Source organism: Gorilla gorilla, chromosome 2 (genome assembly GCF_029281585.2).
Source record: "Gorilla gorilla gorilla isolate KB3781 chromosome 2, NHGRI_mGorGor1-v2.1_pri, whole genome shotgun sequence".
Lineage (NCBI taxonomy): Eukaryota > Metazoa > Chordata > Mammalia > Primates > Hominidae > Gorilla > Gorilla gorilla.
Window position 1 is genome coordinate 68,966,690 of NC_086017.1, and position 288,358 is coordinate 69,255,047.

A 288,358-nucleotide genomic window follows, 5' to 3' on the forward strand; every position below is an offset into this window, starting at 1 on the left:
GACAGAGTCTCGCTCTGTCATCCAGGCTGGAGTGCAGTGGCGCGATCTCGGCTCACTGCAAGCTCCGCCTCCTGGGTTCACACCATTCTCCTGCCTCAGCCTCCCAAATAGCTGGGACTACAGGCGCCCACCAACACGCCTGGCTAATTTTTTGTATTTTTAGTAGAGATGGGGTTTCACCGTGTTAGCCAGGATGGTCTTGATTTCCTGACCTCATGATCCGCCTCTCTCGGCCTCCCAAAGTGCTGGGATTACAGGTGTGAGACCAGTCCACTTCTTATACGAGGGAGAATTGTACTCCCTCCACCCCGAAAGTCAGATGTGATCATGGGACTTGACTTTGGCCAGTGAACTGTGGTGGATGTGTTTAATTTCCAGTGCTCGAATTTCTGCCTCTCTCTTCTCCAGCCTATCAAAAATCTCACTTCATAAAACCTTTGAGGATAAACCACTTCAGATTGTCAGTCTGACTGTTTCTTTTACTAACTTTATCTGAGTTATTACCTATTTATACACATATATCAAGTTACTTAATAGAGGTTTTTCAGAAAGAAAATACATATAAATGGAATTTTTAAATGTTTCCTATGCCCAAAGGAAGTCGTAGTAAATTATTTTATACAGTAAATATATCGGTATGCATATTTCCTCCTTTTCATACATTGACTCTGTCTAAAGCAGAGCACACCGGATATTCTTTCACCAGATATTCTTTTTCCCTTAGCTGTAGCATCTTTTCTAGAAGTTGGCTATTTCACTTGTCAAACAAATGTTTACTGAGCACTTGCCACATGGAAGTCCTGGGTTCCCATATTTAGGTGTAGCTGTAACTGTACCTAAATATTGTGGGTAGTTTGCTGCTGTGGACTGAATTGTGTCCCTCTGAAATTCATACGTTGAAGCCCTAACCCCAATGTGACTATATTTGGAGATGGAATGTGTAGGCAGTAATTAAGGTTAAATGAGATCATAAGGGTGGGGCCATAATTCAGTAGGATTGGTGGCCTTCTAAGAAGAGGAAGAGCGAGAGAGATCTTGCTCTCTGTATTTCTACATGCACATACCTAGGAAAGAACACGCAGGCACACCCAGGAAAAGAGCCCTCACCAGCATTTGACTATGCTAGTGTCCTGATCTTAGACTTCCCAGACTCCACTGGACAGAATAAATTTCTGTTGTTTAAACCACCCAGTCTATGGTATTAATGGCAGTTCAAGCTGACTAATACATTTGCCAAATCAAAAAATTTTACAAATAAAATCCTTGTGAATCGTGTAAGAAATAAATCAAGGGCAACAAAATTAGAACTATATACAGCTGACTGTAAAATTATTAAATTTGCAATCCTAAATTCTTACTAAATTTGAAAAAATATAAGTCTAATAAAAGACACAGATAAATTCATGGATGTCAGATTTATGATGGTATATTAAAGGAAACCAGATTTTCAACCTTGTAAGATAAAATGGGGGAAAACAACAAATGAACCAATGCAATAACTCATTTGTTTATTAAACAAGTGCTCAGGACTGCCCTTAGACAATATGTCTCAAGGTATATAGACCAAGGCTACCTGTGTCAGAATCATATGTTTGTGCCGGTTAGATATCCAGTCTCTGGCAGCTTGCCACAGTCATACTCAATTTCTTAGAGCTGAAGTCTGGGAATCTTCATTTTAAACAAGTTCTGTAAGTGATCTGTAAGCACACTAATAACAGAGATAGCCTACTTTAGGCATTGTAGGCCTGCATAAGAAATATTAGTCTTTGTTCTTGCAGTCAGATGCTTACAGTTAATATGCATGAAATAGAAGGTGAATCAAGATGGGATGTGATCAAGTGCTTAACTGTGTGATACAGAGTGTAATGTAGTATTTTTAGAAGAAGACATCAGCAAAGAACAGAAAATAGCTACTAGAGATTTGTTCACAGCACTCCAAGAGCTTAAAGGGGGACCTAGAACAGTGGACCAGAGGAGCCTGGAGTCAAGGAGGCTCTGAGAGGCCATCATCTGAAGAATAAAGAGGCTGTTTCTCTTCAGCACTTTTAAGAAAAAGACAATGTCTTTGTTTGTTATTGTTAAAGTTATTATTTCACAAGGACATAGAGCACAGATAAGAGATAGGAGTGAATGAAAATTTTTAAAAGACAGAAAACAGATGAGAAGGTGGACCTGATGAGACTAGAAGTATGCTGATTTGCCCTGGGCAACCTCTGGAGGCTCAGCTCTTGGAAGAACCAGGTATTGCAGAAGTTTGGAGAGAAGTATAAGTAGGGATAAAAAGAGAAGGAACATAAGTGGGTGGACCCTCCAAATCCCCTCATCTCCACCAGGCAACAATCCTATCCTCTTGTCTTTCAGGAACAACTGACTCTTCTCTAGAGGATTTGAACTGGAGGAGGCTTGAAGTTGAACAATGGAACTCTCAGTACCAACTTCCCTTTACAGTCTGATCTCAGAAGTCTGACAGCCAGTTGTATTCCTGCAGACCCTCTACCTTCACCTGTAAGTCTAAGTGGCAGGAATTTCGCAACTCCAAAAAGTGATGCCGAAAAATATTGGAGCAATGTCTTCAAAATCGTAAGAGTATACACCCAACCAAACTGTTAATCAAGTAGCATAAAAGGTAGAATAAAGATTTTTCCCTGGCCAGGTGTGGTAGCTCACACCTGTGATCCCAGAACTTTGGGAGACCAAGGCTGGAAGATTGCTTGAGCCCAGGAGTTTGGGACCAGCCTGGGCAACATAGGAAGATTCTGTCTCCACAGAATTTTAAAAAATTAGCTGAGCGTGGTGGCATGCGCCTGTAGTCCCAGCTACTCATAGGGTGAGGCGCGAGGATCGCTTTAATCCGGGAAGTCAAAGTTGCAGTGAGCCACGATGGTGCCACTGCACTCCAGCCTGGGTGACAGAGCAAGACCTTGTCTAAAAAAAAAAAAAAAAACGTATTTATCAACTATGGAAGTCCTCAAAACATTTGCCTTCTTAGGAAGCAAGTAGAAGATATACTTTAACCAAAATAAGGGGATAAACCAAGAATCATAAGGACACTGAATTCAGGAAACAGGGATTAGAACACGGGAGACCTGCAAAAGGATATTCAGGATGCAACTACACAATCAGGCCTAGAACGCAGCTGACAGAGATCGACTGGGACACAGGGGCTCAGGATGGAGGACTGTAGGTTTAAAAAAAAAATGGAACTCATGTATCTTCTGAGTTTTTGAATCTTATGTGCATTCAGAAACCTACAAAGAGTCTGTGAGTAGTCCTCCGACCTTCCATTTCTTTTTACTTTCGTTGGCCCTGTGTAAAACAAATGTCATTATACTTATCTTTTTCTCTGTTTATGTTTTCATTTTTCTTATAAGAAATATAATTTTCTTTTAGGAATTATATAATTAAAAAATTACCAGCGATTGAAGTAATTAGCACATAGTTTTCATATTACCATCTGAGTTACTTTCCATATGACCTAATTAAAAAATAAAAAACAACAAACAATAAAAGCCCCTACTAACATTTATATACAAAAAGGTAGGTAATTTCCTTACATTTTATTTACAGATATTTTTGAAATTTACTACATTATTCTTTAGATTGTTCACTAACTTAGCTAATTGGAAGGACTGATTTTCTATTTTTGTGGGGAAAAAACCCAATAACCACCATTTACAGGGAAGAATTTTCACTAGGCAATGTCTTAAAATAATTTTGAAGTGTATTTATTTACGTCTCAAATATGATTTCTTTCTAAAATGTTCAAAGTCTCATTTCCACAGCTGCAATTAAGTGACTTTTTAGGATAATGTTTCATTTGGCTGTATTATGTTAATAATCAGCTAGATGATATATATCTTTTTCATCTTTATGTACTCATGAATTATTCAGAAGTGTCTCTTGCAAATGAAGAGTAGAGGAATTCAGTTTCTCTTCCCCAAAAAGGGTCAGACATGCTGTAGTTTAGAAGCAGGTGGGTGGTTCTTTCCTCTCTCTTTTTAAAAGTCATTTAAAATATATTAAAGTGAACAGTAAATTACTTAAATATCCAATAATGAGAAAATGGTCAAGTAAACTATGATACATCTACTTGACAAAATGACACAACTATCAGAAACTAATGGTTGGAAAGACATCATAGCTGTATAGAAAAATGTTTGTGTCAAAAAAGTAAGTGGAAAAAAGCAAGATATAAAAATATATGTATACTACAATTACTGTTTAAAAATAGTCATAGGAAAAAATCCAGAAGAAAATACAGTAAAATAATAATCATGATCATAAAAGGACTATAGGTGACTTAGTTTTTCTCCATATTTTTCAATTTTCCCCTAAAATCCTGTAGGGGATTTTAGGATGAGAAGAGACAAAACAAACCAACAAATGCTTATTGAGTGACTAGTGTTTGCTAGAAGCTGGGCTGTGTACTGAGGATAAAAAGCTGAAAAGATATGCTTAGTGATACATAATACATCAGGTTTTCTCTGGCAATACCAAAATCACTGGTATATAATTGATGCAAATTAATTACCAGTGTGTAATTAAAATAAATTTCATCTGGATTTTATTAAGATGAAATATAATTAACTTCATTAAATGCTTAGTAGGTGCTTTTCATGTGTCCATCTAATCCACTCAACAATCATATGAGGAAGATAATTCTTTTCTTACCATCAGGAAACTAGGTCTCAGAGAGGCTATGCAACTTGTCCAAAGTGGCATAATTAATAAGATATTGAGCCTGGCTTGATTTAGAAGTCTATATTCAATCTTTTAACAACAATTTATTAAGCACTGACTTAATAAGTTGTTATAGATTAGGAAATTGTTCTAGGTAAGAGATACTGAAACGGACAAAGCAAAGTCTTTGCCTTCGTGGAGCTTACATTCCAGTGCAAGGCGACATAATCAAAAAGAAATGTCAAATGATATATTAGAAGCTAAAAAGTGCTACATAGACAAATAAAGCAGAGAAAGGGGACAAGCATGCACGGTAGGAAGGGGGGATTGCAATTCTAAATAGGGTGATCGGGAAAACCTTGCTAAGAAAGCAGTGTTTCAGTAGAGGCCTAATAGCGGTGAGGAAATGATCTAACTCTGAGAGAGGTCATTTCCGGCAGAGAGAGCAGTAAGAATAAAGGCCTTGAGATGGGGGCACACCTAGAGGAAGAGTAAGAACAGCATGGCTAGAGCTGATGGGGCAGTAGGGAGAGTGGAGCAAAATGAGATAAAGGAAAATAGCAAGGAGTCAGGCACTTTGGGCATTGTAAAGCATTGTAAAGACAGAGGTCACTGGAGGGTTTTAAGGAGAGGAGTTGCTATAACTGATTTGGTTTTCAATGGATCCTGGATGCAATGTGCAGAAAATCCTGTAGGGGATTTTCTGTAGGGGATTTTCCACCAAGATGGAAGCAGGAGACCCTTTAGGAGACTTAGTAGTGACAGATGATGGTTGATTGTGGCAGAGTTGGAGTAGAGGACTGTCAAAAACTGTGAGGACTTACTTAGCTGGGTGTGGTAAGTGCCTGTTGTCCCAGCTACTCTGGGAGGCTGAGGCAGGAGGATAGCTTGAGCCTGGGAGGCAGAGGTTGCAGTTAGCTGAGATCGTGCCACTCCATTCCAGTCTGGGCAACAGAGACAGACCCTGTCTTAGAAGAACAACAACAACAACCAAGAAAAAAAGAAAAGAAAAAGAAAAAGAAAAAACTGTCAGGACCTGAGTTTTACCCCACTACTTGCAAGTTAGCAAGTTAGCCTGGAACAGTTTCATGAATGCTGGTAAAAGACACGTGAGACTTCGGGATTACAAAGGACTTTACTTCTCATGACTTAGCAGTCAGCAGAGCTTCATGATTATCTCATTCTCCTTGTCTCTCAAGTCTCAATGAGGGGATGCAGAGTGGCCTGGGTGAATGTTGTGCATACAGTGAGTTTGTGTCACAACAGAGGGGCCCCAAGCTTAGGAAACACCAATCTTTTATAATGGACTACAAGTAAACTCGCCTAACCGGTGATCTTTTTTATGGGGTGACATTATCTTTATTATACTGGAGGGCAAACAAACGACCACTTCTCCAGAGGGTAACACTATCAATCACTGTCTTCCAAGGCTATTTGCTATACAGCCTCCTTGAAAAGATAGGTCAGCACAAAATTTATCAGCACCTCCACTTGAAAGTTGGGTAGAAATAAACATGAAATACCCATGGAGAATTGTCTTCCAAAAAGGATGTAGTGTGAAGTGACTGAATTCTGGAAGTATTTTGTAGGCAGAACCCAGATCAGAGGTGGGATGTAAGAGAAAGAGAGTCCAAAAAGGAATAACTGAGGCTGGGTAATCTACAAGGAAAAGAGGTTTATTTGGCTCATGGTTCTGCAGTCTGTACAAGAAGCTTGGTGCCAGCATCTGCTTCTGGTGAGCGCCTTAGGCTGCTTCCACTCATGGCAGAAGGCAAAGGGGAACCACCACATGGAGAGAGCAGGAAGAGAAGGAGAGAGAGACAGAGAGAGAGGAGCTTCCTAATAAGCTCATGGGAAAACTAGTAGAGTGAGCACTTACTCATTACCAAGAGGACATCACCATGCTGTTCATGAGGGATCCGCCTCCATGACCCAAAAACCTCCCACTAGGCCCTACCTCCAACACTGGGGATCAAATTTCAACTTGAGATTTGGAGGGAACAAATATCCAAACTATATCACAAGCCATGTCCACCTTGGGGCTGACCTTCCAGTGAGGAAGACAGACCGAAAGCAACTAAGCATGCCAAATAAATAAAATGATTGCCAATTATGGTAAGTACTAGGAGAGTAACAAACAGGGTACTGAAAGAGATCTACTTTATATATAGTTTCCAAGGATTTGAGCTCTGTAAAAATATGGTTTTATTTAAACCAGGTAAAATTTCAACCTATATAGCAAGAGAAAAGGTAGATTAAACTCCACTGATGAAGTCAGGTATGCTTGCCTCTGGAATTAATTTCATTCCTGTTATCTTTTTTGAGAAGCAGAATTTTCTTGGGTTTGTGTCCTCTGCAATAGATACATTTAGCATTTTTCATTTTATTAGTAACCTAGACACATTTACTTTGGAACACAAATGCTAGAATTTTAAAAATAAAATTATTTTACTTTACTTACTTATGGACATATATCTGGGAGGTTAAATGTAACGAGCTATTGTCTTTGATGGAAATCATAAGCAACTTTATTCCTTATTGGTTTATTGTCTATCTTTATTAGCTGGAGTAAAAGTTCAATGAGGGAAGGGAATTTGTTTTGTTTGCTGATACATTCTCAGCTCTTAGAATACTGTCTGGTATACAATAGGTGCTTACTATTGATTGAATGAATGTATGAGAGACATATTATTTTGTATTCTGTTTCTACATAGACTCTTTTCCCTAGCACTCATTTCATTTGATCAATCTTTAATGTCTGCTAACTTTTTAAAAAATAACTTTTTTGTACCACAGCCATTCTTTGGACATTTACATGTTTTCCATATGTTTACAATGACCCACAAAATACTGAAATAATGTTTTGTGCATATTAACTTTTTAATTTCCTTTGCATTATCTCCTTAGTGTAAATTTGAAGGATTGGGCCAAAGAGTATTAACATCATCATCACTCTTCCTCCATGTTGTCATTTCCAAAAGGGTAGGGACAGTTTTCAGTGGATGAGTATACCTGTTTCACTTCAAACTCAAACTCATTAGCATTAGTGGTTATGTTTAAAATATATATTTTTAGAAGGTGAAAATAGAGAATCTAACATGCTTTTATTTAATGTCTCTTGATGTTGTATATATTTTTGCATTCATTTATTAATTTTATTTTCTCTGTCGTGAGCTGTCTGCTTATACACTTTGCTCAGTAGAGCTGCTTGTTGAGTTATTCACTTCCTAAGTTCTGGGCAGATTATTGACATCTAGGTTTTAAAAAACTTTCTCCTAGGTACTGAGGTTGTCCCACATGGCAGTTTCAGGCGAAATTCTTCTGGAGATGACAAAGGGCAGGAAGGCGCTTCAGGTACGTGGAGAGGTGCTGTTTGTCGTTCACACCCATGCACTGAGGATTTCTCTGCCTGATACAGAGAGCCTCATGGAGCCACCATTGGTAATATTCCCTCTTTCAACTACCTGCCACATGCCAGGCTGTTGCATTTGCTGCTATGTACATGGAAAAATAAAATTCTGATTATAATATATTATAAGTATGATTAAAATAGGATGCAGTGAGAGACAATAATGAAGAAGACATGCGTATTTGGAAGACTTACTTAGATCAGGAAACCTCTCTCAGGAAGTGACCTTTTACTCAAAGCCTGGAGGGAAAAGATATCCACAAGCTATTGACGATATCATATTTCCAATAGAGGCAGAGTGTAAAATGCCATTATTATAACCTATCGGAGCAGCCTGTTCAGCTGAGCTGTAACAGCCTATGGGTCTGAAAGTTGCTTTCATTTTGGTTTCACTCACGAAGACTGTGCTAAAATCAGAGGGATGAAAGAATAATGTTCCTCCTTAAGTTCCTAACATGCCTGGCCACTTAGTGGGGTAAAGGAAATATCTATGCTTGTTTGAGGATCAAATAAAAAGATAATTACTATGTGTCGTTTTTCCCATTCTTTGCATATGATTATAATAATTACAATAATTAGAGTTCAGCGGGACTCACTCTCTCCTGATTTTACAGATCATGCTGTAGGAGCTGCTAACACAGCATGATACAAAATGCAGTCATAGTGCAGTCTGCGTAAAGGCAATCACAAGTCACATAAACACTGCATAAAGAGCTCCTATCTATACACAGTATCTCCTACTATACACAGGAAACATGAAAATCAGCATCTTTTTTTTTTTTTTTGAGATGGAGTCTCACTCTGTCGCCCAGGCTGGAGTGCAGTGGCGCCATCTCGGCTCACTGCAAGCTCCGCCTCCCGGGTTCACGCCATTCTCCTCCCTCAGCCTCCCGAGTAGCCGGGACTACAGGCGCCCGCCACCACGCCCGGCTAATTTTTTGTATTTTTTTTTTTTGGTAGAGATGGCGTTTCACCGTGTTAGCCAGGATGGTCTAGATCTCCTGACCTCGTGATCTGCCCACGTTGGCCTCCCAAAGTGCTGGGATTATAGGCATGAGCCACCCCGCGTGGCCGAAAATCAGCATCTTATAGCTGACATTGTTTGTTTGGCTTTCTAACTTTGACCACTACTTCCACCATACTAGCTTATCCATTTAAGTTTATTTTTAATAAAGGGACACTTGGGGGCCCAGTCTTCTTTACAGGCAAGAAGAATTTAAAGCTGTCTTGCTGTTACTGTTCATTTAAATAATTCTCAAAAGTCCACATTGCAACGAAGTAAGAATACACAGCCATGTGTACAACAGGAGCGTTTATTTTCTGAACAGTTAGGAGTTTATTTCACCTTCTGCATGTAACCCTCTAAAATGCCCTGTAATTTCTACGGAAGCATGCACTTATAGTCCATTGCCAGAAAAAAAAAATAGTCTTACTAGTAGTTCACTGCAGACAGAGTCCAGGATGTGATGCGCAACTTTTTTGTTTTGTTTTTACTATTCTCACTGGGTTCTTTTTTTTTTTTTTTGTTGGGGGGGGGGGGTGGTTTGCTTGTGTTTTGAGAGGGAGTCTCGCTCTGTCACCAGGCTGGAGTGCAGTGGCGTGTTATCTCGGCTCACTGCAAACTCTGCTTCCCAGGTTCAAGCGATTCTCCTGCCTCAGCCTCCCAAGTAGCTGGTAGGCATGCACCACCATGCCCCAGTAATTTTTGTATTTTTAGTAGAGACGGGGTTTCACCATGTTGGCCAGGATGGTCTCGATCTCTTGACCTCATGATCCACCCACCTCCGCCTCCCAAAGTGCTGGGATTACAGGCGTGAGCCACCACGCCCGGCCCTCACTGGGCTCTTTTAACCTGAGTCAGCCTTAGGCCCTTTCTCCCTTGGTCTTCCTCCTTCTTTTCTACCCTTCCAGCTTCCCATGTGGTCAAAACTGAGGAAACCACTGCTCCTTGGTCCACCCTGGGGCAATGAGGAATCAGAGCTGTTGGCACCTCACAGCCCTCCATGGGATTTGGCTTACATTTTTCAGCTTCTTTGGAGTGGAATGTTTGTTCTATAAAACCAGCCTCTCTGGTGCTAAGAATGATCAACCTCATAGCACAACTTCGATGTAATTATGCCCCAAAGAGCCTCCTCCACAAAGGAGGAGGCTAAGAAGGAAAGAAAGGGTGCAGAGAATAGAGAGCCTGGATCACTCTCAGATGATCTGCCAGGGTTCTTGCAATCAGTTTATTCCAGGGTAAACCTCACATAACCACTTCACCAGAAATGCATCCTCACTAGAAAATGCTTTCTACACAAATAAAAGATAAACAAAGTTCTAACCTAGCAAAGAAATTTAGTGAGGCAAGGACTACCAAGTTACCTGAACAATTAATAAAAATGGCCTGGGCTCTTTTCTTTTCCCGGGTTCTCTGTAGTATGTATAAAAGAAATTATGAGTCCAATGATGACACATAGTTTTACTCTCTAGATGGGAAGAAAGCTTATTTATTCTCAGGAGCTGCTATTTGTCAGTGTGAAAGGCTAGTTGACCATTTTAGTTGCACTGATACAGCATTGTTAACTTGACAGCAAAAGTAGCTATGACAGCTTTCCCACACTCTGCCCAGCTCTCCAGGAGTTCTCTCACTGCAGACATTTAGTGGAGTTCTGAATGACTCATTCTCATAAAAAAAAAAAAAAGCCAGACACTGAGCTGGATTAGAGTTTTAATTCTTTCAAGTTTGATCTGTCATGAAGAAATAAATGTACGGGTGGCACTGTTCAAACCTTAACATCTTGCTGCATGAATACTAACTCTTGCAAACTAAAAGTTGTTTGTCTAAATGGTCTAAATATGTGTGTATGAATGCCTAATTTCTTCGATTTTTCCTGAAAATGGTATTTTAAAGTTACATCATGGCTAAGAATTTGTACCCATTTCTCTTATAATTATTTTAATTACAGTAGCTATAATCGTTGCTTTTCAAAGAGACAGCCAACGAGGCTTTATATCAAGCTTTTACTCCGGGAAATGAAGAACTTTTTCCTTTGTAAACTATATAAAAAGATGCTACATATTATGTACCAAGAAAAAGAGTTGCTTTTTTTCTCCCCAAAGTGCCAAAGCATCTCTTTTATCTCCTGGCATCCTCTCAAGCTCATTACTGCTTTAACATTTGAACTTGTCACCTCTCCAAACTCATCTAGTCGCATTTCATCATCTTAGACAAACCTTAAGACTTTCTAAAGCTCCTTTGGATTTTATATAAAATCTCATTCTTTGAGATTCAGAAAGGTTCTTTAAATCTATTTTTAGCATATTTTTATAAAACAGACCAATAAATGGATGGCAAGTTTAAATATACTATCAGTTCATATTTCAATTTTCATGAAAATTTTTATTTGCTTCCAACTTTGTCTCTGTTACAAGCTTCTTTTTTCTCCCTTGACCCTAAGCCTGTGAGGGGATGTTAATCTTCCTTAATACCTCATTGGGAAGAAAATGTAAAAGTTTCTGGGGTGGCAGCATTTTCAATATTGGATGCTACTGAGAAATATGGTTAGATTTGGAAAGGCTCAACTTACTGAATTGGCAGCTCTTCTACTATCTGAATTTATTTTTTCTTCCTTGCTCACCTTTGGAGATCTTCTCCCCCTCAAACTTTTCCTTTTATGTAACTTGTAGGCTTTTTGAGAACAATCCTGTGAATTACTGGAGCTGTACTTATACCTTGAAGGTAAAGGAGAGACTGACTTTAAATGTGTTCCTTCAGGTGCCCCCCAGTTAGGCCTTCCTCCTGGCAGGGCCCCAGTCCTGCTAGGCTCAGTATTGCTGAAGCAGAATCCAGTGTATCCATCCTATGTGGTCTGCAGAAGACATTTCATTTTCAAAGGACGGTTGCTGGGTCCAGAGCCTTTCACGTGGAGGCTATTCTGTTGCACAGCTGGAACAATTTGCCTCACAAAGAGCAGCCCTCATTTGCTTAACACTTGCTCCCTTCTGTATTACGTGTTTAAATAGATTAGAAGAGCATTCCTCTCTGTGCCAGGTCATCTCTCAATTTAGATAGAAGAAGACCCCGTTCAAAGCTGCTCTGAGGATGTGACAGTATCAGCTAGAAAACCAAAGGCCTAGCTAGGTTTCTTCCTCAAATAGCCACTAAAGTAAAGCATCTTAGGATTCTTTGGTGAAAATAAAGAGGGGTCTAAGTTCAAAGAACTGTATCTGGAGGGAATGGAAGCACATCTAATGAGTGACAACATTTCACTCTTACCTGAGAAATTGAGAGAACATTTCATCTGTGGGCAGAGATCTCTTCCTGAGCAGGGATAAGGCCTGGCAGACCACTCCAAATACCTGTGAAAGCCTTATGAATAGTTTCGAGAAGTCACTAATGGTCAGTAAATGCTGCCTTGCTTACAAAGATTTTCACTTCCCTTCCCAAGTATCCCCAAGTCCTTCTTTGATTTATCATATAAACATCTGCTGTGGAAACACTGTAATTTCTCTTCATAGAACTAGACTTTCATAAGAATGAAAAACAAAGGATTACAGAAGAGAAGCAAAGTGCGACACATTTCTTTTAAAACTCATTTTTTGATTCTTACTAGGATTTCTTTCAGTTGGAGCCCTTAGGATGTGTTTATTTTATATACCCAGTCAACATTCCATTACAGCATTTCTACACTTTGCAGAGACTTTTCTAAGGAAATTAGAAAGAAATAGAGAACATGGTCCTAATTTCCCCCTACTATCTGTAAGTAGAAAGTACGTCTGAAATGGTTTGAAGTAAGCATATCACTACAAGGGCTTCCTTGTGCCATTCAAGTAGATTAAGCTCTGCAGTGGCTTAGATACTCCCAAACTTATGGAATCATAGGTTTTCTGTTATGTATTGAGGTCTTTAACAACCTCTCTCTCCCCTAGCTCCTCTGAATTATTCTACCAGAGTTCAGATGCCCCAGGGGTCTCTGGTCCCTAGGCTAGATTTGGACCTCAGAGTGGACCCCTTAATTTGACAATGTGGGGGTGGTTTCAGTGGATAGTTGGATTGGGTTGTCAGCCTGGATTGGCAGCACAATGCAAATTAAAGTATGTTGAATACTGTGCTAGAACATTGCTAATAAGGTATGTGATTCTGTAGGTTTGGGTGCTGGTACACACCTTGGTGACATTTTTTGGTAACATTAATACTATTTCCAAGGGTTTATATTACTCATATTATTTTTAAAAATTTTCTTTGTTTCTCAAATTACAAAAATAATATGGGTTTGTGGTTAAAAAGCAAATGATGTTCAGTTAGGGGTGTGTGTATGGGTGTGTGTGTGTGTGTGCTTGTGTTCATGCATGTACCCATGTGCACATGTGCATCGTATCAAAGTTCAGCATCTTCCCATCTCAATCCCTTAAGTCTGAAGTGATCCATTCCACAACCTGCTGTATCTTTATACAAATATATTCAAGCATATAAGCATGAATGCATTGTTTGCGGTCCTTAAATTAGAATTATATTGTATGCAATTTGCTTTTTTCACTTAATATCATGGACATCTCTGCAAGTCAGTAGTTAAGGGACTAACATCTTTATTTCTAATTTTTTAATTCATTCATAAACACAGGTATTTTAATTTTACAGAAGTGGGATCACAACCCTTCCTGTAGGGAATTAGCTTTTCATTTTATTATAATTTCTATTATTATTATTAACATTATATTGATTTTCATTTGCATAATGCTTTATAGATGACAAACTCCTGTCACATACACCACCTTATTTATGCTTAGACATTTTATCAGGTGGTTATTGTTAACTCTATTGTAGTTGACCAGGAAGTGTAAAGAGGTTGAGGCTTTCCCTTCACCACAAAGCTGGCAAAGGTAGAGTCAAGATTAGGAGTTGGCCTGTCTTACTCATCCATGCCTTTAGCGAGCATTTAACCTTCTGTTGATGTTTGAAAATGTTTGTGATGGGAAGGTAGGTAAACCGCTACTAAATACCATTCACCATACCAAACAATTGTCAATATAATTTTTTAATTTCACCTGTAAACCTCTAGCAACATAGACATCACCTTATCTACCATAAGTGTTTGTTCTGCTATGCCTATTGTATAGAAATGTAAATTCTATGTTAATTTTTCACCTTAATTCTTAAAACAGATTCTTATCTACTAAACAGAAGCATTATTCCATTTAAATGGATTTCCACCTTCTATTATTTGATTATAAACTCATTTTATCTACATTTTCTTGGACTGGGCTCAATTTGCTGTACATTAGTCCCAAAGCCCTAATGATTCATCTGACTCCAAGTGCATTATTTCTCATTGTATCTTGCTTTTCACAATTTAACTTAGCCTGTAAACTGGCTTTCCATGCAGCCTCCAAATTAATAGCAGAAAAATAAACTTTTAAAGATGAAAACAAAGCTTGCCCTTGACCTCATGGAAAAATAAATATTGATCTGAGAAATAGCTTGGCTACTGTCCTGATGGGTCCTCAGAGGCACTTTTCTTTTCCTATTTTGTCAATGCTAATACACAAAAAATTAATTAGAATGCTGAGTTTTATGTGTCCAACCACAGATATCCAGCCAGCAGTAGAAATTGAAACTTTTAGGCAAACATGTTGGTAATTAATGAAAAGCACATGCTTCCAGAGTGTAGGGTAGCATAGTGGAATCAGAATGGGTTGTGGAGATTGAGAGATTGGGGCACTGGTTAAGTCTTTGACCTTGCAGAAGTTGACCAATTTCTATAAGCCTACTATTTTTTATTTGTAAAAATAGGGATAATGCTCATAGATTTGTTGGGAGAATTAAATGATATAATGTGCAGTTGCCACTACAGTGTTTGGCATTTAGGAAATCTTCAGTAGATGATAATAGCTGATTTTCAGCTGCTTTTTACATACAAAACAGCTATTTCTTACCTAATATAACACCTAGTATATCCATATACCTAATAAAACTATGTAATTAAAATTAAATTTAACCTTTTTAGCCAGGTTCATATATAAGTACCTTTATTTTCTTTTTTGTCACTCGTTCTGACTATAAAATGAACCCACTTCTTCCTGTTTTGAAGATAAATTTTAGTATCAAAGTCCTTTTAAAGATTATTAATTCTTTCCGCTAAATTAGTAATAAGTTAGTACTTACATTATTAAGGTTTACCGTCATAGTACACTGAACAAGTTAAAATATCTTCCTTCTCACAAATGATTCAAGCATGAATTCAAATTTTGATAACATGACTTATGGTTCAATTGCTCAGTTTATTATGTTTTTTTTTCCAGATTTTATGGCATTCAGTTAGCAAAATAAGGTCATTTAGTTTCAAAATTTGTTGTCTTTCACTTTCTAAACACTTTGAATCTGGACCTCAGCACCCAATGTTTTCTAAGTGTTTATTTTGGTTTTAAACTGGATTTCAGTGCTTAATTTTGTTTGTTCACATTTAGAGTGGTGGTAGAATCCTTGGAGAACGATAACTTTTGGCTACCTACTAATGCATAGCATTTCAGAGAACAGAAGACTATATTCCTGCTGTCAAAGAGTTTAGGATCACTTATTTGTTTATAATGGGCCAGGTGCTATTTTAAGCACCAGCAACAGGGGTACGCAAGACAGATGTCCTGGCCTTGATGAGAAAAGATTCTAGTTAGAGTGAAACAGAAGTCAACACAAAAATAACCACATATAAAGGGCAATTTCAGACACTATATGTACCATATGAAGATCATATAGGGTAAAGCGGCATGAAGGGAAGGCCTCTCTTTGAATTAAAGCCTGAATTATACAGAAGCAGGCATGTGCCCATCCAGGAAACAGTGTTTCAAGCAGAAGAAAAAAACTGTACAATGCTTTGAAGTGGGACAAGATAGTGGGCATAGGAATGAGTATACAAATGACTCTTACCAAAGAACAAAAATGTGCTTGAGCACTGTACATTTGAAAGTCGTTTTCAGACAGGTGAAGAGTGAGAAACCGAGAAAATACATTTGGATACTGTCTTCTTCACGGCACCATGTACTCAAGGTTAATGAATGACTGTTCAACGTTTCAACAGAAACATACGTTGGGCTATTTTCTATCCTACGGGATATTTTACAAGGGCAGTGGAAGAAAAAGATTGTCTTTCCTAAAGGAGAAGACTAATATACTTATAGATGTGAAAACAGTTTCTATGTCATACGTATCTTTCATTTTAATTAACTTCAACTGGAAATGAAAGGCCTGAATGTAAAGATTGTCTCTTTAGAGCTTAGGCCTATCACTTTAGCCAAGCTACATTTTGGACACTGTATTCTTGGAATTAAAAAGTCCACTAGAAAAATTCCCAAGATTGTTGAATGTCTTCGTTTTCTTCTCTAAATTGGCATTTTCTTCTCTAAATTATAAGATCATCACAATTTGGTGCTGTGAAATATGAAAATGAAGTCAGAAATATTGAAAACATAACTTTAAACTATTTTTTTTTCATTTCTGCTCCTCCCCTAATGAAAGACATATGTTTTAACTAGGTTAGTGCTTTTCCTGGATTTCCAATTATAGTACGTCTTCATTTTAGGTATGAACAGCTTAGATTTTTGTTCCCTGAATTATGAGTTAAAAAAATAAGCACAGTTGTGCAATTCAGTCAGATTCTCAAATCTTTTTAAAGAAACGATGCCTCCAACACAGCACAGAAAGCAGAAGGGCTTTGGGTCTGCATGGACGTTGTCATTAGTAGACCCTGTAACATGTCAAATTTTGAATATAAAGAACTTATTACAAGTAGTAATTATTTCTATAGATTCCTTGATAGGAGGGAAAGTTTTCACATCAAAACTGAATACAAACTGAAAGCACTTTCACCTATATTCCTTCCTCTACCTACCTAGGAGAAATTAATTATCTGTGAGAAAAATTAATAGCTCTCCTACTGTAATGCATCAAAGCATTATTATCTCATTTTCTTGTCTGAATTTTTAAATTCTCAACATTCGAATTTCTCATCAAGGTGGTTGAATAATTGGCATTAGTACAAATTGAAATTAATGTTAGATGCTACATTTCAAAGATTGTTTTGGTTGAAGATTTCTAGGCTAGGTAATTAGGTATTCCCAAAGAAATCCAGTGTCCTAAGTATTTTTTAAAAAATTAATTCATAAGAAATCAAAGGAGGGATCTAAAATAGTAACAAACATGTGGATACCTAAAATCAATATATCTGTGATTTACCTCCGGCTGTGGATGTGACACAAAGAACACAGAGAAGGCGTTTCCTAGGAAGTTGGAAGTCTGATACAGACAGGAAGAACTACATTTTATTTTGTGGTGCTAACTGGCAATTGTAGAAGGTCACAGAAAATGAAGAGCATGGATATGGAACTGAATCTGTAAGAGTACTTTATTATCAGAAACATGAGAAATGACTGTCATAAAAAATATTTAGTCCTGGTGCATAGAGTTTGGAGGATAAATTTTTGAATTTATTATGAAGCTGATTTTATTTTAAAATCAATCAAAACAATATAAGAAGGTATAATAGAAAGTCTCACTTTTACCTTCTCCAATCCATCCTATTTTTTTCTCCTCAGGCCAAGAAACTATGTTTGCTATATATTTATCCCTCCATAGTTTCTTTATGCAAATTTAAGCAAATGCAACTATATATTCATTCATATTTCCCCTTTCTTACTATTGTGAAGTATTTTATGAATGGGATATTATGTTTCATGCTTATGAGACATTTATACATGGCATATCATTAATGTATCTTCAATGATAACAATAGAGTAAGTGATATTTTCAACATTTTACATATGAAGAAACTGAGGCTCAAGGGAGTTTAAACATGCCCCAAGATCATACATTGTTAGAGGCAGGATTTAAAGTCTCTTTTTTTGCACTAATAATATTTTTTGGTATAACCTTAGCAATTACTTTTAATGGCAAAAACCACAATTACTTTTGCACTTCTGTATTGAAATGTCTGGACAGAATTCTGTAGCTCTTAAATAACTAATGCTATTTTCATTGTATTTGAAGAACTTCATGGAATGTTTAATCTTTTAATTTTCAAAATTAAAATGACTTTTTCTTGGCTAATATTATTTTATAAATAAGATAGTAAAACACATGTTAAACCCAACTTTCCAGATAAAATCACTGTTTACATCTTGGTATCTACCCTCCTAAACTGTTTTGTGTGTAAAGTGATGTCACACCATGCGGTGTTTAAGAGGAGCTGTGGATTGACTTGCAGTGATCTCTCTCTCACACACATGCACACTGTAGTTCTCCATTTCGTTACCCAAGAATGCAGAAACATATTGGAGTTTGCGTGTTCACAATGGGCAGGGCAAGCACAACATTTCCTGTTTTTTCCCTGACCTCAAGTTCCTTAGTGGGATGCACAGCCACCAGTGATAATGTCCATACACGGTGGAATCCTGCATCCTCTTAGGAAACCACAGAACTTTTTCTGTTCTAATTGTTTTTATAGGGCCCACACCACTCCAGAATAGCTTCTACTAATAATCTACATGCTGCCACTTAAGCAAAGGTCTACAGATATATCAATTCTTTGATGTATGGTTATACATAACTGCTGTGAGTTTGTAAGTTTATAAGGGGTCACCTGTAAATTTATCTAGCATAATTTCCGTTATTTATCCCTTTTGAACATCATCATATACTTATGGCCTTTCATAGACCCAAATAATTCCAGTCTACAGCTATGAACAATTGATTTTTGATCCACATTCATAGTCATCACATTTTGGCCAATGAAAGAAATTTTGAAAGTATTTTTGCTGTCTTTTCACTAGATTTGCCAGCCCCAGCTTGAGCTGTCCCATCCCAGAAACAGAATCAGTTTCTAGAAATTAAATGTGGATATTAGGATTGCATATTATGTTGTGTTGTATGAGCAGGGGATAGAGCCTAATGACAAAGGCCTCCAGGCTTTTAGTGATAGAACAGACATTTATGTTTCTTTCAATATGAATGAATTAACGTTGCTATGTCATATTTATCACTTTAAAATGTTACTTAAAATGATTGTTCATTAATGCAATTTGCTATTGTTTTGAGCTACATTTTAACCTTTGATCACTAGCTTTGGTATTTCTCTCTCTATATATTGTCTTACCAAATTGTGTGTTTAAATTTCTATGCTACCCCAAGTTTACTTTCTTTTGAATTTTTGGCTCAAGCATCCTGAGAATTTAGTGTGCAGATCTCATTTTTCCCCTGTGTCAGGCATCACTAGAACAACAACTTCCTAAAGAAGAAAATCAGGCCAACTTATTTCCAAGGGGAATACTAAAGCAATAAAACATCTGGTCCAAGAGGCGAAACTCTCAAGACAGTAGAAAGACTGATGGATGAGAATGGCTTGGGAAGAGTGAGGAAGGGAGGGATGACTACTAGTTTGAGCACAGAGGATTTTTAGAGCAGTGAAACTGATCTGTATAATACTGTAATAGTATGATACATGAAGACACATGCCATTACGCACTTGTCAAAACCCATAGAATGTGCATCAAGAGTGAATCCTAATATAAACTATGGACTTTAGGTAGTAATAATATATCAATATTGGCTTATTAGTCATTAACAAAGGTACTATACTAACAGAAGATATTAACAATAGGGGCAACTGGGTGGGGAGACATGGACAAGAAGGACACATATGGGAATTTTCTGTACTTTTTGCTCAAGTTTTAAATAAACCTAAAATTATGAAATAATGTCTATTAATTAAAAAAACAGTTATGGGCCCTCAATGTTTCAAAGGTAATAGACACTTAGATTCTTAGATACTTAGACGCTTACATAAAATCCCAAACTGTTGACAGACAACAGCAAGAAAATGGGGACTAAAAACAAATATCTCTTTGAGAAAGAAATCAGAGTTTTACAATGATCCAGAGAGAAATAGTAATGACACTAGGGTTCAGAGAATTAAGAGTTAAAAGAGATAGATATGTCCTAGTGTCATTACTTTTTCTCTCTGGATTATTGTAAAACTCTGATTTCTTTACGGCCTTTGATGACTACAACTCTTCTTTATCTTGGGAATATACTAGTTTAACTTTCCAAAACCTAAGTAAGATGCCATAGAACATAATCAGATTATGGCCAAGAAACCTCAGACTTTTAATATTTATCTTAAACATTCAATTCTATAATTTAAAAAATATTAACTAGGCTTATATAATTTTTATAACATTATCTAGGCTTCATAAGAAGCAGCTAATACAATAGCATATTTAGTCTATAATGTATTTCAATTGTAATTTTATATTTACATCATATTTATATATCTCCAGTCTTAGTCTGGGTAGCAAAATCCTTCAGTGTAATAAGAAAGAAGAATGCAGCTATTTTAGGTCTTGTTGTAAAGATCCAAGTTCTGATATAAATTGAAAGCACCATATCAATTTTGCCCTTTGTGGTAGTAATTGTGTGGTCATCAGTGAAAAGAAACTTGTTTTTTTTTTAAACCACTTGTTCTGGATAACAAAACCTTGTTTGTCATTTAGTTAAAAGCCAAATAGGCTGAGCAGGCATTGGACTTTCAGTATGAACCTGGATGAGATCAGAGACAATAATCTATTCTTAATTGCCTGTAGTATGTCAGGGTGACCCCTACCCATGTGTTTCCCACTTACCTAATATGGATGACCTGTCTGCCAGTAACAGTGAAGTTTCCATTTTGCATGGCCACTTAGCACATGCATTTAGGCAGAGGGAAGACAGCATTTCCTTAACCTTCTATGCAGTCCCACTCCAGACCAATTTACTGTTACTTCTGGAAGGGTCACTGGTCTCCTGAGAGTGAGAATGCAGAGAGAGCTTGGCCTCACTGTAAGTCTATCTTAGTGCAAGGATGGACAGCTTTCCTTTTGGAAGAGTATGACATGCTGGGCTTTTCTCAGCTAAGCCTGCATCCTGCCCTTCCCAGCTGCATGCATAGGCCAAGGCTTGCCGTTGTCTCAGCTGGCTCAGGTCATCAATCTGAAAATTAAATGAAGTAAAAACCACAGAGGTTAGTTATTTAATACTCTAGTTGAATTTTCCTACAACCATTTCAATTAGGAAGAAAAATCATACTGGACATAATGCAACTTAGAACGTTTAAAAAATTGCAAACATCCATGTAGATCTCATATGTATATCTATTTAAAGTATCCTTACCCTTTAGTCAGGTCAAATGTTAATTTTCATTTAAGGATATTTTCAAAGACCTTTGTATAAGTTACAGTGTCTCAAAGCCAAAATTGCTTGCCAAGGGGAAGATTTAGCTCACACAATGTAGTTACTGTCAAAAACTTCAACTTGAAATTCATCTTTTTCTTGGGGCTTTTATCATAGAAGGTCTGTGAAGGCAGATTTTTTTTTTAAATTTGTTATTACTAGTGGCAGTGTAGACTGGTGCAGCCATTATGGAGAACTCTTTGGCAGGACCTAGTCCAATTCAGTATATGCGTGTCATATGACCCAGCAAGTTCACATCAGAGGGCATGGGTGCTGATGTTTATCTCATTATTATTTGTGGGGGCATCTGTTAGAGGCAATCTGAGTGTTCAGTGCTGGGTAAACACTTATTATCTGCATTTCTGGCACAGTCATACCGATAACCACATAGATTGATCTTAAAAACATAGTACTGACTAAAAAGATTAGAATGAGATATACATAAATTTAATATACATATTCACAAAATAACGATATATTTTTATAGGAATACATAATTCATATTAAACATGTCAGAAGTGGTTGCCTGTGAGGATTGGAAATGGGTATGAAAGGGAATAAATAAATTACACAAACAAAAGAGGGGCCTTGTTTGAACCAGTAAAAAATTCATCTAACAAGCCCAACTGGCTGTTGATAGAAATAATTGTATGAATTTCCACTGATATGACACACATAAACAGCAACCTTCCTCAGTGGTCTCATACCTTGTGACCCAGTGGTCTCATACTTTGGACTAGTTAGTTTCTATCCATGGCATACTCAGCTTATACTTTCCTTCAGATCCTTGGTACCCCTTGGAAAATCACTGAGGTTGTATGGATTTTATTTCTAGCCCACTCTTGACCCAATTTGCAACATTCCAGTTATAGATTGACAAAAAGACACACACACACACACACACACACGCACGCACACACACACACAGCCAGTGCCTGATTTAAATAGAGAAGGACATAGAAACTAATTGGAAGTAGGATGGCCACAGATACCATGGCAAGGCTTATTCATGGCCCCTAGTTCCCTGTTGAAGCACAACAGGTCCTGCAGACTGGGGCACTTCTGTTATACCATGTATCTTTCATGATCAAAGCTTACATCATTTTTCCAGCAGAACTTTTATTTCTGTTTAAGGGAAGGTTGATAAGCATTATGCTTTTCATTGTGAATCATATATCATCAGCAGGCCACATTCTCATCTGGGGCAAGGACATAGTCACAGAACAGATACTTCTGAAGAAGATCTTTGCCTGCAGTTGCCAGTGCTCTGGAAAGCCAATTTCCATGCACATTGTTACTTGAATTTGCATTTTTCTGACTAGCAGTGATTCCTGTTAGCAGCACTGTGGGAAGATCAAGTTGGACCGTTTAGTTGTGGAAAATTATAACGTCAATAGTTTTAGGTCTTTTGGCCTGCTAAAACTCTTCAGGGAAAGTAAAGGCTTTGTCGCCAACTTTCTGGTAACTGCATGGGGGAAAAATCTGGAAGTCTTAATGTATAGTATGGATACATTCAATGAATTGTTCTCTTTTCAGTATGATGCCCCATCCCATTCTCAACTATACTTGGTGTCCTCTTATTTTACCATCTCCAAAATTTAAAAAATAAGCTATTTTGCCAGGATAGGAGAGGGTATTTAGGGAAGCTTACTGCTCATTTATTTCTTTTGTCCATTTTTCTATTTTGCTGTTTTTCTCTTGTCAGTTTATGAGACCATTTGTCTATTTACTTTAAAATATTTTTTGTCTATTTACTTTACGTCTATGATTTGTGTTTTGCTTTATAATTCTTCATCGAAATAATTTTAAATTTTTACATAGTTAAATATGTCCAGATATCCTTTTGATAAATGTCAGGCTTCCTCTCTTGGTTAAGAAAGTCTCTACTACTTCTGTATTTTACATGTAGTCTCTTGAATTTTTTTCCAAGATTAAAAACAATTCTTAGAAAACCAAGTACCACATGTTCTCACTTATAAGGGGTAGCTAAGTTATGGGTATGCAACGGCATACAGAGTGGTATAATGGACACTGGAGACTCAGGAGCGGGGAGGGTGGCAGGGGAGAGACATAAAAATCTACCTAATGGATATAAGGTACACCTAATGGATATAAGGTGATGGGTACAATAAAATCCCAGACTTTGCCATTATACAATTCATCCATGTAACCAAAACCCAGAAAGCTATTGAAATAAAGAATAAAAAATAAAAAATTATTTATATTTTACACTTGATCTCTATGCATCTGTAATTTTTTTAAAGTAATGTGATAGGCATTATTTTCTTCCATATGAATAGCCAGTTGTTCTAAGTATTACTCACAAAATAAACCATTTCTACTTGTTAAATTAAAAATAGTACTTTGCTTTAAATTTTATTCTCATTTATAATGGTATGCTATTTCTTGATTGTCAATTCCGTTCTACTGATCTCTTTGTTCCTGCACAAATATCACATCGATTTGCCCCCGGGCAAAGGAAAGATCCTGTGGGTATCCAGACCAAACAAATCAAATACAAAGTATCCCAAATCAGGATAATTTCAGAATAACTAACCCAGGAAGCTAGAAGGCACTGGAGGCAACATCTTTAAAAATATGAAGGAAAATGTTTCTAATCTAGAAATTCTGTAGCAGAGGAATGATCAGTCAAGTGTGGTGATAGAATACAGGCAGTTTAAGACATGCAAGATTCCAAAATACTTACCTCATGCACCCTTTCTTGGAAAGCTACTGCCCTCCAAAAAAGTCAGGGAAAAGACCAATATAGAGGAAAACAAGGGATACCAGAAAGAGCAATGCACTAGAAGAGAGAGGCAAAGGAAGCCCCCAGGAGGTTGTGAAGGAAGAGCCCAGGAGAGGCGTGGTGCATCAGGCAGAGATGAAAACCAGTGTGGATTGGAGCAGGTCAGAAATATCCAAGACAGGCTTCTTCAGGACGATGAAACTGTTAGAAATCAGATGTGTCTGATTGTCCCGAGAGGAGATTGAGGAAACTGACAGAATTAGGGCTTGAATTAGTGGTAAATATGTAGAACACAAAGCAAATGATTAAACAGTAACAAAATTACTTCACCTTCCAGAGAAAATTAAAAAATGCATGAAAGGAAAAATGAATATAGTTCATGTCATAGCTCATTTGTGGATGGTATTTATATAACTGTACTATCGAAGTCCATGATTGTTGATCTTCCTTATATTACTTTATTAGTGGTGAGAAAATGGACAGGGCCCAGTGTGTGGCAGGAGCAGGAGGATGCAGATCTTTGTCTTCCATTATTGGAGATAACACATGGAAAAATCAAAATAGTATAAACATATTATTTAGAGCTGGGATAGATAGTCTAAAATAATTACTCAAAAGAGATGCAAATGATTGCCTTCAGGAGGGAAAAAATTGGAGGTGGGAGCCAAGGAACTGCTATTTTTCATAAACAAAAAAACCCAGAAAAGTAAGCAAAGTAATTCAAATCAAAACTTCCCAGGTGCATTTTGTTCTGCTTTCAGTTATTATGTATATGATTATTTTGATACCACTTTAGAAAATGTTTTAAAAACTGGCATGAAATTTAGTGATTCCAACTGTCCACAATAACAATATAATTCCAAAATTCAGCTTCCTCTTGGATCTAGTGTCCACTTCTTCCCCGGACAGTAGAAGTGGGTAAGTAAATACCTTGAGAAACAGAGTCCCAACATGGGAGGCAATGCAGGGTTCAGATAAGTAGTTCTTCACTTTGGTTCAGATTAAAATGGTGGATGCATATATATAAAGCATGCCTGCTGTATTTTTGTCCTTGCTGCATTTCTGGCTTCAAGCAAAAGTACTAAAAATCAGTGAGCTTTTCTGAAACGTTCAGTCCTGGTGTTCAGATTCAAGACTTTAATAAGTTCAAGTCAGTTTGGGAAAAAGCAGCTCAACTCTGATTCAGACTTCTGTCTTAGGAAGTTTGACTTCCTGCTTTTTATCGTCTCACATCTTTTCTAAAGGTATGTGTTTTCTTTCTCTGGTTCACATGCCTGCCAATTAATTTATATAAAAGCCTGCTCCTCTTCTTTCAACATGGATCTGTTCAGAGAAGCATTTCAGGGGCAAGTGACCACCTACTCTTTTACACTGTTGCATTAAATGTGCCTCTGTGTCATCTTTATCCATCTCTGTGGGCTTTTAAATCTAGAGTCCTTCAACAATGGCATCTTTGTTCTCTATCCAGTGGATGACTCTTACCATTGGAAAGCAGTGTTACGGGAATATGAAGGGATGGTGTTAATTTATGTGATTCAGAGTTGAGAGGTATAATCTTAACCTAGAAGGGGATAAAATGTGATTTAGGGAAATGTGTATAATATATTTTAACATCTATGGGATTATGCTGTAATTTGGTTTCACATTTTATTCACATTCTATGTGTGCGTGTTTTCCTGTCAGTGATCAGTTATGTCACAAGGCTTTGGACATTTTTGGGCATGGTTGTTAATGGCCTCATGGTTTGATTCCTTTTCCTCTGTGTTTGGCCAAATGTGTGTAATATGTATATGTCACCCAGAAAGAAAGACTCAGGGTCCATGCAATTCATAGTCTTCTTTCAATAATAACTCCATAACTATTGTTGGTCGAGCATATTTGAATCCACATTCTGATTGATACATATATAAAATTGAGTATACAAGTGGGTTCTGGTATTGTTGACTACTTCCTTAGTAAGGTAACATGATAAACCTAACAAGTATGGCTAAATCAATATTTTGTTGCAGTATGGATACTCTTTTCTTTTTCTAATTGGTCTGTTCTGAATTGTGATGCCCGTTTCTTGCCTCCAGGCCTTTATTGCTGAATACTGCTATGTATTCATACACTTACTCAAAGTATGGTCTTTAAGTCCTGAAGTTTTATCAGTTAAGGCCTGTGTAAAGCTTGGGTCCCTTAGGTATGCTCTGCAGATTGTTCTATGGAGCACTACAGTTCTATGTCTTTCCCTGAGCACCTAAGTTTGTATTGGTAGTTCTTTGGTGCTGCACACTCTTTGCAGGATCATGCTTGGGTAGTGAAGTGCTCTTGATGCTGTGGCTACTGGAGGGAGAAGTGAATACTACTTTCATGGGAAGAATCTTTTTCTGCTTAGAGTCTTGTCTTAAAACTCAACTGTTCTTTCCTCAAGCTTCAGCACTTCCTGTGGATCAACATTAGCTCAGGTCAGTATTATTTAATCACTTAGTGTCTATCTGCAATGGGAAGTGATGGAGGGGGAGTTATACATATGTGTGTGTATATGGGTAAGTATAAATGGGTATATATATTTATTTTATATATATATATATATATGAATGAAAGATGTAAAATCACAAAAATTTAGAATGTTATACTGAGTATGCCAATGGGAATGGGTCTTCCAGCCCAGTATTCAGTTTTCTTAGCAAAGAGCCAAGGGGAATTGTGGGGAAGAGAATATGGTATTTGTTCTCTCACTTCTATGTCTCAAAACGGGCAGAATTCAGAATGACCTTAGCTTTTTCTTTGTCGTGTATTTTGATGCTGTTATCTAGAAATTGTAAATAAAATCTTTTTGGGATATTTTTCTTCATGCATTTTCCATATTTTCTATTTGGATATATAACTTTTAGAATGGGAAATATATGCTAAGTCTTTATTTTCAACCTATCTGTCTTTAATATAAGGTGCTTTTTTATTAAATGGCAAATATTTGGGTCTTGTGCTTTTTATCCAGTCTGAAAATGTTTGCCTTTTACATGGAGTGCTTACTTTCTTTATGGTTAATGTAATTATTGATGTGGTTGAATTTTGGTCTGCCATCTTGGTATTTGATTCTATTTGTCCCATCTGTTCCTTATCCCTTGATGCCTTCTTTTCTGATTATTTGAATCACTGTATTCAGCATTTCTTTTAATTTGCTCTATTGATGTCTTATTTATACCTCTGTGTAATTTTTAGTGGTTGCTCTAGAGATAATGTAATTTGAAGGTAAACTCTTTAAAAGCACATGAAGATCTGGGAATAGCAGCGATATCGCTCCACTCAACACAAGTATGGGCACCTGTTTGTCTTCATATAGAACAGGGGCTTCTGCTCTGGTCATGTCCCTAGAGACTTACTAGAGACTGGCTGACCATGAAAAAAAAAATAATCTGAGTTATTCAGCCAGTCAGCTTCCCTTTAAAAATCAAAGGTATCTCCAAGCAACACATCCCCATTCTAGTTGTCTTGAACCATGTGGGCAACTGTTTCAGGGGTTTTCTCTTGCCCAATCCCCATCTAATAAAGTTCTGAGAGCAAAAAAAAAAAAAAAAAGCACATGAAAATGTTAGAAGCTTATGTCAGTATAATTCAATTCTTGCCCCCACCAGCTCTTCCAGTTGGTTCTTGACTATAGTTTCTGTCTCTGCTAAAATTCCTTATCAGCTCATATATGTTAAAATTTTATAACTAGTTTCTTTTATGTATTTATCATAATTATTTTAAAGTCCCTGTTTGGTAAATCCAATATCTGAACTCTCTCCAAATTTGCTTTTATTCCCTTTTTTCTCCTTCTGGATCATGGGCCACATTTTTCTTGCTTCTTCACATCTCATAATTTTATAAATTTTATGCCAAGCAGTATATGCAAAAGAGTAGTATAAACAATACTTACCACCATACAAGTGATATTGCTTCTTCTTTCAAGCTGTTAATGTGAGGAACAAAATCAATCTAATCTGTAGTTGTACTGTATCTAGGCTTTGTCCCAGTTTTAGTTACACGCAGTTACCGCTGGCTTCAAATGTTTGAAGTTAGGTTTAAGATGTGTCCTTCAGCAGAGTCTGGTGAGACTCCAGAGATCCTGTTTGTCAGCTTTAAGTGTCACTGGGAGTTCTCTTTGACTTTTAGTTCCGCCCCTAATTTTCTGCACTGCAGAGACCTCTCTCCCCCTAGCTGCCCTGCCTTTGCCTCTGGAGGACTGTTGAACTATCCTCTGTTAAGGCCCACAGTGCTTTGGAGAGATTTTTCTTGGCATTAAGAGAACTGCTTCAGGCACTTCGTTATTTATGTAAGATACTTTAATAAGTTGAGGTAAAATTCACATAATATGAAATTAACCACTTTAAAATGAAGGATTCAGTAGCATTTAGTGTATTCACAATATTTTGCAAATACCACCTCTATCTAGTTCCAAAACATTTCCATCATTCCAAAATTAAACTCTTTACCCATTAAGCAGTTTGTCCCAATTAGCACCCTCTCTCCAGCCTGTGGCAACCACCAGTGTGTGCTCCGTCTCTATGGATTTATATGTTCTAGATATTTCCTATAAATGGAGTCATAAAATACACAATGCTTTCTGTCTGGCTTCTATCACTTAGCATAATGTTTTGGAGGCTTCCTCTTGGTGTTGTGCCCTGCCCTCAGTTTTCAGAGTCCATGCCCTTCACTTGGTGAAAGTCTGGAGTGACTTGGAGGGATTTCTTTCCATTTTTCTGGCTTGCCCTCAGACTTCCTGGTATTTGTCTTTGGCGAAGGCTCTCTCAGCTCTCCTTACCTACCCTTGACACTCAAGTCCCATGGAAATGAGCTCACAGGTTGGGGAAGACTTGCCTGTGATTAGGGTTCCTGAGGTTCTCATTCATCACACCAGCCCACAGGGTCATTAAAGATTCCTTCAAAGTTTGGCTAGTTTCTCCTTATCCCTGTCTTTGGCAGATTTGTCTTCTTTTGGCTGTTCTGTCAGGGAGTAAAGAAACAGTGGCTCTCTTCTCTCCCAGATGGATTAATCACTTTCTGGAGTTTAGTTTATTTGGGTTTCTTTGCATCCTCAGCAATCTGATGAACCTTTAAAAAAATGTAAACTTGTAAATTGTTGAGCTTGTTTTAATTGCTAGGTTTGAAGTGGCAGTGTCTTGTGACTCTCTATTTATTCTTTTAAAAATTATAATATATATTTATTCTTAAAATGCATTTTATTTATATATTCATTCATTGTTTTTGAAGTCTCGATAATTACATTTTTTATTGTGGTAAAATACACATAATATCCACATGAGTGTAAGGTGGTATCTCATTGTGGTTTCAATTTGCATTTCCCTAATGATTAGTGATGCTAAACATCTATTCATGTGTTTAATGCCATTCATGTATCTTCTTTGGAGAAATGTCTATCCAAATTCTCTGCCCATTTTTAAATTGAGTCATTTGATTTTGTTGTTGTTGAGTTCAGAGTTCTCTATATTTTCTGTATTTTAATCACTTATCAGATATACGATTTGCAAGGACTTTCTTCCATTCTGTAGGTTGCATTTTCACTCTGTTGATAATGTTGTTTGATGTACAAAAGCTTTTAATTTTATGCAGTCTGATTTGTCTGTATTTTGTTGTTGTTGCCTGTGCCTTTGGTGTCATATTCAAGAAATCATTGTGAAATCCCGTGTGGAGAAGCTTTTGCCCTATGTTTTCTACTTAAGACTTCTATAGTTTTAGCTCTTACATTTAAGTATTTAATTCATTTTGAGTTAATTTTTGTATACAGTGTTAGTAAGGGTTACATTGTTTTGATTACTGGAGCTGCTTTATAATAAGTTTTGAAATAAAGAAGTATGATTCCTCCAGCTTTGTTGTTCTTTTTCAAGATTGTTTTGGATATTTGGGGTTTCTTGCGATTTCATATGAATTCTACCATGGATTTTTTGATTTCTACAAAAAATATAGTTGGGATTTTGATAGGGATTGCATTGGATCTTTAGATAATTTTGGGTGGTATTGACATTTTAACAGTATTGCATTTCAGTACATGAGCAGGGATACCTTTTCATTTATTTATGTCTTTTAAAATTTCATCAATGTTTTGTAGTTTTTATTGTACAAATCTTCACCTCTTTGGTTAAGTCCTAAGTATTTTATTTTTTCTGATAGTACTGCTAATGGAATTGTTTTCTTAATTTCCTTTTCAGATTGTTCATTATTAGTGTATATAAATACAACTGATTTTTGTGTGTTCATCCTTTTGCGGTCAGAGAACATACTTTGTATGGTAGTGATCTCTTTCAAATCTATTGAGATTTCATTTGTGGCCTATTATAATATAAGGTCTATCCTGGAAAATGTCCCATGTGACCTTGAGAAGAATATGTATTCTATTGTTGTTGGGTATAGTGTTCTGCATAAGCTGTATTGTGTTGATCTAGTTGTATTGTGTTGTTCAAGTTCTCTATTTCCTTACCTATCCTCTGTCTGGTTGATCTATCTATTATTTAGAGTGGGGTGTTGAAGTCTTCGACTATTACTGTATTTGTTATATCTTCTTTCTTTATGGATTTTTTTATTGATATACAATGCCCTTCTTTGTGTTTTGTAAACTTTTTTGATTTAAACTCATTTTTGTCTGATATTAGGATAGCCACACTTGTTCTCTTTTGAGAATTATTTGCATGGAATGTCTCTATCCTTTCACTTTCAGGCTATTTGTATCTTTGGAACTAAAGTGAGTCACTTGCAGATTGCATGTAGTGGGATCATTTAAAAATGTATTATGCCAATCTCTGTCTCTTAAATGGAGAGTTTGATCCATTTACATTTAAAGTAATTACTGATAAAGAGGAACTTCTGTCACTTTGCCTCTTATTTTCTATGATGCCTTACAACTATTTTATTCCTCATTTCTTGCATTATTGTCTTCTTTTGTGTTTGACTGATTTTTTTCTGTAGTGAAATGTTTTAATTCTCTTCTCATCCCTTTTTGTGTATATTCCAAAATGACTTTCTTTGTGGTTACTATGGAAATTACATTTAACACCCTAAAGTTATAACTCTCAAATTTGAATTTAGACTAGCTTAATTTCAATAGCATACAAATACTCTGCTTCCTTACAGCCTTGTCCGTATCCCTTTAGTTACTGATATCACCACATTACATCTTTTTACATTGAGTATCCATAAACATAAACTAATAATTGGTTTTTAAAATATGTTACTCTCTTAAATTATGTAGAAAACAAAAAATGAAATTATAGAAAAACATTATCAAAACACGAGCTTTTAGATTAATACTTGTTTTTAAAATATATGTTAGTCTTTGAAATCACATAGAAAACAAAAAGTGGAGTTACAAACTGTCATTACAATAATATCGGCTCTTGTAATAGCCCATATATTTACATTTACCGAGATCTTTATTTCTCCATAAAGTTTTTAGTTATTGTCTAGTATCCATCCTTTAATTTCATCCTGTAGGATCCTCTTTAGCATTTCTTGCAGAGCAGGTCTAGTAATAATGAACTTCCTTAGCTTTTATTTTTCTGGAAATGTTAATTTCTCCCTCACTTTTTATGGACAGTTTTGCTGTCCATCAGCAAGTCAAGAACAGGATTCTTGATTTACAGGGTTTTTTTTCTCTTTTAGCATGTTAAGTATTTCAGCCTACTGCCTTCTGTCCTTCAAAGTTTCTTCTGAGGAATCTGCTGCTAATTGTATTGATGATAACTTGCATGTGGTGAGTGGCTTCTCTCTTGTTGCTTTCAAGAGTCTCTTTTTGTCTTGACTTTTGACAATTTGATTATAATATGTCTCAGTGTGGATCTCTTTGAATTCATCCTACTTGGAATTTATTGAGTTTCTTGAACTTTAATGTCTTTTGTCAAACTTGGAAATTTGTGGGGTTTTTTATTTTGTTTTGTTTTAAATAGAGACAGGGTCTTGGTCTGCTGCCCAGGCTGAAGTGCAGTGGCACAATCACAGCTTACCACAGCCTCGAACTCCTGGGCTCAAGTGATCCTCCCACCGCAGTCTCCCAAGTAGCTGGGACTACAGGCATATGTCTTCACATCTGGCTATTTTTTTAAAAAATCTTTTTGTAGAGACAGGGCCTCTGGTCTCACTGTGTTGCCCAGGACTGTCTTGAACTCCTAGCCTTAAGCAATCCTGCCACTTTGGCTTCCCAAAGTACTGTCATTACAGGTGTGAGCCAGTGTACCCAGCCAAACTTGGGAAGTTTTTAGCCATTTCTTCAAACGATCTCTGTCCCTTTCACTCTCCATCTTCCTTCTGGGTCTCCTGCAATGTGTATGTTGGTTTGATTGATGGTATTGCACAAGTCTCTTGGTTGTCTTAACTTTTCTTTAATCTTTTTTCTTTCTCTTCCTCAGACTAAATAATTTCAATTTTCCTATTTTCAAGTTTACTGATCATTTCTTCTGTCTGCTCAGATCTGCCTTTGTATTCCTCTAGTGAATTTTTCATTTCAGTTATCGTATTTTATAGCTCTAGAATTTTCTTTTTGATTTCATTTTGTATTTTCTGTTTGATATTTCCATTTGTAATGCATTGTTTTCTTGACTTCCTCCACATATTCCTTTAGTTCTTTGAGCATCTTTAAGATAGTTGTTTTAAAATCTTTGTTTAGTAGGTTTGCCATCTGGTCTTTGGTCTCAGAGATGATTACTGTTGTCTTATTTTTTTTGAATGGGCTATACTTTTCTGTTTTTTTTTTTTAATTCCCTGTGCTTTTTTCTTTTTTTGCTGTTGAAAACTGGACATTTGGATCTAATAATGTGATAATTATGGTAATTGGATTTTCCTCCTTCCCCTGGAGTTTGCCATTTTTTGCTTTTGTTTCATTTTGTTTTGTTTTGATTATTGTAGGCTGTCTCCATGCCAAGGATCAAACTGAGGTGTAAAGTTAATGTATTTGCTCATTTTTTCTGAGCCTACTTCTTTCCTCAGGCATAAGCAGTGACTTGAAATTTCCCTCATATATGTAGTTATTTTTGAATGTCCTAGTGTTTAACATCTGGCTGTCAAAAGGGAAAGAACAGAATGAAGTGGGGAAAGATTGCTGGCCCTTTAAATATCCTGGAAGTTGTCTCAGCCTGAGTAGGCGGGGCTTGCAACTATGAAAGAGGGTTGCAACAAAGGCCACCTGCTACTGTGTCTGTAACTCCATGATCAGAGGCAGTAATTAGCTACCAAAACACGGATCCCTGATATTTAGGTAACAGGGTCCTCCTTATCTCCCACCTTGCTCCTGCAAGCTGTGTGCTAGTTGCTCTAGGAACATGGGCATGACTGCTTGCTAGGAGGCTGGGGTGAGGGATGGGTAGCTGCTGCTTAGATAAGAGCTAAAATTGACCAAGATTAACTGCAATTTACTGTTCAGTGCTTCCTCTGGACCTTGCAAGCCTTCAATAGACTCCAGGGTTCCAAAATAGTTACATCACACAGATTCTGCCAGTGCAATTGTCTAGGTGGGGAGACAGGGTCCTGGTGCTTCTGACTCTGCCAACTTCCCAGAACCCTCTGCCTATATTATATTTTACATATAAAATACATCACTGTAATGTAAATTATGAAATAGACTCTTATGAAGCTACAGCCAACTTAATGACAAGAACATCATGCTGCTCCTCAATCCCATCCTTTTGCTTCCTCTTTAAGAGTTTACTACCAGCACACATTTCTCATTTATGACTTTCTTACATTGAAAACCATTTTTCCACATAAGTATGCATCCCTACAAAATATATTCCTTAGTTTTACCTGTTTTCAAGCTCAAGTGATTGTCCACATTGAAAACAGATAAAATTGAATCCTTACTTTAGTCCATACCCCCAAGTCAATTTCCTTACTCTTTATCCCATGCTAATTGGACTTCTGCTTTGACTATTTTACGAAAATCAGTCTTGACAAAATGTTCACTGACCTCTCCTGTGTCGGATCCAATGTCCACTCTCCTCTCATTATCCTAGTTGGCCTTTCAGGATTACTCATCATAGCAAATGTTTTTTTCTCAAAGTCGTCTTCCTTTCAGCTTCTGTGATATTGCTCTGTTCTGGTCTATTGTCTTTCTCCATGGCCTTTCCTACTCAGTCTTCACCTTGGCATTTACTTTTCTACCCAATCTCTAGATTTCGGAGCTCCTCGGTGCTCAATCCTAGGCTCCCCTCCCTTATCCTTTCATAATTTGTTGTCAGATAATCTAATTCATGCCCATGGATTTATATGCCACTACCTGCTGATGACTTCTGAATTTACACCTTGAATCTAGCGTTTTCCTTGGACCTCAAAACTCATGTATAAATCAACATATATCTCTGGTTTTATACACTTGGGTGTACATCAAACTCTTCAAAAATTAATATTATTGCAACCGAACTCATAATATTTTTGTGAAACTGCTCCCCTCTCAGTCTTCTTCATCTCAACAATCTATTTAGTTGCTCAAGTCAGAAACCTGAGAATTTTACTTTATTTGGGGTACTCTTGCTCACTGCACTCAATTCATGGAATTTCTCATATATAGTCCTCATAATGTATCTCAGGTTCTGCTTTTCACCATCTCTACTGCCACCACCTTTGTCCAGATTATCTACTTTTTTTTTTTTTTAATAGGAGTCTCGCTGTGTCACCCAGGCTGGAGTGCAATAGCACGATCTTGGCTCACCGCAACCTCTGCCTCCTGGGTTCAAGCGATTTTCCCACCTCAGCCTCCCAAGTAGCTGGGATTACAGGCACCTGCCATCATGCCCGGCTAATTTTTGTGTTTTCGTAGAGATGGGGTTTCACCATGTTGGTCAGGCTGGTCTTGAACTCCTGACCTCAGGTGATCCACCCACTTCAGTCTCCCAAAGTGCTGGGATTACAGGCATGAGCCACTGCGCCCAGCCTAGATTATCTACTTCTATTGCCTGGTCTACTGCAACAGCTTCCTAATTGATTTTCCCACTACTCAACTTGCTCTCTTTCAATATAGCGTCTACCAATCAGCTACAGAAGTCTTCCTGTAAATGTAGATCTAACAATGATACGTTTCTGCTTAATAAAGTTTAGTATAATTAAAACAAAATCCATACTCCTCCTCACAACAAAATGGACCTGCATAGCACCTCGTGCTCACCTACTTTCCACTTGAGCCACACTCTCCTTTGCTCACCATGTTTCAGACACTCTGTCCTTCTTTCCGTTCCTAGAAGAGGTGAAGATTTTCCCCATCTCAGAGCCTGCCCATATCTTCTTTCCTATGACTAGAATGCTCTCCCAAGGCTCTTTAATTGGTTAATATCTTCTCACTGTTTAAATCTCAGTCTAGTGGCTTTCTCAGATTTTTCCTGGTCATTCTATTCAAGTGTGTTCTTCTCCCCACTTATTCTAAACGCCACTGCAAACCACCTGTTTCCACTGTTATCCTCTGTCTTAGTTTCCTGGGACTGCTGTAACAAATTACCACAAACTAGAATGCTTAAAACAACAGAATCTTATTCCCTCACAGTTCTTGAGGGCAGATGTCCAAAATGAAGGTGTTGGCAGGGACATACTCCTTCCAGAAGCTTTAAGGAAGAATCCATGCTTTGCCTCTTCCAGCTTCTGGTCACTGTCAGCATTCCTTGACTTGTGGCTGCATCACTCCAGTCTCTGCCTCCATGGTCACATTGCCTCCTACCTTCTGTTTGTGTTATCTTTCTTTGCTTTTCTCATATAAGAATACTTGCGATGATCATTGTATACATGTATTGAAATATCACCCTGTATCCCATAAATATGTACAGGTATTGTGTTTCTACTAAAAATAAAAGGAAAAAACTCAGTTGCACCCTACACTTCACATTTTAAAATGATTAAAAAGCACAACTTTTTTCTCTTTAGATACCTTGGGGTTCCTTCTTTTGGGGTGGTATGGGGTGGTCTTGCATTATATCATAGGATGAAGAGGAAAGATATAAACAAGGTATAAACTGTGATAATTGTGAATTGAGCCTCTTCAGGCTGCATTTCATGTGCATGAACGAAATCTTAACTAGTATCTTTATTCAGACGCAGAAACCTGAATGGATGAATATTCAAAATGTGTTGATGAGTTCCACACCCTCTTTCAAAGATAAGTGCCAAGTCCTTCCCTTAATTATACCCTGAGCAAAATAAGTTATGTAGAAGAAGAAGTAAAAAGAGTACTTGTGATGGCATTTTGGGCCACCAGATAATTTGAGGTAATCTTAACTCAAGATCCTTTATTCAATCACATCTGCATAGACCCTTTTCCCAAATAAGAACATTTACACATTTCAGAGATTATGACTTGATGTCTTTGGGTGGCCATTATTCGACCTACTACATACTCTATCTGGCTTTCTGATCATTAAATTCAGAATAATTTTTCTATACAAAATAAATTTTATATTTATTTTTTATTTTCTAGTTTATCGTCAGTTTTCTTTATGCCAGTGCTATGCAATAGAAATGTAATGAGAGCCACATATATAGCTTTAAATTTTCTAGCAGCCACATTAAAAAGTGAAAAGAAACAAGTGAAGTTAAGTATAATAGCATATTTTATTTAACTGAATGTATGCAAAATATTATCATTTAAACATGAAATCAATATGAAAATTATTACCGAGAGGTTTTGCTTTTTTAGGGGGTACAAAGTCTCCTAAATCTGTCTGATGTATATTTTGTACTCACAACACATCTCTGTTCAGACTGGCTACATTTCAAGTACTCAGCCACAAATGAATAGCAGCTAGTACTGAATTGGACAGTCAGCTCTAGACATGTAAAACACGTCTATTGTGCTTTTCAGGGCCAACACAGTGCTTGAAACATTAGAAATGCTGTATATATGAATATATATGATACACACATGCTATACATATATATTAATAAGTTATTGGATGAGTAAAAGAAGACCAGCAAAATCTCATGCCCAAATATATTACATTTCCTTTAACATCAAAATAGATATCTACTTGCAGAGCCACATTTATCTGAATTTAACTGTGAGTGGAAAGTTAAGAATTAGTGATTATAAAACAGCTTTGTCTGTACATCAGCTTATTTTTTTGCTTGTGCTCTTTCTCTGGATGATAAATTTCACAACTTATTCTAGTATATAAGAATGTTTTATGTAAACTTTAGGGGCATTTGTGAATGTTTAATATTCTAGGATTTGGTGAATTGTATCTTAATACATATTTATTGTAATATTTTCTTTAGTTATGGTGAATTCTGTGAACCAAAATTTCTATGGAATTTGTCCTCTTAAATATTTATTGCCACATAATATTTTAGGTTTGAACAGTGGGGAGATACAGCATTTCATAGAGAAATCACAACATGAATGAAATTCACCCTATAATAGTTTATATATCATTTTGAACTGACTAAAGCTAGGCAAAGCATGCATATTCACTTAAAAATATTAAGTTATAGAGGGCAAATTTTTATTTAATAATAGAATAAAATGAAAACCTCCTAAATCAGTGGGAAGAATCCTCAGAAGTGGAAGGAAAACTCTACATCAACTTAAACATTTCAAGACAACCAATTTCACTAATTTAAAACAACTTCCAGGGCCAAGGATCCAAGCAAATGAGCCTTTTTCTTTAAACATTCTCACTCATCTTGGGAGCATTAAAATTAGTAGAACTTATGATCTTGAGTTCTACTCATTCGAGAATGTGTTTTCAGTAAGCACACATATTGGGGTTGGGATCTGACAGTCCCTTATATATAACCGCCATGAATACACATTGAATTTTTTACCATTAATATTTCAAGGGGTTTGATTCATAATTTTACAAGCTGAACACACCCATGAATTGAACTAATATTGAAAAGAAATCTTACTGCAGACCAATGGGATGCACTATATTCATAACATATTAACATTAAAAGTAATAAGACAATATTTCAGCCCACAGCCTGATCCTTTTCTCTAGAACTCTGGAGTGGGTAAGGTGATAGGAAATGCAGTGGAGAGGAGGAGGGAAGGATTAGAGAAGTCTTAGGATCATGTTTTGCAAAGATCTCATCGATGAGTGGGTCAAGACTTCATTTCTGCAAAGCAAATTTTAAAAATTGATTATCACCAAATCTTCTCTGACATGATCGTTTTGCCTAGATCTATCAGTGTCTACTTTCCCCAGTTCCATCTACTGTAGTTTCTGACACCTTCCCCCAGGAAGCATAGCCTGGTTCAGATTTTGAGCCAGTTTTGATGAAGGCAGGAAGTATACTCAGCACCTCAATTTTGCCAGTCAGTGGTATCTGAGTGTAGTTGTGTTACCATAGAATTGTTTTTCATTGTGCTTAGGAAAAGCTTTAAAGGCTGGATGAGGCCACTCAACATGGTGCTTTCCTTACATACCCTGCGTCGTACTCTTTTTCCCCACTGGAATGCTGTTAGCCCACCTTTGTCAGTCTTCTATACCTGGAGGCGGATGTTATCTTTCAATTACAATGAAAGATAAAAAACAACACAAACCTTAGAACTGCTTCTCCAGGATTTAACTGTGGTGGTTTTTGGTTTTTAACTGTGTGGTTTTTATAAGATCATGTTATTAGAATGGGCCTTTGGTGGTATATGAAAGCCACATCTAAGAACTTATAAATTGATTTATTTATTTACAGACAGGGTCTTGCTCTGTTGCCTAGGCTGGTCTTGAACTCCTGGCCTCAAGTAATTTACCTGCCTTGGCCTCCCAAAGTATTGGGATTACAGGCATGAGCCACTGGGCCTGGTAACTTATAAATATTGATATCAAAGGGTGAGAAGTAGGTAATGATCATTTTAAGAATTGTATAAATTTATGAGTAATAAGCTCAAAATTTAATAGATGCCATATAATTTGAACTTAAAATAATCTCTAAGCATGTTTATAAAAATTACATGTGTTTATGAAGATTTTTTACTAAAAGCATTTTGGTATTTTCAGTGTCACTGGATACAAATATACTCTCATAATCAAAAGAATCTAGTTTCTCATACATTTAGCTGTTTGAGTACCATTCACAATTTCCAGGGACAGATTTTGACTTTATCTATTCAGACCTTTAAAAACCCGTTGAGTGTGGACAATTCAAAAGTGTAATTCTTGGAATCACATAGTGTATCTAAGAAGCATTAGGTATTTAATCTTGCTAATAGTAAACTTTATGGATATGTTACTAAAATTCATTTATATTTTATTAATAATTATTAGGATCTTGAAGAATAATGTGCATTATGTCAGGTCAGCTGAATTTCCGTAAATTCCATCTGCTCTTTGATTTCAAGATGTGAATGCTTTACAATTATGAAACTCATGAAAGTCAGTTGAAATTTATTTATCTTGTCCACTTCCATCCCTTCACCTAAGCTCTCACACAAACTTAGATCTCCTTGCAAGGTGCCAACTGCAAGAAGGAGGTCCAAACTGACAAGACTTCTCTGGTCACTGTTCATTGACTGTTGACTGCTCTAGACGTAAACGAATCCTACAATAACTGGATTCATTTTCTTAGCCTTCCATTCTTTCTTATTTCTTGCTCACTCCTTTCTCTGGTATCCTGTATTAATTAGGCAGTGAATAAGACAAAGAACAATACCTCTTTGTGTTCCTACAAATTCAGTTACTATCACTAACTGAATCCCCAAGCATGCAATTTAGCATCTCTCTACTTAGGTCAAAGCATGTTGCGAAATTCGCAAGACTCAAATCCTACTTAATTTTCATTTATTTTAATATTATATAGCACAGAGTCCTTGTAAGAGGAGTAATGGTATTCTATGAAACCACATAAGCAACAACAGGGTGCTATATTTCCCCAAAGACTGGAACTCGCCAGTACTGACAACTTAAGTGGCAAATCTACCCAATACCGCAGTGGTTAAGACCCATTTGTTTTCAGGAAGGGGAGTGAATGAGCTGCTTCTCCTCCTGGTATGCCACTTCTAGTAGGTCTAGTGATAAGATGTCATGTCTCAGCCACCCTCTTAGTGGTGCACATTCTGGAAGGGACTACAGAGTTTCCAGAGGTGCCAGCAAAAGGCTCTGCCAATGTAAGTATCCCTACATGAGTAGGTTGGGAGTGGATTTAGACATTGCTTGAAATAGGGACTTTTACATCTATATTAGTTTTTTTAAAATAAATTATTATGTGTCCATTAGTAGCTTCACTTTATTCTTCTGATTTGTCCTGTTCCTCACCCCATCCCTTGCATAATCCACACTAAACCTCATTCTGTCCTTGAGCTTCATTCAACCTGTGCTTTCCATTCAACTCCAGAGCCTTACTCTGTGTCTTACTCCATCTCTCGCTGAGGTGCTGGACACTCAGGGATGGGTGAGGGATGGAGTGTGGATTAGGGGCAAGTTGGGATGAAGGGTGAAATGAGGCACTTTCACAAGGTAATGGTTAGAAATATCACTGCAGAAATTATTTGTAATTTTAAAAATCACGTTTTTAAGTTCTGACTCATATCAGTCAATGTGACACTATTGGAGTAGCTGTGTCAAAACATTCTGTTAACCTGCCACTTAACTACACGAAAATGTCTTCTTTTTGGCCTTCAGTGACCTCAACAACTCTTCACCTTGAACATTGATGGTGGAGAGATTATTGGTGCTGTCAAAGTTTGCCCTATAAATTTATCAAGAGAAACAGGGAAAAGGGCGAGTTCTTGGAACTTGCTAGCAGAATAGTAGTACATTCCTGTATTTCCTTATCTACCTTTGGCCTTTGGCCTTTGGCCTTTTATCTCATTTCTCTGTGTCCATGGTCTTCTGTAACTTCTGCTAACATTTTCTAGTTCATCAAAGACACCACTTCCAAGGGCATTTATTTACCCATGGAAATTGGTTGGAAATTTGATGTCACCAAGAGCTGCTTTATTCAATATGTGGGATGAATGTAAATTTATCAATTCATGTTGAGCAAATGTAAAATATAAGTTAGGTTAGTGGTGAATAGCACTGTTCATAGACTAGAGTCTCATGAGGTGCAAGGGGCCCTGAGATGCAGAAAGTGGTACTTGGATAACTTTTATCTAAAATTTGTGTTCTGATTCTTTTATAACATCTTAATAAATGGTTACACACGTCAGTAGACCAGCAATGCCTACCCCGTAAGGTGAGCTATTCCATTTCCAGTTGGTTCTAATTCAAGCCTTTCCTGAGTTTGAGCTGAAATCTACCTTCCTGATCCTTCTTCTAGTCCAAGTGTGGCTCACTACAACCTTGGATTGAAATTAACTCATCTTCTACCTGACAAATTTTCAAATATTTGAAGACAGATATAACTGGTCTCTGCTTCTTGGTTTAAATGACATCTTACCTTTAATTTGTGACATCAAAGTATAGGTCAGCAATGATAGAATCCAGATGTTGATCAATCAAATGCTATGGTTTTGACTTTTCTCAAAATGTGCCACCCTATCCATCACAGTACTTACAGCCATGGTGGTGCTTGAAAGCAGGTGATTATTTATAAAATCCCTGATGTGTGCAGATTCTCAGATTGTACAGTTTAATTTATAACCAGTAAAATAGTACATACTGGCAGATGAAGGGGCTTTCAAACAATAAGCAAACCTCCAGGAGACACCCTGCATCTCTAAAGAAATGTGAGGTTTTTGAAAGGTAGATTTAAAATATTCTAATGCTTAAAAATAATATATAAACTAGTGAATACTTAAGTGGATATTATCCAAGTACTTCTAACTTCATTATAATTCTATACTAAGAGGATTAAGAATTTTGTCTTTTTTTAATAAAAAGCATTTCCATGAAAATAGACATACATTCTATACCCTAGATGTTTTTATTGATTTACTCTTTCTGAAATTTCTCTGTTTTTGTCTATTTTATTATCTGAGATAAAATTCTTGGGGCTTTGCCTCAATCTCTTATGTTTTAATGTAGAGATTAAAGTGATCCTTTTTGAAAATATGATGATAGTAAGACATGCTGAAATATTTATCAAACATATTTATAATCTCTTTATTATGTGACTTTTATTTAATAACTTAAACTTGTTTTAGACAGAAAAGGACAGGATTAACTTTTCTTATGAAGATAAATGAGATCAAAAAGTATATATAATTTATTGCTGCTCTGTGAGTTCCTAGAATTACTAAAGAATAGCAATGAAAATAATTGCAAGAAAATTGGAGAGAGAACTTCCACATGCTGAAATGATGAACTGAAAATGTTTTTACTTAAGGATGAGTAAATTACTTTCATACAGTTAAGCACACATTCCACATTTTTATATTCTGTATAGGCAGAAACTTTTTAAGAGTCAGATCTCTTGGAAGCAAGTTACAAAGTTTATGGGAAAGTTTATAATATTCATTCATTTATTTGTTGTTTGCTCAATATCAGCACCAACAGAATACAATTTTTATGACACTTGCCATATTTTGTCTTGTGGGTTACTTTTTAATATATATGTGTAGGTTATAATTTCCTTGAGTCAGGGTATGAGTGTTGTTCACATTTGTATTACATGTGAGGCTGAGAATAGGCACAGCAGGCAGCTACTCATGTAAATTCTATTTCCATAGATTTTTGATGTTGCTGCTAAAGTATCATTTCCATATTTTTTTGAATCTCTGCCCTAAGTAATTATCAAAGACACACTGTGAGTTACAATACAAATTTATTTAACTTTAAAAGGATTTTAAAGTACATTTGTGGTCTCATTTCCAGAATTCAGCAGAGCCTTACAAAGGAGAATGCTTCAGAATCTGTCAACTCAGGGTTGCATTCTGAGTGATGCACAATCAAAAGGGGTGGGGAGGACTTACGTCAAATACCAAATTCATACAATGTAGACGGTTGGTATGAGAATATATGCAGAATACAATATATTTTCTCCAGCTCCCAAGCTAAGTTGAAAAGAAATTTGAATTCATATCCCACCTCTGATTTTATACGCCTTGCAAAACCATTTCTCAATTTGGCACCATTAGCAGCTGGATTGGAAGCCACAGTGTCTGCTCAACCAGATCCAATGAATTCAAAATCAGAGTGAATGGATATTAAGACAGCAACACATGAGCAGAGCTGCATTACAGAAATGACACCAACAAATGACAGAGTTGCTATACTAAAAATATTTGGAAGAAATAATATAGATTTATTCATGACAATGATGAGGGTTGGTTTTTATCTAGGTTAGTTGATGAAAAGCAGATTTAAAGAAGTAGTAAAATTTTAATTTAATGAAATCAAATGACAAAAATTATTGAACTGGATCTTTTGCATACTAGATGTAATTTTAGGTTGAAATAATACAATACAGGCTATTCATGAATGGCTACTTTATTGACAGCAGATATAATTCTACAGGGTGCTAAAACATTACACAGTTGTACAACCCAAATGAGTATTGATTGGAGAACAGCCTCAAACATATTTATGCCATTCTATAGCAATATAGAAAACATGAATTTTTTGAGAATGATTTGAAAACCAAGAATTATTTGAAAGGTTGTTGCACCAACCATTGCAATAATAAATGTTCTATCTGCAATTCTGATGGCTCATTAGTTATTTTCAGATAAATCTTTTGCCAAAGAGAACAAGGTTTATTTTATGTATGCAGAAGACTTAAAGGAGGCAGTCAAATAAAAAATATACATATGGAAGAAATCTGTGTGTAAATAAGTAGATTGTGAAATAACTTAGAAATTTGTTCATGCAGAGTTCTGGAACCCAGAGGTGTGGATTCCTACAGAAAGGATAAAAGATATGAAATCCCCATGGTCATGGAGTTGACATGTTAGTGCTGGTATTGGTGAGATGACAAAGAAATAATAAGTGAAGGCTGGGCGAGGTGGCTCACGCCTGTAATCCCAGCACTTTGGGAGACAAAGGCGGGCGGATCATGAGGTCAGGAGTTCAAGATCAGCCTGGCCAACATGGTGAAACCCCGTCTACACTAAAAATCCAAATGTTAGCTTGGTGTGGTGGTGGGCACCTGTAATCCCAGCTACTCGGGAGGCTGAGGCAGGAGAATCATTTGAACCCGGGAGGCAGAGGTTGCAGTGAGCCAAGATCGCGCCATTGCACTCCAGCCTGGTTAATAAGGCGAGACTTCGTCTCAAAAAAAAAAAAAAAAAAAAAAAGAAAGAAATAATAAATGAATTGCACAATATATTTAACTGTGAAAAATTAAATGGAGAAGATTAAATAAGAAAGAGTGGTAGGGGGCAAGGCCAGTGGTAGGAGGAGAATGGTGGTTGCTATGTTGAATGAGACGGCTATGGAGGGCAGGGCCCTGAGGCAGTGCCTTTGTGCTTATTGTATTTGGGAAACAGTGTGGAGGTAAGAATTAGTTGGAATGAAGTGAGGGAAAGTAGTCGGTTATCAAGCCACAGAGAAGAGAGGCCTAGAGTAAATCATGCTTGGTATTATGGGACATTTAATGACTTTGGCTTCTTATGAGTGGGATGAGATGCCATTAGAAAATTTTGAGAATAGGGCTTAAAATTTGGAGCTGACTCTGATTTTCAATGTTAGTGCTGTAGAGTGAATTGTGTCTCCGCTAGTTCATATGTCGAAGCCCAGTCCCTAATATGACTGCATTTGGAGATAAAACTTCTAGGTTATTAAGGTTAAATTAGGTCATAAAGGTAAGGTCTTAATCTAATAGGATTTTTGGCCTATATGAAGAGAAGGGTTTCTTTCTCTCTGTTATGTGAGGACACAATCAGAAGGTGGCTGTCTGCAAGCCAGGAAAAGAGCACTTATGAGGAACCAAAATAGTCAACACCTTGATCTTAAACTTCCCAGCATCCGTAACTGTGAGAAAATATGTTTTTGTTGTTTAAGCAGCTCACTCTATGGTATCTTGTCATGGAAGCCTGAATACACTAAGACAGTGTAGAAAATCTGAACTATATTTTGCCTTTGGAAATATTTTTTTAATGCATGGGTTGTCTGACTGTCCTTTATATGTGTAAGTGAGATGAAAACAATAATTATTTAAAACCAAGTATGACTACAGTTTACTTTGTCTTCTTGTCTTCTAAAGCAAATGACATAGTTTATATGTGTTATATTGTTCTCTTCCATTTTTAAAGGACATGGAGATAATTCTACTCATGGACTACTGAATTGGATCTTGTCAGGCATTTTATTCAGAAGCATTTTATTTTTAAAAAACTGTAGAGAAGTACTCTTTCATTCTTTGTACTATATTTCAGCCATTATGTGTTAAATGGGCTTTAATAGACAACCCTGAAAGTATTTGTTATTTTATTTCTACAAAAACTGCAATCTGATTTCTAGGTCATTGACTTACATATGAACCTTAGGAACACAATCCATAAATGACCTGGAATTTGCCTATTCAAATAAGTAGAAACAGGTAGATGATGGTAATAATCAACCTTCAGTAGATCAAATAGTTGTAGTGAATTTTTCAAATAGGGCAATCTTTTTCATGCATTGTAAAATGACTTTGGACATTTAGTTTGCAACCTTTGAATATACAACAAAGTTTTTATTGGTTGTGGTTGAAATTCAGACTGCTTCAGAGATATCATCCTTAAACTGAAATTTATTACCTGTGTAAAGTTTGATTCATAGACGCCAGGAATAGAGAAAGCCCCTCATCCCTATCTTATCTATTTGATCTGTGAAACCATTTCTGGTGCATTTTTCTGAAGTGGCATTTAGATGGAGGAATCCAGGAGGCCTGGACTCCTAGGCAGATAGGTCATCACTTTTGGAATGATCAGTCTAGCAGTAAGGAGAAGTAGTGACACATAGCTACTAAGAGCAGGTGCTGTGGATTTAGTCAGAGTAAGCTCCAATCCCACCTCTGCAACTGTTTGGCTATGGGCTTTGGGCATATTTCTTAACTTCTCCCCAGCCCTGTTTCTTCATCTTCAAAATCAGGATTCTACCTAACAATTGGAGTTGTAATGAGGATAGTATGTATCCATTCCTGCTACTTAATGAGTATGGTGCCTTAATTGTAAAAATGACCATGATTCCATATTCTTTACTGTACACACACCCTTTGAAATATGACTTTAAAGTTCCTCCCATCAAGAGATAAAATAGGCCGGGTGTGGTGGCTTACACCTGTAATCCCAACACTTTGGGAGGCCAAGGCGGAGATCACAAGGTCAAGAGATCGTGGCCATCCTGGCCAACATGATGAAAAACCGTCTCTACTAAAAATACAAAAAATTAGCTGGGCGTGGTGGCATGCACCTGTTGTCCCAGCTAATCAGGAGGCTGAGGCAGGAGAATCTCTTGAACCCGGGAGGCAGAAGTTGCAGTGAACAGAGATTGCGCCACTACACTCTGGCCTGGTGACAGAGCAAGACTCCATCTCAAAAAAAAAAAAAGAGAGATAAAATATATTTACTCACCCCTTGAGTCTGAAATGGCCATGGCCTTCTGATTTCTCTTAGCACATGTGATGTGATGATTTGAAGCCTAGACCTCAAGAGTCTTTATGTGACTCCACTTTTCCTCTTGGACCCTTGTGACTTCCATGAGAATGAGCTTGAGCTAAATTGCAGGAGATGAGCGACCACAGAGAACTATCCGAATTGTCTTATCTCAGTCCATGCTAGAACACTAGACCTCTGGTGACTCATCAGCTGATCACAGATGCAGAGTGATGAGCTTGGCCCAGATTAGTAAAACTGCTCAATCTAAAGACTTATGGATTGACTAAGCCAAAACTTAACACCATCACCATCACCAAAAAATAAATAATGGTTCTTGTTGTTGTTGTTGCTGCTGCTGTTTGAGGTACAGTTGATATATAATAAATTGCACAGGTTTAAAATATGGAATTTGACAAGTTTTATAAATGTAGTGAGATGAAAGCAATATGTCTATACCCGTTAAACCATCACCAAAATCAAGATAATGAACATATCTATCACTTCCTGAGGTTTCCTTGTGCCCCTTTATAAATTGCTTCCTACCATCCCGTCTGCCCATGCCCCCATCCCAAAGCATCATTTACCTGATTTGTCAGCCTGTATTTTCTAGAATTATATATAAATGGAATCATACACTATGTATTCCTCTTTGGCCTCTTTTGTGTAGCATAATTAAGTTCAAGTTCGTTTATATTGCTCTGTGTATTTTGCTGATTAGTATTCCATTTTACAGACATACCACAAATTGTGGCTACTCATCTTTTGATGAGTATTTAGGTTGTTTCCAGTTTTTAGCTATTGCAACTAAAGCTGCTATAAACACTTGTATGTAAGTCTTTGTACCAACATATGCTTTCATGTATCTGGTGAACCATACCAACATAGGCTTTTCATTTATAATGGCCAGGTCATATGCAGTTAAGAAACTGCAAAGCAACTTTCCAATGTGGTTTTATCATTTTACATAACCACCAGCAATGTTTGAGAGCTGCTGTTGTTTCATGTCTTCACCAATGCTTGATATTGTCAGCCTTTTTTATTTTGGCCATTCTAAAAGTTATGTAGTAGTATTTCATTGTCATTTTAATTTGTATTTCACTGATGACTAATGATGTTGAATGTCATTAGATTTCAAACTGTTGTGTGGGACAAAATGAATATTTGGCAATTAACAGCTTTCCTGTATGCAAACAATCAGTAAACAAAATTTTTAATGGGCAAAATATATCATTTATGATGATATTCAAAAAGACAACACAGGAATCTTAACATAAAATGTTTGGATAAACATAAAAAATATAAAATACCCCTAGAAGATATACAATTAGCCTCAATCACAGGAAGATTCAATATTATAAAGATTTCAATTTTCCTTAAATTTACAAGTTATAAATTTAAAATGTGTTATAAAGTTATACATTGAATAGCCTTCCAATAACAAATATCAGTTTTTAATTTTAACTAGACTAACTCCTTATGAATTTACATGGAAAAATAACAACATGAATAATAAGGAAAACTCTGGATCAATGAAGGAAGACTAACCTATCAGATAGTGTAACAGGTTCTCCAGAGAAACAGAACAAACTATGTGTGTATGTGTGTGTATGGAGAGAGGGGGAGAGAGAGAGAGTTTAAGGAATTGGCTTAGGTGATTGTTGGGGCTTAGTAAATCCAAAATCTTTAGGGTAGGCTGGCAGGCTAGAGACCCAGGAAAGAGTTGCAGTTTTGAGTCCAAAGGCAGTCTTCTGGCAAAATTTCTTCTTGCTCTAAGGAAATGTGGGGTGGGGGTGGGGAGTCAGTCTTTGTTCTATTAAAGGCCCTCAAATGATGGGAGGAGGCCCACCCACATTTTGGAAAGTAATCTGCTTTACTCAAAGTCTACTCATTTAGAAGTTAAAATATTCAAAAAATACTTTCACAGAAACACCTAGAACAATGTTGGACCACAATTTGGCCCAGCCACATTGACACATAAAATTAATTGTCATGAATAATAAGGCATATTAAAAAATTTCAGTAAATAAAACAGTGTAGTACTGGCCTATATATAGGCATACAGGCCAGAGAAAAAAGTACATATGAGAATTGAATAGATGGCAAGGGTTGGAAAATTATGGTCAACAGGTCAAATCCAGCCTTCAGCCTACTTTTGCAAATAAAATGTTATTGAAATACAGACACACTCATTTGTTTATGAATCATCTATGGTTGTTTTTGCATGATGATGGCAGAATTGAACAATTGGGACAGGGATCTAGAAAGTCTAAAATATTTGCTATCTAGCCCTTTATGGAAAATGTTTGCTGATCTGTGATATCCAGCATACCAAGTTAGCAGAGAAAAAACTGGAATATTTGATAAATGGTTCTGAGAGCACTGATTAGCCATCTGGAGAAGGACAAGATGGATCTATACTTCAGACTTGTACCAGAATAAACTCCAAATTGATCAAAGGTGTAAGGTAAAGTATAAAACATAAACAACTAAAATAATATATGAGAAGTCTTGTTACCAATTCTTTTAAATCCAGAAGACATAAAAGATCAATACATTCGATAACTTTTTTTAAAAACCCTAAACTTCTGCATGGCAAAAACCACTATAAGTAAAGTCAAAAGAGGAGCAACAAATTGTAAAAAAATTTGCAACTCATATCACAGAACAGAGGTTTAATTTTTCTAATATGAAAAGAGATCCTAAAAATTAAAATGAAGATTAACAACTCAACAGCAAAATGAGCAAAAAGATGTGAACTGTTCATAAAAAGAGAAGTAAAACATATCTTAAATATTGAGATCCTTAACTATACTTCTAATAAAGTGAAACAAAAATTAAAATGTTCTTATATACCAGTTTTCAGCAATGATATGGGCAAAAATTAAAATTTTGATAACATTTTGTTGATGGTGCTGGAGCAAACAGAACTATCTATTGGTGAAAGTGTAATTTGGAGCAATTTTAAAGCAGTTTCTCTGATATCTATGAATTTAAAGCAGTTTTTCTGATTTCTACGAATTCTACAAATGTATATAATCTATAACCCAGTAATTATTTTTCTAGGAATTTAGTCAGGGCTATATTTATACCCACGTGTGAAATCACTTATCCATAATGTAATAATGACATTTGTTTGTAAGTGCAAAAGAATGGAAATAACCTAAATGGTCATCAATAGGAAACTGGTTAATTAAAATAGTTATGCATATCCATTCAAAGTAATAAAATGCAACTGTAAAAAAAGAGTAAGCAAGCTCTCTATGTGTGAATATGAAATGAACTCAAAGCTAAAGTTTGCATGTATGTTTGTGTGTGAGAGAGAAAAAGTAAGATGAATAGAACAGTGTATGGTGCACTATCACTTATGTTTAGAAAGGGAAAAGCAAGAGTATACATACTGATTGTCTGAGAATTAAGAGGGATATATGTAGTCAGAAGAATGATTACCTCTGCATGTCTGTAGGTGGGAGATCAGGGGTGAAAGTGAGACCTTTTACTGTATTAAAATATTTAAAGGCATAAGAAAAAAGAAACAGAAACCGTAATGGAAGAAAAAGACAGAACCTAAGATTTTACACTAGAGAAATTTCCCACTGTATGGTATCATTAACTATACCAGCATCTAGCATATTGTAAGCACTCAACAAATGCCTTATTTGTATTGATTAGATGATGTGTCTTTAAAAGCAGAGGTATTTACTTAATAAGATGCCATCCCAGTAGCTCTTCTAGATTTTCCTCAAATATTTGTAGGTAATTTTAAGGGATATGAACCACAGCAAGACCTCTCCTTTGTGAATCCTTGTCAGGGATACTCTTGAGTCAGAAAGATCCAGGTCCCTGGCTGTGGGCTTTTAATATTTCCCCTGTCCCAGAAATATTTGCCCTATCCCAGAAAATAAGGGACATTACATGAACAGAGACCGTGTGATCTCCAATTCAATGCATGCAAGGTCATGTAACCAAAGTAAATAAATAAATAAATAAATAAATAAATAAATAAATAAATAAAACACCACACACACACACACACACACACACAGATAGAAAGAAGAAAAGGAGGAAGAAAAGAAAGAGAAGAAGGAAGAAAGGAAGAAGAGAAGGAGGAAAAAACTCACTATTACTGCCCCAGCCAGCACATTTGGCTTCCTATTCCATTTTCCAAAGCCCACTCACTTGTAGCCTGAAACTCCAAGCCACAGAGTTATTATTTAGTAACTACCATTAAATGGGTATCATTTAAGATACCCTATTTCTTGCATATTTTCCAGAAATATCTCATGCATATACTTGTATGTAAAAGTAGCTCTTCTATGTCTTTCTTTTTCACTTAAAAATGTATCTTGAAGGTCTTTCTTTTTTAATGGTTCTATGCATTGCATTGTATGGATTTGGGCTAATTATAGTTGATCATGTGTCCAAAGGGCTGAAATCCAGCCTGTGTACCACTGACATGGGGCTGTGAGAACCAGGAGGAGGCAATGTTTCTAACTTTTTCATTATTATTGTATCTGCTATGTTGATCTGTGACCAGTGAGCTTTGACGTTATTTTGTAATTGTTTTGAGGTACCATGAACTGCACTCATATAAGATGATGAACTAAATTGATCAATGTTGTGTGTGTTCTGACTGCCCCAGTGACAGCTGCTCTTCATCTCTCTCCCTCTCCTCAGGCCTGCCTATTCTCTGAGAAACACAATATTAAAATTAGGACAATTAATAACCCTACAATTGCCTCCATGTGTTCAAGTGAAAGGGTAAGTCGCATGTCTCTCACTTTCAATCAAACCCAGAAATAATTAAGCTTAGTGAGGAAGGCATGTTGAAAGCCTACATAGGTTAAAAGCCAGGCCCGTTGTACCAAAAAGTTAGCCAACTGGTGAATGCAAAGGGAAAGTTTTTGAATTAAATTGTAAGTGCTACTCCAGTGAATATAAATGATAGGAAGCAAAACAGTCTTACTGCTGATGTGGAGAATGTTTGAGTGGTCTGGATACAAGATAAAACCAGCACAACATTCCCTTAAGCCAATGCCTAATCCAGAGCAAGATCCTAAATCTCTTCAATTCTATGAAGTCCCAGAGAGATGAGGAAGCTGCAGAAGAAAAGTTGGAAGCTAGCAGAGGTTGATTCATGAAGTTTAAGGAAAGAAGCTGTCTCAATAACATAAAAGTACAAGGTGAGGTAGCAAGTGCTGATGGAGAAACTGCACCAAGTTATCCAGAAGATCTAGTTAAGATAACTAATGAAGGTGGCTACACTAAACAACAGATCTTCAATGCAGATGAAAAAGACTTCTGTTGGAAGAAGATGACATCCAGGGCTTTCACTACTAGAGAGGAGAAGTCAATGCTAGGCTTTAAAACTTCAAAGCACAGGCTGACTGTCTTGTTAGGAAGTTATGAAGTTGGCATCTGTAAGTTGAAGCCAATGCTCATTTACCATTCTGAAAATCCTAGGGCCCTTAAGAATTATGCTAAATCTACTCTGCCTGTGCTCTATAAATAGAACAACAAAGCTTGGGTAACTGCATATTTGTTTATAGCATGGTTTACTGAATACTTTGAGCTTATTTTTGAGACCTACTGCTCAGAAAAAAAAGATCCCTTTCAAAATATTACTGCTCACTGACAATGCACTTAGTCACTTAAGAACTCTGATGTAGACGTACAAGGAGATGAATGTTGTTTTCCCACCTGCTAACACAACAACCATTTTGCACCTCATGGGTCTAGGAATAATTTCAACTTTCAAGTCTTATTATTTAATAAATACATTTCATGGGGCTATAGCTGCTATAGATAGTGATTTCTCTGATGGATCTGGCCAAAGTAAATTGAAAATCTTCTGGAAAGGATTTACCATTCTAGATACCAAAAAGAATATTCATGATTCATGGGAGGAGGTCAAAATATTAACATTAACGGGAGTGATATGGTTTGCCTCTGTGTCCCCACCCAAGTTTCATCTTGAATTGTAATCCCCATGTGTTGAGGTAGGGATCTGGTGGGAGGTGATTGGATCATGGGGACAGTTTTCCCCATGCTGGTTTTGTGATAGTGAGTTCTCATGAGATCTGATGGTTTAAAAGTGGCACTTCCAGGCCGGGCATGGTGGCTCACCCCTGTAATCCCAGCACTTTGGGAGGCTGAGGCAGTTGGATCACTTGAGGTCAGGAGTTCGAGACCAGCCTGGCCAACATGGTGAAACCCGGTCTCTACTAAAAATACAAAAATTAATCAGGTGTGGTATGTGTGCCTGTAATCCCAGCTACTCAGGAGGCTGAGGCAGGAAGATCACTTGAACCCAGGAGGCGGAGGTTGCAGTGAGCCCAGACTGCACCACTGCTCTCCAGCTTGGGCAATAGAGCGAGACTCTGTCTCAAAAAAAAAAAAAAATGTTGCTCTTCCCACTTTGCTGTCTCTCCTGCTTTGCTGTGGTAAGATGTGCTTGCTTCCCCTTTGCCTTCTGCCATAATTATGTTTCCTGAGGCCTCCCCAGCCATGTGGAACTGTGAGTCAGTTAAACTTCTTTCCTTGTAAATTACCCAGTCTCGGGTAGTTCTTTGTAGCAGTGTGAAAATGGATTAATGCAAGGAGTTTGGAAGAAATTGATTCCATCGTGGATAACTTTGAAGGGTCCAAGACCTCTGTGGAGGAAATAACTGTAGTGGAAATGTGGTAGAAATAGCAAGAGAAGTAGAATCAGAAGTGGAGCTCAAAGATGTGATTGAATTGCTACAATCTCATGATAAAAGTTGAATAAATGAGGAGTTGCTTCCTATGGAAGAGCAAAGAAAGTGGTTTCTTGATATGGAAACTACTCCTGGGGAAGATGCTGTGAACACTGTTGAAATGACAACAGAGAATGTAGAATATGACATGAATTTAGTTGATAAAGTGGTGGCAGGGTTTGAGAGGGTTAAGTCTAGTTTTTGAAGACATACTACTGTGTGTAGAATGCCATCAAACATGCTACAGAGACATCTTTTGTGAAAGGAAGAGTCAGTCAATGCAGCAACCTTCATGTCTTATTTTTAAAAAAGGCCACAGCCACCCCAACTTTCAGCAACCGCCATCCTGATCAGTCCACAGTCATCGACACAGAGGCAAAACTCTCCACCAGCAGAAAGTGTGGAACTCTCTGAAGGCTTAGAAGACTGTTAGCACTTTTTAGCAATAAAATATTTTTTAAGTAAGAGATGTACATTGTTTTTTAGACGTAATGTTTTTGCACACTTTATAGATGACAGTATAATATAAGCATAACTTTTATGTGCACTGGGAAGCCAAAAAGTTTGTGTGACTCTTGTTACTGCGATATTCACTTTATTGCAGCAGTGTGGAGCTGATCCTGCAATATCTCTAAGGTATGCCTGTATATTTAATAGGTCTCTTATTGATAGGTATATTTTTCCTAGCCTTTTTCTCCACTAATACAACCAACATTGTAGTGAAGAGTCTTGTGATATTTTTAATGGTGGGTGACACCGATTAACTTGTAGAGTCTTTGCCCCAACATGGCCTGAGTTACTTCCTGGTTTTAGCAGGTTACAGTTTGGCCGCTTATCACTCTTATTTCTCATTTTTAGACTTCTTCTAGCCTCTTAATTACTTCGACAGGTCTAAGATTAATTCCTTAAGTTTCAGAGACACCTTTAGCTTTGGCAGTGGCACAGAAAACTGTGCCTGCATCAACACATGCCCCTCCATATGTCTCCAGCAGAAAAATTAATAAAAGGAGAGAGGAGTGGGAAAAGCATGACATGTGCAACATGGGTGCCTTGGAAGGGAAGCTGCATTTATTGGCAAGGGTGATAAAGACAAGCAAAAAAGAAATGATACCATCTGTATCTCCTTTCTGAAGTGAAGCTGGAAAGAAGTTACAAACTCCACTGGACAGAACAGTCAAGGAAATGGAATTGTCTGTTTCCCTTAAAAGAAGAAAGCATCATATGTTTGGGAAATTGCAGTTAAATTAAATGTCAAAATACTTTCAACTGAATTGCCTGGCTACTCTGCTTTAGCCGGTATTGTCCACATCTTCATCCTTTCCTCATGACTGCTATTCAGCCACACGTTGGAGGAGAGTGCTGGGCTCCCACAGGCTGATCTTTCTTGTCGGCCTCTATTTGCATTGTCTGTGACACATGTAACTTTTCTTTTTAAAAAAATTGTGGTTAAAAAAATATAAAAAAGTATAATATATATTTTATATCTATAAAACATTTTTATATTTTTATATAGTATATAAATTTATTATATAATAAAATTAAATTTATTATAAATTATCATTTATCATATATAAACCTAAATATATAAAAATATGTTTTATACATATAATAAATATATATGTTTATATAAAATATAAAATATATGTTTTATTTAAAATTAATAAAATAAAATATATTTTATATGTAAAATAAAATAAATATTTTTAAATATATAGAACATATTATATTAATTAATTTTTTTGAGACAAAGTTTCACTCTGTCACCCAAGCTGGAGTGCAGTGGCACGATGTCGGCTCACTGCAACCTCTGCCTCCCAGGTTCAAGTGTTTCTCCTGCCTCAGCCTCTTGAATAGCTGGGACCTCAGGCATCCACCACCACGCCTGGCTAATTTTTGTATTTTTAGTAGAGATGGGGTTTCACTACTTTGGCCAGACTGGTCTTGAACTCCTGACCTCGTGATCTGCCTGCCTTGGCCTCCCAAAGTGCTGGGATTACAGGCTTGAGCCAGTGAACCTGGCCTGTATTTTTTATATATATTAAAAATATATATTTTACCACTATATATATATATATAATATATAAAAAAATTTACCATTTTAACAATTTTAAATTGATCTATAGTAATTATACATATTTATGAGGTACATGTGATATTTTGATGCCTGCATACCACATGTAATGATCAAATCAGGGTAATTAGGATATCCATTATCTCAAACATTTATCATTTCTTTGTGTGGAGAACTTTCCAAATCTTCTAACTTTTTCAAAATATACACTAAATTATTATTAACTTGTTGTGGGAAGTCAGGGACCCCGAACGGAGGGACCGGCTGGAGCCGCGGCAGAGGAACGTAAATTGTGAAGATTTCGTGGAATTTATCAGTTCCCAAATACGTTGAAATATTGGGGGCGGGTTCCCCCGATATTAACTATAGTCACCTTACTGTGCTGTTGAACACCAAAATCTATTCCTTCTACCTAACTGTATTTCTGTATCCATTAACCAACCTCTCTTCACCCCCTGCCAATCCTTTCCAGCCTCTGGTAACTATCAGTCTACTCTTTACCTCCATAAGGTCAACATTTTTAGCTCCCACATATGAGTGAGAACATGCAATATTTGCATTTTTGTGCCTGACCTATTTCACTTAACATAATGACCTCCAGTTTCACCCATGCTGTTGAAAATGGCAGGATTTCATTATTTATGATTAGATATTATTCTATGGTGTATATATGCCACATTTTTAATCCATGAACCCAGTGGTGGTGAACACTTGGATTGATTCCATATCTTGGCTATTGTGAATGATGCTGCAATAAACATAGGTATGCATCTCTGATATACTGATTTCCTTTCTTTTGGCTATATACCCAGCATCAGGATTGCTGGATCATATGTTAATTATAGTTTCGTGGGGAAACTACATACTGTTTTCTAAAGGGCCTGTACTAGTTTACATTCGCATCTGCTGGGTGCTAGTGTTCCCCTTTCTCTGCATCCTCACCAGTGTCTGTTATTTTTTGTCTTTTTGATAACAGACGTTTTAGAAAATTGTGGGTACATAGTAGGTGTATGTATTTATAAGGTACATGAGATATTTTGATACAGGTATACAATACAACAATCACATCAGGGTGAATGTAGTATCCATTACCTCAAGCATTTATCCTTTCTTTGTGTTACAAACAATCCAATTATACTCTTTTAGTTAATTTAAAATGTGTAATAAATTATTGTTGACTGTAGCCACTCTGTTGTGGTATCAAACACTAGATCTTCTTCATTCTATCTAACTATATTTTTGTACACATTTCCTCTCACTTCCACCTCACCCGCTACTTCCTCCTCCCCCCACTACTCTTCCCCACCTCTATCTCCATGATTTCAATTGTTACAATTTTTAGCTCCTGCAAATACATAAGAACATATGAAGATTGTCTTTCTGTGCCTGGCTTATTTCACTTAACATAATGACCTCCAGTTCCATCCATGTTGCTGCAAATGACAGGATCTCATTCTCTTTTATGGCTAAATAGTATTCCATTGTGTATATGTACCACATTTTCTTTACCCATCCCTCTGATGATGGACACTTAAGTGGCTTCCAAATCTTTGCTATTGTAAACAGTGCTGCAACAAACTTAGTAGTGCAGATACCTGTTTGATATATTGATTTCCTTTCTTTGGGGTATATACCTAGCAGTGGGATTACTGGATCATATACTAGCTCTCTTTTTAGTATTTTTGAGGAACTTCCAAATTGCTCTCCATAGTGGTTGTACTAATTTACATTCCCACCAACAGTGTATGAGGGTTCCCTTTTCTCCACATCCTCACCAGCATTTGTTATTGCCTGTCTTTGGATATAAGCCATTTTAACTGGGGTGATGATAATATGATATTATCTCATTGTAGTTTTGATTGGCATCTCTCTGATAATCAATGACGTTGAGCACCTTTTCACAGACCTGTTTGCCATTTGTATGTCTTCTTTTGAGAAATGTCTATTGAAATCTTTTGCCTGTTTTTCATTCAGATTATTAGATTTTTTTCCTATTGAGTTGTTTGAACTCCTTATATATTCCGGTTATAATCCCTTGTCAGATGGATAGTTTGCAAATATCCATTCTGTGGACAGTCTCTTTACTTTGTTGCTTATTTATTTTGCTGCACATAAACTTTGTAACTTGGTGTGATCCCATTTGTCCATTTTTCCTTGGTTGCCTGTGCTTTAAGGATTAAAACGTTAGGGAAACACCAATGTCCTGGAGAGTTTCCCCAAAGTTTCCTTGTAGTAGTTTCTTAGGTTGAGATCTTAGATTTAGGTCTTCAATCCATTTTGAGTTGATTTTTGTAAATGGCAAGAGACAGGGGTCTAGATTCATTCTTCTGCATATGGATATCCATGGATATCTGGTTTTCCCAGCACCATTTATAGAAAAGACTTTCTTTTCCCCAGTGTATGTTCTTGGCACTTTTGTTAAAAATGAGTTCATTGTAGATGTATGGATGTATTTCTGAGTTCCTTATTATGTGCTACTGTTCAATGTGTCTGTTTTTATGACTGTTCCATACTGTTATAGTTTCTATATTTCTGTAGTATAATTTGAAGTCAGGTAATGTGATTCCTTCAGTGTTTTTTTCCGCCCCTCAGGATAACTTTAGCTATTCTGGGTCTTTTATGGCTCCATATAAATTTTAGGATTTTTTTTTCTATTTCTGTGAAGAATATTATTGGTATTTTGATAGGGATTGCCTTGAATCTGTAGATTGCTTTGAGTACATGGACATTTTAACAATATTTATTCTTCCTATCCATGAACATGGACTATCTTTCCATTTTTTTGGTGTCCTCTTCAATTTTGCATCAATGTTTTAAAGTTTTTATTGTAAAGATATTTCACTTTTTTGGTTAATTCCTAAGTATTTAGTTGTATTTGTAGCTATTGTAAATGAGATTGATTTCTTTATTTCTTTTCCAGATTGTTCATTGTTGGCCTATAGAAATGCTAATGACTTTTGTATGTTGATTTTGTATCTTGCAACTTTACTGAATGTATTTATCAGTACTAATAGTTTTTTGGTGGAGTCTCTAGGTTTTTCCAAATATAAGATCATGTGCAAACAAGCATAATTTGACTTCTTTCCAATTTGGATGCCTTTTATTTCTTTCTTTTATCTGATCACTCCAGCCAGGACTTCCACTGCTACGTTGAATAATAGTGGTGAAAGTGGGCATTCTTGTCTTATTTCAGATCTTAGATAAAAGCCTTTCAGTTTTTCTGCATTCATTATGATACTAGGTATGGGTCTGTAATATATGGCTTTTATTGTGTTGAAGTATGTTCCTTCTATACCAAGTTTTTTGAGGGTTTCTATCAGGAAGGGATGTTGAATTTTATCAAATGCTTTTTCAGAATCAATTGAAGTGATCATATAGTTTTTGTCCTTCATTCTGTTGATATGATGCAGGACATTGATTGATTTGCATATGCTAAACCATCTTTGCATTTATCCCTGGGATAAATCCCATTTGATCATGATGAATAATCTTTTTAGTGTGTTGTTAAATTCAGTTTGCTAGTATTTTATTGAGGATTTTTACATCAATGTTCATCAGGAATATTGGCTTGTAGTTTTCCTTTCTTGTCCTTGTCTGGTTTTGATATCAGGGTAATATTGGCCCCATAGAATGAGTTTAGAAGTATCCCCTCCTCCATTTTTCAGGATAGTTTGAGTAGGATTGGTATTAGTTCTTCTTTAAATATTTGGTAAAGTTCAGGGCCTGGGCTTTTTTTTTTTAACTTCCCTGGGAGACTTTTTATTATGGCTTCGATTACATTACTTATTATTGGTTTGTTCAGGTTTTGGATTGCTTCATGGTTCATTCTTGGTAAGTTTATGTTTCTAGGAATTTACCCATTTCTTCTAGGTTTTCCAATTTATTGGCATATAGTTGGTCATAGTAGCCTCTAATAATCCTTTGAATTTCTGCAGTATCAGTTGTAATGTCCCCCTTTTTGTTATCTCAGATTTATTTATTTGGGTCTTCTCTCTTTTTTTCTTAGTCTGGCTAGCAGTTTGTCAATTTTTTTTTTTAAGAGAAAACAACGTTTCATTTCGTTGATCTTTTGTATTTTTTTTTCAATTTCATTTACTTCTGCTCTGATCTTTATTATTTGTTTTCTTTTGCTGATTGGGGTTTGGTTTGCTCTTGCTTTTCTAGTTCTTTAAGATGCATCATTAGGTTGTTTATTTGAAGTTTTTCTGCTTTTTTGATGTAGGTGCTTATTACTATAAACTTTCCTCTTAGTACTGATTTGTGACTGTATCCCACAGGTTTTAATATGTTGTATTTCCAATTTCATTTGTTTCAAGAAATTTTAAATTTTTCTTAATTTCTACATTGACCTACTGGTCACTCTGGAGCACATTGTTTAATTCCCCTGAGTTTGTATAGTTTCCAAAACTGCTCCTGTTATTGATTTCTAGTCTTATTCCATCATGATCAGAGAGGATACTTGATATTATTTCAGTTTTAAAAAATGTTTAAAGAACTTGTTTTGTGGCTTAATATATGGTCTATCATTGAGAATGATCCATGTGCTGAGGAGATGCGTGTGTAGAAAATAGCCATTTTAATTGGGGTAAGATAATATCTCATTGCGGTTTTGATTTGCATTTCCATGATGATTAGTAATGTTGAGCATTTTTTATATGCCTCTTGTCTATTTGTATGTCTTCTTTTGAGAAATGTCTATTCAGATCCTTTGCCCATTTTTAAATTTGATTATTAGTTTTTATTTGCTATTGAGTTGTTTGAGTTTCTTATATATTCTGGTTATTAATTTCTTTTTCCTTCTTTTTTTTTGTTTTTTTGAGACTGAGTCTCACTCTGTCATCCAGGCTGGAGTGCAGTAGCACAATCTCGGCTCACTGCAGCTTCTGCCTCCTGGGTTCAAGCCATTCTTCTGCCTCAGCCTCCTGAGTAGCTGGGATTACAGGTGTACGCAACTACGCCCAGCTAATTTTTTGTATTTTTAGTAGACATGGGTTTTCACCATGTTGACCAGGCTGGTCTTGAACTCCTGACTTAGTGATCCACCTGCCTCGGCCTCCCAAAGTGCTGGGATTACAGGTGTAAGCCACCACGCCTGGCCCTGGTTATTAATTTCTTATTGAAGGATAGTTTGCAAATATTTTCTCCCATTCTCTAGGTTGTCTCTTCACTCTGTTGACTGTTTTGTTTGCTGTGCAGAACCATTTCAAGTGTACAGTTCAGTGATTTTAACTACATTCACATCGTTATACAAATCTCACCATCATTCATCTCCAGAACTTTGTTTATCTTACAAAACTGGGACTGTTCCATTAAAAATCCTGCATTCCCATCTCTCTTCAACTCCTGGCAACCACCAGTGTATTTTCGGTCTCTATGAATTTGACTACTAATCATATATTTGTCTTTTGTGATGCCCTTATTTCACTTAACGTTTTCAGGGTTTCATTCACATTGTAGCATGTACTAAAATTTTCTTCCTTTTTAAGGATGAATAATATTCTATTGTATGTATATGCCAGAATTTGTTTGTCCTTTTATTTGTGAACAGGCATTTGAGTTGTTTCTGTCTTTTGGTTATTGCGAATAATGCTGCTATGAACACTGCTGTACAAGTGTCTGTTTGAGTTCCTACTTTCAGTTATTTTGGGTATATTCAGAGGTAGAATTGCCGAATTCCTATAGTAATGCAATGCTTACTTTTTTGAGAAACTGTCATACTGTTTTCCATAGTGGCTATACCATTTTGTATTCCACCCAGCAATGCATAAGAGTTTAAGTTTCTCCATATCCTCTGGTGGCACATGTCACTTTTGACAACCACTGACAAATGGCTCTTTCCCATGTGTTTGCTTTAATTTATGATACTTAGAGGTCTATCCAACAGTTCTAGGAATTGTTTAGAGTTGCCCATCGAAGTCCTCTATTCAGAAATAGATAATGAAGGCCAGGTGTGGTGGCTCATGCCTATAATCCCAGCACTTTGGGAAGCTGAGGTAAGAGGATTGCTTGAGGCTAGGAGTTCAAGACCAGCCTGGGTAACATAGTGAAACCTTGTCTCTACAAAAAAAAAAAAAAAAAAAAAAAAAAAAAACAAAAAAGAAAGAAAAGATAATGTATGTATAATACACATTCAATAACTGATCCATAAATATTCAAAAATGCAATTCCCCCCACTTTAAATTTCTTCCTTCTTCCTTCTCTCTCATTTTTTTTTGACATTACTACCATCTCTTTTGCTTAGATTGAGCATTTATACACCATATGATGGTGAGTATAAAATAGCTAAATTGAAACCTCTGGGACCCTGAGAGCAATGGCATGGAATTCTTGTTTTGTGCTTAATGAGGGATGCTTTCTAATTTAGATTCTACTTAGCAGTGACTCTTTGTCAAGAAACAAGGGAGGAAACATCCCATCATCACAAGGCATAAAATGAAGGTGCAAAATCCCAATGACAGACTGGACTGGGACATATAGCTAGGACAGAGAGAGAGAGAAGATTGCTGTGGTTCATAAACAGAGGATGATAATTTCAACTAGCATTTGGCAGGCTACACTGGAACAAAGCCAGACTTACTTAAATACACCTATTGACACATATTCTGTACTAAGAGATCAAGATATTTCTACCATTGTAATAAACTCCCTAACAATGGAAATAAGAGTTGGTCAAGGGCAGCCTGTGACATGGAGGAGCGAAATAGTAACAACAATAATAAACGCAACCATTTATTAAGCTCGAATTATGTGCAAAGAGCTTAATAACTGTTATTATTTTGTACTGTATTATTAGACACCATCTAATGATGATAATGTAAGAGCTTTTAATATAATGATCTTATTTAATCATGACTATAGCCTAATTCTGTCAACTAGGTTCACCTAAGTTATGCTGCAATAATAAATAACCCTCAAATTCTGGTGGTTTAGCATACGAAATGCCCATTTCTTGCTCACATAAAATTTGTTGGAGGTCCCAGATAACTCTGTAGGGAAGTGGTGCTCTGTTTCAGCTTGGAATTCCAGCCTGCTTCAATCATATCACATTTCCATATCAATGCAACCTGCCGTGATCACCAAGGCTGGGGAAGAGAGCGGTGGAGTATCAAACGTCTGTGCTTAAATGTTCCCACCTGGAAGTGATATACATCAAAGTTGCTCACATCTCATTAGCTAGAACAAGTCACATGGCCATGACTAACAACAGGAAAGTAGGGAAGTGCAGTTCTCTGAAGAGCCCAGAAGGAAAGGGAACCAGATCTTGGACAATATCTTTATGCCTGTCAGTGATGTAAGTACCATAATTATGTTCACTTACAGATGGTTAAGCCAATACTCAGATTAAAAACACACATTCAAGGCCACTCTGCTACAGGGATGCATCATGACTTTTGGGTTCCAGGCACTTTGCCTTCAGTTGCCCTCTTCCTCCATTAAAAAAAAATATTCAAGGCTGGGCATTCCTGCCTTAAATATTAAGGTGGCTCATTCCTGTAATCCCAACACTTTGGGAGGCTGAGGTGGGCAGATCACTTGAGCCCCAGGAGTTTGAGACCAGCCTAGGCAACATGGCAAAACCCTATCTCTACAAAAAAAAAAAAAAAAAAAAAAAAAAAACAACAACAAAAAACAAGCAAAAATTAGCATGGCATGGTGGTGGCGCACTTGCAGTCCCAGCTACTCAGGAAGCTGAGATGCGAGGATCACCTGAGCCCAGGGAGGTTCAGGGTGCAGTGAGCCATGATTGTGCCACTGCACTCCAGCCTGATGGCAGAGTGAGACTCTCTCTTTCTCTCTAAATATATATATATACACATATATATGTATGTAGTTAGATTATGCTGAATTATGTTGAAGAGACAACCTAGAGAATGGGAGAAAATATTTTCAAACTATCCTTCAGTAAGGAATTAATAACCAGAATATATAAGGAACTCAAACAACTCAATAGCAAAAAAAACTAATAATCAGATTTAAAAATGGGCAAATATATGTGTATTTTTATATATATAATATATATTATATATATTATATATTATATATAATATATAAAAATATATTATATATATAATATATAATATATATAATATATATAAAATATATAATATATATAATATATATAAAATATATATTATATATATAATATATATAAAATATATATTATATATATAATATATATAAAATATATATAATATATATATAATATATATAAAATATATGTTATATATATTATATATAAAATATATGTTATATATATATTATATATAAAATATATATTATATATAATATATATAAAATATGTATTATATATATAATATATATATTATGAATGCATTGGTATAAAGATGAAAATAATCCAGGCTAGATTCATTTTTATTATATTCACTTTTCTTCTGATTAAAAAAATAAAATGAAAACATTGTTGTGGGCAGTAGGCCTATTGTGCCTAGTGGAGAAGTCAGCTGCATTCAAATAGTTGGGATTAAAATAAAGTCTGATTCCTAAACCCATGCTTTTCACCACAGCACTAATATACCTGTCCAAACCAAAGAACCACACTGAATCAAAATACAGTTCTTTTAATCACAGTTAGTTGAGTATTTTCAACATTTTCTCAAAATGAGAATAAAAGTTAATATGAGAATCCACTTTACCACTGTTTGAAAATTATAGGGTATTTGGGAGCAGTGTGGAAAGGTGAGATTATGCTGAATTATGTTTAAGAGTAAACCACGTGTAGTTCTCTTTCCAGAAGAGGACTATTTCATCCATGACACATCCTTAAGTCCTTGCTAATGAGAAGACAGAATGTGGCCTTGGCCAGCTCAGTTCAACATTCACATGTATACATTTTCATGAAGGATAGTTGAAATGTTCTATAGAAGGAAATAAATAGTTGATATTCAAAGCAAACACTAGCTGTAACCTTCCTCTTCTTGGAGTTGCATAGTTCATCTCTAGGGTTAAAAATGGCAATTTGTTTAACAAACCACCTTAATGGGTCTGTCTTGCTGTGGAAGGCTGAGACCCTAGGGTCTAGACCAGCACTGTCTCAAAGACACAGGATGCAAGCCACACATGTAACTTTAAATTTGCTAACAGTTACATTTAGAAAGTCAAAAGCAGGTGAGGTCAGTTTTAATAATACTTTTAATTTAATGCAATATATTATCATCTTATTTAACCTATTATTCAGTATACTTATTTAATAAAACATATTATCATTTAGGATATAATCAGTATTAACATTATTAATGAGATATTTTATTACCTATTTGAAGACTATTCAAAATATGGTGTGTGTTTTACTCTTACACACATCTCAATTTGGATTAGCCACCTTTCTAGCAGTGTTCAGTAGTCATATGTGGCAAATGGTTAATGTACTGGATATTGCAGGCCTAGAATAAGAAGAGGTCAGAAAAAGAAAGAGCGGAATTGTTCTGCATTCAAAAGTGTGTAAGAAGCTGGTTGTGATGGCTCACACCTGTAATCCTAGCACTTTGGGAGGCAGAGGTAAGAGGATTGCTTGACACCAGGAGTTTGAGACCACCTTGAAAAACATAGTGAGACCCCTTTCTCTACAAGAAATAAAAATAAAAATAAATTAGCAGGTGTGATGGTGTGTGCCTGTATCTACCAGCTACTTGGTGCCTGTATTCTACCAGCTACTTGGGAGGCGGAGGTGAAAGGATCACTTGAGCCCAGGAATGGAGGCTGCAGTGAGCCATGACTGTGTGACTGTACTCCAGCCTGAGTGACAGAGCAAGATCCTGTCTCTTAAAATATAAAAATAAATGAATAATAGAAAAGAAGGTATATAGGAACTCTGAGTTTCCTGGAAGGCAGTGGTAGTGGTGGTGGGCACAGCCAGAGAGAACAGCTGAGGGGTCTAGAAAGAAGTAGAGTAAGGGTGTGGACGGAGAGGAACCATGTGAAGACAGGAGATGGCCAGTGAAATAGTGCAGAGGTGGGAAAGGCTTGCAGTGTGTTTAAGCTTGTGTTTTAATTTGTTGGCAGTGGTGCACTGCAATATATCCCTGTCTAAAGCTCTCCTCCATTGCTACTTTTGAACAATAGTAAAAGTGCTATTTATACATACCCACTGAAAGTTGTCTTTGGGGAAAATCCAATAAAACTGGCTATGTTTCATTTTTTGCCATAATATGGAGTGAAGAAAGCAGCCCTAAGATGGGAAGTGCAACTCATTCCAAAAGGACCAGGGTTCTAAAAATCAGGGTGAGATGGGCCATTGGGCTGGTAATGCCTGTGATGGGGGCTTGAACCACTTAAGTTTAAGTTCAAAGAACAGCCCCTCCCCTCCACTTCTATCCTCAAGGCTAAAAGATTTGGGAACATCCAGCAATCAGATTACATTTAGAGAGGTGACCCTTACGGTAAGTAGAAGAAGTAGCATAGTTTTATTTTTGTTTGTTTTTTTGGAGACAGGATTTCCCTCTGTCGCCCAGGCTAGAATGCAGTGGCATGATATCAGCTCACTGTTTCTAGGTTCAAGTGATTCTCCACCTCAGCCTCCCGAGTAGCTGGGATTACAGGCACACAAAACCACGCCTGGCTAATTTTTGTATTTTTTTTTGTAGAGATGGGCTTTCTCCACGTTGGCCAGGCTGGTCTCGAACTCCTGACCTCAAGTGATCTGCCCGCCTTGGCCTCCCAAAGCTCTGGCATTACAGGCGTGAGCTACCACGCCTCGAGCTAGAGGTGGCACAGTTTCAATACAATTACATGTTTGCTATTTTTCTACTGTATTATCAGATATTTGCCAGGTACTGGGGTTAAGAGGAGGAATAAAAATGACCTGACCCACAGAGATATTATATCCTGTGATAAAGATATACCAACTGAAAAACAACATGGTACCTAAAGTGTAATTTTAATGCCTTTTTTTTTTTTAGCTAAACTGAAAATACAAACCTCTATTTGTGTTCTTTTAAGACTACTTAAATGCATTGTAATATAACTTAAAAGCTAATTCTGCAACTCTTCACTAAGTGTATGGCTTCATTTCACAATGAGATGCTTGAGTAGATTTGATTCTTCTGAGTGTTCTTTGAATTAAGATGGATTGCAGTATCTGTTCTCATCCTAGTCATTTATTTGTCTTCCAAACGTTTGACTTTTTTTTTTTTGAGACGGAGTCTCGTTCTGTCACCCAGGCTGGAGTGCAGTGGCATGATCTCAGCTCGCTGCAACCTCTGCCTCCTGGGTTCCAGGGATTCTCCTGCCTCAGCCTCCCCAGTAGCTGGGATTACAGGCCGGGCCACCACACCCAGCTAAATCTTTTGTATTTTTAGTAGAGACAGGGTTTCGCTATGTTGGCCAGGCTGGTCTCCAACTCCTGACCTCAAGTGATCTACCCACCTCGGCCTCCCAAAGTGCTGGGATTACAGTCATGAGCCATTGTGCCCAGCCACTTTTGGCTTTTTCATTTGGAGATGTTTATTTTTATTTTTCTTCGAAGACCTTAATTTTGACATTTATATTTTCTTCCTCAAAATACACACAGATGTTTTAGTGGAATCAAAATCTGGATTAGGAACAAATAAATGTGATTTATTAGGAGACGAAAGGAGTCAGGGCTTTCAAGTTGGATTAACGGGGTCACCCTTTGCTTTTGTGTGGTGCCTGACTAGTGGTGCTTAGATTGTCCTCAACAAAGACACCCAAAGTGAAAAAAAGGAAGGAAGAAGGAAGCAAGCAAGGAAGCATGCAGAAAAGAAGAATCCATGGTGATGACAGAAAAACTTAAAAAGATAAATCCATCTCTCAACAAAATCAAGCTAAAAGGCCAATTTATTTTACTAGATAGCATCTCTCTTTGGTAAGAAATTTCCAGAGAAAGAATGTCAATAAATAGTGTTAGCTTCGAGGTTTACATTAAATTTTTGTTCATATATGAGTAAATTTTGTGCAGCGTCATCTCTGTGACTCTGGTATGGTGAAATAAAGTACTCAGAGATGAACTTCTTTCTCTGAAAATTTTAGAGTCTTGAAAATTACTTGTATTAAAAGAGAGAGAGAATAGAGAGCTTGAGCCAGGGTGATTGGCCGACAAACAGAATGGGAGATGGCTTTGGTCTATGCATTTGCAGTGGGCTTGGGGGATACTTTCTCAGAGGTGGAATGGGTGGCCCTATTGTTCTTTTTGCTAAAGTTCTTTCTTTCAGCTGAGAGATCACAGTGAAAGGCAGCTTTATTTTTTCTGACTGTTCAGATGGTCCCTTCAGTTAATTTTAGCTCTATTTTAAAAAACCTATTTTCATGTGAGTTTTTTTATCCCTTTCCTGTACTCAGACGGTCATCTGCAAAGACCCAGAGAGAGCTGGCAAAAGAGGGTACACATGCTTCAGGCCTGATCACTTCCCTAAGGTCAAATATATTATCCTTTTGGGTACGACTTGTGAATTTCTGTGTTTGAACTTCTGTGTAAGGAGAAAAGATGAAGGAAAATCTGTTCGCCTTTTATCTTAATAAAGTATCAAATCAGAAGGAAAGCAAGCTCCAGAGAGAAACAGAAAGATCACAGTGCTTTGTTTCAACCAACAATACCCATGCTCAAAAAAAGACAAAAAAAAATTTCTAGAGGTGTATTGTGCCCACCAGGCATTTTGTTGTAATTAGGAAAAAGTCACACAAGGCCACGGGAGTGAATAAAACGACAGATAGATTGGCTTCCCTTTTTGATGAATTTTATTTTTTTGAAATGAGTTTGGGGTGGGGGTTGTATATGTGATCATACTAAACAATGACCTGACAATGAATGATCTATTAATGCAGATTATCAGAGTTGTGAGATGATCAAACTTGCCTCAAAAGGTTAAAAAGAAACCTCATAGAAAAGAACTGATAAGAGCTTATTTCTTAGAAGATCAACTCTTACAGCATAATATGTTTGTTCAGAACAGCCAGAAGGACTTTCCCAGCTCCATTTGCAGCACAAAGGGCTGGACCTGCTTGGGGCAGACAATGTCATGTTTAACAAATAAGGGAGGAAAGGCAGTGCCTCCCAACTTGGATTTTGCTTTGATTTTTTTTTTTTCCCCCATGGAGGAGAACAATTTTCAAGTAAGAAGGATAAACTAAAGAATCAGTGAAAAAGAATTAAAGTCCAAGAGAGATTTGGAGAAGAGCATTTTGGCCTTTACAAGAGCCCAGATCAAAAGTCATAGGCAGCTCCTATTTCATAGCCCTGATCAAAGAACTATAGTTGGTAATCTGAGAAATCATGGAGCGTGAGAGTTTTCAGAACCCTGGAGAGGGGCGAGCATTCCAATTTTCAAAAAGAAAGGATAAAAGAAACAGCTGGCTAATAAGCTTGACCTTGAACTGAAGTAATTCAAAGTGACTATTTGTGAGTAACTGGAAAAAAAGTGGTGATGATTCATTCTTAACATAGGTTTCTCAAGTCATGCCAAATTAGTATTGTTTTTTATCTCTTGATGATTATTTGTTAGACCAGTGGAGTAAGGAAATGTCACAGATAGTGTAGAATCTCATCATTCAGAGCTCCATGTGGACAGTCACCTCTTTAGAAGAGCAATTCATGAGCACCTGGTCTTAAGCAGTTACCCAGATGTAGCCATAAAAGGTTACTTTATGGTTTTTGTTAAAAACATTTTTTAATATCTAAATATCATATTGCAATGACTTTGTTGATAGTCTGGCCTCTTTCCCACTACAATGCAAACTCCATGGAATTGAAATCCCAAGTGTTTTGGCCTTCTTTATATTTCTACCATCTTAAACAGTGTACTACCACGCAACAAGCACTCAGTAAGTGCCCATTCAATGAATGAATATTGCTTAAGTACATTTTTTTGGTGAAAGTACTCTCTAAAATATTCATGTGAGAAATGGTGATTATTTCAGCAAGGCATTTGACAAAGTCTCCCATTATTTCCTTGATGATAAGATGGAAAAATTTATCATATGATTTTATAGCTGCTAATTTGTGGTATAGCTGTCAATTACAGTCATTTCAGGCCAAGTAGGGACAGTCAGGAGTTAGTTCCAAGGCAGATAGGGATAGAGGCTATCTTTTGATTCCCTTCACATCTTCACATGTGGTTCTGTCTGTGGCCACATGAAACATCTCCAGCTGACATTACAAGTGAAGGGAATATGCTGATCTCAGAAGGATGCTTCATCTCATCAAAGTAACCTTCATTTCTTTACACTTTTATATTATGCTGCTTGTACTTTTGTTTAGCATTCATTTCATGCCACATTGTTTCATTATTAGTTAATTTAACATATTTTTTGAATAGGTTCAAAATCAAAAGGTAAAGTATACAGTGAAAAGCCTTCCTCCCACTACCATTGTTCACCAATAGCCCACTTCCTCTGTCCATAAGAATCCAATGTTATTGGCTGGGTGCGGTGGATCATGCCTGTAATCCCAGAATTTTGGAAGGCCGAGGTGGGAGGATTGCTTGAGCCCAGAGTTTGAGACAAGCCTGGGCAACATGTTGAAATCCTGTCTCTACAAAAAATACAAAAATTAGCTAAGCCTGGTGGTGCACACCTGTAGTTCCACCTACTCAGACAGGAATATCACTTGAGCCCGGGACGTTGAAGCTACAGTGAGCTGTGATTGTGCCACTGTCCTCCAGCCTGGGTGAAAGAACAAGACCCTATCTCAAAAACAACAACCCCCCCCTCCAAAAAAAAAGAAAGAAAGAAAAGAAAAAAATAGAAACAAAACCAATGTTATTAATTTTTTATCCTTCCAGAAATATTTTAGTATATACAAGAATATATACATATATGTTACATATGTTAGTATCTATCTTCTCTTCTTTACACAAATGGTAACATACTATATATGTGTGTGTGCATATATGTTTAGAATTGTGATATTTTCCTGTTAGAAGAGGCCTTTTACCATTATATGATGTTCTTCTGTGTCTTTTACTGTTGCTTCAAGGTTTGTTTTGTCTGATATAAGAATAGCTATCCCTACTTGCTTTTGGCGTCCATTTGCATGAAATGCCTTTTTCCACCCCTTTACTTTATGTTTATGGAAGTCCTTATGTACTAGGTGAGTCTCCTGAAGGCAGCAGGTTAGTTGGTTGATGAGTTCTTATCCATTCTGTGGTTCTGTATCTGAGTGAAGCATTTAGGCCATTTACATTCAATGTTAGTATTGAGATGTGAGGTCCTGTTGCATTAATTGTGCTATTTGTTGCCTGTGTATGTTGGTTTTTTTGTTTTTGCTTTTTAACTTGTATTTTTGTTTTATGGGTCCTGTGTGATCTATGCTTTAAAGAGATTCTGTTTTGATGTGTTTCCAGGATTTGTTTCAAAATTTAGAGCTTCTTTTAGCAGCTCTTGTAGTGCTGGCTTGGTAGTGGCAAATTCTCTCAGCATTTGTTTGTCTGAAAAAGACTATCTTTCCTTCATATATATGCTTAGTTTCACTGGATACAAAATTGTTGGCTGATAATTGTTTTGTTTGAGGGGACTGAAAATAGGGCCCCAATCCCTTCTAGCTTGTACGGTTTCTGCTGAGAAATCTGCTGTTAATCGGATAGGTTTTCTTTCATAGGTTTACTGTTGCTTTTGCTTCACAGATATTAAAATTCCTTCTGTCATCTTGACTTTAGATAACCTAATGACTGTGTGCCTAGGCAATGATCTTTTTGCAATGAATTTTCCGGATTTTCTTTGAGCTTTTTGTTATTTGGATGTCTAGATCTCTAGCAAGAGTGGGGAAGTTTTCCTTAATTATTCCCTCAAATATGTTTGCCAAAATTTTAGATTTATCTTCTTCCTTGGGAACACCAATTATTCTTAGGTTTAGTTGTTCAACATCATCTCAGACTTCTTGGAGACTGTTCATATTTCCTTATTCTTTTTTCTTTGTCTTTGTTGAACTGGGTTAATTTGAAGACCTTGTCTTTGAGCTCTGAATTTCTTTCTTCTACTTGTTCAATTCTATCGCTGAGACTTCCCAGAGCATTTTGCATTTCTATAAGTGTGTCTAGTGTTTCCTGAATGTTTGATTGTTTTTTCTTTAAGCTATCTATTTCCTTGAAGATTTCTCCCTTCACTTCTTGTATCGTTTTTTTGGATTTCCTTGCATTGGGCTTCACCTTTCTCTGGTGCCTCTCTGATTAGTTTAATATCTAACCTCCTGAATTCTTTTTCAGGTAAATCAGGGATTTCTTTTGTATTCATTGCTGGTGAACTAGTGTGATTTTTTGGGGGTGTTAAAGAGCTCTGTTTTGTCATATTACCAGATTTGGTTTTCTGGTTCCTTCTCATTTGGGTAGGCTCTGTCAGGGGAAAAGTCTAGGGCTGAAGGCTGTTGTTCAGATTCTTTTGTCCCACGGAGTACAAACTACTACTTGATGTAGTACTCTCCCCCTTTTCCTATGGATGTGGCTTCCTGTAAGCCGAACTGCAGTGATTGTTGTCTCTCTTCTGGGTCTAGCCACCCAATGAATTTACCCGGCTCCAGGCTGGTACTGGGGATTGTCTGCATGGAGTCTTGTGTTGAGAACCATTTATAGGTCTCTCAACCATAGATACCAATACCTGTTCCGGGGGAGGCAGCGGGGGGTGCAATGGACTCCCTGAGGGTTCTTAGCTTTGGTGGGTTAATACTCTATTTTTGTGGTGGTTGGCCTCTTGCAGGAAGGTGGCACTTTCTAGAGAGCATCAGCGGTGGTAGTATGGAGAGGAACCAGTGGTGGGTGGGGCCCTAGAACTCCCAAGATTATATGCCCTTTGTCCTCAGCTACCCAGGTGGGTAGGGAAGGACCATCAGGTGGGGGCAGGGCTAGGCATGTCTGAGCTCAGACTCTCCTTGGGCGGGTGTTGCTGTGGCGGCTGTGGGGGATGGAGGTGAAGTTCCCAGGTCAATGGAGTTGTATATCTAGGAGGATTATGGCTGCCTCTGCTGAGTCATGCAAGCTGTCAGGGAAGCCAGGGAAAGCTGGCAGTCACAGGCTTCACCCAGCTCCCAAATAGACCGAAGGGCCAGTCTCATTCCCATAGTGCCCCCGCAATAGCCCTGAGTCTGTTTCCAGGCGGTGGATCAGCTGGCCTTGAAAACTTGCCCCAGGCTACCTGCCTCCCAGCTGCAAAAGAAAAAGGCTTGGTTCTTCCCCTGCCTGTGGAGTCTGCACACCAGAATCTCACCCTACTTCGAGTTCTGGCCAGGAGGCTTCTCACCCCGTTGAAATTGTTACAAAGTTCAGCTGGAGATTTCCTTCTCCCTGGTGTTCCTTGCCCACTCCTCTGGCCACCCTCCCAGTGGATCCTTCTGGTGCCAGAAAGGAATGGCCTGCTTGGGGACACAGTGAGCTCCCAGGGCCTGCCTGCTGCTTCCTCTACCCCTGTACTTTGCATGGCTCTTTAAATTGACTCAGTTCCAGGTAAGGTCAGAAACTTCTCCCGCAAACAGACCTTCAGTTTCTCCAGTGGGGGTGTGTGTTCAGGAGAGGAGGCTCTCCATTTCCCACTTCTGCAGTTGGGACACTCACAGTATTTGAGATTTCTCCCAGGTCCTGCAGGAGCAGTCCGCTTCCTTCAGAGGGTCTGTGGGTCCACTTGGGATTGCTGGTTTGTTCTTGCAGTCGATCTGGAGCTAAAATTCACAATGTGAGCCTTCGCACGCTGCTCTGTCCATCCACATTGGAGCTGCCTATCCACAATTCTTAGCAAATGGCACGTAGTTAGTGCTCTGAATAGGACACAGTCAGTTCATTGAATTGAGTGCTGCAAGCTTAAAGCATTTCTTAGCCTTTTGATATAAAACATGATTTTCTCCTAAGTGAAAATGGCATTCATTTTACAAAAACATATTGAGCATCTACTATAAGCCTGGCATTATTTTAGGTGCTGTGAATATGGCAATTAACAAAATACTTAAAAATTCCTATCTTCAAAAAAGCCACTGGACATTTCTAACCGATTCTGGTTTCCTTTGGAAACCAGAGTTAAGGTTCAACCTAGTATTGTTGTCTAAATAACCATCGTTAATAAGTTATTATCCTGCAAATAATTTGTGGATTAGCAGTCAGGCATTATAATCACATTATAATCATTTTTGTTAAATATGATGCTATTTTAAGCATTTAAATTTATATAATCATTAATCTTCTATATGTGCACTGTCCAGTAAGGTAGCCACTGGTCACATGTAGCTATTGAGCACTTGGAATGTGAGTAGTCTGAAACGAGATGTTTCTTAAGTGTAAAACACATACTAGATTTCAAAGATTTATTTTAAGAAGGTAATATAAAATATCTCTTAATTTTACATTGATTTTATATTCAATAATATTTTGAATATATTGAATTAAATGAAACATTAATAAAATTAATTTCCGCTCTTTCCTTTTATTTGTATTTATGGGATCATAAGAAAGTTTGGTCCCTATATAGCTTACATTATATTTCTGTTAGGCAGTATTCTTCTAGATACCTCCTTTATACTTAGCTGGTGTTTCTCAAATATGGTTTTTAGTAGACAGGAACACGGATTTAAGTAAAGGTTTAAAAGTTTATTGTTGGATTCACAGAGTCTTTAATATGTTACTTAGAAATGTGAATTTTCATGAAGATAGGAATTGTTCACAGTGTTTCCCAGATCACTTTTACTAGCAGCCCTCTTAGAACACCCTTTGCTAATATCCAATTCAAGTGATGCACTGTGCTGCTCATCTAGGAACTTGGCACAAAGGCACTGACGGCAGAAGAGGTTTTAATTCACAAGGCCAGGCTTCTATTCATTTTCTGGATTTTTCCTTGGTTTTCAAAATAAAATCAACACTGATAGGTTTTAAAATGTAATTGTATTGCTTAAATATAATTCTTAAAATCTTAAAAAGTTTGATTAAAAAAAAAATTGAGATCCACTGGATTTACCAAAATGATTCATTTAAAAAATAAGTACTTGTAATGGGCTTGTCCGTTTGGATGGTGACACAGAGAGAAATCCAGTGATGAATGGCATAGAATTACTAGTTGATAAGTCATATTTTGACAGGAGAATATACCACTTAAAGGACCTACACACTGGGAAATGATAAATTCCAGAAAGCAATTGAGCTGGGAGTTACTCCAGTGATAAATGCTACCATTTATTATATTCAGAAGTCCTTGTTATAAAGGCATCCAGGAGATATCTAGGTGTAAGCCACAGTGTCATAAGCCTCAAATGAGCTTTCTGTTAGTCCACCTATTCCAGAGTGTGAGTCTCTCCTCTGAAGACATCAATCTCACACTTGGAACAACAGAATCGCAGCTCTGTGCTTTGAGTAACTCAAAATGGTTCTCAGGCCTTCACCCAGACATTTCCCCCAGCACAAAATCCATTGGTTATACATCCCAGGGAAATGCCACGTTGTTGACATTTTGGTAAAATCTACGTGGTCTTTCTGTTAACATGACTTCTGACAGAAACTAAATAGAGTAGAATCTGTCCATTCTAATAATTCACCAACGATAGCCATTCCCCATAGAGAGAGAAAAGACAATTGCTATGTTAAAAGCCCCTGTTTGATCTCTCCTTGTGTTGTCAAGATTTTGTAATGGAAATGAAAAAATATGTAATTCCTTCCTTCCAATTTTATTTTTTTGTCCTTTGTGGCAGAAAGCTTACCAAGTAGGAATAAACAAAGGAAAATCTAAGAAAGCAAGACTGGAGAAGCTGAGTAAGTGATATCTTCTTGCCAAAGGTTGTATCTGGATGATTCATCCAAATTAAATGTGGTAGAGTTGATCTGATTGTTGGGTCTGCTTAATGGCAAGTTTCTGCAAAGTCAGTTGACTCAACATAGCAATGAGCTGAATTGACCATTAAACCAGATCAAACCCAGTAAATTAGCTATCCTTTGGTCCTCTGTTTTCCAGTCATAACAACATAGTCATAAATCAGATAAACAACCGTCCAACTGAGAAACAAAAATCAGAACAGAGTATAAAATGAATACCTATAATTGAAATACTCATTTCCCATTAGGTGTTCATGCAATAAATCAAAATAACTTTTGTTTTCTCTTTTGATTTTGTTAATGTACTAGTGATGCCCTGGTATGGACTTGTAGATACTGAGAACTTATTTGCAAGGTTGCACTGAAATTTTATTCTAAAAAAGTATTGGCTTGGCCAGGCGCGGTGGCTCATGCCTGTATTCCCAGCACTTTGGGAGGCCGAGGCGGCCAGATGATGAGGTCAGGAATTTGAGACCAGCCTGACCAACATGGTGAAACTCCATCTCTACTAAAAATACAAAAATTAGCCAGGTGTGGTGGCTCGCACCTGTAATCCCAGCTACTCAAGAGGCTGAGGCAGGAGAATCGCTTGAACCCGGGAGGCTGAGGTTGCAGTGAGCTGTGATCGTGCCACTGCACTCCAGCCTGGGCAACAGAGTGAGACTCTTTCTAAAAAAAAAAAAAAAAAATTGGCTTGGCATGAAGCCTGTCCTTTCCTCATACTTATATGTGTGCTTCTGCACACATGTAAGTGTGTATACAGATCCACTTGATGAAAATTACAAAATGCCAGCTTATAATCTAACTCCATTATGATAAGTTTGATCTAAGATGACACTGGGAAAGACATTTTTGAGTGTTTTTAATACCAAATGATATGTCTCACTGTAGAAACTTTAGAATTGTAAATAGGCAAATTAAGGGAATAATTAACTGTAATTTCACCACCCAGATAGAACCCCACTACAATGGTAAAGTATATCTTTCCAGATGTTTCCCTTACGTTAGAATATGAGATTATACCATAAAGACTGGTTTTCCTTTTTTCTTTTTTTTTTTTGAGACGGAGTCTCGCTCTGTGGCCCAGGCTGGAGTGCAGTGGCCAAATCTTGGCTCACTGCAAGCTCTGCCTCCCGGGTTCATACCATTCTCCTGCCTCAGCCTCCTGAGTAGCTGGGACTACAGGCGCCCACCACCACTCCCGGCTAATTTTTTTGTATTTTTAGTAGAGAAGGGGTTTCACTGTGTTAGCCAGGATGATCTCGATCTCCTGACCTCCGTGACCCTCCCGCCTCAGCCTCCCAAAGTGCTGGGATTACAGGCGTGAGCCACAGTGCCCGGCCTGATTTTCTAAACTGTGTTTATAATATAATTATTTCTTTTATCTTTTCTTTTTAATATATGTTATAAAATTGATGGGTGTATACTTTTCTATACCATGTATAGACCAGTTTTATTTAACCAATTCCCTATTGTTCTATGATTGTTCCCAAATGTTTGCTCTTATAGGCAATGATTCAGGGAATATCCTTGAACATGTGTTTGTTGACTTGCTCAGTTATTCCTCTAGATAGATTTCTAAAACTAGAATAGATGAGTCAAGGAGAAAGTACACTAAAATTTTTTTGATACATTTTGCCAAATTGCCTTTCAGAAATGGTGTGCCTGTCAGTACACAATTCATTGAGTATTCAGTATGCACTATAAGAGTGAAGGAGGCATATAAATTCCTGACGCTAGGAAACTGACAAGCTAAGAGGACAATGTTTAGCTATAAAAACCTTTTGAAGAGCGAATTGTTACAATTTAGCAGCAAAATAACTTTACCTAAGCAATGCATTTGTCAAAAGCACATTTAAAATGTATTTATTTTAAAATATTTAAAAAATAAGCATTTAAAAATAGTCTCTTTAAGTAAGTCTGATTTTTGGTCCTACTTAGTGACACATTTCTGTGAAGTCAATAGACTTAGTACAGCAGTGTCTGTATTGATCATTAAACCAGGCCAAACCCATGAACTTGACTATTCTTTTATCTTGTTTGCCAGTCATAAACACAAAATGTGTAACTAGAAAAATGCACAAATTATCAATGTATGGAAGACAAGCAGCACCTCCGAAGCCCCTCTCAGGCCTTTGTTCAGTTGCTATCTCCTCGCTTATCAAAGGTCATCATGACTCGCTAGTGTCTCATAAGACTTATTAAATAAATGTGTATGCGTTTCTCCTGTTAATCTTTCTTGTGTCACCTTAATTCTCAGACTCAGCCCAGGACTCTAAGAGGGGAAAGATGGCCGGGCGTGGTGGTTCACATCGGTAATCCTAGGACTTGGGAGTCCGAGGCTGGCAGATCACCCGAGGTCAGGGGTTTGAGACCAGCCTGGCCAACATGGCGAAACCCTGTCTCTATTAAAAAATACAAAAACTAGCCATGCGTGGTGGCACATTCCTGTAATCCCAGGTGGGGGAATTGCTTGAACCTGGCAGGTGGAGGTTGCAGTAAGTCAATATTGTGCCTCTGCACTCCAGCCTGGGTGACAGAGTGAGACTCTTTCCAAAAAAAAAAAAAAAAAAAAAAAAACGGGGAAGGGGGAGAGATAAAGTTTTTGTCTCCCCTACAACAGGTACAATAGAATATTTTTCAGCCCTGTAAAGGAATGAAATTCTGAAACATGCTACAACATGGATGCACCTTGAAGACACTATGCTAAGTGAAAGAAGCTGGAAACAAAAAGGATAAATACTGTATGATTCCATTTATGTGAGGTATTTAGAATAATCAAATACATAGACATAGAAAGTAGACTAGCAGTTACCAGAGGCTAGGAGGTAGAGGACAAAAATCAAGTATTGCTCTTCAATGGGCACAGAGTTTCAGTTTGGGATGGATGAAAAAGTTCTGAGATAAAGGGTAATAATGCTTGTACAACAATGTGAACGTACTTAATGCTACTAAACTGTACACTAAAAATGGTTAAAATAATAAATTTTATGTTACGTATATTTTACTAGAAAAAGGTGGTGATTTTCCTAACTTTTAAATTCTTTATTTATTCTGTAATTTATGCAAATTGAATTATACACTATATCTTCTTTTGTCTCTGGCTTCTTTGCCTCACCATTATTCTTTGTAAAATTTATCATGTTGGTGCATGTAATTGTTGTAATCTGTTTATTTTCATAGCTTTAACGTATTGGTTAATATGGATAAACTATATTTTACTGTTGACGGACATTGATTCCATTCATTTATTCTTCGTTTGCTTATTTTGCTTTTTTTGACAAGGCTGCTATGAATATATATATATATTATTTATTTATTTATTTTTGAGACAGAGTCTCACTCTGTCGCCCAGGCTGGAGTGCAATGGCGCAATCTCGGCTCACTGCCAATTCCACCTCCCCAGTTCAAGTGATTCTCCTGCCTCAGCCTCCTGAGCTGGGATTACAGGCACCCGCCACCATGCCCGGCTAATTTTTGTATTTTTAGTAGAGACAGGGTTTCACCATGTTGGCCGGGATGGTCTTGGACTCTTGACCTCGAGCGATCCATTTACCTCGGCCTCCCAAAGTGATGGGATTACAGGCATGAGCCACCGTGCCTGGCCTTGCTGTGAATATTTTTGTATGTGTCTTTTGGTGTTGGTGACACAGGAACATATTTCTAGTGGATATGTGTGTATCTCTAAGAGAAGAATTGCTGATCATTGGTAGGCCTACCACAGTGTGTGAGAGCTCCAGTTGTTTCATGTCCTCATCACTTCTCGAGGATTCTTTTGTTTGTTTAGCTATTGCAGTCGGCTCATGGTGATATCTCATTGCAGTTTTAATTTAATTTATATTTTCCTAATGATTAATGATGTTTAACATCTTTCAGTAAGTGCATTGGCCATTTGGATATCCTGTTTTGTGTGAAGTATCTTTTATTCATTTTTCTATTGGATTGTCTTTTTATTTTTCTTGTTGATTTATAGGGGTTCTTTATCCTGGAGCCTTTGTGGAATACAGGGATTCCAAAAAATATCCCCATTCAGTGGCCTTGCTTTTCTTACTGTCTTAATGGTGCCTCTTGATAAACGAAAATCTAATTTTAATGTAGTGTAATTCATCATTCCTTTTCTCTATGGCTAGTGCTTTTATATTCGGTTTAGGAACTGTTGGCTTATCCCAAAGTCCTGAAGATATTTGCCTGTGTTATCTTCTAGTACTTTTATGTTTTTGCCTTTTGCCTGTAGATCCATGAGGTATTTATAATTAAATTTTGTGTATCATGTGAATATGATGAGTGGGGAGATGCTGAAATTCTTTTTTTTTTTTTCCTGTGAGGATAGCCTTTTGACACAGCATCATGTATTGGAAGAACTGCTTTTACCCACAACACTTCACTCCCGACCTTTGTTATAAAAGAGGTATATGCCATGGTTTAGAGTCCAGGCTCTCTATTTTGTTATATTGGTCTATTTATTCTTGCACTAATACCACCCTATCTTAATTGCATTAGCTCTATACTTGGTCATGTATCTACTGAGATATATGATTTCTTTCCTTTCCTCTGTTAATGTCATAATTTTATTGATTGGTCTGCAAGTGTTAAGTCAACCTCAAATTATTGGAATAAAGTCAATTTAATCACAATATATTTTTCTTTCACATATCACTGGTTTGCTAATCTTTTGCTAAGATTTTTGTGTGTCTGTGCCTGTGGATGATATTGGTCTTTAATTTCATTTCTTGTAATATTTTTAAAATTGGATTTTGTCATCAAATTGGGAAGTATTCTCTGTGTTCACTGTAAAGATTTGTGTTCTATGGCTCAATTTCTTTAATATACAGGGTTATTGAGATATTTTATTTTTATGTCAGTTTTTTTAAATTCTTTTTTTGAGGCAGAGTCTCGCTCTGTTGCCCAGGCTGGAGTGCAGTGGCGTGATCTTGGCTCACTGCAACCTCACCCTCCCGGGTTCAAGCAATTCTTCTGCCTCAGCCTCCCGAGTAGCTGGGACTACAGGTGTGCACCACCGTGCGCGGCTAATTTTTGTATTTTTAGTAGAGATGGAGTTTCACCATGTTGGCCAGGCTGGTCTCGAACCGACCTTGTGATCTGCCCCCCCTTGGCCTCCCAAAGTGCTGGGATTACAGGCATGAGCCACGGTGTCCAGCCTTATGTCAGTTTTATAACTATCCTTTGAGAAATGTGCCCATTATATATATATTTTCAAATTTATTGGCATAAACTTGTGCATCATAACTTCTTTATCATCACTTTAATGTCTTTAGGATCTTTAGTCATTTCTCCATTTTCATTCTTGATAGTGGTGATTTATCCTTTTATCTCTTTTTACATGATTAGTCTTTCTGGGATACTGCCAATTCTAGTCTCTTTAGATAAGAACAACTTGAATTTGTTGATCTTCTCTATCTTAAAATTGCTTTGTATTTTGTTGATTTATGCTTCTATCTTTACTATTTCTTTATTTCTACTTCCTTTCACTCTAATTTGCTATTTTAAAAACTTTTTTTGAAAAATTTTTTCAATGATAACTCACTTAATTTGATAGAAAATATTAAATATGAAGATTTTTGTTAAATTTGAAGGTGTAAATCTTCTGGCTCTTCAAATATATGCACATTTGCAAATAAATTGAAAAATTTAAGTTATATAGCTTAATATAGTTTAAAACACATAAGACTTTCCATTATTTAAGAAATATTAATGTCACACTATAAACATTCATTGTCGATGTCACCTTTATTATATTCAATTTATAAATTCCCATTCAACATTATAATCAGAACTTATTCTGAGGGATAAAAAAAACAGATATTTTACTTCAAAGGACATTACAAATACTATATCTTTCACGATTCTCAAGACTATACAAAATACCTTCCAAACTGTTTAAGAACTTAGTATTAAATATAAGATCTGATGGTTTCTTAATAAATACAAGTCTAACCATAATTACATCTTAATATTTCTGTGAGTATCTGCTTTCTCCTTAAGCATATTAAGCACTATATTGTGTCTTTTAGGATAAAAAATTTCGTTTGTAAAAAAATGAAAAAAAGATAAAATTTACAATATACATAGACTTTTTTATATAGTTGTGTTTTGAGATGAGGCTATTACTCCTGAGAAATTCACAGATATTTTTTATTTTCAAAAATCTCAATTTTGAGTTATCCAATCTTTGGTGGGATTCCAGGCATTGTGAGTTCAGGCGGGTAGTTCCCGGGGATGATTTGGGGACCTGTGTGCACGGCTGATAGGCTGGAAATGTGTATTTCCAAGTAGGTGAGCCAGGACACCCTTGAAAGGTATGATGAGCTACTCTGGAAAGCAAAAGTTCTCCTGGTGTATAAGTGCACTGACTCTGAGGACCCAGGGTGAGTGGAGCTGGTGTTTCCCCTGCTTTCTGAAATAGATGAATGATATTCAGTCTTCTTTTTTAAATATGTGAGTTTAAGGCAAAAGAATTCCCTGTAAGTATGGCTTTAGCAGCATAATAATCTTTTTTTTTAACATGCAACATTTGAAGTACAATAAATTTTAAGATATTTGTAAACTTCCACTGAACAGATTCAAGGAAAAAAAGAATTGACAAAATCCAGTATTTATTTGTGATTAAAAACTCTCAGCAAACCAGGACTAGAAGGGAGCTTTCTCAACCGGGTAAGTGGCTTGTAAGAAAAACCTCCAGCTAATATCATACTCAATGGTAAAAGAATAAATGCCTGCCTTCTAAGATCTAAAACAAAGCAAGGATTTCTACTCTCACCACTCCTGTTCAACATTGTACTAGAGGTTCTTCCCCGTGCAATCAAGTAAGAAAAAGAAATACAAGTTATCCAGATTGGAAAGGAAGAGGTAAAACTGTTTTTATCCACAGACGATATGATTATCTATGTAGAAAATCTATAGAATCTACATTAAAACTACTTTAGAGTTACAAATACATTTACCAAGGTGTCAGGATTCAAGATTATATGCAAAAAAGTCAGTTACATTTTGCGTCAGCAAAATTTTTCATGGCTCATTTTTTTCTCTTATTTCTCTTATTCTCTCATTTAAAAAATTAGTTATATTTTTATTTGTTTTATTTAAATTTATTTTTAATTTTTGTGGGCACATAGTAGATGTGTATATTTATGTAGTACATAAGATGCTTTGATACAGGCATGCAATATTCACATCAGGATAAATGAGGTATTCATCACCTCAAGCATTTATCCTTTCTTTGTGTTACAAACAATCCAATTATACCTTTTAGTTATCTTAAAATGTACAATAAATTATTGTTGCCTGTAATCACCCTGTTGTGCTATCAAATACTAGATATTGTTCATTCTATCTAACTACATGTTTGTACCCATTGACCATCCCCACATTTCCCTCCCCTCCTACTATCCTTTCCAGCCTCTGGTAACTGTCCTGCTATCTCCATGAGTTTAATTGTTTAAATTTTTAGCTTCCACAAATAAGTAAGAACATGCAAAGTTAGTCTTTCTGTGCCTGGCTTATTTCACGTAATGACCTGCATCCATGTTGTTGCAAATGGCAGGATCTTATTCGTTTTTAAGACTGAATAGTACTCCATTGTGTATACGGGCCACATTTTCCTTACACATTCCTCTGTTAATGGACACTTAGGTTATTTCCAAATCTTGGCTATTGTAAATGCTACAATAAACATGGAAGTGTAGTTATCTCTTCAATATACTGGTTTCCTTTCTTTTGGGTATATACCTAGCAGTCGGATTGCTGGATTATATGGTAGCTCTATTTTTAGTTTTTTGAGGGATCTCCAAACTCTGCACCATAGAGATTGTACTAATCTACATTCCCACCAAGAGTGTACAAGTGTTCCTTTCTCCACATTCTCGCCCATATTTGTTATTGCCTGTCTTTGGATAAAAGCCATTTTAACTGTGGTAAAATAATACCTCATTGTAGTTTTGATTTGCATTTCTCTGATGGTCAGCGATGGTGAGCACTTTTTCATAGACCTGTTTGTTTGCTGTACGTGGGTCTTCTTTTGAGAAACATCTATTCAAATCTTTTGCCCATTTGAAAATCAGATTATTAGATGATTTCCTACAGAGTTGTTTGAGCTCCTTATGTATTCTGGTTATTAACCCCTAATCAGATGGATAGTTTGCAAGTATTTTTTCCCATTCTGTGGGCTGTTTCTTCATTCTGTTGATTGTTTTCTTTGCTGTGCAGAAGCTTTTTAACTTGTTGTGATCCTATTTGTCAATTTTTGCATTGGTTGCTTGTGTTTGTGAGGTAATAATCACAAATTTTTGCCCAGACCAATGTCCTGGGGCTCCCGCAATGTTTTCTCTTAGTAGCTCCATAGTTTGAGGTCTTAGATGTAAGCCCTTGATCCATTTTGAGTTGATTTTTGTATATGGTGAGAGATAGGGGTCTAATTTCATTCTTTTGCATATGGATATCCATTTTTCCAGTACCATTTATAGAAAAGATTTTCCTTTCCCTAGTGTATGTTCTTGGCACCTTGGTCAAAAATACATTTGCTGTAGATGTATCAATTTATTTCTGGGCTCTCTATTTTGTTCCATTGGTCAATGTATCTATTTTAATGCCAGTATGATGCTGTTTTGGTTACTATAGCTCTGTAGCATAATTTGAAGTCAGGTAATGTGATTCCTCCAGTTTATTCTTTTTGCTTATATATATATATATATATATATATATATATATTTTTTTTTTTTTTTTTGAGACAGAGTTTTGCTTCTGTTGCCCAGGCTGGAGTGCAATGGTGCGATCTCATCTCACTGCAACCTCTGCTTCCTGGGTTCAAGCGATTCTCCTGCCTCAGCCTCCTGAGTAGCTGGGATTGCAGGTGCCCACCACCATGCCTGGCTAATTTTTGTATTTTTAGTAGAGACAGGGTTTCACCATGTTGGCTGCTCTTGAACTCCTGACCTTAGGTGATCTGCCCACCTCGGCCTCCCAAAACGTTGGGATTACAGGCATGTGCCACTGTGCCCGGCCTCTTTTACTATTCTTATAGTAGTTACTCTATAAATCACAACACAAATCCTTGATTTATTACATTTAGTATGATTTCATATATTTATGATCTCCTGGAAAACGCAGTAACTTTAGAACCTGCTAACTCCATTTATCTCCACCTGTTGTGAATATAATGTTGGAGATATTTTAAGCCCTATATTTTTATTATTGTTTTATAGAGATGCTATTCACTTAGATTTACCCCAAAACTAATTCTTTCCATTGCTGTTCTTTCTTCTATCTTCTTGCTCCTGAATGTGATCATTTTCCTTCACTGAAGAATACTTATTAGTGCAAATCTACTGCACAGTACTCATTAGTACAAAGATGCTGCTGACAAATTCTCTAGTTTTTGTTTGTCTGCAAATTTTTAAATTTTATTTCAACTTCATTTTTGAAGAATACTTTGGCTGGGATTAGAATCGTACATGTGGTAACCGCTTTTATTTCCCCATGGCACTTCAAATACCTGATACCACTGTCTTTGGCTTTTATTGTTAATAAGCTGTTAGTGTTACTGTTGGTCTCCCAGAAGTTAGGTGACTTTTTTCCTCTGATAGTTTTCAACTTTTCTCTTTGTCATTGGTTTTTAGCAGTTTCACCAAGATATATGCAGGCGTAATTTCCTTTGTATTTATCCTGCTTCAGGTTTGTAACACTTTTTTAGTCTATGGGCTTAATGTCTGCATCCAATATTTTTTAATCTCAAATATTATCTCTCCAAATATTGTTTTTGCCACATTCTATCTCTTTCTTTCTTTTAGGACTGTAATTATACATATTAGACCTTTCCTCATGTTCTACATGGCTCTTATTCTCTTTAGTATTTCCCCCTTCTCTTCTTCAGTTGGATTTTTTCTTCTACTTTATCTTCCAGTTTATCGATTCTCTCTCTCTCTTTTTTTTTTTTTGACTGGGTTTATTTTGCTTTTTAGCCTATTAATTGAGTTCTTTATTTTGTTGAATTTCTTTTTTTAGTTCTACAATTCCATTTGGTTTTCTCTTTATGGTTTTCAGGTCTTTGCTGAAATTCCCTCCCTCCCTCCCTTCCTGCCTTCCTGCCTTCCTGCTTTCCTGCTTTCCTGCCTTCCTGCCTTCCTGCCTTCCTTCTTTCCTTCTTTTCTTCCTCAGAATCTCACACTGTCACCCAGGCTGGAGAGCAATGCTGTGATTACAGCTCACTGCGGCCTTGACCTCCAGACAGGCTCAAGTGATTCTCTCACTTCAGCCTCCTGAGCAGCTGGGCACTAACATGCCCAGATAATTTTTGTATTTTTTGTAGAGATGGGGTTTTGCCATGTTGCCCAGGCTGATCTTGAACTCCTGCCTTGGCCTCCCAAAGTGCTGGGATTATAGGTATGAGCTACCGCGACTGGCCCTTTACTTCTTTAACATACTTAGCTGATTAAAAAATTCCAATATGATACGTAGAATATCTGTATCTTTTATGGATCTATTTCTATTGTCTTTTGTTATTTTGATTTTTAGCTAATATTTTGGCATGCTTTGTTACTTTTAATTGAATGCTGGTTGCTGTGTATGAAAATTATAGAGACAATTTATATCTGGATCATATCTTACTTTAGAGAGAATTTCTATTTGTTTCTAGCAGGTGGGTAGCATAGGAACATATTAATTTAATCCGTTCATGAGTTGAGCAGATTCAAAACTGGGGTTCAGTTTCTGTGAGGGCTGCTCTGTTTAGAGTTCATACCCCTAGTTACAGCACTTCAAGGGTAACAACTTAAAACCCAGGTTTTCACTTGAGCCTCTTCTCCTGTATGAACTCAATCCCCTCTTCACCCCCTTTCCCAAGCCTGGTGAAATTTCAGTATACTCTCAGCTCTACAGCCTTTCAGACACTACTTTCTGCACAGTTTTTCTCATCTCAGTTGTTCCTTAAAAATTTGCAAATGCCTCAAAGGGAAAAGCGGTGTCAAATACCAGTTCAATATTCTGGGTTTCTCCTCTCTCTAAGATCTTGGCCCTATAAATCCTCTCTATTTGAGCAGCTCTCTGATGTCTTTGACAGGTGTTTGCTTCCTTGTTTTAATTTTCTTCAGCCTTACTAACGGTTAATAGCAGTAAGTTTCATTTCAAATAAGCTAGTCTGCCATTTTTGGGAAGGGAAAAGTCAGCACTGCTTAGATTTCTATGTTGTTCCCATTTCTGTTATTTTCTCATACTTTTATCTCTGTTTGATGGTAAAGAAAACAGAAATAGATATAAATTTTGCTTCAGGTTAAATTCCTAGTTAATGACTCAGCTGAATTAAGAATCCAGTTTTTGGACTACTGATACAGAATCTATTGCTTTCATCTGATATACACAGTAGAAATACTGCAGTCGTATCAGGAATCATATTCTTTTGATATTGCAGATTCTGCTTAGAAGAAGCATTCTTTTCCATCTATAAATATTTAAATTCTATTTATGCTGGGAAGCATGCTAGATTTTGTTTGGGCTCAAAAATTTTAAGTAATCCACACATATTGGGTACTTAGTTGGTCAGATATAGTGCCATGGATTTTACGTGCATCAACTCATTCAGTCCTAACGGCAACGCTCTCAGGTTAGATATTTTATCATCTTAATTTTGAGACAAGGAAGCTGTGTTTCAGAGAGGTTCATTAATTTGCTCAAGTCACACTATTAGTAGTGACAGAACAAGCACTTGAACCTGTGTGATGCAGCAGAATGAAGAGTGATATTGGGAGTCAGACAGACCAAGCCTAATATTCTGGCATTGTCGCTGATTAGCTGTGTGACTTGGAGCAAGGTCCTCTCTGAGTCATAGTGTCTTAATTTAGTAATGATGAGACTTCAGTAACAATGCAGTGAAGAGAAAATAAAACAATGTATGTGAGCACACTTGGTATATGTGAGGCACTAAGTAACTACTAGAACCCTTTCATCCTTCCTGAACAAGGAACATTCTAAAAGAACTTTATACAAAACACTTGCAAAAATAAGATATATTTAACACAGCAACTCTGAGTGGTATTCTGTGCAGGTAGAGATGTGAAAACCATGTATCAGAGAAATTCACACTTGCCTCCAATTACACAGCTAACATGTAGAACAGATAAGCTTTGCTGATTGCAGTGTGCCTAGATTAACATCATATGTACATCCTCAAAATGGAGTTTGTATAAATTAGTTAATATTTCAAATGCACAAAACGAATCTGCTATTTAAAGGATCCCTGCAGTGAATGCTTTTGTAAAGTCAGGAATAATTCTGGAAACGTAAGTTATATCCTGCTAATTTATCTGTTTTATACATTCGGCTTTTAATGTTTTCTTAAAGTTAGTCGTGTCTGATGTTGACTTTACCATCCTCAAAATGTCTTTCTGTTGATAAGATATTGTTACTTCATTTCTAGAATCTAATTAAAGTTGATAGTACTCTAAGGGACAGCAAATGTCAAAATCCACCAGGGTTAATTATTTTGAATGTCTTTTAAAAGTAAAGGAACATATAAAAATCAATGAAACTGTGGTACTAGAATTAAATTTTCCTGAGACTGTTTTCCCCAAACATATGATTTATTTGAACATTTGAATGTCTTGTTCAAGAGAGACATTTAGCCTATAGCAAATGTCCCCAACAGGACGCTGCTATGGTCAGATATATTAGCTCAGCTGCCCTCCGTGCACAGGTAGGGCGGTCTTCTGCTCAGGCAGGTGTTTTGGGATATTCCTTGACTTTCATAAGAGAATGCTAACTCTCTCTGCCTGCATCCAGTTGACTAGAAGATTTATCTTCCAGGCTCCTGGAAGAGGACATATGCTCAAATTCCCCATTGCCCTGGTCTTACCAAGCTCAGTGGCTTAACTATACTCACACTTATGAATGCCCAAAGGGTCTCTGTTCCGTCCATTTTTCAAGATCAGTAGCGTCCAGGCTTTCTGCTCACAGAGAAGCAGAGGAAAGCATGGATGGTGCAACACACTTGCATGGTTGAGGGTGCTGGCTGTGTGTGATCTGTGGCACAGCGAGTAGGTGTCAATCTTGAAGTGCTGGCTGGAAATCCACCCCTTTCACTGCCACTCACCTGCAGCCATCCGTTGTATTGAGAACACCATCATTAAAATGATTGTATCTAAACTTTTACCATTTTATTCTTGGATGTTGCTAATCTTGCAGGACTGCATGGTTTTGACCCTTCATAAAATGACTCCTTTTGAATTGCTCTTTGGTGTTGGACCATAAGCCTACGTTGGGGAACTTTAAAGGAATAACCATGAGAAATGTACTATGTAGTCTAGGATGTTCAGTGGTGTGCAGTCTGGTTGCTAAGCCATTATTAACAAATAAATTATATGAAGTTACCATTAAATACATTATATCAAAAAGAAAGTTAATAAATATGTAAAATGCATCACTTCCTAATTATTTGACTACATTTTACTGTTAACTATGCTCTTGAGGTTGTTCATGACTATTGTATTAGTGTGAAGGAAATGTTATATAAAGTAAGCCACGGTCCAACTGCAAGTTCAGAGGTGTCATGTTGGTAGCATGAAATTGGCCAAGGTTGAAGTATTTACACTATAGTGCATCGAATCAGCACCCTGCCCCACACCCCAAAACCCAGTTGTGAAATATCTAACAGCTCACTACTGTATGTTATTGAAGATATTATGTTACAGCGATTACGAGAATCTATGGAAGAGATTCCCCTTAGGTCTCAAAAGCAAATAAAGATGTGCTTCTCTTCAGGTACGTGCTTATTTTTATTTTTAGAACCTCATGCTTATTGCTAACAGTTATGTTTCATCTTCATGTTCACTGCTAAGTAGCTCAGAACCAAATCTTCAGCACCTTTTACAAAAAGAAATGTGTTCCAGGAACCTTCTTGTTTCCTTCTTGTTGTTTTTATTTAGCCTCTTCCTTCCTTCCTTCATTCCTTCCTTCCTTCCTTCCCCTCCTGTCCTTCTTTTCCTTCTGTTTCCTTTCTCTTTTCTTTTTCTCTTTCTTTTGTTCTATGTTGTTGCATTAATGGATTTCTTTTAGCTATCTCTAAACATGTTAAGAATGATGTGGGGGTATAAAAATAAGAAGTATACTTTAAGGTGTGCAAATACTCTTAACAGTAATGGATTATTTAGACTTCCTACCTTATTTATAGATTTTATCTTGATATAATATTTAAGCTTTCTTCCTGCTTTAATATGAAAAAAGTATGAAGTTAGAATATAATTTAGAACTGCATATATGCTTTATTTATTAAGGGCCTGTGAAAAAAATCTTGGAGAGAAGAATAGTTCACTTATACGTATTTATTATCTTTCATCCTTCTCTTGAATGTAAGTTCCAAGAGGACGTGGTGTATCTTAAAGTGTTTAAGCTACATCTTACTGAGTTCAATGAGTATTTTTGAGTGAATAAATAAATAATTCACAAATTTTCTAATGCTCAATGGTTATGAATATCATTCGGTTTTTAATGATGATATTATACAACATACATACACACATGTTTAAGAACTTTCATTCCATACTTATCACATCCATTTAGGCTCTGTTTCTCTAAATTTTAATTCTTCAATTAAACATTCATTGCTAATGATATTTTTTCATTAGTTCTTTATAGAAATATGGTCACACATAAAAAGAAGCAATATGGCATCTTCTACCCACGTGGAAAGACCAATTATCCTAAACTAAGTCTGAAGTTTAATACCTCTGCATTCCTTAGATGGTTCTCCTGAATCTTTTACTATAATTCTACTGCTTTATTTTTTTCTTGTACTGGGAAAAGAGAACTAACATTTATTGAATGCTTACTTTGTGATAAATGCTTGCTGTGTATTATTAACTGACACAACAATCCAGTGAAGCAGGTCCTACTATTGTCCCCTTTTCAATAGGCAAAGTAACTGGAGCTCAAAGAGATTATGTCACTTTCCGATGTCACAGCTCCCAGTGATGGAACTTGGCTCTGAAGCCACAGGGTGGCTGTCTGCCCCTCTCAACTCAACTCTGGATCACTGCCTCCCACCCATCGCTCCTTCACCTCTGCCTTGTCTTCACCTTTCGCAGGTCTCCCTTAGACACTACTTTTATTATTTTATTTGGTTGGTAAATGAGTGTTTCCAGTTATTCGACAGGAATGCCAAGCTAAGCAGCTTGGTGTTCAGTGAGTGGGAAACGATTGGGGTTTTTGAGCAGAGGATGGTCATTCAGGAAGCAGGGAGAACGATGCCTTACAGATATGGAGACTGGAGATAAACGAGTGGCCAGGTGATATTCAAGAGTGTGGCTGGCAAAATAATGGCTGCCCCAAATATTCATGTCCTTATCCCTGGAACCTATGAATATGTTACCTTACATGGCAAAAGGGTCTTTGCAGATTTGATTAACATTAAGCACCTTAATCACAGGAAAGATGAGTTTGGATTAACCAGATGGGCCCAATCTAATCACACAAATGCTTGAAAGCATAGAACTTTTACAGCTGTAGCCCAAGAGACACGTGACTACAGGAGAACAGTAAGAAAGGTGCAGTGTTGCTGCCTTTGAAGATGAAGGAAGGTGGCCAGAAGCCAAAGGTAGGTGGGTGGTCTCTAGAAGCTGAAAAAGGCAAGAAATTTTCCCTAGAGTCTCCAGAAGGGAATGCAGTCCTGCTGACACCCCGATTTTAGTCCAGTGAGACCCATGCTGGACTACAGACCTGGAAGAGGTAAATTTGTGTTGTTTTAATCCACTAAACTTATGGTAATTTGTTACAGCAACTTCATAAAACTAATATAGGGAGAGATTTAGACTACATGAAGGCAGTACGAGTTGCACCTGCTCAGAAATTTTTAGCATCCTCTTTCCCACTGCTTTCAATCTCAACTTTCCTGCCCAGCTCTTCAGATTATGTGTACCCTTCCCATGTTGTTCTCAATAGTGGCCCCTCCTTGCTGGGTGATCAGGCTACTCCTCTTCCTGACCCGTGACTTCCTGAGGCTGTGCTCAGTTTTCTAACTGCAGGAGATGTTCCTTTCCCAGGAAGCTATCCTCTCTTCCAGTGCTTTTCTTGATTACCTCTGCCCTCTCTGTTCTTCATCTTCTCTGATTAGCTCCAGCATTGATGTCCAGGAGATACAATTAGCAATCCATTATATTCATACATTTCATCTGTGCTACATAATACTAGCTTTTCCCCTTCCCTCCCATCCTCTCTCCTTTTCTTTTTCCTTTTCTTTTCGAGACAGGGTCTCGCTCTGCCATCCAGGATGGAGTACAGTGGTGTGATCACGGCTTACTGCAGCCTTGACCTCCCATGCTTAAGTGATCCTCCCACCTCAGCCTCCTGAGTAGCTGGGACTGTAGGCGCTTGCCATTACATCAGCTAAATTTTCACATATTTTGAAGAGATAGAGTCTCCCTAATCTTGCCTAAGCTGTTCTCGAGCTGCTAGGCTCAATAAATCTTCCCATCTTGGCCTCCTGAAGTGTTAGGATTACAGGTATGAGGTACCAGTTTTTCTTAGTGTTTAATGTATTACTTGCGTTTTGTATTGTTGCTACTTTAAAAAATGCCACCTAGTATTCTGAAATCCATCAGAAAGTGTGATACAGTGAAAAGATCATGTATTTTGGATTCTGGGTAAGCAATTTCCTAGCTGTGCATTTTGGGCAAGATACTTAACCTCTCTGAGCCTCAGTTTTCTTATGTGTAGAATTCAGATGATATCTACTTCACAAGATTTTTGTAAGGATTACATCACTGTACTATTCTTACTTCCTAGGTTACTGGAGGGCAGAGAAAGTGTCTTACTCCTTTATGCTATTGACATCTACCACAGTGCTTAAGCACCCAGTAGGCATATAGATTGACCTCAGTTTATTGTCGGACTTTTGCATCTTGTCAGAGATTTTCCCATTGTTTCTATACTTGCACACCCCTCTCAACTTACCTTTCATGCAACATTCTATTAATAGAGTATTAAAAGTCTAGTAAGTCTTAATAAGTCTTATCAATTAAAAGTCTTAAGCATCTATTATCACTGTCTTAAAAGTCCTAGCTTATTGTATTGTCTGTTTAACTTCTGACAGACCTCTAAGTTAATTTTACAAAATATTTCCTGAGCATGACCTCTTTGAAATAAATCTCTCCCACCTGTCCATGGCTATTCCCCATAGACTCACTTCCAGTCGCCCATTTTATATTATTTCCCGATCACAACACTCTAACTCCACAAAGCCGGCTTGCATTTTTTGATGCTCTTTTTCAGCTTTCACTTGCTATGGACACCACTTCAGATTTGTTGCCCTTGGATGCAGGTGTTTCTGAGATAGGCAGGGTGTTTTATAATATATGAGTACTTTCACTGCCTGCATTCTGAAGATTTGGAGATGCAGGCTATCTGCTCTTGAAACCTTCTTTGCTTTTTTCATGGTTCTAAGTTTCATCGCTGTTTCAATAAGCATTAACTCTTGATTGCTCTCTTTGGCCGCATTTTTCAGCTTTAAATGTGTTTTTTTTCCTACTGCCCGTATGAGCCAGGGAGCAGAGGCTTTCATGTCTTCAGGAAGTCTCTCTTCCTCCTTCTTCTCTGATTACATCCTGCTGGTATCCTTATGAAGTCTGGATCTTTTGTCAGATGAACTTCGCTTCCTACAATTGCACCGTGATACATTTTTATGCTAGCGTTATAGTGTCTGACATCTGCTTGGCTTGGACTTCCTGGCAGTAATCTTTATAGGTGAGATGATTTATTGCGGAAAATTGAATCCCAAAAGTGTCTTAAGGAACTGTTTTTTTCTTTTGGTGTAGATTTTAGGAGAGACCTTCTTTCCTGCTTTCATTGATTTCCTGTGGCTGAGTGATATTTGCAAAGAGTTCCAGCCTAATATCTCTTGTTGTAAATCAGCAGTCAATTCTTTGAGACTATTTTTAGCTCTAGACTGTGTAATAAGTCTTTCTCTTTATATATGATCAATATGGTGGTTCTAAACTGGTGCGCCTGGACTTCTTACAGGAATGTCCCCAAACTTTGGTCAATGTGTAAAATTTAATTTTGCTAACACTGAGTCATACAGTTTTGCTGTTAGGATGTTGTTTGTCACATGAATTGTTGACCTGAACAGATCCTATAATGCACTATACTTTGGGGTGCTGCTTGTGGCAAACGTGCATTTCAAAGTATAGCATAATGTCAATTTAGTGTCAAAGAAAGGGTTTCCATTTACTGGAACGTTGATTCTTACCCTCCTTAATTCTAAGGGATTGTGGTCAAGGCAGAAAACAGTTCTCAGAGAGAGTTCTGTAAGGTGGCTAAGGGTAGTAGGATGGCCACAGACACTCCTATAGAGGTGTGAAACATGATTATTTTTGTGATACTTCATGTTTTGTAAGTATTTCTGTCTTTTTACAATCTTGTCTTTAGACTTTTGATATTTTCATTTATATCACCAAAAAAGTATAATATGTGAAGGAATACATGCCGTGAACATACTAAGGTTTATTCTGGGCAGGCCTAAAGAGAAGGAAGGCTTACTATGCTGTCTGTATTATTTTCATTTGGGTTAGGGAGGAAGTGGACCTTTCACATTATTAATGACTCTTCAGGAAGTAGTGTCCTCATTGCCCTTTACCTTTTTGAAAGTAGGTGGCAGCATACCTATAGCTACTTCCAAAAATAGGACTGTGACTTTCTGAAACACTCTCCTTTGTTCTTCGGAGATGCTCCATGATCTCCCTTTGTGCCCTCCATCACCTACAGATTGCAGAAGTGGGCAGGTGGGCTGGAAGCAGCCTTTTTCCCACAAAGCTGTTTGTGAATTTCCTTGCGTGGTTTCATCAGGGCAAGTATTTAGAGTTTTCTAGTAGTAATTAATGGTGTCCTTCCCTTGCAGGATAATAAGGATAACAACCAGACCTATGTAGACCAGATTCTGTTGCTCATAAACTCCATGCTGTTGTTAATACATTTGGTTGGATTTGTAACAAGAAGGGCTAGGCATTTTCTTACTTGCTTTTTCATCGTACAATACTTGGAGTCCCTTTATTGAAAGTTCCAGAGCTATTGTACTTGTGACAAAATACAATAGGTTATCAGATTTTACTGAGGACCATTTTCAGAAATTGGTAATCTTGCCTGATTAATATATTAAAAAATACTTAATGAGTATTTATCACATTCAAGTCCCCAAGGGAAAGCACCAAGAAAGTCAGTGGAATGGGGATCCAGATACCTATATTAAATCAATACAGCATCGTAGATTTCTGCAGTTTTCTTTGGTACCGTGTTTGCCTCATTCAGAGCCAAAAAGATCCCTTATGGAAACAGGTTTATGTATTTGAAAATCTCTGGCATTCTTTACTTTAAAAAAGGCTGCAAGTGAAGTAATTGCTATGAACTGTCTTGCTATATGAGGAAACTAGGAACTCTTTTGTTGAAGTTCTCCCCACACAACTACAGACTAGTAACTAGACCTTTATCTGAGTGTTAGTTCTGTATTTCAACCAGAAGGGTGCACTGTTGTATCTTATTTATTGCTTGGGGTTGGTGGGGAGGAAGAAAAGGAACAGAACAATGTTGTTTCCAACCATTATATGTCCTGGTAATTTGCTTTTTCTTTTGAATTTTATTAGCACCCTAGTTCAATTCTTGAATTCCTGGATTCTCTTCACACCTTTCTTAGTACAAGTGAATAAACAGAAAGTTCACAGAGGAAGAAGTTACCAGCATGTTGAAAAACTGACTAAGGAATATTGCCTTACCTTTTCCAAATGTTCTCTCCTCTGAGGGAGGAGTTTATCACCTTTGTTACAGATGGGACAGGTTTGGCAGTAGATGCCTGCAGATGCAGAGCTCTGGAATGTTCCCAGCCTTAACATCTGGGGTACAGCTGGCTTATTCCCAACTTTCTTTCCTGCTTTCCTGGGCTGGGGTTATTGTTTTGGGGCTTAATTACACTCTGGCTCTAAGGAGGAAGACACGATCATCCTCTAGATGTTATTTAGGCCCCCAAATTGGTACTGTTGAGGTATTAGATTTTCACTGGAAAAAATATGTATGTGTTGTCCTTTCTAACTAATTCTTTAAAAAGTCACACATACAACCAAATCAATAACAATAACAAAAAGCCCTTTATCCTGAAAGCTTATTGCTAATGAATCATCCTACATAGACCATGCAAGGAAAGAGCAAGACATACATGAAATACTTGTCTGAAACTTCTTTGGAGATATATTTGTTTTTGGTTATCGTTGCATAGATACAGAAATACATGTTCAATGTCAGATTTCTCAAGTATGGAATTGACATGGTAAACAGCTAGGAGTTTATTGATACTCTCTTGTTAACACCGTGCATTTCAGATTTCAGATTTCAGAGTTTTCCCATGAATCTTTTTTGTTTTTCCTTTTCTTTTTTCTTTTTTTTTTTTGAGATGAAGTTTTGCTCTTGTTGCCCAGGCTAGAGTGCAATGGCACGATCTTGGCTTACTGCAATGTCTGCCTCCCAGGTTCAAGCGAGTCTCCTGCCTCAGCCTCCCTAGTAGCTGGGATTACAGGTGGCTGCCACCACACCTGGCTAATTTTTTGTATTTTTAGTAGAGACCGGGTTTCACTATGTTGGCCAGGCTGGTCTCGAACTCCTGACCTCAGGTGATCCACTGGTCTCGGCCTCCCAAAGTGCTGGGATTACAGGCTTGAGGCGTCCGGCCTTCCATGAATCTTTCTAATTGTACACTATCATGATTTTTAATTAACAACATCTGAAAATATGAAGGGTTGCCTCTTATATAAGAAAGTAAGTACAAAGAAAATGGTAACATCAGCCTCAGGATGTGTGAATGGCTCATCATAATTTTATCTATGTTTAAAATGTAAGAAAAAAGATGAGAAGAAAATATGCCTAAATGAACAATGCCATTGCCTCTGGATGGTATGATTATGAGAGATTTCTTTCTGCTTTTTGACACTTCCGTACTGTTCAAATTATTTACAATGAGAATATGTTATGTTTATAATTAGAAAAGAAGAAAAAATAGCTTGTCCTGTGCAAACTGAAATAGTCAAAGCAATTTAATAGGAAGTTTCTCAACATCATCTTGTTACAGATACCAGATTTTAGCATTTAAAGGCAAAAGTTTTAAAATGTAAATGGTCATATGCATTTATGGATTTAACATTTAAAAATCAACTTCAACTCAACAATGTCCAATTTCTAAGGGTTGCCTTGCTACGTACACATGAATAGTGATTTGAATCCTCAAGTTACCATTTTCATAGTAGTGTCCATCCCTATTCAGCATTCTGTAACCACAGCTAAAGGGCTGACACCTATCTGACTACAATTCAATAAAATAGCTAGTATCACTCTTCTTTCTTTCTGTTTTTGGGTAAGCCAATTCTTGGACTAAATTAACCCAGTCAACTGATGACCTCTCTATCATGAAAGCACTATGCAAGTAACTAAAAATATTTGGATCAATTAATGACCAAACAGACTCTCCCCAGCACCTGTGCTACCATTTTAGTCTCTTTTGTTTTAGTTTTTTTAAGGTATGCACAGGAGACTGGGCCTGTGCAGCTAAACAAGAACAGTAACCCTTGTTATTGGGATGGTGCCCACTAGGTAGATGGTAGAAGTTTGATTTTGCCTCTGTGGATCCAGTAGGCAGGCATTTTTCAGGCATGGATCTGGGACTAGGATAAAGTTAGTGAGGTGTTTGCCTCACATTAGTCTCTGCCTTATGGATAACTCTGGGAAGAGTTAAGCCATGACTGTTTATGTTTCCCATAAAAATATAACTCCCGGCTGGCCGCGGTGGCTTACGCCTGTAATCCCAGCAATTTGGGAGGCTGAGATGGGTGGATCACCTGAGGTCACGAGTTCGAGACCAGCCTGGCCAACATAGTGAAACCCCGTCTCTACTAAAAAAACAAAAAATTAGCCAGGCATGGTGGTGGGTGCCTGTAATCCTAGCTAGTCAGGAGGCTGAGGCAGGAGAATCACTTGAACCTGGGAGGTGGAAGTTGCAGTGAACCGAGATTGCACCACTGCATTCCAGCCTGGGCGACAGAGTGAGACTCCATCTCAAAAAATACAAAAATTAGTCAGGTGTGGTGGTGGGCACCTGTAATCCCAGCTACTCACGAGGCTAAGGCAGAGAATCGCTTGAGCCCAGGAGGCAAATGCTGCAGGGAGCTGAGATCACACCACTGCATTCCAGCCTGGGTGACAGACTGAGACTCCGTCTCAGGAAAAAAAAACCAAAAACAAAACTATATATATATATAAAATATATATATATTTAATATATGTATATATAATATATATAATAAAATATATATATTTAATATATGTATATATAATATATATAATAAAATATATATTATATGTATTATATATATATATAAACTCCAGTGAATAATGTGTGCTTGTATGTAAATACCACAACTTATAGAAACAACTTATCTCTCCTGAAAATTGACTTCTACAACATGTGGCAATTCAAGGTACAGCCAGTGAGCCAGGATGTTGCTGTCCCAAAGGTCTCCAGGGTCACTCAATTAGCTGTGACCTAGGTTATACATTTTGCTCTATGAAGGTAACCCCCGCCATGGTCTATTTAAGTCATTTTGCATGTGGATCTATACACATAGTTTGGATATTCCTAAGACTTTTATACAAACGTCAATGGGTCAGTGGTTGGTATTAGTGCTCTGTTGAAAATGTAACCATGGAATTTGAGTTAAAGGAGTAAAAAATTCAAAAGGGTAAATGCCCATTTTTACTGCATCATAATTTTTTTCTGTATTACTACATTGTATTTCATATGAAACTTCAGTATACTATTAATACATGTGTATTTAATTGGAAAATTATTATATATGGCTGACATTTTCACCATTTTTTTTTTAGCTCTGTCAAACATGAGGGATATGAAACTCTTCTTTTAAAGGTAGTAAACCACTATGGTAGTTATTCTCTCCATCTCTTGGTGGGAGATGAGGATGTGGTGGGCATATCCGACTCTCCAGTGGAATATGTTTGGGTTAAAAAAGACATATCCTTCTGCACCCACAGTTGAAAATCTTGGATACTGAGTGTTATGGTGCTTCATATATAATATATAATTTTTATAATAGGTATGTACTTAGCTTATTCTTACTAGATACCAAGCAAAGAGGAACTTTATTCTTGTTTATTTCTTGTTTCACAAAGGTTATGAAATGATTTCCTTAGTCATCTTTCTAGCCTTATAGACTTAGTACCTGTAGTATTGTGATATAATAAATATATATTAGATTTTTATTCCTAGTTTCTGGCACAGAGATCCTAAAACCCTTGGAATTTCTTGAATGATAAGGAATATAGGAGCATCTTTTATTATTCATAATAAGCCCCTTCCAACCATACCTGAGCTAGTGCTAATGAAGTACTCTTGGGAGGATGGGGGCCGGTAGCCGAAGGAACCAACCATGTGATTGGAAGCTTAGAACTTTTAACCCCACCCTCTGACCTCCTTAGTCACTGGTGACCAACAATCTAGTCCCAACCATGCCTATGTAATGAAGCCTTCATAAAAACCCCAAATGAGGTTTGGAGAACTTTTGGCTCAGTGAAAAAGTGTGCGTCTATGTGCTGGGAGGGTGGTGCACCCCAGACTCCATAGCAACAGAAGCTCCTGTGCCCAAGACCCTTCCAGACCTTACCTTATGTCCCTCTTCATCTGGCTATTCATTTGCATCCTTTAAAATGTCCTCTATAATAAATTGGTAATAGTAAGTGAGCTATTCTAGCATATTTTGGTACCTGAGGAGGGGATCATGGGAACCTCTGATTTGTGACCAAATTGGACAGAAGTTGTGGGTAACCTGGGGACCCACTACTTGTGATTGGCATCTAAAGTGAGAGGTAGTCTTATGGGATTGAACCCTTCACTTGTGGGGTCAGTGCTAACTCTGGGAATTTAGTGTCAGAATTAAGTGATAGGATATCCATTAGGTGTTCCCTAAGAATTGGAGAATTTGTTGGTGTGGTGGAAACTCTTAAACATTTGGTGGTGTGTTTTTTGAGTGAGTATAGAAAAAATTGGTTTTTCCTTTAGCGCTCCTTTGTAGCACTAAACCTTGGGCACAGTTGATGCTTACTGAATATTTTAGAATTGAATTGATATTTGATATGTAAATGATTCCAAAGATTACCAGAATAAAGAAAATGCTTTTGAATTTCAAAGACATTTCAGGCATGAATTCAAGTGTGAACTATCACATTTGGAGTTTAGGGACTATCTGATGAATTTGAGGCTGGTGGTACAGGGCAGATCACCATGTACAAGAGCTGTCCCGATCGACGTCATGCAACCACCTCCTGAAGACAGGATGCCATCTTGTTGGAACACTGCTCTTACAGACAGGCATCCGAAAGCTAGCCATTCCATCCTTCTTGTATTACTGTTTACCCGATAGATTTTTTTTTTCAGTCATTTACTTTCGACCTCTATGTGTCTTTATATTTAAAGAGCATCTTCTGTAGGCAGTATATGTATGTGTGTATATATATATATACACACATGGGTTTTGAAAGAAAACTTTCTGATACTCTTTCCTTTTACATTGGAGTGTTTAGACAATTAATGTCTAGTGTAATTACTGATGTGGTTGAGGTTAGACCTACCATTTCATTATTTGTTTTAACTTGTCTGCTCTATTTTTTTGTAACTCTTATTTCTGGTCTTTTTGAGGGGATTACTTGAATATTTTGTAGAATTTTGCTCCATTTGGATTTTCTTATTAATTTTTAAACAATACTTATTTGTATTATTATTTCAGTGGCTGCTTTGGGAATCATACTGAAACTCCTTTGGTGTTCACAGTCTACCTACAGTTAACCTCATAACTCTTTGTGTAAAATGTAGAAATCTTGCAACTCCATATCCCTCATCTTTCATGTTTTATGTTTTTAAGTGAATATTTTATTAATTAGATATGTATATGTGATAAACCTTGTAAAACAATGTTATTATTTTTGCTTTAAACACTTGTATGGTTTATTTAAATCAGGAGGAAAGCAAAATGAAAATAAAGTTTTTTTGCATATACATAGGCATTTACCACTTCTAATGCTTCTTTTTGTTTTTTTGAGGCTCTAAGTTTTCATCTGGTGTGATTTTTCTCTAGCCTTAAGAACTGTGAGCTTTTAAAGTGAAAATCTTTTGATAATGGAGTCTTCTCATTTTCTTTTATCTCCAAATGCCTTTATTTCACCTTCATTTTTAAAAATAGCTTTATTGACTTATAATTGATATGCAATAAACTGCACATATTTAATGTTTAAAATCTGAGTTTGGACATATATGCACACACCCATGAAACCATCACCACAATCAAAGTAATTAATAGATATATCCATCACCTCCAAAAGTTTTTTTTATTATACTTTAAGTTTTAGGGTACATGTGCACAATGTGCAGGTTTGTTACATATGTATATATGTGCCATGTTGGTGTGCTGCACCCATTAACTCGTCATTTAACATTAGGTATATCTCCTAATGCTATCCCTCCCCCCACCCCCTACCCCACAACAGGCCCCGGTGTGTGATGTTCCCCTTCCTGTGTCCATGTGTTCTCATTGTTCAATTCCCACCTATGAGTGAGAACATGCGGTGTTTGGTTTTTTGTCCTTGCAATAGTTTGCTGAGAATGATGGTTTCCAGCTTCATCCATGTCCCTACAAAGGACATGAACTCATCATTTTTTATGGCTGCATAGTATTCCATGGTGTATATATACCACATTTTCTTAATCCAGTCTATCATTGTTGGACATTTGGGTTGGTTCCAAGTCTTTGCTATTGTGAATGGTGCAGCAATAAACATACGTGTGCATGTGTCTTTATAGCAGCATGATTTATAATCCTTGGGTATATACTCAGTAATGGGATTGCTGGGTCAAATGGTATTTCTAGTTCTAGATCCCTGAGGAATCGCCACACTGACTTCCACAATGGTTGAACTAGTTTACAGTCCCAGCAACGTGTAAAAGTGTTCCTATTTCTCCACATCCTCTCCAGCACCTGTTGTTTCCTGACTTTTTAATGATCACCATTCTAAATGGTGTGAGATGGTATCTCATTGCATCACCTCCAAAAGTTTTATTGTATCTCTATTGTGTGTGTGTGTGTGTGTGTGTGCACATGCTAGGAAAACTTAACATGAAATCTACCCTCTTGGCAAATGTTTAGGTGTATAATACAGTATTGTTGACAGCACTATGCTGTACCTCTAGAGCTAATTTATCTTGGATAACTAAAACTTTCTACCAATAGAGCAACTCCCCATTTCCCCCTTACCCTGGGCACCAGTAACCACCATTCTATTCTCTGATTCTAAGACCTTGACTATTTCACCTACCTCATACAAGTGAAATTATACAGTATTTGTCCTTTTGTGACTGGCTTATTTTATTTAGCCTAAAATCTTTCAGGTTCATCCATGTTGTTGCAAATGGCAAGATTTCCTTCCATATGGAAGATGCATCTGACAGCAATAGCGTAACTTAAGCAAACCCTGAGGATGACCCTATGGTCTAAAAAGAATGGTATTGGGATTTCTGAATTAAGGAATGTGGGAGTGGCCACCCAGAGATTCACTCCGATATATGAAGGACATCCTGGCCAACCCTTTGGAATAAGGACATACTGGGGATTGAGGCTTTTGTTTTGAATTAAATGAAGGTTGCTAGGTGGAGGGTGCTAAGTAAAAAATGCTATATAAAACAGCATATTTTTTACAAACAGTAGCAGTTCTCCTGTCTAGCTCACCACCACTGGACTATCTTTGTATGTAAACCCCTACAATAAACCCCATGTCTCATTCACTGTCTCTGGGTCTCTTCTTCGGCCTCTCAGACATGAGTCAATAGGGGTCCAGCATGTCACCTTCTTTTTTAATACTGAATAATATTCCATTTGATGTACATATCACATTGTCTTTATCAGTTGATGGATATTTGGGTTATTTTTACAACTTGTCTATTGTAAATACTGCTGCGAGGAACATGGGGGTGCAGATATCTTTTTGAGATCCTGATTTCAATTATTTTGGGCACATTCCCAGAAGCGGGGTTGCTGGATAAGGTGTTAGTTCTATTTTCATTTTTTTGAGGAATCTCCATACTTTCTCCACAGCAGCTGTACAATTTTACATTCCCACCAACAGTGTAGAAGAGTTCTAATTTCTCCACATCTTCACCAAACTCTTATTTTCTTACCTTTTTATTTTTATTTTATTTTTTAATGATAGCTATCCTAATTGGGGTAAGATGATATCACATGTAGTTTTGATTTGCATTTTTCTAGTCTTAGTGATGTTGACATATTTTTGTGTATCTCTTGGTTATTTGTATGTCTTATTTGGAGAAATGTCTATTCATCATTTGCCCATTTTTAAATTGGTTATTTGTTTTTTGCTATTCAGTTGTGGTTGTCGCTTTGTTATTTTAGATATTAACCTATTATCAGATATATGGTTTGTAAATCTTTTCTTCCATTCCATAAGTTGCCTTTTCATTCTGTTTATTGTTTCCTCTGCTGTACAAATGACAGTTTCATATGTCTATTTTTTCTTTTTGGTGTCTGTGCTTTCGGTGTCATCACGTAAGATCAATGTCAAGTAGCTTTCTCCCTATGTTTTCTTCTAGGAATTTTACAGTTCGGGGTCTTTTTAAAAATTTTTTATACTTTAAGTTCTAGGGTACATGTGCACAACATGCAGGTTTGATACATAGGTATACCTGTGCCAGGTTGGTTTGCTGCATCCATCAACTTATCATTTACATTACGTATTTCTCCTAATGCTATCCCTCCCCTTGCCCCCCACCCCCCACACACAGGCTCCGGTGTGTGATGTTCCCTGCCCTGTGTCCAAGTGATCTCATTGTTCAGTTCCCACTTATGAGTGAGAACATGCAGTGTTTGGTTTTCTGTCCTTGTAATAGTTTGCTGAGAATGATGGTTTCCAGCTTCATCCATGTCCCTGCAAAGGACATGAGCTCATCCTTTTTTATGGCTGCATAGTATTCCATGGTGTATATGTGCCACATTTTCTTAATGCAGTCTATCACTGATGGACATTTGGGTTGGTTCCAAGTCTTTGCTATTGTGAATAGTGCCGTAATAAACATACGTGTGCATGTGTCTTTATAGCAGCATGATTTATAATCCTTTGGTTATATACCCAGTAATGGGATTGCTTGGTCAAATGGTAATTCTACTTCTAGATCCTTGAGGAATTGCCACACTGTCTTCCACAATTGTTGAACTAATTTACATTCCCTCCAACTGTGTAAAAGTGTTCCTATTTCTCCACATCCTCTCCAGCACCTGTTGTTTCCTGACTTTTTAATGATCACCATTCTAACTGGCGTGAGATGGTATCTCATTGTAGCTTTGATTTGCATTTCTCTGATGACCAGTGATGATGAGCATTTTTTCATGTGTCTGTTGGCTGCATAGATGTCTTCTTTTGAGAAGTGTCTGTTCACATCCTTTGCCCACTTTTTGATGGGGTTGGTTGTTTTTTTCTTGTAAATTTGTTTGAGTTCTTTGTAGATTCTGGATATTAGCCCTTTGTCAGATGGGTAGATTGCAAAAAATTTTCTCCCATTCTGTGGGTTGCCTGTTCACTCTGATGGTAGTTTCTTTTGCTGTGCAGAAGCTCTTTAGTTTAATTAGATCCCATTTGTCAATTTTGGCTTTTGTTGCCATTGCTTTTGGTGTTTTAGATGTGAAGTCCTTGCCCATGCCTATGCCCTAAATGGTATTGCCTAAGTTTTCTTCCAGGGTTTTTATGGTTTTAGGTCTAACATTTAAGTCTTTAATCCATCTTGAATTAATTTTAGTATAAGGTGTAAGGAAGAGATCCAGTTTCAGCTTTCTACATATGGCTAGCCAGTTTTCCCAGCAACATTTATTAAATAGGGAATCCTTTCCCCATTTCTTGTTTTTGTCAGGTTTATCAAAGATCAGATGGTTGTAGATGAATGGTGTTATTTCTGAGGCCTCTGTTCTGTTCCATTGGTCTATATCTCTGTTTTGGTACCAGTACTGTGCTGTTTTGGTTACTGTAGCCTTGTAGTATAGTTTGAAGTCAGGTAGCCTGATGCCTCCAGCTTTGTTCTTTTTGCTTAGGATTGTCTTGGCAATGTGGGCTCTTTTTTGGTTCCATATGAAGTTTAAAGTAGTTTTTTTCCAATTCTGTGAAGAAAGTCATTGGTAACTTGATGGGGATGGTATTGAATCTATAAATTACTTTGGGCAGTATGGCCATTTTCACGATATTGACTCTTCCTATCCATGAGCATGGAATACTCTTCCATTTATTTGTGTCCTCTTTTATTTCCTTGAGCAGTGGTTTGTAGTTCTCCTTGAAGAGGTCCTTCACATCTCTTGTTAGTTGGATTCCTAGGTATTTTATTCTCTTTGTAGCAATTGTGAATGGGAGTTCACTCATGATTTGGCTCTCTGTTTGTCTGTTATTGGTGTATAGGAATGCTTGTGATTTTTGCACATTGATTTTGTATCCTGAGACTTTGCTGAAGTTGTTTATCAGCTTAAGGAGATTTTGGGCTGAGATGATGGGGTTTTCTAAATATGAAATCATGTCATCTGCAAACAGGGACAATTTGACTTCCTCATTTCCTAATTGAATACCATTTATTTATTTCTCTTGCCTGATTGCTCTGGCCAGAACTTCCAACACTATGTTGAATAGGAGTGGTGAGAGAGGACATCCCTGTCTTGGGCTGGTTTTCAAAGGGAATGCTTCCAGTTTTTCCCCCTTCGTTGGCTGTGGGTGTGTCATAAATAGCTCTTATTATTTTGAGATATGTTCCATCAATACCCAGTTTATTGAGAGTTTTTAGCATGAAGGGCTGTTGAATTTTTCAAAGGCCTTTTCTGCCTCTATTGAGAAAATCATGTGGTTTTTGTTGTTGGTTCTGTTTATGTGATGGATTACATTTATTGATTTGTGTATGTTGAACCAGCCTTGCATCCCAGGGATGAAGTCAACTTGACCGTGGTGGAGAAGCTTTTTGATGTGCTGCTGGATTCGGTTTGCCAGTATTTTATTGAGGATTTTTGCATCGATGTTTGTCAGGGATACTGGTCTAAAATTCTCTTTTTTGGTTGTGTCTCTGCCAGGTTTTGGTATCAGGATGATGTTTACCTCATAAAATGAGTTAGGTAGGAGTCCCTCTTTTTCTATTGATTGGAATAGTTTCAGAAGGAATGGTACCAGCTCCTCTTTGTACCTCTGGTAGAATTCAGCTGTGAATCCATCTGGTCCTGGGCTTTTTTTGGGTGGTAGGCTCTTAATTGTTTCCTCAATTTCAGAGCCTGTTATTGGTCTATTCAGAGATTCAACTTCCTTCTGTTAGTCTTGGGAGGGTGTATGTGTCGAGGAATTTATCCATTTCTTCTAGATTTTCTAGTTTATTTGCATAGAGGTGTTTATAGTATTCTCTGATGGTAGTTTATATTTCTGTGGGATCAGTGGTGATATCCCTTTATCATTTTTTATTGCATGTATTTGATTCTTCTCTCTTCTTTATTAGTCTTGCTAGTGGTCTATCAATTTTGTTGATCTTTTCAAAAAACCATCTCCTGGATTCATTGATTTTTTTGAAGGGTTTTTCATGTCTCTATCTCTTTCAGTTCTTCTCTGATCTTAGTTATTTCTTGCCTTCTGGTAGCTTTTGAATGTGTTTGCTCTTGCTTCTCTAGTTCTTTTAATTGTGGTATTAGGGTGTTGATTTTAGATCTTTCCTGCTTTCACTTGTGGGCATTTAGTGCTATAAATTTCCCTCTACACACTGCTTTAAATGTGTCCCACAGATTCTGGTACATTGTATCTTTGTTCTCATTGGTTTCAAAGAACATCTTTATTTCTGCCTTCATGTCCTTATTTACCCAGTAGTCATTCAGGAGCAAGTTGTTCAGTTTCCATGTAGTTGTGTGGTTTTGAGTTAGTTTCTTAATCCTGAGTTCTAATTTGATTGCCCTGTGGTCTGAGAGACAGTTTGTTGTGATTTCCATTCTTTTACATTTGCTGAGGAGTGCTTTACTTCCAATTATGTGGTCAATTTTAGAATAAGTGTGATGCAGTGCTGAGAAGAATGTATATTCTATTGATTTGGGGTGGAGAGTTCTCTAGATGTCTATTAGGCCTGCTTGGTCCAGAGTTGTGTTCAGGTTCTGGATATCCTTGTTAACCTTCTGTCTTGTTGATCTGTTTAATATTGACAGTGGGGTGTGAAAGTCTCCTATTATTATTGTGTGGGAGTCTAAGTCTCTTTGTAGGTCTCTAATGACTTGCTTTATGAATCTGGGTGCTCCTGTATTGGGTGCATATATATTTAGGACAGTTAGCTCTTCTTGTTGAATTGATCCCTTTACCATTATATAATGGCCTTCTTTGTCTCTTTTGATCTTTGTTGGTTTAAAGTCTGTTTTAGCAGAGACTAGGATCACAACCCCTGCTTTTTTTTTTTGCTTTCCATTTGCTTGGTAGATCTTCCTCCATCCCTTTATTTTGAGCCTATGTGCGTCTTTGCACGTGACATGGGTCTCCTGAATACAGCACACTGATGGGTCTTGACTCTTTATCCTATTTGCTAGTCTGTGTCTTTTAATTGGGGCATTTAGCCCATTTACATTTAAGGTTAATATTGTTATGTGTGAATTTGATCCTTTCATTATGATGTTCACTGGTTATTTTGCCTGTTAATTGATGCAGTTTCTTCATAGCATCGATGGTCTTTACAATTTGGCCTTTTTTTTCAGTGGCTGGTACTGGTTGTTTCTTTCCACATTTAGTGCTTCCTTCAGGAGCTCTTGTAAGGCAGGCCTTGTGGTGACAAAATCTCTGAGCATTTGCTTGTCTGTAAAGGATTTTATTTCTCCTTCACTTATGAAGCTTAGTTTGGCTGGATATGAAATTCTGGGTTGAAAATTCTTTTTAAGAATGTTGGATATTGGCCCCCACTCTCTTCTGGCTTGTAGGGTTTCTGCTGAGATATCCACTGTTAGTCTGATGGGCTTCCCTTTGTGGGTAACTCGACCTTCCTCTCTGGCTGCCCTTCACACTTTTTCCTTCATTTCAACCTTGGTGAATCTGATGATTATATGTCTTGGGGTTGCTCTTCTCAAGGAATATCTTTGTGGTGTTCTCTGTATTTCCTGAATTTGAATGTTTGCCTGCCTTGCTATGTTGGGTAAGTTCTCCTGGATAATATCCTGAAGAGTGTTTTCCAACTTGGTTCCATTCTCCCCATCACTTTCAGGTACACCAATCAAACGTAGATTTGGTCTTTTCACATAGTCCCATATTTCTTGGAAGCTTTGTTCATTTTTTTTACTCTTTTCTGTAACCTTGTTTTCTTGCTTTATTTCATTAATTTTATCTTCAATCATTGATACCCTTTTTTCCACTTGATCGAATCAGCTACTGAAGCTTGTGCATGCGTCACGAAGTTCTCGTGCCATGGTTTTCAGCTCCATCAGGTCATTTAAGGTCTTCTCTACACTGTTTATTCTAGTTAGCCATTTGTCTAATCTTTTTTAAAGGTTTTAACTTCCTTGAGATGGGTTCGAACATCCTCCTTTAGCTTGGAGAAGTTTGTTATTACGACTTTCTGAAGCCTACTTCTGTCAACTCATCAAAGTCATTGTCCATCCAGCTTTGTTCTGTTGCTGGCGAGGAGCTGTGATCCTTTGGAGGCGAAGAGACGCTCTGAATTTTGGAATTGTCAGCTTTTCTGCTCTGGTTTCTCCCCATCTTTGTGGTTGTATCTACCTTTGGTCTTTGATGTTGGTGACCTACAGATGGGGTTTTGGTGTAGATGACCTTCTTGTTGACGTTGATGCTATTCCTTTCTGTTTGTTAGTTTTCCTTCTAACAGTCAGTTCTCTCAGCTGCAGGTCTGTTGGAGTTTGCTGGAGGTCCACTCCAGACACTGTTTGCCTGGGTATCACCAGCAGAGGCTGCAGAACAGCAAATATTGCAGAACAGCAAATATTACTGCCTGATCCTTCCTCTGGAAGCTTCATCCCAGAGGGGCAGCCTCCCATATGAGGTGTCTGTCGGCCCCTACTGGGAGGTGTCTACCAGTTAGGCTACATGGGAGTCAGGGACCCACTTGAGGAGGCAGTCTGTCCGTTCTCAGAGCTCCAATGTCGTGGCAGGAGAACCACCGCTCTCTTCAGAGCTGTCAGACAGGGATGTTTAAGTCTGCAGAAGTTGTCTGCTGCCTTTTGTTCAGCTATGCCCTGCCTACAGAGGTGGAGTCTAGAGGCAGCAGGCCTTGTTGAGCTGTGGTGGGCTCCGCCCAGTTCGAGCTTCCTGGCTGCTTTGTTTACCTACTGAAGCCTCAGCAATGGCAGATGCCCCTCCCCCAGCCAGGCTGCCATCTCGCAGATGGATTTCAGACCGCTGTGCTAGCAGTGAGCAAGGCTCTGTGGGTGTGGGAGCCACTGAGCCAGGCACAGGAGAGGATCACCTTGTCTGCCAGTTGCTAAGACCTTGGGAACAGCACAGTATTGAGCGGGAGTGTCCCGTTTTTCCAGGTAGTCTGTCACGGCTTTCCTTGGCTAGGAAAGTCTTCCACACCTTCTAGATTATATAGGAAGACCCCAAGATTTATGAGTTTTATTTTTTATATTTTAGTCTTTATCTAAAATTCCACCTATATTTTGTTTCAGATGGATAGTTAATTTGGTCTGTACCATTTAAACCATCCATCCTTCCCTAGCTGAATTGAAGTAAAATTTCTAGTATATCTCTATATATCATATATCTGTAGATCTATATTTATACCCATCATATTTTATATATAATATTATGTGTGTGTGTGTGTATGTGTGTTTAATCTTTATATTTAGAGGACTTATAGGGACCTGGCTCTGGAGTCTCTATTTATTACACTGATATCCCAGTATATATTCTAGTGTCATTATGATATGATTTTGATGATGGTAGAAGTGAAGTAAGTTCCAACATATAATAAGACAAGTCATCCTTCATTGTTCTTCTTCATATTTTTCTTAGTTAATTCTGGGGTATTTCCCCTTAGGTCTAAGTTTTAAGATGAATGGATCTATTTCTTAAAAGTGTCTCGTGTCAGTTTTAATAGCATTGAATTTGTATATTTATTTTGGCAGTCTTTTGTTTATTTTTAAGTCTTCTCATTCAATAATATAATAGTTCTTTCCATTTGTTCAGAAAGATCTTGACTTCTATGTATTTATATGGTATCTAGTTCTTTGCTAAATTCTCTCATTAATTTTATTGAGTAGTTTAGTAGAGTCTCTTGGATTTTCAAGGCATAATCCTATAACCAAAACATATTATTTCTTATTTTCTAATATTTATACCTATTATTTTATTTTCTTGCTCTGTTATATTCTCTCAAACCCCAACATTACTATTAAACACTAAAGATGATAACAAGTATCTGTCTAGTTCCCAACTTCAATTAAAATGTGTTCAGTGTTTCATGATTTAGGACGATATTTTTCAGTCATTGGTAAATCATCTTTATTATACTTAAGGCATTGGCTTACATTCTATTTTTATGTTGCTTTCATGTCAGTGATGGCTGCCTTATTTTATCAAATGCCTGCAAATATTGATATAATCATATGGTTTTTTCCCTTTATTTAGTGATATGTTACATTCCTGGAATATGCCTTAGTTGATTACATGGAATTATTATTTTTTGGTCAATTGTTGAATTTCATTGCTAATATGTTATTTACCAATTTTAATCCTTATTCATAAATTGTATTGCACTACAATTCTCTGTTGTTTTTGATTTGGAATCATGCTCAGTTGTTTTAAAAGATGAATGGATGAATTTTTTTTTATTCTATGAATTGTAATAATTTACATCACACCGGAACAAACTCTTCTTTACCTAGCTGAATTTAGCTGTCAATCCCTCTAGTCCTGGTAACTTTTAAAATATCCTTTTAATAATAAATACATTGTTTTGTACGCTGGTTAATTTAAATTTTTTACTTTATCTTATGATAGTTTTGATAATTTATATTTTGATATAACATAATTTTATAGCTTCAAATGAAGGAATTTAATGCTATATGTATTTCTTTTACTGTGTCCAGTAAAATGTGGATTATTGGCTACAGGTGTTCTAGCCTTGTTGCCTAGATAATTTTTAATCTCACTTTTGATTTATTCTTTGACACAAGGCATTATATAGGTATGTGCTTCTTAATCTCCAAATATTGAATATTACTTTACTGTCTGCTTCATAATTTATTTTCAGTATTATTGGGTCATGGTCAGAGCAAGTGGATTATATATGCTCTACTTTAAAACATTTGTTAAAAAATATTTTCTTAAAAGTTTTTAAAATCAAGTATGGAGTCAGATTTTATGAATGAAAATATTCATTCAACAAATGTTCGTTGAACTCAATTCCATGCCAGGCTCTTTTCTTTTTCTTTTTCTTTTTTTTTTTTTTTTTGAGACAGAGTCTTGCTCTGTCCCCTGGGCTGGAGTGCAGTGGCTTGATCTTGGCTCACTGCAAGCTCCGCCTCCCAGGTTCATGCCATTCTCCTGCCTCAGCCTCTTGAGTAGCTGGGACTACAGGTGCCCGCCACCATGCCTGGCTAATTATTTTTGTATTTTTAGTAGAGACGGGGTTTCACTGTGTTAGCCAGGATTGTCTCAATATCCTAACCTCATGATCTGCCTGCCTCGGCCTCCAAAAGTACTGGGATTACAGGCATGAACCACCATGCCTGGACCATGCCAGGCCCTTTTCAAAGTGCTGGTGATACAGCAGTGAAGAGCACAGACATATACCTCACCTCATGGAGTTTACATTTTAACGAAGTTACAGTATTTCATTGAGAAAGAAATATATGATCAAATTTATTTTTTCATTCAATTCCCCCATGTTTATACTTTTTTTTTGCATATAACTACATCTACTCAACTCTAAAAAGTTTTTCACTGTTTTTCTTGTTCATGAAGCTCTACTTAATTTGTAATATTTTTGCTGTGTATTTTAGATGCTTTGTTTTTTGATGACTACTGATTTATAACTGCTAGAGACTCTTCATAAATTATGCTTTTCATAATTATGTGATATCCCCTATATTAGATTTAGTCTCTGTATTAAGTCTGTTTCCATACTGCTAACAAAGACATACCTGAGACTGTGTAATTTATTTAAAACAAGAAGTTTAATGGACTTAGTTCCACATGGCTGGGGAGGCCTCACAATTATGGCAGAAGATGAAGAAGGAGCAAGGCACATCTTACATGGCAGCAGGGAAGAGGACGTGTGCAGGGGAACTGCCCTTTATGAAACCATCAGATCCCATGAGACTTACTCACTATCATGAGAACAGCACAGAGAAAAACCACCCCCATGATTTAATTACCTCCCACCAGGTCCCTCCCACAACAAATGGGGTTTATGGGAGCTACAATTTCAGATGAGATTTGGGTGGAGACACAGCCAAACCATATTATTCCACCCCAGCCCCTCCCAAATCTCATGCCCTCACATTTCAAAACTAATCTTGCCTTCCCAACAGTCCCTCAGTCTGAATTAGTCTAAGTCTAATTTCAGAATTAACTCAAAATTCCAGGTCCAAAGTCTCATCTGAGACAAGGCAAGACCCTTCTGTCTATGTGCATATAAAATAAAAAAAGCAAGTTAGTTACTTCCTAGATACAATGGGGGTACAGGAATTGGGTAAACACAGCCATTTTGAATGAGAGAAATTGGCCAAAATGAAGACACTACAAACCCCATGGAAGTCCAAAATCCAGCAGAGCCCTCAGATCTTAAAGCTCCAAAATGATCTCCTTTGACTCCATGTCTCACATCCACGTAACACTGATGCAAGAAGTGGGCTCCCATGGCCTTGGGCAGCTCTTCCTCTGTGGCTCTGAGGGTACAGCCCCCCTCCTGGCTGCTTTCACAGGCTGGCATTCAGTGCCTGGGGCTTTTCCAGGTGCCCAGTGCAAGCTGTCAGTGGATCTACCATTCTGTAGTCTGGAGGATGGTGGCCCTCTTCTCCGAGCTCCACTCAGTGGTGCCCCAGTAGGGACTCTGTGTGGGGACCCCAACCCCACATTTTCCTTCCACAGTGCCTTAGCAGATGTTCTCCATGAGGACCCCAACCCTACAGCAAACTTTTGCCTGGACATCCAGGCATTTCCATACATCCTCTGAAATCCAGGCAGAGGTTCCCAAACCTCAATTCTTGACTTCTGTGTACCTGCAGGCTCAACACCATGTGGAAGCTGCCAAGGCTTGGGGCTTGAACTCTCTGAAGCCACAGCCTGAGCTGCACCTTGACCCGTTTTAGCCATGGCTGGGGTAGCTGGGATGCAGGACACCAAGTTCCCAGGCTACACACGGCAGCAGGGGTGCCTGGGCCCAGCCCAGGAAACCATTTTTCCTCCTAGGCCTCTGGGCCTGTGATGGGAAGGGCTGCCACAAAGATCTCTGACATGCCCTGGAGACATTTTCCCCATTGTCTTGGTGATTAACATTTGGCTCCTTGTTACTTATGCAAATTTCTGCAGCAGGCTTGAATTTCTCCCCAGAAAATGGGTTTTTCTTTTCTATTGCATTGTCAGGCTGCAAATTTTCCAAACTTTTATGCTCTGCTTCCACTTGAATGCTTTGTTGCTTAGAAATTTCTTCCAGCAGATACCCTAAATCATCTTTCTCAAGTTCAAAGTTCCACAAATCTCTAGGGCAAGGGCAAAATGCTGCCAGCCTCTTTGCTAAAGCATAACAAGAGTCTCCTTTGGAACAGTTCACAACAAGTTGCTTATCTCCATTAGAGACCACCTCAGCCTGGAGTTTATTGTCCATATCACTATCAGCATTTTGGTCAAAGCCATTCAACAAGTCTCTAGGAAGTTCCTATCTTTCCCACATCTTCCTGTCTTCTTCTGAGCCCTCCAAAAGGTTCCAAACTCTGCCTGTTACCCAATTCCAAAGTTGCTTCCACATTTTCAGGTATCTTTACAGCAATGCCCCACTATCTGGTACCAACTTACTATATTAGTTTGTTCTCATGCTGCTAATAAAGACATAATTGAGACTGGGTAATTTATAAAGCCAAAGAAGTTTAATGGACTCAGTTCCACATGGTTGGGGAGGCCTCACAATCATGGCAGAAGGCAATGGAGGAACAAAGGCACATCTTACACGGTAGCAGGCAAGAGGGCATGTGCAGGGGAGCTGCCCTTTATAAAATCATCAGATCTCGTGAGACTCTTTCACTATCATGAGAACAGCACAAGAAAAACCTGCCCCCATGATTCAGAACACTGAGTCCCTCCCGTGACATGTGGGGATGATGGGAGCTATAATTCCAGATAAGAAGATAAGATTTGTGTGGGGACACAGCCAAACCATATAAGTCTCCTTGCTAATACTGACATCGCTGCTGCTGCTTTTGCCTTTGTTTGTCTGCATTGGTCTAGTATAAAGTGATTTTTAACCTTTTTTTTATTTTAGTTAGGTAAATGTTTTAGGGTTTTGCTTTATACGTTATTATGACAGTCTCTTCTTTTCATGTGAGAATGCAGTTCTCTCATATTTTGTATCACAACTATGTAGTTGATTTCATTCCTTTCATGCATTATTTATTTATTCATTTATTCAACAAACACATGTTAAGTGCCTACTAAGTGTCAAATGTACTAGGGGTTCAGCAATGAACAAAACAGATGAAATCCCAAACTCATGACATTTATATTGAGAGGTTAAAAATACTAAATATAATAAGTAAGTAAAATATTGAGTATATTCGAAGATGATAAAGTTTATACAGAAAAATAAAATAGGGTAAGGTTATGGGCAATGTTGTGGGGTTACAATTTAAGTAAGGTGGGCAGAGTAAGCCCTCACAGAGAAAATGACTGTTAAGAATAGAAGGGAGTGAGAAAGTAAGCTGATGGGGCATGTGAGATGATAGTTTTGTAGGCAGAAGGAATGGCCGTTGTGCAAGGTTTTAGTGTGTCTGGCATGTTCAAGGCTATCAGGAAGGCTAATATGGGAAGTTTGATGGAGAAGAAGGTGAAAGAAAGAAATGAGGTTAGAGAGAAGCTTGATAATCAGTTAAAAGACTTTAATGATGGTTTTAATTTTTTTAATTTAATCAAATTTATTGAGGTGTACATTGATATATAATGAAATGTACACTGCTGAGTTTTCATAGATTTATATAGTCTGTAACTACCACTATTATCAAGATATAGGAAATTATCATTACTCAGTAAATTCCTTGTGCCCTTCTTAGTCAATAATCAGCCCTTATCCCTGACTCCAGGCAACCACTGATCTTCTTTCTGTCACTAATGATTAGATTTGTCTTTCTGAGACTTTCATAAAAATGGAATTATACTGTTTCCTTTGGTGTCTGGCTTCTGTTGCTCAACATAATGTTTTTGAACTCACCCATGTTGTTGTGTCTATCAGTAGTTTGTTTCCTTTTTTTTGCTGAATAACATTCCATTGTATGAATATACCTCAATTTAATTAGCTACTCACCTGGTGATGGACATTTGGGCAATTTCTAATTTTTGACTATTATAAATAAAGCTGTCATGAACATCCATCTGCAAGTCTTTGTGTGGACATCTGTTTTCATTTGTCTTTCATTCAGGATAAATACTTCTATGGCTTGAATGATAGTGTTCCCTCCCAATTCATGTTGGCAGTGAATCTCCAATGCAACAGTATTATGAGGTGCAGATTTTGAGAGGTTATTAAGTCGTGAGTGTTCTACCCTCATGCATGGAATTTGCATCCTTATAAAAGGGCTTGAGGTTGAAAGGAGCATTTTTTTAGTCCTTCTGTCCTTTCTGCCATGTGAGGACACAATTTTTGTCCCCTCCAGAGAATACAGCACAAGGCGCCATGTTGGAAGCAGAGAACAGCCTGCACCCAACAACAAACTTGCTGGCTTTTTTATCTTGGACTTCCCAGCCTCCAGAACTCTGATACAATACATTTCTGTTCTTTATAAATTACCCAGTGTGTGGTGTTTTGTTATAGCAGCACAAGAAGACTGAGACACATATATCTAGGAGTGGAATGGCTGGATCATATAGTAAGAGAATGTTTAGCTTTATAAGAGAGAATCAAACTATTTTCCAAGATGATTGAACTACTTTATTTTTCCACCAGCAATGTTGGAGAGTTCCCATTACTTCATATGGTCATCAACACTTGGTATTGTCAGGCTTTTAAATTTTGGTCATTCTAACAGATGTGGAGTGACATCTCATTATGGTGTTAATGTGCATTTCCCTGATAATGCATGATGTTAACTACCTCTTCATGTGCTTATTACCTATAAGCATGCCTTTTTTTTGTACAGATTCTGTTCAAATCTTTGTCTATTCTTTTTATTTGTTTGTTTGGCTTTTCTTTTCTTCTCTTTCTTTTCCTTTCTTTCTTTTTTTTTTTTTTTTTTGAGATAGGATCTTGCTTTGTTGCCCAGGCTGGACTGCAGTGGCACGATCATGACTCACTGCAGCCTCAACCTCCTGGGCTCAATTGATCTTCCCACCTCAGCCTTCCAAGTAGCTGTGGCTACAGGCATGTGGCACCATAACCTGCTATTTTTTTTTTTTTTTTTTTTTTTTTGAAGAGACGGAGTTTCACCATGCTGCCCAGGCTGGTCCCAAAATCCCAGGCTCAAGCCATCCACCTACCTTGGTCTCCCAAAATGTCGGGATTACAGATGTAAGCCACTGTGCCTGGCTGTTGGGCTTTTTTTAAAAAAATTGAACTGTAAGAATCCTTCCTTTATTAAATTGTAGGAATCCTTATATATTCTAGACATAAGTCCTTTGTCTTGTGTGTATGTAGACTTATATATGTACTTATACATATATACTCATACATATATAGTAATAATAGTTAACTATACCCAATATCAAAATAAATCAAATAATATATAACACTATAATAATGTGTAACAGTACATCAATTTTCAAAAAATGCTAACACTTGTTTGGAGTTTTTTTTTTGGTTTTTTTTTTTTTTTTGAGACGGAGTCTTGCTTTGTCACCAGGCTGGAGTGCAGTGGCACGATCTCAGCTCACTGCACCCTCCGCCTCCCGGGTTCAAGCGATTCTCCTGCCTCAGCCTCCTGAGTAGCTGGGACTACAGGAGCATGCCACCACGCCCAGCCAATTTTTGTATTTTTAGCAGAGACGGGGTTTCACCATATTGGCCAGGATGGTCTCGATCTCTTGACCTCGTGATCTGCCCGCCTTGGCCTCCCAAAGTGGTGGGATTACAGGCGTGAGCACCTGGGCTGGAGTTGTATTTTTAAAATAAACAGTTTAAGGGTCAGGACAATAGAGTGTATGAGGTATAGCACTTTAACACTGAAATTCCGGACAGAAGGTTACTGTGCAGCACTCACTGATGTCTAAATATTTTGTAACTCACCGTGCAGAAGTATTATTGCAAATTATTTAATTTCAAATTATATCATTAACTCTCCACTGGTTGCAGACTGAACAGCTTAATTTTACTTGGCACATTTCTTCCATTCCTTTTGGCTTGCTGAAATCACATAGCCTGGTGAACATATTAAACCTATAGATGTTACATACTGCTTCACAATTCAGATGGTTATTAACAATCCTTCTCTCAGCTCTTCAGCTCAATTCATCTAGAATTACCCTGATTATCTAGCATGACCTTCTGAATTCTCGTAAGGATGAAGATACATGTTAGGGGATTAAAAAGATGCAGTTTGCAGTTTAGCTTCCTGGTGGCAATAGGAAGATCTATTTTCCCAACAGTTACTTAATTCCATCACAATATCTCCTTTACCTATAGGGAGAACAACAGTATATTTCTTTGTGCTCAGCTTAGCCTGCCAGCTGAGTACTTCTCTTTTTCCTCCTCTACACCCTCCTTCCTGTGTTTCTCTAGTGTCCAAATACCAGAAACCAACCTTTCTATTTCCTGTGAGTTAGGAAATATTATCACAGCCAGGGTATTGTTGAGAAATTAAATTTAACAAATAAAAGTGCAGTGAAGTTTTAAATACAAATCAGGTACATTGCTAGAATTTGCTTTTAACTGCACACCTTCTAAGAAATTATATTTTTACTCCCAGCAAATTACCTAGGAGAAAAAAATGACAAGAGTAATCTATTTTTTTCACAGCTGGTCGGTTGGCCAGAGTTTCTCATCAAGGAGTACATGCTGTTTGCTCCCCAGATGGACAGCCTGGATGAGCTACAAATCCACAGAGCCTGGGACACAAGGTGGAAATTACACTGCCAGTACTTTTAATCTTGCACAGCTCTGCACACTTGAAATTGCAAGTGGCCCATTTCCAAATGAGCATCTATTGGGACAATATCCTATATCTTGTCAGAATGAGTCCCATTAAATCCTCAGCTGGAATTAGACCAAAAACTTGTAATAATTACAGGAAACTTATTAAAAAGTTGAAGCCCTAGACTGTGACAGTGAAAACACTCAAGCGACATTAACAGTAATTGAAATTTCTGTGAGTTTTTCTTTTTCAATCAGTCCTTGTTGATGGCTAAGCAAAAACACCCAAATGAGAAGGTGTGAAACCACAACACCCAGCTTCTCAGGGGGGGAATTGTCTTTTGTTTCATTATAAAACGTAGTGTTAGAATGGAAGTGAATTGCTCATTCTCGGCCTGGGGCACCTGCCAAACCCATGCCCCCACTCCCAGAAGGAGCTCTAGTCGTCACCATCAGGAATGAATGACCCAGCCTCTCCCCAGTAGTGTGGCCCCCCTTTCCTCTCTCATCTGCTATTCTACCTTCAACATTCACTGCCTCCCCTACTAAGTTCTGAGAGTTAAAGACAAGAGTAATAAAGAAATGATTTGGAAACCTGGCCTAGCAAATATTTCGCTAGTACATTTGAGTTCTTTTCAAAAGTTGAAAATATTGGCCGGGTGCGGTGGCTTTTGCCTGTAATCCCAGCACTTTGGGAGGCTGAGAGGGGCAGATCAGGAGGTCAGGAGATAGAGACCATCCTGGCTAACACGGTGAAACCCGTCTCCACTAAAAATACAGGAAAAAAAAAAAAAAATTAGCTGGGTGTGGTGGAGGGCACCTCTAGTCCCAGCTACTCGGGAGGCTGAGGCAGGAGAATGGCGTGAACCCAAGAGGCGGAGCTTGCAGTGAGCCAAGATTGCACCACTGCACTCCAGCCTGGGTGACAGAGTGAGACTGTGTCTCAAAAAAAAAAAAAAGTTGAAAATATCAAAATAAACTTTTCTGAGCTTCAGTCACAAAGACGACTTTACTTTCAATCTATCTCCAGATAGGAAAGTTTTTAAAAGGAGCTTTATCAAGTTAGGAGACGTTCCCCAGCTCCCCAGCCTGTTTTTCAGGGACTGTACGCTGAGCAAGCAGTACACCTGATTGTGCTTGTTTTTTTTTTTTTTTTGTATTTCTGTATTTCTAGGAGTAATTCTTAGGCAACTGTAGTTTTGTTTTGTTTTGACTTTTACAACTCAGGATGACATGAAAGACAATTTGGACTCTTGAGAGAGGCACAGTAAAAATAAAAAAATCTGAAAATATGGGTCATTGGAGGGCAGGTCATTCTCAATGGCAAGTGTGAATTAGAAGTCGTGTCTGATGAATGTAATCATATCCTTTTTTAAAAAAAATAGAAATTTCTAAGTTCAACCAAGTGCTCCAAGTAGGGGCCAAACCACAGCTGGAGTACCAGGTTGAGTTGTGGGTGTCAGATGGCAGGAGAGACAGAAACAAATTGGAGTAGACCCAGAGTAGAGTGACAAGGATGGTGAGGAGGTTCACATCCAAACCTCATGGGCAAGGTCAAAAGAGAGAACTCTTTGGAGACCTCACTTGGCTAAGAGGGAGTCACATTATTCTGCATGGCTGCAGGGGACAGAGGTGTGACCCAAGGGTGGAAGGTAGGAACACCAAGGTAGAGTGTTAAGTCTTCTCTGACTGAGGACGAACTGTGCTGGAGAGGCTGACTGCATGGCTGTCTTCGCAATTTCACTTAGACCTGACCCTAAGTGAAGAAAGGAAGGAGAGGAAAAATGAGCTGTCAAAGATCAGAGTGCATTCCATTTTTGTGGAGGTGTCCAGGGAAGGGCTGGGCATTAAATGGAGTTATTGTGGCGGGGACTTACTCATGCCTGAACAATTGAAGAATAACTCTAGGTCCCTCCCAATTCAAATGTTGTGTGGTTTTATGGGACTGGATTTATTTCTTCAAGAGGATGAGACATATTTTGTCACTAGCGTCCAAACGAATGCCAATACTCCATAGGAAAATCCCTTTTCTTAAATATTTCACAGATTCTACTGTTATGATCTTTACAACCCTTTTCTTCTTAGATATTATGATATAAACCTCATTCTAGTCAAATTTAAATGTATCAGGGATTCTGCGGTAGCTAAAATTTAATGAATTTGCTTTTGAAATGAGAAAAGGGATGATGATGATGATAATGATCATCGCCACTTTAAACACTTGTTTAAGAGTAAGATGTCATATTTTAAAGGGTTTAAACCATCTATAGAATGGATTCAGAATTGCCTATGCAGCATTTGTATTCTAAATATTCTGTGTTGTGAGAGGATAGTTATGGTGTCACTAGAGTTTTCATAACTTAAAATAGGCTCCTGACATGAGATGATTTTAGGCTCTAGAACAGAATTAGCATCTTTACCTGTTAGGTAATACATTATTTTTTGATTATTAAGTGATAGCTCTAATGAAAAGGCACTTCAGGGCCCCGGAATAGGTTCTTACTCAAATGCTGATGCGAGGTGCAGTGAGAAAGTGTTGAGTGACAACATAGAACACATTAGCTCTATTTTTATTCAAGCCCATAGTGGTGAAATCCTTCCTTGCACAGTGGACCAGTGTATCCTGGCCCAATTGCCTGCTCGGGAGGAGAGTAAACCTAACAGAATCAGAGGACAGATAATTGAGGACAATTTAATCCTGCCTCCCAGGGTAGGTAGGGCAAAGAAAGCCCAGAAAGTGGTGAAAATGGCAGAAGTGTGGAGAAGAGAATTCCAGGGCAGCAGGATACACCACTACTTGTTACTAGATAGCATTTAACTTATACATAATAAATCATCTTTCCTCCGTGGCTGTCTCCCTGTCAGCCCGTGTGATCTCTTATTTGGCTTTTGCATGCATCTTGCCAGACCCTAGGGTGTAATCGTTTTTCCTAGTTTCTTAGGGGATAAAACAACAAAATGGCGGTGCCTGAGATGCATTTTCTCCTGCTTTCAGCACAATTATCCCAGAGTCCGCTTGGCCCTTAACCTGATTTCCTGCCCAAACCCCTCAGCCAGGACCAAGAAAAGAAGGACTTCCTTCACTTGCCTGGGTGCCCTTGGCCTTGCCTGATAGCCTTTGTCGATTTCAGTGGGGATGAGCTCCGATTTGGGAGGATTTACCTTAAGTCTTGAGTGCCCTCAGAATCTGCTTTGTTCCCCAGAGCAATCTTGGGGGAGCCTCACTTACCCAGGGAATGTAAATGCTGGAAAAAAAGTTTGAGGGCAAACTTCCAGATTCAGAGGGAGGGTCAGCATCCCTAGGACAGTGCTGCCCCATCCAGTTTCACTCTCTTCCAGCTGACTGTTCAATGAACCCCAACTTCCTTTTCTTCTGTGCCAACCCCCACTGGCTAATGAGCAACCCAGGACTTGCACCCAGTTCCATTCCCCACAAAGGGCCTTCCAGTGGAGCCTCCTTCTGGCCTCCTCTGCACTTCCACATCTCCCTCTCTTTCCTCCACTGAACTCTATCTCTGTTTTGCTCACAATCTGAGAGCCTGTTTGGTGATCACAAACGGATCTGCTTGCCAGAAAATACAGTGGGAAACGTGGAGCTAAAAATCATTCTGTGCAAGTGGATTAAGTAGTGTACACTAATATACAAGAGATAAACCCCCTTTTAAAAGAATAAAATAGCTGCTATAACAATTTACCACAAATGTGGTGGTTTAAAACAATACACCGAGTTCTGGAGGCCAGAAGTCTAAAATCAAAGTGTTGGCAGGGTTGTGTTCCTTTTGGAGGCTGCAGGGGAAGACCTATTTCCATCCCTCTTTTATCTTCTAGAGGCTGGCTGCCTGCCTTGGCTTGCAGCCCCTTCCTTGTGTCACTCCACCCTCTTGTGTCTGTCCTCACATCTCCTACTGTGCACTCTGATCTGTCTCCTCCTGTGAGGACCTTAATGAAGTAAGGGGACTTCATACTAGCCCTTGTGGGGGGCTAACCTCCTGGCCACAAAATCCTTAACTTGATATCTGCATAGTTCTTTTGGTTACAGAAGTTAACACATTCATAGATTCCAGAGACAGGATATGGACATCTTTGGGAGCTGTTATTCAGCCTACTACAAGTACTATTCAGGGTAGATACTTCTTAAATCAGTGTTTCTGGAAGCTGACTAATACATAGACCCCCTTTCAAAACAATAGAATTTTACAGAACACCCTCCATATTGACTTATGTTTATTAAATTGTTACGTACATATAAGCATTAAACTGCGTATAAACTCCTCATGTTTGTAACTCTTATACAACAATAAAACTAAAACAAGTTTACCACTTAAATACAAACAAGCCATAAAATGAACAAAATTTAAATTAAGTACGTTTATTTAATGTGACTGAGGATGTGGTTTTATTGAAAATGGAAATGATCAGAAAATATAAGTAGGGTGCTGACCATAGGGGTTCAGTTTCTTCTGAGTTTAACACGCCTATGCTATTGTCTGTTATGTAAGAACTCAATTCATCCTTCTTTCCCCTTTCAAATTGTGATAAAATTTTTGTACATATAGGATGCTCTGACATAATTTGGCTTTTACTTGCCTTGAAATCTTGCTAATTTCACATCTTTTCTCATTTGTTTAAGACAGTGAAAATGTTACTACTTGGTCCCAATGCAGATACTGACTCCGAATTCACATAGCAGGACTTAACTAGAAAATGGTCATCTGGGTGATTATAGAATATGCTTTTTTTAAAGAAAGATTATTTTTAAATAAAAAATCCAATTATAATTCTTGCGAAGAATTTATTAGAGAAACTGACTTATCTCTGACTTTAATAGTAGAAATAACAAGAAGTGTAGGAAATATTTTTTATTGAGAATATTCTTTCAGCTTAATCTTATGTCACTTAGGTTTTCATTTTTAAAAATCTCTGTGAGTTACACCAAAGCTCCTTAAAGAGGCAGTTTAGAATTCTGCTCTTTCAGTAGTCTGTTACGATATACTTGATGGGGAAAAAATTGGAAAGGAGAGAGCAAGAGAGAAAGAAAGAGTAACGGGTTTGGCTCACTCCTGTAATCCCAGAACTTTGGGAGGCCGAGGTGGGTAGATCACCTGATACCAGCCTGGCCAATAGGGCAAAACCTCATCTCTACTAAAAATACAAAAATTAGCTGGGCATGGGGGCACAAGCCTCTAATTCCAACTACTTGGGAGGCTGAGGCAGGGGAATTGCTGGAACCCAGGAGGCAGAGGTTGTGGGAAGCTGAGATTACACCACTGCATTCCAGCCTGGGCGACAGAGCAAGAGTCCATCTAAAAAAAAAAAGAAAAAAGGGAATGGGTAAGGGAATGAGTGAATAAGAGGTTATGAACATATGAAAAAGCTGATTTAAATTATGGTAAAGAGTTTGACTATTGGGTTCCATAGTCACTCTGGAATGGATAAAATGCGAATGTATACACAGTCTGGAGAAGGCATGGGCTCCTGATCTTGCTGTAGTTCCTTCTGCAGTCTAACCCTCACCAATCTATTATTTATTCAGTTTTATCCTGTCAGTGAAGTGTGGTAGGAAATGATTGCAGGACTTCTCTGAACTCAGGTGATCCTGTTTATTGAGCTTCTTGTTCTATATACATTAGTCACAACCTTGTCTGCTCTCTTCTGAGGAAATTCTAGTTTTCAGTGGGATTGGTGCAGGTGTCAGAAATTCTGGGCAGGGAAACATGCATGCACACCCCCATTCTAGTTCTGCTGAAATTCATTGGCTTATATATTTATTCCTTTGTTTTGTAAAAAAAAAAAAAGGACAAGTTTAGCAAGTGTACATTGCCGCTAATATTTCTTTCCTCTTCCTTTGACTAGCCATAAAAGCTGCTACTGTCTTTCACACTAGAAATAATTTTATGTTCTCTTTCTGAATCAAAACAATGACTTTTATAATCGAAGAGAGAAAGGTTTTAAAAATCAGCAAGGCATATACAATTTTTTCCTTGAATTTGGATTTGTCAAGCTAATATATACTATAATTACCTGTGGAAGATTTATCAAAAGTCCTAATCTCATCAAAATCCTATATGCTGTGCAGAATTGCCTGAATTTACCTTCTATTGATAAATTCACTCACTTTCATTTCTTTTATGTTCTCAACTCCAAGTTTCTGAAGGGCATATGACATTCGTTTTCTGAAGTTGTTTATCCTGATCATTACAATATAGCTACAGCTGAAAGACCTTGTTTGCATATAAATGAGAACATGATTAATATTTAGTGAATGAATGGATGAGTGAGAAAATAATGCTAAAAAGTTGATTTTATTGATTTTAATTTAATGAATTACTTTGATGCCATCATATGATTTTATTATAAGTAGATTCTATTGGAAACCAAGAAAAGATTATAAAGAGATGGGATGGGATGAGGATGTGGTGTGGGAAGAATAGGTTTGATTCTTTGGTGCATGTTCAGAGAGATTTTTAAAAACATGGTAAATAATATTTAAAAATTGTAGTCACTATGCAGGCCTGATTATTTTTACATTTAGTTTTTATATTTGCTTCAGATCTTTGATTTTTGAGCAAAAATGAAAATAAAATCATTTCTTATTTCTCCATGCCCTGGCCAAAACTCTTTTCCCACAATCCAAAAGTAGCCATGGTTGTGGATTTGATGCAGATCCTTCTAGTTTATTCTTTTAAGCTTTGGCACCCATAGCTATAGTATTTGTATTAGTCTGTTCTCACAATGCTAATAAAGACATGCCTGAAACTGGGTAATTTATAAAGAAAAGAGGTTTAACTGACTCACAGTTCCACAGGGCTGGAGAGGCCTCAGGAAACTTACAATCATGGCAGAAGGGGAAGCAAACATGTCCTTCTTCACATGGAGGCAGCAAGGAGAAGTGCTGAGCAAAAGGGGGAAAAGCCCCTTTTAAAACCATCAGATCTCATGAGAACTCACTATCACAAGAACAGGATGGGGAAAACTGCCCCCATGATTCAATTATCTCCACCTGGTCCCTCCCACGACATGTGGGGATTATGGGAACTACAAGTGAAGATGAGATTTGGGTGCGGACACAGCCAAACCATATCAGTATTATTTTACAGTGTGGATTTTTAATGTACATACATGTTAGCATGATATGCTTCATAGGAGGGTTATGGTTTCCCCTCCTTTTTCTCCTCTTTTTCTGTTTTTACTTCTGTTCTAATTTCCTAACCCCCTATCTTTGGTATATTGTACAGATAGCCCCTTTAAGTCAAGAAATAATATTTTTCAGGATTTAGTATTTTCCACAAAAGGGCGGGGGGCCTGGGGAAGGGAGATATTTACTCAAACTCCCACCAGCTGAAACCAATCCCTGTTAATGTTTTGTTTCAGTTGCTAGAGCCCACATCTCACACCACTCCATTTCTTACCTTTTCCTGGTGAAAATCCCCAGAAGAGTCGTCTACACTCACTCTCTGCTGTCCCTCTGCCCCCATCCTCCCTTCAGTCCTCTTCAGTCAGGGCTTCTTCTCCACCATGCCATCTGGGTCCTCACATCCAATGATAGTTTTCAGTGCTCTTCCTACTTGCCTTTTTAGGAGCCTTATTAGGACACCCACACCTTGGGGTCACCCTGGACTCCTCTCCCTCACATTCCACATTCTTCACCAGACACCAAATCTGCTGGTGTCTTGATCTTGGACTTCCCAGCCTCTAGACAATGAGAAATGAATTATGTTGTTTATAAGCCACCAGTCTATGATATTGTTATAGCTGCTTGAAAGGACGAAGACAAGTCCTTACCCCTTTCCTTTCTGATGCACTCTCTTTCATTCTGTGGACTAACACTGCAACTGGAAAGCTGGCAGGCCTGGAGCTCTGCTGGCACGTACAAACTTGTGGCATTGTCTCTGGGCCTTTGGATTCCTTGCTTTATAAACTTCTCATAGCTACCCAAATGTTGCGCCTCTGGTTTCCTTTCCTTTTCCAAACCACCATCCAGTTTTGTTGAGTACTGCATTTCAATACTTCGCCTAACAGGACATGCATCAAGGGCTGAATCTGCCAATTTTTTTCCCTTAGGAGATTTTGGTTGATAATATAGGAATATAGCTTATTTTATTTTGCTAATTTTATGGAAGCTCCTGCCTATGACTTAATCTTTAGCACCTCTCAAATCAATTGATCAGAGGCAATTTAGAGAAAACATCTGTTTTCATTTCCTACCTAGTGACCAATAAGTGACTGTTTAGGAATAAGTAAGTGTTCTCACTTTTAGCATGCAACAAGAACTGCGTGCCTCAGTTACTAGCATAGGAACTTGCTGTGTCCTGAGGGGAAATGTTTTTCTCTGTAGGAGGATAAGCTCCTTAGTAGCATGAACCTGAACATAAATCAGAGCTTCATTAGCTTCAGGGACTATCCTTTTCGTCATCTAGAGAAATATACTTTTTAATTTGCTTGCCACTAAAAGTTTAAAGAGATCCCAATTATTTTTATTTATTCATCCAAGTCAGCTAGCCTAAGATGGCCTTACTCAAAGTCTCAGAATAAAATAAAAAAAAATTACAGGAATAAAAGCTGCTGTACAGTTTCCTAGGAAAGGTAGGTTATCTTTATCTGTAAAACATACTCAATTTAACTATTACATATGATTGACATTATGGTAATACTTAACTATTTTTATAAAAGTCTTCAGTATGCTCTGTTATTTGACCTTGCAGCCAGAATATCTTTATTTTATTGGACATTGGAGAGGAAGCTCTTAGAACTGGCAGTGTTTTGTCTGTTGTCATAGAGTTAATCAGTGGTGAAGCCAGAATCTGAATCCCAGCCACAGACCTGTTTCTTATCACGAAGTCGAGGTGCTTGGCATTATCCAGTGTTCTGTACCCTCCTGCATATTTGAATTACCTGGGGAGATTTTTAAAAATACAAATTCCTGGACTCATCTCTCTCAGACATTCTGAGTCCTTAGGTCTGGGGCAGGGCCAGGAATCATTTTTTTAAAAGCTCCCTGGGTGATTCTACCATGCAGCTTAGGGGTTCTCCATTGCCGTTTCCCTCGGCAGAGAGGAAATAATATGCAATTAGCCACTAATCAAGAGAAGGAGCAGTTTAGCTCATAAGATAGAAAAGAATGATGTCTTTGTTTTGCTGTCCTGTCAGGTCGTTAGAAAAAAAATCATGGGAGTTTAAAAGTCATTGCAGAGGAATTTAGCTTTTTATGAAGAATTATGGGATGGCAGAGCTTCTAGGCTCCCTGAGGAAATAAATCTGCCCACTTTTGGCTGGCGCATGACTCCTTTAACAGCTGTGTGTGGTCAGCAGTTTACCTTACAATTACCTTATCTTGACCTATCTCCTTTTGATGATGCAAAAGGATGTTAATCAAGGTTGACTCTTTTTTGGTTCATCCTAAGAATTGACCCCAATCAGTGAATCTCCGCTGTTTGTTTAAAGTTTTGAAGCACAAAGTTTTGACTGTTCCATTTATCTTTTCTGCCTCATCTGCAAAGGAATTGGCACGTCTCCAGGTCTCCAACTGTGTGGCTACTTCTCACACTTGCATCTCAGAAAAGTGATGGAATTGTCTGTTGTACGCACATCAGCAATGTTCAGTCATGAATTGACTTCTTCGGACTTTAGTAGTGCCTCTTCATCAAGTCTGTGTGTATTTTTTAACCAGTGCTGATGCTTGATTTGTTATTCCTTGTTTCTGCTGCCTCAGACAGGCCTTCGTGGGATTCTAGTCCTATGTTGTTTGTCTCTATTCATGTGCGTCATTATTGTGTAACTGCCCACATTTTAAATAATTGGCTTTGAGGAGGTGAGAGGCACCCAGGCAAAACTAAGCCCAGTCTTTCAGACCCACCTGCCGGTGTTGGAGTTGCAGCACAAGCTGGGTATTCTGAGCTTAAATACTTCATCTCTTTGAGCCTCAGTTTCCTCATTTGGTTTGAGGATTAAATAAAACAATTTAAGTCTCTGGCACACTATGGGTGCTTAATCAATGTTAGTCTCTTTTTCTTGGTTTTTCTAAATTTGATGTAACATGATTCAAATACTATTCACTACTTAGATAAACCTGACTGTGTTATCTTTGTTCTCATTAAATAGATCTGGTTACCCAACAATGCAGTTTCCTGAGCTCTGTATATTCTGGCCAGAAACTACCCAGAATGTGGGCAGCCCTTAAAACTGCAAGTCACCTGGGAAGGGAAATAGTATTTATTAATACTCCCCCCCACCCCATAAAACAAGATATGCATGTGTGTGCACTCATGCTCGCATGCACGCACACACACACACACACACACACAATGCTCAATGAACTGTGCTACTAGGGACTTTCCTCACAAAAACTTCATGAGGTAGGCAGCATTAATATTCTAACCTTACAGATTTGGATTTGAGACTTACAGGATCTAATTTGCCCACGGACACACGGCCACTAATTAGTAAAGCTGGAATTCCAACCCTTATCTGTCTGATTCCAAAAATGGTTACCTCTTCAGTAGGCATCTTTTGGCTTCTTGGTAGGATATCTATTCAGAGAATAGTAAAAGAGATACTTGAACTACAAAGTGCAATTCATCATCTGCTTTCACAAGCTCCAACATTTCCATGAAATATTTGGATAGGGTGAGGTATGACAACTTTGGGGGTGTGGGTGATTTGGTTCATAACTGTGTGTTTATGTGTGTGTTGGCATGGGTGTGTGTCTGCAGCATGAACGTAATTATAATAACCCACTCACAAAACTCCTCACACTAAGGGGCAGAACTCTGTATGTTGAGAAACCACAAGTCTTTAAGTAAGAAATGTCTCACAGGAGTCAAATATCAACCAAACATCTGTGTGGCTAATCAAGGAGCTACAAGGCCACACTTAGTCAACAGGAAGAGTCCCTATAGAAAGACATCACTAAAAGCAGTGCCATATGATTTATTTGCTGTAACTCAATTTCCATCTGTCTCATAAGATGGATTGTGTACACACTGCACTGCAGTCATTCAGCCACGGTGGAAGCATACCAAGGAGCAGAAAACCTTCTCCTCCCTCGGGCTATTGGTGACATGCTCTGCTAAGAACCAGACATGGCCAGCGTGGCCTACGAGGAAATGCCTTGGGCCATCTTGCCAAGACTTCATACCTTTAGGAGCTGGCTGGATCATGGGCCTTTGAACAAGGTTCTGTAGCAGTAATGGGGCCAGGTGGGTTTTAAGCATTCTGCTTTTCTCGGAGATTCCTTTGACTCACATTTGCAGACTGCAGATGGTAATTTTGCCAGTTCAGGCAAGATGCTGTTCATAGTCCCTTAAATTTCTTACATAAATAAAGAATGAGCCAAATAAATACTTTCTTGCTATTGTGTGTTGAAGAAAATCAGGTGAAACTGAAACCCTTTCGCATTCTGTAAACAGTATACAAAATGTAGGAATGCTTAAGGCTGAGTAAAAACCAGAGTGATCCTATAAAACCAAGCCATTGCATAAGAACCAAAGAACTTCTAGAGCCTTCTGAAAATTAATGATTATTTTAGACAATATTAACCTTTATTTTTTGTAGGTAGCAGGAACCTCATCTATTTTGTTTCGAAAGCTTCCTTGTTTAGGTTACTATAATATCCTCAACAGCTTTGAAGGAAGAGATTTTAAGAAACTATTTCTGTAGGAAAATTTCCTCCTTTGGCATTCCTTTTTGTTAGGCAAACCTATCTTATAGAAAGTCAGCACCGTGACACATTTGCTGTGGAGAGAGAGGAAAGGAAGTCAAGGAGAGGGTACCCTCAGACAGGGTTATATGTTCTCGCTCCAGGACCCATAGTGATGATATGGTTTGTCTGTGTTCCCACCCAAATCTCATCTGGAATTGTGGATCCTGTAATTCTCACCTGTCGTGGGAGGGACCCAGTGGGAGATAATTGAATCATGGAGGCGGTTTCACCCACACTGTTTTTGTGGTAGTGAATAAGTCTCAAGAGAGCTGATGGTTTTATAAGGGGAAATCCCTTTTGCTTGGTTCTCATTCTCTCTTGCCTGCTGCCATGTAAGATGTGCCTTTCACCTTCCACCATAATTGCGAGGCCTCCCCAGCCACGTGGAACTGTGAATCCAATAAACCTCTTTTACTTTATAAATTACCCAGTCTTTATCACAGCGTGATAATGGACTATTATAAAGAACATTTCTGAAGTACACTGTAGCTAGCTGTGTGACTTAGGGCAATTATTTAAAGACTCAGAGATTTAATTCCCTCACCCATGAAATGAAAATAATAATATATATCTTTTGGGTTTCTCTTGATGGATAACATGAAATTACAGAAAATCATGTTGTTACTCCAATATGCTGAGTAGACAGGGTTCATTAAATATTACTTACATCTGAATGTGAATGTTAAAGTGTAATGCTGGAATGGGAAATGCAAGAGGACAATTCTTGTTTTGTGGGGTTGGCGTGTCTGCTGGGTGAGGAGGAAACTTCCTCATTAAATTACTCAGCAAACTTCACTGAGAGCCCATTGTGTTCCAGGCACAATGCTGGATGCTGGGGAGAGGGATGAATAAAAGAATCTCAGCTCACATGGAGCTCATGGCCTGGTTGGGAAGAGGGACATTTAAATAAATAAATCACTATCTGGTGCTGAGTGCAGCAACTGAATCATGTGCAGGGTATAGAGATAACACAAAGAAAGTGAGGTCAACAATGTAAGGTCATGGGTTCAGTCTGATCTGCTGTCTGTTTTGGTAAATGAAGTTTTATTGGAACATAGCCTGCTCATTCATTTACCTATTGTCTATGGCCACTTTTACCCTTACGGTGAATGCAGTCGGTTCTGCTCTAAGGATGCACATGCATTTCTGAAAATCATCACACTATACACGATTTTGTAATAAAAAACGCAAGGCCTATGGGGGAAATGGCACTGGGCACAGCACTCAAGAACTTGGCCAGTGACACATAAAAAAATGGATAACCTGAAAAAGATGACAACATATTTCTACACATGTAAAATGGTTAAGAAACATATAATAATACTACCACAAATATGGCCGCTTGCCTTGAAAAAGCCCTGGCATTAGCCTGTAGAAGTGGGAGTGAGAAGGGCTGCAGCTCATGAGCTATTGTGGAGTGGTCAGAGGGGGTTATCTGGAATCCCAGGGAAAGTTGTAGCAGTGGATGTGCATGGTGTGGCTTATACACTCATGCTGAAATGAGGGTGGATGGCAGATGTTTGATGGGTGTGTGTGTGTGTGTGTGCATTGTATAATTTCTTACGTATTTTGTTACAGATGTGTTCTTTTTTTTGCTTTTACTTAGTGTTTCTCACAGAGGAAATTGCACATAAGCAAACGTGAAATTCATGTCATGCTCATATTGTTCCCTAATATATTAATCGTATTGGAACAAATGCACATTTCTAAACAAGTGTTAGAGCAGAATTGATTGTTGTTGCAACAGAGACCATATGGCCCACAAATTCTGAAACACATACTATCTGGTCCTTTCCAGAATATGTTTGCTGACCGCTGGCACAGAGGAAGGAGGGGTCAACTCTGAGGGAACAGGAAGGCTGCCAGAGGGTGCTGTGTCTGAACTGTGTTTAGGAGGTTGAAGAAGGCAAGTCTGAGAGGTAACACAAGGGACTGGGAACATTTTGCTATTTTTATTGTTATTCCCTCTCCCATGCATATACCTACATTCACTTATCCTCCTATCTTTCCCAAGAGTATAGCTCTTCCAACTTTTGTATAGAGTGAACCAGGATGCAATACACAGCCTTATGGGTCAGAAAATGCTCCTCTGATTTAGGAGCACTCAAAATGCTGAAAAAAACCCTCCTCTTGTCAGCCCATATCTGGGAATGGCACAGGCCCTGCCTGGGCCATCCCTTGCATGTGGAAAAGCAGTGGTTCAGTAGGAGAGGCAGCAGAATGGCCCATCAGTGGGTTACTAGGATACCATGTGGTCTCCCCTTTTACAACCCTTTGTGAGGTCCAACTCCTCCCTGGGGTCTGGCCTCATCAGAGTTTTCATCCCTATCTCCCTAAATCATACTGAACTTTTTTCCAGTTCCATATGAGAGTTATGAGTCTGAACAGAGATATGCAAAACCATTTCAAAAAATTGGCTGGTTTCCAGATCAGCAAAATCAGTAGGAGGTGATTAAAATAATTGACCTCAGGAAAAAATACGGAGATGACATTGATGGGAAGGAGGTGTGTTAGTCAACCACAAAGAAAAGAAGAAGGAGAGAGGACATTTTTGTCCATCTCTCTAAGGCCTCTGTTCTTATCAGAAGAAACAAAGGCATATCAGACTACCTCAGTTTAATGTCAGAAAACAATCGTGTTACATAACTCTCCTTGATCTGCTTTCATGTCCAAGTATCTTCTTTTTAATTATAATTTGCCTTCAGGGAAAACATGATGGCCGTACTAATTTACTCTAATCCAAGTTACTGCTCATAGGAAACAATGTATTGACAATCTGGTGTTATACATTAGGCTCCTGAGTGTGGTTAGTTAGAGTCTACCCTGAGTGCCAGCTCCATTCTCAGGCTCCAGAAAATAATAAATCCGGTTTCTGGGTTAGCAGAGTGGAAGACTGGATTGAGCTCCAGTAAATATAGCAACATAATGTTCATTCCCTATGAGCCTCTACCGTGCTTGCAATGTTCTTTCTGTCAACTGTGTATCTTTGAGCCTTGCTTTAGGGTCAAGCCCAACGCATGTTGTGTTTTATGATGCTCTTTTTTTCACTCCCAGACAATACCGTTCTCACTGGCCTGTGAGAACCCATTGCACGTTATTTATACAAACCTGTTCAGAACACTTGTAACACTTTATCTTGCGCTACAGTTATTTGCCCATGGGCTATTTTTGCCTAAACTTGGAATTCTGAGAAAGCAGAGTTTGTGTGCCCTGTTGCACCCAGCACAGTAAAATGCTTAATGAACTAGTAGCATCCTGACAGCATTGGTAGGCACAGCAGTTATGGTGTGTGCACACGTGTGTGTGTGTGTGTGTGTGTGTGTGTGGAGAGGTTTCATCTGGAGCAAAGGAACTTTGCTGAGGGAGGATACCCCCAGTTAAAATTTATGTGGGTGGAGGAGGAAAAGCTGGATAGTCAGGCATAGAATGAGAGCCCAGGTCTCTGAGTAAGAGCTCCCATTGCAGACTCTGTTTTGAGCACTCTACACACACACCATCTCTTCAGTCCTCTTAAGGATCCTGTGATACTGGTGAGGTTTACTTTCCCACTTTTACAGCTGAGGAAACTCAGGGAGATTAAGGAATTTCCTCAGCATTAAGTAACTAGTAGCTAGGCTGCCTCTATGCTTCATCCTCTTAACCACCATGCAAAAGCTTCTTGTCAAGCCTGGCCTTGGACCAGCTCCTTATAAAGGGAGGGTGGTTTAACCTTCACCAATCAATGAGTCACTAGCACGAGAATACAAACGAAGGGATTCTGGGCTTCAGACTCTCTGTCCAGTGCATTGTCAATGGTCCTTTTGTGAGGCGTGTCCTGCAAGATGACCTTGGGGCCTGAGTCACATCTATGTGCCATCCAGCCTGGCTCTCACTTCTTTGTAAGGCACCACCTTTGTGCAGGCCCCAGGATTCACTGGGTCCATTTTCGGAAATAGATCCTGGAGAGTAATGCCTATGTGTGGGTTAACTTGTAGAGCACAGAGCTCTAAGTCCCTGGAGATATCTTTGCAGGGTGACAATGCTCGGGTGACAATGCTCCGATGACAAGAATGCTTGACCAGAAGGGCATGTTGGTGAAGAAGGGTGAACCAGGGTGAACTATATGATCTCTCTTTCAAATGATGTAAAAGACCTAAGAGCCTTTGATTCCTTGTTTTTTCTTACGCAATGCTATAATGGAAGTAGGTCTGACAGGTTGTCCTGAAATGGGAAGAGAAGTGGACAACTGTCCAGAGGTGGGCTGGTCCTATTCAACTGCTGGTGACTCATCAGGGGACTGGGGGGCAGGATTGTGCTCACGTCAGCAGGCTGTCTCCTTCAGTCTTACCTACAATTTGGGATAAGTTGCCTTTTTTTTCTAACAAGATATCTTTGGAGGAGAAAATCAGATAATAGGTGTGAATGTGTTTTGAAAACATTATAAAAGTGGCACCAAGGCATAGTCTGCTTTTTTTTGGAGTGGACAATTTTTAAAAGCCATTCCTGGGCTGGGCGTGGTGGCTCACACTTGTAATCCTAGCACTTTGGGAGGCCAAGGCGGGTGGATCATGAGGTCAAGAGTTCAAGACCAGCCTGGCCAAGATGGTGAAACCCCAACTCTACTAAAAATACAAAAATTAGCCGGGTGTGGTGGCAGGTACCTGTAATCCCAGCTACTCAGGAGACTGAGGCAGGAGAACTGCTTGAACCCGGGGGGTGGAGGTTGCCGTGAGCCGAGATTGTGCCACTGCACTCCAGCCTGGGTGACAGAGTGAGACTCCATCTCAAGAAAAAAAAAAAAAAAAAAAAAGGCCATTCCTGCAGCACAACTTGAAGTTCATTCGATATCAAAATGGCTTAGAGGTTCTTCTATGGTGTATGTTTCACATTCAGTTGGAAATCCCTCTTCTTTTCCTTTTTAAATGTCTGTGGGAGGCTGAATAATGGCCCTTAAAGATGTTCAGATGCTAATGCCTGGAACCTGTGCATATGTCACCTTATATGGCAAAAGGGACTTTGCAGATGTAATCCAGCTAATCTTGAAATGGGCAGATTATCTGAGTGGCCCCGTGTAATCACAAGGGTTCTTAGAAGAGGGAAATAAAATCAAAGGTAGAAGAAGGAGATGGGAAGAAGGAAGCAGAGGTTGGAGTGATGTGCTTTGAAGATGGAGGAAAGAGCCAGGAGCCAAGGAATGCAGGTGGCTGCTAGAAGCTGCAAAAGACAAGGAAACAGATTCTCCCCTGAGACTTCCAGAAAGAGTGCAACCCGCCAGCACCTTGATTTTACATTTCTTACCCCCAAAACTGTAAGGGAATAAATTTTAAGCTGCTTACTTCCAAAACTGTAAAAGAATACATTTTGTTTTAAGCCACTAAGTTTGTAGTAATTTATTACACTAGCAATTGGAAATGACTAGAATATCCTCCCTCCCCTCCCCTTTCCCTTCCCCTTCCCACCCCATCCCCCTCCCTTCCCTCCTTCCTTCCTTCCTTCCTTCCTTCCTTCCTTCCTTCCTTCCTTTTCCCTTCTTCTTCTACCCTTTCTGTCTCCCTCTGTCCACTCATTCCCTCTCTCTTTCCCTAAGCCCCTTCCTTCCTTCCTCTTCTCCTTCCCCTTCTTCTATTTACCCTTTCCCTTTTGAGAGTAAACAAACCAAGTAGCAGTTAGTAAAATACCGGATGATTTAATAGTGATAGGTTTTTGGTTTATGTTATTTTAAAGTTTTCTGCTGATTATTATGAGCTCTGGCGAAGAGATTAATTCAGCCACCATGATTTGTTTCCTTGCCTTGACTTCATAAAAATCACAGGGATACAATAATATAGTTATACATCCCTTGGGCTTGAAAATGCCCAGTAATTACAAGTGATTCACGAGAACAGCTTAACTTGTAAGGGATTGTATTGTGCTCTATAGTAAGCAGTCATTTATTAAGTTTAAAAATGCCTTTAGAAAGGATATAATGGAATCATCAATTAAAAGTAGGTTAGGAAAAAACTCCGGGGCTGTCTGTTGTAATTCTTCTTCACCCAAACCTTCCTTTTTAAGGCTGCCAAGTTGCACATTGTGTGTGGAATGCCTGCCCTCCTTTCCTAATGTTTCCTGATGCCACCTAGGAGCATGGTGCAGCCCCACTCAGTGCCAAGTGAGGTTCAGATGGCCAGGACTTCCAGGGCTGAGGCACTGCAGTTCTCCTTCACAGCTTGGCCATCCATCATTTGATTAGAGTGAGGTTACCCGGCTGACACATCCTGGCAGTGGAGAAGCACTGGCCGGGCCTCCTCAGGCAGCTGGGTTGCTGTCCACGTTACTAATGCTCAGCCCTGCCACTAACAGATGGCCGAGAGTGACCTTCCAGGGGAACTCGGCTCTTTTGTAGCAACTGGTGCTTCCAACACATGACTTCTAAAAGTTCTTATTTGTCCCTGGCATGGCCGAGAATAGGCCTTCACCTTCCAAGTTCCGTTGGGTGGGTTGATTCCTGTCTTCTTCTGCAGAACAAAACATGAAAAGCATATGCTCCACGCTTCCTTTCTTGGTAACCTGCCATCCCTTTCCTCTCCCCAGACTTGATTTCCAGCTGAAGTCCTTGTTTCTTCTTGTTAAAGGCTAAGTCTATGCCATGATCTTCCCATTGCTTCCTCTGGCCTCTCCTGCTTTCTCTTGCCTCTCCTTGCTAGTGCTTTCCTGGGAGGCAGCCTGCTTCTTCTCACAGCCAATCCTTCCATCGATGTCTATATCCTGTGGTTTCCTGAGGGACCTTGCCACTCCCTATCTGCTGCATGGCCACACAGCCTCTTCATAGATCCACCTCTTCCATCTTGAAACACTCTTTCACTTAACACTATGCACCTGTTAAGTATTGGCTGATTCCCATCTCTCCGTATGTATCCAGATGCTTTCATTTTCCTACCTCTTATTTCCTCCAAAGTCCTTGCAGTCTGGTTCTATCCCCAATATTCTGTCAAAAACTGCAGTCAAGTTGGCCTTTCTCTCTCTCCCTTTTAGACAAATTCTCTGCTCTTTCCTAAGCCATTCTTGGTTCCTTCTATATCAGACACACAGGTACTACCCCCACTCCTCTCATGATTTAAAACTCATTTTCCACCTGGTTTCTAGGCAATCTGTCCTCAAAATCCTTCATACTCTTTCATCCTTGTTGATCATTTTTTGAAATAGTTATAATTTATCCCATATTTTTAATGACTACCATTTGTTCTTTCCTATCTACATCATTCGGTCTCTTACCAGGCCCCAATATACTAACTATATTTTGACCTTTCAATTCCTGCACTCTTCTCTTATGCATGATGTTTATTTTTACTTTTCTGACGTGGCTTATAAGTTCATGCATTCAGAAATATTCATTGAGCACCTACTGTGTGCCAGTCATTGTTCTAGTGATAGGGATAAAATGGTGAGTAAAACAAATGAATTCCTGCCTTCATGAAGATTTTGGTTTGCTAGGGAAGACCAATAATCACACAAATAAAAGTCGAATTTGCAAATGTAGTTAGGGCTTTGAAGGGGAGGACCATAGTATCCTGAGAGAATATCATGGGTGGGGCAGTGAGGGGAGAGTGAGGAAACTAATTAGGGAGGTCAGAAGGGAAATGAGTTGAAATATGAAGTCTGGTTAGATGTTAACTAGTTGCAGGGGCTAAATGAAGGGCTTTCTGAGCAGCAGAAAGAGCATGTGCAAAGCCCCTGTGGTGAAAGAGATCAAGGAACTTGGTGTCAGAAAAAGCCAGGGGTCGGCAGAGATCTAAACGTGCAGGGTTTGCAGACCACCCTGCTAATGAGGGAGTTTTAAAAGGGTGGAGGAGGGAACCATGGTTACACTGATCTTTTGAAAAGATTCTGTTTATTTAACCTGACTTCACACAGCCAACTCCCTCTCATGGAACACACACTTTTGAGATGTGCCAGGGAAGAGAGTTGGCTGGACTAGATTGTGAACTCCAAATCTGTGGAGGGTTTTCAATGAAGATGCATACGGCCCTAGGGAACAGGCCTAACAGATGTTATCAGTAAGGCAGGAGGAGGAGAAGAGCTTCTGTTTAGCCACATTCCTCTGGGGACCTCTCTGACTGGGCTTCTCTGGCTGAGTTACATCGCCCTGATCTGATGCTCAAGAGCAACAGCTGGCACTGAGGGAAGGAGACAGTGGTGGCTGTGTGCATGTTGCTGTGGATAATTGGAGGTAAAAAAGGAAAAGTGGCTCACCTAATTGTATTCTAAATTACATCCATTGTTCAATTTCTTAAAAGTACTTGATGCATTCAAGAAGGAAAGTCCTTTCTGGAGTGGGGGATCGATGGGGGGCAGAAGGAGGGAATGGATGCGTAGGTACTCTTATCACCTTACTTAGGGTGTTGTAAGTGCAGATTTGAGTGGCTTGCTCAATTACTTTCACTGTGTGCATGCTAACGGTAATAAACTTGGAAAACTGAAACACATGAGTCTATAGTAATTGTTTTTTAGATAGTGTAATAATTCATGATAATTGCTTGCAAAGCATTTTCCCCCTCCTTGTCTACAGGGGTAAATACATTAAAGCCGCGTTCTTGTATACTATTTTACAATCTATTAGCATAATAACCCATTGTAAAATAAGCCCTGCTGCTGTGGGAAAGTGTGTGATATTGGTCCATTAGACACCTTTATTCTTATATACAAGCAACTAATGGCACTATTTATGGGCTCATGTTAGTTTTGTATATGCTTGTTACCAACTAATAGATTCAGAGCATGAAGTACTGTTTGATAAAAGTTATCCAACACTAACAATCCACCATGACTCTAGCCTTTTGCTTGCTTGAAAATTGCTTTTAGCCCCATGTGAATGGGAAAGTCATCTTGATAAATTTAGCTGCAAGCCAAGCTATAACCAATGTTCACAGAATGTAATCAAATTAGATCTTAAAGCCTTTACTTTCATTATTAGCATGTATTATTTCTGCCCCAAACCTAGTAATTAAATAGCATATTAGGAATAGATAATTTTTTCCCTTTTATACATTTATTAGGTATCTGGGGTTAAATTTGGATCTCTGTTATGATACACATCTGCTTATTCTTAAATTAGGATGGCTTTAATGATACCTGAAGAATTAGAAAAGTAATTGGTTAATGAAACTAAGGGAATCTGTTTCAAATACGATATCATTATGTTTACCCAAGCACTGTTATAATCTGAGAGTTGTATAATTAGCCAAATTATACAGAGGAAAATTAGACACTCATTATTTACTTTTCTTGGACATTCTGTGGGTTTGAGCAAAAATTTTCACTATACACATGAGGTTAATTCTTCTTGATGTTTACATCTGGTTTACCACAAGTCAAGAATTTCAGATAAATGCTGTTTTCTTACTCCCAGTTAGTAGTAAGAAATCCGAGGCTTTGTGATTACTGCAGGAGCTATTGCTGTGGAGAATGGAGGTTGCATGGGCTGTACACACTGGCCGAACCATGAATTCAATGACTGCTGACACACAGAGAACCCCCTTTTGTGGCCCGGTGGACTGGTCTGTGTCTCTGGGAGGGGTTCTGGTCTAGGCCAACTTAACTTTCTCCCCTTTAACTCATTCCTCTTCCCATCTCCAACAGAGATTGTTGCTGGGTTTAGCTAAATAAATTCCCAAGTAGCTGATAGTTCAGTGGTTCTCAACTCTGGCTGCATGTGAGAATCACCCAAGGAGCTTTAAAAACTGCAGATGTCTGGCCCCACCCCCAGAGATTTCAGGGCAATGTGCTACCAGGATTGCCCTGACTGCAGAGGCAAAAACAGGGGTAGAAGATAGGAGTCATGGGGAATGCTGTCCCGTTCTTGTCCCCAGAGCCACACCTGCCAGGAATTTGGGATTGCAGCATGCTTTTCCACTGAGCAGAGATTCACCTTCTAGAAGCTGCTGCTGACTGATCAAACCTGACATACAAAATGAAGCAAATATGTCATCCCTGGCTTACGGTGTTACTTTATAGGTACTCTAGATAGAGAATTCACTCATTCCTTTGACAAATATTTAATGAACACATACTTGCTGGGTGCCAGGCACTCTTGTAGAGTCTAGAGATACAATAGTAAAGAAAACAGACATTTTTTGGGGAACCTAGTTGGGGAAATTTAAAAAAAGAGAAATAAAGAAAATGCGCACAATATAGAAAATCATTTCCCAGGGAGGTAGGAGTCATGAAGCTAAGACAGAGAATGGCAATTTCAAGTCTTGCAAAGACTCTCTCACAGAGGTGGATCCTCCTTGTTGGAAAAGGCTCTGGTACAAGCCAACCAAATCCGAGGAAATCACAGCAGACAGCCAGGGGCTGAATCCTCCCTCTCTCATCTTGCCTTTTTATTTGCAATGCTAAGTTTTTATCCCGCTTGTGACCTGAGGATGTTGGTATAATTGGCCTTCCCTGGAACTGGTCCTTTGCTATGTCCACCTGATGGCCACTTTAGGTATTGGTCATCTTCATGCCTGGGGTCTCCTACGTCCCTCTCTTCTCGGTGGCCAGCTGGTTTTCAACTCTGTCTTCACAGCAGCCACCTGAAAAAGGCCCTTAGATTATAAAATACTCCCTCCTTCGCATTATTCCTCTGTCTCCAGCCCCCAGCAGAGTAGAAGCCGCTGGACTCAGCTGCCTCTGCCAGAGGATTCCCCGCAAAGCACAGGCTGTACATGGGAGTAAAATAATGATGTGTTGAAGGACTCCTTTCTACTCCTGCAAGGGAAGCCCTCAGTGCCAAATTGTTGACACTGCCTCATTCTCTCTGCCACACTGAATAAATATATTTAAAATGGGATTCGTTTGTGAGTCCTTGGCTTGATTTATAATACATTTTCTATCCAGATATGTGCTGCTACTGTTTATCTCCACAAAATAAATATTAAAATTGCATTTGAACCTCATATTAAATTTATATTCATGCTATTACAATTTTATTTCTGTCAAGCGATATTCACTTTTCAGACATAAGGCAGAAATAAGAGCACATAGGCAAATAAAAGTAGTTATTATTATTTCATTTTCTTCTAATTTTCTCCTTAACATGTTACTCAGAGCCTGCTCTTTTTCTCAGACACAATCTATTTAGTAAATACTGGGGAGATGAATAGGAGCTCCTTGGTTTTTGCGGTGTATCTAGGTGAGCAGTTTCTATTAATAAAGTGTTTTCCATTACTTGAGACCCAGACAGGAGCGGTGGGTCTTTTGTCATGTGCAGTTGTTGGGTGTCCAGTGGTGTCAGAGGCCCACAGTTGGTAGACCATGGCTTTGGGCTTATATTTCCAGTAGTAGGAATGGTTACTGCCAATATCCACACACTCTTTAATGAGTTGCTCTTACAATGAATGGCCAGTGACACACATGTGTGGAATGGCTAAAGCTAGAGTCCAGCTTTGTGTCCAAAATGATGCTCCAGCCTGGTTATCATGCTGTTCCTTAAAACCATCCCACAATGTCACAGTTTAGCCCATGGCAGCAGTAATAATAATAATAACAATAATAATGGTGAGTAGACATTATTATTTTTGAAAATTTGATCGTAGAAGTAGTGTGGGGAAAGGTAATAAAATTATTTGCAAATTGCAGCAAGCTTCTATCTTTAAAAATGGACACTATTCTAACTTTAGGAGAATTCAGTAGTACAACTTTGGTATTCTTTTCTTTTTATTTTGCTCTACGAAATTGGATATTAATGATCTTTTTAAGAGAATTTGCTAATATAACCAAATTTCTTTTTTTTGGTATTTTTTTCTTTTTTTGTTCTACAAAACTGGATATTATGATCACTTTAATTTTTTCATTCTAAAAGATGAAAAATTGTATATTGTTAAAGTGTGCATTTTCCTCTTTCGTATTGATATTGGACATATTCAGTGATTAACTTTGGACAGTATGGTCCAAAAAGCTGGCTATCCCTAAGGGTTGATTTTCACATTTTATTTGCTTGTTGTTTATTTAATGCAAGTAATTTAGTCAGAATAATGTCCAAAGAAGTAATGCTTCTTGCCTTTAGTGGGCTGCTTGACAGCCTCTTGTGAATAATAATAAAAACGAGGATGATCACAATTACCATGTAATGAGTGCACAAGTACTATGATGATCAATCAGTCCATGCGATTACTTCATTTCACCTTCACAGTAAACCTATGAGCTAGGCACTGTCATCATATCCATTTTACAGATGAGAAAACTGAGGTTGAGATAAATTAACATGTTCAGAGTTGTCTTGGTGACTCAGTGGCAGAACTGAGATTTCGATGCAGATCTTTATCATTCCCATCTCAACATTCTCAACTCAGTATCCTTTATTCCCTGTAAGAAGATTTTACAAAATGCGGGAGATAAAGTTGATAAGAATTTTTAGCGGTTTCACCAAGAGTAGCCAAAGGACAGTAAGGTAAAAAGGAGAGTTAGGTTTCAGCTTAGGCTTACTCACTCACTACTTTTGTGTTCTCAAACAAGCAGCTTCACAGTTTGGGGTCTTAATATCCTCATCTAAAAAACAGGGCTAATGATACCTAACTTGAATGAGATGATGGGAAAGCATTTTATAATTAAAGATACTCTGTGAATGGGCTTCATCAGCGTGCTGCAAATTCTCTCCTTGGTTCTATCTTATTCAATGTTTTCATTATCTTAAAGACATGTAGGTCATAATCAACAAATTTCTGACACACTCCTGGGAAGGATAACTAATTTGTTGAGTGAGGTAATCAGGACATATAATGATATCTGTAGGCTGAACTAACAGATTAAGTCCTTCAAGATAAAATCTAACCACTTTAGAAAGTCACATGAAAGACAATGGTAGTCAGTTCATTCCAAACTAATGCCTAACATTGATTGAGCACTTACCATGTGCCAGGTACTATTTTAAGCTCTTTACATGAGTTATATAATTTGCACAGCAACTATCTGGAGTAGGCACTGGACATAGTCTCCCTTTACAGGTAAGAAAATTGAGTTGCAGAGAGACTTTTTTTCCCCAAAGTCACACAGCTGGTAAATGGAGGAGGCAGCCTATGAGCCCAGGCAATTTGGCCTGTTTAATGCTACCCCATAGTGCATTGCTCAAAAAGCTAACACAGTTTTTGGCCATGTCAATAGAAATATTGCATCCAGGTGAGAATTAATAAGAGTCTCAGTCAACGTCCCTGTGGGTGTTCCACAAATTTTAAACTGTCATATCCAAGTATTGAGGAACCCTGACAAACCAGAGAGCAAATAGAAAAGGATCATCAGGATGATGTCATCTAAAGGGATGTCCGGGGGACATGAAAATGTCAAGATTGGAGTAGAGGACATATGGTGAGACAGCCATCTTCAAATATTTACCATCTAGAAGTTAGAATTGGATTCCTGTGAACCCCAGAGAACAGCCCCAAGTGTTTGAATGGACGGTGGAGGGAGACAGTTTCTGTACAATACAAGTAAGACCTGCCTGAAGGTGAAATCTGCCCACCAGTAGAATGGACCTCTGCCAAAAAGTAAGCACCCAGTTACAGAACATATTCAAGCTGAGAATGCTTCTGTGGCTTTCCATCAGGAAAGCTGAGCTGATGGGGAATTTCTACATTGGTGGAAAAATCCACTGGATGACTTCTAGTGTCCTTTCCAACTTTAAGATTCTGCTGCTTCATTCATTAGGTATTGTGTCTCCTACTTTATCCTTAAACATAGACATTTCTCTTTAAGGTATCACCAAAGGGTTAATGATTAACTGGATTTAAGGTTTGTATGTTTCACTGGTGAAGCAGCTATAGCTGCTTGGGTCAGGAGTGAACACCTAAACCAAGCCGACTCAATCAGATTCTCTCTCTCAGAGTGTGGTACCAGTGGTCTTTCTGAAGCTAGGAGGTACCCGAGCTGTGGAGCTGGGGCAGCCACTTTCGTGCTGTAGTGGGGAAACTGAAAACACGAATGGGCAAAAGAAAAGATAAAGCAAATGCAAATAAAGAATACAGAAACATGAAATCATATGATCCAAGGGAGGGAAAGAGAGAAAGTGAGAGGTGATGAGGTTGGCTATTTTGGTTCCCATTGGCTTGCAAATTCTAACTTCCTGTTCTCCAAGCTTGGCTGAACTTGCTGCTTCTGGGTTCAATGAGACAGCAGTGGATGCCCCAAGTTAGTTCTGTTTATTTTGCCTCCATCTGAATAGGTTTCTATAATTTGCCACGCAAAGTTTTTAACTTTGGACAATTCTTTTTAGATAGAGTGACTCTTCTTTCTTTTGTATAAAAAAACTTACTTTTACTGTTGTCAATTGGCTGCTTAATAGTGGCAAATCATTACAGGTACACATTTTGCCCCAAGATATAATGGTTATAATTAAGTGATTCAAAAGTACTTTAGTGCAGAAGGGCCAGGGCTATCCAAATGTCAGACTAAATTATAAAGTGAGCAGAACTAAAATGCCACAGGATGTAACCATCCATAATTTATGAGTAGCAGAATCAGATCAGTCCATAAAATGAGCTGGAATAATTTTTTCATGGTTTCATATGTTTTTATTAAAAGATATGATTCAGTAGCAGCGAAACACTGAAGATTAATAATGTTGCAAAAGAGTAAAGCATTCTTACCATATCCCTGGGACCCCCATGTTTTTGATGGTGTATTGGGGGAAATGTCATTAGGTGAGGCGCTGCTTTATCAGCCTGTGGGAATCTGAGCCATGAATATTTTAGGTGGGACATCGCTTCTCAGGAGGCTCCCAGGCTGCTGTTTTTGCCGTGGAAGAAATCTCATGGGTCTCCCAGGAGAGATACCCTCTGAGATGTGGATGGTTAAGAGAAATCCTCATAGGCTCCAGGAGCTGTCTCCTGCTTGCCAAGAATAAATCCAAACTCAAGATTGTTTGGAATGGGCCTACGTGACAGAAACATTTGCAATCATGTCACTGAAAATGTTTGTTTTGCTGGGTCTACATGGCAAATAGGATACAGATCAGTGAGCAAAGAAATGGTTTGCTGAGTGGGTTGGACATCACTGATGAAATGTTTGCTGGAAGCGTGTACCACGAGTCTTGCTTCGGCACCCCATCCAGGGGAGTTGCCATTCTGCCTGGCAGCATTGCCAGCCTCAGCACTTATGAGACATGAGCTGAAGTATTTGTCATCATTAAGGCTGTAGCTTGTTTTCTAGGAGTGTTAAAACTTCCAACCATATTGTAGCTCATGGAGTTTGACCCACATCTCTCTCAAAGTTTGGATCAGATACAGGGCAGCTATCCTTGACATTTATGGAATAGATACGTTCCAGGGAATGGCCAGTAAAGTGCATTGTATAAAGTAAATCACATTTCCCCATTGATTTACTTTATAAAACTACAGACATATACTCTGGAAACAAATCCATTAAATGTTTGGTGAGGAGATAGCCTAAGTGGCCCCCATTGGAGTCTCTCAGTGGACTCCTCTAAATGTCATCATTGATGAATGCCTGCAGAAGATAGTTCACTCTTGGTGCCTTGATTTTCTTCTGTGCAGTTTCCCTGCACGAGGAAATTAGACACTGGACATCGGCTCTGTGCTCCACGTACTACAGGATTCTCTTCCCAGCTAGGAATATCCTTATACTATACTCATGCTTTTAATCCCCTCTTTCACCTTTAATCTGCTGTACTCATGATTTTAATCCTTTTTTAAATATATCCTTTAACAAAGTTGGACATGATATCATACACAAGTTCAAATCTCTAAAAACATTATAGCTGCAATAATAGGATGCAAGTTGGGAACCCCAGTGTGTATACAGGCCCAAAAAATGCATTTGTTTTAAAATGAAGGAGCAACATGGGAAAATAACACCTGAGAGATATAGTTCTAAATAACTAAATAAATCTCCCAGATTAAAATATACATATTCATGAGATGTTATGAATGAACTGAGGAAAAGTAAGTTAGAATGCACTAAAATAACAGTTTTCTCTCCACAAAATTACATAGAACAACATATTTACTTTTCAACACATTATGTTGAGTATAGGTGATATAGTTTGGCTGTGTCCTGATCCAAATCTCATCTTGAATTGTAGTTCCTGTAATCCCCACATGTTGTGGGAGGGAGCTGGTGGGAGGTAATTGAATCATGGAGGTGGGTTTTTCTGTTCTGTTCTTGTGATGGTGAATAAGTCTTACCAGATTTGATGGTTTTATAAAGGGTAGTTCCCCTGCACACACTCTCTTGCCTGCCACCATGTAAGATGTGCCTTTGGTCCTCCTTCACCTTCTGCCATGATTGTGAGAAATCCCCAGCCATGTGGAGCTCTAAGTCCATTAAGCCTCTTTTTCTTTATAAATTATCTAGTCTCAGGTATTGCTTCATAGCAGTATGAAAATGGACTAATACACTAGATAAACACGAGTCATTAATTGTCCTTTGGTTAGTGAAATTGATCTTTTCTTCATGGTTGATTGGGGAGGGAGAGGGAAGTTGACCTGTTGAAGTTCGTGCTTGGAGCTTCTGTTTGGTTAGGAGCAGCAGCACAATATTTCCTTGCCTGTGAGGGAAAGTGAATATTTTGAGGAGTGGGAAAAAAATAACTTTTGGTATTAGCTAGATTCCTCAGAGCCATAATGCCTAGGTTTTCTTTGTTTTTCTGAATTTTATTTTATTAATTTATTAATTTATTTATTTTTGAGACAGTCTCACCGTGGTGCCCAGGCTGGAGTGCAGTGGTGTGATCTCGGCTCACTGCAGCCTCTGCCTCCTGAATTCAAGTGATTCTCCTGCCTCAGCCTCCTGAATAGCTGGGATTATAGGTGCTCACCACCACATCCAGCTAATTTTTGTATTTTTAGTAGAGATGGGGTTTTACCATATTGGCCAGGCTGGTCTTAAACTCCTGACCTCAAGTGATCTGCCTGCCTCGGCCTCCCACAGTGCTGGGATTACAGGCATGAGTCGCCACACCCGGCCTGTTTTTCTGAATTTTAGTAAATGGCATTAGGGTTTGTTCAATTTCTCTATTATCAATTTTTATTATATATATATACAGTGAGAATGATTTAATTTCTATAGTTACAGAGACTTAGCACTTCACAAACTTAGTTAAACTTGTTATAATGTACCTGGCTGTCCCCATGACTCTATTTCCACTGCAGGTCATGTCATGTCCTGTGTGTATGGCACATAGTGGATTTCTCAGTGTAGAAAACGTCTATTGCTGTGCTCTTCTTGGTCTCGCTGTCAGCCCTGGGACAAAGAGGTCCTTGGCCCCAAATTGTGCTTACTTTTCTAATAACAAATATTGCTTACATTTATTCAGGGCCCACCATGTGCCAGACACTGTGTTAAGCACTTTGCTTGCATTATCTAATCAATTATCTAACCGACTTATTGCCATGTCACAGATGGAGAACCAAAGGTGAATTAGCACACACTCAAGCCTACACAGACAGTGGCAAGAAGCCAGAAGCTAGAATGTGAAACCAAGTCAGTCCTTGCTAGGGCTCACGCTTATCATTCCTGTTTTCAACTACCTCTCTCTGATTGTCATTTTATTTAAACTACTTTTTAAAGATATGATTGACATACAGAAAGCTATACACATGTAATGTATACAGCCTGAATGAGTCTGGAGATAAATGCAGTTGGCCCTTTGTGTCTGTGGGTTCCACATCTGAGGATTCAACCAACTGCTGATCAAAAAGATTTTGGGAAATAAAGCCATCTGTACTGAACATGTACAGTTTTTTTCTTCTCAGTATTTCCTGAACAATACAGTATGACCACCATTTACCTAGCATTATGGCGTATTAGGTATTGTAAGTAATGCAGAGATGATTTAAAGTACATGAGAGGATATGCATTGGTTATATACAAATACTATGCCATTTTATATGAGGGACTTGGATTTTGGTATCCATGGGAGATCCTGGAACCAATCTTTTATGGATACCAAGGGATAACTGTATACATGTGTGAAACTATCACCACAATCTATGCCATAAATGTATCCAACACCTTCAAGAATTTCCTTCCTTCCACCCTTCTTATTAATTTATTTTTATTTATTCATTTATTTATTTAGATCTTGTTCTGCCACCCAGGCTGGAGTACAATGGAGCAATCATAGATCACTGCAGCCTTGACCTCCTGGGCTCAAGTGATCCTCCCACCTCAGCCTCCCAAAGTTCTGGGAATACAGACATGAGCCACCATGTCCAGCTGCTCCTTATGTATTATTATTATTTTTATGTGTGTGTTAAAAATGCCTAACATAATATTTACTTTCTTAGAACATTTTTGGAATACAACAGAGTATTGTTAACTGTAGGCACTATGCTGTAGACCTCTAGACTTTACTCATCTCATAAAACAGAAACACTGTGCCCTTTGACTACAAACTCCCTGCTCTCCACTACCAGCCCCTGGAAACCACCCACCATTCCACTCTTTGTTTCTGTGAGTTTGACTATTACTGACTCATCGCATGAGTGGTATCATGCAGTATATGTCTTTCTGTGTCTGGCTTATTTCACTTAGCATGATGTCCTCCAGGTTCATCCACTATTGTCACAAATGGCAGGATATCCTTCTTTTAAAAGAACTGAATAATAGTCATTGTATGTATATACCACATTTTCTGTATCCATTCATCAATGGACATTTAGGTTGTTTATGTGTCTTGTCTATTGTAAATAATGCTGCAGTGAACATGGGTGTGCGGATATCTGTTTAACGTACTGATTTCAGTTGCTTTGGATGTATTTCAGAAGTGAGAGTGCAGGGTTATATGGTAATTCTACTTTTAGTTTTTGGAGGAATCTTCATACTATTTTCCTTAGTGGCTACACCAATTTACATTCCTACCAGCAGAGTTGGAGGATTCCCTTTTCTCCACATTCTTACCAACACTTTTTATCTGTTTTTTGGATAATAGCCATCCTGGTTTGGTTACCATTTAATACCAGAACTATTAGACTACATCACATTAAAATGGGCACACTGCAAACTGTCAAAATAAGCTTTTGATCAAGAAGTTTGCTGAAAGAATTTTGATAGAGTATAGACCTTAGCCAGGTTGAAGTTTCTGTGCTTCAAGAAACAAAGAACATTGTAGATTTTTTCCTTAAGAGACTTTACGATAAGCCTGTCATGTATCATTGACCTAAGTGAGGACAATTGCAACCCAGAGGGAAGCTTTTTTTTCTAGGATATTCTATAAATAACCTATTTGATTAATGGCTCTGTCCATGGAGAACAGGCGCCCACTTTATGGCTGAAGACAGGGATACAGCTCTCACCCTCACTTCCCACACGTTTGCCAGTTGCCCACTTACCTGGATCACCTACTTACTTTGATTTTTCATTTAACCTTTATATATCTCTGGAATTTAATTTATTCAGGGTGTATAACCTCAGCTCATGAGATGTTTTTGCCCAAAGCAGGACAGAGGTATTCATTTCTCTCAGAAATAAATCTTGGTGACTATTGTACTGCACTTTAAGGTATTTACAAGTCTTTGAGATAAACTCTCAATCAGAGTATGGCAAGAAAAGTCATCTTTAGGCTCAGTGACCCTGTCACTATCATTACATCCCTCAGTTATCCAGTTCAGACGATGGGGAAACTCTAGTGGGGGGACCCCATGCCTCTCTATGTGATGCAGTAGTAACTCAACAGGCCAGATAAATAACCACCAGTTTGGGGCAGGAAAAATGGAAATTAAATTAATTTTTCTCTTCATTTAAAAAATTGGCTCTAGGAGCTTCAAGGAGATTTTTCCTTAGACAAAAGGGACTCTGTTCCCAATTCTGAGACAAGAACTCATCTATCTGAGACATGGTACAGAGTCTTCCTAACAGGATAATGGACAGAGTTTAGTTACTCAAAGGGTTTTCATTATATTGTTCAAGCCTAAAAGCTTTTTTAAAAAATTTTTTTTTCAAGTACAGTGTTGTAGATTGCAAAAAGAAAAAAATGTGGCCACAGATTCCTTTCATTCCTGTATACATCTACTTTTGCAATGTTAACTGGCCGCCCTTCCTGTCAAGAGTTGGAGTCATTCTCCCTATTCACTTGCATCTGACTGGCCTTGAGGCTTTTTGGACCAGCAGAGTGGGGCAGAAGTGGTGACATAGGAATTCCCAGTCTAGGCTTCAGGAGGTCTTGCAGTTAATCTTCTCATGCTCTTGCTGTCCTGAGACCTCCATGTAAAGAGGCCTGGGCTAGCCTCCTTGAGGTTGAGGGACCACATGGAGCAGAGACATCCCAGCTTAGGCTCCACAAACCAATCAGCCTGCCCACAGCCCATTCGTGTGAGTGAGACTGCCTGGGACTGCTAGCTCCAGTTGACCCACCAGCTGCTTGCAGAATCACCCAGTTAATCCACAGACTTGTGAGCAATGAGAAAATAAGTTTAAAGCTTTAATTTGGGTATGTTTTTATGCACGAATAGATAATGGTTATATATAGGATCAGCCTATATGCATACAGACACTTTAAATATGTAAATGTATTTCTGGGTGGTGTAATTGTAGGTAATTTTGTTTTTTAAAAATTTTATATATTTTCTAATAAACGTGCATAACTTTAATGTTAAGATTAATAATAGGCTGGGTGTGGGGGCTCATTCCTGTAATCCCGGCACCTGGGGGGCTGAGGCAGGAGGATCACTTAAGCTCAGGAGTTGGAGACTAGCCTGGGCAAAATAGTGGGAACTTGTCTCTAAGAAAAGTTAAAAAATTAGCTAGGTGGTGGTATGCACCTAGAGTCCCAGCTACTCAGGAGGCTGATGTGAGAGGATTGCTTGAGCCCAGGAGGTCAAGGCTGCAGTGAGCTATAATATGCCACTCCACTCCAGCCTAGGCAAGAGAGTGAGACCCGGTCTTTACATATATAATATGTAGTGGCAGTGGCAAAATTGTCACAGGTCTTGAGAAGGCCACAGAAGCTTCCCCAAATAGATACTATAGTGGGGGAACCTCCTACAGAATTATTGAGCAGTGAATTGGGGCATTTCTTACAGAATTATTGAACAATGTACTTTTATCACAAAAAAGAAATTTTGAGAGATTCTAGTTCATTCTGTTAACCCCCCAAAATACTGAAGCTTTCGGGAATTATCATGCTTGAGGTTGCTTACTGAATGCTGGTCTTCTGCCACTAGCAGCAATGCTTGTTTCATGGTCTACAATGTGCAGCATCACTTTATTCTTTCATTTCCCATAAACAGTTGTGAATGGAATTCCAAGTGCGGAAAATGGGATCAAAATTTGATGTAAACTAGTGAAGATGTTTGACCTTTCCATCTGGCTCAGAGCGGAGCAGTTGTTCAGGTTTAGTAGCCTCAAGCAATTACCTGAGATCTTAAGATTAGCACGTTATGATAAGAAGATGTAATATTTAATGTTAACAACTGAGTGGGGAAAGGGAAGCATACATACCACATTAGTATGGTTTCTTCATATAAATGTGTGGTAACACAACCCTACTCAAAAAGACATTAGATGTGATCCCAAGCACAATGTTTGGATCGCTATACCAAGTGATTTAAAAAGATTCCACTGCTCACATAAATACACACTCATGGATAATAATGGAAATCAGAAAACTGAAAAATGTATTCCAAGTTTAATTCTGTTTAGTTTTGCTGTGTGTGTGTGTGTGTGTGTGTGTGTGTGTGTGTGTGTATATATATATTTTCCCCATATATATATAACTGCAGTTAACTTCCCTGCTGACTGTGGAACCTGACCTCACCACAAAATCTTATTTAATCTCCCCAAAATAACAAACAAATCTATGAACATGTTTTCCAATTATTCAGGCTTAATACTAAAACATAATGAAATAAACCATGTAGTCAAGCAGAACCCTTTAAAATTCTCCATCCATCCTTATTTACTACATGAAATTTGCAAACTATCTTTAAGGACCTAGGCATCTTTACACAGAATCTTATCTTACTCTTTGCTTGATGTGTTTTAGTGGTTCTCAAAGTGTAGTGTGCAAAAACAATTTTTTTGTCAAAATCACCTTAAGAAATTAATTGTATATCCCATAAGTACAAGACCCATAGATTATATACACAACCCTAAAAAATTGTTTTTGCACACTACACCTTGAGAACCACTAAAACACATCAAGCAAAGAGTAAGATAAGATTCTGTGTAAAGATGCCTAGGTCCTTAAAGATAGTTTGCAAATATATATATATATTCCCCTTCTGGAACTGTGCCCATTGAGGCATACATGTAGTCAGCAGGTGCAGCAGGCATTATCAGTGCTTCACCCATATGCCCTTGATCCCTTTATTACATTATCTCCAATCCGTTTACTATTTTCGTGCCCTCAGGCTTTCACTGCACTTTCAATTCCAACAGCTAGCACCAGGATCTCTTGTTGGAGGGCCGCCTACTTTGCTGGCATGCACTGAGAGTTAAAGTACCTGGGAATTTACATCCTTTGAGTGTCAGCCTCGCTGACTGGATCAGGAATATAAGTACTCCAAGGACAACTCTGAGGAGTGACCTCTTCTGTTTCTTGACCTCCCCTGCAGAATTAGGCCAAAGTTACCTTCCGTGGGAGCTTGCTTGATATGTCATCTTTTTGCTCGGCCACATTTCCCCGTGACCCAATCAGTTTTTCCAGGGAACAGTTTATGATACATCATTTTCACATGAATCCTTATGTCAGTATCCACTCCTGGGGAACCTACTCTACTGAGAGCAATGTCAAAACCACCTTAAGAAATTAATTGTATATCCCATAAGTACAAGACCCATAGCTTATATACACAACCCTAAAAAATTGTTTTTGCACACTACACCTTGAGAACCACTAAAACACATCAAGCAAAGAGTAAGATAAGATTCTGTGTAAAGATGCCTAGGTCCTTAAAGATAGTTTGCAAATTTCATGTAGTAAATAAGGATGGATGGAGAATTTTAAAGGGTTCTGCTTGACTACATGATTTATTTCATTATGTTTTAGTATTAAGCCTGAATAATTGGAAAACATGTTCATAGATTTGTTTGTTATTTTGGGGAGATTAAGATTTTGTGGTGAGGTCAGGTTCCACAGTCAGCAGGGAAGTTAACTGCATGTGCAAAGATGAAATTAACCTGTGTCTTCTAAAGTTCACTTATTCACAATTCTTATGTATTGAGTATATGCTATGTGCCACATATTATTCTAAACACTGGGAGTAAGGCAGTTAACAAACTAGACAGACTCCTGCCCTCATGAAGCTTATATTCCAGTGGGAGGAGACATAACAAACAAGTTATTGTATAATATATTAGATGGAGAAAAATACTATAAAGAAAAATAAACCAGGGTAAGGTGAGTAGGGAATGCCAGAGTGGAGGACACTATTTGGATCACTGTGAGTGGTCAGAGTGATCTCACTGACAAGGTGACATTTGAACACAGACCTAAAGGAAGGGGGAGACTAGCCATGCTGACATCAGGTAAAAGGCATTCCAGTGAGAGGAAACAGCATGATTGACATGGATCTTCTGCTGAGAGGAACGGTGTTGGTTGTTGGCCACATCCCAGCTGCTTCCTTCTGGGTCCACTGTCACATTCATGTGGAAGCCACATTTCCACTGAGCCACTCCAACCCATTGTGGGAGCACAGTGAGATCCTAATTCAGGCCACTCTTGTGAGGCAGGGGTAGACACCCATCTGGCCTTCTGGAAACTTCCTTAGGACTGCACTGCAGTCTGAACCCTTCTTGCACAATCTGTCTTCCATATCCTCTTCCTCACAGAAGTCAGGTTGGCATTGCTGTCAAAGGCTCCTCCCACCTTCTCCCCCTCCCTCCCTTTTATCCTTCACCTGCACTTCCCCTCCATACATTTCATGCACATCTAATTCCATCTTAGCATTTGCTTCTTGGAGAGCCCAAACAAACACAAGCAGCAAAGGCAATGGCCCGAGGCAGGAGCACGCTCGATGTCATTGAGGAACGGCAAGATCTTTGTGGCAGGAGCAGGCTTAGAAAGGGGCAGGGTGGCAGAGCATGAGGACAGGCAGAGACAGAGGTCAAATCTGGAGGGCTTGGCAAGCATCATAAGGACCTGGAGTTTTTCTCTGAGTAACATGAGGTCACCTTTGGAAGGGGATGACCAGGGTTGGGTGATATGATCCAACATTTTAAAAGGACAGTTATCCCTGCTGCATGGAGGGAAGGTTATAGGTGAAAAGGGCAGGGAGATCAGAAGCAGAGATGCCACTGAAGAATCCAGACCAGAGATGATAGTGTTTGAAGAAAGTGATAGTAGGGGAGGGAGTGAGCAGTGAATGAATTCTAAAAATATTTGAAGATAGAGCCAACAGGATTTGCGGATAGTTAGGGCATGTGGTGTGAGAGAAAGAAGAGTCAAAGGTTTTTGGCCTGTGCAAATAGAATTGGCATTCATGGAGACAGGAAAGACTGGGTGTTGTGAAATATCATGATACAAACCTTAGTTTAAATAGATTTCTTCTGCTCGTATGCTGAAGTGGTGCTTGGTTTATATCTCTGCTTCATCAGAAGTCAGTCTTTTTACAGTGACTGCTGCTGCTATTCTAGATATCTATCATTGAGTGCTCACTCACTGCCTACTGCCCTAGTGTTTATGTTATCATAGTTATTAATTATAAAAATATGTTATGTATTTGTATTTATATATATAAAAAATATTAAAAAAAAACTCTTCCCTCTTCATTTAATCTTAACCTCATGAAATTAGCCTCAGGTATTGTGTTGTTTTCTGGCTGGAGGTCACATAGAGTTACTGCCAGACTCAGAACTGAATGGAACAGAATCCGGGAGGATGAGGCTCTGATACCATGCTCCTCCTTGTGCTAAGGGCTTCCTGGTGCCTGTGCGGCCCTTCTGTAGCTGCTCTGTTTACCACTGTCTTCCTGACTATGTCTGGAAGCATCTTCAGGACAGGATGGTATCATAATCACCTTTATATGTTCCACTTAAACTACTAAGCTTCCTTGCATATAGTAAGTTCCATGTTTCCTCGTGGTATTTTGTGAATTCTGTGTACCTGACTCTGCCCCCACCTACCTCATAACTGACCAATGAAACGTTATGAGAATTCCTAAATATCATCGTATCCAGCGGCTTCCAAACTTGTCCCTTACCTGTCTGACACTGCATGGCCCCACTCTAAACTTTTGTCTGATTTTTAGCAGGTGGTCCTGGGACTCTATTTCCCCGGTATCTCTGGGCTCCTCCAGCACCCAGGAACTTCAGAGAGAAGACCCTGTATGAAATCTAGGACCCAACACCTCATTTCAGATGCTATTGATGATCCAAGTGTCCCTGCTAGAGAGAGATGTGGATGCGTTTAATTTTGTTGTTGTTGTTGTTGAGACGGAGTCTCGCTCTGTCACCCAGCCTGGAGTGCAGTGGCGCGATCCCGGCTCACTGCAAGCTCCACCTCCCGGGTTCATGCCGTTCTCCTGCCTCAGCCTCCCGAGTAACTGGGACTACAGTGCGTTTAATTCTTTGGTCATGCAACCTCTTTTCCCTGATATCTGAAGGGCTCCCTTTCTGTCAACTGAGTTAGTCATAACTTCAGAACACTTATGTTATTTGACACGTGTGAGTTATGTAGGCAGGTTGGGTTTCCATTGCAAAAGAAAATTCAGAATGGCAAAAAATGGACTAATTGCTAAATTACTTTGTTCTATCCATTCGCAATTACTTATATAAACTTGAATGTTAACTCCTAATTATTTGGCAACAACAAAATGCATTTGTAAAGATTCACCTTCAAAATGGCCAGTAGCTTTCTGACACTCTCCAGCTGATAATAACTCTGGACTGTGGATATCTCATCAGAATTAATTGCAGCAGACTGGAGTCCTGCAAATGCTAAAATGTCTTTAGTTTTATGGACCAATAGATGCTATGGTTCAGCAGTTCTGCATTATTATTAGTAAGTACCTTGAGTCCTTTGGGAGGCAGCTCAACAAACCATTGTAACCTTTATAAATTAAATGAGAATTAGTGACTATGCTTGTTGATGGTGAGTATCAAGAACAAGGACATGGAATAAAAATAACATCCTTTTTATATCTACCAAATAATTTAACATGTAAAAGCTTGCTTTGCCTGAGAGGTAAAAATAAAGCTGTCAGCCAAATATAAAATATTCGTCATATGCATGGGAAATATCTGACATGTTTAGGGAGTAGACTGATAGTCAAAGAAGAAGAAAACCCTATAATAAGGTCAGAACATAATTTCAAGAGTTTAGTGGATAGGATATGGCGCCATAAAGACATATGTCTCCAAATCAAGGTGAAGATCTATAGTATAACAGTCATATCTAAACCTATAAAGGACTAAGAGACTGGGATTTCCGCACATCACTGGTTCTTCCTGTACGTCGTATGTTCACATGAGAAGTGGAACATTTTTATTATTGAGGGCATATAATAAAATAGATATATAGAATTTCCCATGGGTAGATTGTCAAAATTTCACGTGATCTGGCTCCCAAAACCTGGAGAAGACAGAAGGTGGTGCGTGGGGACGTGGGGGATGATGATAAGCAGAGAGGAGGAAGAAACTTTAGAGACTTGATATAAATTAACAGAGCATAGCAAGAAATAAGAATGGGCTTTCAAAAATTTTAAATTCGAATGAGTTGGTAAAAATTATTCATTATCATTGTCAAGGATGGCCCCACACAAAACTGTTGACTATATATAGTACAGAACATTGTGCTTAGGATCAGCAAGATAAAAAGACATTAATATTAATATTTTAATCCATTTAACATCATTTATTATGTGCCCTCCATGTATGAGACATTGTGTTAAGATGCTAGGGCAAGGCTGGCACATCCTGGTACCAATGCCAGCAATTGTTCCCATGACAGACATTACCAATCAATTATAGCTCTCTTCCTACTGCTTCTGGTCATGGCCATGGTGGCTTTTTCAGCACAGGTGCAGATCCTACTATTGGCAGAGACCAGATGGAGGCTATTGCAGTGAAGTCAGTTAACACAGGGTGAGAGTTGGAATGAAGCTTGAAAAGTGGGCTTAGGGAAGTGAATAAATTCAAAAGATAGTAAATAGGTAAAAGACAACATTTTAAATGATTGCACGCTGGCTGAGGATGGAAGTTGCTGGGACAAAGTCAGGGATCACATCAAGGTTTCTAGCCTGGGTAATTGGATGGATGGTAATATACTTCACTGAGGTTTGCGAGAAAGAAGAGGGCTTGTGGAGAGAGGGATGAGCTCATTTTAAAGTACTTTGAGTTTTAGGTTTCTGTGGGCCATCCAAACAGAGATATCTAGCAAGAAATTGAATATCTGTGTCTGTAATTTAGATGCACAAGCAAAGCTAATGAGGTGACAGTAGAGGGTGGTTGTCATAACACATAGACACTGGAGGTCCATTATTTGGTTTGAATCCTGGTTCCACCAGGCATCAGCTGTATGACCTTGGTCGAGTTTCTTAATATGTCCTAATCTCCTGTTTCCTCATCTTTAGTTGGAGATAACAGGAGTACCTATCTGACAGGATCATCTCGAAGATTCAATAAATGCCTGGCACACACATAGTAAGCACTGTGTGAATGTGAGCTTTCATTATCATTGTCATTATATCTAAAAAGTGCTAAGCAAATATTTGTAGAATGAATGAATCAATGAGATTACTCAGAGAAAGTATACGGAATGAGAAGACAAGAAGAATAAGAATAAAAACCTGAGTTTATTATTCCTTAGAATGTTAGTATTCTAGTTCTATAAGAATTCAGTTGCTTTGAAATTTATTTCAAGGAACAAAAATAAATTCAGATCCAAATAGTAAATTATTTCTCTAAAAATGTTTTATTTATTTTTATTTTTTTGTAGAGACAGAGTCTTGCTATATTGCCCAGGGTGGTCTCAAACTCCGGGCCTCAAATAATCCTCCCGCCTCTGCTTCCCAAAGCTCTGAGATTACAGGCATGAAACAATGCGCCCAGCCCCAAACAATAAATTCTTATCAGGAGCACAGAAAGGAGATTCATTGTGCCAGGAAAAAAGATTGTTTGAGGACCAAATGGGGTAGTTAATCTTGAATCAATTAGGTCCTTCTAGAAGGAACAGTTCTGTCGAAAAAGCAAGTGTGGGCTAGCCAAGCACTCACACTTGGTTAAAAGGCAAGATGAGGAAGCAAGGGTCAAGGTTTTGTTGCTAAAACAGTTGGCAGAGTTGCAGCAAGCAGCATGGTGGCCAAAGCAGTCATTTACATGACACTGGAAATAACAAATTTGGTGTGCTCCCACAACAAACATGCTCCTGACAAGATGTGTGAGAGTCACAGCCTGGTACATCAAATCATATTTTATTAGCTACTAGTCCAACTGGAGAAACACTGTTTATGAAAGTCTGCACTAATAAATGCCACTCACCTCCCGCAAAGTTCTCAAGCCCAAACACCCAAAGTCATCCTTGATTCCTCGCTTTACTTTGGCCTCCCTCTCCATCAGTTCTTCAGGAGCCCTGTCAACTCACAAAAGGATATCTTACATCCATGATCCTTTCTTTGTCTCTACTCTTATCCTCCTGGTACTAGGCAGCATCTTCTCTTGCCTGGGTAGCCTGCAGTAGCCAACAGTCTCCCTGTTTCTCCCTGTAATCCAGTCTCCAAATCAAGCCATGTAACTACCCAGCATAGAGCAAAACCCATGTTCTTACCTGCAGGACTTTGCGTGATCACCTCTTTCATTTTGCCCTTCCTCCCATCTTCTATGCTTCAGCTTCGCTGGCCTTCTCGCTTTTCTCGGACACACCACGCTCTTTCTTGTCTGAGGGCCTTTACGCCAGCTGTTCCTTCTGTGACGCCTCTAGATTTTCAGAAGATGGAGTTCTCTAGTCATCAAGGTTCTTATCTGCGGTGTGACCCCCTCAGGTAGCCTGCTGTGGACATTGTGTCTGTCCAGCCCCTCTCCACTGGTCACCTTCTAAGATGTCCTATTCAATGGCCTTCGTTGCACTTTTCTAATATTTTTGCCATGATTTAATTATTACTTGTTTTTTGTTGTCTCCCCAACTGGAATGTCGGTTCTGTAATAGCAGGGGCTGGGGTGGACCAATTTATTCATTAGGCACAGTAGGCACAGTGCCTAGAATCCATAATACTTTCTGGTGTCCACAAAAATGTTTTAATTTTCATTTACTTAAAAATTAGAAGAAAAAATAAATATAAGAATCACAAATACACAATAATGAATTCAGCCTGGAGTAAATTTGTCTTCATATGTGGTCATAACATAATTTTTTTTTTTTTTTTTTTTTTTTTTTTGAGATGGAGTCTCATTCTGTTGCCCAGGCTGGAATGCAGTGGCGTGATCTCGGCTCACTGCAACCTCCACCTCCCAGGTTCAAGCGATTCTCCTGCCTCAGCCTCCTGAGTAGCTGGGACTACAGGCATGTGCCACCATGCCCAGCTAATTTTTGTATTTTCAGTAGAGACAGGGTTTCCCCATGTTGGCCAGGATGGTTTCCATCTCTTGACCTTGTGATCCGCCCGCCTCGGCCTCCGAAAGTACTGGGATTACAGGCATGAGCTACCGCGCCTGGCCATAAAATAATATTTAAAATTTTTTTTATGGAGGTAGAGACTGATAGAAGTCATAATATAGCCATGGAAGTGAGTCTGTCAACTTTGTTTGCCACAGTGTCTCCAGCACCTGGAACTATACCTGATGTCTAGAAAGCCATCCAAAAACATTTGTTATCCAGATAAATGTCAGTGTCTTGAGAATTTGGGGATCTGGCCTCATGGAACTCAGGTTGTGTGTGGTGTGTGTGTGCATGTGTGTGTGTGTGTGTGTTTGTGTGTAATGGACATCTTCAGTTTGCCACTCTAGACCCACTCTTTTCCCTTCTCTACTTGTTTCCGGGCTGAAGATGCTGATCTATATGTAGATCAATGGCTTTAGGTTGGGTTCAGCCAAGGGGAGATGTGAGGATAGAAGGATAGTGAGGTTCCAGTGTTTATTCCAGGGTTTTCCTCCCCACTAAGTCAAAATGAACTTCATTCCCCCATTACTCTAATGAATAACAATAATATTACCAATAATAATACAATTGGTATTTATTGAGAATTGATATTTGTTGAGACTAAATCTAGTGTTGATATTTTTGTGTAGTGAAATGGTATGATAGCATAATGCAACAGCCTTTACTTTATCCTTAAACTTCACGGCACAAAAATGTTTGCAGACTTCATCAATTTCCTTAAAGATCTCCCTTGATCTTTTGATATTCATATTTTTCATCTCTGATATTTTTATTCTATTACCATGCTTGTAGGTTTTCTTTTTTATTGTTAACAGGTCTAGCTTTGTCAGATCCTCATTTGTCAATGGTTTTGTATGTGATTGTGCAACTTTCCTACATTGCTGTCATTAACCTAATAAAACCTGAATCTTTTGCAGTATATGTGATTTTTACAAGCAACATGTTTACTCTGTGGGTTTCCTTGAACTTAGACTAATTACAATGTCATAATGTTGTGAGTCTTTGGCGTTAAGTGGCCCTTGTTTCTGCAAGAACAACTAGCAACCTCTTTTCTGAGCTTCTGATATAAGAGAGTCCACAAAGCATTTAAAGAACACTTTACCTCTGGCAGGAAAATATTTTTTGTGATAAAAATAGACATATGATAAAGCTTAAATTCTTCCAATGAGTAAACACTATGTGGTCCCTGGTTTCTAGGGTATAAAGGGCATGTTTCTGCTTGTCAGCTGACCTTGGTTCTTACCCTTTTACGTTTTTACTTCCATATTTTCTCTAGAAAATCAAAATTTCAAAATATATAAAATTCTAAAGCTAAGATTTTGAAGTAATTTTAAAGATAGGCAATGGATAATTAAAACAGTATACATAAATGTCCTTTTTGAAGCATCTCAAATTAGTGACTAAGATAAATTTGGTTTTAATATATAACATCATTAGGCCTAATGGCGAAGTTCATTATAATAATCTATATATAAATTTCCTGCTAATATTACAAGTATTTGGAAGTACATCTCATAAATTATTAGTGAAATGTGAGATAACTAGCTTTATTAGTCCACTAACATATTTATTTTCATCAAGGATATTTATCATATTTCCAAGTAGCTTGCAGCTATATAGATAAGTTTTATTGATTTCTTCATATTTTATTACCTATCTGAATGTCATTATATTCTAAAATATTCTTAAATTCATTTGCTGTTTTTTTTTCTTTTTTTTTTTTGAGATGGAGTCTTGCTGTGTCGCCCAGGCTGGAGTGCAGTGGTGCAATTTTGGCTCACTGCAACCTCTGCCTCCTGGGTTCAAATGATTCTCCCACCTCGGTCTTTTGAGTAGCCAGGACTACAGGTGTGTGCCACCACGCTTGGCTAATTTTTGTATTTTTCGTAGAGATGGGGTTTCACCATGTTGGCCATGCTGGTCTTGAACTCCTGGCCTCAAATGATCTGCCCACCTTGGCCTCCCAAAGTGTTGGGATTGCAGGCATGAGCCACCATGCCTGGCCGATTTGCTTTTGTAATCCATATAAACTATATGTCATGGCTAATTATTGGCACATAATCAGAGTAAAATGTGCATAATTGTTTGGGGGCATCAATGTTGAACTGTGATTATGATTGTTTTTATGATGCTCTTACATGGGTGTTTCATCTACACCTCTGGTCGGAAAAGGCCCAGTTTGACTCTGTATCTTGCCTGCTTTTCCTCCTTGAAGGAGTCCCTGCAGTATAACGGCACTCTCCTCTTTGCAGGTGCTCAGAGTAAACTTCTCTAAGTCATCTTCTATTTCATCCACTACTCTCATCCCTCCGTTCCTCCTTCTTCTCCCCCAATCCTCTGTCCAAGAAGTCACCAGGCTCTGTTGCTTCTTTCCAGAGGGGCAGAAGGGGAGACAATTTCTGACAAGAAGATATGGAGAGGCATGGCACGTTTGAGACTGGTGCTCATTGTGGCCAGAATACCAAGTCGTGGGGGACGGCAGTGGTGGGATGTGAGCAGGTTGAGGAAGACCATGCGGTAGCTTCAAGGTCTTGCTTAGGAACTTGGATTTTTCCCTTTACTCAGGGAATGGGAGTCACTGAAAAAAAAAAAAGACAGAAAAGTGCAAGGCAGGGGATTAGCATAATGTTTGCAATGAGAGGAAAGTGAGAGACTTTCAGGTGCCGATGAAAGAGGGATTGAAGGGGAGATAGGAACACAGGCTGGTCAGGGAAGGGAGGAAATCGAAAGGCGGAGAGAGGGTAGGCCATACCCACAGAGGAGGAAGTGGGGACAAAGAGCAGTTTGGAAGGAATGAGGAGGCAGGACAAGTGGAGGAGAGCAGGCGATGGTCAGAGGGACATTTCAGAGCTGAGTATTTGAGAAGCGTATGACCCTGGGAGTCAATTACTGAAGGCCTAGGGTGTATACCATTGAAACAGTTCCAGAGGAACTGGAAAGCGAGGGCTTTGGTGGGGTCATCCCTGGGATGTTGATATTACATCACTGGGGATGTCATTACTGGGTACTGGCAGCATCCAGAGTGGAGAGGAAATCCTCAACATATGGAGGGCAAAATGGATGTCAGTGGATGCTAGGTGTGGGGCAAGACAAAAGAGCTTATTGGCTGGGGTCACTGGCTGAGTTCAAAACCTGGCTCCACCACTTTCTGATTGTGGGAGAAGGTAGGTCACCCCTCTGTACCCCTGTTTCCTCATCAGTAGAACAGGGGTCATATTAACTGTGTCACAAGGTTGTTATAAAGATTACTGAGATAAAGCATGTAAAGCACTCAGAATAGTGCCTAGTTCATAGCAAGTGCCCAGTCAATATTCACCATCATAACTCAGAGGGGATATAAGCATTGTTTGTGGCCTGGGAAGGTGGCAGGAGAATATTGGATCTCCTTCCTGCTCAGAAGCAGAAAAAACAAATGCCTGAGAGAAAAACATGTCCTCATTTAAAGCAAATGTGTTAGGTCCTCTTCCCCCTGCATCTGTATGCAGAATAAGCAACATTGAGAATCTAAGGTAATTTCTTGGCAATAGACTGAGCTTCCAAAGTGCTCAGAGAATCTTGACAGATGTCTAGAGGGGTTGACCCATAGCCTGGACTATGGAAGACAGTGAGGAGAGGCAGAGAGTTGGGATGAAGACATATAGGACAGAATGGGCTACTCAGCCTTGGAATTCCAAATGAAACTCTGGAGGGGGTGGAGGGTGGGCCATGTTTGCACGATCCCGTGTTATGGTGTGGACAGTGGAAACAGTTATGATCAGTGTGCCTGGACTATAGGAGCCTCAGAGTGAAGGTCGATTAAAGTGCACTTTAGTGAGTGTTCTGAGCAACCGGAAGATGCCATGAGGGACCAGCTCATTTAAGGAGGTATGATAGATTCAGATGTAAAAACCTGTGTACTTTCTGTTTTTGCAATTAGTCCTAAAGCACTTGATTCTGCTTGTCTTGAACCTCATTTCATTTTATTTTGGATTATTGAATTTAGTTCCTAGCTCACGTTTTGGATCTAACCACTTTGTATTCCTGGTTGTGAGTCTTACCTCTTTAGGGAATGGTTCTGCTGCCTCTCCTTATGACACAGCAGTCTAAGACTACTGGGGGTAACCCTCTGCCTTCAGTTGGGTTTCCTGGAAACAATTAAAGATGAGAAGTTTGGTGCTGAAGGTTTATTGGGGAGCACTCTTGGAGGTGAGAAAGGCAACATTGAGCATAGGGAGAAGCTGATGTGCAGGGAGATTGCACCTGTGGCGTCAGCCAACCCTATGGGGGCCCTGGAGTTGGGATGGCCCTTTAGAGTTGTTCCAAATGAGGCTAAGGAGTCAGACCTTTGTATCTCGGCATTAGCCAGTCATTAACTGTGGGCTGCTCCCTGGGAGTGGGTGCAAACTTGGGCAAGGAATATCCAGGGGTGGAGGCTGTGGGGAGCCTTCACTAGCTGATATTCCGAACAGATGGGGATGAGTGTGTTGGTCCTGGAGAGCAGCCCTTGACAGAGCACCACAGTATCTACTCCCCTCCCCTCAAGGGGCTTACCTTAGCACTCTCCAGCTTGCCTCTGGTTCCTTTTGAGAGCAGTAGTGTTGGGATGAGATGAGAGATGAATAGAGAGAGGCTACAGAGAATGCAGGAGAAGGCCGAAGTCTTATTTTACATCCTTCACAATTTTGCTCACAGAGAACTGAGGCTGGTGTAACAATATGGACATCACCTTGAGCGTTCATGAAAGAAAGGGAAGGAAGTTGTGCAGTCTATACCACTCATTCTATCCTTAACTGCACACCCACAGATCATCTTTAATATTTTCAGGGTTGCTGTCTTATTTGGCAACCCTACTGTGCAATTACAAAGAAATTGATCTACATAGCACACGGATGCTAACAGCCAGGAGAATGAGCTTTTGGTAATTATTGGATTGTTGAGGGGCTAATTATGACAAAACTACTGCCTCCTCTAGAGAAGCTACTCTTACAGAAGAAAGAGCAGTGAAATCTTCCATTAGGAGTATTTTTTGAAGCATAAGAGCTTGCTTAAATATTAAATTAAAGGCAATACAGGAAAATTTAAAAGTCTGAGAGGTGAAAACAATGACAGCTCTGTTCTAATATATGGAGTGTCGGGATGCCTGATAGAAAAGTGCTGTCTGGGCTGTACAACCAGGGCTGTAAAATTAATGTCCACTGACCTGTTTGAAACATGATCTAGTGAGTGATCATGTCTTCAGCAGGTTTTGTGACTCTTTCTGGGGTAATCTTAATACCAAAATGTGCTTCTTTCATCATGGGGACCAAAAGATCTCCTTTTTGGGGCAATTATTTAAATGATTTTCCCAATATCCCAGAGAATTGTTGATCTCCTGACCACCAGGAGGCAACTTTTGTTGCTCCCAAAGCCAAAAGCAAATGACACTTAAAAAACTCCTCTTGTTCATTCACTGGGAAAATTTCTAAATGATGGCAATTCTCTTATTCCCTGGAAGAGAATAAAGGAATGTAGAAAGTGTGTTAGAAAGAAACTTCAGATATAACCCTCTTCATTAAAGTGTGAATTTCACTCTAAATGTGCTCATTTGCTACGTTGTAAATTACAGTTAGAAAAAATAAATAGAACCTGGCCATTCCCAAGTTTATGAAATCATGTAGTCTTTCCTGATGAAAAATTCCCCACTCAACAACTAATTTGCTGCTAATGATAATAAGGTCATCCAAGAGCACAGCTGTCGGGTTTCCATGGTACACACATGACTGATTAAAATTACTTAGAAAACCATGGGAGTGGGCTGTTATACTGGTTGGAGGATTGTGCATGGAATGAAGCCTTTGGCATTGATGGGAGCTGGTTAGGCAGCCTGCCTTTAATTAGCAAGGGAAACCTCTCCTGTTTTAAATAATTTATATCTGCATCCAAAGTAGATAATAGAAGGAGTGTAATAATGAGAAAGCATTACTGCTCACCAGGAGGCCTTTTCCAAACACAATTTACCAGCACAAGAAGTACCTGGGTTTGAACACAGTTCGCCCCCCTGACAAAGCTCAGCCTAAACAATTGACTCTTCTGATGAGATTATTTCCCATGCAACAGAAACTTGTTAATCTAGTAAACTAGGCATAAACAGAATGTGGTGTTTTTATATCTTTGGTGAGCAAAAAGCATCTGAATTCTTTTCTTCTTTATTCTATACTTTTAGGAAAAAGAAATGCACCCTTTACTTAAATTCTACACCATCCCTATTTTGTGCTTTGGTTTAAATAACTGGCTAAGCCATTGAAATAAATGCCATTTTATCGAATGGGGAAAATGTAGATTGATTCCATTTATATAAATAATAAATTCTCTGAACACATAAAATATTTCTTGAGCTGCATTAGTGCACATTTGCATTTCTCTTTAATATGAAACAGCTGTTGTATTTTTCATTTTATGATGTTTTAAAGAGAAGGAAAGAATTGAGAACAAACATGAATCACACATGCCCACTACATTTCATTAAAGACAATATTATATTAATTCCCATTGCTCCTGAGTCTGATGGAGAACAGAAACTTGCTTCATTTTTAAAACCCTGAAAGTTAACATAGAAACTTTAGTAAGCATTTAAATTATCAACCTGAAATGAGAAAGGGAGTCGGCTCTGATATGCATCAGCTTAACTGCACCACTCTGGATTTAGGAGCCGGCAAAGTATAGAATTTACTTACATAAATCAAATCATTCTGGTGAAAGGTAGCCATGTAAATCCCCATTTCTCACCTGGCATTCTCATTTGGGTAGAAGAATTGATTCTTTTAGCAATGGAATAAGCTGCCCTCCTTGTCCTTTTGCTAACATAGTTTCTTTATAGTTATGCAAACTAAATTTCAGTCATCTTCGTTATCGTGGCCTTGGGAAATAAAAATCTGGCTGGTTAAATATGGCTGATGGTTTTCATTATACTTTGATAACCTACATTCTATATGTATAACAATAACTGAAACTAGATTTTTTTTCTGACATGCTTGAGCTGAAAATCAAATGAGTTTTCAGTCACTGTGGACTCATGACTTCATGTTTTTGATAGGATTCTGAGAGCACACTCTACGAAGACCCTTTTGTCCTCTTTTCTGCCTCCCCTCTCTCTTGATTCTATGCTTTGGCACTATGGCCTAGTGGAATCAAACCATTGTATTTTACAGTCAGGTCTATGTAGTTCAGAGCTTTGACTCTCCCTCTAACCTGGCGTGTGGATTTTGGCAAGCTAAATGAACTCTGAGCTCCAGGTTCTTGATTCTGTAAATGAGAATACTAATTGTTGTCTCCCAAGATTGTTATAAGGGTTAAAAGAGACAATCTGAGTAACAGTTCCTGCCATGGGGCCCAGGACCCAGTAGGATTTGCCAGATGGTCACCTCTTTCTTTCTCCCTTTCCCTTCTCCTCGCTTCCTAGCTCAAGGAGACAGTGGCTTGGCAGTTGTCAAGGACTGTCTCAGCTACAAGCTAAGAGTGGCTCCCACGGTTTGTAAAGTGTCATGAGAAAGCTTCCCACAGAGGACATGAGTCATTACCACTGTGGACATGACAGCGTCCCTGTGTGTGTTGAAATGTCAACCCCAGGCTCAGCACGACATGTTATGTTGTGAAGGTAAGTCACAAATGGCAGCCTGGAAGCAGGGGGATTCCAAAGTTCTCCAGAAATATTTAAGAGTAAGACACTGCCCCAGACTCAGACTAGAGTCTCTCAGACCCCTTTAGAGCCCCCAGGATTGGGATCTGGAAAGCCCTGTGACTGGAAACTGAATAAGGCAGCAGAAATCTACCAGGCTAGGATGTGGCCATAGTCAAAACCAGAATAGTCAGAGTTCACAGAACCAAGAATATATGCCAGGATTCAATGGCTGAAAATATATATTTCATTCTTATAAACAACTGTACAGTACAGGGAGAACTTCCACATTTATCACTGTGAATTTCACAACTCCTATGCAGTGAGGATGATTTGCCTAATTTTATAAGTATGGAAAGATAAGCTCATTGAGATGAAACCTCTGTATAACTCCACCTCTTTCTGTAGTGGGAGGTAGTATGTAGAAATTACACATGTCAACTCTAGAATCAGACACCTTGGCTCAAATCCGAGCCCTGGCACTTCCTTGCTGAGTGTCCTTGGACACATTAGTTATGTAACTTGCTTGAACTTCAATCTCCTCAGGTGAAAAATGGGAATCACTTTATAGGGTTGCTCTAAAGAGTCAATGAGGTAATGGGCTAGTTGTTCAAGCCAAACCTAGGAACCTTTCTTTTCTCTCAAACTCTTCATTCTTTCTCCTTCCCATGCCCCAACCCTGCTCCTCTTCTAGCCTTTCTCCCCTCAACAAAGGGTAACCTATCCACCCATTCATTGTTCAAGTCAGTAACTAGATGTCATCCTTAATTCCACTCTCTACCCCATTGTCCTCCCTACCCTCCTTTCCAATCCACAAGTCTCTCAGCTCTGTCTCCAAAATACTTCTTGAATCTGTCTGCTGGTCTCCATTCATACATTCACATCTGATAGCCTCTGACTGTGCAACTACAGCAGCCTTTGCTTTTACTCATGACCCTTATAATCTATTCTCCACATTACAGCCAAAGCAACCTTTTGGAAATATAAATCATACCTTGAGACTCTAGTGCTTAAAAATCTTGCAGCGGTTTCCTGCTGCATCTAGACTAGAATCCAAACTCCCTTCATGGCTGCTGCTCACCAGTCAGAGCCCATCTCCTACCATTTCTCCTCTTGTTTCCCACAACCCCATCAAACTGGTCATTGCAGAGCTTTTTGAATGTGCTGCCAGCTGTGGTTGGAATGTTCTTCCTCTCATCTTTTGGAATTTAGAGTCTGAAAGCAAATATACGACCTAAAGATACCTTTCCTGAGCTCCCTATCTAAAGTAGACCCCTATCCTAGTAATTCTAAAATCACCAAAAAAAGAGATTTTTGTTTATTTAATTAAAATTAAATAAAATGAAACTCAACTTTCTCTATCTTCTCATAGAACCTTCTTTGCTCCCGTATGAAACATGTCATTTTCTACATTGATTGGTTGTGTCAGAATGACTGTTTTCAAATGATGCTATGTAGAGCCCAAGGGGTCCCTGGGTGTAATTCAGGGCCCGAAAATTCTGGGGCTTGAGATGCTAAATTAGCTGGAACCCAGGACTTTGACCTTGACTTCAACTGGAAAAGCTGCATTTTTGTCTGTTTTACTCAGTGAGGTTCTATATGAGATTACTTTTGTTACAAGTTTGAAAACCACTGCTCCTTTTACTCCTGTTAAATTTTCTGCTCAGACCTCTTGATGACAGGATTTATCTCTGCTTCATTTTCTCATCTCCACACTGCCTGGTCCAGCAGTACAAACTCAAACAGTTCTGGTTGGTTGAATGAAGGAGTCAAGACCTAGGGACTGGGACCTAATGCAGCTCCACTCCACAGCCCTATGCACAATTATTGAGCCTCTTTGCAATCAAATTTTTGGCCATTCAGGGAGTAGAGGTTTTTCCCAACATCCTCATCACTGTCAGTGTTAGCATACATGTATACAGTTTATGCCATTTTCTGCCCTGTGAATTATTTTCTCTGTAACAATTATTTGGGTTTTGATTTACGGTTTGGTTTCCCTTTTCTGATCTGTTTACACCTCCTAACAACTTTCCATTCAGCCAGTTTTCCCTCCAGGGAGTTTAACCAGATTTGGCCAATTAGCACTTCCCTTTTAACAAACGGATAAATATTTCACTCTACTCAAGTATGGAGGACACCTTGCAGTGATGAGATAAATCAGAACTTCCCTATAGATTTTCTTTACCTAGAGTGAGTGCATCACTTGAAGCAATTACTAATAATGCACACACAGGCACATATTTCATGGTTATACCTCCACTGGGAGCTTTGATTTCTCCTTGGAGTCAAGGACTGTGGAATCCCATGAGATTTCTCAATTTGCTTGGAGGTTAGATGGGATATGTAGTTTAATATTATAATATATGATGAATGTTAGTGCTAAGTGAGTTAAGATAAAATGTATTATGTCTAATATATTTCCATACCTCCCCCATAAGGTCAGTAGAGTTATATATTATCATATATTCTAAAAGACTGAATTTGATTTACCATCTTTCCACATCCCAGATGGTTCTTACCTTCTGCTAATTAGCTATTCAAATAAATTGGGTGACAATTCTAAGAAAGCACAATTGATATATTAAAGTGTTAGTTTATTTTAAATAATGAGTATCATTTTATGCCTTAGCTCTTTTATTTATAGAGTTTCTTGCTATATCTCTCAATGAATTAGTGGTTTTGCTGAAACACTAAATTGTCCTTGTTTAACTGAGGAACAATAATCAAGTTGGCTTTTGATGCACTGGTAATTTATAGCTGTGCAGGTGACGATACCAGCATCAATCTGTGATGTTCTTTTATCAAGACTAATTCCAATGTAATATTTCAATTTAGCTTTCACTAAAGCATTCAATTTGCATTTAAAAGGCAGTCAATATAGGTTAATAAAATGGTGTCAACTAATGAGCTATTCTGCTTGTATAACACTGCCCTTCTCACCATGAATTGTCTTGGACTGACATCCCACTACCCTGGGTGCCAGCCAAAAAGACATCTGAATGCCTACTAGTGCCATTTACCCAGGGATGCTAAATATGGGTGGATTGAACGGCAGTCTGCTATTGTTTTTCTGTCTATGCCAAGGTAGCTGGGTGTGTGGGGAACACAAAACCGAATTAAGACACATTATATAACCTAGTGGGAAAATAGCTGGTAACAGTACAAGGGAGGGAAATAATTACTCTCCTGCAAGTCCATACAAGATGTGAGAAGAATGCAGAAAAAGGACAGCTTTGTTTTTCTTGGGCTTGGGAAAGGCTTTACAGATGGCATGGCCTTGGAACAAGACTAAAGAATGGTGATGGCCGAGGATTGTAGAAGAGCATTTGGGGCAGCATATTGGCTTTCTATGGCTGCTGTAACAAAAGACCAGCAACTCAGAGGTTTAAAACAATGCCCATTTATTATCTCAGTTTCCATGGGTCTGAAGTCTAGCACAGCCAGCATGACTCAGTTGATTTTTGCTTAGGTTCTCACAAGGATACAATTTAGGTGTCTAGAGCTCTGGGGAAGAATCCACTTTTGAGGCCATTCAGGTCACTGGCAGAATTCAGTTCCTGTGGTTGCATGGCTGAGGTCCCAATTTCCTTGCTGGCTGTGAGCCAGGAGCATCTCTCACCTCCTTACAACTGCCTGCATTCCTCAGCCCATTATCTTTTCCATCTGGAGTCTCTTCTCTGCCTTCTCCTTCTACTGCATCTCTCTAACTCCAGTGGAAGAAAGATCTCTGCTTTAAAAGAGTTCATGTGATTAGATTGGGTCTACCGAGATAATTCAGAATAATCTCTTTCTCTTAAAGTCTATAACCTAAATTATATTTGCAAAAGACTGTTATTGTAACATATTGGCAGCTTCCAGGGACTGGGGCCTGGACATATTTGGAGGCCATTCCGCGTACCACAGTGAGCGAGAAGAGTAGAAACAGGATCTCTTCATAGCAGCAGTAAGGAGTCAGATATGTACAGAGGGTTGGGACAGGAAATGGAGGTGGGGAGGCAAAATTGATCACTCCTTTTTATGCATACCCATGATACTTTGCTGACTCTACTAAGAGTAAACTCAGATTATATGGGGTTCTTTTTCCATTTGCCCCTGAGGCCAGGAACCTAATTTTATTCCATTTTGTACCCCAGTGCTAGAATTCTACTTTCCCTTCTAATAGGTAACTGGTAAATATTTTTCAAATTGAGTTGAAGAAAAGTGATGGCAATTGATGATAACAAAATATCATTTCTTAGGCTGAGGAGTAAATATCTAAATGAGGATGGTCAGACAGAGGTGGTAGCAGAGATTATTTTAGAAGGGGTCTTACTGACACGACTGGAATCACTTCATGGAATGGACTTCATCTTTCTCTGTCATGCTTACTGCCTATGCTCTTGGATCATGCACTACCTTGAAGATTTCTGTCTTTGAAGTTACTGCTGTACTTGATTTTGGTATTTTTAGACTGGTACATTACTTTCGTGGCTTCTCAGCAATCCACAGCCCCTCCACACTGAAAAGGGTTCCTCATGTTTTGACTAAATGTAGCCTGGCTTCAGTTGACCATCTATGAGCTGTTCAGTTAACTTGTTGGGTTCCACAGGACTAAGATCTAATGACATCAGTACTTGGGGTTTAATAGAGAAGCTATGCCTTGGAAGTCAATTGCTGTGGATTGTGATTGGTCTAATTCACATAACTCCTTTGAGACTCAGTATCTTTATCTACAAAATGGGGCTATGGCATCTGATAGTCACACAGATGAAATGAGACCACATAGTTAAGTGCTTAGTACTTAATCATTAATTTAATTAATGGTAAATAAATGTGATTTCTCAACTCATCCTCAAAATGATTGTAGTCCATAAATTGATTATAGTCCTCAAAATGAGTGTAGTTCATAGTAGCCAATTAAATTAAATTAAATTAATTAATAACGACCACACTGGTGTAATTTACACATGAAATACCTACAATATTAATTAACAGAAAAAGTGGCAATTCGTGTCCTAGTGATAGGATACCCATTTCCCCTGCCCCCAGTTGGTCCCTCCATTTTCCTGCTCTGCCTCTCTCATTGGATAGGTGCCTCTGTTTCTGTGCTAGAAAAGCATGGGACAGATTCAGAGTTAGGGTTCCTCTAATAACCTGAGGGATTCTCCATGCCAGCCTGAAGAGATATCTCTCTCTCTCTCCTTGAGGACTTGTTTTACTTTGTGTTCAGTAGCTCATTATGTGCTGTCTGTGACACATCATTTCTTCTTTTTTTAGGTGTGTACATCTTATTTCTCAAACTATTTTATGAGCATCTAGTCACTCATTCCAACATATTTCTTTTTATTTTTATTTTAGTTTCAGGGGCACATGTGCAGGTTTGTTATGTGGGTAAACTGTGTCATGGGAATTTGATGTGCAGATTATTTTATCACTTAGGTAATAAGCACAGTACCTGATAGGTAGTTTTTCAATTCTTATACTCTTCCCACCTTGCACCCTGGTGGTTTTTGTTATCTTCTTTGTGTCCATATGTACTCAAAGTTTAGCTCCCACTTATAAGTGAGAACATGTGGTATTAGGGTTTCTGTTCTTATGTTAGTTTGCTTAGGATAATGGCTTCCAGTTGCATACACGTTGCTGCAAAGGACGTTATCTCATTATTTTTTATGGATACATAGTGTTGCATTGTGTATATGTATCATATTTTTTTAAATTCAGTCTACTGTTGATGGGCATTTAGATTGATTCCATGTCTTTGCTATTGTGAATAGTGCCATGATGAACATATATGTGCATGTGTCTTTACGGTAGAATGATTTATATTCCTTTGGATACATACCCGATAATGGGGTTACTGGGTGAAATAGTAATTCTTTTTTAAGTTTTTTGTGAAATTGCCAAATTGCCTTCCACAATGGCTGAACTGATTTACATTCCCACCAACAGTGTACGTGTTCCCTTTTCTCCACAACCTCACCAACATCTGTTATTATTTGCCTTTTTAATAATAGCCATTCTCACTAGTGTGAGAAGGTATCTCGCCGTGGTTTTGATTTGCATTTTTCTAATGATTAGTGATGTTGTGCATTTTTTTATATGCCTGTTGGCCATGTGTATGTCTTCTTTTGAAAAGTGCCTGTTCATGTTCATTGCCCACTTTTTAGTGGGGTTGTTTTTTGACTGTAAATTTGTTTAAGTTCCTTACAGATGTTGGATATTAGAACTTTGTCAGATGCAGAGTTTGTAAATAGATGTTGGATATTAGACCTTTGTCAGGTGCAGAGTTTGCAAATATTTTCTCCCATTCTGTAGGTTGTTTGTTTACTCTGTTGATAGTTTTCTTTTGCTGTGCAGAAGCTCTTTAGCTTAATGAGGTCTCATTTGTCAATTGTTGTTTTTGTTGAAATTGCTTTTGGTGTCCTCATCATGAAATCTTTGCCAGGTCCCATCTCTAGAATGGTATTTCCTTGGTCATCTTCTAAGATTTTTATAATTTTAGGTTTCACATTTAAGTCCTTAATCCATCTTGATCTGATTTTTGTATATGGTGTAAGAAGGGGGTCCAGTTTCAATCTTCTGCATATGGCTAGCCAGTTATCCTAGCACCATTTATTGAATAGGGAGTCCTTTTCCCATTACTTGTTTGTGTCAACTTTGTCAAAGATCAGATGGTTGTAGGTGTACAGCATTATTTCTGGGCTCATTATTCTGTTCCATTGGTCTGTGTGTCTGTTTTTGTGCTAGTGCTGTGCTGTTCTGGTTACTGTAGCTCTGTAGTATAGTGTGAAGTTGGGTCATGTGATACTTCCAGCTTGTTCTTTTTGCTTAGGATTTCCTTGGTGTATTTGCCTATTTTCATGTTGCTGATAAACACACACCCAAGACTGGGCAATTTACAAGAAAGAAAAAGGAGGTTTATTGGACTTACAGTTCCACATAGCTGGGGAGGCCTCACAATCATGGCAGAAGGTGAGGAGGAGCAAGTCACATCTTACATTGATGGCAGCAGGCAAAAGACAGCTTGTGCAGGGAAACTCCCATTTTTAAAACCATCAGATCTTGGTAGACCCATTCACTATCATGAGACCAGCATGAGAAACACCTGCCCCCATGATTCAATCATCTTCCACTGGCTCTCTCCCACAACACCTGGGAATTATGGGAACTACAAGATGAAATTTGGGTGGGGACACAGAGCCAAACCATATCATTCCCCCACCTAGCCCCTCTCAAGTCTCATATCTTCACATTTTAAAAACAATCATGCCTTCCCAACAGTCCCCCAAAGTCTTAACTCAGTTCAGCATTAACTCAAAAGTCCACGGTCCAAAGTCTCGTCTGAGGCAGCCAAGTCCCTTCTGCCCATATGCCTGTAAAATCAAAAGCAAGTTAGTTACTTCCTAGATACAATGGGGATACAGGCATTGGGTAAATACAGCCATTTCAAATGGGAGAAATTGGCCAAAGCAAACGGACTACAGGCCCCATGCAAGTCCGAAATCCAGCAGGGGAGTCAAATCTTAAAGCTCCAAAATGATCTCCTTTGGCTCCATGTCTCACATTTAGGTCACATTGATGCAAGAGGTGGGTTCCCATGGTCTTGGGAAGCTCCACCCCTGTGGCTGTGCAGGGTATAACCTGTCTCCCGGCTGCTTTCACAGGCTGGTGTTGAATGGCTGCAGCTTTTCCAGGCACATGGTGCAAGCTGTCAGTGGATCTACCATTCTGGTGTCTGGAGGATGGTGGCCCTCTTTTCACAGCTCCGTTAGGTGGTGCCCCAGTAGGGACTATGTGTGGGGACTTCAACCCCGCATTTCCCTTCCACATTGTGCTAGCAGAGGTTCTCTGTGAGGACCCTGACCCTGTAGCAAACTTCTGCCTAGACATCAGGCATTTCCATACATCCTCTGAAATCAAGGCGGAGGTTCCCAAACCTCAATTCTTGACTTCTGTGCACCTGCAAGCTCAATACCACGTGGAAGCTGCCAAGGCTTGGGGCTTGCACCCTCTGAAGCCACAGCCTGAGCTGTACCTTGGCCCCTTTTAATCATGGCTGGAGTGGCTGTAATGCAGGGCACCAGGTCCCTAGACTGCATACAGCATGGGAACCCTGGGCCTGGCCCACAAAACCATTTTTTCTTCCCAGGCCTCCGGGCCTGTAATGGGAGGGGCTGCCATGAAGACCTCTGATATGCCCTGGAGACATTTTTTCCATTGTCTTAGGGATTAACATTCGGCCACTTGTTACTTATGCAATTTTCTGCAGCAGGCTTGAATTTCTCCTCAGAAAATGGGTTTTTCTTTTCTACCACATTGTCAGGCTGCAAATTTTCCAAACTTTATGCTCGCTTCTCTCATAAAATTGAATGCCTTTAACAGCACCCAAGTCACCTCTTGAAAGCTTTGCTGCTTAGAAATTACTTCTGCCAGATACCCTAAACCATCTCTCCAAAGTTCAAAGTTCCACACATCTCTAGGGCAGGGGCAAAATTCCACCAGTCTCTTTGTTAAAACATAACAAGAGTCACCTTTGCTCCAGTTCCCAACAAGTTCCTCATTTCCATCTGAGACCACCTCAGTCTGGACTTTATTGTCCATATCGTTATCAACATTTTGGGCAAAGCCATTCCACAAGTCTCTAGGTACTGGTGCCATAACCCTAGCGGAGCCACAGTTGTGCTGCCTGACAGCAATAAGATTCCTCTCCATCTCCTTGCTGGATGGGACTTGGCACCAGCTTCTAGCCCAATGGTACCGCTTCTGTGTGAATTCAGCTGTAGGGTGCAACTTCCTGTTGTCCTGAAAAACACCTGGATGGCAGAGTGTGCAACCCCACCCACCACTGCCACTGGTAACCAGATGGGCAATGCCTACTAGAGCTTTAGGCTCAGCATCCCTGATCTGTGTAAACTCAGCTAGAAGGAACAGCTTCCTATTGTCCCAGGAAACATCCAGATGGCAGAGCATGTGACGCTGCCACTGGTAACCAGATGGGCAACACCTACTAGAGCTTCCAGCTCAGTGGTCCCACTGTGAACTCAGCCAATGGGTGCAGCCTTCTGTTGTTACAGGAAGCACCCAGACAGTAGGGCAGGTGACCCCAGTAAGCCCCACTGCTGATAGCCAGGCAGGCAATACCTGCTAGAGCTTCCACCCAGCAGTCCTGCTTCTGTGGGAACTCAGCTGGAGGGTGCAGCCTCCTGTTGTCTTGGGAAACACCCAGACAGCAGGGCACGTGACTCCTGGCCATTATAAGACAGAACCTTACTGATCTGATAGAGCTGAAAAACACACTAGTAGAATTTCGTAATGCAATTGCAAGTATTAACAGCAGAATTGACCAAGGTGAGAAAAGAATCTTAGAGCTTGAAAACTGGCTCTCCAAAACAACTCAGTTAGACAAAAATACAGAAAAAAATAATAAAGAAGAATAAACAAAGCCTCCAAGAAATATGGGATTATATAAAGAGACCAAATCTCATTCTTTTCATCTGTATATGGCATATACTCTAAAATTGACCACACAATCAGGCATAAACCAATCCTCAGCAAATTAAAAAAAAAGTTATACCCACCATGCTCTTGGACCACAGTGTGATAAAAATAGAAATCAAGCTAAGGAAATCACTCAAAACCATACAATTACATACAAATTAAACAACCTGCTCTTGAATGACTTCTGGGTAAATAACAAAATTAAGACAGAAATCAAGAATTCTTTGAAATGAATAAGAAAGAAGATACAACATAACCAGAATCTCTGGGACACAGCCAAAGCAGTGTGAAGAGGGAAGTTTATAGCACTAAATACCTGCATCAAAAGATAGAAAGATCTCTAACAGGCTAACATCGCAATTAGAGGAACTAAAGAAACAAGAGCAAACCAACCCCAAGGCTAGATGAAGACAAGAAATAACCAAAATCAGAACTGAACTGAAGGAAACTGAGATGCAAAAATCTATACAAAAGATCAATGAATCCAGGAGTTGGTTCTTTGAGGGAATTAATAATATAGATAGATCACTAGCTAGACTAAAAAGAAAAAAGAGAGAATATCCAAATAAACACAATCAGAAATGACAAAATGGACACCACCACTGACCCCACGGAATATAAAAAACATTCAGAGACTATTATGAACACCTCTATGAACACAAACTAGAAAACCTAAAAGAAATAGATAAATTCCTGGAATTGTACAACCTCCCAAGTTTGAATCAGGAGGAGACTAAATCCTTGGACAGAACAATAATGGGATCTGAAGATGAATCAGATCATTAATAAAGAACCTACCAACCAGCAAAAGCCCAGGACCACATGGATTCATGGCTGATTCTACCAGATGTATAAGGAAAAGTTTGTGCCATTCCTACTGAAATTATTCCCCAAAATTGAGGAGGATAGACTCTTCTCTAACTCATTGTATAAGGCCAGCATTATCCTGATCCCAAAACCTGGCAGAGACATAACAAAAAAGGAAAACGTTAGGCCAGCATCCTTAGTAAACATAGATTCAAAAATTCTCAACAAAATACTAGGAAATCAAATCTAGCAGCACATCAAACAGCGAATCCACTTCAATCAAATAGGCTTTATTCCTGGAATGCAAGGCCAGTAGAGATCCCCTTGGACTGTGACTTGCTACCATAAAACATCCAGGTGGCTCTCTGCTTCAGTCTTGAAGCATGGTAGGGGGGGATTGGTGGACCATGGGGATTCTCCCATTCCCAGTCTTGCACAGGTCCCTATGGAGAGCATGAAACCCTTGTGTGTGGTTGCGGTGGGTATGTGTTTATCAGCAGTATGAAAACAAACTAATATAGTAAATTGGTGTTGGGAGTGGGGAGTTGCTGGAAAAATACCCAAAAATGTGGAGGCAATTTTAGAACTGGGTAACAGGCAGAGGTTGGAACAATTTGGAGGGTTCAGAAGACAGGAAAATGTGGGAAAGTTTGGAACTCCCTAGAGACTTGTTGAATGGCTTTGCCCAAAATGCTGATAACATTATGGACAATATGGACAATAAACGGGGCTTTCACTCACTTACCCTTTCCTGTGTTGTAGGGGTTCTCTTGGCCCTGCATCGAGCCCAGACAGGCTGTTGCCCAGCTTTGCTCCTCTGCTCTCTGTGTTCCCCTGCTGCCTTGATGGATCCTGACATGGTTTCTCAGATGATTGGCCTGCAGGGTCAGTCGTCATCAGCCCTTTGGTTTCCTCTCCATGAGAGTGGCACACATTAGCTGCTTCTAGTCTGCCATCTTGGCCCTGCAAACACATTTTTTTTTAGCACCTTCTATGTACTAGGCCCTGGAGAGGTAATGGGATCAGGATAGACACAGTTCCAGGCTTTGAGCTCTGATGTAAAGATGGACAGTTAAACAATCAGTTATAATCAGTGTGACACATTGTTACAAGGAACAGAAAGACAGTCATAGGAGCCCAAAGCAAAGGTACTTTTATGCAGTCCATAGGTTTAGTACCTTGAACTTAGCAGGTACTCAATAAATATTAATAGATTGAAAATGTTCACAATTTTGCCCTGAACTTGAGAACTTGATATAGTTGAAAATAGGCAATATTGTAGGCTGGCGTCTTGCAACCTGAAGTCAGGCTACCTCAGATTTCGCAGGGGATCATGAGATAGAGGGCCTCATCCTGCTCCCCAGTGGGACCCTCAGCACTGCCGGCGGCAGGTTGTCCCAGGTCTGCCTGTTCATGATCTTTCTGCTGCCCTGTTAACAACTTAACCCAATGACACAAAGCTTCATATGTCTCTAAGGATCTATCCCTGCACTGAGGGGCTCGTCTTACTTGTGTTTTCCAACTCTCCTTTTTTTCCCCCACCTTTGGCTTCTTTGTTAGTGTTGATTTTGAAGAGATAAGGCTTATTTTTCTAGCAGTAATGTATTTCAGGAAACATTGAAACAAAGGCAAATCATTTTTTTTCTTTCTCCATTTCACTGCAATTGTGATTATTTTGTGAAGGATTGAGAGAGAGGTCACAGGTACCCTCAGTGGGCCCACAGATGGACGTCTGCAGGCCATGATACCCACAATAGCAGGTCTTCTATTTATGATGCTCATTCCAAATGTATGCAGCTCTCTGAGGCATCCCTCAGACTTGCTCCTTCCCCTTGAAGTCCCAGAACACTTCCCACATAGACCCAAGGACGATGTGCCTTCCAATTCTCCTCAAACCAGTGTGTGTTCTCCAGGAGCTGCTGATGAGGATGGGAAAGAGAATTATGTTACTCTCATCTTTGCTCTTGACAACCTTCCTTATATGTGATGAAATATAAATAGTATAAACCATGATTCACTATTAAACCTAGAAGAGAAACGACACTGAGATTCATAAATTAATGTTAAATCTATCTTCTGCGGTGATTGCAGGATTAGGGGGAACTCACTCACCTGTAGTTAGCAATGATAAATGATTTATGAAGAATTTGTTACTTAGTTTTCAGTGGCAATATTAAGAAAAATATTAAAAATACTTTATAGAATCATGAATGTAGCATTTGGTAAAGTGGCTTTTCTTCCCAATGCCTTTTTTTTTTTAAATCACGTGGCCTTATAATTACCTGAACTTCTTGACATACTAATTAACTCTGATTTAAAAGCCATTATTTTTAGAGTTAAGCTTAGTGAACATTGTCTAATATTATTATGTGACCATTAATATGACTAGGGAAAAATGAGATAAGGAAAAGAAGAAGGCAGTAATTAAGATGAGTAATTTGGTAACAAAGTTGAACTAAAGCAGGTTGGTGACTCTTCGGCATGTGATAATGTACATTATTGGCATAATTTATCTTTTAAATTAAATTACTCTACTTATCCCAGGCTTAGGTTAGGTTTTGTTTTTATAGTTATTGGTAAATGAAGTGATAGACTTGAGAATAAGTCCTAGGAAGCCATCCCTCTGCAAATTCAGAAACTTTGACCTCTGAATGTTTTATGAAACTAACTAGATCTTGGTGCTATACAAATAGGTACAACGGGAAAAATTCAGAATGTATCCAATGGGGGAAATTTTTTTTTGCAGCTTACAATAGGACCCAAATCAAAACGTCTCTTCTTATTCTTGAAAACAGTGGGCAACAAGCTGCTAGCTGTGGCAAGACCACAATAGCGAAGGTCAATGAAATTACAAAAGTATGGCATAAATGAAGTCAACATTCCTCATCTACTCAATAAAGAGTATATTTCTTGTGATGAAGACACTCCATCCAATGTAAAAGAAGAAATTAAATTATCTGTATGCTTTATCTAAGTGGCTCCATCATGTGGATATAAAATCATTTATTTGATAAATGTGTTTACATATTATTGGTTTCTGTTTTATGTTAGGCATCATTTTAAGTGCTGGAGATTCACCAAAGAATAAGACAGACAAAATTGCTGCACTCAAGGAGCCTGCCTTCTAATGGCAGGAATGAAAAAACAAATCAATAAACACATAAATAAATCATAAAATATCAGATCGTGATAAGTGCTATGAATAAAAAGTAGAATGTTGTCATAGAGAGGGACTGGAGGATTGCTTTAGACAGAGATGTCAGAAAAAGCAAGTCTGAAGAGGTGGTGTTTAAGCCAACACCTAAATAATAAGATGAGCAGATTATAGAGGAAAAATATGCCAGGTGGAGCAGACAGAGGGCAAAGAACTCCCTGGCAGTCAGGAACTACGTGTGTTTAAGGAACACAGAGAAGGCCAGAGAGATTGGAGCCCTGTGAGTGTTGGGGAGGTGGTGTAAGCCAAGATCTCAGAGGCAGCAGGGGCAGATGATGTAAGCCTTCCTGGCTGTGGTAAGGATGTAGTCTGAATGCAATGGGAAGTTCTCAGTGGGTATTAGGCAGAGAATGGCATGATCTGACATGTATTATTGAAGACTGGCTCATGGAGAAGAACTAGTTAGAAGGCTATGGTGGCAGCCTGGACTGAGGAAACGGGAGTGGACAGGAAGTGATGTTGTGGGTGGATTCAGGACATACTTTGGAGATAGAGTTAATAACTTCTTCTGATAAAGTGGAAGGCAAATGAGAGAAATGGGAAGTCAAGGATGACTGCAAGGTTTCTGGCTTGAGCAACAGGGTGTAGTGCCTGTTAGTGAGATGGAGAAGGCTGGGAGAAGAGCAGAGTTATTTTTTGAGGGTAGGTAGAAATCAAGAGTTCTGTTTTGAACATGTTTTGTTTCAAACGTTTTTTATTTTTTATTTTTCAAGAGAGGGTCTCTGTCTGTTGCCCAGGCTGGTTTGCAGTGGTGTGATCATGGCTCACTACAGTCTTGACCTCCTGGAATGAAGCAGTCCTCCTGCCTGAGCCTCCAGAGGAGCTGGGACTACAGGCATGCACCACCACATCCAGCTAATTTTTTAACTTTTTATTTTGTAGCGATAGCATCTTGCCACGTTGCTCAGGCTGGTCTTGAACTCTTGGGCTCAAGTGATCCTCCAGCCTTGGCCTCCCAAAGTGCTGGGATTACAGGTATAAGCCACTGTGCCCAGCCTCAAATGCCTTTTAGACATCTAATCACTTGTGCAGCTTTTTAAAGTACAGGTTCTCAGACTACCTATATCATTTAGGAATATGTTTGCTTTCAGGTAAGAGAATAACCAATCAGAAGTGGCTTAAACAAATAAGGGCTGAGCTTCATCAAATCAAAGGATATGCAGAGGTATGTGGCTCAGAGCTGGTGCTCACCAAAGTTATCAAAGACCCAAGCTCTTTGTAGATCCCTGTTATGCTATCCTTAGTGTTTGAGTTATTGCCTATGGTAACATGATAGCAACTGCATCTCCAGGTCACAGTGTCCACATTTAAGTCATTTGAATCAGGAGGAAGTGGGAAGAGTGATGCCAGAGACATTGATCTTTTTCTAATCAAGAAAGCAAAAGTTTTCTTAGAAGCTCTCATTCAGAGACTTCCACTTATCTTAATGACTAGAACTGTGTCACATGGCAAACCCTACCTAGCTGTAAGGGAGTGTGAAAAAGAGAATTTTAGCTGATGCCCTGTACAAAATTGGGGTTATGTTGGCAAGAAGCAAGGGGCACTTGACATTGGGTAGGCAATAAACAATGTCTGCCACCCTGGAAGTTCCAATTTAGAAGGTCTGGGACAGGAGAAGGTGAGGAGGCTGATGGTGCCACATATTCTAATGCGTGTTGAGATTGAATATTGACTGGTGTAGACAACAAGTAGAGCTCAGGAATGTGCTCAGAAGTGGTTCCTGTTTGTCCTCAATTCTTATACAGTCTATTCTGCCACTTACCTAGTGACAGATTAAGGAAGGCAACAGATTTGGGTCAATCTATCTTCTGAGGCTACCCTTTAGACATCTTTCTATGGAGTAAATTAGTTTATTAAATCAGAGGTAATTCCTTTTCTAAAATGTTGTATTTTCTTATTTGAGGACCCCATGCATTCTTTGGATCAGGATGGTTTTGGAAACACAACTTTCTCCAGTTGCTCGACGAGATGATCGTTTCTGTACCCCCATCCCCCCAGTTCTACTCTACATCAGGTTTACTCTGCCATGCTTATCACATGGGTCAGAACAAGAGTGAATGGCAGTCCCAGTTATCTTGAGCTTAGGTACAATACAATGTGTCACTCTCCATTATGGAAATTATCATTAATTATTAACATGAAAATCTTTGACATGATATATTGTCCACATTGTCACTGCCAAGAATGGGACGATGATTAATGAGTGCCCCTTGGAGGGAATACAATAAAGTGCAATGTAGAAAAGGAAGCTTGTAAGTTTGGCAAAGAAGCAGAGTATTGAATACTTTGGTTTCTCTCTCCCTCTCTTTTTCAACACATACACACACACACACACACACTCTCTCTCTCTCTCTCAGGTTTAAAAAAAGCAGCCATTTACCAAGCTGAAAAATAAATATAATTTTTAAAAATTCTATGCAACATGAGATTTTAGGGTTTCTTGTTGTTTTCATCTAATCCCTTGAGCCTGATATTACAGGTAGGGCCTACTCAGGACAGAGTTAATCCTTAGAACTAGTCACCTCCTTTATGTACTTTCCTATATGCTTTTAGGGCAACATTTTCTATGTGTCTAGGTCTTCCCTGGAAGCATGCTATGTCCTGGAACTTTCCCAACTGGCACCTTTACCCGTTTTGACAAGAGTTCTAGAAGTAAGCAGTCCAGGGGTGGTACAGAGGCTAAGCCATGGTACCAGGAACCCAGCCTCCTTCTAGCCTCTGCTTCCCCATCTAGCTTATTGGCTTGTTGTCTCATGGTTGCAGTACAGCTGCTGCAGCTCCACACATCCCACCCATGTTCAAAATTAAAAGAAGGAGGTAGAGTGGTGCCAGCAATATCTATTTCCTTTTCGTTAGCAAAGAAAATGCTTCACCAGAAATCCCCAAACTATAAGGAGAGCTGGGGAAAGGACTATTTGGTTTAGCAAAACAGAAGTTCTAGAAGCTAGAACAAAGGGAAGCATAGATTGATGTCCCCAATTAGCTGGATGATGACTATAGCAATGACCATGAGTTATAGGTGACATTTGTTCTCACACACAGATAACAAGTAAATCTTCCTACACAGACACACATTATATTGGGACAGGAGGCTTGAAGGCCGGCTGGTGAGGGATGTGGGTCCTTTCAGGTCAGACCCTGTGAACTTCTGCTATGTGTAAGATTGGAGCTGTCCGTATGACTTCATTTTCTGTGAACTTCAGCAATAAATCAGTGGTTCCTGGTCTGGGTCGTCGGGAGCATCTATCACTGAGTAAAGGCAGGAAAGATTTCTGATCCCAGAATCCATCTCTACCAAAAGAGAATATACAACTCTGGCACAGCATGTAATATTTGCTCTTAGCTGGAGGACCAGCAATTAACAATATTTTATCATAAAATGTCAACAGAATATTGATGCAATCATCTGGGTTAAAATAAAAATAAAAACTGCCACTATGTTCAGAACACTGGCATTCTTTTCTCATGGACTAATCATTATTTATTATTGTCCTTTCACCTCCTCCATCCCATTTTTAAAACTGCTATTATTTGCATAATAACTATAGCTTGTTATTAAAATCACCATGGATATCTTATGGCTGCTGTTTTTTTAAAATAGTTTTTAAATTGAGGAATAATTTATATAGAGAGCAATCCTCAGATCCTACATATACCGTTCAGTTAGTTTCAATGAATGTATGGCAAGGCGCAGAGTAGGCCCTTTTCTGTTGTTCCCCCACCCATACCCCAGCATAGGCAGCCATGAATCTGATTTCTGTCACTAAATGTTAGTTTTGCCTATTTTAGAATTTCATATAAATGGAATCATTTGGAATGTACTTTAGTTTTCAGTTTGGCTTCTTTCACCCAGCATAATGTTTTTTGAGATTGATCCATGTTGTTACATGTGTCAGTAGATTATGCCTTTTTATTGCTTATTAGTGTTTAACTATGTGACTGTAATTTATTGACCCGTTATCCTGATGACAAACATCTGGCTCATTTCCGGCTTTGAGCTTTTAACAATAAAGCTACTATGAATATTTGTGTATAAGGCTTTTTGTGGACAAATATTTTGATTTCTTTTGGATAAAAAACTAGAAATGGAATTGGTGCTGTGGAGTATTATATGTTTAACGTTTTTAGAAATTGCCAAACAGTTTTCTAAAGTTGTACCATTTTATACTCTCTCCAGCAGTGTATGAGTGCTCCATTTGCTCCATATCCCCTCCAAAATCTTGTCTGATTGTCTTAATTTTATGGTGGGTGGGTTGTGTTATCTCACGTTTTCAATTTGTATTTCATCAATGACCAATGATGGTTAAACATGTTTTCGTTTCTTTATTGGCTATTTGCATATCTTCTTTTATAAAGTGTCTGTTAAAATCTTTTTGTCCAAATTTTTTTGTTAGGTGGTTTGCCTTTTTATTATTGAGTTGCAGGGGTTCTTTATATATTCTGGGTATAAGTACTTCATCAAACATGCCTATTGCAGATAGTTTTTCTTGGTCTGTGGTTTGCCTGCTATTTTCCTTTATAGTGTTTTTGATAACCAGAAGCTCTTGATCTAAATAAAGTCCAAGTTGTTATGTTTTTCTTTTATGGTTTATGCTTTCTATTTCTTCTGTAAGAAATTTTTGCTTACCTCAAAGTCACAAAGATATTCTCTGATTTCTTGTAATAATTCTACAATTTTAACTTCTGTATCTATGATTCATGTGGAATTGATATTTTCTATGGTGTGAGATGGGGTATGACTGTCTTTTCTTTACTCAGATATGCAATGTGATAACACTTGGAAAATCTGGTAAGCTTTCAAAATCAGAGACACTCTTGGTTTCTGGCCACCCTGCTATGGTTAATGGATAGAGAATACGTATTGTTCAGTGACTAAGAGCATGCTTTGGAGTCACAGTTCTGCCAGTTGCTAACTATGTGACATGTGCAAGTTCATCTTTGCTCTTTAGTTCTTCATCTATAAAAAATGGTATCCAGTCACAGGGTTCATATAAAGTCTCTATCAACAAAATAACAATCATGTTAATATTTGTCAGGTATTCTTTGAGTACTGGTACTTGGAGGTTAATGTGAAAGTGAAAAGAATTTGTACATTTAAAGCACTTAAAAAGTACCTGAGACAGACTAACCACTTTATAATATTAGCTGTAACATAGAATAAAGATATAGCCCAACTCCATTTTCTCCCCTTGATCTTTTGTACTCTGGACTGGCCATTCATTGAGTGCTTGCTATGGGGAGAACTTCTGTTAGGTGCTGGGACGGTGCAGTGAACAGGACAGACATGGTCTCTGCTCTCATGGAGCTTTCAACCTAGTGAGGGGAAAAGACATTAAACAAATATCATGACAAGTGGTTTGAAGAGTAAGTATAGAGTGTTAAGCTAGTCCAAAATCCAAAGATCATGTCCCTTGTGGGGAGTCAGGGAAAGCCTTTCTAAAGAAGTGAGTTTTAAGTAGGCCAGAAATGAAGAAACACAGAACAGTCTGATGGAGGCTAAGCTTGTTAAAGGCAGAAACCTATATATGTTTATTATTCCCTATAACACCTAGTTGAGTGATGACCTAGAGAAGACTAAATGCTCTTTGAGAATCGATAATGTCATATAAGGGGAAAGAGGTAAAGAGCAGTGCCTATCAAATAAATGGTCTCTAAATGAATGATTGAATGAAGGAATAAAATATAATTATCAGGTATTTATATTTATTAGGCAGCATTTAGGTATAGTGGATTCTTCAGATGTCAATCCTGAGTTTTCTATTCGTTTGGGGAATATATTGAGCAATTTTTATGTGCCTCAGTTGCTAAAATGCTGCCTGAATCCCCTCTCTTCTCAGGGGAGTCAGAAAGGCTGGCCTGGACAGGGATTCATGAAGCTGGAGTAGGGGCGTGTAAGGTCAGACAGAGGGGAGCATCTCTTATCTGAAGTTTTGGGAGCTGCTGAAATCAGAAGAGCCTCCCAGTGAAGGAGAGTGGGGAGAGCTGTAAACAAGGGAGAGACACCCAGCAGTTCTCTACATTGAAGAGGAGTATGGGATTGAGAGAGTCAAGAGCAGGCTGGTTGAGTCCCTGGAAATTTGTCATGAATCAGCAGCAATGCCTGGTCACCTCATCTTCATTGAGGGGTGGGGTATTGTGTCTGGAAGGGCCACTTGTATCAAAAGTTGATCGTCTGTGAGGGAGAAAATGCAGAAACAAATGGGGGAATGCTGTCAAAAGACACCTAATATTTTATTCTCTAATGCTGCTGAGAGAAGGTGGCACCTGAGCTGGATCTTGAAGTTTCTGGGTGTTGCCTGGATGAAAACAAGTGGAAAGGACAGAGGGGATGCTTGGCAGAGGCGTGAGAGAACAGGGCGTATTGCTTCTCTAATAACCCGTGCCGAGGCTGGCATCTGTGAATGCTAGCATCTCTGAATTTAGCTGGACTATTCTGGAAGGTAATTACATTTTTGGTCTGCATCATCTCTTGGGATAATGAATTTCTATAAGGTTTCCATTCACTGTGAAAGACATACTTTCTTCTATTTGTCCTACATTTCTTAAGTGCTTCCTAGTTTAATATTACCTGCCTGTTGCTACATACTTTTCCTTCTTTAACTTAAATTAACACTGAGCTTCCTTAAAAAAAAATCTGAAAATATATTATTACACACACACACACAAGTAGAGACAAGACTTTTATTGGGATCCATTTATTGAAATAAAATAAAAATTGGTTTACTTAAGGAAGAAATAGAAACTATTTTTACTTGAAATATATTTGGGTAGTAAATTTTTTTGCAAAATTTGATACAGTTCAAAAACTAAAGAACAATCAATTATATTTTCTCTTTGGAAAATAATCATCAAAGGATTAAGGCTTAAGAGAAGAGGTCTGTCTTATATTTAAATATTAAAATAGATTTGCTTCAAAAATGTGTCATTCCAGAAATAATGGTGAAAATAAAGATTACCATGGAGCTTACATGGGATTTTGAGTTAACCACCCAAACTAATTAAGCAAAATTATCCTAATTTGTTTATTATGTTAATGATCTGAATTAATTTATAGTAATTTAGCATGTATTACTAAAGATTTATTATGTTTCCTACTAAATGACTTAAGAGCTATAAATCCCATGGTTAAATGTAATTAGTGGAGACATATTTATCGGAAGGGATAATTACATCTGATAGAAGTTCTTCAGTTAGGCTTAATTAAAACAGATTATTCCCCCATAAATGAAAAGTAAATATGGTAATTACTGGGTAGATTTTCATGGCAAAAATGAGTATCTCAGCATTTAAATTTTCTAAAAGGGGTGGGAAAGTAAACTATGTAACTGATTACTTCCCAATAAAGTATGATTAATAATCCCTGGGAAACAAGCATTTTCCTGGAGTAAACATTTTGCTACTTAATTACTAACGGGGGAATTCTGTTCAGGAAAATCTATCATTAACTCAGTTTAAAGTGGACTTAAAGTGGACTGTGGCTATTTTTGAACATAATGAACAGTGTTTTAAGGAAATTTCTTTTTGTTTTTCTTTAGAAGATTATCTCTAGCTCAGCTAAATAGCAGTCTTAGAAAGAAAAATGACTGTTAATCTCTCTAAGACTAAAAAGTTTTCGTAATAACCTGGGCTGGACCAGGTTATACATGCACAAAATATATAAACTCTGAAGGTAGCAGAGCCTGTTCAGGAAACATGAGTACACATGGAGAGATTACACTGTAAATTGATATTTCAGTTACATAAGTGCATACATGTTAATGAGTAAACCTCTATATACTATGGCAGATTTTAAATTATTTTATATCTAATAGGTACTTTTTCAATAGCAGCACTAACATTAAAAGACACAATTTTACATTTTGAAAGCACTTTGAGTCCCTTGTTAGTTCATTAGATCATTTTATCCACCCAGGAAGACAGACGAACAGGGGTTATTAGCCTCAGGGAGGCCAGGTACAAGGTCACACCGTTAATTAGTGGACTAGTTAGGACTTGAATTGATATTTTGACCCTGAGTACAACCTTCTTTCTCCACCGTCATTAAGGTATAGAGGAGCTCATGAGCATGACAAGAAGATGGGGTTGGTTACATGCTGTTGTAGGTATAAACTACCACATAGAAAAAACTCATCTGTGGCATGACCAGATGGAAAATGTTGTGTTCACAGTATGGTTTTAGTGTTGAAGCAAATGGTAAAACAAACAAGCCTGGTACAATGGATCCCTTTAAAGTGGAGTGGCCAGAATGACCATCTACAGATCAATTGATCAATAGTGTGCATCCGTCTGCGGGAAGAGAGTTTTCACAAGGATGATGGCAGATAGACCACCATCTACCCCATTCTGCCACTTGGTGGAGCTGAAACTAGCCCCTGGCCATTCTGTTATCCTCACTCTTAGGCTTTCGCCATATTTAAATATGTTCCTTTCTCTGGAGACCTGGAGCATTATCACAGACCGTATTGCATTTCTCCTTACAATATCCTTTTGCTTTCCAGAGAGCCCAGGTGATTTATCAAAGTCAGTAGCTATGGCTAATATGCTCTCTGTTCTCCCAAAATTACCTAAATGCCTAAGAAGCTGAGGAAGGACCTATGCTGCTAGAGCTATACAATCAAAGGCATTTTAGGAAAGATCCCAAGCAGAGGCTCTCATCTTTTGTGCATGGGCTTAAAAGAGGATTTTTCATCTTCTTTTTTTTTCTCCCCTTCCGCCAACAAGAATAACTGAATTAATATTTTGAAATGTATACTGAATGCTACATATTAGGCAATTCCATTTTATCAATGTTTATATTTGTTTCAGAGACCTGCTTATGTCAAAAGATACTGAGTTGTATTGGTGAAATGCAACCGAAGGGCATTTCAAATGTTTTCACTAAATATGGCTTAAATACCACTATAACACACCCAAAAGGGTGTCCAAATTCTTTGGACACTTTGAGATTTGAGTAATATTCTTTGTGGTTCCACCACACAGGCCACACTCTGTGACTTGCAGGTCATTTTTAAAACTATAGATAGAAACTTTGGCTATATATATATATATTTAGAAATGATAACTGAATCCTCAAGATTGCCATAAAAAGTTTCTAACTGTGCATAAAAGCCATATCAGATTCAATACACCTGAGTGTGTCTCAGGTGAAAACTCAGTGCATGTGAATGGAAACAAACAGGTTTATGACAAAAATTTATACTTTGAAAATTACCATTGTGATTTCGAAGACATTCAACTTTAATTACTAAGTTATTTGAGGTCAGTGCTGTGTTGGGGAAGGCCTGGTGAGCGCTTTGGTGGGAAGTAGATGGGTGTACACAAGGACACTCCAGCCCCCATGCCTGTGGCCACATATCTGAGTTTCATGGCATTTTTACAAGAAAAATAACTTTATTTATCTAGAAACAATGACAGTTAAACAAGAATCACAACGGGAGTGAATAATCATATCATGATTAAGAATATGAAGTATGGAAGCAGAAGATCTGAGTTCAAATATGGCTTTTCCAGGTACCAGCTGCCTGTCCTTGGGGAAAGTGCCTGAAGTCTTTATGCCTTGTTTTCCTCACCTGAAAAATAGGGGTAATATTAGCATCTACCTCATAGGGTTGCGTGTAAGTTAAGCAATTTTAGATCTTATTATTAATTCAGATAGATTTAGGATCAGATTTATTTACATTTAGATGATGTCTATGTGCTCCTGCAAAACTTTTTATTGAAAGATACATGTATCCTTTTTGTCCTTGACCAATACAATATATGCTAAATGAGGTGAAGAGGTTAATTCTGGAATAGGCTAATTTTGGCTTCAGCCTGAATCTATCTGAGCGGCATTCATTGCCCTGTTACATTACCCTGTTAACCGTGTGGCTTTCATTATTCGGTTACTTTACCCTTCTCTATTTGGCTTTCACTCTGAGGGTGGGCAGAGTAGGATATGCCCCTGATAATTTAGTGGTTTCAAAGCATATTAACAGGAGAAATCTGTGTCCATCAAAGGCTGTTGGTTATGGTCTCCAAACACTAGCCCCAGCTTTGATCTATTTAGCTCTTTTGTTTTGTATTCATTGTTTGCTTTAACATATTTTGGTTCTGAATTCCAAATGATCAACGCCATTATCCTACAAATAAATAATGTCCTGTCTGCTCTACTTTTTCATAGAAGATAAATCAGGTTTTCAAGCCTTTTTTTTGCTCTTAGACTTTGTTGTTATTAATTTTTGCTATTCCAGAGCACAGTTTGCAGCTTACTTAATGATACATCAGTTCCTTAACTGTTGTTGGTAACATTTTAATATTATCTTCCAATTTGACTAAGTCATCCACTAGTTAAAATCTTAGGTGTGAATAGCTTTAGAGGTCAGAAAGTCCGTTTTTCTTCTTTAATCATGAATCATTTCCTGTAACTGCCTTTACATTTCCAAGATACTAGGTAAACCCCACTTCTCCTAGGGAAAAATGCCTAATACTCCTACAGGTTAAGAAACTTATTTGCTATTCATGAGTTTAAAAATGCATTATGCATTAATTTATTTATCTCTTTAAAGTTCAGCTTCTCTCTCTGGGATGTTTTCTCCCCAAACTAATTTCTTTAAAACAAAATCCAAATACATAGAGTGTGATCGAATATCACTTATTAGAGAATCCTGACCTCTTGATGTTTTTATTACTTTAGGGTGAATGTGAGGAGCATATGGATTTTTTTAGCTCTATAATTTCCTCTAAACCAAACGCTTCTACTTTAAATATGAAATTACAGCAGTAACATTCCCTAATGCTAACAGTAGAGTACATGAAGGGGAAGGAATGTGTAATTTGTTAAAAGTAATTCCAACTGTTTTATTGCCTTCCAATCCAAGATAATTGCACACAAAGATATTCATTTAAATTATTGACATTAATTCGCTAACTAGAACTTTAAATAATAACTTCATGCAAAAGAAAACTCAGTGAAGTCCCAGAAATAAACAAGATTTAACAACTTATTGGAACTGTTTCTACATTATTATAAATCAAGTCTACATTTCTGTAATTTTGGCAGAAACAATTTTCTTTCTGCATAGTATGGAGTTAAATATCCTGTATAGATGGGGCTTAATAAGTATATATTTTAGTTCTTATTAAAACAACTACACGGACAACTTTCTTCTTCCCTCTTTGTTTTGTTCTTTATATAGTCCATTTCTAGAACTTGTAAACTGAAACCTTATCATAAAACATTCATTTCAACGGAATCGGTGGTAATTTCATGACATAGCCAACCCTCAGAATCAGCAGGAGACTGGTTCCAGGACCTCCCTCGGATCCCAAAATCCATGCATACTCAAGTCCCTGATATAAAATGGTGTAGTATTTGCATATAACCTAAGCACATGGGGCTGAGTGTCCCATATACTTTAAATAATCTCTATATTACTTATAATACCTAATACAATGTTAATGCTATGTGAACAGTTCTTATACTGTATTGTTTAGGGAATAATGACATGCAAAAAATGTCTACATTTTCAGTACAGATGCAAGTTTTTTCCCAGATCTTTTCAATGTATGATTGGTTGAACCCACGGCAACTGAAGGCATGGATACCGAGGGCTGACTGTACTTTCATTTATCCCACAAATTCTGAAGCACCTAGTATGCCAGGCATTGTCCAAGTGCTGGGATACTCTGCTTCATGAGTCCTCCTTCCTGCCTTCACAGGGTTCCCTTGTAGTAGAGGGAGACAATAAATCATTACATAAGATCATCTCAGCTAGTGCAGGGATCTGTAGAAATGTGAAGCCAGAGGCAGGCGGATCACGAGGTCAGGAGATTGAGACCATCCTGGCTAACATGGTGAAACCCTATCTCTACTAAAAATACAAAAAATTAGCCGGGCGTGGTGGCGGGCGCCTGTAGTCCCAGCTACTCGGGAGGCTGAGGCAGGAGAATGGCGTGAACCCACGAGGCAGAGCTTGCAGCAAGCCGAGATTGGGCCACTGCGCTCTAGCCTGGGCGACAGAGGAAGACTCCGTCTCAAAAAAAAAAAAAAAAAAGAAAGAAAAAAGAAATGTGAAGCCAGGTGACGGGGAATATAGTGGTGGGTGGGGGGCGAGACAAAAGAGGGACCCTTTCTGAGGAGGTGACAGTTAAGCCGAATGGTAAGAAAAACCAACCCCGTAGGGGCTGAGTGTACTGAGCGCTGAGGTGGGAGCAGCTTGGTGTGGGTGTGCTGGAGGATGAGGGGGAAAGATGGGATGGCTGCAGAGCTGTGAGGAGGCGCAAGAGATGCGGTCAGCAAGGTCGACTGAGGCCAGCCCAGGTAGGCTCTGGTCAGGGTCTGGATTTTATTCTAAGTATTTTTTTTTTTTTTTTTGTTATTGTTGTTTTGGGTATTTGGAGGGTTTTCTTTCTGTTGTTTGTTTTTTTCTTTTTGAGACGTGATCTCGCTCTGTCACCCAGGCTGGAGTGCAGTAGTGAGATCATAGCACACCGCAGCCTTGAACTCCTGGACTCAAGCCATCCCCCAACCTCCTCAGCCTCTGGAGTAGCTGGGACCACAGGTGTGCACTACCACACCTGACTAATTATATATTTTTTTTTGGTAGAGATAGGGTCTTGCATGATCTGATTTATCTTTTAAGATCACTCCAGCTTGTAGGTGGAAAATGGAGTTGGTGGGGAGGATGGGTAAGAATGAGAGCAGGGTGTGTAAGATGGCCTCTAACCAGAGGTTCATTATTAGAATTGTCAGAGCCTCTGCTAAGTGGTTTTATTCGTGGACAGAACTTATTCTGCTTCATGTTCTCTCTTGACCTTGGGCTTCAGGATATTGGAGGAGATGATTCCCTCCAGTTTTAATATCTTAAAAAGTCTACTCTCTGGACCCCAAGAAATTTCCCCAATGGCTCACCTGCCTCGCTGCCCCACTGCTGGAACATTGAAGGTTCTTAGCTCTGCTGGTGAATTTAGTGGGTGCCTTGTGATACCACAGAGAGGCAGATGGGGGCAGCAGGAGCCAGAGGTGGAGACAGTGCTGCCTGGGAGGCCAGGGTCACAGGGAGCTGGCAAGAATCATGGCTCCTCCTGGAACATGGAGTTCCTTCCAGAGAGAGAGAGTGGCTTCGGAGTCCTGGCTTGACTTCATTTCAGAGTAGCAGATATTGTCCACACCGAATGGGAAATGTTTGGAACCTGGAACCTACTTCCTTCTAATCTTACTTAGGGTTGCTTAGCTGCAGAGTAATCTGAGAGTTACCCTGACCCTGGGATGGGTGGGATATGATTTGAATCAAGTCTGTTTTACCATTATTCCTGCCTTGACTGTGTGCTTTAATTCTCTGAAAGGAGCGCTTGCCACCATTTAGCCTGGTGAATTCTTCGCAGGCAGAAATGGTGCCCTGGTTCATTTCTGAATCCCAAAAACTTTCCATAGTTTCTGACATATAAAACCACTGACTATGGGAATGAACCACCATGTCCAATGTAACCAAGCTACAGTGTCTACGGCAGCTACCCGAGCAGGGCTTTATTTCATTCTTGTGTCTCAGTTCTATCATGGACCTCCTGTTGTGAACACTCTCTTCTTCAGAAGATTTGGTCGCTCTCCAAGGTCAGAACCACCTTCCTGGCTCTGAACCTCCTTTCAGTAGCTAAGCCTTAGTAACAGGTTACTGGCTATCCCTGACTCTGCCTGACACCCCGGTGTTTTCTCCCTTCCCTCTCCTGCTCCCTGGCCAGAAGACTTCTCTTGCACTCTGCCTCTTAATCCCATCAGGAACATGGCAGATAGGTCATGTGAGTCTCTTGGCCCACCAGGTCAAATGTCTGACCTGGATAGGGTCAGCCAAGCCCCTGGTCCATTGAGTCCAGTCTAACAGCACACCATCTAAAACAGTAAATTCAGTAATAGGGTCACAACTTTTAAAATGACATTTCTGTTCAGGCTCCCATAGTGAAGTGACCCTGTAAATTAACAATTTTCTTCAGCCCACCTCCGTTGCCCAAGATTGATGAGTCATATTTATTCTCAACATTAACAGAACTTTTCAAATGGAGGCATCAGAATTCACAACTGAGCTCTGTTCTTTGACCCATGGTTTGTACAGAAAAGAATTTCATACAAACACATTCCATAGCTAATTTTCAGTACAGGTCAACGCATGCAATTTCAAGACGCCTTTGTATTTGAGACTAGGAAGAGCATAGGAAATAAGAATAAGGCAGACAGAATTCCCACTGAAGGGTGGTCTCTTGAATTCATCCATGAGAAAGCATTTAACCTCTTGAATAGCAGTGAAAGGACTGGTCAGGGAAAGAATAAATTGCCCGCACCATGGAAAACCAGGTGGCTGCCTGAGCACGTAGCAGAAGATCTAATTCAATTTAGCAAGATTGTGGAGGGGTTAAGAGCTTAAGCCCTGAAGACTGAGTCTGGGTTCTTATCGCTGCTAGATGTGTGACCACAGACAGGTCACTGAACCTCATTGTGCCTCAGTTTCCTTGATTATAAAATTGGGATAATACTAGAACCTTACTTTTAGAATTCTGAGGATTAAATGAGTCAATAATTGAAATTGCTTAAGCACAGAGAGTGGCACAGCAAATGGCAGGCTTGATTATTATAATCCTTACTGTCACTCTTACCATCCCCAGTGCTGTTTCTCTAGACCATGCCACAGTCATATGTCACCTGGAGTATGGTATTTATTGGGAGGTAACACTGCAGTAGACTCCTCATTGATTCCTCAGCATCTGCCATTGCCTTACTTAAATCCTCTTTCCTCAGTGTGACCAGAGTGACCTTTTGCTAAAATAGATCTGATCATGTCACTTCTGGATGAAAACCCTTCAGTAATTGCCCATAACTCAAGGACCAAGTCCATATTACTTCATCATGTGGCCCTATTGTTTAAAGAACCAGTATGTGACTTCATGGTCCTAATTACAATCTCAATGGACTAATTAACTGTGTGATCATTTAATATCCATCTGCCTACTTACACTATGACCTCGAAAACCTGGTGGGGAAAGAGTTTGCTGTTCCAACCCTGGTGCCTAGCACAGTGCCTGTCACATCATGGGTACCTAGTAAATATTTGTTGAGCTATTGACTAAGTATAAAGAAGATTTGTGAATGGATGGGCATGAATAAGTATAAAGAGAGTATAAGAGCAACTTTGATGTATTGCACAATGGAAGTTTTCCTTATACATGTGCTTCACGGTTTTGATGTAAACTCTTATTTGAATTCTTTTTATTTATCAATTCTTTTTATTTATCACACAATGGGGGCAGAATGGAGAGAAAATACAGAAAGATAGAAGAAAAGAATAGTCATGGGAGAAAATTTAGCTATTAAAAATCATGACATAATTCCATCTTAATATTTAGAGGACATGGTTTTGAGAAGCAAGTGTTAGAAGGTTTTGTTTTGTTTTTACCAAGTTTCCAATGTACTTTAAGTTTCGGTTCTGTCAATGACATTTTATAGTGAAGGCATAGTGAAGGCATTTTCTTTAATTTTCTGCATTTTTTTTCCCCCAAAAAGGAGTTTCACTCTTGTGGGCCAGGCTGGAGTGCAGTGGTGCAATCTTGGCTCACCTCCACCTCCGGGATTCAAGCGATTCTCCTGCCTCAGCCTCCCAAGTAGCCACCACACCTAGCTAATTTTTGTATTTTAAGTAGAGACAGTGTTGCACCACATTGGCCAGGCTGCTCTTGAACTCTTGACCTCAAGTGATCCACCCACCTCAGCTTCCAAAAGTGTTGGGATTATAGATGTGAGCCACCATGCCCAGACTACATATTTTTTAAAGCTTGAATGTGTGCATTGTTATCTCCAAAATATAACTCTATGTCCAGTGTAAGTAGAGGAAAACATCAGACCAAATTATTATCATTTTTTTTGCCACAGTTTAAGAACCAACACCCTCTTCCTAGAGAGTATAACAAATTCCTCAATTTTGCGTTTTATTTGTATGTTAGGCTTTTACCTAATAAATAAGTGGTATCCATTAATTCATTTATTCACTAATTCATTTATTTCACAAAGATTTACTGAGTGCCTAATGGTCCAACCACTGTGTTAGGTTGGGTTAAACTTTCATCAAGTGCAAAACAGATTTTAGTGGATAACATGTGCTTGCTTATAGCTGTTTTAATAACTATTTTTTTGCTATAAATAAATGTACAGCAACTTTTAATCCCCCTATTCTCTCTTAATACATACTGTACAATTTAAATTGACCACAATATTCCATGTGTATGTACATATATATGTAAGTTTGTGTGTTAGGGTGGGACTGGGAAAGACTGGAAGCAATGTAGGTTTCCTCTTTGAAGTGGAAATATTTATAAGGTACACTGCTTAGCGGTGTCACTGATGACTGCACTGTCCAGAGTAGCATAAAGTACAGCTGCTCCCTTCCCCTTGAATAATTTCCTGAGAGAAAGAGCTGACTCAATTTCTTTCAGCTATAATCCTTTGGACACAGATATGCTGAAATTTGAGATTTTGTAAGTTTGGAAAGAGTGGGCAAATTAATTGCTCTTGCCTTCAGTACTTGAGAAAACCCTCAAGTGCATAATGCAGACTTTTGATCCAGAATGAACGATGCTTAAATCCATCATTTCAATGTTACAGCTGTCTCTGGACTACTTGTGCAGCCTCAAGTCTTGATTACTTCAGGTGGTGCTGAGCTGAATTATCCCCTTGCTAGTGAGGTAGTTTCTTGCTTGAACACATGTTGGAAATTGTGAACTTTCCTTCTCCCCATATTCCCTAACCTTGTCCTCCAGTGTAACTTAATGGTTGGATTTAATAGGATTTAGTTGAAGCAGATTGTTTGACAGGCACCCAAAAGAGAAAACGGGCATCTTGTGAAGAGTATCGTGGAGTGAAGAAATTGAGGAAGTGAATTTTCAATAGGTAACACTGTGACTATAGATTGTCCCACCTTCATTCCAACTCAGCAGCATAGTCAAGTCCTGGACGGGGCAGAGTGCCGTGATTGACACTCTTTAGCATGCCTGAGAATCTTCTGCGGAACTTGTTGGAACAGATTAATGACATCACTCCAACCCTCTGCTCAAAGATACAGCTTTCCTAGGTCAGGACTGGGAATCAGGACTCTGGCAAGCAGGCATCCCACTAGTTTCTAATGCATGTGCTACACTTTAAGAAGCATACTTAGAAGTCATTTTCTAAGTTCCCTGGGCCACCAGAAATCTGCCTAACTAAACCTCGCCAGCTTAGATTTCTGTAGAAAGATCTTTGAGTTATGTTTGAATGGTCTGTCCTTGGTCTTATTGAGGGACCTTTCTAAGAAATGGCCACATAATGTATGTCTGTGCATCTTCTGAATCGTCTGTTGGAGATGTTGTTTATTTCATGATTCCTTGGATAAAAATCTAGTGAGATGGTTTCAGACGGGGCCCTGTGGAACCTCAGGGTTCCTGGACCTGCTTCAGGGGTTCTACAAATTACAAAATATTTTCAACCCGAGGAGAGTTATTCAAATCGCCTAAGGAACCCTACATTGTCTTTTTCTCTTTTATATATCAAATTTCAGAATAAGATTTCCTTTAAACAAACAGTGAATACTATTTTGCTAAAAGTTTTTAAATTGTTGGTGTATAGTGATTTAATCCAAGCATGGGGGGTGTTTTCCTAAAGGTAGCTTATTTTATAATGTGTGTGTGTGTGTGTGTGTGTGTATAAAATAAATACATATTTATATATTAAAATAAATATATATTTATATGGTTTTAATATAAATATATAAAAATATTTTAATATATAAATATATTATATATACACATTATAAAATAAACTATATACAGTATATATTGTGTGTATGTAGATATAACATATAGATATATTATGTATATACATCATAAAAGAAACTACTTTTAGGGTATATATCATATATATGAATATATATAATATATATACATGCATATATAAAATTCATGTATCAATATGCTATATTTATACATATACTCATATATACATATATATGTATGCATATAACATATTTCCCTTTTGGCTTTGGTTGTCAGGAAGCAGATGACAGTGATGGACACCCCACCCACTCACTTTCTCTTTTGATGCGATCTCATTTGAGGTCATATGAAAGTATAGGAGAGTGGTTAAGAATATGGACTTTAGAACCAGATCCAAAGATTCAAATATTGGCTCTACCATTACTGGTTTGTGACCTTAGGCATCTCACCTACCCTTTCTGTCCCTCAGTTTTCAAATTTGTAAACCTGGGATAGTAGTCATATCCTTCACAGGATTATTGTCAGAATTAAATGAAATAATACCTGTACGGAGCTTAGAACATAGGGCCTGGTACATGGCTATCACTCCTGTGTTTATTTTTCAATTACATATGTGTTATTATTACCTCCTCACAACAATTCTATGAAGTGCTTATTGGGGTTAAAAAAACTGGAACTCAGGAAGGGTTGGTAACTTGCCTAAATTCTCTCATGAAATGAAGTTTCTGGGATCCAAACCCTGTGTGTTTCAATCCAAATCCTCTGACCTTTCCACCACATCACAATGTTTCCTGTGTTGTCAGAGATAAAGTCGATGCCTATCTTCCTATATTAGACAATGTAGTTGTAATATTTATATTCCCATTCCCTCAGTATGGGTTTTGGTATCCTGTTTTCATTGCTATTTTTATTGCATTATCTTATATATATCTTATTGTAAGCTGCCTTAGATATCTTTTGAAAATAGGCAGGGAATCATTTTCAAATAAAATAAATATATCAAAGAAAATATTCAGCATGTGTATCATTGCCTGAGTAAGTGGCCCTGTGAGTACATTTTGATTGAAAGTAAAAGTTTTATCATTGGCTTTGAGTCCCAAGGCAAGTATACCAATATTTTTTGAGAACCAAGAAAAGCAGTTTCAGAGTAAATCCATTGTTATCTGTTTCCATTGTACTGGATTTGCCAACAAAATTACACAAATTATATAGAATGACAACGGATATAAATCCAAAGAATTGGAGGCTATATTTTTCTTGAAGGTCTGCCGCAAAAAGATTGGAGGCAGTAACTGTGGTTCGGCCAACTTGATAATTGGTTGGAACTTAGATATTGATTGAGTCTAGTTCCTGCAGAGATTTTCCCCTCTTGCAGAGTAAGAAAAGTAGGTCAAAGCAGATAGCATGGCTGGAATGCATAACAAGTTGCTAAGAAGCTAAAATGATTTTGCGAAGACCATGCTAAGAAACAGCTTTTGCCAGTTCATGAATGTGTGGTATGTCTGTTTTTGTATCATCATCTTCATTATCTTTAATCCTAAGCATAGAGACACACACCTGCAATAATCTCCAGCTCTTTCAGTCTTTGTTATGAAGCTCGCAGTTTTCCCTTCCTTATGGAGGGATTTTCACCTTTTCTTCTTTTCTGGACAAGAGCCAATTTTTTCCCTGCTGCTTCAAACCTCAGGAAGCACTTTTATGAGGCTTTGGACCCGAAGTACACTTTCTGGGATTCTCTGAGATGGCGGCCTACACTAGAGGAGCAAGTCTTCCGTCAGGACCCCTGAAAACATGGGTCACTAGAATCACTGCAGGAAGTTAGTATGTGGACATGGTGGAGCCGTGACCTTTGACCCTATTCTCTCAATCTCTGCACCACTGACCAACAGGGATCTGCAAACATTTTGACAGCTCCTGCCAGTCTAGGCTCTGCTTAGAGGATGATACAGATCTCATTCCAGGGAGGAGCTTTCCAACAGTTTGTAGAACTGCCTCTGGTAATTTGAGAAACAGCCCCTTCATTCTAGCATGAGCCAGTCACTAGCAGGAGCTTCTTAGTCTCCGAACAAATACTTGTGACATGGAGCAAACAAAGACTTGTTTGCGTGCCGCAGGGTGCTTGGATCTTCCCAGAGCATCACTTTCAGGCCTGGAAATTCCCCTTCTTCTCCAGCCTGATTGCTTTTAAAAAGCTTTACATTGGATCAACCAGAGTTTTTTGTTTCATTCATAGGAAGACTCTTTTATTCTCCCTGAAGCAGTTTCATGGAGGCTCCTGAGTGCTCTGGAAAAGCCATTTCTCATTTCAATATGGCAGAGGGAGGTGCCTCAATAAGACTCTTGATGGGGTTTCAAGTTAAAAAATTGGAAACAATCTTAGCTTGGGGTGCTATCACAAAATTTAATAGACTCGGTGATTTATAAAGAACAGAAATTTCTCACAGTTCTGGAGGCTAGAAGTCCAAGATTAGGGTGCAGCATGGTCAGGTTCTCGTGAGGGCTCTCTTCTGGGTTGCAGACTGCTGGCTTTTCATTGTCTTCTCAATGGATGAAAGACAGCAAGCTAGCTCTCTCTGGCTTCTCCCTATAAAGGCACTAACCCCATCATAAGGACTCTTCTGTTATCACCTAATCACCTACCAAAGGCCTCAATCTTTAAATACCATCACATTGGGGATTTGATTTCATACATTTGATTCAACATATGAATTTGGCAGAGACACAGACATTCGGTTCATAACAAACTTTAATAAACAATGGGGTAATAATTTTATGTTATGATTAAATATCAGTAGTATAATATTATGTCAACAAAACACAATAGAAAACAATAATAGAGCACACTCTTTATTTTTTCCAAGTCTGGAAGAAAAAAAATAAAAATGAATTTAGCACTTACTATGTGCCAGGTATGATAAGTGCTTTGCATACATCTCATTTAATGCTTGAAGGGAAACCTATGAGAAAGGTATTATTATGGTCTTTATTCTACAGAGCAGGAAACCAATGCTTAAAGAGATTAAGCATTTTGCTGATAATCACTATCAGTTAGCTTCTGCTAACAAAACATGGTGGTTTAAAACAAACAGTTATTATTTCCCATGTTTTTGTGAGTTGGCTGCAATTCTTCTGGACTGGGATAGCATGGCTAGGGTTGGGGCTGCATGGTCAAGGATGGCCTTTACCAGGATGATAAGACAGCTGGGCCACGCTCCATGTGGCCACTCCCTCTCCCGGGGGTCAGCCCAGGCTTGTTTCCATGGTGGTGGGAGGAATTTCCAGACACAAGAGAGGGCAAATCCAGATACTCCAGCACTTTTCAAGCTGCTGCATCATATTGGTTAATGTCACATTGGTCAAAGTCATATTGAGCCCAAACCCAATTCACGGGGTGGAAAAGTGGATTTTGTCTCTTGACTGGGGGTTTGTCATAATCACGTTGCAAGAGGGCATGCATTCAGTGGTTGGGGGAGGATTTGTGACCTTTTGCAATATATCATAATCACAAAATCAGTAAGAGACTCAACTGATGTTAAAATCCAGGTAGTCTATTCCAAAGCCATATGATATAACCTACACATGTTATAATGATCTTCCTTGGAAATCTTAATGCTCTGGGGCATTTTCTTTCCATTTTATATAATGAGCACGAATTACTCTGAGAATTAAAGTATTTGAAAACTACTATGACTGCATTTAGATGTTCTAGGCACTTTGAGGAAAAGACAGTGATATCAAGACCACGTCATTTTAACCTTGTCAGCCCTTATCCTCGTTTGCCAACTTCTGAGATGTCCATGGAGATGGCAGACTCTCAGCAGTTGCTATGAATTGTGGCACAATACCTTACATGAACTCTCCCAGCAGTGGCAGAGAAGTAGCCCTTTGACTCCCACTCATGTTTCTCATCATGCCAGCCAAACCTGGGTCGTTTGAGCAGCTCTCTACTGTATCATTATCCTGTCACCACAGGAATTGCAAAGAAATAGCCAATGAACCTGAAAGGTTGCAACTAATTGCCTTCTGCATTCATTAAGCCTTGGGAAGCTGGGTTTAAGAATCGCCTTAGGCTGATTCTTCAAGTTGTGTGTGGTTAAAGCATTTTGGAGATAAAAGCGGTGGCTCACATGTTTATTCATTCCTTCTTCAAATATTGATCGGGTGCCTGACACTGGACAGGGAGTTGAGAATGCAGTAGAGAACAAAATAAAAATGGCCCTGACCTCATGGAACTTCCATTTTAGTGAAGGAAAGGTCAACAGGTTACAGACAAGACAACTACACAGCTGTGAAAGTGATGGATGGAGGGTCTCTATGGGAGCCACTGTGCCTTGGGAAGTCAGGGAAGGCTTCTGTAAAGAAGACATTAGAGCCAAAGCCTGAAGGATGGGAATGAGCTGTTGCCATGTAGAGCTGGGACAGGCCATTCCAGAGACAGAGAGAAGCAAACGCAAGGGCCTGGAAGCAGGTGAGGGCTTACTTGCTGTGTTGGCGAAACACAATGGTGGCATCGTGCTTTGTTTCTCCTCTTCTCCATTCTCTGCTACTTCTTGGCCTCTGTTGGTGCAAGGACACTTTAAGAAAACCCAGGACCAAATCAAGCAAAGTTTGTAAAAATATGGCAGATAGAAATAACAGTTTTTTAATAGGAAATATGATTTACCAAATTAAAATAGTATTTCTTCACATATTTGACAATTTGTGCAGTCAAAATCAGTATTCATGAGAAGAGTGATCATTTCTTGATTAAAAATCTAACACCTAAGTATAATTCTAATATATTAGTGAATGCCTATGGGATTAAATGCTACTGAATATATCTATTGGTGTGTGATTGTCACTCAGTAATTACCTAAAGTAAAATTGTAAGCTACGAATGCTTAAATTTGAAACTAGTAAAAAGTATAAAAGTTATAGCATTTTTATCTTCTAAAGCATTAGGATCACCTAAAAGAAATTTTTGTAATATAATTTTTTCCCAAACTATTTTTTGTTGTCGTTTTGCTTTTTATATAATTGTACTTTGTCAGTGAAACTGTTTTATCATTTCTATTAAACATCAGTGCTATCTTTATTTTAGGTTTACAAAATGTCATTCATTTAACAAATATTTACTGATTCTTGCTCTATGGCCAGCCTTAGACTAGATGTTAGGAATACAAAGATATACCATCTCTCCTCTGGGACATGCCATTATGGGCCTTTTTAGGGCAAGCCTTCCTATTACAAATTGACAATTTAAAATGTGCTACTTCCTAAAATTCTTCAAAAGGACAGAACTAGCTTCTACAGCAGTTTATCCCCAACAGCTTATGTGATTAACAGAGAAATTTGATTTCACCATCTACTTTCAGAGACAAAAAAATAAAAACTGAAGTGAAAACAAAAACTCCTACCAAAACAAAAATTCCTGCTAAACCCTGTCAACAAAGTGATGTATCTTGACATGGATGCTGGCAGTCAGCAAGACAGAAGTCAAGGATTGTTTCAGACAAATGGCAGGAGTCAAATGTAGGTGGCTCTGCTGACTCTCTACAGATACTAAGCACTCATGATGTGTGCGTGTGTGCGTGTGTGTGTGTGTTTGCATGCATGTGTGTGTGTGTGTTTGCATGCATGTGTGTGTGTGTAATGGAGCACACGACTCTTGCAGGAAAGATGTTCCAGGAGTTGACTGGGGCATAAAGGTGTAAGTTGCAGCCTTCAAGGCATGGCCTGCATTCTAGTTTCTGGAACTCCTACATCTCAGAGATGCAAAAACTAGGGTGCTGAGAGGGCCAAACTGCATGGACCATACTACTGAGTACCCTGTGGTCTGGTCTGTGCCTCATTATCCTCTGGCCAGGTATGGCTGACAGAGAAGCAACTGTTTTTTGGGTTTGCTGTCAGGAGGCTGAGATCTTTGAGGCTGTGTGTGTGTGTGTGTGTGTGTGTGTGTTTCTCAATAAAATTTAGACCTTTGCTAGGGCAGCTGCCAAGAATAAAAAAGTAGGCTGAGAAAAATCACGTTTCAATGCAAGTAGAATGAATAATATTTCTTAGTCTTAAAGATGTTTCCACTATTGCTGTTCAGTCTTGCTTGAGAAAATTTCTTGTTGTAGAATGTTAATGTTAAAATGCTCTGTGAGAAAATCCGTAATTTGCAATTAGGTAACTTGTAAGGTCAGTCAGCAAAAGACAAAATCTACTTGCTTCAAAAGTGTTTTGACAACAAAGTTTAGCCAGACTTTATTATATTCAAATGCTCAGTGGTTGCTAGATGTGTAATTTTTGTAACTTTAGACCCCAGTGGGAAACATTGTTGGGGAATCATAAAAATCATGGTGAAGAACAACTGCAGATATTGTACAGTGAGCGACAGGATATTTCTTGATAAAAAATAATGGTTATGAACCTCTAAATATTATGTTGAGTAAAAGAAGCTGGCACAATTGAAACATAGTTTCAATTATATGAAGTTCAAGAATACATTTATCTGATGGAAATCAAGGAATCAGCTGGAAAGGAATGGGATGGAACTTTCTGGGATGATGGAAATGTTCTGTATCTTGTTTCGGGTGATAGTTACAATTTATATCTGTGTATTTTAATGTATGTAAATTATACCTCAATTAAAAGTGAATAAAACTGAACACTTTAGATCTGTGCACTTTAATGTATGTAAATTATACCTCAATTTAAAAATGAATAAAATTACACACACAAAGATATCTGTTAAGTACGGTGATTCTCAAATTTTTTTTTCTGTATTGATCCTCATGCAAATACATTGATTACTTCTGGCTTAAATGTGTCTTTCTTCTACCTGTTTGCCAAATGACAATTTAATTAAATAAATCTTAAAACCTATACAGCTTCACAAGTTTTGTGACTGTAATTATTTCTAACTGGTACTGGTGAACTACATTTCTTATCTAGATCTACCTCCTATGGACTGATCCTTGTTTAGACAAAGTATAATTTAAAACTCTCTAAGCCTTAGTTTTTTCATTTGTAAAATGGAGATTACACTTGCCTGAGTGTTGTTGTAGGATCAAGTGAGAAAATGTATATTATAATCCTGCTAGTCAAAGCATCATCAGTGGCATCACTCAGGGGCTTGTTAGAAATGCAGAATCTTAGTCCTCGCCCTGGACCCACTATGTTAGTCTAACACTGCTATAAAGAAATACCTGAAGGCTGATGTGGGTGGATCACTTGAGGTCAGGAGTTTGAGACCAGCCTGGCCAACATGGGGAAACCCTGTCTCTACTAAAAATACAAAAATTAGCCAGGTGTGGTGGCACATGCCTGTGGTCCCAGCTACTTGGGAGCCTGAGGCAGGAGAATCGCTTGAACCTGGGAGGTGGAGGTTGCAGTGAGCTCATGTCATGCGACTGCACTTCAGCCTGGGTGACAGAATGAGACTCTGTCTCAAAACAAACAAACAAGCAAACAACAAAAGTCAAAAACAAAAAAAACCTGAGCCTGGGTAATTTATAAAGAAAAGAAGTTTAATTGGCTTATGGTTCCACAGACTGTACATGCAGTATGGTTGGGAAGGCCTCAGGAAACTTACAACCATGGTGGAAGGCAAAGGGGAAGCAGGCTTTTTTTACATGGCAGGAGCAGGAGGAAGAGAGAGAGAGGAGAAGGAGAAGTACTACCTACTTTACTACATACTTTTAAACACCAGATCTTATGAGAATTTACTTACTATCACTAGAACGGCAAGGGGGATGTCCGCCCCCATGATCCAATTACCTCACAGCAGGCCTCTCCTCCAACATTAGGGATTATAATTCGACATGAGATTTGGGTGAGGACACAGATCCAAACCATATCACCCACTGAAGCAGAATCACCATTTAACAAAATGCGCAGGTAATTTAACAAAATGCCCAGGTAAAGTTTTAGAAGTGTGATCTTAAATGCATTGTAAATTATAAATTGAGATACAAATATTAGAAATTGTCATTGATACAGTTTCTGTGGTGGAAATATGGCCCAGCATTTTGCTATGTGTTTTCCATGTTGTTGTCAGGCTGCTGGCCTGAAACCAATGTGGGTAACATGCTTGTGAAATATGGCTGAGTTGTTGGTGGAGGGACTTCATGAGTCAGAATGGAAGGCTTTCCTAGGACCAGCCAACAAACTGCATTTCCAGGTAGCTTTTCAGGATGCAGTTTCATAGGGTGTGAGAGTGGCCTCAGGTCTATGAGGCTATAACATTGAGTAATTTCTGCAATTCCAAAGGCGGTGAGAAATTTCTCTCCTGGAATTTAATTTTCTTCCGCTGGAATCTGTTCCTAGCCAATCGCTGTAAAAGGTGCTGCCATCACCAATTCACTTGAGCCAGCAGCCTCCCAATCATCCATGATTCCTTTGTGACTCCCATCCCTATCCCATCCATCAGCAAGTACCCTCAGTCCTATCTCTGAATTCGACCTTCAATCTTCCTACCTCCGTCCAGCTTCATGACCACCACCACCATCTCTCATTTGGCCTAATGGCCCCTAGTGGTTTCCCACCTCCACTGCATGCTCTTTGATCATTCATTCTCTAAATGTCAGAGAAAACAGATTACATCATACTCCTGCTGAAAACTCTTCCATATGTTGCTTTTTACTTAGAATAAGACCCAGACCCCACACCTGCACCTGTAGTAACCCATGAGGTCCTGCCTGAAATGGTTCTGGTGTATCTCTGCAGCTGCATCTTGCCCCTTCCTACCTCACTCGGCCCAAACCACATTGACCTTCAGGTTTCCAAGCGTGTCCCATGTTTCTCTGTTTTGCAGATGCTGCTCTCTTGCCTAGCTTTTTCGTCTCCCCTCCTTTGAATGCTCAGTTCGTTTTTCTCCTGCAAGTCTCAGCTAATTCCCCACTTTCTCAGAGGTGTCTTCTGTGAGTGTTCTAGCTAAAGTAGACCCCACTGTCAATCACCATCTCAGTCCTTTGTTTTTTTCCTTCACAACACCTCATCACAAGTTGAAATTATTCTGCATATCTGACATTCCATTTTTGTTTGATCTTCCCCTGTAGAATAGCAGGGCTTATACTTGTATTGTTCACCATTGTATTCCCAGGCTCCAGCTTAGTGCCTGGCCTAGGGTTGATACTTAGCAGATACTGGTGATGACTAACTGACTAATACATGAATGAATGCATGCATGCGTGAACGAGTTCATTCCTTTGCATAGCTGGATGGCTGCTTAATTATGTAAGGCTGTTTGGAATTTACTTCCTGAAGAAGTTAAAAAAAAAAAAAAAAGGCCCACCTCTTGATTCTACACTCATCACCCTCACACCAGATTGCTGAATGCATTAAAAAAAGAAAGAAAAGCAGAATTCATTTTGCAGAGCTTGCTTGCTCTGTATCCCTGGTCCTCCTGTGACCTCATCCTGCTTCTGGAAAGGGAGGTTCCCTTGCAGTGGTTTTATCAGTCCCTGGTCCCTGGACCCGCACTGTTGGAAACCACAGGAAAAGCAAGCACAACATCACCTTTAATTAGCAGTAGAGGCGCCTGCCTGATACACACAGCGGCTTGGAAGCAAGAAACAGAAAAATGTAAGGCAGGACCAGGTTCGTGGAAAGAACTAGAAAATGAAAAAGAGTAATTATCCTGTTTTAACATAATGTTGTTAATCTGTATTGCCCATTATCATTGAGAGCGTCTTGCCTATTGAAGTATGCGAGCTGTGGAGCTGCTCTTTGCTCCAGCAGTGTAGCTACCAGAAGGAACTGGCTCCTCATCCATCATAATAATTAGTTTGTCATAATTTTCTGCCCTTCTTGGCTCTGCAGTAAAAAGATAGAAGAGGCATTTAAAGTTACCCGGGAATTGTTCCCCAAATTTCCTCCCTGTTCTTTATGGGAACAGATAGCTGTATTTCTGCCCTGTTTATTTTATGTTTGGCCTGTGATAATGAAGTATATTTCATCTGGAAGTATATAGCTTTAATTTTCATGTTCTACTTGGAAACATCTCGCTGTTTCGTTTTGTTTCAGCTCTACAGTATATAAAGAGAGCTCATGCTTCCTTCTGAACTCACCCATCACCCACCAGAGTTAATTCTAGTTTCAGGACCAACATTACGACTTCATGAGCCAACTGCATAATAACAAGCACCGGATCTCCAGTCCGTTAGCATGGACAGAATGTTTTCCCTGTTTTATCCCTTAATTTTCACGACAGCCCTGGGAGGTAGACAACGCAGGGGTTATCCACATGCCCATTTGACAGAATGAGGAGCAGAAAGGTCAACTGACTTGCTCAGGGCCATGCTGCTCGAGCAAAAAGGTGCTAGGACTTGATTCCTGGTTTGCTAATTGTACATGATGGCCTTTTCTGTAACTCCAGCAACATCTGCAGCAACCGCTGCTTCTACTGGAGTTTGCTTCTGCTGGAGTTTGCTTCTGCTGAAATGCAAATGGGGCAATTTTCAGTTATTCTTTCATACTCTCATCTTTATGAACAGGATGGGCATTCTGTGGTGGAAAAAGGGAAAGGTGGCTGGTATAAAAACATGGGGTTTATGGCCCAGGGCAGAAGTTCTCAAAGTGTGGTCCCCGGACCAGCAGCATCTGCATCACCAGAGAGCGTTTGAGATGTAAAATTTCAGGCTCCACTCCAGTCCTACTTACTTATCAGAACTCTGGGGTAGACTTGGCAATCTGTGCTTTAACAAGTCCACCAGGTGATTCTGATGCAGGCTAAAGCTTGAGAAGCACCCACCTAGGAAGAAGATGGGGAAACACAGAGGAGAAGAGAGAAATTACATTGTGTGCCCAGGGTACAGACTCTGGGGCCAGACTTCTGGGTTCTTATCATAGTCCTACCACCTCATCCATCCACGGAGTATTTACTGAGCATTTACTATATGCCAGGCACCATGCAGATGCTTGGAATATAGCAGTGAAAGAACCAAAGATCTCACAGACCTGCTGTTTTACTTTACACTCATTGGTTGAGTGACAGAAGGAGCAAAGTAGTCTGTCCTTTTGTTTCCTGGCCCGTAAAGGGAGAATACTAACTGTGCCTAACTGTAGAGTTTTTCTAAGGTTGACACTGAAAATATCTAGTGTCTGCACACAGTGAGAGCTCTGCAAGTGCTTGCCCTCTTCCTCTTCACACACTCTCAGTTGCTGAGTACTATCGACAAGTTGATGGTGCCATCCCTTGCCACTGTTCCAAATTGTGATCACAAGCCACAAAGAAATTCCTAGAGGCATGAGACTGACACAGACATCACTGAGATGCTTAAAGGAGGTGTTCAAATTATCCCATTTGGAAGGGTGCAGAGGCCTCATGGACCCAGGTGATATGTACTTGATTGTGAAATATCCAAATTTTGTCATAATTTCCATGATTACTATGACAATATTGGCCCAAGTTCTCTAGGAATAAATACGTTCTTGGCACTGCTTCTGAGTCCTCCAGCCTGAAATATATACAGGGCTCAAGGATGAAGAACTTATTGGGTGGCTTCAGTATAGAGCGTATTTAAAGATGTCTCTGATTGTAACGTCTGGCTGCTTCAGGAGGGCAGAGACGCGGTGACAATATGGGCCTTTCCCACGTTCACATCAGGTGCTCATTTCTCCAGATACAAAATAGTTTATGCTGTATTCAAAGCCCAGCTCAAATCTTAGCTCATCTATAACATGGTTTCCCGTTGGATCAGCTCATGTGAAATTCTTCAGTGAGGGGTTTGGTGCTCCCTTGTACCCCCAGTGGAGCAAACACCATTTGCCAGCCACCTGGGAAGCAAATACTGCATCTGTTGTAGCATTGTGTGTTAGTTCCTTGAAATCCTTCCCATCCCAGTCTAAGACTGTTGTGGAAGCTGTATTGAGAAGACATGTAGGCAGAAGTCAAATGTGGAACTCCTAAACCACCCCAAATATAAATGTTGTATGGTGTGTTTGTTGGGTGTGTTGGCAAGAGAGAGACGAGAGACAGTGAATGGGTGTGTGGGGATCAGAGCCAGAAGAAATAAGAAGGGAGGCAGAAGGGGGGAAGAGGAAAAAAGGGGGATGGAAGAAAAGGAGGTAGAAGGAATGGAGGGAGGGAAGAAGAAAGGGAAAGAGGAGAAAGGAGAAGGAGAAAGGCAAGAAAAGTAGGCTAGATGGAAAGGAAAGGGAAGAGGAAAAAGGAAGAAAGGGGAGGGAGAGAAGACTTGGGCCTGCAAAGCTGACTCCTAGTTCACGCAGCCAACTTGCTGCCTGCAGGAGAGAAGACAGGTCTGCCTCGCCTGCTGTCTGTTGGTGGGACCCAGGTCTAGCTGAGCCCATTGTGGCATTGGTGGCTTGACATGACATGCTTCTGTGTGGAGTAAGATGCTGCAGAGGGTGCATCTTGTATGAGAACCTCTTCAACTCAGTGTCCCTGACCACTTCTATAATGTGGCCTGATGATTAAAGATCCTCTCTTGGTCCTGTTCTCTTCATTGAGCCTGTGCCTCTACCATGGGGATTCACTCTACCTAGCGATTCACAAACACATCTAGATCTTTCTCTAGACTTTGGGCCTTGGAGGGTGGGGCCATGTCTTAGTCTGCCTTAGAGAAGTCAGATTGAGTTGCTTTACATTTAGTAGGATCATATTTCTAAAATGTAGTAGAATTATTTACTGAGAATTGTGTCCTATTTCTTGTGGAAAAATAGACCCATTGGGGTGCAATTTTTCTAGTATATACTGCTGATTATAAGGGACAAATGATTCTTCCTTTTAATCTCTTCTTAATAACAAAACATTACTGAGCTAAAATTTATTGGAGATTTTGTTTTGTTTTTTCTCCCCCACTCCCCTACCCTGCCCCATCTAACAAGAATATAATGCTCTGGAAGAATACCTCATATTTCAGATCTAAATTTAAAGAAGTCAGACTCAATTGCTCAGTTAATTAAATTTGCAGTAGTCTCTTTGGAGATATTTATGGACTTGTTTTTATACTTTTGCATTTTCCTTTTCTTCCAGTTGAGTAGTAGCAAATACAATGTGACAGCCACATTACTGTACATGTCAGTTATTTACAGACTAAAGTGATGGATTTCCTGATAATCATTTAATAAAATAATTTTCATGGGATGCAGGCTCCCAGACCCCTTTGTTCATATGTTGCATTAAATGTTGTATTAATCTCACATGATACCCCAGAGAGAACCACAGCCCATCTGACTCTGACATATGTACTATTTGAAATTTGGGGGCTTCCTTTATGGCTAAAAGCCAAATATTTGGACACGTGGTCTACTATGCAAACATCTTAAAAGTAGAAGCCACAGAATAAGATGAAGTCATCAACACTTCCATTGCCTCAAAACCAAAGGATATATAGATTCCTAGTACCAGGACAAGGTTTTGTTCAGTTGTAAATACCCATGCCACTTTCTGCAATAATGATACTGAACGCTATGTAGCATTTATCAAATAAAAAATTAAAGCCTATTTTTTTACATCCATAGCTTCCAATATCTCTGTGACATGTGCCAGAAACTTTGTGAAACTATTTAGATGTCTTCTCTTATAGTACCCTCGCAATACCTTATGAGATAGGTTGTTATCTCCATTTTATAAATGAAGAAACTGAGGCTCAGAAAGAGAAAATGATACCCCCAGGTCATATAGGTGGCAAATGCCAGAGCCTGGTCTCAAGTCTAGTCCTTTTGATTACTAAACCCATAGGATTTTTACTACCCCATTTTTATTTTATATATATATATATATATATATATATATACACACACACACACACACACAAATAAAATGTGAAATGAAAAAGCCCCAAATAGTGGTGGAAATAGTAGATAATTAAAAGCAATGCATAATTCATAGATTAGAGTTTTATATTGATAAATACATAAGATAATATACTTTCATACTTGGCTTCTCTGTAAAGATATTTAATATTATACATGTCACAGAACATTCAAGAAAAAATTTAAAAACAAAGAGAGAACATGCCCTATTAGGTATCAAAACACGTTTTAGAGTAGTAGCAGTCAGAAAAGTGTGGCATTGACAGATAGAACAAGACAGAGAGCCTGAAATAAACTCAAAAATGAAAATTTTTTGTATGAGAAAGTTGGCACTTAAAAGTGAATGGGGAAGAGATGGGCTGATTATTCAGCAAATGGCACTGGGATGCTGGCTATCTATTTGGGGGAAAAAAGGTCTCTATCTCACATTATTTATGAAAATACTGGATTAAAAGTCTAAATATTTTTAAAAATATGCATTGGAATTCATAAGGTCTAGGTGACATATGAGCATTCCTATGAGAAAGACTCAGGGTTGAGTTGTAAAGTAGAAAATGCATTTTCCCATACTTGAGAAATAACTGTTACTCTTCAGACATGACCATATTAATACCTATGCTTCATATCAAAAAGGGTGCTGCTGACTGCACACGAAATGTGGTATATTAGCACATATACCACTTGTTTAACTGGTCCCCATGGTAATCAGAGGCTTGTACTTTGGGCAGGACTAGCTGGGACTTGGGGAGCAAGACCTTGCTGTGGACTCCCCACCCACCCTATGCAAGAGGAGGCTAGGTTGCCCTGCTTTGTGTTCCCATGGCCGCTGGGATTTCCTGACTTATGTTATTTTGGTTGGCTGTTCTCTGTGTTCTGCTAGATTGTGAATTTCAAAAGAATGGGCTGAGTGCGGTGGCTCACTTGAGACCAGAGTTCGACGCCAGCCTGGCCAATATGGCGAAACACTGTCTCTACTAAAAATACAAAAGTTAGCTGGGCATGGTGGTGCACGCCTGTAATCCCAGCCACTCGGGAAGCTGAGGGAGGAGAATTGCTTGAACCCAGGAGTTGGAGATGGCAGTGAGCTGAGATCACGCCACTGCACTCTGGCCTGGGTGACAGAGTGTGACTCTGTCTCAAAAAAAAAAAAAAAGAAAAGAAAGAAAAAGATTAGAGGCCCTGTCTGCTTTGCTCGCCGATGCATGGCCTGTCCCTTGGTCAAAAGTACTTCATGGAATGTACAGATAAGCATGTTTTGGACCTCTTGGACAGGGCTAACAAAGGGGTTTATAGGGAAAAAGGTGAACATGTTTAACAGGGAGATTGGCAGGTCCACAGGAGACTTCTGGGCTGGATGGGAAATGTGTGTGCTTGTGGCTTCTGAGGCAGTCCAGATAAGTCAGGAGAAAGCATGATTTGGCATTTAAAGTGAATAGGGAAGAGACGGGCCTGGAATGTGCCATTCCAGGTGATGAGGGTGACCTAGATGTGAGTGTGTAGGGAGGGAGCTGAAGGCCCGTGGGACCTGACGAGCTCGTCATTCTGCTGGAGGCTATATAATCAAACAGCAAACTGTTTATCATGAATGCAGGATATGGGCAAACTCACACTGCACCTGCCACCAAAAGTTTTGCTGAGGGCCAACACTCCCTGGCGCCAGGCTCCTTGAAGTTATCTACTGAGAAATCTAGCGCCAGTTGTTCAAAGGATGCAGTCTCAAGCCTGCTGTGAACCAAAGGGCCGACTGACAATTACCCAACAACCACCACCCCCTTTTCTCGTTATCTCTTCTACCAATAAATACGGAGGGCTGTGTAAAGCTCAGGGCCCTTGTCCACTAGAGGCAAGGTGCCCCCAACCCCTTCTTCTAAATATACCCTTTTGTCTCTTGTCTTTTATTATCATGTTCGTCCCCCTTTGTTCAGTTCACCAGGGTCCGTGGCTGGCTACAGAGTGGACCTTGAAATCACACAAGAGCTACCCTTTCTGAATCCTTACAGCATGCCAGGCGGTGTGCCCAGCACTTAATGTACATTCTTCCATCTACTGTCTACCATGATCTTAAGGGATGGATGCTATTATCATGACTTTTCAAATGAGGAAACTGAGGCTCAGAGAGAAGGTAAGTCCCTTTCCCAAGGTCGCTCAGCTAGTAAGTGACAGACTTGGAAGTCAAAACCAAAGCCATTCAAACTGACTCCTAACTGGCATGCAGCAGACTGGATTGAGTTCAGCAAAAAGGGTACTGTGTAATGATAAGAAACTCTTGCATTCCCAGCTCAATATGGTGCCTCTTAGTCCTTTCCTACACACTTCATTAGGACAGCCGCTGGGCGTGGTGGTGGGCGCCTGTAATCCCAACTACTTGGGAGGCCGAGGCAGGAGAATTGCTTGAACGCGAGAAGCAGAGGTTGCAGTGAGCCGAGATTGCACCATTGCATTCCAGCCTGGGCAACAAGTGCAAAACTCCATCTCAAAAAAACAAAAACAAAAAAAAAACAAAGAAAAAAAAAGAAAAGAAAGAAAGGAAGGAAGGGAAGGAAGGAAGGAAGGAAGAAAGAAAAAGGCAGCAAGCTCCTAACACCCACCAAGAGCAAACTTTGTCCTCATAGAATGCTTAAGCAGCCCTGCAGCCACCAGCTTGGCCTTTTGCACAAGGCCGAACTTTAGACTTATAGCTACAAATTAGTAGTGGCTGATAACCAACTAGATCACTGCAATTGGTAATCTACAATTTTATTTTGCAATGACTGATTGCCTCATTCTATAAGAAGTTAGTGCTATTAACCTGTGCAATAATGACTTAGCTTCTGTAAATAGTTCTCTGTTTCCTAAATGAATTACAGGCATGGGCCCAAATATTCCTGTGTTGGGAAAGAGTGGAAAATTTATGAAAAAATACCCAAACTGATGAAAGTGGAACAGTTTCTCTTACTTAAACTTGTTCATTTTCACCATTACTTATGATGAATGAGCAAAAGGTAAAAAGCAAACAAAACAAAACAGCAACAAAAAAATACTTTTCCTTAAATGTTACTATTTGATCAATGATTCAAAGATAAAAGGTTCAAGTTCCTAATTGGAGAAAGTTGTAGAGAATCACTCAGGTACCTGAAGAATGAAAACAAACACTTAAATTAGCTTTGTGTGGCCTGTGGATATCTTCATCCTTGAAAATCAAAATTAACTAGGCTAATTTTAAGAAAGAATAGCAGTGATGCAGGTGTTTCAGACTTACACAAATGATTTTATATAGGAATATAATTTACATGTAGTCACTAAATTCCAAGACATGACCACTCTTGAAGGAAAATAAAATTGATACAATAGGTGCATTTGGTTATGTTACCTACACTCAGATGAAATATCATTGACCTACTAAATAAATAAAAATAATAGTGATATAAAGTTCACCACAAAGTATTTTGGCACAGTTCCGTCTCTCACATACACAGCTATTTCATTTCTCTCAAGATAAAGCTGGTTGCCACTCCATGACCTCTTTTCAGAGGACGGTCCTTTCAGCAAGGGAATTTGAGGACTGAAGGTATTAGAGTCCCTCCCTTGCTCAAGAACTGGTCTCACTTAAGGAGGGAGGAAGAAGCTTTTCCTTGAGAAGGTTTGGAGATCCTGGTATAGATTGTGAAAGGAGGGGCTGGGAAAGGAGAACCCCAGCCCTGGGAGCCTTCTCGGGTCAGTCTTGATAGTGCCTTGAAAATCTAGAAATGGATTCCTTTAAGCTCTTCCTGTTCTCCAAGTCTCGGGAAACTCCTGTGTACCCAACCTGGGGGTGGCCTGTTCTGGTTTGCAGTTACTCTTGTCGAGGCATGGGGTTGTGTGAGGACTGTCTCTTAGAAGATCTTACAGGGAGTAATTCATGGATAAGGGAAGGCTGAGTATCTCTGTCAATGTGGCTTAGCCCAGTTAATATATTTTGTGTGTTTATGGAGTCATATAACTCTTCAGCCAAATCCTGGCTCTTGGTGGTATGTGAGTATGAGAAAAATTATTCAACCTCTCTGAATCTCAGTCCCCTCATCTGTTAAAGGGGGAAGATATCAGGACCTTCCCCATGGCACTAGCATGAGGATCAAATGAGATAATGTGCATGCATATTTGCATTTAAGTTTCAAGCAGTCAGCTGGTGGCTTATGAATTGGCATGGTGATGCAGGACTCCATTCAAGTTAGTGGCAAATGGTCAACACATGTGACCCCAAAATCTTTTACTAAGAAATTCAGCTTTCCCTGTAAGGTATGTAACTGCAGGGAAGACGCTCAGAGATTCAGCTCACTCACCTTTGGAGTGTGGGACATACTTTGGATTGTAACTAGTTCAAGACTTTTAGGTTTCCTAATGGAAGACATCTGAGCATAAACTAGTCAAAGGGCATGAAGGGATTTCTGTGAAATACACCCCTCACCACAATCTATTCTCAATTATATCCTAAATGATGAGAATGACTAGCCACTATGTAAATGAATAGTGATATTCAAAATTAAATAATTTCACGGTACTAAAAAGTTGATCATAAATAAATTAAATAGTCATGTGGCTCATATAGTCTCCTCTCAAATATCATACAGCATCAGTCTTCATATATATTGATAAGCACAAGATATCCATAAAATCATAGGCTCTGGAGCCTTCCAGAGAGATTCTCATAGAAAGAATCATTCATTGTAGCTGACATTAGTAAGTCAATTCAACTTAGATAGCTCACAGCTGTCCAGGCTGTTGTATTTACTGAGCCATGGACTACCTTGTTTTCAAGCATGCTTGAGAAAATTACTTGTAAGACTGTTTCTCTTCTGGGCACACTCAAGTGTTTTAGAATGAACTCCATAACTGCAGATTCAACATTGGATCAGGCTCGGTGTAATAATAATATCAAAAATTATTGCTTTAATAATGCCTTGAAGTTGCCTGGAATCTCATGACTTGCCTTCTCTTAGTAATTCAGCCAGATAAGGTATCAGTGAGTGTTTGTGTGTGCAAAGAGCAAGGCACTTTAAGAAACAACAAGAATCTCAAGATCAAGGTGAAAGGATCTTCTCAACATGCTCTAAAAGAGTCATCTTCTTTGGAGGGTGGCCACTGCCCTTCCTGAGAACCTCACGCCTTTATTTTATTTTATTTTGTTTATTTTTTTGAAAGAGAGTTTCACTCTTGTTGCCCAGGCTGGAGTGCAATGGTGCGATCTTGGCTTACTGCAACCTCTGCCTCCTGGGTTCAAGCGATTCTCCTGCCTCAGCCTCCTGAGTAGCTGGAATTACAGGTGTGCACCACCACACCTGGCTAATTTTTGTATTTTTAGTAGAGATGGAGTTTCACCATGTTGGCCAGGCTCGTCTCGAACTCCTGACCTCAGGTGACCCACCTGTCTCAGCCTCCCAAAGTGCTGGGATTACAGGTGTGAGACACCACACCTGGCCTTCATGCCTTCTTTACAGTGAGAAAACAGGGCTCCAGGGCCAAGAAAGTTTCCTTGGCAGGTGGTTTGGTTCCTTTCCTGGGATCTTTCAGTTATTCTTCTCCATTGCTGAGTTTATGCAAACTTTTAAGGAGACTCTCTCCTTCATGCTCCTCTCCTTTTTACGTATGTTGAAATATTATGAAAACTATAAAGTGCAATGTAAATGTAAGGGCTTCCCATACCATGTGTGTGCCTGACATGGTGCCAGGTACTGCTGGGAGCATAAAAGCATCATGCGATGTGGAAGGCATGCTAGATACCCTTTGTCAAATGCAGTGTTTCCAAAAGTGGGAATACCCACCACCGGTGATGTCTGAGATGATGCTAGGTGGTACACAAAGAAACATTTTTATTATAATAGTTACAATTTATGTTTCGATAGGTATGTGGGCATTTATTATCATGTGTGATAGGAAAAAATATAATTAGTATAACAATAATATTAAAGGTATTATTATGTAGGACAGGGTAAGTAAAATAAATTGATTTATTTGAAACTGAGAAAAAAACTAATAGTACAGGGGCTACATGGATAGGGTAAAGTCTGGAAAATACTGAGGCCCAGCAAAGAGGATGGGTCTATCTCACCCAAGATCAGATAGTGAGCAAGAGGCAGCGATGAAGACTGCTATGTCTTCCAATTCCCAGGAGCTTCCAGGCCATTCAAATGTAGTAGGGACTACTTCCTTTTCTTACTGGTCATGTCCTCAGTCCAGATTTGAGTTCACTATGAAGAAGGTATAATACTTTTCTGTGTGTATCAGCTGAAGAGTTTAACCTGAACAGTGAAGTGTTAAAATCTGCAACAGTGCATTTCAAACACAGGTATTCAACATATTACTGTCAACAGCTTATAAAAGGTGAGCTGAAACCTTAAAAAAGGTGAACCTTTCCCTGGCTCTTTGCAAAACCTCAGCAGTTGGACATAACTAGCGCAAGGAGGCAGCAGCAAAGTCAGTTCAGCATGTGGTGCACCTCCCAACCTGCAGCCTCCTTCCCAGACATGTCAGGCCAGAATCACCACCATTCCCAATTCCCATTCACTTAAACATCAGTGAGGAAGACTGAAACCAGGAAGGTTTTGATAAGAGACGGAAAAAGACCTAATCTCTGTCCATACCTCATTTGTCATAATGATGACTATTCATTTGGCACTGTGTCTATGTAATATCTGAGCCTCATATCACTGCAGGCCAGCATGCTTATCCCCATTTTGCACATGAAGTAACAGAAGTCCAAAGCAAATTAACTTGCCCAAATGGAAAAGTTGGGTCTCAGTTCCAGGCTTGTCTGAGTATAAAGTCACAAGACTCATACTTAATATTGTGTCATACATGGATAATGGAGAGACATATGAAGTGATATTGAATAATATGACACATGAAATTCAATGCTAGCCTACATAGTAGAGACTTTTAGCACTGAAATAGTTGAGAGTAAGAGAAATCACTGTTTTATTCATTTATCTAGCCAAACTCATTTTGTATTCCCTACCATGTTCTAGGCACTTGTTACTGATATGAAGCAGAGGTTAGCAAACGATAGCCCACGGGCAAAGTTCAGCCTACTGTCTGTTTTTCTAAATAAAGCTTTATTAGAACACAGTCACATCTATTTGTGTGTGTATTGTCTGTGGCTTTTTTTGTGCTACAACGGCAGAGTTGAATAGTTGTGGCAGAGACCTTTAACCCCGGAAAAAACTAAAATATTTACTTTTTGGCGCTTTATAGAAAAGTTTGCTGACCCTTGATCAAAGCGTCCCAGACTTTGTATAAGAGGTGAGACTTGATTAAGAAAGGAAGATTAACGTTCTGAGAAGGGGTCACAAACTCTGAATTCTAATTTGGTCCCATTGCTCAGTCTTCACATGACCTAGAGAAAATAGCAGCATCTTTGAGCTTCATTGTTCTAATTTATAAAATGGGGATAGCATGGCCTGTTAAACTGCCTCCTCTGTTTCAGTGGGTTAAATGACACAGCATGTGCTAGATAATGATTAATAGTTACATTTTATTGCCTACTTATTGATGAGGTATTTTTCTAAGCCATTTTCATACAATTTCTTATTCAAACCTCAATGTAATCCAACGAAAGGTTTGCTTGGAATAAAGGATTTACTTATTAAAAATTATTAACATGCTTTATTCTTTTGTCTTCCTGGGGATATGATCTTTGTTCTTGTTGGTCCAAGGTTTGATACCTGGAGCAGAGGGCAGGAAGGGGGAGGAAGATTAGGATTTGTTAAGGAAGGAAGTCAGAGACAAAGGAGATACTCCTTAGTTTCTGAGATGCAAAGGCCGATTAGACATCAGACAACTTGCCAATTGGAGAATATTCTTGGAATAAGGTTAAAATTGGTATTGCCTCTTTCAGAGTATCAGTAGCAGGGGCAAGGGGGCAAGTGTGTGGACCCAATTTATAGTTGCCCCAAGTTGTGGAGCATAGATCACTTCTGCTCACACAGCTAGGCTAGCTTTAAGGTGTCAGGGTGTAGAGGAAATAAATGGTAGGAAGTGAAAGGAGTGAGCGAGGAGGGAGAACAAGAAGAAGAGATGTGGTCTGGCTTTCTCCAGTGCTTTGAGTAGGGGTGGAGGCAGTTATACGTGAGGGTTTAATGGAGGGAACGGGGCTTATTGCCTCATCCATTTAAGAACTTGGACAAGCATCTCATCTTGGGCTGCCTCAGCATTCACCTGGGGTAAGTTGTACAGGTGGTTCACAGAACAACTTTGCAGGCTGTAGCTTTCCCAGTCCCAGTGTGTACCTGCCATGGGGCCCTGTGTCACATGGTATAGAAGGAAGACCCTGCAGAAGTTTAGATCTGTAGCCAGCAGGAGCAAGGAGAGGTAGAGACAGCTGGGGAGCAGCCATGGGCTTGGTCCAAGCCGAGACAGAGCCAGGCTCCAACTGTGAGTGCCAGCATGGCCACAGTGATCAGGGGACCAGGAACTTGTCCCTGGAGATGAGAGAACTCCCAAACCCAAAACCCTGAGCTCCCCATCAGCCTGATGTCATAAAAGACTCACCCACTTTCTTACCAAGACACCTGGCTTCCTGTTAGACGAGGAATACAGGGAGGGGAGCCTCTGAGAGTCTATGCACTTTTATGAAGAGAGACCAAACTAAAGAGGGTATGTAATTTTTAGATTATATTCAGTTTTAAGCAGGATTATATATTTAATTTTCTCTCCTCATTTCTCCTGCCCCTGCCACACTTCTATTAATGGTAAACGGGGGTGACGAAGTCAGATTAATTTTAGTCAAAACTGTGTACAAATGCAGCTGACAGCCAACCCTTCATATCCCTGAGTTCTCCATGTGTAGATTCAACCAATCACAGATTAAAAATATTCAGAAAAAAATGGAAGGTTGCATCTGTACTGAACAAGCACAGACTTTTTATCCTTGTTGTTATTCCCTAAAAATACAGTATCACAACTATTTACATAGCACTTACATTGTGTTAGGGATTAAAGTAATCTAGAGATTATTTAAAGTATGCAGGAGGATGTGTGTAGGTTACATGCAAATACTATGCCATTATATATCAGAGACTTGAGCATTCATGGATTTTGGTACCCACGATATCAGGGGTCTTGGAACAAATTCCCCCGTGGATACTGAAGGACAACTGCGTGTGTGTGTGTGTGTGCGTGTGTGTGCGTGTGTGCGTGTGTGTGTGTGTGTGCGTGTGTGCGTGTGTGTGCGTGTATGCGTGTGTGTGTGTGCGTGTGTGCGTGTGTGCGTGTGTGTGTGTGTGCGTGTGCGTGTGTGCGTGTGTGCGTGCGTGTGTGTGCATGCGTGTGCGTGTGTGTGTGTGTGTGTGTGCTGACAGTCAATTATTGAAAACAGACTGGCTACTTCCTTACTTCCCTATAGATGATCTGAACTGCAGCCCACTCAAGGGTCCCAAGGCAAGAAGGGGACTGTCCTTCAGAGATGTGCATTATTGCCCTGTTTGTGTTTGAGTGTCACATTAAAGAAAAGGTTGAAAGCAGTGTTGAGACTGGAAGGGCCCTAGATCTGCAGGAGAGTTTGCAGGGAGGTTTCTCTCCTGGTTTGCAGTTGCTCGGAACTGGTACTGAGGCAAGAGCAGGTAGTAATTAGATAGCAGGGTGGGGAGGGCAAGGGTGACAACTCGGAGTCACTTGGAGAGATAGGAGGAGGGGTGGTCCTTTTTCCTCCCTACCAAAAGATCAGAGCTACCCTTTGAAACCCTGACTGTGATCTAGCTAGCTGGCAAATACTCCCTCCCGCATGCCAGAAAGAAAACAAACACTGAGCCCTTGGAACACCATCTGCCGAGCGTCTCCTGGTACATGCTGGCTGCCTGATTTTGAGGGATTCAGAAGTTATTTATGTTTCAAGCTTGAACAGCAATCTCTAAACACTGTCTTCCCTACCAGGAAACCATTTCCCCTTTTCCATGAGAGGTCTATGAGCTCTCTGATCACTTCAGTGGGAAGAAGCTGTCAAGACAGTTTATCTGGAGCTTCTGCTTTGGGGAGAAAAAAACTATTTTTTTTAAAAAAGTGGACAGAGTTGTGAAGTGTATCTAATAAGGCCTGGCTTTGGCACCTGGACACATAGCATTCACCCCAAATCTCTTCTAGCAGGTGGGCAGGTTTCTGAGTTACAATGTATAGTGCCGAAAGGTGGCTAAGTCTGGAGTGAAAGCCAAGCACACCCAGAGCCTCCACCTGCCAGAGCAGTCATGAAAAAGCACCAAGCACGAGCGGGATTTCGTCCAAGGAGAATATTTGTTCTGTGGATGTTCATTTGTTTGTGTCAGTCTTATTGTGACTTTTTATTTAGTTTTTATTTTTGTTGAATAACCAACTTTTTAGAAAAGAACTTACTTATTTTTAATTAACAATTATTTTTAATTAAAAATTGCATATGTCATGGTGTTCAACATGATGATTTGATATATGTATGCATTGTGTAATGGTTAAATCAAGCTATTTAACATATACATTACCTTACATAATTATCTTTTTTTGTTGTTGCGGCATGGACACTTAAAATCTACTTTCTTAGCAATTTTCAAATATACAATTATATGGTTATTCACTGTAGTCACCATAATGTACACTAGATCTCTTGAACTTATTCTTCCTCATTAAAATGTGTGTCTTTTCACTGACATCTCCCTAATCCCCTCACCCCCTGGCCTCTTATGACCACCATTTTGCTCTCTGTTTCTATGTGTTTGACTTTTTTACATTTCACATACAAATGAGATCATGTGGTATTTGATTTTCTGTGCAAAGGAATGGGTTTGTGGATAACATTTCCCTCTGTTTTTTGTTTCCATGTACTGCCCATATTTTCATATTTTCTATAATGAGTATATATTTCTTTACTTCTCAGAAAAAAAAATCTTTAACAAATAGGAATAAAAACTTCACTTGTATCAGCTACTGACCTCCCATGCCCTCAGATTATACTGAGGGTTGGGGAGATGTGAGAGAATCATGATGATGATGAGAAGGACCCAGGCCTTCTTTTCAGGCTTAATGCCTGCCTCACTGCCCCCCGCCCCCTGCCACCAATTAATGAAGAAATCTACAAACTACTCTGCGTCAGAAACTATGGTGAGTTTAGATACTGTTTGGGAATTATTGTGTAATTTTCATGGGGGTATAATATGTTGAGGATATACAGGAGAAAGTCCGTATTTGTAGAAAATATAGGTGGTGATGTTGAAGGGTGAAGTGTCATAATGTCTGCTGCTTAATTTAAAATGGTCAGATAAAAGGGCAAATATGAAGCAAATAAGGCAAAATGCTAACAGTTGTTGAGTTTAGTGATTGCTATGTGTGTATTCCTTACACCCTTCTTTTAACTTTTCTATTCATTTCAAAAAGTACATGATACAAAATTGGAAACAAAAGCAATCACTCCTATCAGTCTCCCCTTTCTTTCAGCATTTTCTATTTTTTTTATTTTTGTTTTGTTCCTTTCTTTCCTTGTTCTCACCTGCCTGAACCAGCAACCAGGCATGGCTGGTGGGGAAGCCTGTTCATGGTGGGGATGAGAAAAGGACATCATTCAGGAAACTCATCAATGTCATCCTTCCTGCCATTTGACACCCAGCACTCCTTTCCTCTGACACCTGTGTGTTTGTGCAAGACTATTCATTGCACTGTTGTTTATAACACGTTTAAATTGGAAGTAGCGTTCATTTCCATCATAAGGAGAGTGGTTAAATAGTTTAAAGTACTTCTATACAATGAAGTACCATGTAAGCTAAGGCAAGTTTGTGTGTGTTTTTGTTATTTTATTATTTAGGTAGTTCAGAAAATAGCAAAAGGGAAAGCAAAAACAAATCACTCAATTTCCCACCCTTAAAAACAACTAACCAGACACAGACAGACATCCTACTATGAATGTGGGTACTTTAAATGACATCCCAAAAGAGAATATCCATCCACATGGCTACTGAACATATAGAAAGATACTCAGTCTAATTGGTAATCCAGGAAATGAAAATGGAAGCTGTAGTGAGGTACATCTATACACCAACCAGACTGCTGAAATAAAAGAGTCTCATGCTATAAGGTGTTAGGGAGGATGTGGAACAACTGGAATGCATAAACACTGCAATTGGGAGTGTTAGTACAGCCACCTTGGAAAAACAATTGGGCATTATATAATAAAGTTAGAGATACACATACTCTATGAATATTTCCTGAAACTATTCTCTATTGAAATTCATGCACATATACAGCAAAATACATATGAGAATATTTATAAGTGCATATTTGTAATAAAACTGCCAATAGTTCAAATACCTATAAATGGTGGGAATTTATAAATAAGATATTAGGTAGTTTTAAAATAGAATATTATACTGAAAGAAAATGAACAAATTATAACTATAAGAAACAATTTGTATTAATCTTAACAAACATAATGTTAAGCAAAATGAGCAAGAAAAAGAATTCATACAATCTGATTCAATTTATATGTGGTCCAAAAAGCAGGTAAAATTAGATGATATTGTTTAGATTTGCTTGCATGGAAGGTTAAATCATAAACAAAATCAAGGAAATAATGACCTTGAAAATTTGCATGGTAGTTAACTCAGTAGGGAGAGAGAAGATTGTGATTGCTGCAGCTACACGGGGCCTCTGGGATGCTGGCAATACGCTATATCTTCTCCTGGGCAGTGGTAATATATGAGTTCATTTTGTTGCTAAATATATACATATTACATACATTCTCTCTCTCTCTCTGTCTCTGTCTCTTTATACGCACACACCCACACACGTATAACTCCTCTATACTTCTCTGTGATTATTACAATAAAAAGTTAGAATTGATACATAGAATGTAATTCTATTTTATCCTATCATTTCTAGATGGTTTTTTCCTATCTTTATATAATTATAGAGATGTTAATATCTTTTCATGTGCTTATTGTTATTCCATATACCTTCTTCTTGAGGTGTCCTCCTTAAAGTGTTAAAATATTTTATTCTTTTTTCATTTTTTTCTTACCATTGAGTTGTAAAGGAAGATATTTTATATGTTCAGAATACCAGTTCCTTGTCAAATGTATATGTATTGCAGGTATTTTCTCCCGGTCTGTGACTTACTTTCTCAATTTTTAAATCTTGACTTTAGAAGAGCAGAAGTTTTTAATCTGATAAAGTATAATTTACTAGTTTTATTGTTTTATGCTCTTTTATATCCTCAAAAAAGTCTTTACATACTGCACATTTGTGAAGATTTCCTCCTACGCTTCCTTCTGGAAGTTTTATTGCTTTAGTCTTTAGGGTTGGGCCTATGATCTAATTTGGGTAATCTTTGCATGTAGTGTGAGTTACTGATGGAGTTTTATTTTTCCCATACTAATACCCAGTTGTTCTAGCACTATTTGTTGAAAAGTCTATCATTTTGTCATTAAATTACCTCTTTACTTTTGTTAAAAATAAATTGACCAAATATGTGTGGATCGATTTCTGGATTCTCTATTCTGTTTCATTTATTTACATGTCTATCCTTATGCCAATACTAAACTCCTTTGGTTACTGGCTCCATAATAAGACTAAATCAGATAGTATAATTCCTCCAATGGTGTTCCTTTTTAGGAAAATTTTTTGATTACCCTAGACATTTTGCATTTTTGTATAAATTTTGGAATGAGACTGTCAATCTCTACAAAAAATATACTGTGATTTTGAATATATTAACCTATAGCTTAATTTGGGGAGAGCTGACATCTCAACACTATCAGTTTTTCTAATCCACAAGCATGGTATATCCCTCCATTTAAGTCTTTACTTTTTCTAAGTAATATTTTGTAGTTTTCTGTTTACAAGTCTTGCGCATATTTTGTTAAATTTATTCTGAAGCACTTTATGATTTTAACCTTTTATTATAAATAATACTGTTTTTAAATTTTAAATTTCCAGTAGTTCATTTCTACTATTTAGAAATGAATTGATTTTTTGTGTATTGAGTTTGTATTCAGCAACCTTGCTGGACTAACCGGCCAGGAAGCAGAAACCACATCAGTCATCTGAACAGAACATTTTAATAAAGTTTAAAATATATATTTAATAAAGTATTATTAAATAGTAAAAGGGATTAGCTACTATAAGGAGTGAGAGAGAACTCTAAGCAATCCAGGGAGGGCAAATATGGGGATTTGCAACTACCACAAGGACTAAGGCAGAGTATCCAAAAGTAGAAATAAGAACTCAGAAGAGTCTTAGTCCTTTTGTGCTGCTGTAACAAAATATCACAGACTGAGTAATTATAAACAACAGAAATTTATTTCCTCACAGTTCTGGAGGCTGGGAGGTCCAAGATCAGGGCATCGGCAGGTTCAGTTTTCTGATGAGGGCTGCTCTCTGCTTCCAAGAGGGTGCCTTGTTGCGGCAACCTCAGTGGTGGAAGACTTGAAGGGATGCTGTGTCTTCACATGGCACAAGGCAAAAGGGCAAGAAAGCCAAACAAACACAAATCACATTCATCCAGAAGGAATCCTTATGACCTAATCACTTTGTAAAGGCCCTAAGCTCTTAATACTATCACATTGGCCATTAAGTTTCAATACCTAAATTTTGGAGGGTGCCTTTCAAACCACAGCAGGGCTGTACCCCAACCTGGTTGAAACTTGCTTGGAGGGGATGTTTCTGCAAGTCCAGTGGGTGATGGACATGTATGCTGAGCTGTTGATGGACTGGAGCTGGGCCATGGAAAGTCACCTGCTGGGGTGCAAGAGAAACTTCCTGGAGAGTGTCTGCGACTGGGTCTCCTGCATGCTGCTAGAGCCATACTTTATGGGGGAAAAACAGCTAGGAAGAGAAACCCTTTCCTCTTCTATGGCTTGCAAGGTCTCTCCAGCTCTCTCTACTGACAAAGACTGACATTGTAGAAGCTGACAAAGAACAAGTGTTTACAGGATTCAGCTCCATTATCCCCATGTAGGGTAGAGAGGTGGATTTGGAGCTTGGAGGTAATGCGCTGATAACTAGCACATTTGCTAAACATACTTATACTTCTTCTAGTAGCTTGGTCCTTTCCTTGGTAGTTTTTTCAGTAGTTTCTTGGCTGTTTTTTCATGTCGTCTCTTAATAAAATAATTTTACTCCCATCTTTCTGATATGGGTGCCCTTCATTTGTTTTTCTTTCCTTAATGCGTTGGATATGACCTCTACGAGATTATTTTTTAAAGTAGGGAGAACAAACATCCTAGCCTTGCCCCGATCTTAGGGATAAAGCATTCCAACTTTTACCATTAAGTATGAGGTAAGCGACAGGGTTTTGGAGTTTTTTTGGTAACATGCTCTTTATCAGGTTGGGATGTTTCCTTTCATTCATAGTGTGGTAAAAGTCTTTATCATGAATGAGTACTGAATTTTGTCAAATGTTTTTCATGCATCTGTTGACATCATTATATGGTTTACTTCTTTTGTCTGTTCATATGGTGAACTACATCAATAGCTTTTCCAATATCGAGACAACTTTTCATTTCTGGGATAAATTCTGCTTGATCTGAAGTTTTATTATTTTATGTATTATTTTGTTTTATTGTCAAATATTATTTTAAAGATTTTTATATCTATATTCATGAAAAATATTGGTATGTAGTCTTCTTTTTTTAAAGTTGTTTCTATTTTTCCTTAGGTTTTTGGGGTACAGGTTGTGTTTGGTTACATAAGCAAGTTTGTTAGTGGTGATTTGTGAGATTTTGGTGCACCTATCACCCAAGCAGTATACAATGAACCCTATTTGTAGTCTTTTATGCCTTAGCCCCCTCCCATCCTTCCCCCAAGTCCCAAAAGTCCATTGTATCATTCTAATGCCTTTGGATCTTCACAGCTTAGTTCCCACAAATCAGTGAGAACATACAATGTTTGGTTTTCCATTCTGGAGTTACTTCACTTAGAATAATAGTCTCTAATCTCATACAGGTTGCTGTGAATGCCATTAATTCATTCCTTCTTATGACTGAGTAGTCCGTTGTATATATTTACCACAGTTTCTTTATCCATCATTGATTGATGGGCACTTGGGTTGGTTCCACGATTTTGCAATTGTGAATTGTGCTGCTATAAATGTGTGTGTCCAGGTATTTTTTTTGTATAATGACTTCTTTTCCTCTGGGTAGATACCCAGTAGTGGGATTGCTGGACCAAATGGTAGTCCTACTTTTAGTTCTTTAAGAAATCTTCACACTGTTTTCCATAGTGGTTGTAGTAGTTTACATTCCCACCAGCAGTGTAGAAGTGTTCCCTGATTACTGCATCCATGCCAACATCTACTGTTTTTCTTTTTTTTTTTTTTTTTTTTTTTTGAGACAGAGTCTTGCTCTGTCACCAAGGCTGGAGTGCAGTGGCACAATCTTGGCTCACTGCAACCCTGCTTCCTGGGTTCAAGTGATTCTTCTGTTTCAGCCTCCCTAGCAGCTGGGATTACAGGCACCCACCACCATGCCTGGCTAATTTTTTATTTTTATTTTTAGTGGAGATGGGGTTTTGCCATGTTGGCCAGGCTGGTTTTGAACTCTTGACCTCAAGTTATCCACCCCCCCCTTGGCCTCCCAAAGTGCTGGGGTTACAGGCGTGAGCCCCTGTGCCCGGCCCATCTATTGTTTTTTTATTATTTGATTATGGCCATTCTTGCAGGAGTAAGGTGGTATTGCATTGTGGTTTTGATTTGCAATTCCCTGATGTTGAGCATTTTTTTCATATGTTTGTTGGTCATTTGCATATCTTCTTTTGTCTATTCATGGCCTTAGCCCACTTTTTGATGGGCTTGTTTTTTTTTTTCTTGCTGATTTATTTGAATTCATTGTAGATTCTGGATATTAGTCCTTTGTCAGATGCATAGAATATTTTCTCCCACTCTGTGGGTTGTCTGTTTACTCTGCTGATGTTCCTTTTGCTGTGCAGAAGTTCTTTAGTTTAATTAAGTCCGAACTATTTATCTTTGTTTTTATTGCATTAGCTTTTGGGTTTTTGGTCAAGGAATCCTTGCCTAAGACAATGTCTGGAAGGGTTTTTCCAATGTTATCTTCTAGAATTTTTATAGTTTTAGTCTCAGATTTAAGTCCTTAATTCATCTCAAGTTGAGTTTCGTATAAGGTGAGAGATGAGGATTGTTTCATTCTCCTACATGTGGCTAGCCAATTATCCCAGCACCATTTGTTGAAAAGGGTGTCCTTTCTCCACTTCATGTTTTTGTTTGCTTTGTTGAAGATCAGTTGGCTGTAAGTATTTGGGTTTATTTCTGGTTTCTCTATTCTGTTCCATCAGTCTATGTGCCTATTTTTATACCAGTACCATGCTGTTTTGGTGACTATGGCATTATAGTATAGTTTGACATCAGGTAATGTGATACCTCCATATTTGTTCTTTTTGCTTAGTCTTGCTTTGGCTCTTTTTTTGGTTTCATATAAATTTTAGAATTTATTTTTCTAATTCTGTGAAGAATGATGGTGGTGTTTTGATGGAAATTGCATTGAATTTGTCGATTGCTTTTGGCAGTATGGTCATTTTCACAATATTGATTCTACCTATCCATGAGCATGGGATGTGTTTTCATTTGTTTGTGTCGTCTATGATTTCTCTCAGAAGTGTTTTCTGGTTTTCCTTGTAGAAGTCTTTCATCTCCTTGGTTAGGTATATTCCTAAGTATTTTATTTGTTTTTGCAGTTATTGTAAAAGGGGTTGAGTTCTTGATTTGATTTTCTGCTTGGTTGCTGTTGGTGTGTAGAAAAGCTACTGATTTGTGTATACTAACTTTTGTATCCAGAAACTTTGCTGAATTCCTTTACCAGTCCTGGGAGTTTTCTGAAGGAGTCTTTAGGGTTTTCAAGGTAAACAATCATGTCATCAGGAAACAGTGACAGTTTGACTTACTCTTTACTGATTTGGATGCCCTTTATTTCTTTCTTTTGTCTGATTACTCTGGCTAAGACTTCCAGTACTGTGTTGAAGAGGAGTGCTAAGAGTGGGCATCCTTGTCTTGTTCCAGTTCTCAATGGGAATGCTTTCAACTTTTCCCCCTTCAGTATTCTGTTGGCCATGGGTTTGTCATAGATGGCTTTTATTGTATTGAGGTGTGTCCCTTGCATGCCAATTTTGCTGAGAGTTTTAATCATAAAGTGATGCTAGATTTTGTCAAATGCTTTTTCTGCATCTATTGAGATGAACATGCGATTTTTGTTTTTAATTCTGTTTATGTGGTGTATCACATTTATTGACTTGCATATGTTAAAGCTTCATTGCATCCTGCTATGAAACCCACTTGATCATAGTGGATTATCTTTTTGATATGTTGTTGGATTCGGTTAGCTAGTATTTCGTTAAGGATTTTACCATCTATGTTCATCAGGGATGTTAGCCTACAGTTTTCTTTTTTGGTTATGTTCTTTCCTGGTTTTGGTCTTAGGGTGATGCTGGTGTCATATAATAAATTAGGGAGGGTTCCCTCTTTCTCTATCTTGTAGAATAGTGTCAATAGGATTGGTACCAATTCTCTTTGAATGTCTGGTAGAATTCTGCTGTGAATCCATCTGGCCCTGGACTTTTTTTGTTGGTAATTTTTAAATTACCATTTCAATCTCACTGCTTGTTATTGGTCTGTTCAGGGTGTCATTCTTCTTGATTTAAGCTAGAGGGGTTGTATCTTTCCAAGAATTTATTCAACTCTTCTAGGTTTTCTAGTTTATGTGCATAAGGGTGTTTGTACAAAGGTTTTGTATTTCTGTGGTATGTTATAATATGTCCTGTTTTATTTCTTATTGAGGTTATTTGTATTCTCTCTCTTCTTTTCTTGGTTAATCTTGCTACTGGTCTATCAATTTTATTTATCTTTTCAAAGAACCAGTTTTTTGTTTCATTTATCTTTTGTATTTTTTGTTTGTTTGTTTCAATATCATTTAGTTCTGCTTTGATCTTGGTTATTTTCTTTCTTCTGCTGGGTTTGGGTTTGATTTGTTCTTATTTATCTAGTTCTTTGAGGTGTGACCTTAGGTTTTCAGTTTGTGCTCTTTCAGTCTTCTTGATGTACGTGTTTAGGGCTATGAACTTTCCTCTTAGCCCTGTCCTTGCTGTATCCCAGAGATTTTGATAGGTTGTGTCACTATTGTCGTCCAGTTGAAAGAATTTTTAAATTTCCATCTGGATTTCATTTTCGACCCAATGATCATTCAGGAGCAGATTATTTAATTTCCATGTATTTGCATGGTTTTGAAGGTTCCTTTTGGAGTTGATTTCCGATTCTATTCCACTATGGTCTGAGAGGGTGCTTGATAAAATTTCAGTTTTCTTAACTGTATTGAGGCTTGTTTTGTGGCCTGTCGTATGGTCTATCTTGGAGAAAGTTCCATGTGCTGTTGAATAGAATGTGTGTTCTGAGGTTGCTGGATGGAATGCTCTGTATGTATCTGTTAAGTCTATTTGTTCCAAGGTATAGTTTAAATTCATTGTTTCCTTGTTGACTTTCTGTCTTGATGACCTGTCTAGTGCTGTCAGTGGAGTATTGAAGTCCCCCACTATTATTGTGCTGCTATCTATCTCATTTCTTAGGTCTATTAGTAATTATTTTATAAGTTGGGGAGCTCCAGTGTTAGGTGCATGTATGTTTAGGATTGTGATATTTTCCTGCTGGACAAGGCCTTTCACCATTTTATAATGTCCCTCTTTGTCTTTTTTCACTGCTGTTGCTTTAAAGTTTGTTTTGTCTGATATAAGAATTGCTACTCCAACTGGCTTTTAGTGTCCATTTGCATGAAATGCCTTTTCCCACCCCTTTACTTTAAGTTTACATGAGTCCATATGTGTTAGGTGAGTCTCTTGAAGGCAGCAGATAGTTGCTTGGTGAATTCTTATCCATTCTGCAGTTCAGTATCTTTTAAGTGGAGCATTTAGGCCTTTACATTCAATGTTAGTATTAAGATGCGAGGTACCATTCCATCCATCATGCTATTTGTTGCCTGTGTACTTTGGTTTTTGTTTTTTTGTCTTTGTTTTTTAAATAGTGTTTTTGTTTTGTAGGTCCTGTGAGATTTATGCTTTAAAGAGGTTCTGTTTTGCTGTGTTTCCAGGATTTGTTTCAAGATTTAAAGCTCCTTTTAGCAGTTCTTGTAGTGGTGGCTTTGTAGTGGCGAATTCTCTCAGCATTTGTTGTCTGAAAAAGACTATCTTTCCTTTATATGTGATGCTTAGTTTCACTGCCTACAAAATTCTTGGCTGATAATTGTTTTGTTTGAGGAGGCTAAAGATTGGGTCCCAGTCCCTTCTAGTTTGTAGGGTTCCTGCTGAGAAATCTGCTGTTAATCTGATAGGTTTTCCTTTATAGGTTACCTGGTGCTTTTGCCTCACAGCTCTTAAGATTCTTTCCTTCATCTTAACTTTAGGTAACCTGATGACAATGTACCTAGGTGATGATCATTTTGCAATGAATTTCCCAGGTGTTTTTTGTGCTTCTTGCATTTGGATGTCTAGGTCTCTAGCAAGGCCAGGGAAGTGTTCCTTGATTAGTTCCCCAAATATGTTTTCCAAACTTCTAAATGTTCTTCTTCCTCAGGAACACGAATTCTTCTTAAGTTTGGTCATTTAACATAATCCAAGACTTCTTGGAGGCTTTGTTCATATTTTTTTTTCTTTTTTCTTTGTCTTTGGTGGGTTGGGTTAATTCAAAGACCTTGTCTTTGAGCTCTGAATTTCTTTCTTCTACTTGTTCAATTCTGTTGCTGAGACTTTCCAGAGCATTTTGCATTTCTCTAAGTGTGTCCAATGTTTCCTGAAGTTTTGATTGCTTTTATTTATGCTATCTATTTCATTGAATATTTTTCCCTTTGCTTCTTGTATCATTTTTGGATTTCCTTGCATTGGGCGTCACCTTTGCCTAGTGCCTCCCTGATTAGCTTAATAACTAACCTCCTTTATTCTTTTTCAGGTAAATCAGGGATTTCTTCTTGGTTTGGATCCATTGCTGGTAAGCCAGGGTGGATTTTTTAGGGGTGTTAAAGAGCCTTGTTTTGTCATATTACCAGAGTTGGTTTTCTGGTTCCTTCTCATGTGGGTAGGCTCTGTTAGAGGGAAACTCTAGGGCTGAAGGCTGTTTTTCAGATTCTTTTGTCCCATAGGGTGTTCCTTGATGTAGTACTTTTCTCCCTTTTCCTTTGGATGTGGCTTCCTGAGAGCTGAGCTATAGTGATTGTTGTCTCTCTTCTGGGTCTAGCCACCTAGCAAGTCTACCAGGCTCTGGACTGGTACTGGGGGTTATCTACACAGAGTCCTGTGATGTAAACCATCTATGGGTCTCTCAGCTGTGGATACCAGCACAGTATTTGGGGTGTCTCCCAGGTCCTGTAGGAGCAATCTGCTTCCTTCAGAGGGTCTGTGGGTCGTTTCAAGTTTCCTCAATTATTCCTCCAGTCTTTCTGGAGCTAAAATTCATGATGCTGGCCTCCACTCGCTGGTCTGTCCATCCAAGTCAGAGCTGCAATCTAGTCCTGCCTCCTATCTGCCATGATGGGGGACATTGCACTGTTTTGTATGTAGTTTTCTTATAATGCCTTTGTCTATTTTCGGTATTAGAATAATGCTGGCCTCAGAAAATGAATTGGGAATTATTCTTCTGGAAATGATTGTACAAGACTGACTATCTCTTAAATGTGTAATAGACTTTATCACTGAAGCTATGTGAGCCTGAACTTTCCACTGTATGATGATTTTAAATTATGAATTCAATTTCCTTTATAAATATCAGTTTATTCAGATTTTTATTTTTTCTTGTTTTAGTGTTAGTAATTTGGGTATTTTGAAGATTTTGTCCATTTCACCTAAATTGTTGAATTGACTGGCATACAATTGTTTGTAATACTCTTTTATTGTCCTTTTATTGTTTCTATAATCTGCAGTGGTATCCCTACTTTTGTTTTTGCATTGGTAATTCATTTCTTTTCAATGTTTTTTTCCTATTATTATATTTTTTTGCTCTCTTATTATTTTCCTACCTTACTTATTTTGAGTTGACTTTTCTCTTTTTTTTTTCTTCTAATGTATTTAGGTAGACACTTAGATCATTGGCATTATCTCATGCTTTTTCTAATGTGACCATTTAAAACTCTAAGTTTCTTTAAGCACTTGTTTCGTTGCATTGGCACATTTCAATATGTTGTTTCCATTTTAATTTAGTTCAAGAGATTTTTAAATTTCCCTTGAGATTTCTTTTTTAACCCATGGGTTACTAGTAAAAGTAAAAATATTTATTCGTTGTGAAAAGAAACCAGAGTATACTTGACCCATGAGCTATTAGTAGTGTATTGTTTACTTTACAAATGTTTTGGAAATTTTAGGTATCTTTCTGTTATTGATTTATAATTTAATTCTGTTGTTGTCAGAGAACATATATTTGCATTACTTGAATTATGTTAAGACTTGTTTTATGTCCCAGAAGCTGGTTTTCCTTAGTCAACTGTCTAGTTGCATTTGAAAAGAATGTATATTCTGCTGTCACTGGGTGGAGTGTTCTATAAATGTCAATTATATTGATTTTCTATTACTTGTTCTATTTATTACTGAGAGGATGGTTGAAATCTCCAACTATAATTGTGAATTTGTCTATTTGTATTTGCAGTTATATCTGTTTTTGCTTCTCATACTTTGAAGCATTGTTAGTATATGTATACACGTAGGTTGTTATGTCTCCTCAATAAATTGACCTTTTTGTTATTATGAACTATTCTTTATCACAGGTACGAAAGTCTACTTTGTCTGTTATTAATTCAGCTCTTTCCTCTTTTTTTATACTTAGTACTTGAATTATATATCTTTTCCAACCTTTTAACTTTAATCTATCTTTGAATCTACATTTAAAGTGGTTTTCTTGCAGACAGCATAATGTAGTGTCTTGCTTTTTTTTTTCTTTTTTATTATGCTTTAAGTTTTAGGGTACATGTGCACAACGTGCGGGTTTGTTACATACGTATACATGTGCCACGTTGGTGTGCTGCACCCATTAACTCGTCATTTAACATTAGGTATATCTCCTAATGCTATCCCTTCCCCTTCCCCCCACCCCACAACAGGCCCTGGTGTGTGATGTTCCCCTTCCTGTGTCCATGTGTCCTCATTGTTCAATTCCCACCTATGAGTGAGAACATGCGGTGTTTGGTTTTTTGTCCTTGTGATAGTTTGCTGAGAATGATGGTTTCCAGCTTCATCCATGTCCCTACAAAGGACATAAACTCATCATTCTTTATGGCTGCATAGTATTCCATGGTGTATATGTGCCACATTTCCTTAATCCAGTCTATCATTGTTGGACATTGGGTTGGTTCCAAGTCTTTGCTATTGTGAATAGTGCCACAATAAACATATGTGTGCCTGTGTCTTTATGGCAGCATGATTTATAATCTTTTGGGTGTATACACAGTAATAGGATGGCTGGGTCAAATGGTATTTCTAGTTCTAGATCCCTGAGGAATTGCCACACTGACTTCCACAATGGTTCAACTAGTTTACAGTTCCACCAACAGTGTAAAAGCATTCCTATTTCTCCACATCCTCTCCAGCACCTGTTGTTTTCTGACTTTTTAATGATTGCCATTCTAACTGGTGTGAGATGATATCTCATTGTTGTTTTGATTTGCATTTCTCTGATGGCCAGTGATGATGAGCATTTTTTCATGTGTCTTTTGGCTGCATCAGTGTCTTCTTTTGAGACATGTCTGTTCATATACTTTGCCCATTTTTTGATCGGGTTGTTTGTTTTTTTCTTGTAAATTTGTTTGAGTTCATTGTAGATTCTGGATATTAGCCCTTTGTCAGATGAGTAGATTGCAAAAATTTTCTCCCATTCTGTAGGTTACCCGTTCACTCTGATGGTAGTTTCTTTCGCTGTGCAGAAGCTCTTTAGTTTAATTAGATCCCATTTGTCAATTTTGTCTTTTGCTGCCATTGCTTTTGGTGTTTTAGACATGAAGTCCTTGCCCATGCCTATGTCCTGAACGGTATTGCCTAGGTTTTCTTCTAGGGCAGGGTTTTTATGGTTTTAGGTCTAACATTTAAGTCTTTAATCCATCTTGAATTAATTTTTGTATAAGGTGTAAGGAAGGGATCCAGTTTCAGCTTTCTACATATGGCTAGCCAGTTTTCCCAGCACCATTTATTAAATAGGGAATCCTTTCCCCATTTCTTGTTTTTCTCAGGTTTGTCAAAGATCAGATAGTTGTAGATATGTGGCATTATTTCTGAGGGCTCTGTTCTGTTCCATCGGTCTATGTCTCTGTTTTGGTACCAGTACCATAATGTTTTGATTACTGTAGCCTTGTAGTATAGTTTGAAGTCAGGTGGCGTGATGCCTCCAGCTTTGTTCTTTTGGCTTAGGATTGACTTGGCAATGAGGGCTCTTTTTTGGTTCCATATGAACTTTAAAGTAGATTTTTCCAATTCTGTGAAGAAAGTCATTGGTAGCTTGGTGGGGATGGCACTGAATCTATAAATTACTTTGGGCAGTATGGCCGTTTTCATGATATTGATTCTTCCTACCCATGAGCATGGAATGTTCTTTCATTTGTTTGTATCCTCTTTTATTTCATTGAGAAGTGGTTTGTAGTTCTCCTTGAAGAGGTCCTTCATGTCCCTTGTAAGTTGGATTCCTAGGTATTTTATTCTCTTTGAAGCAATTGTGAATGGGAATTCACTCATGATTTGGCTCTCTGATTGTCTGTTATTGGTGTATAAGAATGCTTGTGATTTTTGCTCCTTGATTTTGTATCCTGAGACTTTGCTGAAGTTGCCTATCAGCTTAAAGAGATTTTGGGCTGAGATGATGGGATTTTCTAGATATACAATCATGTCATCTGCAAACAGGGACATTTTGACTTCCTCTTTTCCTAATTGAATACCCTTTATTTCCTTCTCCTGCCTAATTGCCCTGGCCAGAACTTCCAACACTATGTTGAGCAGGAGTGGTGAGAGAGGGCATCCCTGTCTTGTGCCAGTTTTCAAAGGAAATGCTTCCAGTTTTTGCCCATTCACTATGATATTTGCTGTGGGTTTGTAATAGATAGCTCTTATTATTTTGAGATACATCCCATGAATACCTAATTTATTGAGAGTTTTTAGCATGAAGGGCTGTTGAATTTTGTCAAAGGCCTTTTCTGCATCTATTGAGATAATCATGTGGTTTTTGTCATTGGTTCTGTTTACATGCTGGATTACATTTATTGATTTGTGTATATTGAACCAGCCTTGCATCCCAGGGATGAAGCCCACTTGATCATGGTGGATAAGCTTTTTGATGTGTTGCTGGATTTGGTTTGCCAGTATTTTATTGAGGATTTTTGCATCGATGTTCATCAGGGATATCGGTCTGAAATTCTCTTTTTTCATTGTGTCTCTGCCATGCTTTGGTATCAGGATGATGCTGGCCTCATAAAATGAGTTAGGGAGGATTCCCTCTTTTTCTATTGATTGAAATAGTTTCGGAAGGAATGGTAGCAGCTCCTCCTTGTACCTCTGGTAGAATTCGGCTGTGAATCCATCTGGTCCTGCACTTTTTTTGGTTGGTGAGCTACTAATTCTTGCCTCAATTTCAGAGCCTGTTATTGGTCTATTCAGAGATTCAACTTCTTCCTGGTTTAGGCTTGGGAGGGTGTATGTGTCGAGGAATTTATCCATTTCTTCTAGATTTTCTAGTTTATTTCCATAGAGGTGTTCATAGTATTCTCTGATGGTAGTTTGTATTTCTGTGGGATTGGTGGTGATATCCCCTTTATCATTTTTTATTGCATCTATTTGATTCTTCTCTCTTTTCTTCTTTATTAGTCTTGCTAGTGGTCTATCAATTTTGTTGATCTTTTCAAAAAACCAGCTCCTGGATTCATCGATTTTTTGAAGGTTTTTTTGGTCTCTATTTCCTTCAGTTCTGCTCTGATCTTAGTTATTTCTTGCCTTCTGCTAGCTTTTGAATGTGTTTGCTCTTGCTTTTCTAGTTCTTTTAATTGTGATGTTAGGGTGTCAATTTTTGATCTTTCCTGCTTTCTCTTGTGGGCATTTAGTGCTATAAATTTCCCTCTACACACTGCTTTGAATGTGTCCCAGTGATTCTTGTATGTTGTGTCTTTGTTCTCATTGGTTTCAAAGAACATCTTCATTTCTGCCTTGATTTTGTTATGTACCCAGCTGTCAATCAGGAGCAGGTTGTTCAGTCTCCATGTAGTTGAGTCGTTTTGAGTGAGTTTCTTAATCCCGAGTTCTAGTTTGATTGCAGTGTGGTCTGAGAGACAGTTTGTTATGATTTCTGTTCTTTTACATTTGCTGAGGAGTGCTTTACTTCCAACTATGTGGTCAGTTTTGGACTAGGTGTGGTGTGGTGCTGAAAAGATTGTATATTCTGTTGATTTGGGGTGGATGGTTCTGTAGATGTCTATTAGGTCCACTTGGTGCAGAGCTCAGTTCAATTCCTGGATATCCTTGTTAACCTTCTGTCTCATCGATCTGTCTAATATTGACAGTGGGGTGTTAAAGTCTCCTATTATTATTGTGTGGGAGTCTAAGTCTCTTTCTAGGTCTCTAAGGACTTGCTTTATGAATCTGGGTGCTCCTGTATTGGGTGCATATATATTTAGGATAGTTAGCTTTTCTTGTTGAATTGATCCCTTTACCATTATGTAATGGCCTTCTTTGTCTCTTTTGATCTTTGTTGGTTTAAAGTCTGTTTTATCTGAGACTAGGATTGCAACCCCTGCCTGTTTTTGTTTTCCATTTGCTTGGTGGATCTTCCTCTATCCCTTTATTTTGAGCCTATGTGTGTCTCTGCATGTGAGATGGGTTTCCTGAATACAGCACACTGATGGGTCTTGACTCTTTATCCAATTTGCCAGTCTCTGTCTTTTAATTGGAGCATTTAGCCCATTTGCATTTAAGGTTAGTATTGTTATGTGTGAATTTAATCCTGTCATTATGATGTTAGCTGGTTATTTTGCTCGTTAGTTGATGCAGTTTCTTCCTAGCCTCGATGGTCTTTACAATTTGGCATGTTTTTGCAGTGGCTGGTTCTGGTTGTTCCTTTCCATGTTTAGTGCTTTCTTCAGGAGCTCTTTTAGGGCAGGCCTGGTGGTGACAAAATCTCTCAGCATTTTCTTGTCTGTAAAGGATTTTATTTCTCCTTCACTTCTGAAGCTTAGTTTGGCTGGATATGAAATTCTGGGTTGAAAATTCATTTCTTTAAGAATGTTGAATATTGGCCCCCATTCTCTTCTGGCTTGTAGAGTTTCTGCCAAGAGATCAGCTGTTAGTCTGATGGGCTTCCCTTTGTGGGTAACCCAACCTTTCTCTCTGGCTGCCCTTAACATTTTTTCCTTCATTTCAACTTTGGTGAATCTGACAATTATGTGTCTTGGAGTTGCTCTTCTCGAGGAGTATCTTTGTGGCGTTCTCTGTATTTCCTGAATTTGAATGTTGGCCTGCCTTGCTCGATTGGGGAAGTTCTCTTGGATAATATCCTGCAGAGTGTTTTCCAACTAGGTTCCATTCTCCCCGTCACTTTCAGGTACACCAATCAGACATAGATTTGGTCTTTTCACATAGTCCCATATTTCTTGGAGGCTTTGTTCATTTCTTTTTATTCTTTTTTCTCTAAACTTCTCTTCTCACTTCATTTCATTCATTTATTCTTCTGTCACTGATACCCTTTCTCCAGTTGATCGAATCAGCTACTGAGGCTTGTGCATTCATCACGTAGTTCTCCCCTGCCATGGTTTTCAGCTCCATTATGTCCTTTAAGGACTTCTTTTTATTGGTTATTCTAGTTAATCCATCATGTAATTTTTTTTTCAAGGTTTTTAACTTCTTTGCCATGGGTTCGAACTTCCTCCTTTAGCTCAGAGTAGTTTGATCATCTGAAGTGTTCTTCTCTCAACTTGTCAAAGTCATTCTCCGTCCCGCTTGTTCCATTGCTGGTGAGGAGTTGCGTTCCTTTGGAGGAGGAGAGGCGCTCTGATTTTTAGAGTTTCCAGTTTTTCTGCTCTGTTTTTTCCCCGTCTTTGTGGTTTTATCTACCTTTGGTCTTTGATGATGGTGACATACTGATGGGGTTTTGGTGTGGATGTCCTTTCTTTTTGTTAGTCTTCTTTCTAGCAGTCAGGACCCTCAGCTGCAGGTCTGTTGGAGTTTGCTAGAGGTCCACTCCAGACTCTGTTTGCCTGGGTATCAGCAGCGGAGGCTGCAGAACAGCGGATATCAGTGAACAGCAAATGTTGCTGCCCGATTGTTCCTCTGTGGTTTTGTCTCAGAGGAGTGCCCAGCCGTGCGAGGTGTCAGTCTGCCCCTGCTGTGGGGGTGCCTCCCAGTTAGGCTACTCGGGGGTCAGGGACCCACTTGAGGAGGCAGTCTGTCCATTCTCAGATCTCCAGCTGCGTGCTGGGAGAACCACTACTCTCTTCAAAGCTGTCAGACAGGGACATTTAAGTCTGCAGAGGTTTCTACTGCCTTTTTTTTGGGTATGCCCTGCCCCCAGCTGTGGAGTCTACAGTGGCAGGCAGGCCTCCTTGAGCTGCGGTGGGCTTCACCCAGTTCAAGCTCTCAGGCCGCTTTGTTTACCTACTCAAGCCTTGGCAATGGTGTGCACACCTCCCCCAGCCTCGCTGCCACCTTGCAGTTTGATCTCAGATCAAACTGTGCTAGCAATGAGCAAGGCTCCGTGGGCGTAGGACCCTCCAAGCCAGGCATGGGATGCAATTTCCTGGTGTGCCGTTTGCTAAGACCATTGGAAAAGTGCAGTATTAGGGTGGGAGTGACCCGATTTTCCAGGTGCTATCTGTCACCCCTTTATTTGACTAGGAAAAGGAATTCCCTGACCCCTTGCGCTTCCTGGGTGAGGCAATGCCTCGCCCTGCTTCAGCTCCCGCTCGGTGCGCTCCACCCACTGTCCTGCACCCACTGTCCAACACTCCCCAGTGAGATGAACCTGGTACCTCAGTTGGAAATGCAGAAATCACCTGTCTTCTGCATCGCTCACGCTGGGAGCTGTAGACTGGAGCTGTTTCTATTCCGCCGTCTTGGCTCTACCCTTCTGCTCCACCTTGTGAGCACTGTGTTGCTTTTTTATTCAATCAAAAATGCCTGTCTTTCAACTGGAGAGTTTAGGTCATCTACATTTCATGTAATCATCATGTTTGAGTTTAAATCTACTGCTGTCTTGATATTTGCTTATCTGTTCTATCTTTTAAAATCCGCATTCCTTAAACGAGTATTTATATTTAATATTAAATAAGTTTAATACTCTATTTTATCTCCCTATTACCTTATTAGTTATACTTATTTTTTATTGGTTTAGAGTTTACCATATACATTTGAACTTAGTATGGTTTATTTTAAAATAACATTGTATATATATATTTCACATAATGTGTGACCATTTTAACAATATTATTCTATGCCCCTATCTTTCATGCTAATCTTGTTATAGATTTTAATCTCATGTTTTAAATTCTAAAATGTGCTGTCACTAGTGTTCTTTAAATAGTTGATATCTTTCAAAGAATTTTAAAACTGAGAAAAAAAACTCCTAGATTTATCCATATATTGATCATTTCTGATTCTTTGTCTTTTGCAGATTCATGTTTCCATGTGATGTTTTTCTTCCATCTGAAAAACTGCTGTAAGTCTACTGGTGATGACCTTTTCTTGGATTTTGTTTGAAAAATTTTTATTTTTCTTTCCCTTCTAAAGAATATTATCACTGGATAGAAAATTCTAGGCTGGTAGGTTTTCCCCTCAACATTTTCAAGATGTCTTTTCATTATTTTCTGGATCTATAAGTTTACACTTTTCATTAAATTTGAGAAATTTTTGGCCTTTATTATTTAAAATATTTTCATAGCTCCTCCTTCTAGGACCCCTACAATGTGTGTTTAAAATTACTCTCTGTTATTCCACAAATCATGAAGGATCTTTTTAGTCTTTTTACTTCCTGTGCTTCATTTACTTTATGTTCTATTGTTATGTCTTCAAGGTTACCTATGTTTGCAGAGTCAAATCTGTTGCCAAATCTGTCTAATGGAATTTTTACTTCAGATACTGTATTTTTTTATTTCTAAAAGTTCCTTTTGACTCTTTTTATATGTTCCATTTCTCTCCTCACCATGACCATGCTTTTTATAAAATATGAATGTACTGTTATAATAGTTGTTCTAACTTTTAACTATGAGGTCCATCATCTCTATCATTTTTATGTCTCTTTTTATTGACTGAGTTTTCTCCTGGTTATGAATCACAGTGTCCTTATTCTTATTCTGACAAGTATTTTTTTACTGGATGCTGAAACACTGTGAATACTACATAGTTGAGTGTCTGAATTTTGTTGTCTCACTTTAAGGAATTTTGAACTTCATATTGGGGGACATGTATTTTTCTGTCAGTTTAAGCTTATTTAATTATCTTTTTAAACTTTGTGAAGGCTGGGTGCAGTGGCTCATGCCTATAATCCCAGCACTTTGGGAGGCCAAGGTGGGTGGATCACTTGAGGTCAGGAGTGGCCAACATGGTGAAATCCCGTTTCTACGAAAAATACAACAATTAGCCAGGCATGGGAGCACACACCTGTAATCCCATCTACTTGGGAGGCTGAGGCAGGAGAATTACTTGAACCTGAGAGGTGGAGGGTGCGGTGAGTGGAGACTGCATCACTGCACTCCAGCCTGGGCGACAGAGTGAGACTGTCTCAGAAAAAAAAAAAACAAAAAAAAAACAAAAAACAAACTTTGTGAGGAGTAGTCTAGAGTAGGCTTTACTCTACGCATGAACAAATCACGCCTAGAGTAAATCACGACCCCTCTGGGGTGTCCACAGAATACCCCACATGGCCACTGTGGACATTCTACACTGACTCACCAAAGTTTGAACACCTCCCAACCCTATTGAGCTCTGGAAATTGTTCTGCTTTTGCAAATCAGTCACTCTTTGCCCTGGATTGTGGACTTTTACTCTATCTATGCACAACCTTATACTTAGGGGCTACTTAAGGTAACCCTCATGCAGATTTCTAGAGCTCTTTTACTGGGTAGCTTCATCTTTTCTGGAAATTTGCCCCACAAGTCCCAGCCATTTCATCCTTCTTAATCTCTGATTTTTGTTTTATCACTTCAGGCAGAAAACCAGACCAATTTTAGAGATTATCTCACTTGCTTTCCTCCCCTCAGGAATCACAATCTGTGTTACCTATTTTTAACTGTTGGAAAATAGTTATTGTACATATTTTGCTCAGTTTTCTAGGTGATTATTATAGAAAGTTAAGTATGGTCCTTTAACTCCATAATGGCCAAACACACACACACACACACACACTCTCTCTCTCTCTCTCTCTCTCTCTCTCTCTCTATATATATATATATATATAATTTTAAATGAAATGTGTTAAATTTAAGTCATTTGAATTTAACAGATGAAAAATTATCTTAAAATGTTGTATTACTTCAGGTAAGAAGAACTACAGTTTTTAATGATACTTTGCCTTTTAAGATATGGGAGAAACCTTAAGAGTTTGAAGAAATTGTTTTTTAACTATGTATATCAAACAGCATTTGTAGACTCTCTAGTCTGAAAGATAAGAAAGTTGATCATACTTTTACCTCTTGCCAACTTGTTCTTCCCCCACTGTCTTATAATTTTATTTATCCATTGTTAAGATGTATGACATTGATTTTTGCTGTAGCCACAGTTCATGATAGTGTCCTGTCTTAATTCTATGTTGAATTGAATTTAGTTCTCACTGTTATTTTAACACAACTTACCCATTTTTGAGTTCTTCATTTTAAATTGTATTTTGTTTGGTTGAATTTATCATCAATTACCCCCTCCCCATAAAGACTCATAGGGGGAATATTCTCTGAGTCCTTAAGGCTTATGAGTTTCTGTGTTTAGCCTTGTACTTGTAGTAAACTTGGCTAGATATGAAATCTCCTCAGAACTTTTCATATATTGCTGTACTGCCTTTTATCATGTAATGTTACTATGAAGGAATCCGAAGACATTCTAATATTTCCCCTTTGTATATGAACTACTTATTGGCCTATATGTCCATAGAATTCTTTGGGTATATCTTTGAAGTTTAGCAGCTTTTCAGGGTATTTCTTACTATAGTTCTTTTTGTATTACTTTTTCCTGAGTTATGTCCTTTTGACTATAGATTTAGATTTTTATTTCAAGAAAATATTTTTGCACCTTGGGGCTTGACCTCTTGGAACTTTTTCTAAAGGGCTTTTGCTTGGAATCTGGCGTTGGGCAGAGGCCAGAAAGGTCCTGGGGTGACTGTCAGTGGAGGCTTGAAGCAAAGGGAAGAGAACACTATTGAAAGTTTCATAAAAGAAAGGTTATGTTGTACATTAGCAGAACAATTGATGAGACTAGCTCCTGTAGCAACTTGGAAAAATATAAATATCTAACTAACTCATGTATCTACCTAAGTTATTTCCAGACAGGATATTGAAAGCGCCACCTGGTTCTTTGAGCTACTTATAAGTACAGTTAGGAAGAGAGAAACTAAAGAAGGAACTATTTTATTTTTTAAGCATAATTTAGAAGTATTTCCATCCTAGAACTTGTTGGCTTAGCAAATAAAACTATTTCTCATTCCAATATTATTAGTCAGGAGAAATTTCTCAGCCTAAGTCATAGTCTCAGGGCAAATATAAGATAACAGAACTCTGCCTGTAAAATGTGGCTTTGCATTCAAGAACCTATAAAATCATTTGTTAAGACGTTAGAAAGATATAAGGTGATGTCTCACAGACCCTTTCTCATTAAAAAAAAGGACTTGTAATAATCTTAAGTGCATGCTTTGTAGAACCCCTCAGCTAGACGATGGGAGTTTTAAAAATCTCGAGTCTTATCTTATAGCACTTTGACTCACAGTCAGAAAGTAGAGATAGACTTTGTGGGTATTGCTTTTGTCTAATGGAGTAAATTATAACTTGATACCTAGGAATTCCACAGAATTTTTAAAGGGATTATATCAGCTTATACTAAAAGATAGCAGAAATAGTTCAGAATAAAATGAGGCCTCCAGACCTCTAACTTACTTTGAGTAAAAAGAAGTTTGAGAAAACGACTCATCTGTACACATGGAACTTTTTATGTGGGTTAAAAGAAAGAATGACTCTAAGGAAACAGCTGAAGCACAGTGCTTAAAGCCAAGAGAAATGGGAAATGATCAAAGATTATGGCAGAACTGGGTCCTGATCAAGGAATCTGTGATATATGCCCAGTTGAATTTCAGAATTGCTGTGAACCTCTGATGATTATGTACCTTCTATTGTCCTCGCTGTTGAATGAGAGTGTCTATTGTAGTGTTTCTGACCCATTCTCATCTCACGTTGTGTATTGAGAGTGTGTTGGGGTAGTTAGAAACTTGCCTCTTTAGGTCACATGCCTTCAGATAAAGAGCTGTACCTGAGGAGCTTCAGTCATATCTGAAAATGATTTAAATGACAATACTCTGGACTCCAAAACAGAATCTGAGACTATAACGGATGAGATGAGGTCCTGGTGGTTCTTGGGAGTTAGAGGGATATATTTTGCATGTGGGAGGGAGACCAAAGGTACATGACAATAAACTCTTATTTTAGTGACTCCTAATGAGCCATGCCTTCCAGTATTTATGCTCTAGTTTAGTCGCCTGTCTTTGAATTTGGGTTGGCTCTGTCGCCCACTTTAAGCAGTAAAATGTGCCGGAAACAATACTATATCAGGTCTGGGAAGCTTCCACTTCCGAATTCTTGGAAGCAGTCTCTCACACGAGTCCAACTATCTTAAGACCACCGTGCAGTGAGGAAGCCCAAACTATCCAGGTGGAAAAGCCATGTGGGTGGGAACCAAGGAACCCATGCAACACGCCTAGCTGAGCTCTCAGCTTACCTTCAGCACTGAGTTGCCAGCCATCTGAGTGATACTCATCAGTGAATTAGTTGAGCCATCTATGCAAATGTTATATGGGGTGTAAATGGTCCTCCTTAAGCTCTGTCCAAATTGCAGATTTGTAAGAACGTAAAATTTTAAGCTACTTTGGGATATTTTATTATACAGCAATAAATAACTGAAACATCTTGAATTTCTACCTTGAGTTATTTTTATTGCAGACATCATGTATTTGAGACCATGGGGGCAATTTCTCTTAATGTATATTTCTTCATCTCTTTTTTGTTGATGGTGTTTTCTTCATCCTCTCCAGCCCTCCCCACCAATTACCTATATATTTGTTTCTGTTGCATCCTTTTTGATTATTACTAATCAACAAGTAATTTAACTAAGTAATTGAATAACTTAGTAATTCAACTAAAATGAAGTATTGGCTTATAAATAAGAATGCAAAGTGATGTATGGAGAGGGTAAATTATAATGGCTTCAATTCAGGTTTCACTCCTGTGTTCTCTGCCCAGCATGATATCACCATGTGGGTTTCAGTATTTTGAGTGTTTCTGTGGCTCAGAAAGTAACCCTTAAAAGTTACAAAATCCCCTGCTTGTAATCCAGTGACTACCGCTATCCTTCCTCTGTTTTTCCCACCTTATCTTCAACAATCCCTTTTAGTAGTAAATACAGAGGCCATAAAATTTATTGTTCAAATGATCACACTGCCCTTATATGGAAGGGGCTTCTATTTATAATTGCACTAGGATGGTAGGCATAAAATAGGCAAATCAGGTCAGCAAGCAACATTGTTTGTAAGCTTGGGTTTTGGATAATACGAATGGCGTGCGCCTTCTTGAGCTCTACCTGCTTAGCTTTCCTGCTGTGGGAAAGAATAGGACTATGCAGGGACAGTCCCATGCTGTGGTTTGAGTGTTCTTTTCTCCTCCAAAATTCATGTTGCAACTTAACCCCCAATGCAACAGTAGTAAAATGTGTGGCCTTTTGGAGGTGATTAGGTCAAGAGGTTTCTTCTCTTGTGGATGGATTAGTGCTCTTATAAAAGGGCTGGAGGGAAGTAGCAAGGTCTCTTTTTGCCTCTCCACCTTTTGCCATCTGAGGACATAGCAAGAAGGTACCGTCTTGGAAGAAGAGAGCAGCCCTTACCAGACTGTAAACTTGCTGATGCCTTGATCTTGGACTTCTCAGCCTTCAGAACTGTAAGAAGTAAATTTCTGTTCTTTATAAATTACCTAGTCTATGATATTTTGTTATAGCAGTGGGAACAGACTGAGGCACCTCACTTCTCCTTTGGCTTGCCTATGTCTCTACATCTCATTGTTTCCATCAATGAATTATTGCATTGACCATTTTAGACTAGGTCATTTGCATATTGAAGGAATTCTATATCCTGCCTAAATTTCTATGAAGGCTACGTGTAGCTGTCAGTGACTTTTCTCATTTGGGGTCAGGTTACAAAGCACATGACAGAGTTTGTGGTTTGTGGTTCACAGCGTGTGATTTGGAATTTTCTTTATCTACCTCCGTCATTACTATGGGGATATACTTTCCTTCTATTTTTACTTTTTCAAATTGCTTTTCTGGGTTTAGAAGGAGAAATGTGGAATTACGTATCTTTACTTTGTTATCGTTAACTGGAAGACTACTGTTTTGATATAGAGATATGACCATGATATAGAGCCAAACAGAAGAAAGCAGATTATAGTACATTAGTTATGGTATGTATCCCTTTGTGTTAAAAAATACATTTTGCATTCCTAACCTACTACTAAGAATATTTATTTCACTCCTAACCAAGGTTATTTTACGGAGTGGAGAGGACATATATAATGTATATAATTCTGAAATTTTTGCAATGGGCATGAATTAATTTTATAACTCAGAAAAGAAATCAATGAAGATAATTCAATTTTGGAGAAAACCAAAAAGACTCAGACTTCCGTGGCCCTTATTACATCATGGTGTTGAAGATCCATGCCACAAACAAGTTATCTCGTGGTTAAGCATGCAATGCCCTTTTATTTTGACCCCAGTAGCCTTTCATCAAAATTTTCCCATTGCAGACCTTACAGAGAATTATCTTCCTGAGCTCAAGAAAATCTAAAAGTTGCAAGGCAAGGAGCACTTTGTTGCCGTAGGTTAAAGGCTACTAGGATAGGATTGAATTAACCACCACAATAACAACAAAAAGAAAATCCCTTGTCCGCATGGTTGATGCCTGTTGTCTGGGCTTCTGAGTCCACAGTTGGCCTGTTGTTCCCTGACTCTATTTATTTCCCTAGCTCACGTTACCATTTTCCTGCCCACTGTCCTCTGAGTTATTCTGCCCTGGGACTCAGCATTAATATTTTAGCAATAGTGATCTATCCTTTGGCATCTGCAAAATGTAGGAGACAAGCAGTAAATCACAGCAATAAGCCTGTGTTGCCAGAGTTTCCATGGAGGGCTTTACTGAGCACACCAAGAAATGGATTCATGAAACTTAGTGTGCTAGAGTGGAAAGTAAAACACAGAAATGAAATAGAGTGGTGCACACAGCTGTCACACTCATGTCAGAAATCTAGACGAGAAAGGGAGGCATCAGTGGCTCGAAAAGATCTTCCAGGGAAGAGCAGAGCTGCTATCGCGTGTCAAGCAGCTGACACAGGAGCAAAGCTTGACGAGTCATTCTGATGCTTAGCTGGAAAATTCCTTGGAAATAAACACAATTGTTCAAGAAAGGCCAAAAAATCCAAATCAATATAGACAAGAGAGCTAAGGGAATGAATAAAAACAAGCAAATGAAGGATAATGAAGGCCTCTGTGCCCACTCCTGATCATAACTGGACCTCAACAAGGGCAGGTATTTGAGGTTAAGAGGTTGACTAGTGCAGTGGAAAAAATATGTCCAAAGAGCCATGTGGAGCTGTGCTGAGACCTACCTTGCTCACTAGCCACTTGGATTTAGAATATTGGGAAAGCAACTTTGCTCTTGAAAAATTCTCAGCTGGTTCTGTTTGGTTTCACTGACTCTGAGTTTGGATTTCTTTATCTGTAATGTCAAGAAAGTAGTATTCTGTCCATGATGTCGTTTTGAAGATTAAATGAGATAACACTGATAAACACCTGTAGTCTAAAATTGTTCAGTAAATGCTGGTTGCCAGTTCTCTGGAGCTTGTCCTCTGCCCCTAAGTTCTCTGGGGTGAAACACTTCTGTGCCTTGCCCTGACCTTTCTCCTCTTCCTGTTTCTCTTCTTCCTCTTTCTCCCTCCCCTGCTCCATAAAGATAGTGAAGCTCTGAGCTGGCAGATAAATTGGACTCCCGCTCAGGTGAAGCAGAGAGAATTCTTGATGTATTTTTTTTTTCTGTAGCTGAGGAAGCAAGTTGCATTTGTGCTGCTGGTTTCCATTACTGGGCTGGTCATATTTTATCTTCCCTTAAGTGGCAGCCAGATCCCTCCAGGTCAGGTCAACACAGAATCTGAATACAGGAGAGAGAAGCAGGTACTAAAGCTGGTCAGAAGTATTTATTTCTCTTACAGCTGTACTATCTAAAAGAGGCACTAAAGTTTTCCAACGTGAGGCTGGGAGTTGCAATTCTCCTCTGCAATGCCTTTTGAGCTTCAGGCCTGTTTCCACTCAGCTGATTCTCCACGATGCTCATGGCCTTGTTCCTTTACCCAGGTTTCATCACAGCGCCCATCTTCTCAAAGCCATCATTAACTCCCCATTGCCCATAAAATATATCTCCAAATCCTTACCCTGGTATACAGTGCCTGCTACTCTGACTCATACTTACTCTTTGTTTTATTTTCTACCATCCCTAAGCACTTGCAAGTCTAATACCAAACTATTCACTGTTTCCCACCTACTCCCTATATTTTCCTGCCTCTGTGCCTTTTTGATGTGTCTGGAATATTCCTTTCTCCTCCTTCTCCTCCTCACTCCCATGGTCAAGTCATGCCTGGTCTGCAGAGCCCAGCTCCAATGTAAGCCATGAAGTTTTATTTGTGCACCCTTCAGCTGAGGGTAATCCTACCTTTCTCTGAACTCCTTTGGTTTTCTGTGAACAGAGCACTGATGACTGGTACTAAGAATTCTCCACTCTGCAGTACAGGCTTTTCCAAGCTTAGTGCTCTTCCCTAATAGAATGTAGGCGCCTTGAAGATAAGACTTATGCCTGACCCCTACTGCTTTTCCCCACAGTGTCTAATATACTTTGGCAACTGGATGACTGAATTTGAGGACATTAGTTGAGCTGTTTACATATATACAATTACTGATGACCTAGGAGTTGATACACCAAGGATGTCAAATTCCTGCCATGCATGCCCTCACAGCTCCTCTGGTGCTGGTGGAAAAATTCTCACACATTCACCCCAATCAGGAAGTGGCTGCTTGGAGAAGTGGGTAGAGAAGGATTCTCAGGTTGTGTCTTGTGCCAGTGGGATGGAGTGCTGTGATTGATTGGTGATGTCTCCTATTACCGATGGATCAGAATTGACAGAAAGGTGGAAACTTTATGTTTCCATATTGGTAGAAAGAAAGTTCTGATAAATGGGATGGTTATACTTACAATGAAAACTGACTCTTCTAAAATTGTTAGGAGACAACATAGAATTGGAGTTAACTTTCATTTGGACCTCTTCTACTTGGGAGCTAGTAGAAAATTACTTAATCTTCATTTTCCCACATGTCAAATGAGTTACTATCACCTATTTTGCCCACCTCAGTTAAAGAAGTATTTTTTCGGTGTTATGATGGCAAAAGGAGATATATATGAATACATCAGTTTATTTTATGTTAATTCTGATGACTTTCCTTTTGGTCTAGAAGCTTCTGTACTGTCAATGTCCAGTGATGTCCATGTTGACCTCCAGTTGAGGCATCTTAGGCCTAGCAATGAGGCCATTTGAGATCAAAGCCTTCCAACTGGGGAATGTGGCACTTAACTCTCTCTTCCCGAGTCAGGCCAGAGATGTGAGGATGGACACAGCTCTCCTGTTGTGTTTTGTACACACTGAATTTAATATCCAACCAATTTGCCCTTTTTATCCAATCAAAGAATAAGTGGCTCATGAGAACAGAGTACAGTCCTTCAATTCTGCATTTCTTCCTTGTGTTTATTCTTTGACCTATTTATTAACAAACAAAAAACACCTTTCCTCTTAAAAAACACAATATTTCAATCCAAATGAAATTATTTTTAAAAAAATGACATTAGGATATGTACAGTTTTCTCTCCAATGTAGTTTCCAACCCCAATAAGTAAGTTCTATGCTCTGAAGAAGCTACATAGAAATTAAACTAAGTGTATCCAAACAAGTTCATCATTTTTATGCTACTGTCTCTTTTAAGGCCTAAGAAATTACCTATTGACCCTATTAAATATTAAATCCCTTTTATTATCCCTTTTATTGGCCATCTACTTAATGTTAAGTGAAAGAGCCCTAAAAATAGGTCCAACATTTAAAATCTATGATAATTGCCCTTGAATGGGCAAGAGAGTAGACCTGTCTGTATCGAGTGCTCATGAAGTCAAATCTTGCGGGGCTTTTCTGGTCTGGACTGGGAAACCACGTCAGCCCTTTAGGCCTCCTGCTGAAATGGACTCTTTCAAGTAGGAAACATAAATTAAGTCAAAAGATTGGAGTTCTAGAAAATCTGCCATTCCCCACCCCTCTCCAAAGCCATAGAAGAAAATAAAACAGCAAGAGGAAAGAGATTTGTGAAATGGCTAATGAAAACTAGTCACATAAGGACATTAAGGAAAATCTGAATGGGGAAACTAAGCGTCAGATATGAGAATGTTAAGGAGATGGTTACTCTCCCTGGTTGTGTAAAGCTGGGAGGTTTTCGCAGCCATGTGGTGTACCTGCTGAGTAGTCACTTCATGCTGCTACACAGAGAAACTTGGAAGACACTAAAGGCTTCTGAAGGGCACTTGTCACCATCACATAATAGGATATTTTGTGGTCTGGAAAAATTATTTGATTGAATGCTTTAGCGATTTCAATAGTGATTTGTTCCTTCTGTCACATTTGTTACATCTGTGTTAGCATCCCAGGGAAAACAATACAGTTGTGATTTGTTACCTGTATTGTTTTCAGAATAAAAACTGGATGACTTCCTGTGTGTGTGTTTATTTTTCCCTCACCAGGTGAAGCTGTTACTCAATAATTAACATTAGGTTTAGACACTGGGTTTAAGAAATAAACAAAGCACTTGATTGTTTTTTGACACCTCCATTGTGGGGAAGAACTTTAGGGGAAGGCAGGGAGAAAAGACTTTTCAAGAATTTGCTATAAAACACGATGAAGAAATCTCTCTGTGATTATAAAAACATAAAAGTATAGTTGGATGATGAGACCACCTGATTCTCCTGGGAACTCTGCTGACATTTCTGATAATAGAGAAGGGTCTCTGTGTGAATCTCAGAAGCATTCTGTAATTTTTCCCTCTTCTCTCTTCAGCTCAATGGGTTCCTGGCCAAACCCCAGGACCAGGCATTGACAGAGAGGCTGGGTCTCAGCTCACTCTCAAGATGAAGTGAAATGCCAGATGTGCTCCAAATACTGTCTGAAATCTCCAGGGAAGTTAGAAAAAAAAACTTCAGAGCTGTCTACTTTGTGAACAAAAAAAGTCCCCAAATTAAGCCATCCAGGGTAGCTTCTGACCAACTCTTTGGTGCTTGTCTCCTACGGCACGGTTGAGAAGTCCTGTTCCAGTCAATGTGGGTCTCTATGGGAAGGTGCTGAGGGTGTTTGGGGAAGGTCACATTTCAAGTGGAAAGTTGAAAATCTGCACAGCATGGGAAAAGGAGAACCACTGTCCACAGGAGACAGGTCTTCATTAGTCTTAACTAAAATATTGACATTTCAATTGGGCGTTTGGTAGTAATTGCTCTGTTGCACAAATACAAAATGTCCAGCCAGGCCAGAACTTAGAATACCTGTCCTAGATGCTTAAGAGTAACTAACAAAAACTAGATAGATTTCAAAAGTATTAGAAAACAAGACACAGACTGGGAGAATATGTTTGCAAATGACAGCTGTAAAGGACTGTTATCGAAAGTTCACACACAAAATAACTTAAAACTCAACAATAAGAAAACAAGTAACCCAATTAAAAAATAGTCAAAATACCTGAATGTCAAAGAAGATACACAGATAGCAAAGAAGCATATGAAAAGATGCTTGATATGGTATGTCATTAGGCAACTGGAATTGCAAATTAAAATGACGATTAGATACCACTATGTACTTATTAGAATGGCCTAAGTCCATGACACTGATAACACCAAATGTTGGTGAGGATGCAGGGCAACAGGAGCTCTTATTCATTGCTGGTGGAATTGCAAAATGGTACTGTCACTTTGAAAGAAGGTTTGATAGTTTCCTACAAAACTAAACATACTCTTATCATACACTCCAGCAATTTCACTCCTTGATATTTTCCCAAAGGAGTTGAAAACGTATGTCTACACAAACACCTGCATGCAGATGTTTATAGCATCTTTATTCTTAAGTCCCAAAATTTGGAAGTAACCAAGACTTCCCTTAATAGGTGAATAGATAAATATTCAGTACAAAAAGAAATGATCTGTTAAGCCATGAAAAGACATAGAGAAAGTTTAAATGCATATTACTAAGGGAAAGAAGCCATTCTGAAAAGGTTACATACTATATGATTCTAACTATGTTACACTTTGGAAAAGGTGAAACTGTGGAGACAGTAAAAAGACCAGTAGTTTCCAGGGGTTGGAGGGAGTAGGAACAGAGGGCACTTAGGGTAATGAAACTACTCTGGATGGTACTGAAACAGTGGATACTTGTCATTACACATTTGTCCAAACCCACAGAATGTACAACCTCAAGGGTAAACCTCATGGTAATGGACTTTGGGTGATAATAATGTGTTAATGGAGGTTCATGGATTGTAACAAATGTACCACTCTGGTGGGGGATGTTGATAACGTTGTGGTGGGGGGAGGTTGTGCAGATGTGAGTACAGGGTGTATTGGGAACTCTGTAATTTCCACTCAATTTTGCTGTGAAGTAAAACTTCTCTAAAAATATAAAACCTAGTAAAGAAAATGGATGGCTTGAAATTTGGAGGAAAGTAAAAAATGTCAGATATAAGAGGCAATGACAGTAGAGAAGCTCTCTTTCCTTTTAGCACCATTGGCCCTTCTTTGATTTCTTAAAACCCATTTATGCCTAGTGTTTCCATTATTGGAACGCAAAGCATGTGGGAGTTATTTATATCCTACTGCTCAAGGTCATTGCCAAGGTCTGATTGCAAAAATGCAAAAAATTGCAACCTCAGGTATAAATGGGTTAATAATCTTGAAATGCCTACTATTCATGGAGTCCATTTGGGCATGGAAGGGCTTCCTGTGCGTTATGCCACTCAATCCTGATAGCTGCCCTATTTGTAGGTGTCTGATTAGGTAAACAACCTGAAGTTCAGGGAGGCTCTGTGGTTTCCGTAAGGGAGTCCAATTCGTGGGGAGGTCAAAATAAAAATGCTAATGCATAATTTATGAGCACCCTTCCTGGGATTCTTAATCCTGATTTTATACACATCAGAATCTCTTATGGAACTTCCAAACATGCACATTTTTAGGTCTTACCCAACACCTCCAGGTAGGGGGTTGGGAAACCTTGGCTTTTGCTTATTTATATATTCAGCTCCCCAGCAGATTCTGAGGCATAGCCCTTCAGAGCCACACCACAGGCCTAGAATGAGTAGGCTGTGCTTGGCAGGATTGGAGAAGGCCAGAGAAGTTGCAGAAGAGCCTCAGGCTGGTGCTTGGAAGAGAGCATAGGCATGAGGTTGGCTCTGTTGCCCAGCATCACCAAGGACACTGCAAGAACCTTCTTCTTCACTGTGCCTGGGAGTTTTAAAAATCATTTTCCTTGCTTCCAGCCCCCAGCCCAATTCCTCACACAGAGTTGGTACTCCAGCATGCTTGACAAATGACTACACAAATGCTTCATTCTCTCCATAGCTCATAACACAGGAAATTTAGGGTGTAGACTGAAAGGGTGTGACTGACATCTGGAGAGCAATATTCTGTAGTCAATGAAAGAATGGGAAGGAGCAGAATGTTCTGAATGGCTGAACACCAGACCTTCCTGCATGTCATTTCATTCCTTCTCAAGACTGCCCTCCAAAGTAACTTCCGTTACACACACTGAACAAACGAGCAGCTGGGGTTCAGCAAATTTGCATATCCTGCTCACAGTCACAGGGCTAGTGTGGGAAAGGCCAGAAGTGCCACCTATCTATCTGACACAAAGCCCATGCCCTTTCTGCTTTATACACTGTGTCTCTGGATTATAGAATAGTCTTTGTCAGAGCAGCACCATTCAATGGAAATATAAGACAAGCCACAAATGTGAACCACATATGTCATTTTAAATTTTCTAATAGCCATATTAAAAAGAGAAAAAGAACAGATGAAACTAATTTTAATGATATTTAACCTAATATAACCAAATTATTATCATTTAAACATGCAGTCAATTAAAAAATCTCAAGAAGCTATTTTACATTGTTTTCTTCATGCTAAGTTTTCTTTTTTCTTTTTTTTCTAACATAAGATCTTTTTTAAATTTAATTTTATTATTATTATACTTTAAGTTTTAGGGTACATGTGCACAATGTGCAGGTTAGTTACATATGTATACATGTGCCATGCTGGTGTGCTGCACCCATTAACTCGTCATTTAGCATTAGGTATATCTCCTAATGCTATCCCTCCCCTCTCCCCCCACCCCACAACAGTCCCCAGAATGTGATGTTCCCCTTCCTGTGTCCATGTGTTCTCATTGTTCAATTCCCACCTATGAGTGAGAATATGCAGTGTTTGGTTTTTTGTTCTTGCGATAGTTTACTGAGAATGATGATTTCCAATTTCATCCATGTCCCTACAAAGGACGTGAACTCATCATATTTTATGGCTGCCTAGTATTCCATGGTGTAGATGTGCCACACTTTCTTAATCCAGTCTATCGTTGGACATTTGGGTTGGTTCCAAGTCTTTGCTATTGTGAATAGTGCCGCAATAAACATACATGTGCATGTGTCTTTATAGCAGCATGATTTATAATCCTTTGGGTATATACCCAGCAATGGGATGGCTGGGTCAAATGGTATTTCTAGTTCTAGATCCCTGAGGAATCCCCACACTGACTTCTTCATGCTAAGTTTTCAAAATCTGGTGTGTACGCCACATTGACAGCACATCTCAATTAGGACCAGCCACATTTCAAGTGGGACATCTAGCTCATGGGGGCTAGATGGACAGTAGTACAGATCTAGACAATTAGTTGTGCTATGAGGGCACTTACTTGGGTTAATGTGGGAGAACATGGTGTTGGTAACTCAGGAAGAGAGGACACTCTGAAGGGCAGTTAGGCGGTTTGGTGCCAAGAAAATATGTTCATTTATTTCATAAACTACTGAGTACCTACTTCATGCCAGACACTGTTCTAGGCCCTGGGGTAGAGAGGTGAACAAATCCAAGTGCTTTCACTAATGGAGTCTACATTCTAGGAGAGAAGACAGACAATAAGCAAATAAACACATAATGTAAGTGATTTGAGAAAAATGATGTCAGAAAGCAGATAGAATGTGGCAAGGGCTATTTTTGATGCATCAACAAGGAGAGGTCTTTCTAAGGAAATGATATTTGAGAAGCGACTGAATGAAGCCAACATAGGAATATCTAAGGAAAGGGTGTTTTTGGCAGAAGGAACCTGAAGATGGCAACAGGCTTTGTATATTCTGGGAGTAGCAAGGCCAGGCCAGTGTTGGAGGAAAGGGCTGATGGTGAGGAAAAAAGACTCAAGAATGAGAATGGAGTTGGCTCATGTGAGGGTTCATACAGTGGGGTAAGGACTGTTCAAGTGTGGTGGGAAGTCTTCATAGAGTTTTGAGTCAGGGAGTGGGGTGCTGTGATCTACATATTCCGTAAAGGGTAATTCTGGCCACCGTATAAAGAATAAAACGGGGTTAGAGTAGCATAGGGTGGGCAATGACATGTTGTTACTGCAGGAAATGTGTCGAGCTCTGAGGAATATGTCCAGCTATATTGAAAAAAGGATGAGCGAACAATGGACAAGATTCAATTCTCATGGTACAGCTATCCTAAGTGCTGGTTTATATGGTATATAGACACAAGCTGATAATCAGAGAGCATTTCTCACATTACACAGTTGAATGATAGGAAATGAATTACCAAGACAGGAACCCAGACAGAGAATTATATGAGGGCCAATTGCCAAAGCTATGGTAGGATGGCTTCCAGAAGACAAGAATTTGATCAGGAACCCAGAAATGCCAGACCCTGCCTTAGCCCAGCCACTTCTCTTCTCTCAGAGGGGCCCAAGGAAGGCTGAATTACAAAAAAATGATATGTGGGAAGTAAGAGTAGTACTTCATTGTTATTGACCTTGTATTAAAAGCTTCAGTGTAGAGATACTGGGTTAAAAATGGTGCAAGAGTCATGAAAGGGCGGTTCCCCTCTCTTGGCACGAATCTTGGAATCTTACAAAAACAGATGAGAGCAGCCCTTTAATAGAATGTAAGCTTTTTAAGGGCTGGGATCCTATCTTGTTTATAGCCATATCCCCAGAGATACAACATCTAATACATATTCAATATTTGTTGCGTCCATCCACCCATTCATTTGACAACTCCTACATCTAATGAACATTTTGACCAGGCACTGGGCTACAGCAGGGAGGAGACATGGCCATTGCATTCTGAATTCATAGTCTGCCATCAGAAATAGCCTTTCACTACAGGATGGTGAGTTCTTTGTAGAGGAGGGACAGCTTGCTCTGAGAGCATGAAAGACGATTCGATTCTCAAATCCAAGGCAAGGAAGGGTGGGGAGCCTCCCCTGAGGCAATGGTGCCTGCCCAGATCCACGCTGGGTTTAGAGTGGGAGATTTCTGGCATTTGTAGATAGTAAAGATACACTCTGTTGGTAAACTGGCTGGCATGTAGGTAGCTTGAATGCAGAACTGAATATTTAGAATGATAGAATGATGATTAGTTGGCAAATTTAAATGGTGATATCGCCTCATTAATATGTATAACCTATGCTTTTCCTAAATTTGGTAAAATCAAAAGCAGGAATATATGCTCATTTTTAAAACTCTACATTCATACCATTCATTTGTGTAATATGGCATCTAATACCTGATTATCATAATTTTACCTAAATAATGAATAAATTAGACAGGGAAAAATTAAAACCTTTCATATTAGACACAATTGTAATTCTTTTACTGTAACATTCACAGTTAAATTCTTAATTAAGCTTGCATGCTTCTTTTACAGAAATACATTTTGTAGATACAGTTAATTTTTTAGTATTTGCATCCATGAGAGGAAAGAGCAGCATAGATAATTCCCCAAAACCAAAGTTTAAAATCCTTTTCCGCTGAGCTGTGTCTATCCTGTACAATGACTGATATTTGCTTTCCTAAATGATGCTCTTTATGGGATAATATTAACATATGTTTTTATATTGAGAAAAGAAAATAACTGATATAAATCAGCAGAGAGAATATGGTAGGGGCTGAGTGATGGAGAAGTCTTGTGGGATTGAGTTTTTTTCAGTGATGATGTGTAACTGCCTAGCCTACACATCATAAGTTGAAATAGAAGATGATAGTTTTCTCTCCCCTCCCTCCCTCCCTCCCTCCCTTCCTTCCTTCCTTCCTTCCTCCCTGCCTCCCTCCCTCCCCCCTACCTCCCTCCCTTCCTCCCTCTCTTCCTCCCTTCTTGCTTCCCTCACTTCCTCCTTCTTTCCTTCTGTAACCTCAATTTATGTATTATATTTCCCAAAATGTTGTGTCAACAAAGACACATGAATCCATCCAAGTTCAGGTAAAACCTTAACAATAAACTTGGGGAAGCAGTTTATCAATATGATCATCTCTGTGGGAACTAAATACTCCAGCCCATTTCTAGTCTAAAATCCTCTAGGCACATGATCATAACTTGAGGAGGATAGCCTCCTGCTGTGCATATGTTGATACCTAATACAATATTTTTTTTTGAAAATTACAGAGAATTCAGCAAGCATCTTCAGTCATGGAAGGACATTTTGCAATATTTGTTGCTGTCATCATCATAAAGATTACAAATGATCTATTTCCCTGCCACTCAGTGTGTATCTTCTGGGATCAGACATCAAACCAAAGATGGCAGAAATGCATTCAGAGCCTCATTTTATGACTTTACTTTGCTTATTGCATTTCTTTTCTTGGAAATGTAATTGCTTTAGAATTACTGGGATCATGGGAAAAGCATGCCATCAAGAAAGTAAGCGATTGAGTGGGGGAAAAGTAATAAAGTCAATTTATTTAAGTTTGACAGAAATCCTGGGGTTTTCTGATCCACAACTTCTGGGTAATTGCTTCAGTCTTTGCAAAGTCAAAGGGAATATTTTCATTCATTTGTCGTTGCTATTGTTGTTCAAAACACACAACAGGTAGGCCTAGTGCGTTACCAGAAGACTAGAAATCATTGGAATAATATGACATCTGTGAACACAACTATATAATCCAATCATCACAGACATATAATTGAGTTTGGTTGTGAAAAAATAAATGAAGAAGGAAAATAATTGTTCAAGGTATCAAATACTAAACAGACATTAAATTAAGCCAAACTTCTCTTTCATTTCAACAACAGCAATCTTAAATCCTATTTAGCTCATAAACATTTAACAAAATATTTTTTAGTAGTTGTACAAGATATCATAAAAGTTGCAAAGCATTTTCTCTTGGGCATGAGGTGTACACTTCTGAGAATAAAAGCATGTAGATGTATACACACACACATTCACACACTGGAAATCTCATCCTTTTTATTCTTTTGGCACTATGTAAATGCAAAGATGTAGACTTAGTTGGGTTCCAAGCTAGGTTTGTTTGATTGCAAGTAACAAAAATGGATTTTGGCTAATGTAACCAAGCAGAAATGTGTTGGAAGGAATGAGATTGCTTACAGAATCCGTGGGAGGCTGAAGAAGCAGCCTTGGAAAAGGGCAAGAATCAAGGCACTTCTAGTTTACAAGAATTATTTTGCAGCAGCATCAGTGTGCAAAGGCTCCCTGAGTGAGCCCCAACCATTTTCATTCTACTCAATCCTTGGTTTAAATTAAGATTCCTGGAAGGGAGCATTCAATGACCTATTTACTCAAAAGTTCATCCTTGGAAGGAGAGAGTAGGATACTTCCATCAACTGTCCCACCAGACTATATCCAATGGAGGAGGGTGGGTCCCTACAAGGATGGACACTGAGTAGCCAAAAACAGCAGACCCATACAGTCAACGGTGTGAGGGTGAGTAAGTTTTATTCACCTTAACCCTGAGTGATGATCCTAACACAGAGTGGAGAAATGACCATCTCCTGTTAGACTATTTCCAAAGTACAAACAGAACTTGGCATGACGTCATGAGCTTCTGCTGGGATCTGATGACTGGGTCTCATACTACTCAGTTTTGTGACTTTTTGCAACACTCTTATTCTCATTGCATCTTAGTTTCCCCATCTTACATATCTCACAAAGTTATCATAGATACCAAGAGCAATCTATATTAAAGTATATGAAAGCACTTTGTGAAAGCTTACAGTGGTTTCCAAATGTTCCTGTGAGTTTGAGAATCCTCTAGCCGTGACTGCAAGAGCCTAAAGAGAGAAACAGAAACCTAGGAGAAGGTCTGAGGTCCTGAGCATTCCCTGGGTAATGAGATCAATGTCCACCCCATGGATGTGTGTCCCTGACAGATGAGATGCGTGAAATGCTATCTACCCACCAGACTTAGGCCATACCGTATAAAGCAAAGTCTTCGCTTTCCTCTTTCTAAAACAATGTTCCATGTTGCTGGTTCCCAGCAGTCTCCAAGCTTCAGGAATCTGCCTGGATTTTTGGTTCTTAAATGATAAATGAGAAACATACACAGAGAGGTCATACTTTATTGGAGAAATATGTTCTTATATAATTCAAAATTCACCTATTCAAAGAATAATATCAGCCAAAAATGGGAGGGTGTTTGTTTGCCAGCTAAATGAGTGTTCCCATGTAGCCCTACTGTAAACTCTGTTTACAGTTCACTTGCCTTCTTTATGCTGAGATTAAATTATGTGATTGCCAACAAAATTTAATTGGGTAGGAGGACGTTACATTATTTCAAATTTTGTACATTAAGGGAGGCTCAAAATATTATATGTCACATAATCTTGAATTCATGTAATTTATGCAATGTGGTGTCACTATAATTTAGGACGTTATAATACTCATCCTTCCTACAATGCCCCAACACACTACCACTGTCAAATGTATGCTATTTAGTAAATGTATAAGGAGGAACCTAGTGAGGCTTGGGTACTATAATGTACATTTCACCTTAGCCCACCTATAGAAAATTTTGGTTTTAGTAAAATTGGGCACTGGTGTCTGATGGCTGTGTCCTGTTTTCACACAGGCCAACTCTTATGAATTGAATGAAGTTTTCATTTCCACACTGGGCCGGTTTCTCAGTTGTGAAATGAGTTTCTCTGCTTTTGCTGAGGCGTTGAGCAATACAAGTCAAGGGAGAAAACCTCACCCAGATTTCCTTGGTTAGTTTCAAGGAAGCCTTCACACTAAGAAAGGCATTGCGATAGGGCTGACCAAGAAAACACTGAAAGTGTGTGGAAGGATGCAGTACCCACCCTGCTAATGTAGCCCTGGGCATTGGCCCACGGGGTCCTTTCAACAAGGCTTTGAAGTCCTCATGTTCATTCTTGTTAATAAGGCAACTGAGGCCCCTAAAAGTCAACCCACTGCCCAAAGTCATACTGCTGGTACACAGTGAAGCTGGGCCCACTGCAAAACTGTATCATCCTGCACAAGCAACCCAGGTTCTCCTTAGAAGGCAAGACCTTTAAGCCATTTTATACAGGAGCCCCTGGAACATTTTCTCTTGTTTTCTCTAATATGGTCTCCCTTCCATATCTTTTCATGCTATTTTCTAAAAACAATTCTCAGTGCTCTACCCACCAAATTCATTTTTTTTCAAGGAATGATTAGGTGTTTTGTCAAATAAATAAACAAACCCCTTGGACTCTGTATGAGGTAAAGGAAAAGCATTACATTCCAAAAAGAGGTGGCTATACAAATTACCTGAAAAATGTTTAATAGGACAATAGGATAATTCTTGGATGAATATACATCTTTCAAGTGAAATGCTGTTTTATGTAGTTACGTGAGCATGGCATAGATGAATTATGAAATAATTTTCTAGATTCCCCTGCCTATATCCTTGGCTCTAACTGGAATCTTTCCTCCAACTTCGTTCATCTCTCTTCTTTTTTTGCGTGTGTATCAGTATGACCTTGCCTAACGTTGCACTGGGAACTTAATAAATGAAGCTATTCTTCTGTTATTCATGATATTGTCCACCCAGGTTCTATCGCTTCCTGAAATAAAAATAGTCTCTTACAGTGGTCTGGAGGTTTATTGTCTACAAAGCACTTTCTGCCTATCTGATCTCACTGTGGCATCTCAGTGCCCTTTGGCTTAGAGATAGAGTGAATATCACCCCTTTCTTATGGATTAGAAGCTTGAATTGCAAGATATTTTGAGGCTTGCCAGGGGCAGGAGAGCTGATATACATGCCCATGTCACTTGATTCGATGCCCTCTGTTCTTTTCCTTTTGCCACACTGCTTTTCCCCAGGGACACTCCTTGGATGCTGCCCACTTCTCCCCAGGTCTGTATTACGGGGCTTGGAATATCCACAAACGAATGTGACCTGAAGTAGAATCCTAGCAACAACTGCCATCCCAGGCGGCGCCTGCTCTTCCCCTTAATGGCATAATTATTTGTATCTAAGTGCTGCTCTGCAACCAAAGCCTAGTGTCCAAATGGCAATTCACTGAATCTAAAACTCGGGGGTGGTCAGTTGCCATCATGCTCCAACCCTCTTTACATCTTAACTCACTGCTCTAGAGAAGAAGTTTTGTGTAGCCTCCTAACCAGAACCTACTGACAACACATGCAGGCCTTGCTGTAATTAAGTATTGATTTCATGTGATGTGTGTATACAGAGGAGGCTCATCTCATTTGTGGGCTGCTGTTATCTGTCAGTAGAACAAAATGTGTGATTATCGGTGGATGTCCTGTGGCTATCTATGGCATACTATAACCTCTCATCCATCTAATCGTAGAGACATTATGGTACGCCACTCAAGAGTGGGCCATTTGTCTTAACACGGCCCCTGCTGCAGTTGGCCTGCTTTTGTTCCCAGAAATAGCTGCACAGATTCTTCACTGAAATGCGTTCTTAGTTCCAATTTGGTGCTGCCAGAATGGAGACCTAGCAAGGTCCATCCATGATAATGTAATATGGCTGTGACTTCAAATAAATGGAACACCAGGCATTATTCCTCTTCTGCTTTCTTTGAGGCAGTCACACCTCCTGACATTATTCTGGTTACCTTGCTGAACCCAGGAGAAGAGAACAAGTAATTGTGGATGGAACAAAGTTCACCTTATAAACATTGTCAGGAAATGCTGGAGGTTCTTGAGTCCGCCATCATCTTTATGCAGAATTCATGGCTCCCAGGCTGAACTGAGAATGCTCTGCTTTTTAGATTTGAGGGGGAAGGTATATTGGGTCAGAAAGGGGCTTCATGCCCACTATGGGAATAAGAGCCTGAGGAATTGAATTCTGAGTCTTTCTTAATTGTGTGATTTCTCTTTCTGCTTGACAGTTTCATCTCTACTGAGCCACTGGCTGTCTTTACTAGGAACTTTCTCCTAACAGCAGAATGAGAGTTTCTAAATAAAGACATGAACTTTTTGTGTAGGTGTCTTTGCTTATTTGGTATTTTCCGTCTTGGGGTGGGAGGTTGGATGGAATAGCTTTCGTAGGTAGTGCTTTTGCTGTCCCTACTTGCTCAAAATATCAGCCTGGGGTATCAAGAACTGAACCAATTAAAAAATCTTGTTTCCTGTGCTGGTGCTCTTTCCTTTAACACAGTGGTTTTCTCTCTTACCTACTGCTACCCAAAGTTATTTCCATTAGGTGTTTCTTTCCTGCTGCCATGTAAAAAGATTAAAAATAGTATTGTAGACAGACTGAATTTAGGGGGAAATTTTTCGGTCCTGTGCACCACTGTGGGTTATGTCTTTGAAACTCACACTGAACTCCTCAAGCTCCATTTTAAGTGTCATTTTATCACACCCCATTCACTTGAGTCCAGAGTCCTGAGCTAGGGAATGGCAGATAATTGCCAATCCCACCATGAAAGTGTTATCTGCATATTAAACATGTCACTCAGGAATCCAGTGAATGAGTCAGAGACAAAAGTTTAAAATAAGATCATCATTCTTGCAGGTCCTCCTTCCATACATTGCAGCAGGAGTCTGTTAGGGACCATATCGAAAAATAAAATTGCAGAAATCAAGTATGTTTCTTTCGGTACCTCTAGGTGGGGAGTGGAAGGTCAGTAGGAGAGAAAATATAGGCTTTGGGTTGAGAGGGATCTGGGTTCGATTTCCCAGCTCTGTGATATTAAACAAATCAATCACTCATCCCTAAGGAGTCTCAGTCTTCTCATCTATAGAACATGAGCAAAATACTGATCTTGCTGGTCAGGAAGATTAAACAGGCATCACCCGTAAAGCCACCTAGCTCATGCCACGCATAGAGGCATCCTGTGGCACATTGCCCTCAACACTGGGTGAATACCATTTTGAGTTAATTACAGCTCTGATTTCATAGACCATTTCCAAAGTTTAATTGTATTTCTTTCATGCAGTCATTTGAACTATCTACAGCGCGTTTCTTGTAGGTTACACCTGGCTACTGGAAGACTTCCTGGGTGATTGTTCAAAGGGGCCCATTGAGAGGTGAGTGATGAGGCTGGTGAGAATTCTGTGGTGTGCTTAAGAGTCATCTGGGCATTTGCTAAATCTAGTCAGATTCTTAGGACTCCACCCCAGAGAATCTGATACAGCGTTTGAAGAGGGGACTCTGAAATTTGCACAATGAAGGTTCTCCTCAGGTACTTACAATGTAGAGGCCTTTCGAACTAGACTTCAAAACACACTGCCAGAAACATGCCCACAGAAGAACCGCTAATGACTTAGTGATATGGAAGCGGGGCAGGGAAGTGCTGGGAAGAAAAGGACATGGTCCCTGGTGAGGGTTCCACCCCAGGCTGGTGCCCACGGACCTAGGTGAGAAGAGGGACTCCTGCATTTGTGGCCAAATATTGCATTTCCCAAGACCACCCTGGCCTGCCACACTGTCATCCTGTGCCTATAAAAACCTAGAAACCCTAGCAGGCAGACACAAAGGTGGCTGGACGTCAAGAGGAGCACATCAGCAGAGGAACACATGGGTGGCTGGATGTCGAGAGGAATGCACCAGTGTAGCACGACACCAGCACACTGGCAGGCCATCGACTGGCAGAACAATGCGGAGTTTGGCTGAGGTGGTTGGAAAAGAGTCGGGCGGCCAAGCGGCCGTACTCCACGGGAAAACCATCTCCCTTCTGGCTCCTCCATCTGCTGAGAGCTACTTCCATGCAATAAAACCTTGCATTCGTTCTCCAAGCCCATGTATGATCTGATTCTTCTGGTACACCAAGGCAAGAATCCCAGGAAACAGAAAGCCCTCTGTCCTTGTGATAAGACAGGGGTCTAATCGAGCTGACTAACACAAGCCACATATGGATGGCTAAACTAAAACAGCACCCTGTAATACACACCCACTGGGGCTTCAGCTGTAAACATTCACCGCTGGACACTGCCGTTAGGTTGGGGCCCCACAGCCTGCCCGTCTGTATGCTTCCCTAGAGGTTTGAGTGGCAGGGCACTGAAGAAGCAAGCCACACCCCCATCACACGCCCTGCAAGGGGGACAAGGGAACTTTTCCTGTTTCACTAGGATTGACCACTGGGAAAATGCCACTCATGGGAGATGAGACAGCAGCCATCCAGTCACCAGAGAGCTGTGATATCCAGTCACCAGACAGCTGCGATATGGATAAGCATGGGATTTGTCCTGGAGCCCCAGGGGTCAAAACAGAGCCTGATGGGTAGACATTCCAGGGAGCAAATTTCCATTTAATATAGATGAGTACTTTTCTAAGAATTAAAGGTGTCCAAGTGTGGGCTATGTAGCTCCAGGGGAAATGAACCCTCCAACTCAGGAGAAATTTAAATTTGTCTGTCTGAGTGACCTCTGGGAATTTTATAGAGAGGAGATTAACTCATGCTCTTAGCACCTAATGGCACCCGAATTACTTTTATTGTCATTGTTTACCTTTAGGTCCAGAGTGTTCACTCTCACAGATATTTGTTACCCATTTACTCAGTGCCTGATTCTATGAGGATGAAGCAGGAAAGTGCTGTGCAAATCCAGGACAGAGTGTGATTTTCGCAGATGCTGTTATTAGAAAAGAAAACGTTGGGTTTCACTTTCCGTATGGAAGGAGGTAGTCGGTATTTCTGGCAATGAGAAGAGAGGGAGGGATTACTCATTGGAAGAAAGAGGTAATGAGTAAGCTAGTTCCGCTTTGAGAAGAAAAATGCTTTCACAACAGCTTTTAACAGATTGATTAAGCAAAGTTTTCGTTTTGTTTCAAATAATTATTTGTTTTTCTGCCTTTCTCTTCAGAGCCGTGAAATTCTAGATGTCTCTTAGAAATAAAATGGGTTGCTACACACTTATTTTTCTCAGCTCTATATACATTTCTCCTTCTTCTTTGAAATTTGTGGCCACCATTAGTGTATATAGGATGTTCTCATTTTGATTTTCAGTTGAGACACTGCAGACTTTTATGAGGGATGCTTTGGATCAAGCAAGAGACACTGAGTAGTTTCCTTCCTTCCAAGATTTCAAAGCAACAGCACCATGTTGAGTCTAAACTCAAAGCCTTTGTTCAGAAGCCAGCAGCTGGCTACTCACACCAAGATGGCATTGGATGTTTTTGGAGTGGGATATCCAGGTGACATTTTAATAAAAGCTTTCATGGGCCAGTTATTTAATCTATAGAGTTTTATAATTAGCTGACTTTGAAACCTTATTAAGCCCCATGTGCAAGATCATGTGAAATTGTACCTCAAGTTTGATTGTTCTTTGTTGTACCCCTCTTCTCTCCTACTTCCTTGATAGTTGCTATTTGTTTGATATTTTTAAAAATTTCTTATTGATGCACAGATCCATCCACAAAACAAAGTCATAAAGGCACCTTGATCTGTAAAGTGTTCTGAGTTTCTTAAAACTCTAGTACAGAATGAGAGTCTTTAGAAGGTAGAAGGCCTAGTTTTGGAAGTTGCCATCAGCATCGGATTTTTGCCGAATAGTGCTATATGTGTTCAATAATAAAGTTTTCTGTTTTTGTCAACTATTTCTTATGGAACTATTCTCTGTAATGCTGAGGTTGCAGAAGAATATCATTTTTCTGTCACTGTTGGTGTTCTTCAGGACCTCACTTTTAAATAGATGTCCTTTTGAAACCTAGGTGGTTATGTGCATCAGAAAAACACCTTATCCTGTGCCCCATTGGGTGACTTGGACAAAGTAACACAATTTTGGTGGAGGAAATGGTACATATTATGTTTCATAGGAGCCAGATTCCAATAATAACCATCTGACCCTTGTGATCCTATGTTTTCAATTTTCCTGTTAAGGAATGCAACAAGCAGTGCTGCTCAAGCCTATTTTTCTATTAAGTGTTCTTTGATTTGTGAGTTGCTGGGTAGATTTTCCATTCCCAGTGTTAGAAGACACGAACATCAAATGCTTTTCTCTTAGAGTAACTTCTCATGCAACTGTCTCATGGCATATGCTAAAAGAAAAGAAAGTTCCTTACGTATGAGTACAGAGAAATGGAGCATGATTTTAACCTTGGTTTCAGGTTTTGTTATTTAGTCTTTTTGACTTGAATATGAACTCAAGTGTTTGCTAATTAAAAGAATAAACGCAGCAGCCATTGCTCCGCCAAAATACATTCATCGAGTGCCTATCTTGTGCACAGTCCTTTGCTAGGCTCTGTTTATATAACATATCCTATTTAAAAGGCTGCTTGATAAATAAGCAGTTTGGAAATCCCTGGTGGGAGGTAGGTGGTGATATTCAGTGTAGCTTCCCCAGCTGCCACCTGGAACATGAGTCTGAGAATGTCTATGCAGGAAGATGATTAATTTCAAAAATCATTTCTAGGAAATTCCCTGGATCTTTATATAATTCCCTGGCCTCCAGGGAAAGAAGTTAAGATAACTTGAATTACTTGCCTTGGTAAAAATGTTGAACTGAATCCTGATCTCATTTCTTGCCTCCCCTTCCTTTTCTCTTCTTTCTAAATCAAAGAACAGTTTGATACTAATATGGTTGTTGTATTATTTATCTATTGCTGCGTAACAAGTTGCCCCAAACTTAGCAGCTTAAAACAACTAACGTCTATTATCACATAGTTTCTGGGAGTCAAGAATTCAGGAGAGGCTTAGCTAAGTGGTTCTGGCTCAGGATTTCTCAGGAGGTTCTGGCTTAGGAGGTGGTGGTTAGGAGGTCAGCAGGGCTGCAGTGATCTAAAGTCTCACTCTCTGGCAGTCTGGTGGAAGGCCTCAGTTTCTCTCTACATGAGCCTCACCATATGGCTGCCTGAGTGTCCTCAGGATATGACATTTGGCTTTCCCCGGAGTGAGTGATGAAACAGAGAGAGAGAGATCAGACAGAAAACAACAGTGATTTTTATAAATTAGCCTCCAAAGGCACATACCTGTCACTTCCTCTTTATTCTGTTTGTCAGCAGTGAGTCACTAAGTCCAGCCCACATTCAAGGGAAGGAGAATTAGATTCCACCTCTTGAAAGAAGGAGTATCAACTAACTGAGAGCACATATTGAAACCACCGCAGCTGCACATGTCATTTAAAGTTTTCAAACATGGTTTCTTCACAAGAGTCCTAAACACCTTTATCTTGCCTGATTCTGGTCAAGCATCTCTTACTCTAGAAGAATTATTGTATATGATCAGCCTTTTGCACAAGTCTCGGCTCCAACTGCTATCCTATTGCATCTGGAGCAGAATTTGTCTTAGCCAGTAGAGAAATGATAATGTACTGAGACATTTTGCTGTACTCAGAGCACTTCCCTGTGGTTTGAAGACTTCTCATCATCATGTTTTCATGTCATGAGGATGGTATCACTGATGAGCAAGTGTAAGTGGACTGACATTTATCTTGTGAGCGTGGGAAAGAGGGCTGCTTCTCTCTAAATGTGTGGTTCTCCTTGGTAAGACAAATGTAAACAAATCATATATTCATAAAGTTTAGAAAAGAACGTCAGAATATACTGGAAATTGGGATAATAATAAGGCTGTTTATATTTATCTCCTGAGAAACTCTAAGCATTTCTTTTTTTTTTTCTTTTTTTTGACAGAGTCTCGCTCTGTCGCCAGGCTGCAGTGCAGTGGCATGATCTTGGCTCACTGCAACCTCCACCTCCCAAGTTCAGGTGATTCTCCTGCCTCAGCCTCCTGAGTAGCTGGGACTTCAGGCACAGGCCACCAAACCCAGCTAATTTTTTGTATGCTTAGTAGAAACAGGGTTTCACCATGTTGGCCAGGATGGTCTCAATCTCTTGACCTCGTGATCCTCCTACCTCAGCCTCCCAAAGTGCTGAGATTACAGGCATGAGCCACCGCACCTGGCTGAGAAACTCTAAGCATTTCTAAGATATTAAGGGACTGCTAGTGAGAAAGGTTCTGTTTAAAAATTATTTTAGATTAACATACAGTAAAATTAAGCATAGTTGGTGAGCTTGCAGTGAGCCGAGATCGCGCCACTGCACTCCAGCCTGGGCGACAAAGCAAGACTCCGTCTCAAAAAAAAAAAAAAAAAAAAAGTAAAATTAAGCATAGTTGGTACACAGATCTATGATAACACATGTATAGCTCCTTCTAACCAGCACCAATGATCAAGGTACTGAACAGTTCCGTTCCTCCAAATGGCTCCCTCTTGCTATCCCATCCTAGTCACACTTTCCCCCACCGCTACCTCATTTCAGCCTCTGATTGTCTCTCTATCACCATAGTTTTGTCTTTTTGAGTGTCACATAAATGGGTTTACACAGTAGGTAATCTTTTGAGATTAGCTTCTTTCATTCAGCAAATGCTTTTGAGATTCATCCAAGGTGCTGTGAGTGTCAATAATGCATTCCTTTTTATTACTAAGTAGCATTTTGTTGTATGGATGTACCACAGCTTGTTCTTACATTCACCTGCTGAGGACAGTTGAGTTGTTTCCAGTTTTTGGCAGTTATGAACAGAACCACTATATACATTCATGTATAAGTGTTTGAATGAACATCAATTTTCATCTCTCTAGGATAAATACACAGTAGAGAGATTTTTATGTCATACAGTAATTAATGTAGACTTTAGAAGAAATCGTCAAACTATTTTCTAGGGTGCCTGTACCATTTTGCATCCCACTAGCAACAAAGAAGAGTTCCAGTGGCTTCATGTGATTATCAGCACCTGGAGTTCTCAGAATGTTTATTTTAGTCACTCTATTAGATATGTAGTGATATCTCATTGTCATTTCAATCTGCATTTTTCTAATGGCTAATGATTTTAAACACATATTCATGTATTTATTTGTCTTCCATATACCCTCTTTAATTAAGTGTCTGTTGAAATCTTTTGTTTATTTTTAAATGGGTTGTTTTCTTACAGTTGAGTTTCGTGAGTTCTTTATATATCGTGCTTTTATTGTCATGTCTAGTAACAGCCTAAACCTAGGTCATGAATATTTTCTTCTGTGCTTTATTCTAAACATTTTATAATTTTATACTTTACATTTAGGTCTATAATCCATTTTATTTATTTCTATTTGTTTAAAATTTTGTGGGTACATAGTAGGTGTATATGTTTGTGGGGTACCTGAGATGTTTTGATACAGGCATGCAATGTGAAATAAGCACATCATAGAGAATGGGGTGTCCCCTCAAGCATTTATTCTTTGAGTTACAAACCAATCCAATGACACTCCTTATTTTAAAATGTAAAATTAAGTTATTATTGACTATAGTCACCCTATTTTGCTATCAAATAGTAGGTCTTATTCATTCTTTCTAATTATTTTTTGTACCTATTAACCATCTCCACCTCCCTCTCAGCCTCCCACTACCCTTCCCAGCCTCTGGTAACCATCCTTCTACTCTCTATGTCCATGAATTCAATTGTTTTGATTTTCAGATCCCACAGGTAAGTGAGAAAATGTGATGTTTGTCTTTTTGTGTCTGGGTTATTTCGCTTAACGTAATGCTCTCCAGGCCAGGCGCGGTGGCTCATGCTTGTAATCTCCACACTTTGGGAGGCTGAGGTGGGTAGATGGCTTGTGGCCAGTATTTTAAGACCAGTCTGGGCAACATAGTGAGACCTCGTGTCTACTAAAAATTAAAAAAAAAAAAAAACAATTAGCCAGGCATGGGTCGTCCTGGCGACTCGGAAGGCTGAGGTGGGGAATCACTTGAGCCTCAGAGGCGGAAGTTGCAGTGAGCTGAGACCATGTCACTGCACTCCAGCCTGGGTGACAGAGCAAGAGGCTGTGTCAAAACAAACAAACCAAACGAAACAAAAAACATAATGATCTCCAGTTCCATCTATGTTGTTGCAAATGACTGGATCTCATTCTGTTTTTATGGCCAAATAATGTATGAGCACCATTTTGTATAAGTACTACATTTTCTTTGTCCATACATGTGATCCATTTTAGTTAAATTTTGCATAATATGTAGGTTTAGATTGGAATTTATTTCCTTATTTAGCATATGCTGTCCAATTGTTCCAACCCTATTTTTTTTAACTACCCCTATTCATTAAATGGCCTGTAAACCTTTGTCAAAAATCAACTGGTTGTATTTGTGTTTTGCCTATTTTGGGGCTCCATTCTGCAGAGTCGAGATTTTTCTGGTTCTTTATAAGCTGAGTAAAATTGTATTAGATCGTGGACATTTTGAATATTGTGTGATGAGACTCTGCTTCTTATTTAAATCCTATGAAGAATGTTGGTAGTTTTGTTTCAGCAGGCATTTAAACTGGTTAGTTCAGGTCACAAGTTCTGATCAGCCTTCTGGGAATTGTAGTTTTAATGTCCAGTTCATTTTGAATGACTCTATAGTGTTATTCAGTGCTATTCAGCATCCAGTCTGGGACTGGGTGGTTGATTCTGATGTATTGTTTAGGGTCAGATCTATGCAGAGCTACTTGGGGTAAGTCCAGGAATCCATAAGTCATTTTATGGGTTCATTTCCCCAAGCTCCTTCTTCTCCATGATCTCCCCTGTACTTTCTGGCTCCTATGGCCTTTCTTTTCCATCTTCCATTCAGAAAACTGGAGCTTTACTTATCCTACTCTGCTGCACATTTCCTGTGACTGCACCCTTGACCAAGGCCGGGCAGCAGAAAGACAGAACAACAGCAACAGACAAACAGAAACTAGGGTTTGCCCCACACACTCTTGGAGACAACAGCTCCTTTGATCCAAGAAGAAACTTCTGCTTCCTCAAAGTTTTAGGTGCCTGTGGATCACCACAGCCTGTGTAGAAGATAATATAAAAAAGAGAGAGGGGGAAGAAAGAAAAAGACTAGGAATTTTCCCCACTCCCTCCAACCCTTAGGAATTCTCTTGATAGAACAAAAGAGCTCCTGCTAGAGCTCTCTCAGTATCCTGTACCCATTTCTAAATTTTAGGCTTCCTTGAGTTTGGGCAGGGGACATTGGAGAAAAAAATGGTAAACTCATTTCCACTCTCTGAGGCAGCTGAAAAGGTCCTCCAATTTCAAGGAGAGGAGAAATAGGCTTTGTCTGATGTCATGGCCCTGGGACCTAAATATTGTTGTGTCCTTTTTGGACAAAATAATCTGCCATGACCAATTAATTGATCAAGGATTTCAAAATCATTATATTTAAATGTTACTTTATAATATGTATTTGCTGGAATATTTCTATAAAGTAAAACCTCCTCCCACCTGTGGTTAATCAGTGGTACAGATATGTGGAAAAAGCAAGATTAACATTTGAATCTTTCCCTTTATTTTTTAGTTATCAGTAATGAATTGTTCATGAACATCATCAAATAATGTCCAATTAGTCTTTGTTTAAAAAGGGAATCATTATTAGCTTATGGATTTAAACATATTTGATCTGTTTAGATCATTGCAATTATTAACCTTATTGATGCTCAAACTGAGTATGTAACTTTTTATTGTCATCCACCTAGGATAAACCATGACTTAGGCCAAGTCACTTACCCAGATCACTCTTTTCCTTAAGAGTGTATTGCCATTATCGGCCAGCAAGTGCTCGGGAACTAAGTAGAATGACATCTATCCATTGAACCTAGAGACGCTTATGAACACCACTGTGTGCCAAGCACTGTACTAGGTACAGGGATTTCAATAGCAAGTAGAAATAGATATAGATTCCCTGTCCTCTTGGAGATTATATTAAAATCATGGAGAGAAAGACTACTTAAATAATTGGACAAATAGTGTAAAATTGTAATGTGTCTGGAACTAAAAAAAGGAAAAACTTTGAGGAGAAGTTATGGAAGTGATCAGAAGAATTGATCTCTTCTGGAAGGCCAGGGAAGGCTTCTCTTAAAGAAGGTAATTTATCTAAGATCTAAAGTTAGGAAAGAGGCTGACCAGGCAAAAGTGGGAGGAGAGATGTGGGTGCATGAATGCGTAAATGGAATCTGGAATATTTTTATATTATCCTCTCCCCCTGCTATCCCTGTTTATATTTAATGATCTGACCCCAGACCAGCCGCAATCCTCCTGGGTCTAGATGGAAAAAAATTATTTTGAAGACTTCTATTAGTATTTAACATTTTTCTTCTCTCCCTTTTTCATTTTCCTTCCCCAACAAATGGCACTAATCTCTTCAGTCATTAGATCAAGTAAGCAAAACAGACTGTTTGCAAAAATAAACAAACACAGATTCTACATTAACTGCCCCCCACCCCCATTAAAACCCCATCCAGAGGGTGGTCTTATAAAGATTCCCTACACCTTCCCCTGATTTTTCTTTGGGGCATGGTTGGGTTTCCTTGGAGAAGAGTCTAGGAGCACTTAATTATCTGTAAAACAAGTTGAAACATGCCTCCAAGATCAATTTTGATTCTAGCTCAGCCTACTAAGCCTTAGGCCCCTTGGACTTGCTTAGTTTGTTTGCATTTGCATTGGTTACTCCTGGTAGCCAGGCCTTGAGGAAAAGGAGTAGAAAGCCTGGATGGTGGCTAAGGAAACTGGTTGTTTACCCTGGGAACCATCCCCTTAGAGCTGGACCTGGCCTTTTCAGAGAGGAGAGAGGCTTGACAGAGACAGACAGAAAGAGACAGAGAGAAAATGAGTAATGACCACAGTGGTCTTCTACCTTTAAATTAGAAAGTGTTCAAGCCACTGAAGACATCCCAGACATGTGGTCCCAGGCATTCCTCTGTTGCCTACAACAACGAGGAATAAGATTGACAGCACTGCAGTCTTTCCATTTTGTTCCTTCTTTCCCAGGTTCATCATTTGTAGCTGCATGCTGGTGCAGGGGGTCCAGTCCCACCTTGGGGGCCAGTAAGAATTCACCCTTAATCTGAGAGGCTTAGTCTGAGAATGGCAAGAAGCCATTCTGTGGATGCTCTACTGCAGGAGAGCTTAAAGCTACTGGAGCAGAGCCCTCCCTCTGGCTCAAGGATCCCCCCTCCCCTGATCAGGCCCATTTATCACACTTTAACAACCACCAGAAAGCCAACGCTGGTTTGCTCTCATGTGCTGGCCTTGGACCTCCAAACATCCAATGAGTTATAACCAGAAAGATCTGGCTAGTGTTACAATTTCAAGGAAAAATAAATTTTACTGGTGGCTCTTTTTCTAAACTCAAACCAGATAAAGCCAAAGAGGATTTTGTTGCTCTTACAACTGAATAATACCTAGGCAGACAAGCCTTCAGGCAGAACATGATTCAAGTGATGTCAGGAGCCCTTGATGTCTTTCCAAAGCTACAAAAGAAGATTGGGGTACTGTTACCAAAAGAAGAAAGAGATGGATAAAAGTCCGTTTCAGATATACACAGTATATCTGGGCAGAATTATTTTTTCTTCTCTCTTTTTCTTCTTGTTGGATCCTGGTACTTCTCATGGATAAAGTAATGGAAAGGAATGTTTGCAAAGCAACTCCAAAAAAAGATGGAGATAATGTGATATATGAGAGAGTATAACAGAAAGTTAACCTTTACAGGGCAAGATGTCAAACTGGTTCTTTAAAATAATCTACCCAGGGGTGGAGCCAAGATGGCTGAATAGGAACAGCTCTAGTCTACAGCTCCCAGCATGAGAGATGCAGAAGACGGGTGATTTCTGCATATCCAACTGAGGTACCAGGTTCATCTCACTGGGGAGTGCCAGACAGTGGGTGCAGGACAGTGGGTGCAGTGCACCGTGCGTGAGCTGAAGCAGGGCGAGGCATCACCTCACCTGGGAAGTGCAAGGGGTCAGGGAATTCCCTTTCCTAGTCAAAGAAAGGGGTGACAGACGGCACCTGGAAAATTGGGTCACTCCCACCCTAATATTGCGCTTTTCCAATGGGCTTAACAAATGGCACACCAGGAGATTATATCCCTCCCTTTGCTCGGAGGGTCCTATGCCCACGGAGCCTCACTCATTGCTAGCACAGCAGTCTGAGATCAAACTGCAAGGTGGCAGCAAGGCTGGGGGAGGGGTGCCCGCCATTGCCGAGGCTTGAGTAGGTAAACAAAGCAGCCAGGAATCTCGAACTGGGTGGAGCCCACCACAGCTCAAGGAGGCCTTCCTGCCTCTGTAGGCTCCATCTCTGGGGGCAGGGCACAGACAAACAAAAGGCAGCAGTAACCTCTGCAGACTTAAATGTCCCTGTCTGACAGCTTTGAAGAAAGTAGTGGTTCTCCCAGCACGCAGCTTGAGATCTGAGAATGGGCAGACTGCCTCCTCAAGTGCGTCCCTGATCCCCAAGTAGCCTAACTGGGAGTCATCCCCCAGTAGGGGCGGACTGACACCTCACACGGCCCGGTACTCCTCTGAGACAAAACTTCCAGAGGAACGATCAGGCAGCAGCATTTGCAGTTCACCAATATCTGCTGTTCTGCAGCCACCGCTGCTGGTATCCAGGCAAACAGGGTCTGGAGTGGACCTCCAGCAAACTCCAACAGAACTGCAGCTGAGGGTCCTGACTGTTACAAGGAAAACTAACAAACAGAAAGGACATCCACACCAAAAACCCATCTGTACGTCACCATCATCAAAGACCAAAGGTAGATAAAAGCACAAAGACGGGGAATAAACAGAGCAGAAAAACTGGAAACTCTAAAAATCAGAGCACCTCTCCTCCTCCAAAGGCACGCAGCTCCTCACCAGCAACCAAATAAAGCTGGACGGAGAATGACTTTGACGAATTGAGAGAAGAAGGCTTCAGGAGATCAAACTACTCCGAGCTAAGGGAGGAAGTTCAAAACAATGGCAAAGAAGTTAAAAACCTTGAAAAAAAATTAGACAAATGGCTAACTAGAATAACCAATGCAGAGAAGTCCTTAAAGGACCTGATGGAGCTGAAAACCATGGCATGAGAACTATGTGATGAATGCACAAGCCTCAGTAGCCAATGCGATCAACTGGAAGAAAGGGAATCAGCGATGGAAGACGAAATGAATGAAATGAGGCGAGAAGAGAAGTTTAGAGAAAAAAGAATAAAAAGAAATGAACAAAGCCTCCAAGAAATATGGGACTATGTGAAAAGACCAAATCTATGTCTGATTGGTGTACCTGAAAGTGACAGGGAGAATGGAACCAAGTTGGAAAACACTCTGCAGGATATTATCCAGGAGAACTTCCCCAATCGAGCAAGGCAGGCCAACATTCAAATTCAGGAAATACAGAGAATGCCACAAAGATACTCCTCGAGAAGAGCAACTCCAAGACACATAATTGTCAGATTCACCAAAGTTGAAATGAAGGAAAAAATGTTAAGGGCAGCCAGAGAGAAAGGTCGGGTTACCCACAAAGGGAAGCCCATCAGAGTAACAGCTGATCTCTCAGCAGAAACTCTACGAGCCAGAAGAGAGTGGGGGCCAATATTCAACATTCTTAAAGAAAAGAATTTTCAACCCAGAATTTCATATCCAGCCAAACTAAGCTTCAAAAGGGAAGGAGAAATAAAATGCTTTACAGACAAGCAAATGCTGAGAGATTTTGTCACCACCAGGCCTGCCCTAAAAGAGCTCCTGAAGGAGTCACTAAACATGGAAAGGAACAACCGGTACCAGCCACTGCAAAAACATGCCAAATTGTAAAGACCATCAGGGCTAGGAAGAAACTGCATAAACTAATGAGCAAAATAACCAGCTAACGTCATAATAACAGGATCAAATTCATACATAACAATATTAACCTTAAATGTAAATGGGCTCAATGCTCCAATTAAACGACACAAATTGGACAAAGAGTCAAGACCCATCAGTGTGCTTGACTCAGGAAACCCATCTCATGTGCAGAGACACACATAGGCTCAAAATAAAGGGATGGAGGAAGATCTACCAAGCAAATGGAAAACAAAAAAAGGCAGAAGTTGCAATCCTAGTCTCGGATAAAACAGACTTTAAACCAACAAAGATCAAAAGAGACAAAGAAGGCCATTACGTAATGGTAAAGGGATCAATTCAACAAGAAGAGCTAATTATCCTAAATATATATGCACCCAATACAGGGGCACCCAGATTCATAAAGCAAGTCCTTAGAGACCTACAAAGAGACTTAGACTCCCATACAATAATAATGGGAGACTTCAACACCCCACTGTCAACATTAGACAGATCAACAAGACAGAAAGTTAACAAGGATATCCAGGAATTGAACTGAGCTCTGCACCAAGTGGACCTAATAGACATCTACAGAACTCTCCACCCCAAATCAACAGAATACACATTCTTTTCAGCACCACACCACACCTGTTCCAAAATTGACCACATAGCTGGAAGTAAAGCACTCCTCAGCAAATGTAAAAGAACAGATATTATAACAAACTGTCTCTCAGACCACAGTGAAATCAAACTAGAACTCAGGAATAATAAACTCACTCAAAACTGCTCAACTACATGGAAACTGAACAACCTGCTCCTGAATGACTACTGGGTACATAACGAAATGAAGGCAGAAATAAAGATGTTCTTTGAAACCAACAAGAACAAAGACACAGCATACCAGAATCTCTGGGACACATTCAAAGCATTGTGTAGAGGGAAATTTATAGCACTAAATGCCCACAAGAGAAAGCAGGAAAGATCTAAAATTGGTACACTAACATCACAATTAAAAGAACTAGAGAAGCAAGAGCAAACACATTCAAAAGCTACCAGAAGGCAAGAAATAACTAAGATCAGAGCAGAACTGAAGGAAATAGAGACACAAAAAACCCTTCAAAAAATCAATGAATCCAGGAGCTGGTTTTTTTTTAAAAGATCAACAAAATTGATAGACCGCTAGCAAGACTAATAAAGAAGAAAAGAGAGAAGAAAGAAATAGACGCAATAAAAAATGACAAAGTGGATATCACCACCGATCCCACAGAAATACAAACTACCATCAGAGAATACTATAAACACCTCTACGCAAATAAACTAGAAAATCTAGAAGAAATGGATAAATTCCTCGACATATACACCCTCCCAAGACTAAACCAGGAAGAAGTTGAATCTCTGAAGAGACCAATAACAGGCTCTGAAATTGAGGCAAGAATTAGTAGCTCACCAACCAAAAAAGTCCAGGACCAGATGGATTCACAGCCGAATTCTACCAGAGGTACAAGGAGGAGCTGGTACCATTCCTTCTGAAACTATTCCGATCAATAGAAAAAGAGGGAATCCACCCTAACTCATTTTATGAGGCCAGCGTCATCCTGATACCAAAGCCTGGCAGAGACACAACCAAAAAAGAGAATTTTAGACCAATATCCCTGATGAACATTGATGCAAAAATCCTCAATAAAATACTGGCAAACCGAATCCAGCAGCACATCAAAAAGCTTATCCACCATGATCAAGTGGGCTTCATCCCTGGGATACAAGGCTGGTTCAACATACGAAAATCTGTCAACGTAATCCAGCATATAATCAGAACCAAAGACAAAAACCACATAATTATCTCAATAGATGCAGAAAAAGCCTTTGCAAAATTCAACAACGCTTCATGCTAAAAACTCTCAATAAATTAGGTATTGATGGGACATATCTCAAAATAATAAGAGCTATCTATGACACACCCACAGCCAATATCATACTGAATGGGCAAAAACTGGGAGCATTCCCTTTGAAAACTGGCCCAAGACAGGGATGCCCTCTCTTACCACTCCTATTCAACATAGTGTTGGAAGTTCTGGCCAGGGCAATCAGGCAGGAGAAGGAAATAAAGGGCATGCGATTAGGAAAAGAGGAAGTCAAATTGTCCCTGTTTGCAGATGACATGATTGAATATTTAGAAAACCCCATCATCTCAGCCCAAAATCTCCTTAAGCTGATAAGCAACTTCGGCAGTCTCAGGATACAAAATCAGTGTGCAAAAATCACAAGCATTCTTATACACCAATAACAGACAATCAGAGAGCCAAATCCTGAGTGAACTCCCACTCACAATTGCTTCAGAGAGAATAAAATGCCTAAGAATCCAACTGACAAGGGCTGTGAAGGACCTCTTCAAGGAGAACTACAAACCACTGCTCAATGAAATAAAAGAGGATACAAACAAATGAAAGAACATTCCATGCTCATGGGTAGGAAGAATCAATATCATGAAAATGGCCATACTGCCCAAAGTAATTTATAGATTCAATGCCATCCCCATCAAGCTACCAATGACTTTCTTCACAGAATTGGAAAAAACTACTTTAAAGTTCATATGGAACCAAAAAAGAGCCCACGTTGCCAAGTCAATCTTAAGCCAAAATAACAAAACTGGAGGCATCACTTCAAACTGTACTTCAAACTATACTACAAGGCTACAGTAACCAAAACAACATGGTACTGGTACCAAAACAGAGATATAGACCAATGGAACAGAACAGAGCCCTGAGAAATAATGCTGCATATCTACAACTATCTGATCTTTGACAAACCTGACAAAAACAAGCAATGGGGAAAGGATTCCCTATTTAATAAATGGTGCTGGGAAAACTGGCTAGCCATATGTAGAAAGCTGAAACTGGATGCCTTGCTTACACCATACACAAAAATTAATTCAAGATGGATTAAAGACTTACATGTTCGACCTAAAGCCATAAATACTCTAGAAGAAAACCTAGGCAATACCATTCAGGACATAGGCATGGACAAGGACTTCATGTCTAAAACACCAAAAGCAATGGCAACAAAAGCCAAAATTGACAAATGGGATCTAATTAAAGTAAAGAGCTTCTGCACAGCAAAAGAAACTACCATCAGAGTGAACAAGCAACCTACAGAATGGGAGAAAATTTTTGCAACCTACTCATCTGACAAAGGGCTAATATCCAGAATCTACAATGAACTCAAACAAATTTAAAAGACAAAAACAAACAACCCTATCAAAAAGTGGGTGAAGGATATGAACAGACACTTCTCAAAGAAGACATTTATGCAGCCAAAAAACACATGAAAAAATGCTCATCATCACTGGCCATCAGAGAAATGCAAATCAAAACCACAACGAGATGCCATCTCACACCAGTTAGAATGGCGATCATTAAAAAGTCAGGAAACAACAGGTGCTGGACAGGATGTGGAGAAATAGGAACACTTTTACCCTGTTGGTGGGACTGTAAACTAGTTCAACCATTGTGGAAGTTGATGTGGTGATTCCTCAGGGATCTAGAACTAGAAATACCATTTGACCCAGCAATCCCATTACTGGGTATATACCCAAAGGATTATAAATCATCCTGCTATGAAGACACATGCACATGTATGTTTATTGTGGCACTATTCACAATAGCAAAGACTTGGAACCAACCCAAATGTCCAACACTGATAGACTGGGTTAAGGAAATGTGGCACATATACACCATGGAATATTATGCAGCCATAAAAAAGGATGAATTCATGTCCTTTGTAGGGACATGGATGAAACTGGAAACCATCATTCTCAGCAAACTATTCCAAGGACAAAAAACCAAACATCGCATGTTCTCACTCATAGGTGGGAATTGAACAATGAGAATACATGGACACAGGAAGGTGAATATTACACACCAGGGCCTATTGTGGGGTGTGGGGAGTTGGGAGGGATAGCATTAGGAGATATACCTAATGTTAAATGATGAGTTAATGGGTGCAGCACACCAACATGGCACATGTATAAATATGTAACAAACCTGCACATTGTGCACCTGTACCCTAAAACTTAAAGTATAATAATAAAAAAAATAATCTACCCAGAGCCTCTATCCCTTTTTTCATCCTCATGATTTGAAGTTTCCCTCTCCTTAGGAACAGAACTGGGTAGAAGAGAGAATGACTGCCAACCCACAAAGTGGAAGTGGTATCAGGGTGGAGGAAAAAAAGGAGCTGGAAGGAAAGAGGGGTGTTTGGAGATGGGAAGAGAATGTGAATGAGAGGTTCTATAGCTGAAGTGTTGGCCCTGCAGGGATGCCCTAAAAACCCTTAGAGGCTGTGCACTATACCCAAAGCCTTACTATTCTTTAGACTCAGTAAAGGTTGAAGTAAATAATTTGTAAAACCTTCTTTGGGGTTCTGGGGTGTGTTTGTGTGGATGTGTGTGTGCACACGCACACCTGGTTGCAGGAGGGAAGCACCAGGAGGTGCCTGGACTCCCCATTCTGGAAGTTGGGGCATGAACAGAGCCCTCAGGATAGACCAACCCATGGATCAGTTCTCTTTTTCTTTGTAAATGATTGCCCTACTCTCTCTCCTCCAAGATCAGTTTCATCTACAATCATTCAACAGCTATCTGCTGAAGGGTTAATGTTTCTATAGAAAGGCAACATACCTGAGTGCTTTTGTATATGCCCTTGGGGTCAGATGGACCTGGGCTCCAGTTCCGTTTTTGCTTCCTGCTATACATGGGACCTGGAGCTGCCCGTGAGACCTTGGACTTCGCATGGGATCTTGAGCTGTTCACAGAACCTTGAGCATGTTAGTTTTCCTTGCAGATAGTAAGCTCTCAATAATTGGGAGACACAATAACGATGCACGTTCCTATGTCTTTACTGGGTTTGTCTAGGGATTTGGGGATGTGAGCCTGAGGGTCCAATTGGAAAAAAACTCAACTTACTGAATAGTGACTTAAACATTTTAGGTGTGAATCCCTGCTTTGACAGTGCCTGGTGTGAGACCACAGTGCTACTTACCTGAGCTGTACTTTGGTTTCTGTATCTTGGACAGTGTGTTTGTATGGGGTGAGTGGTGACCGAGATGACTGCTGCTCCCATCTTACAGGACTATGTTAGAACCTGGTTTGGATCTTGCTTTGTGAATTACAAGGGGTGGGGGCCAAGGAACAGGGTATGGGGGGAAGAAATTGAGGGGAGGGGATGCCTCCAACTACCAGCTTTTGAGAGCAATACTGTCTCCCTCTCCTTGTGCTGTTTGGGGCAAGAGGTGAGGCAGCCAGTGGTGTGTGGAACATCTCAGTCTCGGTGCACAACATTCTCACCTTTGTGTTTTCCTTGGAAACAGAGGCCTGCCAGAACAGTGAACTTATCCCCTAAGCCCAACCCAGAGGTTTATTCAAGAAAGTGTCTTTAAATTCATCTGCTCTAATTCAGAGTAGTGAGAGATCATTTTATATGCTCTGAGCTGAGAGGGAAGAAAAACTTCTTATATTGTTTCCTTGGGATATATGGAGGTATGAGTTGAGTTCTATAATTCTAGAAATTATGACAACGCATCCATAAAGATGAGGCAGAATCCCCATGCAGCAGTTCCGGTAGCTTAAAGGAATATTATTTAATACCCAGTCATGGGAGTGTGGCAGAATTTAAAGACTTCATGTAACCCCTTAATCACTGTTGGAAAATGAGCAAGCTCAGGCCAGGTACCTGGAGGCTTGGAAGCTTTTATGGAAGGCTTGGGTATCTGAAGTTGTTTGGGGTCTGTTCACAGTTATTTTGTGTACTTCTAAAGAGTGATTGAGCCTGTTTAATCTACATTTAAATCTCTCTCTGCTTAAAGCCAGGTTCTTACAAAAAAAGTTCTGATTCAATTTAATTCCATTCAATTCAAATTAATTCAATTAAGGGAATTAGTTGAGCAGCTAGTTGGTGCCATGTGAGGCCTGTGGGGAATCTAAAGATGAACTGGACCAGGCCTCTGATCCCCCAAACAGAAGGGGATGTTCAGCAATTGCTACTTAAATCTCCACGAACAAGAGAATTAAGGAATTACTGGAACTTGTACACAGTTCTCTGACCAGAATTAGCCTATTCTTTTCTATTTTATATGTTTTCATCTTCATCTCCTTGTCTTACCTAATAGCTAACACATTCATTTATTCAGCAAATATTAATTAAGAATCTATTTATGCCTGGCAGAGAGGCAGTGTGGGGAGAACAGCTAATCATTCTCATTTGTTTGCAGCATAGCTTGATAGGACCAAGAACCCAAGCTGGAGAGCTAGATGGTGGGGCTGTGAAAGAGGACAAATCCACAGGCTCTCTAAGCTCCAGTTCCTCATGCACACATGGAAATAATATTAATAAATCCCTCACATGGCAGGGAGGACTAAAGGAGCTAATGTGTGTAAAAGGTTCAGGACCTTTACTAGCAAGCACATAGTAGGTGCATAATAGCTGCTATCTATCTATCATCATCTTTGTTGCCTACTTGAGAACAGAAATTCTCAGAGCTAGAAAGCAGTTGCATTTTATGGATGGCAAATAACCTCCAACACTTGATAACAAATGATACATGTCAATAATGAACACATATGAATAAATAAAGTACTAACAGATATACTTAAGTGTTCTAAACCTCTCCCTCATGCCTCTGCCTATAAGGAAGACTAGATCTCATGAGCTTCCATATTCTTTATAGCACTGAATCTGAGCCAGGTAAATAGGGGAGAGTGAAGGAGGCAAGAGGCCAAGTGGAGCTATGGGATAACACACAGAGATGGAGTCATATAGAGAAAGACTAGATAGGTTTCTGCAGAACTGGCTTGGGAAAGAATGTGGGGGACACTTGGAAGGAGAGGACAGATACTTGAGGTAGCCCCCTTGTGTCTGAGAGAGAGACAGAGAGAGAGAGGATGCTGGTGATGAGATAGAAGCCCAGGGCACCACTGGTTTCCTGGGCATGCACCCTGTGCAATCACACAGGGCCCAGCCTCCAAAGGGCTCTGCACCTTGTTTAATGCTCTGCTGTTGCTCTCTGGAAATTCTTATAATTTTTAAATAAAGGGCTCTGCATTTTCACTTTGCACTGGGCTCCGCAAATTATGTAGCTGGTCCTCCTTAGGGAGAGATTTGTGTAAGCTTTGCTCTGAGAAGTGAATGCAATCCCCTTTCAGTGTTTTCTTGAGCTTTAAACAGCTTTCAACTATTTGGGGGATTATCCAACCACAGATCCTTTGACTAAAGCTCAAGACTAGGCTCGGCCACAGTTGTTCAGCTTTACCCAGATGGCGGAGCGGAAGAGCAGCTCTTTACTCCATTCTGGCTGGAGGAGCCACCCTGCACCCCTCCCAGCCCAGTTCATTTGTAGAAGGGATGGGAAACCCACAGGCAACCTCCAGCGTGTGCTCACTCCATCAGCGTCAGAAGAAATCCAACACAACACTCTACTCTCCATTCCATTATTCTGGCAGGTTGTTCCCCGCTGAGAGAAAAGGCTCGAGGTGCTCCTCGGGGGCTGAGATAAAGGAAGCAGTGTTCCTCGAAATGTTGTGTAGGACATGGAGAATTTCTCACTAAAGATGTTCAAGCTTGGGAAGAGGCACACTTCCGCTTCTGGGTGGATTTTGTGCAGATCCCCTTTCTTTTCCTGCCGCTTACATTGCAACAGAAAGGCACCATGTAGAGAGAGCAACAAAGTGCTCTGAGTTCAGCCCATTATCAAACGGTTTCAAGGGTCATTTTGATCTTGTCAGGATCAGCAGGCTCTCTTTCAGCAGTCCTAAAAAGGCTGACAGAAACAATAAATGGACAATTTTGAAACTCTTTGTCAGAGTTATACTTTGGGGGCAAACTCAGCCATAAATACCAATTTCTAGTCCCCCTTGCCATTTACCAATCCAACGTCTTCAGATCTGTTGCCCCCCTTCTCTGGCCGCTGCCCGGCCATCAGCTTATCTCGCCAACATTGTGTTAGCCAGTGATTCGCAGGCGCTTCTGTGTCTGCTCCGTGATGCTCACACTACAAAGGGCCTGATGTGATGTATACCTCGGAGCCTGCATTCGTCTCTAATTCAGTGCCTACACATATCTGTAATAGCTGTATTGAACTGGAGCTGAGAAAAATCACCCTTGCCACCCTCTGTTTTTAGGGAGTCTGTGATAGGTTTGAGGATTACCCTATCGATCACTAGTCAGCAATGATCACCTCTCACCCTCCTTCTGCCTCGTCAATAAATGGCACCAAATATCAATCCCAGGAGACACATTCAAAACTGGGGTGTCGCGAGCTGTGAATAGAATTATAAATACAGTGCAATTTAAAGGAAAGCATTCAAGCCCAAGAGACACATCAGAAGAGATGCCACATTCTGTAAAGGATTTAGACTTTAAGAGTATTAACATTTCTTTTATAACAGATTGTTCCACTCATGGCAATTACAATTACTGTCATTTTTTTGATACTGACAATGCAAATTACATATATTTTCTCCAGACATGGTATTTAAACTAAGTAGTGAAAGATGGCAGCAAGTAGTTCTAAATTAATTTCAAAAAGTGGGTTGCCTTAACTTTGTAGATCTGAATATCTTCATGAAAAAGTTTCTTGGTGACTTGTTGAAATGCCCCAGCTCTAGATTGAAGCCAGCTGATTTCAAACCCCTAAGGAAGAGGTTATTTTGGCAAGAAGAACTGGAAGTAAAGAGCACTTTATAAAACAGTTAAAAAAATCTATACTCCAAGTATTATAATGAGACTGACAGATGTCCAATTAAAGTGGGGGCCTGCGAAATCCATGCACCTGTCATTTGAACCAGACAGTGACGGGGGCCAGCATTTTCTATATTCAGTAGAATGCTCACTTCACAAGGTCTTCATAGATATTATGTCAGGGCATGGTGGCACATGCCTGTAATCCCAGCTACTCCAGAAGCTGAAGCAGGAGAATTGCTTGAACCCTGGAGATGGAGATTGTGTTGAGCCAAGATCATGCCATTACACTCCAGCCCTGGGCAACAGGAGCAAAACTCCATCTCAAAAATAAATGAATAAATAAATAAATAAATAAATAAATAAATAAATAAAGCTCTATGATAAGATACACTTAAGATTCTCTGAGCTGAACAAAGTCAAAAGAGCTATCTTATTGTAGGAATTTTCAATGCTTTGAATTTGCTAAACTGCCTGTGAATGTCAAAGAGTGGAGGGAGAACACAGTACAGAACACTTCTCAAACTTGTTGGACCTTGGGAAATTTTTCTGAGGAACATTTCAGGGGATTAGAGTTCTGAAACCCACTTTGAGAAAGTCCTTTCTTGGTTCGGGGGGCATGGATAAGATGGTGAATGAGACAATGCTGGTTGTACAGTGCTGTAATTCTTGTAAAAGCATTCAGTGGTCTCAGGCCCTGTGACCATCTGGGCTGGTGTTTGGAGGCATCACGATTTTCTCCTTCTCTTGTGGGGCTTCTTTATGAAGTTCAGAGAACAGTCCACAGTGATTGGGCAGGAGGAAGCATAGGCTACAGCTCCAAAATACCAGGTTAATTTGCTTGTGTGTAAGTGATCTTCGAAGTTTCATTTTCTCTTGAGAGTTGAGGATGAGAGAACAAATGTCAAGTGTGTTTATACCCTGTGAAAGGAAAGTACAATTGAGAACCATGTGGTACTCCCCAGATGCCTCAGCCAGAGTGCTGGAGTTCTGGTGTCAGCAAACTTTGACTCTGCTGGGGTTTCAGTGGGATAAGTTCTGTGGAACACAGGAATGCCTGAATCCTCCCTAGCTTATAAGAATCTTTATAATCTACTTAATCACCCTCCCTCTTCCCTCTTGTATGAAGTTTTGGAGAGCGTTATATATCTAAGGAAGAAGAATATGCTTGAAGCTATCACTTTGTTTACAGCTAGATTATATAAATCAGCTGCCAGCCTGGAGAATGCTGGAAAAAGTGGAAAAGCAAGAGGTGGACAGGTAAGCATCAGGTCTGTAAAGAAAAGGCCCTGACAACAAGCCTCGTCCCATCTGATGTTGTAACTAAGGGGCAGGGCAACTAAGGGAGAAAGAAGAGTCAACAGGTGAGGCCCTGGTCTCAGCCTGCCTGATTGGATGTTGTACTGACACTTGACTCCACCCCTGGCTTCCCCTTTTCATGAAAGCATCTGAAACCCTAGGAAGGGCCAAACCACATCTCTACACTAACATCACACTAACCACCAGGTCCTATCTGTCTGAAGAGGGGCCGTCTGATCCATAAACACATCCTGACCCAGGACCAAGACTGGATGATGAAAGGAGACAGGGTTTGGGCTACTTCTTCACCCGCTGAACAAACCCATATACACACGCCTCTTTTCCTCTAAAGGAGTTAAGTGTACAATTTGATTGACCAGCAAATGGGTCAGAAATGATAAGATTAAGCCATATCCCTCATGACTTTCTTTCTCTGGGTAACTTGAGTCCCATCTGGAAGGGCTGGTTTTTCATTTCAAGCCTGATTTGTTCTAATCCTGGCCCTGGGATCCTAGACTCTGTACTGAAGAGGCTTCCGAAGGACCAGCTAGTCTGCTTATCCACACTCAGGTACATTGGGACTGCCTCAGAGATACAGAGCTTCTCTATGTTTTAAAACTTCTTTTCCTAATAAGAAATGTTTCCTTCTATGTAACCTCATGGTCTTGTACTGCTCTTTGTCGAGACAGAAAACAGCTGGAGGTATTGTCTGTGGACGTCTTCTGTATGCTTCAAGATTCTCGGTTTTACTTTCTGCAAGCTGAAAAATCTAGTCTCCTTAACCTCTTTTTACAAGTATTCTTTTTCTTCCTTTATACTATGTTTGTGAGTGTTCCAAGATAAAGTTTCCTTAAGTTTGTTAATCATTGTTAACATCTGGAACCTTTCTAAACATACCAAATTGCACATTGCTCTCCAGACTTCCTGTACAAGAATTACGGGAGCAGAGGTTGTTTGGAGCCTGAGCAGGAATTATCATTCTTAAACAGGACAGATAAATCATTGTGATCTTTTTGAAGCCCAACTTAAAGTTCTCCCTTTCTCAGGGAATGGAACCTATTTTTCAGAGGGATCCCTGGCAGGTCGGTTGGCACTAGCATCCTGAAGGGACACCTGGTCTGAAGATGGCCAGGCGGAATCTCTTCCCCAGAATTTAGAAATGGACCTTATTACCAGGAGATCAATCTCTGAGGGTGACTAGAAGTATGATATCAAGTAAAAGGAGACAAAATTATGGTATGAAGATAGAGAAGCAGGGAAAGATGGTTTGCAGAGAAGGGGTAGAATGAAGCAGAAGAATGAAGCAGATGCTCTCTAAGAGATTCAAGAGGAAAATGGCAAAGCATTCCAGTGACTTTCCAGGCTTTGGTTCCAGTCTCTGCATTCCTACTCTGGAGTTCTTGTCTATGTTGTTTTTGCCCGTCCTAGTGTTATAGACTGAATTGTGTCTCCCCAAAATTCTGATGTTGAAACTCTACCGCACAATGTGACTTTTGAAGATCGGGCCTTCAGAGAGGTAATTAAGGTCAAATGAAGTTATAAGTGCAGGGTCCTAATCTGAAAACAAAACAAAACAAAACAAAACAGAACAACAACAACAACAAAAAACTGACATTCTTATAAGAAGAGGAAGGGACACCGGAGCTCTCTCTCTACCATGTGAGGACATTGTGAGGAGCTGGCTCTCTGCAACCCAGGAAGAGAGACCTCACCAGGAACCAACCCTGACAATACCTTGATCTTGTACTTCCATTCTCCGGAACAGTGAGAAAATAAATTTCTGTTGTTTAAGCCACCCAGTCTGTGATATTTTGGTAAGGCAACCCAAGCAGACTAATATGCCTGGCTAAAGTGGATTCTCATT

General features: G+C 39.0%; 1 long non-coding RNA gene across 1 annotated transcript; it reads left to right on the forward strand.

Moving 5' to 3' along the window:
- The first annotated feature begins 2,363 nt into the window (after positions 1–2,363).
- On the forward strand, positions 2,364–130,988 carry LOC129532664 (uncharacterized). The gene is made up of 4 exons (XR_008678502.1): positions 2,364–2,505; positions 7,960–8,034; positions 51,146–51,229; positions 130,879–130,988. It is a non-coding gene; the product is annotated as an uncharacterized lncRNA (long non-coding RNA).
- Positions 130,989–288,358: the final 157,370 nt, after the last annotated feature.